Source organism: Molothrus aeneus, chromosome 9 (assembly GCF_037042795.1).
Source record: "Molothrus aeneus isolate 106 chromosome 9, BPBGC_Maene_1.0, whole genome shotgun sequence".
Taxonomy (NCBI): Eukaryota; Metazoa; Chordata; class Aves; order Passeriformes; family Icteridae; genus Molothrus; species Molothrus aeneus.
Window position 1 is genome coordinate 14,744,579 of NC_089654.1, and position 251,269 is coordinate 14,995,847.

Here is a 251,269-nt window from a genome sequence, read left to right on the forward strand (position 1 = left end):
CCCCTGCGGCCGCGCTCTGTGTGAGGGGAGCGGGGCGCAGACCCCGCGTAAGGCGGAGAGGCCTCCGCGCCCCCCGCGCGGCCCGGCCGGGCCGGGACCCCCCGCGGCTGCGCCGGCGGCCGCGAGCGGGAGACGGGGCGGGGCGGGGCGGCCGCGGCGCGCGCCAGCCGCATTCCTGGGATGCCGCGAGCGCTGGACGCGGCCGCGGCCCGGAACGCGCGACGTCAGCGCCGCGGCGCACGCGGCGGCCCCGCGCCCTATATAAGGCGGTGGCGCCCGCCGCCGCCTCAGACCGCGCCGGCCGCGCTCCCGCTCTCACTCGCACGGGCTCCCGCTGCACCGGCGCTGGACATGGGCTCCGCGGGCACCCGGCCCGCTCTGGCGGCCGCTCTCCTCTGCCTGGCCCGCCTGGTAAGTGCCGCGGTTCTTCCCGCGGTCCGGGAGAAGAGAGAGGGAGGGAGAGGAGGCGGGTCGGGTGGCTCCGCTCGGCTCCCAGCGCTCACCGGACGCTCCGCTCCGCAGGCTCTGGGCTCGCCTTGCCCCGCCGTGTGCCAGTGCCCGGCGGCCGCGCCGCAGTGCGCCCCGGGCGTGGGGCTGGTGCCGGACGGCTGCGGCTGCTGCAAGGTCTGCGCCAAGCAACTGAACGAGGACTGCAGCCGATCGCAGCCCTGCGACCACACCAAGGGGCTAGAGTGCAACTTCGGGGCCAGCCCCGCCGCCCTGAAGGGCATCTGCAGAGGTAAGCGGTGACCCCGCTCCCCCGGGACGGACCCCGCGCCCCGCGGTGCCGGGGTTCGGTAATTTCGAGCCCATGTATGGTTATGCTTTGTTGTCGGTAGCTTGGCAGAAAGGCACATGACTTCAGCAGTCTGGAATGCGATTCAGTATGTCTGGGCTCCGCTAAACGCACATAAGGAAAAGTGATTCCTGACTAAGTTATTGTTCTGGCCCCGCGTCCCCGGGGGGTTGTAGGGAGCTCCGCCGTACATTGAGTTTAACAGACCAGCAAATACCTGTGCTTAAACCAGCGATTCCCGCTGCTCACCCCCTTCTTTCCCTTCCTGTTGATCTCTGCAGCACAGTCCGAGGGAAGACCGTGTGAATATAACTCCAAAATCTACCAGAACGGCGAGAGCTTCCAGCCGAACTGTAAACACCAGTGTACGTGCATAGATGGAGCTGTGGGCTGCATCCCGCTCTGCCCGCAGGAGCTCTCTCTTCCCAACCTGGGCTGCTCCAGCCCCAGGCTGGTCAAAGTCCCCGGGCAGTGCTGCGAGGAGTGGGTCTGTGACGAAAGCAAGGATGCACTGGAGGAGCTGGAAGGCTTTTTCAGCGAAGAGTTTGGTCCGGATGATTCCGAAGGCGAATTAACCAGGAACAATGAGCTAATTGCCATTGTGAAGGGAGGCCTGAAAATGCTACCCGGTGAGTGTAGGTTTATCTGCGTGACAGTTAAGGGGAGGAGACTAGAGGGTGGCTAAAACTTAGACCCCTTAGACCCCAAGGGAAAGAAAAAAACCTAGTGAGAGAATATATTTAGACTAATCCCTCCTTTTCTTTGCCAGTTTTTGGATCCGAGCCACAAAGCCGAACTTTTGAGAATCCCAAATGCATCGTGCAAACAACCTCTTGGTCCCAGTGCTCAAAGACGTGTGGAACTGGCATCTCCACCAGGGTGACAAATGACAATCCTGACTGCAAACTCATCAAAGAGACCAGGATATGTGAAGTGAGGCCATGTGGCCAGCCCAGCTATGCCTCCCTAAAGGTAAATACACTCTTCTGGTGTTCCTCTTCTCTCTAAGTTGCTTCAGGTAGGGGGTAAAGGCTGGAAAAGAATCTCCTGCTAATAATGTGATTGCCTTTCCTTTGCAGAAGGGAAAGAAATGTACCAAGACAAGGAAGTCCCCCTCCCTGGTGAAGTTTACTTACGCTGGCTGTTCCAGTGTGAAGAAGTACCGGCCCAAGTACTGCGGCTCCTGCGTGGATGGCAGGTGCTGCACACCCCAGCAGACCAGGACTGTCAAGGTCAGGTTCCGCTGTGATGATGGGGAAACCTTCACCAAGAGTGTCATGATGATCCAGTCCTGCCGCTGCAGCTACAACTGCCCACATGCCAGTGAAGCCTATCCCTACTACAGACTAGTCAACGACATTCATAAATTTAGGGACTAACTTGTGGTGGGGGTGGGATGCAAAACACAATTTTGAAGCACCCAGCCATGGAGAAAGGACTTTTGATGGAAGTGGTGCCTTGCCCATTTGAGGGCAACATTGAGATGTTACAGGAGTGCACTGTGCAACTGGACACTAATGCAACAGAGATTTAAGCATACTTAAAGCTTCATAGTACTGGAGCAACTCTACTGCTTCTTTTTGGAGCACCTTATCTAATTATATACTGTTTTCTGTTTGTAAGTGATCAGATTAATGTTTTGTTCCGGTTATGAAAACTTTTCTGTCCTGTTCAATTTAACACAATGCTTCTTCCCCTTCCTTCAATCTTCTCCCACCCTTTCTCAACTAAGTTGGAAGTTACATTCCTTCCTGAGGTGGGCACCTGTGGGGTGTTCACAGTGGCAGCTATTATGTACCAACTGTAGTTTAATGGCAAACAGAAATCAGTTGTTTTAAAGCTGAGTATTTTATTTATCAAACTGTAGCTTTTTGTTTGTTTGTTTGTTTCCTCTGAGGTTTTTTTTACCCCTTCCAGCCCCTGTAATACTGGAATAAGTTGTAAATGATTTTAATTTTATATTCAATGAATTAAAAGAATTTATTTATGGAATTAATCATTTAATAAAGAAATATTTACCTAACTACTCTTAGTAGAGTATTCTGATAGGCAACAGGCTTAAATACAGCATATGCAAGAGGTTTCTGTAAAAACTTGGAATTCTGAAAAGTTTGGATTCTCTGAAAGCAAGGTCTGCTGCAGATGCAGAAATGGACTAAAGAGCCAAGTTTAATTCTTTGGATAAATGATGTTTTGAAGGAGTGTCTGCAGTCTGCAACCCCATGCTTTAGAAAGTATAGAAACATAGAAAGAGCTTCTTGGCACTGAATGCAAATCTTTGATAGACTGTCAGATTATTCAAGCTGTCCTGGAATTTCCAACATAAGGTACTTCATTAGAATGCAGTGCATGCACGGTGATGTTGAACATTGGGGTGAAAACGGTCATCAGGTCTCACGTTTTTGGTGGCTGGTTTTTGCAAATTAATACATTTCTATGGCAGAGGAATGCTTCCTACAGGCTGCAGGAGGTAGTTTGCTTTCACTAAATTCAAATTAAATGAGCTTGAAGCAATGACTTTTGTTAATCCTAATAACACAGTGATGAAAAGTAAACATACTGTTAACAAGAGAAGAATGTGAGGAATTTCAAGTACTAGTCCCAGAGTAGAAACTAGTAGTACTAGAGTAGAAAGCAAGGGAGCTACTCTTTTCCTCACTTCCCCTTCCCAATTTTAAATATGCAATTACACTTTACGTTGTGGGACACAGATGACATTTGGCTAAGCAAGGGAGCTTACTGGCATGCAGTAAAAAATGACATTTAAAGAAATGAACTAGAGCAGGATCTGAGAATGCATCCAACGCTGTACACTTCTGGTTAGCCTAAAGCTGTGCTACAGATAAGACTGACAGGAAACCTGCAACAGGGTATTACTTTCTTCTTGTGTGGGTATTTCTCTGTCAAAAGATTCTCCCACACTCTTCAGCAAGAAAGACACTGCACATAAAAAACAGACTGATTTTGAGGTTTTAGAATTGTGAAGGGGTGTCATCCAGTGTCATTAGTTACAAGTAGAATTGGTTAAGGGTCAATTTTTTATTAATTAGATATAAGTATCTCAATAAAATAAATAGCCAAATATCTCAGAAGCTTATCTGGCAGCTAATGCTTTGTCTGAGAAAATACAGCCTTCCCTCTTTTCTGCTCAGTCAAGTTTTCTCCCTGAAGGCGTTCAAAAGTAGAACTGTTTTGGAATTCACCACCTGGCCACCAGTCTCAACTGTACCTAAACTTGTCTGTACAGTATTTGTTGACAGCAGAAGGGTAAAACTCAAGGAAGCACTTTTGTTTGGCTTCTCGGTAGATCTAGCAGTGAACACTTCACTACATCAGCTGCTGGCTGGGAAACCATCAGGTTTACTGTTGGGTTACTGTCGGGCAGGGAAGAGGATACACTGCTCCCAGACAGCCAGCAGCTGCAGGGCATTCCTGCCACAGCCACTGTCACCCACACTTGAATGACATCCATCTTCACAGCAGCGCAGGTCACAGCTCCCCAGAAATCACAGGTACGTGTGACTGTACACAGAGACTGCAGCTGTGACACACGTCATGGACAAACAGCAGCCCTACCGACTCCTGCTGCAGCTCTAGCACAACCTGCCCTTGGGCTCTTCCATGGTAAGGGGTGCCTCTGTACCCTGCCACTGGAAACATGTGCTGTTGGGAGAATAAGGGCTGTAGAGGTAGGTCAGATAAATACTAAGTGAAGTTATCCTGTATAAAAAGAGTAAAATGAAACCCACTAAAAAAACCTGCAAGTCTTTCAAAGTGGGGCTGTCACTCCAACTGGTCATCACTCATATAGTCCTCTCTTCTAGTTTGCATTTCACAATTACATGGCAAAACTACTTTTACAACACTGTGAAGGGAATCACTGTCATTTTTTGTGTGTCATCTTTGTACTTGCTTTGAAATCTTTACATCCTCTGTTGTTCTGGCAGAATTAAAAAAAACTTTAAGTAGTGGGTGTGTATATATAAAGGATTATAAACTCAGGTTTCATGAAGTGAAGCAGCAGAGCTTACAGGTAAAGTAATGAGCACAACTATAATTGTATTTATTGTCAAAAACTAAAATATCAATATTTTAGTTTAGAGGAATATTTAGTTTAGAGGAATATTAGATGAGGAGTTAGGAACACAATAAATAATGTACATAACAAAAAGCTGTGCATTTGGAGCGAATTCAAACCCTGAAAGTCAAGCCACCAGCACCGTGTGGAGCTCCCTGGAGCTGGGCAGAGCCGGGGGAGTCTCGACACGCCAGGAAGGAGAGCGGCACCGCCTCAGCCTTCAGCGCAGGTTGCAGCACTGTGCCCTGCACAGAGCCCTGCTGCAGCCGCCCTGCCTGTGCCCTGCACAGAGCCCCGCTGCAGCCGCCCTGCCTGTGCCCTGCACAGAGCCCCGCTGCAGCCGCCCTGCCTGTGCCCTGCACAGAGCCCCGCTGCAGCCGCCCTGCCTGTGCCCTGCACAGAGCCCCGCTGCAGCCGCCCTGCCTGTGCCCTGCACAGAGCCCCGCTGCAGCCGCCCTGCCTGTGCCCTGCACAGAGCCCCGCTGCAGCCGCCCTGCCTGTGCCTGTCCTGTGCGCCCCGGTCCTTCGGCTGCTCCCTGCCCAGCCCCTGCTGGCACTGTCCCGCCGCACCGGCACGGGGCACTCGGCCGAATGCGGTGCTGCCGCCACAAGGAGCGTTTCTCACACTACAGGTTTAGGATCGAAGGAACGCGCAGCCTTGTGTTCCCCACGCTTATTTCCTTGATGGTGGTAAGCGCTGTAATATCGAGGGTACGCATAAAATCTTCCCGACTATTAGTGGAGACAAAGTTTCAGCTTCCCTAAGTGCTCCATGACAGGAAACATAACAAAAGCAGGAACACACAGACAGACTTCCATGACTACACAAAGTCCTTGTGGGATGCTGCCAGCTCACTCCTCTGCAGCAGCAGCAGCAGGTGGAGGAAAAGCAGATACCGTACTGACAGTGGCAGTGGTACTACTGAACCCTCGTGGGGCTGTGAGAATCTCTTTATCCACACAGCAATTCCTGCAGAGCCCATGGCAGATGAGTCCCCTGGGCTGCCTGACCCAGCTGACACTGTCTGGGAGCAGGCCCATCTCCCTGCTACTCGTGGGCAGCCGCTGGGCTATGCAGGAACAGGCAGTGACCCTGTGATCACTGGCATTGCTGCAGGAGGATTTCCAGTCCACTGAACCTGCATGAATCCCTCACATGTAATGAGGACTGAAACAGAAAAGTTTGCAGTGGGAAGTCATTCCTGGTTGGAAATCAAACCTACCTACACAGAAGCAGTTAAATGTGTCACACCAGAGACTTGCTCTTGCCAGATGCTTGCCCTTCTGAGCTGATCCTGCAGAAATGCATGTGCACAATTTAGCTCACTTGTTTAATCAGTGAAACTATTTCGGTGCAGGGCTCCAAGTGCTCAGCACACAGCAAGAGAAAGCTGTATAATTTCCCAGCTGCTCTGCCTCAAGCCAGTTCCTTTCATGTAGACATGTTCCCATTTTCACCTTCACAGTTTCTTCCTGCATATTACATAGCCACAATTAAAACAGCACACAGAAACAGGGAGGTATCACAGAGAAAGCAGTAACATAAAACTAGCTTTGGAGGTACTTAGAAATGCACTCCAATGCACAGACAACTAAACTGCATTAAGTGCAGTGAGTGGTGTCTAGAAAATATAAATCCTGCAAAAAAACCCCTCCAACCAACAGAATGATATAATAAGCATCTCTCTATCATGCTGTAAAGACCAAACAAGAAACTGAAGAGATGGCATCCACTACACTATGGTTCCCCCCATAAAACTACATAGCTATGACTTCTATGTACACAATTTATATTGGAGAAGATCCTGAAAGACCCCAAGGCACCATTCACATAAGCAACTTCATCTGTCTTGAAGTACAACCACTTATGGGATGGAATGTAACAACCATCCAGGAGGAAAACATTAAACAATTTTTTTAAGTTTTCTTCTTCATGTCAGAAGAAATTCAAAGGTGGGGTGAACACATTTGCCCAGATGGGAATCCAGCTGGGACATACACATTAACTATTTCACCTCCTGACAAGTGTCAGTTTCAATGAGGATGAAAGGACTCAATTTAAGTGAGAGAAACAATCAGCAGTAGCCCAGCAGTGTTTTGAGACCACTGAATGTCAGATTAAAAGAAGCCCAGTACACCAGCCAAGTCAAAGACACCGGTTTCTCTGAAACTACTAATTTCCTTCAGCATCTCAAACCAACCAGGTTTGAGAACAACTCCTACTTAGTCTACTTGTCAAAATCAGACAACGAGATGCCATGGCTGTAAAACCAGCAGTCTGTTAGAAACTTGAAACAAGAAATGCATTTTTCTCTAGAGGCAGGTATTTGTGCTGTTGTGGAACAATGCTGCTAAAATCAATATGGATGCCCAAGCACAGCTGAAAGTAGAAGCTGGGAAAAAAGGTCAACAAAGAGATACCACTGAGAATTTAGATCACAGAATCACAGAAATGCTAAGCTGGAAGAGACACAACAGGATCATCAAGTCCAACTCTGGGCCCTGTGCAGGAAACCCCAGGAGTCACACCATGTGCTCAAGAGCACTGTCCAAACACATCTTGAACTCTGGCAGACTGGTGTGGTCACAGTTCCCTGGGGAACTGTTCCAGTGCCCAAACACCCTCTGGGTGGAGAAACTTCTCCTGACATCCAACCTAAACCTGCCCTGACTCAGCTTCAGGCCGTTCCCTCGGGTCCTGTCACTGTCACTGAGCAGAGATCAGTGCCTGCTGCTCCTCTTCCCCTCCCGAGGAAGCTGTGACTGCAGTGAGGTCTGCCCTCAGTCTCCTCCAGGCTGAACAGACCCAGTGCCCTCAGCTGCTCCTCACAGCTTCCCCTCGAGGCCCTTCACCATCTTTGTTGCCCTCCTCTGGACACTCTCTAATAGTTCAGTGTCTTCCTTACATTGTGGCACCCAAAACTGTACACAATACTCGAGGTGAGGCCGCCCCAGTGCAGGGCAGAGAGGGACAATCCCCTCCCTTGCCCAGCTGGTGATGCTGTGCCTGATGTCCCCAGGACATGGTTGCCCCTGTTGGCTGTGTAAAAGTGATGGGGACTTCTTGCCAAGCTTCTAATGCCACCCATCCATTCTTTTTTACTATCTACACCTCATCCACTGACTTAATGCTTACCTCATTTTAGCACAGCTCTACTTCCTATTGGCACTCTTGGCAAAACAGACAAGTTCTGGAGCTGCAATACAGACCCAGTAGAGAACCTGGAAGCAAGGAATGGAAAGGCAAAAGCAGCTTTCACAGTTGTTTCTTCCTTCTCCTTGAAGCAGAATAGGGATGATGGGAAGAAAGTGGCAAAACAATTTTTAAAACAGTTTTGATTTTCCACCATCTGAAATGATGCAGGAACCAGCCAGCTCCCAGTGTAGTCATTTATTCTCTAAAAAAAGACTCCCTCTCCCTTCTCATTTCTATTCTTCCTTCTCTGGCATATTGTTTTGACCTCATTCTGATTTGCCATGCAACCACATGAACAGCTGTACTCATGCAGCTGATACAAAAAGAAGTCTCATGTAAATGGATTAGATAAATACAAGGACTACTGTGACAGTAAATTAAAAAGGAATTAATTTCACCATTTCTATCATGAGTGCACAAAGACTTTCCCTTACTCCAAAGGTAGGCAAAACTCTTAAATATGGGAAGTGGCTTTCCATATTTTATCACTCTATTGATTTTTCCTGCCAAAAAACTCTACTATAGTAAAATATCCTGAAAATGCTTTTCTGCAGGAAAAGCTAGCAGCAGTGAAATCAGGCCAGGCTAGGGGAACTTTGCTTCCAAAGCAACAACAAAAAAGCTACAGTGCACAGGACCATTGAGGGGAAGAAGCTCTTGCTACAAAAGCATCACTAGAGCAAAGTCACTGTACTATGGGTCTGTGAGACCTGCTGGGGCATAATGAGAACGCACTTCTGCTAACAAATCACAGACAGCAGAACAACTACCCCTTTTTTACCTCATTTTACATGGCATCTATAACTTCCCTTTCAGTTTCAGTATTTCTATTGAGTTATTTTTGCTACCATTTCTTGTCTTGCATACATGTGATTTTTTTCCATTTCACCACAGATCTCCAGCAAATAAGACCATATGCACTACCATAGCAACATTTTAATACAAACACAGTGTAATCTTTGTTCACTGAAGTACACAGTTCATTACTTTTTCTCTTATTAACAGAACCTGCATCTGCATACAGTTTAACTGAATGTCATAGCAACAACATAAACATCAATTCAAGATATTTTTTCCTTTGGAGGGCAGAAGAATAAATGTTTTCAGGAAAAGAGTGTGGGACTTCAAGCAGAATGAAATGTTTGTGACTAAACAGGGCCTGAAGTTACATCATCAGGGCTGTGTATTTACACTTGGAAAGCCTGCTCTTGCACGGTGTTATACATTCTCAGCTCCTACAGATGTCAACAGAGAACAGCCCTATCTGGCAGGGCAAGGACTGAATCCCAGCCATGCTGATACACAACACATAGCTGGGACTTGCTATCAGCACTCCCATGAACGCAGAAATCCAGGTCCTGCTTCAGACTGGAGTTCACGTTCTGCACTGAGTTTTCCTCTAAAGCAGAGTAAAACTGCACTGTTGACTGGAGTAACACAAACTAGTCCAGTTTTTGTCTCCAAGGACCAGTGCCAGCCACACATTCTGTGGCATGACCCTCTTTTCCTCTACGGATCAACAATTCCTAATGCCAGGATAAAGGTAGCAAAACTCAGAATTCCAATGTGTTCATTCAAAACGGAGCTGCTCCACTGACAGGGGGTACAACTGTTTACCCATGACAACTCAATTATGCCTCATCTCCCCAGGAAGTTCTACAAAAAAGGAAAAGAACCAAGTTCTCTCCCATGGCTGAATCAGTCCTACTTCCCAGCTATTGCTGTGTGCTTAGCTATGCTCTATTTTTGTCCTTTAAGGTTTGTGAAAGGGATGACATCATTAAGCTTTTAATTTTTTTAAGTAGTGTTTTCATTCAAGACAAGAGCCTTTACTCTTTGTAAGCTGATAGTCCTTCAGCTCAAGCATGTTGAAAAGTCTAAACATTAAAAGAAATGCTGTAACAACACTACACAGAAATAGCTTGTTCCCTCTGTGACAAATAGTTTATAGAGGAAAATAAATGAGTAAGCATAGTAGGCATAAAATCAAGCACTCAATGCAAGCTGGTGTTGAATGACGAAGATTAAAACAACATCACACAGTTCTCATTCACAGACATGATCTGTTCTGAATCAAGGCAGAGTCCTGTAGGGATCTGTGTGTAATGGGACTACAATAGTATGTTTTCAAAATGGACAGAATGGAAGCCCTCTAGGAAGCCTCAGCTCTGTGTCTTAAATTTCTAGCTCTTGACCAGAAATTTAAAAAATACAGAAGATACTTTTTCTCTCTTCTGTTTATTACAAGATGCCTGTTCCAGGTTAGGTCACTAAAAAAAAAGAAAAAAGAAAAAAAAAAAAGAACTTTCCTTCACTGCCTATGAAAGTGTTAAAAACATCTGCCTCCTAGAACAACAGTACATAAACTGATTAAATCAAGAACATCATTATTATGAGGAATTATGACTAATATGAAGAATTTTGATTTCTTACTATAAAGAAAAATTGAAAAAGCTTAGGAAAACTGAATAAAATATTTGAATTGCATTTTGATTTGTATTTGATCAATCACTTCTGTTCAAACTAGTGTAATTGTAAAAATAGGTAAGCAGTAACCTAGTTGGAAAGAATGACAAATGCTACCTTCAGTCTGACTGAACTCTGGGAGATTATTCCCAGCTTTGTCTAGGAAATTTCAGTTCTAGTAACCACCACAGGAATAATGTTTTAAAGCCTTCTTTAAGGTGTAAATCTGAAGGACAGATTCAACAGCATCTTCATTTAGAAATAAATTATGTTGTGTTTTGACTCACAAGGAAGCTTAATGTAGATTTATATAAGAAAAAAAACCCCACAGGCAAACCCTTTGGTACAATTAATGAAAACCCCCAAGAGCACAGGAAAGTAATGCAAATCACAAATCTGTGCTCCTCAGCCAAAGACTAATCACACACACATGCATATCAACACTACTACTTGCAGCACTCCCATTTTCACTGTGCTCTGAACCCAACAGAAGTGCCATGCTTTTCCTGCAAATGAAACATTTTCTGGCAAATGAACTGTGGCAGTTTTGCTATTTGGCTCTTTTACTGGTATTACTATGAATGAGTTCAAGACTGGTCTAAAGTAATTTGTGGCTACCAAGTCAGTGTGCAGCAATCACTGATTAGGAAAAGCTTATTCACTTTCACTGAACTGAAAAAATACGAAAGCAGCACCTATAGCTAGGAATCCTGGTCCTTTAAAAAGGGTTAAAAAAACAAATGTTGAAACAAGAGGTGGGCAGAGGACCAACAATGACTAAGAAAGAAAACAGAGCACAGGTGGCTACTGCCAGGCGAGAAGAAAAACTTTCCTGTTTCACCAGAGGTTGCAAAACACATAAGAGAAAGGACACATGATACCACTGGGAGAAAAAGTAGTATGTGACTACAAAGGTCTGATGCTCTGGCCAAACTTCAGTAGTGAGCTGTCATGGTAAACAATTTATTAACTCCAATTTCTTTACAAGGGAAAAAAACCCCAAACCTTCTAAAACTTTGAACATCTCAGAAATCCTGTCCACGCAGCATGGCTGGTGAGGGCCCAGCAGCCTGGAGCCCTGAATCCCAGACTGAGGGTCCAGAAGCCTAAACCCTCTCCTGTACTGCTCCCCCAGCTTCCTGCTACCTCCAGAAGCTCCTTCACTGCTTTCTGTTGTGTTTCCACCCACAACATCAGCACTGGCAGAAGGAGACATGACTGAAATACCACCTTCATGGCAATTCAGCACACACCCCAGGCCACCAACACACCAAGGTGCTTGTCTCCAGCAGGAGACAGAGTCTGGGAACTAAGGCAGCAGCAGCTTCAGAGAGCTGTTTAGAGTGAACATGAACTGAAGACAAATGCTGGCTTGGCCAGACCCCTACAAAACCAAGGCAAAGGCTGGTGCTGATTCCTGAGAATGCCCTGGTCAGTGGGGAGAGGGGCTCACCTGGCTTGCACTACTTGGGGCATTGCTGTTCTCATCCTCCACAGACCCCACAGCACAGGGGACTTGGATACAGGACAGCTGGTCTCTGATCTAAGAATCTTTGCAGAAGTTAACAACTGTCAGCAGACAATACAGTACAGGAATTTGTTTCCTTTACGATTTGTTTTTAAGTAGGTAAATTTAGCTGATATGGCAGTAAGTATTTACAATAACCAACTGCAGCAGGTACTAGGAATATGAGATGCATAACACAAGCATTCTTTAGAGGTCCAGTGTTATTTGCATTAGTGCCACTCTCTATGCATCCATTTCTAGGGATATAAAAACACATGCTAATTTAGAAGACCTGGAGAGAAGACCAAACACATTTGCAACATGCCACCCTGAAAACACAGTCTGACCTCTCCATTAACATATGGAACAAGATGCAACCAAGTAAGGAACAAAAAAAAAAAGTATTGCATCAAGCACCCAAAATGTCACCAGACAAGATCAAAATTAACATAAGACCATTTTCAGTAGCTCAGTGTTACACAGAAACACTGTAGAAGGAAACTGATCTAATGAAATAACTGTACTTTTTTTCTCAGTAAATTTAAGCATTAACACTCAAATCAACATATAAATACAAATATGTGATCAGATATTTAAACTCAAACATTTGGCACTGAACCGGTTAGGGAAAAAGTAAAAACAATGGTGCAATTAAAGACTGCAATTCAGTTAGAATATTATTTTCTTTTGGAACCACAATTCCCCATCTTTTGATTTACATCCCTAAATATGCATTATTAAACCCAAAAATAGTCAAGCACTTTGATAGTGCTAGCTTTAGTAAAGGAAGTTAAGCCAAACCTCTAGGAACTTAGTTGTATCAAAAGAATTTAATTAAATAATTAAAAAAATAAAAGCTCATTCCATCCTGTTCTCTCAAAGAACTGTCATGAACTGTCCTGAATCTCCCCTTCTTCCACAGATGAAAGGGATGAGCTTTCATTGTCTGAGTTCTCTGCAGGCTCACTGCCATCTGAGGATACAGAACACAAAAAACAAACAAGCAATTAGTTTCAGCAATGTTGTTTGCTCATCATACAGAAGCAGTTTCGTATCTTCTTCTCCTTTTAATCACTCTTTTCTTTAGGACAGCTATTTCATAAGACATAAAAAGTTTCATGACATAGGACAAAGCCCTGGATAGCACCTCATTGTTGAAGGAGAAAGAAAGACAATGCTGAGAATCCTTTTATCTTTTAAATCTTGGTCTTTCAGTCAACCAGCAAGCAGAATATTTATCCCCCACAAAATTCTAGATCTACTGAGAATTTTAAATTATTCTTTTGGCTTGTTTTAAATGTTGTTTTCTGGGATGTCACAGACATATATCACAACTGTAATGAATTATAAATAATTTACACTTTTCCTAGCATTTCAGTTAAGATGAGGAACTACAGAGAAACTGGAAAGGGAAAAATTAAATTCCACTTGTTTTAGCAACCCAAAGATAGTGATAAGCTATGTACATCCATAAGCTAAGGCTGGTGAAGTTGAAGGTACACAATAACTTGTGCTTTAGGGCACAGCTGTTGTGCCCAGCTGAGATCATAAAGTGAAATTCTCATCTCCAAAACTGGTCTTCAGCCTCACACCCCACAGATCCTTCTTAAACGAGCCCTGACCCTGGTCACCTTGTGCTGATGTCATCAAATGCCACTTGGTTGGTGACACTCAGGCAGCACAAAAATAAACTACAGCAAAGTAGGCCCATGAATCACACTCTGCTCTCATTGTTATTTTCAGTATTTGATCTATGAATTCAAAGATGCATTTGAGCATTTAGTATCAGAGGTTTCATTAAGAGAATGTTACCAAAAGGAAGCTGATGAAGTATAGCTACTGTCTGGTGAAGATAAGTTCTACAGCTGGCAAACATGAATAATACACAGGACACAGTGTGCACCTGTACAGTTTCCAAGGAATTTGTTCAAGAAAATAGAAGCATTTCACCCAGCAACATCAGAGGTCACATTTTGTCTATATTAAATCTAGTGTATAATCAATTAACAGTTATATGCCAGATATGTACTGAGTAATGCACAAAGTAAGGCCTGTGAAAGCTTCCATAATCCCCTGCTATCTTCAGCCATGACTGACCCTGTATGCTGAAATCAGAGCACCTGTAGGTTTTGCTGTTAATCAAGTCAAGCAGCAAAACATCACATAAAAGAATGTGGCAATCTTCTGACTCACAGCAACGCTCCACAGATAGATTTTACTCCTGTTACAGTAATATTTAACAAGAATTATAGATTGTCTTCACTAAAAAAGAGCATACTTGTATGGTGCTGATAGCATTGCCTATAAATTAGGATTGCCCAACCATGTCACCATAAAACTGTCTGCAGTTTACTTATAATGTAAAATTTAAACTCTGAGTTTAAGTTTTTCAGTGGCAGTTTCCTTTCTCAATCTTTATTTTCCTTATGTAGTTGAAAGTTTCAGCCAAAATACTTCAGCCATTTCTGAAAAGAATAATAGGAGGAATAGGTTTTATACTCATTAAATCCTAGCAGTTTCTCTTTGAAGGTGTCCAGCTCTTGCTATCCTCCACCTATTCCCCACCAGTCCTTGGGGGTTACTACTTGAATCTCAGGGAGAATGGTGATGTTTCCCCAGCATGTGCCTGTTGCTGTGGCGATGAAAACTTGATTCTGTTGTTTCCTGGGGAAGGAGGTAGATCTGAGATTGCTCAGGAAGGAAGCAGATTTTAGCAACTAAATTCCCCCAAGACTTTGCTTCTTGTTCTAGCCTGAGTTCCTTGCAAAGAGGGTCAGCAGGGTTATGGCTGCCTGAGCCCCACGCTCAGCAGACACCCTGCCACATGTCCACCCCTGGCAGCTGTTTGCCTGGAATGCAAAGGGAGGTCAGCACCAGGCTCCCAGCAGGACAAGTGTCACAAGTGTCCCTCTGGGCATGCCAGCAGGCAGAGAGGAAAGGCAGCACTGGGGGCAGTAGGATCAGCAGGGTGGATGGCTTGGGAGGAGAGGGCCACTGATACAGAGAGCCATACATGGCAAGGAAACTGGACTGCAACAAACTCTGAAGATACTGTAGCAGAAAGGTCACTTCTTGGGAGATGGGAAGGGGCTAAAATACTTCTCTGATTACAACAGAGAATTCTCCCTGGACAGCCTGGAGGTTAACGTAAGGTTTGCACTTTTAGCAATTATCTGTAAAGCAAACTGAAAACTGTTTTGCTCCTCCTATGTTCTTTAAAGATCACATGCAATAGAAAAGCACAATGATTTTGACACACTAACTAAACCAGTACTTTGTCTTCAGGCAGAGTAACAGCAACAAAAAGTCCTCCAGCTTTTATATTCATGTTGTGAACATGCTTTTCCTCAATGAATCTGAAATCACTATCACATGTTTCTACTCTGAACAGAAAAAATACCAAGAACACAGGTTCCTAACCTAACTCAAGGCCAAAGTTGATTATTAATATCTTAACTAAGAAGATGACAGTAAGTTATGACAAAAGTTGTGAAAATCATAGTATTTTTGCCATTAGCTGTAATTTTTGCTATGTCACACCCAAGACAACTTAACAGGGAGCTAATTAATTCATTTTTATGGAATCTCTATAGAAACAATTAAAACAACAACAACAAAAATCAATGGTTCTCAAAACCTGAAATGGCTGTTAGTGTTCTCAGAACCCCTGCAGGGATGACCACACACCAAATGATTCCTGCAGCAGAGGAAGGTTACTGTCCCCAAGACACACACTTGCACTGCCCTGTGGCAGAGCTGTTGGCACTTCCCAGCTATTACTGGCTCTCTCTTCCCCTGCTCTGCCTTTTACAGAGGAAGTAGGTGCTGCAGCAGCATGGCCTCAAAATACCGTTGTTCAATCAACACTTCCTTGAATCTGCACCCTTAAAAGGACAATCTCCCGATTAGCTCAGGAGACAATGACAACCCCATACAGATTAAGTACATGAGTCAATCAATTGTAATTCCCTCCTGAACTCTAAGTCATAGAGGTACAGCTGAGTACTGAAAAGCAAGGCTCCTAGAAAAAGAAATAATGGATGAACTCAAAAGCTGCCAGCTTCATGTACTGCAGTGTCTGTATGTGCACTGCCAGGGTGTGCACCCCAGTTACCAGACCCGACCCCCACCTCATCCCCTGGACTGCTCTCTCAGCAGTGCATAACTCAAGGAATTGTTGCATGCCACATACTTGGGCCCAGATTGCTCTCACTTAGGGGATCACTCAGTGTAATCTAGCCAGAACAGCCAAGCTCCATGGAGGTCCACATCACTGGTACAATATTCTCAGTCTCATATTTTATCAGTCACATTATATACATATAGAGCCATGGTTGAGCTGCTGCAGGGAAACAGTAACTGCAAATATATATCAGAGCTTTTTTGCAAAAATCTGTAAGAATTAGAGACTGGCCCATCACAGAAAGTTATGAGATATGATAATTAAGGTGACTAGGTGGGGGACTAGAAGATGAGAACTGATTCCCTCTTTTAACAGCTGAAATATCTTTGAGCAATCTTTTAGCTTTAGAAACAGATGCTGGAACAGGAAGCCTTTATACTGGGGAGAAAAATTGAAATTAACTTAGAAACTAAAAGCAAATTCCTGCTAGATCTGGATTCTCTTCTAAATTAACTCCAAGATCAAAGTTCTCCCTCAACAAAGTAATGTTTAAAAGATAACACTGTGCATTTAACTCACCCAAAAAGCAACTTTGCCATTACGATTTCTAATAACTATCTCACAACTCAGAATTATTTGTCCAATGTTAGAAGCTATGCTAGAAAATAATGGAGAATGATTCTTTGCATGATTATCAGGTTTATTTAAAATTCATCTTCCCCAGACAGCCTGACTCTTCAGGAATAATCAACTCTGTCAAACTTTGCTACATAAAAAGAAGTTAGCACAAGTCTCAATAATTGTTTCACCTTAGTGGCTAAAAATATATAAAAAAACAGTAAAGCACCAGTAAACAAAGTTAATAAAAACACATCCAATACAGCTCATGGATGGATGCCACCAGCCAGCAATTTTAAGACAAGAGCATTCATAACAGATTCTTCTATAGCCTTCTTTAAGCTTCAGAAGGAAATATAAGACATATTGCTCATTCCTGGCAGTATCCTTAACTACTGTTTATATAACTAAAATATCCAAGTATAACATAACAGGAAATAAATATGTACTCACCTTGGCCAAGGACCACCATGTCATTCTTCAGTGTTTTCAAGACCACAAATAATGTTGGATACTCAATTATTACTTTGCCTTTCAGATTATCTAGAAGGCTTCTGCTGGCATCCAGTTCATTGTACCTTAAAAATAACAGGAAGTTTACTTTGGATTTTAATACTAGCAAGGACATAATGTACATTTGCTGTGGGGGGGAAAAAAAAGAGTAAAAGGCTTTCTGGCATTTCACACAATTTTCAGGTGATACCATGTCCAGAAGAACTACCTTATAATTCAAATTACATATCCAGTCTTATACTCCAACTACATATTTTTTTAAAACCTTCCTTATATCTAAGCATAAAGAAAAAAAGGAGAATGAAAGTCAAATTTCTCCAAGGGTTGAAATGTTTTATTATGCCTTAATGAATATCTTTAGCATGATAAAAGAAATCTGATAAGGACATAGGGCTATCAAAATTGATACATTTACCAAAACCTGATTCTAAATAAAAAATAACATTTAATATTTTACTTACAGGTTTAATTTACTTGATTAGTAGTGTACCTTATTTTTCACGTTTGCTTATAAATTACCAGTGAAGCCCTAGGAAGATGAAACAAAACTACAAAATCACAACGTACACTGGAGCTCTTAGAGCTCTGTTTTTGTAGGAGAGATATCCTTGTTCTGATACAGGAGCATTACAGCAATAATTTCTAAAAGATGGTACAACAGCTGCTATGCCAGAGCAAACCTCTGCTCACAGCAGCATCAGTGAGAAGCTCCCTGCAGAAATCCCCACGTGTGTGTGCTCCAGAGGCACAGGACTGGATGTGCAGTCCCTTCCCAGGAAAGGGCTCCTCTTCAGCCCAGGCAGTGAGAGCAGGTGCATAACAAATGATACCACAGTAATGGAAAGCAAACTGAGCATCCTCTCCACAATTATTCTCTCAAACTACAATGCTCTCCCCCAGCTCTTGAGCTACAAACCTGGATGTGTGATTTTGTGGAAAGGAAGGGAAGTATTTCAAAGGCTTCTACAAGACGGACTTTGTTGCCTTCACTTACCAAAATGAGGCATCCAAAGGATGCTCTGATATTATTATGCTGCAATCTGAGTTATGCAACTTTCTGTATGCAGCATTATTAAATTATCAGTAAGCCAATCTAAGGGTAGATGAAGTTCAAAACCAAAATATACTGTAGGCAGTACATGTGGTATTTCCCATAGCTGCTCTACCTCCTCTGATCATTAACATATTATACAGTTGTGTTTTCTTTTGCCAAAACCAAAGGGATGGGTGAAGAAAATTATATACTTCATGATTTACAATAGTGTGTGATTAAAAGCAGTACACTGGGAGTCAGCACACAAGAATACTGGAGGTAAACCAGGAATTGAGTTCCTGGGATTTAAGGGAAACTTAGTTTGAGCAAAAACTCTCTCATTTTCAACTTCATATCATCATGAAAATATTTGGTTTCATGTTTCTCTCAAGCCAAAGTAATTATGACCTCTTCTTATTGAAACCCTTGAAAAGGGATAACAGTACATTACATGTCTTATTGAATGAATGCATTCATAAGTTGTGGATTAACACACATGAACAGAAACATATTTACTGCTTTATTTACAGTACTCTAAATGCAAAGTATGGCAATACCTTTCCTTTGGCAAGGACCTCAACACATTCCTTTCTAGTTAAGCAAACATTTACCACCAAGAGGCTAAAGTAATTCACATGCCACAATACACTTTCCATTATCTCATATTTTAGACAAAACATCTTTAGCGTCCAGCTTGGCATAAGATAAAACATTTGTACTTAAAACTATTTTATGATAGTAAATTACTGAAGTGTTAGATCACTGAGTCAGAGCTTTATCTTTTTTTGTTAAAAGTAAATTTTATTGGTTGACAGTGACAGGAAAGACATGTAAATTTTTAGTCAATAATCTGAGCCATAAATTTCAGGAAGAATGTAACAAAGGAGCTTAATGCTTCTCTTATTTAAACTTGCCTGTTACTGTATATATTATCCAAAAGACCTAACTCTACCATATTTTCTACTTCATACACAAGTGCAAGTTGAGGTTTTCTGCTAATCCACCTGTCAGGCTCTTCCTTGACTGTGCATGCTTAAAAGATCTCAAAATAAAACTATTATTCGTCACATGAATTCCAAAGTCTACTAAAGAACAGCTCTTGAGCAAGACTGATTTTTCAGGTTATCTCAGAAAGACCAGGTCGTGATAAAAACCTTCCCAATTTCATCCCAGAGCTAGAACAAAGTCATGCACAGAGTGTCAGAGGGTGAACAATAGAAATCTATGGGCAAAAGAAGACTGCCCTGTAGGGTTTAACCAGAAGCCTACACACACACACACACTCTTCTAATTTTTACTTATGAAAAGGCTAGACCTGTTTAGAGAAAAATGAAATGAAATTGCCTTTTTTACAAGTCTTGTAATTTCCTGTAGTGACTATTCACCAGGATGAGCTGAGGATGTAGAGCAACACTGGCATAGTAGGCCCTTCCATGTATGTGCAGCAAATTGGTCTCACCAAAAGCAGGAGATAGAAGAAGGAGAACATCACAATCCGATATTACCAGATAACCTTTTATCACCACTTTTACCCACTAGTTTTGTTTCATTGGGATTGCATAGCCTGTGTGAGAAGAACCCATCAGGAGCTGTGGCCTTTTTCAAACCCATCCTTCACTGTGCACCTCAACTGACAACCCAGTGAAATGAAGAACAACCAGTGTCAGTCTATCCTTTCATTTGGACTCTTCCTTACTCCAGGACCACCTGCATGAACCAACTTAATTGAGGCTGTCATCCTAAATGAACTCCTTCACCCCCTCATCCGGGATGGATTTGAGATAAGCCTGGCTCCAAACTTACTGACCACACCAACAACACCATTGCCTTAACACCCATCTTCACCTCTTTCTTTTAAACCTCCCCTCTGCTTTCTCCTTATTCCCACTGCCCCATTAATGCAAGTTGTCTGCACTATGGCTTCCTAATCCCCGTATTCAGCAGGACTTCTCTTTGCATGTTCCCTTTCCATCTTCTTTCCTTCCTGGTATTTACTTTCCACATATTTTCTTTTTCCCTTCCTTATGTTCCCTCAGCCTCCCAGAACAACACCCACTATCTAATAATACACTTTGCTTATTATTTTCTTGCCCCAAGCAAGGCTTTATGCCCATGCTGCAAAGCAATAATTAGGCCTGGATTTTTTCTTTATAAGAAATGACTCCATTTATAAGGACCACAAAGAGATGATCTTAGACAACCGTTTTTGATTTTAGCTGGAATGAAATAACAATAACTGCTTTTTGAAGAACCGAAATTAAGTAGAATTTGCCTGCTAGCAGGGAGTTTAAAAGCCTACAAAAATTGTGACAACTGAGAAAATTTAGCAAGATTCAGCAATCCCACATCAGTTCCCATACAAACTGTTATATCTGCTCTATGAACAGTTGTTACCTTTCACAAAATACTGAAATTATTATGTCCCTGCACTTCTGATAGCATCTGTGAGTTTCTCCAAAGGCATGCTTCACTATAGTTATTCCACCACCTTCCAGGAATTCAACAATTCAGTCTCCTAATCTGTCTCCCACAGGCAGGAATGCCACATTAGGTCACTGCATCACAACAAGTTCCCCTCAAATGGAGCCTGTGGCTATAATCGCAGTGGCGTAACTTGTCTCCATGAATTCAGACAGCAGGAAATTCCCTGCTGATCAGGTTTTCCTGAATGTCATCTACAGGAATTTTTTATTCTTTAATAATAATAAAAAAAAATCTGCAATCTGGAATTAAAGATAAATTGTAGCCATGTTATTTCTTTAGTTTGCTCTTCTATACACTGAAAAGAGAACAAACAAGTTTTAGTGATCTAAATAATTATAAATATTACCAAAATGTGTATTTGTGTAACGACAGTTATGATTTCCCTGTGAGAGTGATCAACTAAACTGCTTGCACATATTTTACACAAAGATGACTTTTCTTCCTAGAACTGAGTGGAAACATCGAGGTATTTACTTGGCATAACTCAGATACAATAAATCACACTATCTATTTTGGGCCTAGTCCTAAAAATCCACAACCAAGCTTACACTAATGTATGGGAAGAAAAAAGGATTTTTTTTCACCAGACCAAAGAGAGTAGCATTTCCTACGTATTTGCATATGCCTAGAAGGGGGCAAAGACTGGGTACAGCATTTAAAGTCTCTCCCAAGCACTCATTCTGAAGTGCTGCAGTATTGCAAAGATAATAACTAACAGATGGACTTTCATTCCTAAGTGGTGAATAACCTCTTCGTGTGGTTATGATTTGGTGAACATTGAAGTAGGGAAATGCTCTCTTGAATTAGGTATGAAAGGAAAACTATGGCAGAAAGTAAACACAATGTATTGAAATAATGCACAGTATTTATATTTAACTTTGTCACTAGAATTCTGACATTCTAAAAAACCTAAACCAGTGAATTTGATTAGTCCAAATACATGACAAAATTAGAAAACTCAATGTGCAAAACAGCAGATATCTTAGAAACAAACAAACACAAAAAATCCCTCAAGACTTGCCATAATACTTCCTTTATAACTAACTCTTACCAACAGCAAAACAATATGAAGGAATACTCTCCCGGAACACTCTTTTAAGGAAAGAGAATGGGAACCTAGCCCAAGTTGATATTTTAATATGAAAAAAAATACACTACAGTTTACAGAAGTATTTAAAACCTGCCAGCTTCTCCTTTCACTCTTGGTTACATTTCTTTTCCTGGTCTAGGACCTCCATAATTTGCCTCAACAGAGATTCATGAACCTCTCCTCCATACTACTGATACCTGCATAACTTAGTCAATACCAGTACAGACCAGATGCCTGGCCAAACCCTTTTCAAGTCAAATCCCTATCCCAAGCAACACTTTCATCAAAAACATACTTTTTCTGGGGAGAAAAAAAAGAAAATTAGGACAAGAAATGTTCTCTTATCAACCATTTGGACTACGACCCCTGCTAGAAACCAACTAAAAAATACAGGAAGAAAAGTTGCCAGCATAACAGGAAAGCATCTTGGACATCATCACCACTTCCCAACTACACCTATGTTCACAGAGCAAATAAAGGCACAGCTAATTATTGAGACAACTATGGAGCTGTTCCTTTTCCTTGTCATATTTCACCCATAGGTCATCCTCAAACAATGACTATACTAAGACAAGCTGTAACAATCCAAGGTCTCCTCTCTTTCATGGGCTAAGAAAGCTAAGAACTGTTGAAAAGTCAAGTGTAAAATGGGGAAAAGAAAAACTGAACTCACAACCCCCCTCTTAGGACAAACGTATTTCAGGCCGTTTAAACATCCTGCAAGGAAAAAAAGTAATATCCAGGTGAAGATAGCAGGAACAACTGTCACCTAAATTATATGACACAATAGTAGATGTCCAGAAAAACTCATTGGTGTTTTTCTAGAAAATATACAAAACAGTTAATGGAGAGAGGAGTAAAGTAAGAGTACAAGTATGTCACCATAGATGCACAAAGGCTGTCCTTGTTTAAGCCTCTTGAGAATGAGGCAATTGCACAAAGGAAGAAAAGCACTTTAAAAGTTGATTAATGGCAGTAATGGAAAAATATATCAATTGAAGGCAAAACCCATTAAGCAGAAAGGCAAGTGCTTCAGCAATTTAGTGGACTGAGCTTTAAGAGTGATGTGGTAAAAGGATTCAGGATCACAATAATGATCTAAAGATTAACTGAAGTACAGAACATTCTGCATCTTTTAGTTATAAAACAAAGTACAATAAAACAAAGGGAAAATGTGAAACTAGCAAACGTCAGTTTCTTGCATTTGGCAGAATTTGGTGCAAAGACTACAGAAATAGAGTGATACTGAATTTCAAGAATGCAAATTCTTTCCCCATCTCATAAGACATAATGAAAAAAAAGAACAAAAATCCAGCAGCAAGTAAAGATGCTATAATTCAAGTGCATCACAGCAATAGCTCTTTACACACATGGGAATTTACCTACTTTGTGAAGCCAGGCAGCTTCACAAACTGCTCAAAAGCTCAAGGTTCACAACTCTTTAAATACTATAGAGCTGACATATGAAAAAAACGCAAACCACAATCATGTAAGGCCACTATGTGACTTAGATAAAGAAACAAAAGAGCCTGAGTTAACACTAGCCAGAAGACTTATTGTGAATATGAAATTTCACAAGGGAGAAGTTCTGATTAGTAAGACAGTGAGCTGGCTACTGCAGATGAATGCAAAAATGGCAAAGGCATCAGTGGCATATTTAGTATAAGTAAAAGCTATGCATGGTTCCCCAAAATGCAGAGAAGTCAAAATAGGAATCTTCCATCACTAATACATTATTGGCACAGTCACAGGGAAAAAGCCAATGTGGTAAATCTACTTTACTGACAGCATACTGATACACAGCCCCATGAAACCTAACCATAAATAATTTTACAGGTGCATGGGTTATCAAGGAGTATCAAGAGGTGAAATGATAAACACTTAATACATCAAGTTCAGAAAACGAATACATCAAATCTCATTTGACAAATTAGCGCAAGCAGGCAGTACACTGCTAAAATAAACAAATACAAAACTGATGAGAAATCCGTCACTGTAATTGGAAATACTTTTCTTATTATGCTTGAGTTAATCTCATGAACCTCCACTTCAGGAAGAATTGACCCTTCTCTAATTTTGAATCCCCGAAGAGCAAGTATTAACTTCCAAATTTACCTCATATGGAGAGAGTCTAAATACCTTTAACACTCTGTATTGAATGGTGGAAATATATTCAAAAATTTTATACTTATTTTCATGGGAATCACAGTATCACAAACATTCCATTAAGGTAACAGGTTACCAATGCTTTACAATAAAAAGGAAAAGCTATGAAGTAAAAAAAACAAATTACTCTCTTGGGAAACAAGCAGGAAGGTCAATTCCTGCTTGGCAATGTTGAAACAATCAGCCCTAGCTCACTTCCGTCAAAAGAGAGTTAAAAAAAAGCGGGATTCCCCTTTGGCAGGATCAGGAGGAAAGAACAGGTTTTCTCCTTCCTGACAAGAACGTGAAGAAGTTGTCCTCTCCTCTTTTTCTTTAAAAAAAACTGATGGCTATGCTGTCATGTTTTCACAGTGCTGCAGATTCCAAGCTCAGCCTATCACTTCAACTGTCCAGCACAGAGTTTGTATCTTTGCTTCTAGAAGCCTCTTCAGCCTTTCCATGCTCCTGGTCCCTGAAATTTAGGGACTGTGCTAACTCTAAGTCAGCATCTCATTGGTTTTTTCTGCCAAGAAACAGGAGCAAATCTGCTTGTTCCTTCAGAAGAATATTTAAATAGTAACCCACAGAGTTGAATTAAGCCCCTCAATAGATCTCACAGCTCTTATTCTATACTGGAATGGGACAAGGTTTCAAGATCACTTTGGTTCTACAGCTCATTTTCACCAGCTCCTTTCCTCAGCCAAGGGGCTACTGATTATCCAGCAGGGTTTTTCCAACTATAGCAATTTCTTGAATTTCATAGCCTGTTTTCCTGCCTTCTAGCCTGCCTTATATGTGCATGCTACACAGCAGATGAACTCGCATGAGGACTCTTTCCATACTATACATGTTACATAGGTACATACATATAGGGGAGTTCCCCTCTGTTCTCCAGTAGAAATGGCAGGCTGGAGCAAACTGCAAGATTTGTTCTTGAAACAGCTGCACATTCTAAGAGAGGACAGAAAATTTGCTTGTGCCTGTGCTGAGTAGGCTGCTCCTATGCTTTAAACCCAGACACAATGAGAAGAAGAGAATACTGTGTACAGTTTTTCTGGTTTAGAATTTGGGGTCTGCCAACCTGCTTTGCAAGCATGAAGTGTCTGGGGTATTCAGATCTGCCTGTGGTGCTTACAGAACACCACTACATGGCTGGACAGGTCAAACAACAGCTGAAGCCAACCTTAATGCCCTTACTGTTCTCTCATCTCCACCTCTTTACTTACACATTCCTCCTCTGCAAGTTGTCTGGATTTAACTTGCTGTACTATAGACAGCAGAATTTTGGAGTGGAGGTTATGATCTCAAAAAAATCTCTGTGCAATAAATGTCTCAGTCAGCAACTCTCTAGCTGGGACACTCTAGAAACCCTAATGCAATACCATTAATTATAAAACCGTTCATCCAAAAGAATTCAGCATGGATTACAAAACATTGGATTGTTACTTTAAAAAAACCAGGCGTCTACTGGTTCATAAAGGAATCCCTTTCAAGAAAAAATGATTGCACAAGATAGTAAGATGGACAAACTCTGGGTGTTTTTGAAATCATCCCAAAAATCTTTTGAAAGGTCAAGTAATTGTAGTCAGACATCATTAACATTTAACTATGCTTGCTATGAATTCTGACCATACATACTTACTATACTCAGCAATGAGTAGTTTTTTGCTTTCCATCTCTGTTGTGTAACAGGATTTTACTGAAAAATGTAAGTAGCTAGGAAGGAAAGTGACTGTTTTTTTACAGTAAAAGCTGTGTAACCTGGCATCTGCTGCTCTGCATTGCTTTTGTCAGCAGAAAGACTGATGTTCAGATAAAGAAGGAGCATGTGAAAAATGACACTGAAATGGCTGCAGTAACAAACTAGGAAGTCTGAAATGACCTGCAGGAAAACGTAAGGAAGTATTCAGTAAGAAAAGCAAGAAGTTTTAATTCAAAAAACCCCACAAACCAAAATCCAACACTCTGGGAGAAAAACAGCAGCAAATTTAAATACACAGGAGTGCTGTGTTTAAGAAACAGACTACAGGCCAAATTCTATTTCCCCTTGAACGGCACAAAGTCACCGGTGCCTGACTACAGTTGTGCAGAATGTGAAGAATGACTATTGTAAGCTGGCTCCCTGCTTTTGTAAAGCTGGCAGAGCTGCTTTTGTGCCAGCTACTGCAAGCTACAGAGAAGTAATGAATTCTACTGTCAATCTTCTGGCATAGGTTAAAGCCAGCTTGGGGTCTGTTCCAACTCATGCCAAGGCCAGCAGTTCAGCCAAGGATTTGTATCCTTAATTCCTGTCTCATGTATATTGTCTACTACACAAATGTGAAAAGAAATTGCTTCCTAAGTAAGACTAGAGAATAATAAATAAAGCACACCACTTTTCAACATTTGCAGAAAATGCAAAGAAGAAATAATGCCTGAAATGTACTAATTCTAGCACACTTGCTCTGCAAGATGAAGTTTCTTTTTAAAAGAAACTGAGTTATGTGTGAGAAGCAGAAAGCAAAGACTCTAAGTTCTCTTGGTTTTACATGAAGTTATTCACAAATGATAATGCAGAAGGAAGTGTCTAAGGAAAACATAAACAGCTCAACACTTAAAGCTACTGTCAACATATTTCAATAACAGGGTTTTTAAAACAATCCTAAAGTAACTGACACAAGTATCTAATAGACATTTTTAAAGATAAGGAAATGAATAATCTAAATGCTACATTAAAAAATGTGGTTCCATTACATTTCTACTGCTTTTTGAATTCCAGGATAATTTTCCAAAAGTATGTTGGCTTTATTTGCCCATACTAAGACAAAAAGCTTCACCTTCCTGAATCTATTACTGCGACTACTGCAACCTACTGATGAGATCTAACCCATAGTTATTTAAAAACAATAGACTACAAAAGAAAATTCTCTTTGAGCACAGAGCTAAGTCATCCAAGGAAATAACTTTCATTTCTGCCAGCTGATCTTGAGACAGGGAAGTGATCCAAAATTACTAACATCATCCAGCCTTCTGGAAAGCAACTGAATTAAATCAGTTAAAGCAAAAGAAGTGTTCACCACCATAAAACAATGGCATTTATTAGAGGAGAACCTCTGATACTTGTTTAGCAGATTTTCTTCCCTGTGGTCCACAAGAATTAAGTGCCAAACATGCCATTATTCTCATGTGCCCCAGCCAGTGCCACCACAGACAGTTAAGAAGCTCCTTGATGTTGGAATTGGCACAAAAATCCTTTTGGTATTTTTGCTTTCTGAGTAATTGAAGCATGAGCTACACCAGTATTTCTGATACAGAAAACAATTCTACAACTGATTCTGTATCCATTCCTGTATGATGTGGCAGTTTTACAACAGGAAAGTGACAGGATATAGTCCGGCACAGTTCTGTACTCCAGCTCCTTCATGTATTTGCTCTACTGAAAGCAGTGGGCTTTGCAAAGTTCTTAAAGCCAACCAGACCATATTTTCCAGGCACCTAACTATTCTGCTAGTGCATACTCTGACCTTCCAATCACCAAAAAGTTTTCTGCAACAACTTATTCTGAAACAATGCTTACATGCTACTCTGAATAGGCCAAAAAAGAATATTACTATATATAAGACCTAACACTGATGTTTAAGAAAGCATTATTTTTCAATTCTATTAAATCCTATATATGTGATTAAAGTGTCAACTTTCTAAACAAGATTCATGCAAGATGTTACTGAACCCAATAAAAGATATTAAATTTTTGTGGTTTAACCTCATTTAGATTTATTTAATTGTCTCTGAAAGTATCTACTTCAAATTAAGTTTAAGTTGCAGTTATTTTTCTTATACAAATAGGATCATCTTACATGATAAGACTGAGTAAATAATTTCTCATTAAGTATCTGCAGCTACAAAACAATCTAACTTACTAATGAAAAAGACCAATAATCTTTTTGATTTTGGAAGGGCTGCTGGCTGTTTTTGTTTAGGTTTTTTTTGCTACACAAAACCTGATAAGGATATTCTCAGGAAAATGAGAAGGGGTATTTCCCAAACCACACTGTGTAATTTGGCTGTTGCACCTTTCCTTTCCTTACTGGAAAAAGCAATACTCTTACCATATGAAGTCACTTTGAAGGCATCCAAATAAAGGTCTGAAGACAGTCAGGACACTAATTTATCCAGAAGAAAGAAAATACTACTTTATGAAAGAATGTAGACTATAAAAATCATCCAAGAGGCAGAAGTTAAACCTTCCTTGGAATAGTTACAGCCAAGGAGAGAATTGACACCAACACTAACTAAATATTGCATAACAGGTGATGGAAGCAAGCAGTACCCAAATGGAAAAGTATTCTGACCCATTCAAAGGCAGATTTTTTCCAAACTTCATTTAAAAACAAAAGGTTTTAAACGAAGACGAGAGTTATGTAATGCTTGTTTTTTGAAACTCTCCTTTGCAAGATTCTTCATGAACTAAGTGTAGCAAATGAGAAGATAAACCAAGTGAAACTAAGAGTTACAGAGCATGAAATGACAGTTAAAGCTGAGAAGACAGGAGGAGAAATTATGCTTTAGGTTACCCCAATTAACTGTGGAGTGTTACCAATTCATACTGACAGCAATTCTTACAAGCTGGTTTTCGAGAAGACAGAAAAAAGAACTTATCATAAAGTTCTCTACGAACTGTCACCACTGATGATTTAAGACACATAGCAAGAAGAAAGCAAGGACCGTGTTTGGCAGCTATCCATGATATCAGCACACCAGTGTGCAGAAGTTCCACAGAACTCCTGTGAGAAAGCAGAAATCAGTACTTCATGGCTAATTTATATTTCTGGAGAAAGAAAAAAATAAAACCTCAAAAATTTAAAGCATTCTACAGAGGACCTTCAAACTAAAAGGATGATTTGCTGTGAAACACAGAAAACAGCCAAAGCTAAACCACTAACTCCTGTTTCATAAACAAGTGCAGGAAATACTAAAATCCTTCTGTAACATACTTATCTTAGAACTAGAAGACTAACATTTTATAATCCTGTTTAGATACTCTGTGAAACACCACTGTACTGCCTCAATAATACAAAATTGTAACTATGAAAAGGATTTTTTTCCAGAAGGTTCTAAGGTGCTAAGCCTAAAACCAACATTCGATGTAAAAACATATGTTATATGTTTTCAACTTTTCTATCTTTTATCAGCTTGTGGAGAAGAAATTTTTCTGGTGGGCACAGGAGTTGTAGATAACAAACATTCATGACTTATGTGTATCAGTAGCCTACATCAATCCTACTCCTTCAGTCTGCCCTCAAAGTGCATTGGCAGAGCATTTTGCCATACAGGAATATACAGCCTAAAACCACGCAGAATGAGGAGGCACAGGGTGAGAAATTACACTGAGCTGACAGTGGTGCTCAAGACTACACAAACCAGCAGTTAACACTTCCCACTGTTAAAGAAACATAGATAAAGAAAGGTGAGGGAGCTCTGTTTCCACTCCATTTTTGATCCATAGGGAAGATCACTAAGCAGCAAGCTGGTCATGTTTCAATCACAATTACTTCCACTGCAATTCCAGCTATTGATTCATAGAGTACAAGCCAATACTCTCCAATTAACTTAGGGACGAGGAACCAAAAGGATAAAAAATCAAAACAAATTCTCTCTTACTTATCTGTAATGATTTTTACAGTAAAAATCTGCATTCCCTCCCAGAGCCGTTGTCACAACAAGCGCTCTGAGCGCCTGCTGCCACAGACACAGCTTATGTTGACAGAAGTGACTTTATGCTGACATAGCAGTCCCACCATTTCAAACAAACTTTGTTCCTTCCTTCCACAGGAGGAATTTTTTTTCAGTATGCTGTTTTCTTGACCTGTCTGCACTGCCCCAGCTGGGCCTGCACCACAAACTTATATGAAGAGATTCACAAAATTTCCAAGTGAGGAACTGCAGTTCTCAAGTCAAGATACACATCTATTTTAACCTTCTACTTGTTTTCCTGTACATTAAACTTTACATTCACTAAGTGGGATAAATACCAATTACTCCAACCTCATTATCAACCTCATATAAGAATCAGGGCTCTGTATCTTCAAATTCACTTAAAAACAACAGGTTTCTAGCTGGTGATTCTGATGGCAAACATTACAACCATATATCAAATAATGATTGCAAAGAGAAAAAAATCAATCAAAATCATTAAGAGTTTGCATTTGAATTTGAATTGAAAAGTACATTGCACATTTTTTAATATTACTGGGAAAAATCCCCAGTATAAACTGGAAGCTAAGTTACAGCTAAAATTCTTACAATATATCCTTATTTCCCCCTTAGAAATAATGTATTATATTTTAGGGAAGCATATTATTTACATTTGTTACATTTGAAGACAAAAATGTAATTTCAGATGCCTAACTAGGAATCACCAGTGAACCACAGTAAATTATGCTACTAAGCTGCTACATATCCTTTTCAGCAACAATGACAACAGGGTGGAGTGTTCAGAATAAAATATTTCAGCAAAAAATATTTCTTTGAAGCTTAATTTTGAAGTTCAAGATTATTGTCTGTTCTGAAAAAAAAAAAAAACAATTCTGCACAAGTCTGAATTCTGAAGACATAAAAGCCCACACCCAGAAATATGGTAACATGAAGAGTGATGAGCAAGTAACTTTGAGAAAAATGTGTAATTTCAAATGCAGTGACTGGATTGTGATAAACACATAATTTTTGCTGCACTAATTTAAAAAGATAAGTCTCCTTGATGATCACTTCAACTCCCTCTCTCCCTCTGGGAGGTTAACATATCCACAGCAGAACTTCCAGAAAGAAATTGATGTATGCATTTCTCTGGGTCAATACAATTATTTAGCATTTTAACACAGACCTGTGCTCTGTTACATGGACATGGACTGCTCCTGAAGCAGTTTAGGTACAGGCACACTCACTCAATAATTGCACTGAAATGTCAATGCTGACATTATAAAAGACAAAGAATTAGCATTTTTGCCAAATCATTTTTATAACTCACTGAAGTTTAATCCATGAGATTATGTAATCTCCAATTGTAATACTGGAGATTATTACACACTAAGAAATGTGTTAAATCTTCTTGTTATTTTTAATTAGTAAGCACATAAACTGAAGAACCACCTTACCTGACAGAGTTTCGGCTCCTGTTTTCTATTTTCATTAAAATTCGTACATCTGATTGAGGAGATGCTGTATAGATTTTTAATCTGAAAAAAAAAGCAGCAAAGATGCAGAAATTATGTACAATGACTTTTCTTCCTGTCATCCATAAGAGATGGATCTCTTATGCATAATCAACAGCCAAAATGATGTAATTTTCATTAAAACAATAATCTGTCAAATACCAGGTGTTTTCTATAAATGAGGGTTATAATTATTAGCATGTTTTTCTAATTATTTTGAAGGTTTACTGTCACCTCTACTGAAGTTAATTATGGTTACATTTTTCAGAATTACAGTTGCTTTATTTGGTCTTTATGCCATGAGTCAATTTCTTAATTTTTTGTTGGTTTAAATTTGGTGGCTGGACCCCAGGGTTAGTTGGTTGGTGAATGTAAGGATGTCACAGGAATTAAAGATGTACTGCTGACTGGGAACTCAGCACTGCAAGCTGATAGTGCAGCTAATTTAAGCCATGTATTCAGAACCATTCCCTTTTATTAGTGCATTAGATCAACGAGGCAGGAAAGTTATTCAATACCCACCTTTGACACACTACAGGATCTGACTCCACTGGATCAATGTATGGCTTGAGGATATCAGCAAGTGTTTTATCGTCAGGCACCCTTTCAGCAAAGATAGAAATCAAGCATGTGAGACATCCCTCATCATGTACACAAATATCTATTGTGAGTCACCTGTATATTAGCATGCTACAGTGGCACAGCTGAGTAGCTCATGGGAGGATCATAAGTGTGCATCAATACTGCACAGATATGGCAGCTTTATCTCAGTTTCAGCACTGGGATTTCACAGGCACGTATGAGGAGTAAACAGATGCATATCTCCAGTTTCTAACTCTGCAAAGAAACATGCTGTTCCAATAGCCCTAGGAGCAGACAACACATAATTCTCATCTCCCTTAAGGCTAGGAAAAAAGGAGAAACATTTGTCAATAAAAGCTTATTTATTTTTTGCCTTTTCAAAATGTGTTTGTGGACTTTCCTACAAAGCAAACAATGCAACCATTTCACCCTGTATGAAGGTCAGTTCCAGAGTGCAGGTGAGGAGGGGTGACAAATTGTGCTGAACATCTGCTCCATGAGAAGAGAGTATGTCAGGTGCAGGGGCACTACTATTATGAATATACAAACTCTCTATTTACACAGAGAAAAGGACTAACAAACATTATGCCTGATTTAGAAAGTCTGCTAGCTTTCAGAGAGAAAAGGACTACACAACTTTCAATATTTTTTAGATTGAAATGCTCTTTTATTTAAGACTAAAATCAATACCTGAGTTTACCCTGTATAACAGAACTCAGTAAGAACTGATTAAAATATTTTGCAGTTCAACTTCAGCAGATTAATTGAAACTTTATAAAATATTTTTTAAAGCTCTGTACCCTTTTAAAGTGTATTCAGCATGACAGTGAGGAAATATGAGCTTCAAATGCCAGTAGAACTTGTTCTCCCTGAAAACAAAAAGAAATGCATATTCTTAGCCTTAGTTGGTAACAACAATTTTTTTTCTGTGATAAAGCTTGGTAACCTACAGCATAGGTGCAGAAGAAAATACACAGTTAAGATTTTGAATGGCTTCAAAGAGTAAAAGGGGCATGCAGAGAAGCTGAGATGTCCTTTGAAAGATGTAATGCTCCCACATCCTGTTAAATTTCAAATCCTCATGGAATGAAAATCTGTTCCTTACAAATATATTAAGATATCACCAATTAACTGATCAACAGTATTTCACATTTTAAAAGCGAGTCCAGCTGCCCTTTAATTTCAGAAAAGGAAACTGCTTTTTGGCATATCACCCAGGACATATTACCAAACCTGTGTAACAATAATAGCCAGAGTCCCAGGTGAGGCTGGGTCCTACAGAACACAGGGGACTCAACTTCTTCCAGCAATTACGGCCTCAATAGAAAATGTGTCATGGCCAGGGAAGGAAGCTGCCTTCTGGCATAACATGGATAAGAGAAGTTAGAAAGAACAAACATTTTACAGAAAGATTGTAAAACTTCTGGTAGAGACAAAGTGATGTCACATTCCTTTCTTCTGTATGTCAGTTGCTATTTTTAGGATCATCTTCCCTCTCCAGCTAGCATAAGTAATACCTGAGAACAGAAGCTACTGAAGCACAGCTCAAGAGCAGTATCAATCTAGGCAGTATTTCTAGAGAATTTTGCTACATCAGGCAGTCTCTATTTGCCTTTTTGCTCACTTGCAGAAAGTCTGCAGAAACTTTTCTGAAAGAATTCCATGGGAGAAAGCTTAGGGAAAAAGATTCCCTAATCTAAAAGGTAGGTTCCTGGCCTTTTGCTCTGGTTCAGAAATTCACACTCATGACAAACAGCAAAGATTTAGAAATTGGAGCACAAACACCTGTGAGGCACAGGGATATCTAATGGTGTCTTTTTTTAACTGCTTTTTAGAACATTATGATGATGAATCATTGCATCCAGGATAATCACCTTCAGTTATGCAAAGATTCTGGTCTACAATAAAAAGTAAACACAGTGTTGTTCCAACATGTTGATTAATTTGTTTATCAGGCCAATGAAACATTATCCAGCAGGTTCTAGCTGGCTGCAGAGAGAAGCGTATGTGCATCCACTAGCAAAACAGTAAACTTAGCTGCTAAAATCAATTAACTCTGATAATTCTCTTACCTAGTTGTTCCTAGGAGAAGTGAGTTTTACAACTGAACTACACTTTCTGGAGTATAAGTAAAATCACATGTATTAATATTTAGCAAAAAAAGAGCAAGCAGGAACCCCCAGCTCCAAGAAAGTAATAATTAGAATAAAATAAATTGATGAAGTCCAGGGTCCCCAAAACAATATGTGCCTCAGCAGAGTTGTGCAGCACGCCTTGTGATTCCTCCCTTCTTTCTGCTCATGTTTGTTAAGATAGAGAATGAGAATGTGGAATCAGAGAACATCAGGTCTGGAAGAGGTAAGAAGACTGTACAGCCAGAGCTGGAGGGTAACACAGAAAACATTATTAATCATATAGCATATATATAACCAGAAGTTGACATAGTATTTGGGCCCATGAATTTTATGCTCTTTTGTATATTGGTATGACAGTCCTAAATTACCAAACTGCAAAATGTTTTGAAATAACTCAAAACCACTGAGTGGAATTTTGGGAGTTTTCTACAAGGTAGGTAAAACAAGGTTTTGCAATTCTTATCTTGACAGCTGAGAGAAGCACCAACGTTACCATACACACAGAGCAAACTGGAATATCCCTAAGGTTATGTAACCAGTTCAGTTCCCTTGTGATTAACAAGCTTGTGATTCCTCTCAAACATGTTAATATCTGCCATTTAACACAGAATGGTGTTATTTCAAAGCACTTTCCCAAGGAGACTAGTAAAAGTTAGTAAGCTTTAGACACAGAAATAGGGTCACCAACATTAGCTGAAGGAAACACTTATGTGATGGGCACATTTATTAAAAAGTTTATAAGGACTGTTCAGATGAAGGTTTTGTTCTATGTTATTAACTAACTTGAGGCTTGGTGCCATGTTTTCATTTAACTCACCATCTTCCACAATTTTTTCAAACAGACCATGTTCATCTATTCTAAGTGACCCTTTCTGTGACACTTTGATCTTTATATCAAGACAGCCAAAGCATGAGAGAGACAAAGCATGACACAGCTCACAGAAATATGTACATGGCCCAAGGACTGTCTCTAACACAGGCACCTGAAAAAGAAACACTCCAAAAAGAACTTCTAGCTATCTGCTACCTGTTGCTAGGAACCTCTACATGTGTCTGTAAATGGCAGTCACACAGCACATCCTCATTTCACATGCAAGGCTGATTCCCTGTGGGCTCACCGAGGCAGACTCAGCTCATCACTGCAGCTGTAAAATCAGCTTAGAGGATTCTTCTCTCACTTCCGCCCTCCCTTCCCCTTCCAGGCACAATCTTGTCTATGGAATAGGGCACAGAAAGTGCTGTGAATCAGGGAAGCTGAAGTTAAAAAGCTCATTTCTCATCAAAAAATTCCACTTTGATAAAACAAATGTTGATTTTTTTCTCAGCAAACTAATACCATAACTGGCAATTAATGTCTTAGTCTCTCTTCAAAGTACTCTTTGGAAGAGTCTGGAAGTAAGTGGCAAGCAGAAAGAGGTAAGACAGTTTAAGAACAGGATAGAAGTAGGCAAGAAAAAAAGAAGCTTGGAACAGGAATAGCCTCATTCTCTTCACTATATAATGAAGTCTTGAAAAACAACCTGCTGGGTGCCAGTTATTGAAGTGAAGCCTCCCTCACCATCACTGATGTGTGCCCAGAGGACTTGATGTCAGCTGTAGATGCTATCAAGACTGCTTCACAACAAGTTCTGATCAAAGTTAGATATCCTGGCTCCAGATCTCACTGACTTCATTTTCCCTTATGGCTCACTGGGGCAGTATTTTCTTCAAATACAATGGACATGTAGTATGTTCATTTTCTAAATGAAAATGCCTAATTGTATAAGTTATCTGCATTTGAGTAACAGCTCACTCCATGAAGCATTCCATGCCACTCTGCTGCCATGGAATGCCCCTCCAACAGTGCCCTGGTTTTTTGGATATCAAGGCACTGACTTTAAAACTACAAAAGAGCAGAGATCTGGGTGAAGCACTAGCACATCAGTGATGTCAGTAAAAGCAGCATCATAGCCCATCCCTGCCCTGCTTGGTTTCATCTCATTTTCTGGCTACTTCAGAAGCATGGAAATGGATCAGAGGGAAAAGGGGAGCCAAGCACCTCTCTCCCTACACGAGATGTAGATAAAAAATACTTTCAGAACTGCACAGGCTGTTTCACAACTACAGTTTTACAAAAAGTGACTATCTACCTTTAATCTCTCCTAAAACTTCCAAAAACTTGCTTTGTCATCAACTGTAGTTCCCCCAGAATTACATATAGATGATTTAAAAATTTTTCACAGCAACAATGGAAACATTTTTACTTCTGATGTTACAAAGACAGCAGCAGTATATACAAAGTGGCTGTCTCCTCCAGCAGGCTCTCAGAACAACTGCAAAAATTTGCACCACCTTTACAGTTACAGCAGTACCTAAGAAGATGCTCAAAAAATTGTGATTGCAGACAGTACAGCTGCTGGGAATTAAAGGACTGATCTAAAAAGGATTCTGGACTTGGACATACCTGTTAAGTGCCTTGGTAGATTTATGGAAGTGTCTAATATTTATGCATTTCTTTAAAAATATATTAAATATCTCATAAAGCTTGATTTTCTTATTTAGGCTTCCTCTGAGCATTTCCTCTCAGTTTTGTCTAGGATGCAGTAGAACTGTTTTAAACATGTTTAGAAGATGTTTTGAAATATATGTTTATATATATGCAAACTAAAATATTGACAAAAATTCCAAATTCATCACATCTTAAGATATCAACAGCATTTCTGGCTCTACAGAAGTATTTCACTGGCAGCCTGTCAAAGATAGTGATTCAGTGATGATTCTGTTTCAATTTAGCAATTAGTATTCTTAAAATATTAGTATACAGGATATCTTACGTCAATGTGCAAATACTGTAGTATTTCCTGTCTCTTTCATTTTGAATTCATAAGTGATTAAAAGGACATGAAGTTTAATGACAGACCAGTTATCCTTTCATCTGACAATACCCAGTACTCTGTCAGAATGCAATGATGTTTAACTGAAGTACTGGGCATTCAGCTCATATAGGTTTGGATAATACTGACTTCCTTTAGCAACTTAACTTTCTTCTTCATGGGTCCAAGAAGGCAAGCAAACCTATGTACTAAGTAACAACTAAACTCAAGTTTAACAGCTCTAGCAGTGTTATATTAAGTCAAAACCCAGCTCAGAAAACTCCTTGCTACATTCTCATAATCAACACTTCAAACAATAACTGTAATTATCTCTACCTAGCTAAGGATTAGAGCTGACATTTTAGAGCTTCCAGGTGTACCTCAAAGTGTAACAATAATGATCTCTTAAATTTTGCTAGTCCCCAAATCTCCACACTGTATTTTTTTCTCACAATTACATTGAAGAGGTGAGTTAATGTAAGAACTTCCTCCTCCTCCTACATATACCCCTCTGATCAAATGCTCCCAGGCTGCAAGCATGCCTGCTGCAAGAGAGGTTTGTAGACCTCTGACCCCTCTTGGTGGGGAGGAGAGGTAAAAAGGATTTGGTCTGGGAGATATATGCTGTGGAGTGTGGAGGAAGCTGGCTGGAGATGTCTGTGACAGCGCAAGCAGCAGGGAGGCCTGGAGTAGGGCAGCACAAGCTGCAGAGCTCGGGGAACTGCACTGCCCCATTTCAGTGTCTCACGACATCGCCGCCTGCCAGGAAACAGGAGCCATGGACTTGCAAGCTCATTCCCCTCTTCCTGTTTGACCTGCTGCCTGGAGCTTCCCAGTTGGTGCTCCTGCCCTTGGTTTCAGCCTGGCCTCACCCTTCACCCTTTTCCCTGAGGTCCCCTATCCCAGCAATTCACCCCATCAGCTCCATGGAAGGATGTATCCAGTGGGCAACTCTCAGCTGTACTGAAAAGAGAGGCACCACAGGAAATGTAGGGTGAAGCAGCACTTCAAAAATAATTTATGAATAAGAAGTCAGATGCACCATGAGTTCACACTCTGGACTCAGACACTACTTTCTAATGACCCTCCATTACCTAGATATTCAATTTTACACATCAGTCTAACCCATGTGCTGCCCAGCATTGGCACGTATACTTCCACAACATGGGATTTAGCAAACAAACTCATGGAATCCAGGAAGTGAAGAGTCTGGCTAACACTTCAAAACAACACTGATGTGTCCTCCAGTGCTGGCACAGGCAGGAGATGACACAAGAATACATCTTGTACTTCCTAGTTCTGGACTGCTCTCGTTCCTGCCTTGTACTGCCCAAGAGCTTGGCTTGCAGGGAGAGTGTCAGGAGGACACAGGAGAAGCTGTTCTCAGTTTTCCACGCACACATGTTGAGCAGCTTCCAGCCTCCACCCTCTGGAGCAATCTGTCTACAAATCTTGGCTGACAAACAGCATGAGAAGGGGCTCACATCTACAGGAGAGGGACACACCAGACCCTGAGCACTGTCAGGTCCTAAGCTCATATAATGGATATATGACTATTTGCACAGCTTTACCTCGTTTCAATGTGATATTCAACAAAATGTTATGGGTGTCATGAACTCCTGTGACATCCACAGTCTGGATTTTCTCTAACAGAACTGGTAAAATATGTCACTTTAAAAGGTTACACTTCTACATCTATTTGATGTCTAACGTTCTGCTAAAATCTACAAAACCAAACCTGCCTGTGTTTTTCCCTAGAGCAGCCGCAACGACCCAGGTGGGTGTGTTGAGCAGTTTCCAGGTGGGTTATTACTCTTTCAGAGACAGACCTCTGGTGGCCACCCAGAGACCAGCACCGTGGAGCGCACAGCTCCCAGAACAGACGGCAAACACATTCTGAAAACATAAATGGCCACCAAAACTGAGACCATGAACAAAACAAGTAAAGGAGCCATCATGGGCATATGAGCCATCAGGGATGTCACTGCTGTGAGATGCTGAGAAGGCATTTTTATTTGACCCCAGGATACCACTGAGCTGAACTGCAGACCTGATTCCTGTCACAATGAAATACTTCTTCATTTCTTTCACTTTCACTGTGAAAATACTTTAAAATACAATCTCTGTACATTAGAGAAAAACCTCAGCGTGGATAAAGGATGAAATAGTTGGATTTTCTTTAGCTTTCTTCCTGAATTTGTATTTGTCTGCACTTGTCTCTCTAAACTGTGCTGTATCAAACATTCCCTTCCCCAGCACAGCAGCTCCCATCACAGAATCCAACTCGGGTACTGAAGCACCTCTTCAGATTTAAGTCAGCCTTTTCAGAGACAGGGATTTGTGCAAGCTTTCTACATCAATCAATCCTCTATCATAAAACCTCCAAAGAAGCATTTTCTTTTTCCAGAAAAAAAACTCAAGTGTTAATTAAAAGATCACAACAGCACTGATTCTTTGTTCCGTTATCCAGTGTTAGCATTCAAAATAAAGCATGAATTATGTAAGCCTAAAGAAAATGAAAACGTAAAGCATGAAATATTAAACAGCAAAACAAGGTGCATCTAACAGATTTCAAAGCAAGCATATTGGTATGAAGTCAAATTCTCATCACTATATGCTCCACATATTGCTGACTGTAACCAGCTGAAGACTCACATGGAATTGAAGGTGGTAGAATTTTCTCTTCTTTTTGTGAATCCAACAGGCAGTGTTTTTAGCTCAATATTGCACCCTCGAGCTTTGTTCCTCAAGCAGTATAACTGGAAAAAAATAAAAAACATTAAAAAAAATAATTGAATATATAAACCCCCTGAAAATTAAACAATAAAAAGCTGACAGGAATTATGAGAATATTATAGAAAAGGCCATATTTAATGAAATACTTCTAATTTTTAAAAAACCATCCCGAATGAAAAAAATTAACTACACCTAGAAAACTCTCTGAAACTTTTCTGTAAGTTTTTTTACTATTAAAAAAGAACATGCCAATGACCTTTTCATAGCAGAAGTTCTTCAACATACCATGAAAGTCGCAGTGTGACCACTGTGGGTGTAATACCACCACAGGGATGCTTTCTGGGTTACAAACCTGCTGGCAGAATGGACACACAAGCCACTGCCAAATTCTGATTTGAAGGTACCACTAATGGCAGCATCCCATTAACATGCCCAGTACCACACCCCTAAAACTGGCACCCATGCAGCATCTCACCCTCTTCAGCACACATTTCCAGGACATCACAGTGCTCAATACACACACACACAGAATATTACTCCAGCCAGAGAGGAAGCTGGAATCTTCTGAATTTATTCTGTCATCAACGTGAGCCCTGAGTGTAGGGCTATATTTCAAGGTATCTTCACAAGACTAGAAAACAAAATGGCCTTGATACCTTTTTGTGATTTATCAATGAGTCAAAATATTTTGGAGTAGAGTTGGTTGGGCTTTTTTGGGTTTTGTTTGTTTGTTCATTGGTTCTAGTTTGGGGAGTGTGCTTGGCTGCTGAAAGAGCTTAAGCAAAAACCCATTCTCCCTTAGAAGGCTATCTTTTATGTCACTCTTGCTTAGACTTAGTCTTTGAAGAGCTCTAGTTATCTTCATTTGGTATATAGGGAACCACATAACAATTTCTAGGCTATTATTAAATCCATTGTTTACCTGGGAAGCATGTACTTAAAAATTCAAAAGTTGTGGCGGTGTAAGGAAACAGACTTTCCTAACACACATCTATCATCCAACAGCAACAGTGGTCATACATAAATTTTAAGAAATGTTAGTGATCTTTCCTCCCAAGCAACTGGATGTAGGCATCAATACTATTGCTGCATAACCTAGAGATTTCTTTTGATTTCTGGCTCTAAAATTCGGGGTCATTCATACCTTCATAAGAGAGGTACCAGCTCTGGAATCTGGACTAGGACTACCTCAGTGGGAATTCAAAGGTAGCCAACCCTAATTCCAACAGAGCAAAAGGAGAATCTAAAACTTACAAGTCTTTTTGTTGCTGGACTATGCACAATACAATGTCGAGCAGCAGCATCAGCTGTCCTTCCCACATCTTCCAGGAAACGATAATCTGAAGGTTAAATGGAACAAAGAAAAATGTAGTGCCAGCCTAGTAAAACCAGTGAGTTTTAGAACACACACAGTATGTTCTTACCACTCAGAAGGTTCAAGTCAGTAAATTCATTTACAGACACAAACGCTGTTTTATCCCTGACTCCATTACAGCTCAGTGCAAGCTTATGTTTCTTTACACACAACAGGCTGAAATGACAAAAAAAAAAGGAATTAACTTGTTCAGCACATGAATGGGGAAATAATCAAAACTATTTAGTTCAGATAACAGATACCTGCACGAATATTTCATGCATCGTGGACATCTGTACTTGGCTGCTTCTTTGCTACAGGTTTCACACCTGAAAGAAGTAAAAAATACTTCTCAATAAGGGCGCATTTTTGCACCTCACTGGCCTATAGAATTGCCTGCTCAAAAACCAGGCACTAGGCCATCCATCAGCATTTTCAGGAAAAGCTATTTTAGTGCACCTTGAAAAGAGAGAGAGAAAATACAAATATGCTGGATTAGGAAAGGTGGCAGACAAAACAACACAAGCCATGGAGAGTATCTCCAAACACACACACATTACAACACTGTAGATGCATGAAAGAAAAAAATCCCACATGCTAACTGAAGAGCTGGAAACAGAGCAAGCCTTTATCAGCCTTTATGCTTTGTGACCTGTGCTTTTCTCCTCCTGCATCACCTGTACTGTGCACTATACCAGGCTGGCTTATAATACTCCCAGCTTTAGGCACACGGAAAGTAAGTCTCATGGATTCACACTAAACCCTGAAAAATGCATCCCATTTTTTCACTGGAACAAAAAGAGCATGACAACATGGTCAGCCAAACAACTTCTGGCTATCAGCAGGGCAAACTCCAAAGTCAGGGAACCTTTCAGGCACAATATGTAAGACTTATCAATTTAACTAATAAATACCAGTGAAAAATTATATTCCTCTACAAATATGACCACACGTTTTTAACTAGGCTATCAAAACAGCTGTTTCTCCCACTCTTAAGAAAAAGGTCTCTATATCATCACTCTTATTTTAAATCTAACAAACAGAAAAGAGAAATAACAGTTCCCCCACTTCAGAAAAGTTTGTGCGAATATACAAACGCACCATTTTCAACTCCTAGGCGATAAATGCCAGCCCTAACCCAGTTGTCTTCCTCTCCCCACCACGTGCTCGCTGTTTGCTGCTAGCGAGGGCCTGAAGGACAAGCCCAGCAATACCATCGCCTGACGAGAGCTGTGAATTAGCAGTACAAAGCCATTCTAAGAACCGGGGAAAAGGGTTTCAAACATTGCAAACCAGCAACGGGGAGTTACTCTGAACAGGGATTCCCCTTCCCCTCTCTGCAGGATCTCAGCGGTGCCCGCTGCCCACACCGCTCCAGCGAGGCTCTGCCCCGGGCGGCGGCAGCGCGCAGCCCCTCGCTCGCTCGGGCCTCACCCGCGCGGGGCTGCAGGGCACAGAGCCACCCGCCGAGACCCGCGGAAGGCGCTCCCGAAGCCCGTGCGGCCGCTGCCGCCGCCATGCCGTACCTGTGCAGGGACATCTTCCCGCCGCCCGCCGCCCGCCCGGGCCCGTCCCAGTCCTGGTCCCGCTCCGCCATGACCGCGCCGCGGGGCCTCACGGGCCTGCGCGGCCTCTGCTGCGCCGCCTGGCGGCCGCGAGCCCCAGCGCAGCCGCACGGGGCGGGCCCGGAGCCGCCGCGCCGGGGCCTGCGGGGCTCGGGGGCCAATGTTCCAGCCAGGAAGGCGTTCCAGAGCCCAGAGGAGGCTTCCCGAGCCGCGCACTGCGCCGCACAGCAGCACGGTGCCCCGCCAGGTGACACCGGGCGTCGCTCCTTACCTGTCCGTGTCCCGCCGCACCGGCCGCCGTCCCGCTGTCTGCGTGGGGCGTGCATTTCTGCCTCAGCTGTGGAAATGCACATCCGAGCAGCCTTATAAGACTTTAAACTCCTTGCTTTTAAAATAGAGATTTCCTGAAATTAAAAACTCCCAAAAATAGGGCAGTGAGACGAATAAAAATATACATGAAGCAGACATTTTCTTTAAAATTATAATCTTAGAAAACACCCCCAACATTTGCCAAAATATCACCTCCAAAGCCAAACTCAGAGCAAATGTAAAATCATGATGTCAGTGTATTGATCTTGAAAATACAAAAAGTGAGACATTTTCTCATCCTTCTGTAATCTTGCTTTGTTTTTTGTTTTATCAGATTTTTGTCAAAGTGGTCAAAAATGATGCTTTGCTACAAAATGTAAGATGGGATGTGGACATACATTACTTTGTAAAAGCAAACATTGTCCCTCTGTCAGTATTCTCTTGCACAGAGCATGTGCATTTCCCCTTGGGAAGGGAAACACTGCCACCTAAGGAAAGTGCTCTTCTAGAGGATTTTCATCATTTCTAAGAATGACCTATACAATATGAAACAGAATAGTAAAAGACAAAGAGATAGCTTGGAAGCTTATTTTATTATACTTTGGTGGTGTGGTTCACTGCAGATGAAGACAGACAGGTTGTTTGAACACTCCCAGGCTCCTCAAATACAGTCTGGTATCACCTTGCTGTGTACTGCTGAGCACACTTTGAATTGATAATAGATAGAGGCATATCAATATAAAGAGTGCTTTTCCTAATGGTAAAACTGTTCTTTAAAAAAAAAAAACAACAAAAAAACAAGCCAAAACAAAAACTTCACTGAACATTTTAAGCTTAATTTTAAAAACCCAAAATGATCTAATAAATTTTGCAAAAAAAAAATGGAATTTCTAAGAGGATGAAATGCTGATTATAATTTAACAGTAGCCATTCAGAAGACACACTATAGTAGATCTTTTCAGAAGTTACAAAATATATACAGAATATATCATCTTAAGATGGCTTTGGCATTAGCAATGTTAACTGAAATGCAAAATTTAAGTCAAAACTACTTTAGGTAGTTCTTCTTACAACGATTTTCACAATGGCTGTAACAGAAACTGTTCTGACTATATGCATCATATACAATATGCTGTCTTATACACCATTTCCAAAATAGTACACAAAAATATTTTAAACAAGAAATCCACATAAATAATGTTTTCAGTTATGTGAAGTATGTGACTAACGGTTTAAAATAAGTACCTTCACAACAGAAACATATCCTGATGTAACCAGCACATACAGTCTGAAAGATAAAAAGGGACTCAAATAATCTCTGCTAAGGCCACAAGCGCCCTGTCTTATGAAGAGCACCAAGGCAACACGGACAGGAAACACAAAGAGGTAGTGTGCCATCTGTTCAGATGTGTGTCCACCAAGGACTGGAATAAAGCAATGGTTAAGAAAAGAAGACTTATTGTACTGTGGCATGATTCACTTTTCATACAAAAGCTATTGCACATTTAGGAGCATTAGCAGGTATTGCTCCTCAGTATCACACGTCTCCAGCCTTCCTCAGGATGGTTTTTGTGCAGTGCTGTTAAAAAGCTTGCTAGGAATGCTTGATGTCCTGAAAAACTCCATGTTCAGATACTCCATTCCAGAAAATTATACAAGAAAGCACCAAGAAATTTATTTTTAAATACTTTAAGAAAATCGCTTTAGTATTTTCTTTCTTTCTTTTATTTTTCCAATGTCATTTCTCCTTAGGAGGAAGTCTTTTTCTTCCTGAGGTTATTTAACCAACAACACTTGAAATGATTCTTCAGTTTCCTAGTAATTTTGCCTGCAATGGATCATTACTTTTGATTCAATCTGTGCAGCACTCCATATGGATGCAACAAGAAACCTAGGACAGAAATCTTACAGGAAGCATACGGAGCCACTTTCTATGAAGTGCTGCTGGCCTGGTTTGAGGTGAGGAAGTGCATTAACTTGAACAACTGGAAGCTGATTCGTGTCCTGAGTGTGGAAAAAGAACTGGGTCTTATGCCAGCTGCCATCTTCAATCTGAAACACACAGGAGAAACATATCAGAGTCATATAAATGGTGAGCTTCAAAACACAAATGAAAATTGTGCTTACAGAGTGAAAGAGAAGTAGTGCACAGAAACATTTATTCTCTCAGCAGTTCCTAAAGAAACTGTGTAATTTAACAAATGCCATTTCTGAAGCCTGAAGTTTCATTTTGAGGGTAACTGTTTCTAAATTTTCCTGGAGGACCTCCCTGTTTCTGTGCTGATGTCTCTGCAGTGTCTTTGTACACTCTCAAAATACACGAGACACAATGCAAGTATAGATACCCTGTATCATTGCAATTGCTTGTACCCTTGAAGAGATGATGAATTCAGTATCTAAAGGCTGGCATAGGCAGAGCTATGTAAAGAAGCAAGCTTTAAGGAATGTGAATCTAAATGATTGTTATTTATTTGCAGGAGGTTAGTAATGTCTAAACAGTACCTCTGTCCTCCCTTTGATAATATGATGCTAAAAGGCATTTACCATGCATTCATCCAGAAGCACTTTAGGTTCCAGGAGAGTATTTGCTTTAAATATTTGACCATTCCATCCTTTAAAGGTAACTGATGTCTTCCGGCTCCCTGCTGCAGTCAGTCCCCACATGGGTGTGTTCAGACAATGGACTGTGATGCTGTGGGTTGCTTCTGAGCTCAGTAAATGAAGGAAGTTCATCTGCACTTTTCCAACACCAAACTCCAGCTGAATTCCGAGAGAAAAGCATTGTTAGGCTTACAGCTGGACTGAGCTGAATGGCTCAGCAGCACAAAGTGCCATGGACATGGCAGGATGGTGTTCAGGCACAGGAGCATGTATACATGTTTAAATACATCGGGGCCAATGCCAAAACAGCACCATCTGCATTCCTCAGGGTAATGTTAGGTCCTATTACAGGCATTACTATAAACAGAAGCTTCCATAGGACATGTTCAAAGCTTAAATAGAAACATTTGCTGATGCTTACAACACTGCTGAAACACAGCTGGTCACAAAACAGTATTTTTAAATAAGGAAACTGAAACAAATGCTTTTGTGATTCAGACAAAGATATCAGCAGCAGTGTTTTAACTGAAGCCACATCAGTCTGCTGTTTAGTCTTCTTAGACCACAGGTTCTGGCAATACTGATAGTCCATTAAAATGCAAAAGTTCATAAGTATACTTTGATTTTAGACAGAAAATATAGTAACTCATTATACAAGAAGAATTTCTCCAAGACTATTCCATAGTCAGGGATCTTTCAAATGTAGGAACGTATATGTGAACTTCACAGTATTTCTGAAGCTCTTCAAAGACTACAGTGTATATACAGAACTTCACAAACATAAAATTTCTATTCCCGAGATTCAAGAACTACATGTAAAGAGGAGCATGAACTATTGATGGACAGAAAACTGGTCCCTCCCTAATGGCATTAAAAAGTCCCTAAGTGTTGGAAAGCAGTAATAATTTTCATTCTTTCTAATGATCTCAGCATCTCAACACTTAAATGTCTTGAGTGATGAGATACTAATGTAGCTTAGAAGTATTTCAGGCTTATGTTTATTCCTTGTAAAAGAAAGTATAAAGCAAAACAAAATAATTCTATCAGCATGGATAGATTCTCACACAGTGAGAATTACTAACATATATAGTGTCCAGAAAATCTGTAACTTCTGTACCAGAATATATAAAGTCCTTCCACAAAGATGCACAATAATGCCCCCCCTGAAATCTAACTCCTTTTAATGAATTAAGTAAATAAGCATGCACTTGTTTAGAGTTCAAGCACAGACACAGTGTCTCTAGGAGCAATGCATACCTTTGTCACAGACAGTGGTGTTAAACATGTCTGACCACCTGCAGTGAAGTTGCAGAAAACTTCAATGGCATCAGAAGGACATCCAATATTTGGGTCAATCCAGTATTTTCCTATTAGTATATAATTCCAGACAGAAAATAAAACCAAAATATAATTACTACTAATTTGCTAAAATATTAACACTTCTTGGCAAATATTACATATGTTATCACTATATCTTCACAAGGAAATGAAAGGAACATGAGAGTGTTCTCACTATTAAAACTATGCTAATAACAGATACTGAGAAAAATTACCATAATAAACCACTTTTGACTACAATTACACTGACAGCTTTAAATAGGAGGGCTTTTTAATTTGAAATATTGATTCAGGAACTTGTGAGATACAATGACTGTCAGTGTACCTGACAGTGGTAATGTATGGTATGCAATTTTTTCATTAGGAATCTAGAATCTTGCAAGATTAGCTATAAATATTTGGAAAACTTCAAATCACAAAATTGCACTCAGTTTCAAATTTTCTGGATACATCTGTTTGCTAATAGATATTATCTGTCTCATATTTATATATTAGATAGCTACATACTTCTACCTTTAAAATTCAGAAATTTTATCATAAAAGCTGAAATAAATCTATTTGTGACAGGCACACCGCAAGAGAATACAATAAAAAAGAATAAAAACATTAAATCTATCAGATCAGAATTTGCATGCAGAAAGCCACACTTGGAAGCAGCACCTTTCAAAGGTGCTTGAGTGAAAGTGGCACTCACCATCTGCCACTTTATGATCACAGTGGAGCAGATCCCTGCAGATGCGTGCTGGGTTATCCCGTGTGCCAAGAGGGTTCTTGATGCTGTGCAGTAAATTGCTAAGGTAGTGGAGCGTTTTGAATATCTCTGTACTCTGATCTAGCAAAGTTACTTCAGTATTCTGGTATTTCTGCCAAGGGCCATTAGCAAATGTGTTACCACAAGGAAGTGTCACAACAACAGTATATGCAGTAAGAGTCAAGTGTCAAATGGCCATTGAATAGCCAGCCAGAATCCAAGTGTTTATATGAATGCAGTCAGCCATGTAAAACCACCTAAGGGTAACATATCCCAATAGACAGATCAGGACATTTTATTAAAACTGACAGAATAGTGACATTAAGGCAGGTTTAGGTCATGCAAATTTGTCATTATGATCTATTGACATAAAAATATGGATACGAGGAAAAAAGGAAAAATTTGGTGCATTTTTAAAGTAAACTTAGAGATTTCAGATTTGAAATAGCGAAATTTACTCTTGGACTTAACCTAAAAAATATATGCACATTTATTTGACTTCACCCATATAAGGGATTTTCATGCAACCAATGCAGCCAGATACCTATATGTTGATTTTTCTTTATCAAACCCTAAATGCTACTATTGTTATCTATGTCTGAACAGATGCAGTCCACTATGTGTGATAGTAAATTTTCACTACTACCAATTATCACAAAAGGTAGAAATCTTGCTGCTTCTCTTAATTTCATTTCAACTCTATCCTGTAAATCCTAGCATGTTTCATTACATTCTATAACTTGCTATCAGTTATTAATTTAAACTAAGTCTTTGAAAAGAAACTCTGTTATGTCCTCAAAAAATAAAATTATAATTGCATTCCCTGTATGATAATGTAAATACATTTAAATATATACCTCCATCTGCAAGGCAGCATTTGACTCAAACAAAGCTTGAACAGCAGCATTGAGATCCACTTGTTTCTAAAAAACAGGTATTTCAGAATATAAAATGATGAAAAAGAATATACAAAAGTGCAGGTGGTAAATTCTTTGAACACTGGAACAAGGAGTACATTTGAAGAGGATCCTGTTATTTTCCCTTTCAATAAAGCACTGGTTAGGGTAGGTTAGGCTTGTTATAGAATTTACCCTTGGTCCTGGTGGTCCAGGTGGTCCCTGGAAAATGGGAAAAAACATATATTAGGTGCTTCACATCTTTATATAGTATAATCAAAATGGAAAAATACAGGCAGAGTTTTTTATGCACTTACAGGTGGCCCAGGCTGGCCCTGCCGTCCCTGAGGCCCCTAGAAGAAATGGATATAGAATGCAATAGTTATACATTAAAGTCTCTGGTTTTATATTTATGTATTTATTAAATCACAAACATGTCCCAGTGTGTATAAGGAAGAAGGTGTGATATCAGCTGTGATAAAGTTGTGGATTATTAGTTACTATTGTTAAAGTACCTTGCACCATTTACCATATGAATATTCATGTTGGAATTCCTGTGTTGTCTGGTTCCTTGTTTCTCCAATTACTTCTGATATGAAGGGAACATTAAAGGTCATAGAAAGTATCAATATATAATGTGCTATACATTGTGCCAGTGTTATATGTGTGCTGAGAAGATAAGTACTAGAAGGGGTAAATAATCACAAGAACATTGTAAATAATGTTATCAGTAACTGCAAAAAACTAACTGATCCATTTTAATCCATGAGTATGTGCCAGGCTTTTATCAGTTTAATTTATCAGCAGTGTCAATTTTCAGCCAGAACATGTTATGTTCATTGTTTTACAGTGATATGGCAAACTTCCTCTTTATTCAAGAAGTTATGCCCTTATTTTGGTGTGTAGGATGATTGCAGAGGAGAGGAGGAGAAGGAACTGCTTTTCCCTAGCTTACAGTGCCTACAATGCACGTAAATCTGTGTTTTAGGCTGCCTTAGGATTGAACATGGACCTTTCCAATACAATAAATCCATCTGAATAATTCTTTCAAATATTTATTCAACTATTCACATTGAGCTAGAATTGGTTCTGGACATTTATTAATATGCAGTTACAATCGTGTCTCTGTTAGGTTCTTCAAGCTCTACATACTCAAAGCTTCTTGGAGCTATTGTAACAAACAATGGCACAAATGATCACAAGGAAAAGAATAGGTGGCATTGCCTTAAGAAGAGAAAAAGAGAAGGAATGAAAAGCATGGGCTAGATCTGCACCTTAAATTACTAAAACTCTTTCAACACAGCTAAGTCAATTTAAGCAGAACATTCTTTTGTCAGCGCTGCTTGTACCAATTACTTGAGCACAATAAGCTGTTCCAACAAAGCCCTCATACGTCAGGACAGTCATGCTAGAACAAAATCTCTGCCAAAAGTAAAATAATCTGATGTGACGTGGTCACGCTGACAAACGTTGTGAAACTGATCTAGTCAAATAGGAATTAAGCTGTAAATCACTTGATAAAGTAATAACAAGTGTTTCTGGTGTGAGATTTCACAGCAAGCAAGGTCTGTGTGAGTGTCACTTCATGCTACAACTGCTGAACTCGGGTTGTGCTCAAGTTGCCAAAAGCAAGGGAAGCTGGAAATGGTTAAAGAAACACCAGATGAAATCTAATATTAATTCATGCATATTTTAAAATAGGATCTCAAACCAGATAGGAGCAATGTACCTAAGTCACTGAGGCTGCAAATTTATCAGTACTTAGGTCCTGAGGCAGAGCATGTGGTGGTGCCAGGGAATGCATCTGCTGGGGGCTACAGTGGCAGCTGCACAAGTGAAGCGTGTCTGCACATCACCTGCCCTGGCCGTGCTGAGGGCTCAGCTGCTGCATCATGAAGGATGCAAAAACTGGGGCCATCCTGTAATTTCAAGCACCAGCTCTATGCAAGGCTATGTTGATGGCTATGTTGCCTCAAATGGCTTTGAGGGAAGATCCATGTCTTGTATGTGTTCCTTGGAGAATAGAGGAAATTCAAAACTGAAGAAATTTCTGGATGTTTAGGTAGATGATTTTCTGATACTTAACCCAGAAGACCTTAATCAGATAAGGTCTATGGATTGTGAGCTTTTTTATTCATTTGTTTATTTATTGTGAGCTTTTCAGCTGATAGATCCTGACCCTATTTATTTATGTGTCATCCCCTTACACCTATAGAAGGAACTGGAAGCCATCTTTTAAGTAGATATTTAATGATTAACTTCTTTATAAAAATGGTAACCATTAATGTTGGCAAAAGAAAATAGAAGAACAATTTTAGCATATGTAGTACTAATAGTATGGATATCCCTGTGGGTTCTGTGTGAAGTAACTAGCTGTCATTACTTTTCTGAGTTTGCTTATTGCCCAGCTTGAAATTTCTTTGAGATCCTATTATTATTAAATATGCATAAAATATTGTTGTTATTCATTATTAGAAAACTGTTCTGAGTTTACATAGATTACATTCATTATTCTGGCATAGTTCCTCAGCTATTGCAAATCAATTGAGTTTCAGAGCTATACTGTTGTATGCCAGCTGGGAAGGCTGACTCCACATTTAATTAATCAGGTCAGGTGCTGTTAGACTGCTCCAGGATACCTTCAGTCTCATGTGAATATATTACTGGCCTGTCTGATCATGCTTGGCCAAGTATGTTTAGAATAAAATGAAAGAGAAAGTGTGAAAAAGAATCTTGAGAAACAAATTTGACATTGTAAGGATATATTTGTTTATCTTGGTTCAGGACTTGATTATTCAAATACCAAATCAAGGAAAGGTAAAAAGTCTTCAACAGTTTGTCCCTAAGTAACCACTGCTCTTGGATGAATAGATGTCCTTGTTCTGAATGCTGAGATTTAGACATTCCAGTATATTTTTCAGATGACTGAATGCTTCAGTTAATGTTCTGTGTTCTTGGCATATGTCACCTTTAAAAGACTCAAGAAGTCTTGGGACAAGAGTGGTTCAATTTTATAGTGGTTTCTGAGATAGAACTGAATGTTTTAAAAATAAAAACCCGCACTGTTCCAATGAGTTGAAGGTATTTCGCAAAAGAGGAATGTCATTTGTCTTGATCCACTGTCTCCTTGCCAGTAAAACCCATGGGAAAAAAAAGGAGGTAAATAGTGAATGCTATTTGTGAACTACTTTGTGGAATATCACATTTCTTAAATGCATTAAACTTCAGAGAGCTATAGCAATTATCTTTACAAATCTTTAAAATATAATGATACTGCACAGAGTAGGGATTTTACCAATGTTCTTTCTTTCTGCTGCAGAGTGGAAAAATGAGGCTAAATTACACTTTTCATGAACTAAGTTAATTGCTAAATGTTTTTCTGGAATGTACCGGATTACTTTTACAAATCTACTTAACTTAACCTTTGGTCGCATTAGCATTTAAGTGAGAAAAGTGTAATTCCAGTCCATGAAAACAAAAGCAGAGACTAAACCAGTTAGTTTCAGTGTGTTCTTAATTCTTTAATCACTCCATTTGATTGAACAGAAGTTCAAAGGCCAAAATCCCAATCTTTTACTAATGCTGAGAGGCCCTGACTTTACATACACTTAACTATGAAAGCATGAGCAATCCCAAGGACATTCATATTTTCTAAGAATTTTTAAATTCTTGAGGAGTGTATTTTTAACAAAGAATGTGTGCTTTACCACTGGCCTCAATAAGAAGACATGATTTTGCATTCCATGTCTTTCTGGGGATAAAAGGACATTTCTTGCTAGTACTGAACTCTGTAACCCTGACAGACTGAAAAATCTAACTAAATATACTACAAAGAGGTTAAAATCTATGTGATTCTAGGAAGAATGCCAATATAAATTTTAAAGGTATAAATTAAAGCTCAGAATACACAGTTGGATGAAAAAAAATTTGGTCTCCTTTGAGACCAAATAGTAGTTGGAAATAAATCCCTTTTTTGGGGGAAAGTAATGTCACTGTATATGACTTAAAATTAAACATTCTTCTTCTGAAGACAGCCTTACTAGATTAACTCATCATGAGGAATTCAAGAACTTATTTAGGAAATAACTTCTTAAACACCAGCACCAATAATGGAAACAGATGTTTCTTGTTCACCATTCTGGATGTTTTTTTTAAGGATTATTCTTGGATCTTTTTTTTAAGTGTCAGCATTTTTAGCTTTATGCTGTCATAACAATTCTTATGAACAAACAGTAGAAAAAGACAGCTAAGATGTGTAACAGCAAATTGAGAAAACAGCTTTCCTCTTATTCTGAGATAGCAACTGCCTCAAGAGCATTAGAATTAAAGAGGGGAGTTCTCCAAGACGCAGAAAAGAAGCTTCTTTCCAAGCTTTAGCTCTTTAAAATGTTATGAATATTTCAGATTCATTTTTCAAAATTTTATAAGGCAGTTTGATTGAATTTTTGGAGGTGGCTGCTAAAAGCAAAATACAATAAGTGAAACGAAATAATTTTAAGTGAGATGGGGTGAAAGGCAGGGTAAGAGAAACAGGAACAGGATCACATCTGCTAGTTACTGGAAAATGAACTAATTATACATCTGTCATAGAAGGTAATATAGTTATCAACTTTGTGTTCATAAATTTGTTGTAAATATGATAACTTAATGACTTTTCACATAGCCATAATTAATTGGAGACTTTATTGGCTCTAACAAAATTTAATATTAAATCAAACATTCACAAACGTAGAACAACCCTTGCTGAAAAATGAAACAGCAAATTCATAACCCATCAGTGCTGCCCACAATTCCTACAGCTGGAATGTATTGCATGGACACCCACCTGCAGGTCTGGGCTTCTCCTGAGCTTCTCCCTTTCTAGACAAGAAGATCCAGATCTAGGACCATGTGCATGCTGTGAGCCACTAGATCTTTGACAGCAAATATGACTCAAGATTTTCCTTTTAGATCTGAACATAGAGAGATTTGGAGTATGCTCCAAACTGCAGCTCACACCCACTGGGCATATCTGCTTAAGTCAACTTGAACAAGAGGGTCACACTTCTAACCCAGGCTACCAGCTTTCCTGGGCAGTGCTCTCCAGGAGCACAACATGACTGCCTGGCATGCAGAGCATATTCAACCTAACACAGAAATAGATTTTACACAGCCAAAAGAATGAAAGCACAAAAGTCGTTTCATCTTACCATTTCACCCCTCATGCCCTTTTCACCTCTTGGTCCCTGTAAAAGAGAGCAGATGTTAATCTGATATGCTTTCTAGCTGCCTAGGACTGAAATAAGCAGATTAATATCCATGAGAATTATACTGCTCACATGAAAAGTCCAGTCTCATCTGTGGAAGTATTTACAGCTCTGGGGGTTTAATTTTCCAGTACCACTAGAAATTGAAATTAGTTGAAAACATCTTGTGATTCCTATATGTGGAAAGCTGTGTTCTTCAGCTTGTATGTTTACTCTCAGTAATTTTATCTGTTGTCTGTCAATCAGCTGTGTTCTCCACAATTTCATCCACATTCAACATCTTTAGAGAACAAAACTCAATACTCTCCATCACTGAAGAAATCCATTCATCACATATATGTTTTTACTATGTTATTAGTTCTACTCTCATAATCAGATTAGATGCTATTTTTCTGTCCCTGTTTGTGGCTGGTTTTGCACTTATGTTCCCAAGGATGGCAACAATCTAAAAGTTCTTCACTGGAAAAATTTTGCATCTTAATGGCTGCATTTCATAACATGTAGAAGCAAACTTCAACTAAAATGCTTTCTTGATGATAATGGCAAACTTTTACATTCAATATGAAGTCTGTTAAAAGCCTTCATACAAGTGCACACAGCTGTAAAGTTTTTCTCCTCAGTGCAATTGAAAAGAATGGAGCAAGACAAAGTATTGATTTTTCCAACAAGTAGAAAGAATTATATAAGGGACATTCCCCTTCTTTCTATTTCCCTTGTAAATATTTGCATTTATTACTTTTATTGCATATTTACTATTTTTATGATTATTTTGAATTTTAGACATTCTCATTTACTCCAAGTTTACTTGATCAGGCAGAGGAACGTTCATGATACAAAGAGTTTCTAAAACTGCCTTACATGGTTGGTGGTCTGGAGACATGAGCCAAGGGGTTCTCTTGCAAAACAAATCTGGCTCTGGTACCATGAGTGTGACAAGAGATGGAAACAGGAATGAGGGCAGAGGTCCCCCAGTGCAGGGAGCCTGGGGTGCACTGGAAGCTGTCAGAGAGGCCACAACGATGTTTGAAGTGTAACAGGGACCTCATCAGCACCTGGAACAGCATTACAAGGGCTCACAGGCACTCCCAGAGTGTCTAGAGGGGCACTCCAGACAGTTCAGCCCACAAGAAATGAAAAACAAACTATATTGAAACTGAGTGTGGATATTTTGTAGATATATCTCAGACCAAAGGCTGAAAAAGAATATCCAGGTGGTAATTCCCGTGCGCTGTTTTACACCTTGGCTTGCCACTGCCCCAGTACACGTGCTGTCTGCATACTGTACTTTGGCAGAAGGCCACTGCAATTACTTTTTTGTTACTGGTTTTGGTCATTTTTTTCTTGTTTGTACTACAAATGCCAGAGTCACATACATTAACTTACCAGCATGGTATAACATGTTGCTATTGACAAACAGAAAAATAAGAAGGTTGCTAGTTGAAAAACAAGATGATTAAACCAAAGGGTAATGAAATAAACAAATTATGCAAAAGTGGAGGGAAACTTACAGGTCTGCCAGTTGGGCCTGCTATGCCTTCTTGACCAACAGGGCCAATATATCCCTGTAAACAAGCAAAGAATTTATTAGTTCACCATGTTTCCAAAATGAAGAAAATCCTCATGACATGTCCTGATTTAAAGTTGCTCAGCACACAGACTTGTCAAATATCCAAAAGATCACGGTGGTATTCTCTAAATACTGAGTGCACATTACAACAAAATCAGTAAGGTAAATACTTTGGTAATTTTTAATACTTATGCTTGGAAAGCCCCCACACATTCTTTAATGTGAAAAGTGATGCACTAAAAACAGTGGAAACTTAAGCACTCTGATTACAAAAGACCACATATTTATTGAGCTACAACCAACTCTATCTTGAGCTATATTACTGCCCACAAGGACTCTTGTATGGCTGCCAGTAAGTGCTGCTAAAATGCCACTTTTCAGTTCCATTTCACTTAGAGCAAACTGCTCGTGTCCAGTGTTTATCTCATATAGGAATGTTTAGAAAAATAAAGTAGCTATTAGAAAAGTCCCCTAAAGCTGCTGCTCTGCACCTGGTTAACTGAAAAATTCAGTTCTGTGATGGCCAAGTGGCAGTGAGAGAACTTGTTGTAGTAAGGCCTCCCATGGTTCAGCCTTTCACACTTGATCCCACACTGGATGGAAAAAATGCTCATGATGTTTCCACGGTTTTGGGTGAGTAGCAAAGCAGAATATCATGAAGAATGAGCTAGTGGAGGTTAGGAACATTTTAGATAAAATGAAAATCTTCATTAAAAAAAGACTACCTACTATTAATCAATAATGCCTGAGCACCACTGTGTCTTACTACAGGCAAAGTTTGATCTCTATTTTCTTTTGCTGTAGAACACAGTTACACAATGAGCAGTTTTACCAGTAAGAAAAATGTTCAACAGATAAAGAAATACAAGGTCATAAAGATTACACTAAGAGAGCCACACTTAGTCAGCACAGCCTGCTTTTTTCTTTCAAGATTAAGGGCCCAGCTCTGTTTGTGTGTCTGTGTGCACAATGTAACCAGAGCAGTGTTGCTTCTAGACTCAGACAGAAAGGTTTGGGTAGAGACTTCTGGCCTTGTTAATAAGAAAAAGGATTATTTTCTATGTTAAAAGCATGTGCCACTTTCAAACCATCCAAACAATCTCTTTCATGTAGTGAAACACTTACAACTTGGCCTGTTGGACCTTTCGGGCCCAGAATTCCAACTAAGCCAATGTCCCCTGCAGGGCCCTGAAAATGCAAAGGAACAGTTTAATCCAACATGGACATTAGCTACCCACTTGTTTCAAACTCTTGCAATCAGTGAAACGAAGATAAGTTCTAAGAGCAGTAAGAGTGAAAATATCAAGTGCACTGACCCAGAATGTCTGTCCTGAGACAGGGAGTACACAGTTCTGCCTACCATGTTCCAACAATCCAGAGATATTTTGAACAAATTAGTGTTAAAGCTGATTAATTCTATGCTTTCATAATGTTCTCACTCTGTAAATAGCTTACAGTCTAAGACAAAAGAACGAGCACATACTTTTGGACCTGGGAATCCTTGAAACCCCATTAAACCTTGATCTCCATCTTCTCCCTGCAATAGGAGCAGGCATCCTTAGCATTAGTTCACCTTGCTAGCTCTTGAACTGCTTGTTTTGCATCAACCACTGTGATTACATACAATCTGTCCTTTCAGCCCAGGCTCTCCTGCTGGTCCTTGGTCACCTGCTGATCCTGGAAGGCCTCTTGTGCCTCGCTTTCCTGGATGACCTAGAAGCCCTTTCTCACCCTGCCAATAAGAAGAAAATATATATTTTAATAGAATTATGGAAGTTGCAGATGCAAATACAAGTTTCCTGTCAGAAGCATGGAACTTGCTTTCTCCTTAAGAAATACTCTTACTGCATTTATTTTATTTCCCGCAGGAAAATAATTAAGCATACACTAAAATGCAAAAGCAGTGACTTGACTGCTCCTTGACTTGGAATATAAAAACCATACATGTTGGATCAATTCTAGTATGGTATCTCTCAGTGTAATCAGTAAAATTCACAAAATTAAATACAGAACAGACAGGTTAAAAGTGAATTTTAAAAATAATCCTCTGAGCAAGACACAGTGTGCTTGTTGAGGTCCCTGCTGTTAGACTAAAAATTCGCATTGATTCAAATGGGAACTAGACAAGTTCCTGCAAGAGAAATCCTCTGAGGACTATCAAATACACTGAAGACATGTCTAGCTCAGGAGGTTTTTGAGGTGCAATAAAAGCTGTGAATATACAGGTTTCATGCTTTGTGCTTATGCTCTTTCCCAAGTTTTACCTTTGTGTTACTTGCCTTGAGTCAGTATGTGCATTATTAATGCTTATTCTGTAGTATATGTGGCAACAGTTTGCCCTCAACTCATCTATTCCTTGCCTTTCTCATATTGCAGGCATTTCTGAGCAGGAATTACCTCCTACAGCTCATTGCCTAGGCAAAGAAGTAAAATTCAGAGTGGAGGCACTGGCAATAAACACTGCAAATAATGAATACAGTTTATACTAAAGAAAATGATAACAAAGACATTATTGCCAGTTTCCAAGTAACTTAAGGTTTTAAAGAACAACTTATCAATAAAATCTCACAAAGAAAATGAGCTAAGATAAAAAAAATGATTTTAGATAAAAAATTCTGTTGTAAATAAAGAAAATTCTATTCAAAATTAAGAAAATTATCTGTAATTGTTACTTGTTTTCTTGTTTTAAAATTGAAATGAGTCTAATTTATATGAGGATATGCTGATATCAGGTACCTGGAACTGCCTGGAAAATGGAGCACACTCAGATTTCTTTCTTTCTGAAAGGCCTAAAAAAAACCCAATTTAAGTCCTGTGATAAATGATATATTTATTAGCCCCCAAACCTGAAACTTAGGCTTGAAGTTATGGTAATTCTCTGCTATTAGATTGCTGAAATGTTTGAATCATCCTGACTCTTCTAGTAGCTACCAAAGTTTAGAAATAAGTCAGGAAACATCTGACCCTAAAGCTGGAGTGAACAAATACTAAGTGTTTTGATGGCTTCTGGAGTTGGGAATAGCATTCAGATGGATGAGACCTCTATTTTCAAGTTACAGTTTATAGAAATGTTGTAAACACAACTTGTAATCTTACCCTTCGAATAAGGCTTGATGTCTTTTACTCACATGATTAACAGCAGTGTGGTGGCTCCACAGCCACCAAATGCAGCATGAAGAATAAGCAGTATCAGCAAAACTGTAATTAAACAACCAGATCCCATGTATGTACCTACCTTTAGTCCAGGTGCTCCCATGGGCCCTGGCATGCCTGGCAACCCCTTGGGACCTCGAGCTCCAGGATAACCTGCTAGACCTGGTAAGCCTGAGTTTCCTGTATTGCCCTTAACAAATTGAAAATAATGGTTTACAAGTAAAACAGTCAAGCATGCTTTTTCATTGTATGCTGAAACAGGCAAATTACATAAAATCAGCCAAAACCACTTAATGCTGTCTGTATATATGGACAGAAAATGGTAGTACATCAAAATATATAGAAAGACAATGATCAGCAGTACCATTTGGATTTCTGCAAATATTCCAAAACTAAAAGGCTGAAAATTGTTTGAACTTCTCAGTATTCATCTTTCAAGAAGAAATAACTCCACATGAAACAGAATGAGACTACCTTCCCAAAGAAATATTCAAAATTCAACATGTTTATTTCTAAGGAACAGGCATGCTGGTAATACTAGTATGGTTGTGTGGACTCTGTAAAGATTCACACACAATAACATTACTAGATGAAGAAAGACCAGAACATTTGTTATGAAATTGTATGAGAACATCAACCTATCAACAAAAGCAACTATTTTAAATGAAAAAACCTGTTAGTGAGTAGGTGGAGTTTAGCCACTTTTGACATGCCACAAAATGGAAATTTGCTACCATACAAATGAATATTTCTGTGGTGTAATTTAATAGAAATATAAGCATATATAAATCTTCCTTATTTCCTATGACATTCAGTTAAGCGCTCATAGAAATAAAAAGGTTGTATAAAACATGATTTTTGTATTAAATGTCATTTTTTTTTGATTTTGAATATGGTGATGTGGCTTATAGATTGATGGACTGATAAACTTACATAGCAAAAGTTCTGCTCTTTTTATTCATTGCGGCAAAAATCAGTTATAAACCTCTCTTTGTACAAACTGTAATGGGGTAATGAGTTGTCTTTACCATGATTGTATGACATTTTCTGTGGAAAGGCAAAAATGTAAAAATCCTTTGGGGTGATTCTCCTAAATCCAGCTCCAAAGAATTTTAAGAACTTGGAAGAGGTTCATGACCTGAGAGTGGAGAAGCTTGAGTAGGGTGCACCTGCCCCCTACGGGTAACTTGTTTAATTTTCTCTTTGCTCAACCAGATTGGAAATTCATACCTGAAACAACAGTGCCTCATCCATCACCTTGGCCTATTCCTAACTCCAAATCTAACTCAGTAATCTTTTATAACAATTACTGATCCATCTGGGTAGAACTACTGAGAAATTCATACCGGAAATCAAAATGGTCAGACTTTCAATGATGAGAACTACTCAAGGAATCTTGTCCCCCTCCCTGGAGGGACTAGTTGAAGATCTGTGTCACTGCTCCCAGTGGCAGCAAGTCACCACCTTTGGCCCACAGCAAAGAACAGTCAGACAAAAAACCCATTTCCAAGAATGCTTTTAGATACCTCACATACCTAATACTCTATTTCACTGACTTTGGACATAGCTTCATAATTATTTAGGTGGAGAGACATAGGTTACAAATGCAGAGTCAATAAGGAAATGTGGGATTATCTCAGACCCTAAGAGGAAATAGTCTCAGTTAAGCTAATTTTCAGGACCAGAATTGTGCAGCCTCTCTAAGAAATGACTTTGACTTAGCTGTAGTTACTACTGTCATATTCCAATGAAACTGTTCTCACAGCACACTTCCCTTACACTAACTTTATATCTTGGCTGGAATATTAGGAGCAAAAGAGAAGGAAAATAAAAAATTGGTCTAATTTCCAAGATACTCCGGGAACAGAGAGTGGTCTCTTCCTTTTAAATACCTTAACCCTGGAAAATTCTGTAAAATGCAAAATGACATTGAGGAAATGTGGAAAGCAACTTACCTTAGGGCCAGGCTTCCCTGACAGCCCCGTCTTTCCAGGGTTCCCAGGAATGCCCTCTGGTCCAGGGTACCCAACTACTCCTTTCTGCCCTGGTGGCCCTGGTTTTCCCTTGAAAAAAATTCAAATCCAATATAGCACTGTTTGCTCTTTTCATCTTCACCCTCCCACAACTGGATTTCAGTCACAGTAGTTCCTAAATCCTACATAACAACAGACCCAGTGATATGAATGGGTAGTTGCTGAGGGAGCTCTGAGTTAGGATGTTTGCTTTAGAATTCTACTGGTTTAACCTTAGACTTGCCCTGCCATGGGATCTGAGCAACTTCAGCTGAAAACATGGGACTGATTCGTGTGCCAGCCTGGAAGATGCCTGAGAGCGTCAATTCTTAAAATGAAGTGAGGAATCCTGATAAAGTCATCTATTTATCCCTGGAAAAAACCCAACCATACACCTTTCTACCTTTTATTTTACTAAATGCTCAGTACTGGACTTTCACAAATTTATGCTGTTCAAATTTGAACATATCAAAAATACAAATTTGTAATATGGCAAGTTTGTGGTAACTGTTGCTATACTTGCACAAAAAAGGCCTCATTTGGGATGTGCTTTGAAACTTCCTCAAGTTCTAGTTTTACTGTCTCCTCATTTCTCTGTATGTCCCACTTTCCTATTTTCTCCTTTGCCTGCTGAATGATCCCTGCAGCCCTCCAAAAGAAAATGCTGAATATTTCCAAAGGACACACAGTTCCTTGTCTTCAAAAGGCTCCTCTTGCACTCTGCCCAGCAGGTACAAGCTCTGTGCAACAGCTGCTTTTCTCCAGTTACTGACAATGTTTTGATGTGAGGTTGTAAAAGTTATTTACAATATGTGCTTGTGTGGCATTATTTATTAGGGGACCAAAATAACCTTGATGCATTTTGTTCTTGGTTATGTTTACAGGACACCTACTGCTTCCTGCTCTGGTTTCTCCCTCAGGGAGAAGGGCATGCAAGTCAGCTCCTCTGCAGTTACTCAAGAAAAAAGATTAAAATTTCAGCTCAGGGCAAGCAAGAGAAATAAATAAACCTCAAGGCATCTACCACATGTATCCATCATGGATATAAGGATCTAAACTTCTGTAGGCTGCAGTGGATCAAAGAACTGATGGGGTCAGAAGTGAACACAAGTACAGTTCTGTGCAATATAATGTGGTAACTTCCAAATAGACTCCACAAATGAGCCAATTAAATAACTTCACAAGTGGTAAGAACCTTGTTGTTAGTTGCACATCACTTCCATATGCTGAGTAACTGAATATAATTCAGTATAATTTAACAAAATTTCAAAAATCATTCATATTCAAAAATGAATATGGAAAATAAAAAGGTTCTTCAGAATGAACACAAGACCTTCTGGTAACCCTGACATGATTCAATTCTGGTTTTATTAGTTAGTATTTTCTTTGTTTTATAATTTGAAAATAGGCTGTAGAATTTTGTTACTTACAGGAATCCCAGCTTTGCCTGCTTGGCCTGTTGCTCCTTTCTTCCCTGTATGTCCCTAGAAGTCACAAATAGTTGTGAACTGACAAATGTCTAAAATTCAATCCCCTAAGAGGAGCTGAGGATTGTTCCCCTCTAGTATTCATGTTCACATTGCCTGGCTTTGGACCAGATTATTCTCATTTCAGGAGACAGCAGAAAGTTTTTCAAGTAAAAGCAAATACATTTTTGGCAGAATTGTGTATGTTTTTTCCCTGCTGTGAACCAGTTTTTAGAACTTTTCCAACAATAAACATAAAATGTTTTTCATCACGAATCTGGTAATTTCCCCTGAATCAGCCCCCCCTCTGTGAGGAAGGGCACTTTTATTGCATTTCCTGTACTCTTCAAAAGGGAAGTCATGAAAAGTAGGCAATGTAAATGCACTGAATGTCTGTGGAAGAGAATACTAGAAAACTATAATGTCACATATCACAGATGTGAACATTTGTTTGTATCTAAGACCTACAAAAAAGATAAAATTTGCTTAAAACTAGAATTATTTTCATCTTGACTGATCTAGAAATTGGTAGTCTTAGAAAACTGAGAGATACTGAGCAGATAACATTCTTGTAAGTGGTTTAGTGGCACAGGAGGTCATGCACCAAGGAAGAAAAGCTCAGAATGGTCAAAAGCTTCTCAGAGAACTTTGTTATAGGATAGTCTGCACAGAATATAAAGATTTATAGCATCAATTTTATCCTACCTCTAAAAGATGCAACCACTGAAGAACAGGAACAAGTATAACACTTTTTAGCATAGAACAAGTAGAAAAAGTTTTCCAAGATTTTCTAGACTAACTATTTCAAAAACACTTCTTAAAAGTTATGCTATCACTACCATGCTGCAATGACACAACATGCAATAAAGTGAAAAAGCCTAGGTTATTTTAAGTGTAAATGTTTTATAATTATGCAAATATGAAAACCAGCAAAATGTTGTTCTATTGTCAATTTAACACCTTTTTTGTTAAGAATGGTAGAAAGAAGTCCACAAGTCAGAACTGGAATGTGCATATTCAAATTACTTAAGATTGTTTTCCTTAAGATTTCTGGATGCATGTGAAGAAAACCCAGCTGATTCAGTGTTGCAGTTGGTGGGGTTAGCTTTGCAAGGCTTGCTATAGCAGCACCAGCAGTGGCACTGCAGGTAAGGCTGTCACTGTTCTCACTACTAACACTTCTGTGGAAATCTTTAAGCTCTCATGGGCAGCCCCATGCTGGGTATTGGTTCTACATTAGTAAATTGCAGTATTGATCTGAGGGGCATTTGCAAGACAAAGAAAACATTTCTTCAAGAGGAACTGCTGATTTTGTCCTGGGATGTGAGTAGTTTGTAAGAGCAATATATCCAAGTTCACAGCTGAAGTACATGTTCACGTCTCCACACCAGGCTTCCTTCCTGTTGTTCCCCAGTTCCAGTCCACTACAGATACTTGTAGATACCTACAAAATGTTGAAACTCTAACAGAGTTGCTTCGTGGAACTTTTCAGACAAACTATGTCATTTAAATTGCAATGGTAATTGGTATTTTAAGAAATCTTATAGCCAAAAGCTTTTGAAATCTCAAAAGCCAATGACATTCAGTCCGTGGAAGAACATAAACACTTTTGGCAATTTTCAACACACCACCAAGATGAGCTAATATTTCTAAAGAAAAAGATTTGGTCTTTGATCTTTGTCATGACTTGCTCTGTCATTATTTCTCTATATTCTGTAGCAAATTCCTTATTCCCAGGTCTCTGAGAATTCAGTGCAGTGCAGTACCAGGAGGCTTCATTTACAGATCAGAGAAGCAAAATCCCAGTTGGCCTCCAGAGCTACTTAAACACAAGAAACTCCACTTTAGGGGATAATTAAATATCACTAAAACGTTTCCAAAAGAGCTTCTCATAATGCTTGATATCACTCCAAAGTAAAACTACTTACCTATCAAATAACACCTATTTACTAACCAAGATCATTATGCAATTTTCCACTTTATATTTCATTTTGTCCCTGCAGATATGAAAAGGAAACCCAAACACTCAGTTTTAGCCTTATGGAACAGTTTTCCAAAGATAGCCAGTGAACAACAAAAACCCTACAAATTCCAGGTAAGTACAGTTTTGGTTTACTATTTTCTACTTACTTCTGAACCTCTTTCTCCTTTTAGTCCTTGCTCTCCCAATTCACCTGGCTCTCCCTTTGAAAAGAACATACATGAAATAAATTCCAGGAATCATTTGAATGCAAATGAAAACATATTTTCAACAGTCAATAGAGAAATCTCCCTTGTTTGAAATACTTACTGGAGGTCCTTGTTGTCCAATAGGTCCTCTAAGCCCTGGAAGACCTGTATGACCCTGGGAAAGAGAAAATATAACATATTGCAGCAGAGTAACTCAGACTGCCATGCTTAGGGAGCTGCAGGCTTCCTTGTAAAGCCCATCCTGGGAGGAGTCAGGTGGACCCAGATTCATTGACACAACCTACATAAAGTATGGTCAGATCTCCAAGATCAAACTCTACAGAGTTTTTATTCTTTACATTTTCTACTCCAAGCTGCAAGTGGGAATTACATATTGTTTAAACATGTCTGCACTTCTGTAAACATAGATTTGGTTCATTCATTAATTACTATGTCTGTCTGTACTACTGTGTAACTTGGATATTCCCTGTCAAGGACTGTCTCGTATTTCAGTGAACTGCATCAGTTTTAAGCATGAGTTACCATCCAATTTTTATTGCTGAAAGACTGAATATAATTCATGAATAATTTTTAGGGTTAGATTTTAAATAAGTAGTGCTTAAATTTCAGAGAAAAATGTTAACTAATACAGTATTACAGAAACACAGAACTGTTTAAGTTAAAAGTGACATTTTGAGATAATTTATGGCCTCTTTCTCAAGCAAGGCCAGCTAGAAATGATTGTCCAGGACCATGTCTAGTCAAGTTTGCAGTATTTCCACAGATAGAGACCCCACAACCTCTCTGGGCAGCCTGTTCTGGTGCTCAGTCATCTTCACAGTAAAAAAAAATCCAAACCCCCCCCCCCCCCCAAAAAAACAACATTTCAAAAGGAATTTCATGTGTTTCAGTTTTTGCCCTTTGCCTCCTGTCCTGTCACTGGACACTATAGAGACAAGTCTGTCTACCTCATCTTCATTTCCTCCCATCAGGTACTTGCACACACTACGGTCACTGGAGTCTCCTCCAGCTGAGGAGCTGAAGCTCCCATGTCCCCCCAGGAAAGATGCTCAGGGTGTTCAGGAGTGCAGCAGTGCAGTGAGGGACCAGCACAGGCATCCCTGCACAGTTGTGAGGGAAGGTGACACTGCTGCTGCATTACTCCACACGTCTGCAGAGCATGCCAAGCTCAAATCAAAAGATAAAACCCAAGAGGTATTACCTTGTAGCCCTCATCACCAGGCTCTCCTCTATCTCCACGTTCACCACTTCGACCCTAGAGAGCAAACCAGGGAGCAAACTGTAACAGCTGAACTGAATATAATGCTGCAGTGAAATATGAACAGAAAGCTGGGATTTCTCTTAAACTATCCACTGAGAGGGAACTGAGGAATACAAACATAAAGGGTAGCTTGGATAAAGGAATAAACATGATATTTTTCTAAACAGAATGCATTGCAGTCATACAGTAGCCACAGTCTAAAATTTTTTGTAACTGAAGACTAGAAGCTAAAAGATAAATATTAGATGGTGCTTAATGAAACAGGAGGGAGAACTGACCTCAGTGGAACTTCCCCAGATTTATACTTATATATAAAACATACATATATATGTATATATATGTATATATATATATATATGTGTGTATGTGTGTGTGTATGTATAAACTTAGAAGCTTAAACTTAGAATGGATAAATGAAGTGACTCTGGTCTCAAGAAAGACATGCAAGGAAAACTCTCTTATGGCTTCTGTAAGACATATCCATTAAAAATTGGATCCTTTTCCGAAATGACTTGCTGCACTCAAAATCTGCTTTAATTTTGAAGTTTGTACTAATAATTTTGAAGTTTGTACTAATAATTTTGACAGACTCATAAATGCTGCAGAGATACACTCCACATATGAATTCAGTACAAAAATGGTTACAAAATGCTGTTCTCTGAATTAGTTTGCAGTGATAATGAAATAAGTCAAAACATATTTTTGATTAGTAAAGCAATCAAGTGTAACTGGTTAAACAGGGTAAAATTCTTTTTAAAAATATGCTGATCTAAACACAGACTAATGGCATTAATGTAATTAAATAGAGGGCACAGATGTTTAAGCAGGAAAGAGCACACAACAGCATTTTCAGACTGAGACTACTCATTAAAGGACCATCATTCTATATTTTTGTACTGATTCCTGAGACAATGATATAAAGCTTCAGAAATAAATGCATTTGCTCTTGTCTTGAGATGCACTAGTATAATTTTTTTGAGAAAGAAAGACCTACTGGTTCACCTATGGGCCCAGGTAGTCCAGGGACTGTATTGTCTTCACCTGGGTAACCCTAAAGTAAAGAAAAGTATTAAAAAATGTTAACTTGGAAGTTCAACTTCATCTACCATGCACATAAGTTCAAATGCTAATAAAAAGCAGAGAAGATGTTGTATAGATGCTAAAAGTGAATATGATCCTTATGGTTTAATATAGTAGATATGGTAACTCCATTTTAATATTCACCTACATGTCCCAAAGACATTAAGGACTAAAAAAAACTAATATCTGCTTTATTCTCAAAGGCAGCTATAAGAAAAAAAAACCTAACTGAACAATATCCATGCAATCATGTCTCTGTTTAATGAAAAAAGGATAAACAGGATATTTGACAAGGGGGAAAAAGAAAATTTCTTCCACTGTTTTGAGAAATACATGTAATAGAAAGAAAAACAAGAGTACAGAAGACTCCAACATTAAGTCTGAAGTGGATTAAAATTCAAATATGAAATAACTGCCATCCAAGTTAATAAACAAAAGATTATCTATTCCAGATGATACCTAGCAATAATAATGCAAAGAGACTCACAATTTAAATGTGATTAAGGACTTCTACAGTGCATCAAAGTAGTTTTTCAGAAATGACCCAGCAATCTAAACACTTAGCTGTGAATGAATCAGTTTTCAGTTTTTGTTTCTTAAATCATATCCAAACCTATTTACAACATCAGCCACTAAATGCCTATTCAGAGTATTTATTGCAAAACTCGCTCCAGGCTGTAGCTCTGTGTCAAGGGCAGCTCCAATCCAATCTTCATGAAGTGAATCCATGTACCTGCCCTCTTGAGATCACAAGGGTTTCAGTGAGCATACAAATCTGTTTTCAGGATTTGAGACTTGAGAGAAAAACAATAAATTTGACACTAAAATAGCAGTACTGAAGCCACATCCTGTCCCTAACATTTTATATTAACCACAGACATTTGTCCATCCTAGCTGGACTTTCAGGCAAATCTGTGGGTGTACTCACAGGCTCAGAGTTAAGTAAATATTTAGCTGGTTCTGCACTGATTATTTTTGTCAGCAGTGCTCGCTGAGGGCAGTGGTGCTGTCTGATACAATAGACTGTATTCTGTACAATGGGTACCTTGTGCTTTAAAACCTCAAACATTTTAACAGTACAATTTTGGACTCCAGCTCTGAATGACCCATTTCCTCACTTTGCATTTCTTTTCCTAGTCTTTGACAACACTAACAAATACTGCAAATGGTGGCTTTTGCTGCTTGCTGTGGAAAACAGTGGGTGTGCAGTAACATTTCCTCCCTTTATAACTTCACAAAACAGATCAGTGAAACCCATGTTCATACCTTTTCTCCTTTGGGGCCTGGGGGCCCTGAGGGCCCTGGAGGACCCTGGTGACCCTAAAGAAACAAACCAAACACAAATTATTAAAAAAAAAAAATTAAAAAAGTAATTAATTCCAAAATTTCTTTTAGCTACTTGCCACATTTCTTTTTCTGCTTGAAAATTATTCTAAATCATGTTATGACAACAAAACCAATGGCAGAAAATGGACTGTGTGCAGGAAAAGCTCTGTGCATTTTGGGAAACTACATGTTCTGATAGGGCTTAATGCAGCTGATGGGAGCTGGGCTGGTTCTTGCTTCAAAGTTGGGGTCAGTGATGGGTGTTTTTGTTTGGAAAAGAGACTGGACAGTCTGCTCTGTAAGAGGATGACTCAATCTATGATGATTTTCACAGCCATTTTTCAGTGAAAGCCACTATATCTTTATGTCCTTCAACTAACATCATTCAATCAGTTTCTGTTACTTAAATGGAAACTACATGGCCAGACAGTAAGCAGAGGTGGTGGTGTTTGCTGAGCTCTCTTTATAATGAATAGCTGTAGTAGCTTTAGAGGAACTTTATTCAGAAGAGATGAGATACTTTGGATAAACAACAGTTTAAAGTTTATGGTAAAACCCCCCTGCGAGCAAACTAACAAAAGCCAGGCATCCTTGCTTAAGGCTAACAGTTCTGAGTAGGCAAACACACCACATAAACATACGTGAGTCCTGAAAATATTTGTGTAGTCTAGATACAGATTCCTAGGATATTTGAAATTAGCGTGCCACAGAGCTACTTTGGGATGTATGTGTATATGAATTCAGTAAAAAACATACCCCATAACCTGGAATTCCTGGCTCTCCTTCAGGTCCCATTCCTCCTAGGTGTCCCTGTTAAATGCAGTAATTAGAGAGAGAAATGAGCTCCTTTGTAGAGTACTACAACAATGCCTACTATATAAAGTAAGCACTTGGAAAAATCTTGAAATATTGACATTTGACACCACGGACAACTTTCTTGTAGGTCCTACTTCATTTATTAAAGAATACTGGGCTTTTCATTCTTCTGGGGAAAAACTGGTCAATGTTTTGAGTCCTAACCTTATAGTCTTTGTGCATAATTAAATCAAATAGATCTGAGCTTTGAGAGGTGAGGAAGAACTCTCTTTATAAGTACTAGCATGCTAAGGGAAGAATAGGGTGGTCATCACCTCAGAAAGTTGACTCCTACTCTTGAAAATATTGGCCATTGGACATCAAACTTTGCTTCTGTACTTCATGAGCTCAAGAGAGCACACTGCTGCATTCAGTGGCCACAGGACCAGACTGAGACAGGCACTTTGCCTCTCTAGTGGGGAGCCTGGATGCTTCTGTGCATCTGCCACACAGTATGGAGCAAGCCTGGGGAGCTTACTATGAAAGAAGCTAAAAGTTAATGGAATATAGACTTAATTCAGTTGACTTTGGACCAGATTCCTATTTGATAGGAGTAGTAGCCTTCATCTGAAGTGCTTTGTTTCAGCCATGGCTAAGGTATGTGATAGCAAACCCCTTGATTTTTGTTCCTGGAACTGGAAAGGTTTATAAACACCCACAGCAGTGAGGTGGTATGTGGAGTGTGAGACATGAATGTTCCATGGTAGGCTCTGCCATCCCACTCCCATAACTGCCAGATGACCAAAAGCTTGAGGTGGCTCCTTCCAGGTCCATGCCCCAGGTTTCTGTCTGGAAAGGTGAACAGGTGTCATTCTGATGCTGAAAGACCTCTGCAAATAAGAATGTTTTGTACTAACCATGGGACCTCGAGTTCCTCTTGCACCTTTAGGACCAGTTTTTCCAGGTTGGCCAGAATCACCAGCAGGTCCAGCTTCTCCTGGAGGGCCAAGCTGCCCCTTTTCCCCCTGTTGGTATTATTGTATTAAAAATACTAAGAGATTGACACTAAGTTTCAAAATGCAGTTGATGCTTAATCAAAATGTGTAACAGCATTATTTAACAGGTATGACATTTACTGTATGTTATTTACTGTAGTTATTAGAATGTCTGAGCTCAGAACTCTGCAATATAAAAGAGTCTCTGCTAAAGCCTTCTCATTAAGTCTTTGTTTTTCTTTTAGTCAAAGCTTGAAGCAGAAACTGCTCTGAGTTGCAAAACCACATCTTGATACAAATTTAAATTTCCTAAGACCTTGAATGTTATTGATTGCAGAATGATGACAATTCTAATTGCTATGGCTAACAAGTAAAAAAATTGGCTTGAAGCATGACACAAAACAGGGATAGTTTTGGTTCAATGGAATTCTGTAATGTAAATCTGAGTTTCAGATAAAAGGAAGGGAGCTGGGGAAGATGAAAAATACTACCTTCTTTCCTAAACGGCCCCTCTGACCTGGATTTCCTGGTGTTCCTTCATGGCCCTATAGATTTTATTAGGGAGAGAAAAAGAAACGTTTGAGAAGGGCCTAGAAACATGTTTAACCTCTGCTCCAAAATGCATTAACTAAGTAGTCTTTGGTAAAGCAGAGAGGTGGGAGGAAAAATGTCATTAACTTTGTCTTCAAGCAAGTTATTAGGGCTGTCTCAATTTATAGCATAAACAAGTGGGCAAGTTTCAGGGATCATTTATAAAAGTAATGGAAATGCACTGCAAATAAGGGTGAAAAAAACCATTAAATCTTGTCCACACAGAAAATGTTACTTTACAGATTTGTGAAGCTTATTTGTTGCTTTGTAAGCTACTGTTTAAGGAAAATGTAGTATTACTCTCACCTCCAATGAAACACTTAGACAATGGGCTATAGGAAAATGATTTCCATGTTTAGACTAGGATATTATGATCTGTCTGCATCCCTAGAATGAGGTCAAACCAGAACTGTGATGTGTACACTCCCAGATGCCAGGGAGGACAAGTGGAGAAGGCGGCAGCTCTACAGCTGCCTTTGGAACATGTAGAACAAAAACATGAAAAATCCCTCCCTACCCACATCCTCCCAAAAATCGAATTGCCAGACCTGCCTGTCTCACTGAGGCACAGAAACACTGCTGATGTTGATTATTGTACACAAGTATAACTACATAAAGCTTAGATATGCCAGAGTTGAGCTGTTTTACAATAATTTCAACATATGAAACTTCCAATGTTCCCCAAAACTACCAATTCAAAATAGAGTCAAAGAAACAAAACTTGTTCTGCAGCGCACTAAGAGTGCCAACAACCAAAAGAACACTTTTTTCATTTCCTAGAAAAAGTAATTCACAGTGAAGAACCCAGGACAAAAGACAGCAGAACATAGCACTGATGCTTAGAGGACAGAGTGGACAGTGCTACCAGCCATGAACAGCTGGAGCTCCAACCAATGTTTTGTCAGACCCCACCATCACACAAGAGCTGCACAGAAGGCAGCCAGAGGACTGCAGGTGAGAACATGATGGTTTTTGGTAAGGGAAGCTGGTCTGATTTAAAGCTACAATAGTTGCTTTGGAAGCTGTGCTCCAAAATTGTTCTCATGAAGGAGTTGTATGTAGTTTCATGGATGGATTTTAGTTGCTAGGAGTGATGCCAGAACAAATAGGCAAACTGATCTAACAATGTTGTCTGTGAATTCTAATGCTTGTCTACTATTTGATCTGTGTATGTTTGATGCCACATTGTTTGGAGAGGAGAGAGCTGAAGTGAGAGGCTCCAGGTTGTGTGGTACATGTGTCTGGATGACAGATGGTGAGGAATCACTATTTGCCAAGAGGTCCCATATTTAAGATAGAAAAAGCATTTGTCTCCTCTCTCTACCAATCCTGAACGACATTGGAAGCTTATTTAAATACAGTCATCTCCAATTACATAGAAAACCAGAAAAAATCAAAAATAAAGGAAGAATGAAAAATTAACTTTGTTTACTAAAAGCAAACAAGCAAGAAGTCAATTTCAACCAGAAAACACTTACAGGAATTCCCATTAGGCCGGGTTCACCAGGGGGCCCAGCAATTCCTGGTAATCCCATCTCTCCTTTTTCACCACCTTCTCCAACAAGTCCCTGGTCTCCAGGGTCTCCCTAAAACACAGTAAAAAACCCCCAAAAATCCCTTAGTCAGCCTGCTTCTACAGAATTACTTGTTCATAAGGAAAGGGAATTCTGGATCTCTGAGTTTGAAAAAAAAGCCCTGATGTAAACCTTACTAGTCAAATTCAGATCAGGCTCTAAGTTAGGGTAAAGCCCTTTCTATCCCATTCCTACACTCCTACAGCCACATTTTGCCTCATCCATCACCAAGTATCTGAGATTGTTCTCTATGACATCCCCTGTGCTGGCACCTGTCACAGTCCCTGGCACAGAACTGATCTAATTTGGGGAGCAGAGCAGCCTTGGGCTTGCTTCCTCCAGCACTTTAGTCACCAGAGACAAAAGCTGTACTCAGGCAAAACTTGCTTTTCTTTGTCAAACCATTCAGCTGTGCAGCCTTTTCAAGCTATGTATGTACCCAAAAGATACAGAAAAGTCTGTACTTTACAGGACCTCCTGTGTTAAAACTAAGTGCACTCAATGGGTTTAGTTGATCTGGTGCTGACCTAGGATAAAAAAGGAGATTTGGGTCCTTAGGCTAATAAGAGTACTTTAAATCTGCTGCAAAAATTTAATGTACCTTTGGGCCATCTTTTCCTTGAACACCATCTTCTCCTGGAGGCCCTGGTTCACCCTTATAGAAAGAAGCAGTTGAAAACAAAGTTATTGCCTATATTTCTTGACTAGTTTTATATATGTTTATTATCTTTTAGACAACTTTTAGTTGCTGTTACAGTTTATTTATCTTCAGTGTCACAGTCCATGAATATTCAATGCAAGAAAACATACAAGATGATCAGCATTAGAAAAATGAGGCAATACTATGCCCATATAACCCTGGAGATTTAGTCAGTGGCACTGAGATTTTGTTTGGATTCAGAGTATATAACATGTAATTACAGTAACCTCAAAAATATACCAGTTCTGTCCTGAAACTTCCATGTTTATGTGGATAACTACTGTATTGGTATGTTTACTGTAGGGCCATTTACCATTAGAAATATTTCAACATTATAATCACAGAATCACACAGAATCATCAAGGTTGAAAGAAAGCTTCAGGACCATCGAGTCCAACCATCAGCCCAGCACCACCATAATCACATTCCCAAGTGCCACACCCAGATGCCACTCAAACACTTCAAGAGACTGTGACTCCACCACCTCCCATGGCAACTTATTCCAATGCCTAACCATTCTTTCAGTGAAAATCTTCCTTCTAATCTGAAGGTTCCAATCTGAACATCTCCTGGTAAAACTTAAGGCCATCCATTCTGTCCTTTGTTAGCTGGCAGAAGAGACTGACCCCCACCTCACTACAGCCTCCTTTCAGGTAGCTGTAGAGAGATAGGAGCCTCCTTTTCCTCAGGTTAAACAACCCGTGCTCTCCCAACTGCAAAATCTGTGCTTCAGCAGCTCCATTGTCCTTCTCTGGACATGCTCCACACCTCAATGTCCTCTTTTGAACTGAGACCCAGAACTGGACACAAAGTTCAAGGTGCACCTTCACCAGTGCCAAGTGCAGGGAAAAATTCACTGCCCTGCCCTGCTGGCCACACCATTGCTGACACAGGCCAGGGGGCCATTGGCCTTCTTTTCATTGGCCACTTGGGCACTGCTGATTCATGTTCAGATGGGCTGTTGACCAGCATCTCCAAGTCGCTCTCAAGCCACCCTTCCCCAGTCAATACTCTTTTTACCTTGCTACAATATTACACTGGTTTTTTGTTTGGTTTTTTTTTTTTCTTTTAAAAAAAGAGGCTGAAGAAAATAGGTTCTTATTGAATTCTTCTGTTAAATCAAGATTTCTCAACCTTCACTTTGTTCATAACTTCTCTGTTGTGGAAGATTTGCATCCAGAGCTTACCCTCAAACCTTGGTCACCTGGTTCTCCAGCCTTCCCAGCAGGTCCAACGTCTCCCTGGATATCACAAGGAAAATCACTCATTTTTAAAGGACAATATTTGTAACAATGAGAGGGTTTACAGCTGATGGAGTCATCATGACAATAACAGTATCTCTTAATGGTCCGTTACTGTCTACTTGGCTAATGAATCAGATGTCTCTGATTTGCTTTTATGAGAATTTGAAAATATAAATATCTTAAGAGAGAATTATTTCAACATTTACCTTTGTGCCTGGTTCCCCCTGCAGACCAGGTTCTCCTTCAGGGCCAGGAGGTCCCTGCATGGTACAAGAGCTACTGTTACATGATCACCAATAATAATTTTGCAACAACTAAATAATACACCCAAAACTGAAGCAGAAGAATGGCCTGAGACACTGGGAAAGATGAATGTCTGAAAAATCAAATCAAGACAACATAGTTCTTTGTTTTTTCTAGAGACAAACAGAAAAGAAAGAATAGAGGAAATATAGGGTGGGTCAGGAATATATTGAAGACTCAGCAGTACCCCTAAGCCTGTACCTTTCACCATAAATTACTGCTGAGCAAGCATCTATCTTCTGCAAATCTGACTGACAACTTCAGCTCTGTTTAGGCTTGGAGCCAAGTAGACACAGCCTTTGGAGAACTAGACCCTTCTTGAAGGCCTCAGCCCCTAATGAGTTGATGATATCAGACTGCTTTTTGTAAAGTTTACACATAAACCTTGGTAGTTAAATCAGAAGTCTGGATTTTGGGTGACTGAGGAAGAACTTTGAATAAGCCAAATCCCTACTGCTCTAAGTGAGCTCATCCCTCAGGTACTTGATTACAAATGCTGCTAATACATTCTGTCACATTTCTCTCAATGAAATATTAAAAATAAAGCAAAAAACAGTAGCAGAAGTGAGCAAGAAGGCTTTCTACAGCTGCTTTCCTTTATCTACAAATTGAAATAACATATGATTAATGGTGTTTTACTGCTAATTGCAGGGAGAACAGTGCTTTCAAAAAAAAATGTTTGCTCAATTAAGCATTCACCTTCTATGACAAATGTTGTAACTATATGCTCAAAGACAGTGCTTACAACAGAACAAGCTACTTATTTTAGACATTCTTTGGTAACAGCTTTAAGTAAGAGTCTCTGATAAGCTCATGATATTTAAGTCAGCTGCAGGTTTATATAAATTTTTTATAAACATATTGTCCAGGATTAGTTAGTTGTTTGAGTATTTGTAATTGCTATATTAGTGATTAAAATCTCACCTCAAAACCCATTTCTCCAATAGGGCCAGCATCCCCTGGTTGTCCTCTTGGACCCTGGCATGAAACAAAATTTTGGATGCATTATTCAATTAACATTAAATTACATTGTAGTGTGTTCAATTTGTCTCTTCACAACTCTTCCAACTGGAATAAAGAAATGTATTTCATTGTCCTTCCTCCTGAATCCAACAGTGTATCCAAGTCCCATGATGGCATACAGTACCAACCTTGATGCACTGAAATAACATCTCAAATAATAGCACAGATGTCTTTTCTTTTAGATCAAAAATAAATTATTATCTGAACTAAGCTCTTCTCTTGACTAGCTGAGACTTTGTTTAATTAAGGTTTGTTAGACTGTCTGGTTTGCTTTGTGGAAAAGCCTACAGTCTGGTTTGGAATTAACTGAAAACAACTACCTCACCATGGACAGGACAGTCACTGAGGCATAACAGACTAAAGGCTGGAGCCTTCTTAGTAATATTGATAACTACAGCATAAGCATTTTATGATAAGCCTTACATGTAAGGAGTAAATGTACTGCAGTAAAGCCAGGGATCATTTCCCAAAGGGGCATGTTCAAATTCTCTGCACATGTAAGATCTGAGCTCAGAGGGCAGGATTTGTGTGCTGGGAGCAGAAGCTGCCTGTAACAGCTTACTGCTGATTCCACAGCCACTGGGAATGTAGGTCCAGACAAATCAGCTCTCTGCATGTAACCAGTATTTGAACTTCCCTGAAGTTCATATCTATTTATCCCTTTGGGATTCATCTGTGTCTAAACACATTCTAAATTCAAAACATTTTCTTGATCTACAATTCTCATGCAAAAGAAAGATGCTGCTTCTATTTATGACAGAAGCCATTTAAACAAATATTTACTCTTATTTTGTCTCACTTCCTCTTACAGACTCTGCATATGGTTTTGCTCCTCCTGATGACCTGTGAATCTTCTCTTCCCTTGTAAAAACAATGTAAATTGCATCTTATCATCAGAATTCCAGCAGATGCATCTATTTTACCTTTTATCTTCATTTAAATATGAACAACTAAAACTGCAGTTACTTGATAATTGACTTTGTCCTAAACTAAGTTAATTGATTTTCATCTGCAGAAACTCCATGAAATTCCACTAGGCAAGTGTCACAAAGCTTCAGTTTGCTTCACAAATCAAGTATTTCTTCATATTACCATGGAGATAAGGCTGCTGGATCAGAAATGTATCTTTCTCCTGAGACTTTCAGAAGCCAAAATTTTATAGCAATATAGGAACTCCTTTTAACCATTATTATCAGGTAATTTGCAAAGGATTTTACTGAAATGTCTGACAAGTAGATAAAGTTTGAGTGCAGTTTAGATCAATCCCGTTAATACAAATAGTTCTAATTGCTCACATTTCTCGGCTCCTCCACCAAAAATTAGGGCTTTTCTGCTCTTTGTAGAACTGGTGACAGGGCCAGAAAAGCTCAGCAGCTGGCTTTCACACAGTGACCAGCTGACAGAGGATGAAATCAAGCTGCTTGGACAGGCAGCTAAAAAAGAGCCATGCATTTTATTGTGCAATATCTTCTGTCATTTTATCACTTTCTAGCTCCACAGACCTTCTTCTGAAGACATTTTACTCTTTCAGCACTTGATAGAAAAAGATACCTTGTTCACAGGATAAGTTTTTCTTCTGACAGTGAACATGTAGTTTCTATGATGGTGAGCACAGAGAAATGTAGACCACTTAGATTAGGTAAGGCAGACAGGCATGCTATTGGATTTGAAAATTCGGACTTGGCCAGAAAATGGCAGGAATTTGACATATAAACCTTTCATTGTAAGGCTCTTAGATGCTGCAACATGAAGATAAGCTATAATAAATGAAAGAGACGAAGTAACAAGAATCCAATGATAACTATTGGCAAAAACACATATTCTGTGAAATATTTTGCCATTCCCATTTTGAGCTCAAGTTAAATATGCAATCCTATCCTAAAGAAAATTTTTTGGGGTTTTTCTACCCCTCAAAATGTGTAATTACTTTCTGTAAGCATGGATTAGTAGAAATAATATTATAAAAATACTAAATACTAATAATACTAAAATTAGTACAATTTTTATCAACATTTCACTTTCGAGATTTAAATTACCTATGTGCAATTTACTGTGCAAAATGACTCTCCAGAAGCAATGTAAACACACAGTTTTTAACAACTCTATTAGATTTCTGCACCAGAAAATGGGAGCCTTCTCCCAAATTCTTCTTAGGCAGCATATATTCTTTTACTGTATTTACATAATCTGATTTACCCCCAGAGATGGTGCTGCAATACTATTCCTGTCACAGCTATATCTTGCAGTTCAGTGCATTTATTTGCTTCAGGTTCTTCCTGATCTTCTGTAACAATATCAGCCACACTAAAGTGAGTGTGGCTTTGACACAGTAACAAGAATCCATCCAGCAGAGGAATGTCTGAGGTTTATTGCAGCAGGCTCTTCTTGAAAATTTAACCTGCCAAATAGATGTGGTCCCTGTGTTCCTGAACAACAATCCTAAGGTTTGCCTAAGAAAACACCACTAAAGTATTGCCACATACATTTACCCAATTCATAACACAGATTTCTACCTCAATGTGGGGTAAAGCCACATTATATCGTGGTCTATGCTCTGTTATGCTCTCTTGTGTTGTGCCCCCCTTACTACAGAGCTTCCCAACAAGATTAACAGGTCTCTATGAACAAGTTACACTAAGCAAGGGAGGCAGACTCCAGGTCTGCAGTTTTGGAGCAATCACTCCACAATTCCTACCTAACCACAGCTGGAAATACTGGATCTCAGTAAAATGGAGCTTGAGTTGTCAGGGAGCTTGTATAATAAATACATGGAAAAACTTTGAACAGGCATAAGGATCAACTTACTGGCTCTCCCACTGGTCCTCTGTCTCCTGTGGCTCCTGGAGGCCCAAGCAAACCCTGAAGATTAAAATAAAATAAAAAATCACTGGAAAGAAGCTCCTTCATATTCTGAGCACGGCCACTTCCTCTCTTGTTTTTGCTCACACAGTAACTAACACAGAAACACCCATGAAGTATGTGTGGCCTTTTTTTCTGGTTGGCATGCACTGACATATCACTGGCTTCTGTAGCAGGTGAGGGAGTCCTGAGTAAGTCCTTCCTCAGTTTCTTTTACATACAAATGAATCTTAGCTGAGCCACCATTTACCAGTTCATTGTAATTCTCCCTAGATCCATGTGCTGCTTGTGTGTCCAAACTGCCCTAGGGGCTGTATTTTAGATAATCAGGAAGGTTCAGAGCACACTTTTCTCTCTGCTCAACCTTTCTCATAGCATTTCTTTCTCACACTGTCTTCTAGAAACTGTAGCTGTAGGAGTAATAGATCTCTATCCTGTACTTTGCAATAAATGTGCTATTAGACATCATTTCAGCCTAATGAGGTTTTGCTTCATTTATTTCTGTGTATATAAATACATCTAAAAGTTCTAGTGAATGAAGAGGAAATGAAAACCCCTTGTGTCAAATGTGAGAGGCAACAAGCTCCTAAATCTGAGCAGAAGAGGCAAGAGAAGTATGATGACAATCAACATTTTGAGTTTCAACTGCAGAACAAAATCACCATCATTCCTGCTTTATTTTTGGTTTTTTGCTTCCCTCTTTGTTGAAAATCCAGTACAATTTGGACTGACTGATAACCTGCTTTGTAAAAAAAGCCTCAAATAGAACACATTAGATTTCCATCCAAAAAAGCACTAAAAGAAGGAATTTTCTTCTATACATGATATTCATTTAACACATTTCTACATTTATCCCTACATTGATAACACACACCTACCCCAAATTCTATCAAAGACTTATTGTTCTATGTTACAAAGACTTTTATCCTTAAAACTGCACTTCTGTCCCTGGTTCTTTGTATGAATAAATGCAAACTGTCAAAGTTTTCCAGCTGCTCTGAAATAGATAAACTTCCTCATACCCAAGTGTCAAACAAAGTATGAGATTTTCTGGATTTCTTTTTGGTAGAAGTACTAGTGAATTTCATACTCACAAGTGCACCCTGATCTCCTCTCTCTCCTGGATTTCCAGCTTTACCCTGGTTAAAGAGAAAAATCAAAGGACAATGCTGGCTTCAAGTAATTTCCAAACGCAGCTCAGAAATCAGTTACTGTGTTAAAGCTTACTGCAAGCACTGGCTCCAATACTTACAATGAGCCCAGGCACTCCTTTCTTTCCTGGATCACCTCTTTCTCCCTGATAAATAACAAACAATGTTATTTATTGTTATTAACAATGTGTAAGTTCTACATACATTTTCCTGATAAGCTGCATGCAGTTACTGTGAGTTAAAATGCTGGGTAACTACAGAAAATACCTCAATGTACCTGGAAAAGCCAGAAATTTGCAAATATCTTAGATTAAATGGAACTCTCTGGCTTCTGCCATGATGGGCTGGAGGGTTATTTGGTTGTTTATTTTCATCTGTTATGGTCTGCTTCAGTGTTTTATATAGTACTGAGCAATGCAAACACTCACCTTAACACCTTCTGTTCCCAGCTCTCCTGGAGGACCATCGAGACCTCTTGGCCCCTGAATATTGAACAAGTGATTTGGAATACTAATTATGCATTATTTTTGCTTGTCATTAAGGAGATGTTACATAAGCTTTAGGAGAGTGGAAACATTTTGTTGGCAGGAAAACCAATTCTCATTATGTGTCAAGTGTGAAATAAAGCTTCAAAGAATAAAATAAGTTTCTGGTTTGTTGAATTATGAACTTAAGAAGAAAGGTTTTTTTAAAAAGTATGTAAACAAAACATTCAGTGTCCCTGCTGGAGCCAGATGGCAGGCTGATATTTTCTGCTCTTTTTTTCATCCACCTTGTACTCAAGCAACAGACATGGTCTTAGAGGGATTTAGATGATCACTGCATATATAGAGCAGTTGCTTTTGAGCACATTATAAGATGTATATCCAAAAATTAATCTTGCTAGTAAGACTAAAAAAAGCAGATAAAATTCTTCCACTAGTAAACCAGTTTGAGGCAAGATTAGAAGAAATTTATAATTGTGAACTATTGTGGTCTATTGTTAGACTAAAATGTTTTTTTTTATAAGCAATAGATGAACAAAGATAACCTGTTATATTATTGTAGCATAATATAGCAAATACCTATTGCCAAAACATTCAGAGTTTTATTATTTAGATTGGGAATCCAAATTCAAAAGCTTACAAGCAAATGAAAAATCCTTATATATATCATGAGCAAAATAGAAAATAATATTTTATCCATGCTGACTTAGGAAGTTATTTCCATAATTCTAAAAACCATGACTGTTTAGGTATGGAACATTAATTTAAAATCAGTTAATAACAACTTACAACTAATGACCACTTCCTAGGAAGAGCTAGATAAGTATCAAGACAGGCTCTTTACAGCAGTGTGCATTGGGAGGATAAGACACAACAACTTTCCTGGTGGCATTTGGGCTGGGCTGGCATCAGAAGGAGTTAGTACACTACTATGGCAGTGCCTGGAGGAAAACAGTCTCCATTTCTATGGTGAATTTCTGAATTGAAGAGAACCTGACATCTTGGGTCATGTTTTACAGTGAAGGGCATCCAATCATGACTGATTTTCAATCACATAACTGTTCTAAATGATAATAATAGGGGCTTGTAAAATGACTTTGTTGGAAGCACATCTGAGTTAATTTAGTTTACTTTCCCTCCAAAAAATATCTGTGACTTCCATATCTCTCTTGAATATTTTGAGAAAAAACATACCAGAATTTGTTGTCTTTGACTCGGGCTGACTGATCAATATCAAAACCTCTCTTGGAACACTTTTCTCTGGAGCAAAAGGGAAAATGGCTGACTGGTAACTCAGGACCAGAGTGTATCCAGAATCATTTAGGCTTTTCTCCTGAAATGAAAACCTCTCAGGAACAGGCCTTTCCTGTGAGCTGATAGATAACCACAACCCCTGGCAAAGCCAGAAATATCCCATGAGAATTCATCTGTCATCATTTCAGCACTGCTACTTCTGGCCAGCACAGAGGAACACAGAAAGCATAGGAAAAGGAAAGAGGGCAGGCAGGGAGAGCTGTACAGAGACTCTGTAGTTTGGGACACAGCTTTTGTGAGGCAATCCTTGGCCCAGTCTGGCCACCTTTTTTGTTCTGGTATAAACCAGGACTGAGCAGTTACAGGCATTTCTTTGGGCTAGAGAGGAAAAGAGGCTACAGAAGAAAACACTGAGCTGCCACATGGCACTCAATGTGAAAGGTCCCAAATCAAACAATACTGAAGTCTATGGAAAAAAATCTGTGACTTCAGTGCCCTCAGAAATTAGAAATGAAACACTAGTGGTGTTTTCAAAGGGGGCTTTTATAAAAACATTTATATTGGGACTCATGTTGAGATTATGCAATTGGGTAACTCAGTTGTTGAATTACTCTATAGCATAATTCAAAAGAAAGCTAAATGTCTCAATCAAATTAATTTCAACTTACTGCTCTTCACTTTTTTCTGTCACTGCTATCTGTAACACAGATATCAGTTGTGATGAAAATTCAAGGCAGATTTGGCAGGTTTATTGTTCCCTGATCTGAAATGTCTCAAAGAACAGGAGGAGAAGGGACAAGAAGAAACTGAGATGGAGTGAGGACAGGTCATTGAGCTGGGGGGGTGGAAGGGACAGAAGCTCAAGGAAGACCCATGGAGGAACCACCTATGGCAACACAAGGAAAGGGGAAATTGACAGCATAAAGTTAAGCAATTGCGGGATAGTTTTAGATTTTCTCAGACTTTTTAGATATGTGACCTGTCATTTCTCCTTGTTGTTCTCCACAGGGCTAACCAGAGGATAGAATCCCAAGAATAGATACTCAAGAAAGAAAAAGGACAGGTTTCCATTTTACAGATTTGTGTAATAAGGAATTGCCTTTCTAGGTTTTATCTTCTATCATTCAGAATTACCAGATAAAGTCTTTCAACACTTCTGACATAATTTTAATCATGAAGAGGATGATAGCTTGCAGTTTGAGAAACAGGCCTGTCAGAAGACTGCACAAGATTCTTAGTCTGTGCTATGCACATAACACACCAAAACCTTTCTGGCACTCACACAGATCTCCATTTCAGTGGAGTTCACCTTGAGTTCACCTTGGAGTTCATGGCAGCCCATGACAACCGATCTGATCACTAACAGTTAAGCAAAAAGGTCTACCATTTAAAACACCAACCTTCTACTATATAACTCTGAATTAAAAGCAAAGTAAGAGAAAGCAACATGATCCTCTGGGCCATGTCTTCCTTTAGCCAGCCACAGAACAAAGGGCAGGAATCCAAGGGAAAGGCAATTTAATATCCTGACAAAAGCACACAATAACATTCCTATAAATAGTATGGTGTGACTCCTTATTGGCAGAGATGAATTGGATTGCACAATTTCTTACTATAGCTAGTACAGAATGAGAGACATACTTGATTTGCCTGCTGTTATTTAAATTAGGTTCCAAAAGAGCTGGGGAGTGAGGCTGCCAAATGAGTGCTACTGCTTTTTTCTTTGGCAAGGGTTCTGCTCTGTTTCTAAAATGGAACATTTTACAATGAAAACTCTAGGATTATAATCTGAGAAAAAGTTCATCTAAGAAGGTGAAAAAGCACAATTTAACTATTTTTATTCTTTCTCGTCCTGTCTCCAAAATACCAGAAAGCAGAAATAACACAAACACAATGTATAGCTACTTCTCTTTTTGGGGCTGATATGGAAGAATATTAGAAAACTACATCAATTTACTCTCACTTCCTTCAAACAATTAAGACACAAACATTCAGCTATCAATGAACCACCCTGGATACTGGACACTTGTTTCACAACTGCACACAATTTGCTAAGTTCCATATTCCCTGTGAGAAATATGAAAGATATCACTCATTAAAACAAAGCACAGATGTCCTCAGGCAGCTGAGGTTCTTCATGCCAGTACAGACACCACTAAGCCAGGGACAACCCTACTGGCTGCTAGAGACATGAGTTGCTGCTGCCTGACCCTAAATTTACAACAGTTCACTGTGTCATTTATCTGCATTTTCAAGTCCAAATTTCATGATCTGCATTCCAGGAAAGTTAAGAGCAGAAAAATTACTTCTTTTGAGCCTTAAAATACCAAATGCCAATCTGAAGAATACTAAATGTCAAGAATTTTAGCACCTGTTGGGAATTTTGCCCAGGTCTCACTTATGAAATGAATCTAATGATACAGAATCTCTTCCTTTCAAACTAGGAACTACAGTTGAGTTAGTCCAAGATTATGGCATGAAGTGAAAGCAGTCTCTGATGTTGTAGTTTATGTCACACATTAGCAAAGACAACAGAAGATCATGCAACAATGACTTCATGGCTGCTTACACTGCCAGGCTTCCAGACTAATGCATTTCTTCCCTCTGGTCATGGAAAGAAATTCTTTCTCCTACATATTGATACATTCACCCTCAGTGGCATTCTGCCATTGAAGTATCTACAAAATGGTGCTCTCCCTCTGTGTTTTCATAAGATTAACAGTAAAAAATAAAGTGTAATAAACCTTCCACATGATTCTAGCCAAGTGCATCAAGTCCCAGGCATGAGCTGAGGAGGCTCTGAGTTAGTGCTGTGCTCAGTGGCATATTCCCTGAAATCCCCAGGGGGAGAGAGTCCATAGGCTCCTAGACAGGCTGCCTTCAGCTGGCCAGAGCTCCTGGGGTACTGCAGAGTGAACAGCTGGACACTCTCACACAGGAGTAACTGCTGGGTAAGCTTGGATGCAAAACCATTGCTGAAAGGTCCAGAATTTATGAAGTGAATGAATTCCATTCTGTGACAGTGCACAAGTAGAGGGTCAGTGTTTCTAAGACTTCTCACAGATTCCAGCTGTGAAGACAGGATACATTGTTGTTTCCACACACAATGAAGGGAAATTTCCATATGCTTCCATTTAACTGCTGTATCTGACTGTGCTATGCATTTTCTGAGGCCTTCCACACAGAGCTCTGGCTTCTGACACTTCTCCTTCTGAATCCAGAGATGACAAACCCCAGGTTTCAGGGCACCTCAGATATTTTCCTTATGTGAGATTCCACTTCTGATCCGATATTTTGATCTTGAGAGCAGATAAAATTCTCAGTGGCCTCAGTGGGAGTTTGTTCTCAGAGCCTGAGGACCTGGGTCTGTTCTGAGAGCCTCCTTCATGAGACATTCCCAGTCATGCTGGGCAGAGGCAAAGGCCTAAATCACAATTCCAAAACTGGGCTTTCACACAGCTTGGGATATTTGGGATTTATTTTGAGTGATCTTTAATTATAAGCACTGTACTCCATGATGTGCTGCCAAAATCACAGACACATATTTATCAGGAATAAATGGAGCTGTGAAGAGACTCTGATCCAGCCCCTGGTATGAGCTGTACAAGTCTCTTAGGAATCATGGATATGCTGTCAAGCTGGTAGGTGAGGTGAGAGACACTTCACTAATGTGGGCTTTGGATCAGGGTTTTGTATACAGTGAAAAAAGGGTTTCCATTTCCCTGATAAAAGTGAAATGGCAATGACAATCTAACAAGTGCAGGTTCCAAGTTTAGCACACAGTAACTTCTGATTACACTTCTGTCTCCTTCAAAACTGTCTTTGAGAGACTTTGATTGTATTTCCAAAGAACTAAATGCAGGTAAAGAAAATTGACCTTAAAACATTGAAATAGTCCAGTGGTAGTTATAAATGACAACTTTTGCATGTTTATGTGTACAGAAAAGAGTCAAGTGGCCATCTTGGTTCTAGTTTTGCTCTCAGCTGACACCAATGGCAAAGCCCATTTCACTGTGAGGAGAAATGAAGATTCATATTGTTTCCTCCAGGGAAATAGAAGTATAATCTATCTGATTTCAGCACAAAGGAGTTCAGTCCAGAGGACAAAGGGAGCAGCTGTAAATGGGTTATATTCCAGATTCATCTTTGCAACACACCACTCTCTGCTCTAAGGAACAAAAGGAGCATTGGTACTTACTCTTCTTCCCTTAGGTCCCTGTGGCCCTGAAGGTCCTCGTGCCCCTGAAGGTCCCTACATGTCAAACAAACTTATTATTCATTGGCTTCTAAACACAGGTTCCTCAAAATTACAAGGCTTATGCACCTTGAGCAACAACCAGTGCAAGAAAAACAAACCAATCACTTTCACTCATAGTTCAAATTCAATTAATCATGTTTGTAGAATTTATGTAGAAAAATATAATTAACAGACTCTATGTAACATTATTTTTACAAAACACTGATGTGACTGTTGGATAGATTACTTCTAATATCCCCAAATTTTCAGAAGATACTTGTATTTCAGCAATATTATGTTAAAAAGCAAGAATATATTCTGAAAAAAGGTTAATTTATTTATCTGTATTGAGGACCCATGGTAGATAAATCGTATCAATTATACACAGCAGATTAGAATATAATTTATTTTTTATTAACAATGAAACTAAACACATAATGAATCTATTCATACTGTATTAGGCACCAATGAATTTAAAAAATGTTATGCAATTATTAACCATCCTTGCAAAATTCCATTTCCCTACTCGTCTCAATGGAGTGATTTTTGAATGGATGAGTAAATCATATAATTATTTTTCCCCTCTCTCATAGATCATCCTGGCAAAGTGAACAGATTCTGTCTGGATGGGTGCATTTTCATGACAGTTTGATAGATTGCAATACAAACTAGAAACCATTCTTAGTTTCACCAAAGCAAGAAGACAATTTGAAAATAGTTCATTTTATGTCAAACCAAAGCACCACCCTATACCTACAGGTAATCCTTCTGGCCCCACAGGTCCAGGGCCTCCTGGAGGTCCTGGATAGCCCTAGAATTAAAATAAACATAGAAAAGACAGAAAAGTTTTATCTACATTGCTATTATAGCAAAAGCCAAGCCTGCAGCACATTTTCTAGAGAACCTCAACAAGAGCAAGGCCATGGGCACATGTGTGGGCTGTCACTTCTGCAGCCCAACAGCCTTCCATGGAGGGAGTGACCTCTGGGCTGCATGGAGTGCTGTGTCCTGCCTTAGGACGAGGGGGATTGGCAGGAACCCACAGGAGTGGCAGCCAGGAGCTGTTTGGGAAGTGCTGGGCAGTGGAACCAGAGGTGATGATATTTACTAGTCTATCTACTAGAATAACCTGAGTTACCCTGGTTTACACAGGAAATGGTTATTTTACTTTCCCTCCGTTTAATTTTCCCTGCTTAGAGCCATATTCCAAAAATGCAGTTGCTCTGCTATTTCATTCAGCAGATCACTTTGCAATCACTGCTGCAGAGGGGATAAAGCCATAAAATGAAACTTTGTAGGGACTATGCATCATAAATACTGCTCTCCCATAAGGTCTGCAAAGCTAGAAGGGTGAGAATTTATTCTTGTTTTGGAGACTAAAGTGCCTTTCTAAGTAACATAACTGTAGATTTTACATTACTTGTAACTTACCATGACACCTTTGTCTCCAGGAGGACCTACAGGTCCTGGACTGCCTCGCTCTCCCTTTAACAACAAAGAAAGAGAAGAAAAAGAAAAGAACATTGAATATCCTTCCCCTTTTTCCAATGTCCACTGAGTACACCTGTCAGTGCATGACACTATTGGTTGAGGAACTGCCCTTCAGAAACAGTGCAGAGACCTTTTCTAATTTTTCTTTTTTTAAATTTCTGAATTCTTTCCTCCTACAAGCCTATCCATCTTTTGAAAAAAATGATAAAACTGAATTTCTCTGTCTTCTCTTTTCCTAGAAGACTGAAGAAGAGGTTTGGCTACATCAGTCTCTGAGAACTGCTAGAAGATGTTTCCTCTCTGTTGCATGCATCATATTTATAGTATGTTCCTTAATCCATAAAATTCAGGACAGTAAACAAAGAAAAAAGACAATTTTTTCCTCTCTTCCTCTTTTCTTCAGTACGTGTTAGGAAAGCAGAGCTTGTAAAGGAAGGCCAGCCCTTCAAGAGATGCTGAAGCAACTTCAGTAGGGGAAGCAGGAAGGGTGTTTTCTGGTACTCCATACCTTTCACTTTTCATTCATGTCACATCCAGCCCAAATATCAGACTTAGCTGTAGATTATCCTCAGAAGATTACACTTTTATTACAAATAGTGCACATGACATAGTAATAACACTATAATTTATATTGCATACTGTAATTATGCTGGAAATGCATTTGTCATTTAAATCCACATAGCATGTGTTACCCTTGCACTACTTAATCCATAAGAGAGGAAGAATAAATTCTATAGAAACAGCATAGCAGTGCCAGTTATTGCACCATGAAGAAGCTTCCTTCCATTTGCTGATGATAAATTAATTAGTCTTTTACTGCCTTTCCCCTCCTAGCTAAACTAGCAGCAGTATCACAAGGTAATCTTTTTGGGCCAAGTGTAATTATGAAAAACAAGAATCCTTCGACATGAAATTCTAAGATGATATTATCACTAAAACCATAAGAGATTTGTCTAAATCAAAAGCAGGGCTTTCCACTGATGTATTTCCTTTCACAGATTATTTAAATTATAATCGGCTTTTAATGGAATTTCTAGTAGTAGATTAAGACTTCCTCAATAAAATATCTAAATAGCAGACACCAGTCTAGGTGAAATAATTCAGCCCTGCAGGAAAGAAATACAAATGGTGCTGCATCATTCTGACAAACAATTATGTTTTTATCATAATTGAAGCTGACATGCAGTCCAGTAATAACTTCCTGGTTTTCAGTTTTAAAATACTTCACCTAAATAAAACCATGTCAAATACACTTAAGCTGTTTATACTGTTCTAGTCACGTTGAGTTTGCTTTCACAAACACAACTGTTACTGCACAGCAGACAAAACTCAGGCTTGTCTTTTTTATTCAGTTCATGTATACAGCCAAGTTTTAGCTTTCTACTTCTGTCTTCATTATGTAGTAGTGCAAAACCAGTGAGTACTGTATAAAACAAGTTTCATGCCAGTTTCTCTGAAACAATAGCAGTATAATAAAGTGATATAAGAAAGGTATCAAATCTGTCAACTCCAAATTAACTGTGAAGTAAAATCAAGCATATCACATATATACCTCATATAGGAACATTTGGATTACAAGTATTTAAATCCCCATGCTCTGAAATAGCTACAGGAATATTAACTCTGACAGCGGTCAGTAAATGATCTCTCACCAGTACTTTATCACCCCAATGGTTTTCAAAGCTGCTGAGCGGTCAGATCCATTATTATACCTTTTCACCAAGGTTTCCAGATGGCCCAGCTTCTCCAGGTAAGCCAGCTGATCCCTGTATACAAAGAAAGGAGACTTTTGCTTGCATGATGTCTCTACTAGTTCATGGCCAGCAGCTCTCCAGCAACAGGGCAGGGCCCATTTCTCCCTCACAGAGAGTCCTGTGAGACAGAGCAGGGCCCATTTCTCCCTCACAGAGAGCCCATGTCAGCCTAAGGGCACCTTGGGACAGTGGGGGCTGCAGGGGGTACCTGGCTCGCAGGGACCCTGCATCTCAGCACAACTGCAAACAGCTACTGCCAGGAGGGAAACTGCATCCACTTCATCACAATAGCAGCCTGCCAACTCAGATCTGCCACTCAGCTCTACCTTGCACTGCTAAAAGCTTTACAAACATACAAATAAATAATGATATTTATTTGTGATAATTGCTCTGCTAGTGCTTCAGTCTGACCACAAATTTCAAAGGGAATAAATTCAGTGGAACAAAGTAAAATGCAGTCAAAACAAACGTATATTGGATCAGGTGTTTTCAGAATTTTCCCTTCAAGAGCAGTAGCCCCAAATGCCTTTGAAGTCAGAGGATCAGAGCCTTTCAGCCATTCAAAAATGAATTCTCTCCTGAGGCTTTCTCACAAATTTCCACTGGATAGAACAAGTACGATCATATGGGATGGGAAACAGGAGAGGAAATACTTTTCAAACCTTATTCCCAGTGCTTACAATACCTACTTTATTATGAAAGCTAAAAGAAAAAGAAATTATAGCACAAGGTTCTAATTGTGAAAAATATGACACAATGAGCCTGAAGAAAAAGGACTGAGTGCCCAGAGTACACTGCAAGACTGCTCTTGGAACATGGCAGAAATGTGGAAGCTCCAGCAGTGATATAACACACAACTGTATGATGCCTGTATCACTTTAAAAAGGAAAAAAAAGAGAAAGTGATGTCAATTCACACATTGGCATTGCCATCTTTTTGTGTGCAAGAAGGAACTAGCATTAGTAGCACTACACTGGCACTGAAGTACAATTTGAAAATAAAAAGGCATTACTTAAAAAAATTAAAAATGCAGTCTTTATCTGTAGAATCTGGATACAGTTCAGCCTCAAGTCCTTTAACAAAACAGGTGCAAAGTAAGTGGAGATTTTATGATTACTTGTTCTCTTGGACTGCTAGCTATGCTGGAAATCCCACAGTTTGAACATATGGCAAAGAGCCAGTGATACAGCTACTTTTGAGGCTGACAGTACTGCACAAATCACTTTATGTAAGGAACTAAAGAGATAAGCAGGCACCTCTATGGCCACTGGACTGATATATGATGTGTGGGAACTTGTGTATTATATGTCAGAACTGAGATGTCTCTTGCCTTGGCAGCAGCCAAAGATGGGTCCTGGTGATACGGGCGCTGAGGCAATGGCCCCGACGTCACTGGCAGCAACGAGGGACTTTTGTGATGGATTCTGAGAGTGAGAGCTCCCAGTCAGAGCCAACAGTAGGCCTCAGTAGCAGGCAGAAAGCTTTGAGACAAAGAATTACCCTGTACTCCTGCTTATCAAGGTAAGAGGTGTGGAGGTACAGTTTCAAAACGCTAAAGATTAATCACTTTGATTCCCCTGTTCCAGAAAGAACAGGAGACATAATGAGAGCCAAGGTGAAACTCAGACTGTTCTCTCCCCACAGAGACATTTCTCATCTCCCACCCAATGCCATGCTGTTTGCAGAACTGAAGATGCTGATCAGAAAGATGGAGAGCTGTGCCTTGCCCCAGCAGTGAATCATTTAATATACAGCTCTGCTCAAGTTCTCTTCTCAATTCAGAAGTACTGTCTTCCCAATTTGGTTGCTCTGGGCTGCAAGAGCAGCAATGACTAGGAAGCAGTGACTGTGAATGTGTTCTTGTAGTCCCTAGCACATTAGGGCAAGGGACTCCTCCAGAGAAAGGACAGAAACTGGCTATTAAACAGAACATTTCTTATACATTGGCTATTTCTCAAAAGTAGTTAAGAAAATTTATGGTAAAAACACTAAGAAGGCTGATAAAAAGATGCAAAAGAAACTTGGCATACCTGGAATTGGATATCTATGGAAAGCAAAACAATAGTCAAGATGACTAGAAGTGAAGCCAGTGAAATGCTAAAAGCAACAGGGACTTCAGAGGGTATGAAGGGGAAAGAAATTCATGACAGGTTAACTAAATGCTCTTCCATCCCTCTATTCAAAACAGAGGTCAAGTGTCTGAGACTGAGAAAATGCTAGGGCTGGTATGCACACAGGCAAGGGAGCCAAAATACTTCAGAATAGAATCTTGAATTTCAAACAATTAGTAGTATTCAGTGAAAAGAAAGTACAGAGAGCAAAACATCTTGTTCTGTCAGCATATTAACCATAAAGTGAATTTTTCCCTACATCATTCCTGACAGACTTTCTGTAAGATCATGTGTCTCTTAAAATCCCAGATTTGGACTGGCTTGCTATAAAGACCAGCTACTAGGACTGGATTGAGGTTTCAACTCTCTCTCCATCTTATGTAAGAAAATGAATACAGTCCAGAGCAGATCTGTTGAATCAATGTCTTCCAGTATCCCTTCAATCCTCTGGGGAGCACTGATGGATTCCAAATATAAAACTGAATATATTAGAAAACAAAAAAGTGAAACAAAATCCTGAAGTGATTAAAAAAAGAAATCAGCAACTTATTAAAAAAATAGTCATCAACCTTCATTTACAAGGACTTGTGTAAAAGTCTCCAGTGACAATAACAGCATAATAACAGTATTTTAGAAACCTTCTTGACAGGAGCATTTTTTACAAAATGAATCAAAGACCAGATCTCACAACTAACACATGCCTGAGAAAGACAAAAACATCTTGCCAGGACATATGCTCTGTATTAGAAACTGGACTGCAGCTGAATAATTGAAAACACATTGTACACTTAATGCAAACTCAAGTATGAAGTAATCCATTGAAAAACCTGGTAGTGAGAAATGAATATACAGCTAGTTCCAAACATTCCCATGGCAGCAGTTACCTGCCAGGTTGTACTTTAATATGCTCGTCTGTGATAATTGAAAATTTTCCAATCCAGTGCTATTTCATTTACAGTTCAGCATTCTCAAATGTTTTTATTCAACATTCATTTAATACGATGACATAATACATTTAAAATACTATCTTGTCACAATGACATTTTTCTATTAATTTCCTGTCTGTTGAGAAAGTTGGTTTGTAATCAACCAGAGGTGATAATCTGAGTGAAAATCTCTGATTTGCTATGGTCAATGGAGGAAGTGAATAAGAGCAGAGATGCACCATATTTGTACCTTGCAGCTGATATTTCACTCCATTCTTTAGAGGACTCCAAAATTCAACTACCTGAATATTTGAAAGGCAAAATGTACTGGATATCCATGGAAAGCAAAACAATAGTCAAGATGACTAGAAGTGAAGCCAGTGAATTGCTAAAAGCAACAGGGACTTCAGAAGGTCTGAAGGGGAAAGAAATTGATGACAGGTTAACTAAATGCTCTTCCACCTCTCTATTCAAAACAGAGGTCAGAAGTATCTGAATACTTGAAAGGCAAAATGTACTGGCACCAATGACCTGCTCAACAGCAGTTTTAATAAATAAATAAATAGATTAAATTTTGCTTCCAGTGTCAAGCAGGGTAATTCTGTTTGATGGCACCTGTAGAGGAATGCTTGCATTTAAGGGAAGCTGCCTGACCGAGTGGGGGTAGGATGTGCTCACTGACAAAACCTTGGAGGCTGAACTGCAGATACCATGTGCAGGCACTATTATGAACCCTAAAAAACAGCTGAAACCAAAGGATAAAAAGAACCACTAGCAAAAAATCCTTCAAAAAATGAGCAACAGCTTGATAAATCTAATCTCTAGATACTGTAACCACTTTCTGCACTCCTCTCAGCAGGAGCTATAGCATATCAGTTCACCTGGGGTATAAACAAGAAGCACAAGGTAAAACACAGAAGTACCTTTATTGCCATTCACTGTTAAGTCCTTCATAGAACCCACAATAATCTCTATCCAACTGCTTTCTGAAAGCAGCTGGAGCAGTTCCTTCTTTGGCAATGTCCCATGCATTCACCAGACTTTGAAAAAAAAGGCTTTCCTCAATTGACTTATCTTTTAGCCTATGGTTTAAAATTCTCTTTTGTATATCCCTAAAGCCCAGACTTTTCAGGATAATTCAAACAACTCCTTCTGTTGAGCATCCTGAACACATCAGTTAAAGTTCACTTAATCTTTTCTTCAAGCAAAAGGAATTGCAGTTTCCATTCTCCCTGAATTATGCATCCCTGGTGCCTAATTCAGCTAATTTTTACTCCTCTGAAAGATGTGGTAATTGCTTTATGGTAATTCTTCCCAAAAGCAGCTCAGCTACAAGGCACATGGCCTGTCTGCAGTATTTTATTGTCCTTCACAGACTCCTGCAGACTGACCATTTGCAGCCTGCTCTGGAGCTGCCATCCACAGCCCAAACATCACTGCTTCTCCTTTGCTGCATTGTAAGGGTTTTTTCATGGCAAAGCACTTTTTATTTCAGCTTGGTTTCCTTCTGTTGTTTCAAAAACTATGTGCAACCAGGGAAATTTGCTGACATGTAATTTCTGAAGATTATTTTTCCAGGATTTGTGTTCATGAACTCTGCCTTTTGACACCAGTTGCACATACTACAGCTGACAGTTCTACCCCTTCTACTCTGTCTCAATGTGTGTATAAACATCAAGGATTTCTAATTCAGAAGTGTACAGGCTGAATTTCTTTAACAAATTTTAGCAAATAGATCATTTGTATGAGATGCTTGAAATCAGTTTCAAATATTTACTCTCCATCACTGAACTACATTTATCTAAGCATAAAAAAATCCAGTTGCAAATGTCAGCAAGGAAAAAAAATTTTCCTCCCCCAAAATATAAGGGGAATTTTCTCAATAGCTGAAGGGGTTGTTTCTTTTGGCATGGCTTCCAAAAGATTTTGTCTCATCAGCAGTGTACATTTGCTCTGTCTGCTGTTCCCTTGCTTCTCACTATCTTACCCAATCCCTCTTCAATTGGACCTGTTGGTCCTGCAGTTAACCAAATATCCTGCAGCAAGGAACAGCTGCTGGATTCTACCTCAGCTCAGGGCTCTGCTGAACCAAGCAGCCCCACCTCAATCTGCCTCCCTTCCCCTTTAGACAAACACAACATATGCTGTAGCCAGAAAAACAGTTTTCGTTGTAGGACTTGGTTAAAGAATAGTGTCTGAAGTCTGACTTTAAGCACATTCCTGGTCTACTCCTAAATGTGTGTCATTTATGCCTACGAGCACAGCAAACATTTTATAAATTTAGTCTACTCTGTTTCCACAGTGGACAAGCATCCAGAAATATTTTGGCAGAAATGTGCTCTGAAGAATAAGCAGCTTCATGTGACCTAAGAAATGTTGGATGCTGTGGCTTCTATCCTATTGACAGAGCTGAATTTCAGCACATATTCCACCTTACTAGGATGAAAAGCCAAGTGTTACAGTCCAATCTCCTGCTGTTGAAGTTTCCCTGCTTGTGCAGAGTTGCCATCTGTGCTCTTCAAAGCAGGTATTAAGCAGGACCTGGGAAAGCTGCTACAGAAAAGGAATAACTATTTTGGCACCTCAAACAGCAGTTACAGACATTCTAGTCAATGACAGGAGATGGATGACATTTTAGTCAATGACAGGGGAAGCAAGGAAATTGAAAGAAACAGAAGAAAAATATTGGTATCAATAGCAGACAGGCACATGTGGTCATGGCATAATTTTCAATGAATTCACCATTTACAGGATTTATGATTGCAAAATTGCCTCTTTGGACAGCTTATTCAGGAAATGCACTAGTTGTCATTTGGAAAACTGGAATGCTATGATGGATTCCCCACTGCTAAGAACCAGTATAATATATTTTAACCATGGACTTGAAAACATGTGTTACATCTTGTAATTTGAAGAAGTGTGTCCATAGATGTAATGAATAAACAGAAAACCATAGGCAAGCCAAAAAGGGAAGCTGGTGAGGTTGTGGTGCAGAAGGGAAAAATCCAAATACACAACATTCTTTAGACATTGGGCTTATCAATATTTTAGCAATTTCTTTTTCCCTTTGCCTTTAATATTAAATAAACTTTACAGTAGTTGTACATTTTCTACTGCTATTTGTACAGTTCCTTTCTATATTTAGTGTCACCAAGCACCAGGTAGCACACAAACTGCACAAGGCATCACTAAGGACAGATATGCCCCTTTTTTTGACTCCATCTCAAAATCTGTCCCCGTGGTTGGTAGCACTTGTACTTTGCTCTTGCACTTTGTTTTTCAAACTTTCTTCTGTTTTTCAAATTTTTTGTTTGTTTGTTTTGTGTGTGGCATGTTTTAGTCCAGAGATGTCCTCATGCCACCAGAGCCAATACTGAATAGCAGGGAGTGGATTTATCTGTGAATTAAGAAGACCAAACTCCATGTGCACACCAAGGGAAAGAGAAATTACTTGTTACAAACAGAAGCTGTTGAGAAGCTGGAAGCAAAGTCTGTGTCCAAAGCACACAGAAGTGAATATTTCGCACCAGGGCTCACGTCTGGAAAAGAATTTTATGCATATGAGAAAAACCATCTTCCTGTTAGCACTTTTCAATTCTCTTTGGAAAAGCTTAACTGTTACAGATTGCAGTGGTGAATAAGGTGAAGGAAAGGAGTTTTGAAAGGTCTAAGAGTTCAGTGTGCTTGTGCCTCCTCTTGGTGTTTCACCACTGGCCTCAATGACAACAAAATATATCTTCTCCCCCTAAAAATCATGTAGTGGACACAGGTCCTCTGCTGCCAGATAATGCAAAGGTAACAACAGATCAAGGGCCTATGAAGCTCATTTGATTAGATAAACGTACATAAAGCAGAAGATATTCTACAATCGACAGGTAAAAATAAGAAATATTTATCAATAACTTAGAAACTAGTTTGGTTTTCAGGTATCGTGTGCCATTCTGTATCACATAAGTTCTCCAAATAACACATGCAGGAAATGGCAATTAACGATTGGCCATAATTATCTTTCTTCACAAGACTGTAACAGGGCTTGTTTGGCATAGAAAATATTATTTAATTCTTGCAGCTTGACCCTGACTATAGTCAGGTAGCTGGTATGAGGATTTTATTTAACATCACTGCAATGTTTCATCATTGATTATGTGTTTGAGCTAGTAATTGCTACATAGAATGGAGCTCTTTTAGTGGTATATATTATACAAAATATCTGAGTTGTGCAAAATTTGTCCACTGAATTCAAGCTCATTGTGAAGCAAAAAAAAAAAAAAAAAATTCTATGTCAAATCCAGAAAGTTAAGTAACTAGGTTCTGTGACTATTTCATGTACTAGTATTGATGTAATGATTCAAGATTGAGCCCAGCTTTGTCTTTTGTTGGGGGTTTTGGTGCATGTGGCACTGTAAAACACAGTAAATGCTATCAGTTTTCCCTAGCATGTCACAGGCTGAAAAACAGAATTCACACGTAACAAAAGCCACACTTCGAGATACACTGGATGACTTCCAAGGGGACATTGTGGCATGTCATGGCACTGCTCCTTCCTGTGTCAGCAGATACTTTTAACAGACTGCGAGTCCAGCCCCTCAGTGCCCTTCCCCAGAGCACAACCTCCAGAGTGCCCAGTGGAGCTGAGCTGACCAAGCAGCAGTTTGTACCATTTCTGCAGGCACCAAGCAGTAGATGAGGTGCCTCAGGTACATCTGCTCTGTGCTTTGCAGACCATGGGGAGCAAACTCTGACTACCCACTTAGCTGGACAGAGTGTGTGTGAGTAGTACAGCACTAAGCCCAAACCAGAGTGTGGTATCTCTCCTCAGCATAGGTTAATTCCAGAAATAAAATCGATTTAATCATGTTCTACACAATATTTGGGTAACTCAAGCATAGGCCAACAAGCTCACATCTGCTCATAAATCCCAGATGAAAGTTAAAATACAGAAGGGCAGGGGATGAAGTTAAGTAGAGAGAATTCCAAAGTGGTATGTTTCAGTGACAACTATCAACTAAAAAAGCACCTGCAGTGGAAGAACTGAGAGAGATCAGGCCTTGAAAAAAAGCAGGATAGGAGGTTGTGGATCTCAAACTGAATAACAACACACTAATGTAAAAGGGAGCATGTCTATGCAAGAAATAGGCTTGTAGGAAGCAATGTTTCCTTTCTCAGCATTCTTAGCAGCTTGGGCAGTAAGCTGGAGTCATAGATGCTTGGATGAATTGGAAACAGACTGCAGGGGAGTTAGAATGTGACTTAAATTATCTCAAAAACATAACAGGCTAATTGAATTGGGACTGTTAAGCCTGAAAAGAAAGAATGAAAGAGGCACAGAATAACAACCACCATATGTAAAATGCTGTTTCCAGCAGAAAGGAATCAGGTTACACAAGTGAAAGAACTTTTTAAAAAATAGAGAAGCCCTGGTCTTGGAACTTTTTAATAACTGGCTAGACAAATATTTGTCAGAAATTATGCAAAGATAACAGGTCCTGCCTAGGCAGAAGAGAATGGACTACATGTCACCACAAGGTCACCTTGAGATCTGTGATTTTATGGAGCACAGGCAGAACAAGCCTGCAAAATACATCTCAGGCTAAATGCAGCCTCTCAAATGATGTAGTGGAAAAGGATCACTTGCTCACTTACATGAACATGCCTTGGAAAATCCCTACAGCCACCTGCAATATTCACACAACATGCTGGGAGAAAAGCAGAATTACATTCGGAAATTGCTTAAAATGGGAAATTTCTTTAGATAGTATGAATCTTAAAGATTACAAAAGTATAACTGACATACTACAGCTTCGAATAGAGGCAAACTTCATCAGAAATGTCTACAACCAATTATTCATTCACTTACAAATAAAACAGAATTAAAAAATGAACCAGAAAGAGAATTCAAGCTTACTGCTTCACCAGTTTTTCCAAGGTTTCCTTGGTCTCCTTTTTCTCCCTGTTAAATGTAGAAAACAGATGACTGAGTTCACTAGAAAAGTAATTTCTTTCATATGTGTATATTAAAGTCCTCTGTTTTCCTAGGAGCCTCTTTATTTTCTAAACTACATCTGCCAATTAAAACTTTAAAAGCTAAAATTAAGTAACCAAAACCAATTTTGTCAGTGGCTAATTTTGATCTGGTAAAATGATGTCCTAATGTATTCAGGATTTGCCTGCACAAATAAAAACTATCAATTAAGTGCTCACAAAACACATTAGGTCAGCAAACACTATATATTAATTATTCTATTTTTATTTAAATCTTTCAGCAAATTACCTTCACTATTTCACTACTGCTTTAAAGGTAGATATTGCCTGTGCAGTTTATTGATTACTGTAATTTTGTTATGAAATATTAGGAAAATTGACATTTGAATGACATTTTAACAAACTTCTCCCCCTTCCCCCAAACTTTTGAAACTGTCATTAGGTATAAATTAATTCTGTTCTCCAAAATAACACTGTTACATAACTGGAACATTCTGCTGTGTGTTTCACAGGTGGAAGCTGGGTGTATAAGCACTATTGATTATCTGGCTGGGACTATAATCCAGTTATCTAATAACTGATGAACAGTTATTTGCACACTGTTTACACAGATTGTAGATCAGCACTGGGAAATTCTGCTGCCAGGAGCTCCTCTTTTGAGCTGCAGCACTTCATCTCATCCCCATTCACACTTCCAAAATCCTGCCAGTGTAGGAACTGCCCCGAGTCCCTCGCTGCCCCCAGGCCCAGGCACCCTCACATTCCCAGGCTGTTCAATTTCATTTTAGCAGGTGCAGTCTTTGCTCACACACATCCCTGTCTCCTAGAAATCCTGTCTCCTGCACAATTTTCTCCTTTTTCAAAATGAGATCTTGCAAGAAACAGAATCATCAGTACGATACACATTTATATTCTTTGGAAGCATGTGTGCTTTCACTGGTATGTCACAGTAAATAGCTGTGTAAAATTCTATTCCAAATACATTCTATTTATTTCATAATAAAACCATCACTTACCTTCAAACCTTCTGGTCCAGGATCACCTACATAACCGTTCTGTCCTGGCTTTCCCTAAAGTAAAGATTAGAATAAAATATTGTAAATATTTTATTTCAAAAAGATAATTTCATCCCAGTTTATCCATTTATCAAAATACATGCACTAAAAATGTACCATTTAGTAATAATTAATATAAAAATTTTAAGCAAGTGTATTTAGAAATCTGTATCTGAAAATACACAGTTGAATATTTCATCAAATACAGGAACAGTAAGCAAAATTTGTATTAAGTCTTACAGCAGTTAACACTGAGAAAAAACTGTCACAATCCAAGATTGAAACACATTTCAATTTCACGTTGAAAAAACATATTAGGGAGACAAAAAAAAGGCAAGGCAATGTTCTCTCCTGGTTAATTCCAGCAGAACAGGGACTCAACACTAATAAAATTTGATGCTTAGACTTGAGGGACTGCTGTGATAGCTGTCCTTCCTCAACCAGACAAAATCAGCTCAAACACCCTCTCCTTATTCAGCAAATCGATGATTTTGAGCCTCATTTCTGTCCACTAGCATTTTGCTGCTGACAGATCTGGTTGCTATGATACTGTGGTAACAGCACTGCTAGCCAGAAAATATAGCAACATCAATCAGAGCAGGATCACCAAGGGACAGGATCTTTGAAGCACTTGACAACATGCATCCCTCCCTCTGTCATCACTCACACAGACTCACAAAGGCACACAAACCAGAAAGCTTTCCCCCTTAATTTTCAATTAGATGTTTATAATGTAATTATGTCTCCCTTTTAAGAAATTGTTTTCCCTCCTGGTACACTTTACTTCCTCAACCACATAAAACATGGCCTAACCATTTGTCTATCTGGAGAGCACAGCCCTGCCTACACAAACTTTCCCCTTCTGCTCTGAGGAAAAGGCCCTGGGCCAGCAAACAAAGGTCCAGGGGACTGGACCTGGCTCTTGAGCAAGTTGCTGATGAGATTGCTGAAGGCTGACAACTGGAGAAAGAAAATTAATTCAATATTTTAATGATTCAGTATCAAAATCATGCTGATGGGTCCTAAAAAGAAATGACCAGTGGCTGTTCCAGCAAACTGAATAATTGGGATCACTAGAGTCTGTAATAAGAGTTTTCCATTCCACATAAGCTGAGAAAAGAGCAAGTAAAGCAACAGATAATAAAACTTTTCTTAAAAAGAGATGGCATTTTTTCATTTGGCTCTTTTGCTTCAGCTGCTCTGTTCCTGTCTTTCAGAGTATGTGTGTGTTAGTTTCTGAGCATCTGAGAAATTCTCTATATGGCTTAAAATTGTATTAAACTGTTTCAGCAGGTTCCATGACTACTTGTATTAATCCCTTTCTATAACTCTCATTCTCTTTGCCCACCTGAGTGATTTCATTCTGCCCAACAAGTTCCAACAAATTAAATCACTTTAGGAACATATTTTTGGTTTTGCCAATGGACTAATATATGGAAAAGCCAAGAATGCAGGGAGAAAAGACCACGAAGAGAAATTCTGAGAGAACCAGATAAAGTAAGTCATGTCTTTCCACAAGGCTTAACAACAAATAAGTGATAGGCTTCTGCAGGTCACTACATACTGTTGGACTACTTTGTTGTAAAGAAACTTAAGATCTTTCTGTGCAGCAAGACTGTAACATAAAAATGTTTTAAGTGAAATTCATCAAAAGAATAGTAGTGGCCCCTATAAACTGCCTTGATAATTTTAAGCCTTATGAGAGCTGAACTGGAGTTACAGCTTGTAAAGGTTTCTTGGCTGTCACTCCTCAGCTATATAATATCTGCAAAGGACATAGAACAGATGGAAGTTGATCAGAAAATGGAACAAGTGGATTTAACTGGTAAAGCAATCTGAAACACATGGATTTGGCTTTAAACAGAAATACAATACATTTACACATGGAGGAAAAGCCACTGACAGAAGGTTAAAGTAGGGATGGCTGCTTTTCTACTTGCAAACCCCTGAGAAAATTACTCTTCCAGGGCAGGGTAATCCCAAAGGAAATGTCTGTTTCCTAAAATATTAACTGCAAGTTCTACCCTTCTCTTTCAGGAAACAGCAACCAAGTGTGCTTCCTTTCACCTCACAACTGGTATGTACAGGTGTGGATATAAATATCTCTCACTATCACTCTATTTCAATCCTTCCATAGGCTTCCCACATGCCCTCAGCCCACAGGCAGGCACTTCCAAAAAAATACTGCACTGGGGGTGTGGGGCAGATTTGAGAACATTTTCCACTATCAACAGGAGAAACTGCTCATCTTGTGACTACATAAATTCCAGCTTCTGTTTAACATATATAGCTCAGAAAGGAATCAGCTTGCAACAGTTCCTTTTTATTTTCTGGTTTAAACAATCTCCACTCTTTTAAAGGCATTTTCTTCTCCAGCAATGAAGAAATTAAAAAAAAAAAAAAAAAAACCAAACACCAATGCTTGCATTGAGTGAGCTGAGCTGCACTGACAGTTACAGTGTTAATATTTGGATAGCCTTTGAGAGAGAGGGTTAAGTGAGTGGACACTGAATAAACACTCACATCTTTAGTATGGCAACTCCTGTAGTTTCATGGGACAAATAAGCAAACACCAAAAAAATCAGGTAGTTTTTTTTAAATGTAGAAGGATTAATTTAAGAGAATATAAGTATTTGACTTTGGAATAGAATGGGTGGGAAGGTTTGGAAAGGAACAAATGAAACATCAAATGATGTGATCACATTCAGTTCAAACACTTCTTCCAAAGTTGAGACAGACTGAGGTCTTTGGAACTGAGATATATCCTGAGTAAGCAGGGGAACATCCTCAGTTTTGTCTCTAGTTGCTTTAGACATCTGGAGATTCTTTTGTGAGTGGCGACTGAGAACCCCTGTGCAGGTTCAAATTCACTTGTGTTCCAGCAGAAGATGATCTGTTTTGATGGCAGCACTGCTCAGGTGAGTCTCAGGGGTCTTTGGTCTCTTTCATGTTTTTAAAAGCAAATGGTAGAAACAAGGGCAGGGAAGGGAGGAGGGAGAAAAACAAGGTGAAATTTTATGGCTGCCAGCTTGCCACAAGCCCAAACCTGAACTAGGGATTGGATATTTTGACCAGAAATTGTAAAAGAGATGAGGATGCCAGAAGCACTAGAAACCTGCTCTGTTATTGTTTCATAAGAATAATGAAAGGTTTACAGTACATCACCTACAAGGGTACTTTACCTACCTCAGACAAGCCCCAGCAAATTAAGGTAACAGTGGCTGAGAAGAGGAGGAACTTATTTAACCTTGCCCACAAATAAAGGCTGTGGGGCAGGAAGCAAGGCTGTACTGAGAAAAACACAGGCAAGGCTTCCAGATAGAACAGCTAGACATTAGAAGAAAGGACTGAAACCAGGCAAACAACTGAAGCAGATTGATGAGGAAAATGAAGAATTCCCACTCCTGGAGGCTGCAAAACACAAGTTAAACACATCTGTCAGCTAAAGACAGAGCTGACAGCTGATGGTGCCTTGGGGCCATGCATGGCCAGACCCCTTCTTCAGGTCCCTCCTCTGCCCCCATGGCTATTTAATGAGTGCAGTGACAACACAGTAGGGACAGTGTTTACTTTCAGGTGTAACATCCACTTCCTAAATCTCCTTTCATGGAAGATGGAAGTAAAAGCTATGTAAATCAAATGAACATCAAACTGCAGTCAAGGAAGCATAATTTAAAAAGACAGATGTGTTCAGCAGCTTATCGAGTTAGTCCTGCTACACTGTGTGAGATCTCAGCCCTGGTTGTGACTCTCACCCACTCAGTGTGTGTCACATGTGGGAGGGCAGCACCAAGGACAAGCAGAGGTGGGAGCAGAGTGCAGAGCAGCAGCACAAACAAGCTGGCCTGGAGCTGTGAAACAGCTGGAGTCCAGAGAAGCCAGAGAATCCAGGCAAGAGCCTCTGGGCCCCTGGACAAGGAGGAAAACCAGGCAGAGCTGCCCATCAAGCAAAATCCCCTTTTGCCCTATCTCTCATTTCAGGAGGTATGTTAGCCAGCAAGCTACTAAAAAATGTCTAGAGCCAGCAACCCTGGGGCTCCCTTCAGAGGCACATACTCTGCTCCCAGCTGCTTGCTGTGAGAGAGAAACCAGAGAGCCATAAGACATGCCAATGGTGTGCACATTTCCCACTGAGAGAAATAAAATCCTAAATAATTTAGGTCAAATTGACACAAAATAGATAAAAAATATTTCAGTTTGCTAGGTTACACAAAAATGTTTCCTCCTGGGTCACTCTGACAGCAGCTGATGGTGGCCTGTGCGTGCCCGGTGACGTGGGGATGGAAGGTGGTGTCTCACTGCCCATGAATCACCTACTGCAGCATCTTCTTTTCCAATTGCCACAGTACAACATGGGAGTTACTGTCCAGCCATGAAGCCCTGCCCAAGGAGGAGACTCAAAGGATGATGCAGCCAAAATAAAAATTTCCATGAGGTTCTCGGCAGAAGCTCAGAGAGATTAAACTCAATATTGAACTAAGTTACAGAATGTTTTGAAATTCTGTTTAATTTTTTGCATGTTTTCCTCAGCTGAAAAACAAAGAGACTTTTGTGGGAGGGTTTTGTGTTTGGTCTTTTGCCTTTTTTTGTTTTGGTATGGGTTTGTTTGTCTTAACACCTAATCTATGTGGCAAATAAATATTTTAATATAATTTTTAACAGAAAGCAAATTCCCAGCTTTGACTAGCTACTGAACAGGAAAAATGACATATGCATATATCCATTCCAAAAGCAGAAAACAGTGGAAAAGACTCTCAAACTCATGCAAGAAATGGGAAGTCAGCCAGAATGAAAGCCAAGTCAGTGATTACCACACATAATCAAATCACGTAAAGGCAGAAGATCAAATTGCACTCAATAAACTTAGAGACACTCCTGTAATCCCTAGAGCAGGTTAGTATCCATTTTAGCCCAGAAATTTTCTAAAAATAAGCTTCAAGTTCAGTGAAATACTCTTAGACAACAGTATATTTTTATAACTAACAAAAAAATTGGATGATAGTTTTAAACTGCTACTTTTAAAAGATGTCAGCATAAACAGCATTGTGACCTTCCAGCTTTATTGTTTTCAGTAACTATCTGCCAGGTTTCTGGTAGATTTCTTAAAGTATACATCCTTTACATCGCTCCCTGTGAGCTGAGTAGGCTCTTTCCCAGTAGAAATATTTTGATATATCAGCTGGTTCATCCCTAGGAGGTGCATGGCAGTTTCGTCTGTCTCAGAGGAGCACTATATTTTGTGCACTATAGCAGTGATTTCCTTTCAAACCCTTTATATGGAAAATAATTTCCCCTCCCAGCTCTGCTTTGAGCATGTTCTGAGGAAAAACACACATTTATTCAGGAGATGCCATTTTATCACAGTCACTTCTCACAGAAAACTTACATTTCAAAGCAGTATTCCTACTGAAAAACAGCCTGCCCTACCAAAATTCCTCATACTTACTCTTGGGCCGACTCCTCCAATAGGTCCAGCTGGTCCTACTTCTCCCTAAAAGAAATCAGGGCTTCAATGATCTTGATGACAAGTCCAGTTTTAAAAAAGAAAGTCTGCAGCTAACTGTTTGTATTTATTACATCATCCTAAGCTTCATGTGTGTTTGCCTGAGTCCAAGTCTGAGAGAAGCACCTGGAAACAGACCATTGTGCCACTGTTAGCTTTCACTCACTCAGTATCTGGTACAGAAGCCCATCATTTAGCCCCTGAGAAGTCTAGAGATCTATCTTCAGAATCACCAACTAAATTATTTTTGATGTTAATTATTTTTAGCATTCAAGATATAAGCTTTTGTTTTTATGATGATGAATTAAGAATACTTGATGACTCTAAGATGAGGAACTGCCTTTCTCCCCTTTCAGTTAATAGGGGTCTAAGTGTTTACTTAAGAGTATCTAGGACACTGTAATTAAATTGGTATATGCTTTCTATTTCCATACAGCTCCCATTCCCTTCCCTCCCATCTCCCCAGTTTAACTAAAACAACCACATACAGCTCTGGACATACATTATATGAGATTCCACTGAAATTAAAATAAACCACATAATGGATGCACATCGCCATAAGGCTGCTAAAAAAATTTTAAAACGCTTGCCAAAATGCAAAAGAAAACTTCAAATTTTGCTTGACAACACCATGCACATCTAACCATTGTTGTCTAACCCTCTTAACCCCTCACAACTTTGAAACATAATCTCTTAATTGGATAATTTTTTCACCTTACCTCAACTCCTTTGGGGCCTTGTGGCCCTGGAGGCCCTCGGTCACCCAGAGCTCCCTAAACATCCAAACAAACACGGTGAGAACTTTCATCATGTTGGTCTAGTTTCTCTCCTCCAACAAAACCAAAACTGAGGTAGCACACCTAATGTTTTACCACTGTTCATAGTGTTTCCCATAGAAAGCCAGGCAAATATGCAGAAAACCAAGCATCATAAAAACTTCTACACAGATTTTGCTGAAGCATTATTCTTTTTGTGTTGTGAGAAGGAAATAAGAAAATATTTGAACACGATAGAACAACTTCTCTCTTTTGGAAGAGGTAAAGCACACTACCATAGTAAGATTAAAGCATTATCAACGTGCAGACCTTGTACTAGGGAAGTCTTCAGAATAACACATGTTGACAACATTGCAATGGGAAGGAACTACAAAGTGAATTTAAACCACTAGCTTGTCCAAAACTACTTGTGATATTCAGCCCCTACTTTTCTATTAGGATTATAATCAGCTACCCAGAGATAAAGCACCTTAACCTCTGCCAGCTCAGAGTTTTCATGACTGCTCACACCAACATTTTCAAAACTTTGTTAAAAAGACTTTGCAGCTAGCAGTGTATCAAAAACATTGGGCACTCCAATTACAATGGGATAATTGGGAAAAGCACTTGACCTGGCATAGTACAACCAAAAAAAGTGTAAACATATTAATGATCTGGGAAACCTAAGCTTAACAATATCAGATAAAGCAACAAGAACAAAGAAACTGCCCTTTAGGAGAGATATGATTATCCTCTGAGGAAAGCCATGGTGGAAAGTGTAAACCTTATTAACTGTGTACTAATGAATCTGATGTCTAGACTTTGGTCCAGGCATTGGTCCAGTAACAATTTACTCAGCAGGCAAAAATGGACCAGGCCATCTCAAGGTAGTGAGTGTCATGGAAGAGCCCATCAATGTGGAAAGGGCTGGGGCGGAGTGCTGCTGGACACCACCACAGAAGTGACAGAAGGCCTTTCAGCAGTAATTAAAATATTACTAGACAAGTAATATTCTCCTATGGTTAGTAATGACATTTTCTCATGGGCACAGCTGTTTTATTCTAACAGCAAAGCTCATTAGGAGATAAGGATTTCAGTGCAGTGTAACTGCACAGTGCAAATGGCAGCAGCACTGCTACTGTACACACCCTTCCACTGCACTGAACTGAATACAGAGAAAAAATTCCAGGCTGTAAACTGAAGATTAATACTAAATGACATTTCCATCTCCTCCTTGGGGTTTCAGGCAAAAACAGAAAATGAAGGGAGTCAATACACATGTGCCAAAGTGTCTGGAAAAAAACAGGAGTCAGCAAATGGGGTATCCTGTATTTCCCATATATAACTTCCCAGTTGATCATTCCTTCCAGAAGAGGTGAAACTCCTAATAATCACTTTATCAAAATGTGTTATACAAACAAACTTAAGTTAAAACGAGAAGGAAGCTCTTAGCTTCTTCCATGGTACAACACACTCTGCTGGAAAAACTACAGTAGAAGTCAGCATATTCTGACCATCTTTTCCTCTCACTTTTCTTGGTTAGAGAGCATAAACACTTGCAAAGAATAACATAGGGAACAAACAAAGTTATTTCAGAACTTCTTAAAAACATTCTTGTTCCCTTTTTTTTAAAAAAAAGTGTGTTTTGCTATTTGTTTAATAAGTGGTGGACCCAGATCAAGCACCTTCTAAAATATTGTTTCCAAGCTGAGTAATGTTCTGTAGACCAAATTGCATAATAAATCCTTTGAACATTGATTTAGAAAGATCAGATTTGCTGATTATTTCAGTAATTTGGGGAACATTTACAATCCAGAACTTCTACTGGCATTTAGAGACAGCTGATCACACTCAATAGAGCTTAAACGTCCAAGAAGTTGAATTTATCCCACACCAACTCCTAAAAAATAAAGCTTATCCTGCTTTTTTTGGCTTTTAAAATGGGGTTTGCTTCTGAGGAAGCATAAACAAAAACATGAGGAAAATAGCAGCATAATGAGAACAGTTTTCTAAAAATAAAAGCTGGAGGAAAATTTTAGAACTGCAGTCAACTCCAGGCAGCTGGGAATCCCAAAAGCCAAACATTTCCAAAGTCATGCAGAGCTTCTCCCTCAGTACTGGGAGCAGTATAAGAGTTTTTCCAGTTTGGTAATCCTTCTTTTCAAATGTAAGCCATCAGTTCTCCCTGACTAGGGCAGGCTGTCTAAGCTTTTTGTCTCTAATACCAAATGTGCTGGAGAGCGCCAAATCTGGTTCAGCTGCGTAATTTCTGTATCAAAGGAACACGGAGTCTCAAACTTTATAGTCCACCTCTTAGTAACTTTTTTTCTCTGGAATCTGTGAAAATGCAACAAATCTGTAACATATGTATTAAACAGAAACAGGATTGTAACAAATTCCTCAGATATTATGTGCAACAATTGAATCTCACTGAAGAAACTGGGCAGCAGGGATTAGATCTGTTACATCGTTCACGTATAGTCTTGGGCAATTAAATCTGACCTGCAGCATGAGAATTGTTGTATTTCTCTTCTACTATTTTCCCTAGGCCCCAGACAGAGTCTTTCACCACCACAGGGTTTTTTGGGAAAACACTCTGGTAACTCAGAAACAAAAAAGCAACTGCCACTGCAATGGTGGGACAAACTCATTCACATAAGGCTGCTAACATTATGCATACATGCATATAAACAAGTTAGCAAAGCAATAAATCAGAATTGAAGCTGGACACCCTCTAGAAACATTTTAACTTCTCCTCAATTTGCCCCATCAGATAACCAGCTCTCAGCCCTCCTAGTCAATTAAGGTCTATTTTGGTAAAAGGCTCTTGCCCTGGTTGAAAGAGAAGAGATACAGAAAACATTGGCTATGGCTTCAGCAACTGGATTATTTGAAAATGTCTGTTCATTCAAAGACAACCTGTATGATTTGTTCTTGGACAAATGATATTGTTGGTCTTGCACAGTTCTTTTGCCTCACCAGTTTCTGCCCTCTGGTTTACCTGAAGGTCAAAAAAGGCCTTCATTTTAGTCTAATAAACAAACTCTCTCTCAGAATAAAGCCATTCAAGTATTATTTCTGCATCTAGTCTCACTTGACCGAATCCTTCTGGAATAAAAATGCCCAGTTATGCACTAAAGAGATAAAGCCTTCTCATGCTTGAGCAGTGGCATTAATGACACATCTTGACTCATATGTTCTACAATTTCACTTAATTTCTAACTGCATTATTGTGCTTTCATTTCAAAGAGATCTGGCAATGTCCTTGGTCTAAGTTTATAATGAGATTTATTGTTTTGGTCCTTGCCTTAATCAATCTGAAATAACTGAAGTGGAATGAATTAGCAAAAAATGCATTTTTTTAGATAATCTAAAGATGCTCAATTTGGTTTCATATACAGTTTTCATACTGCCATACTTGTGCCTATTCACCACAGAAAATACAATGTAAGATACATTGTACTTTATCTCTACATAATACAATAGTCCCAAGGCTGATGAGTGAGGAACTTCATTGGTATTTGCCTTTCAACAAGCAGTTAATATTTAGATATCATCCAATCATTTTCCTCTGGGTTAATTTCTGAGCTACCTGCACTTTTTCTATTGGTCTCTACCATTTCCAATTCAACAGAAGTTTCCTATATCTGCTTTTATTCCAAGCTTCATTGAAAACTCTACCCATGTGAATTATTGCCTAAGTTGGGTCTAAAATCTTAGTATACTAAAGAGCAGAAGCTAAATTATTCTGGCACAGTTTTGTAGATAAATTTTATCCTTAATTGTTATATCTATTATTTTGTCTATAATTTAATCTGGTGCATAAATTTTACACATTTTCCACACCTTCAAATATGATTTCTTTTAAAAATTGTTAAAAACAATTCTTAGGGCAGGTGGAACCTGAGTAATACAAAGATCTGCATACATTTGGCATGTATTCTATTTAAATACAGGTGAAACATATGCTATTTTCTAGCTACATAGCATTTTCTCAAGCTTATTTTGCTATTACATGCTTCCACCTAACACTGTAATTACTCTCAGAACTGTGTGGATAGCATTAAACATTCAAATAACTTCCTCATATAAATACCTGAGGCAAAGTACCTGCATTCTGACAGTAGGATTATCTTCTCATAATGCCAGTGTCCAGCTCTCAGAGCCTTTTCCTCAGAGATTAACACTATTTACTGTTATTTTTAAGAGGTTTTCATATAAACTTACCTTAGGACCTTCAGGGCCATTTAATCCAGGTACACCAATATCTCCTGGAAAACCCTAAAGAAATCATACAGACAAGTGATTTGCAGAGTAGGAATGTTTTCAATGTACTTGTTTTGATTCTGTTCATTCATTTAATAAACCTGAGTCACAGAAACAAGAAATAAATTTCTTCTACCATCCCAAAAAATGTCTAAATCCATTATGTTTCCTTGAAAGGACTTGGATAAGTGACAGATTTTAGGCAGCTTTTGTTAAACTCAATTTAGCAGATGTCAGCATGGATTCAATTTCTCACACGATAAGACTTTTTATCCGCTAAGCAATGTTTGAAATTAAACCATTGGACTGGTTTGGAGGCACAAAAAAAATCACCAGAGAACAGCCTGCACCAAGTCCTGCACTTATGAATTCAACTACTCTTTTCATAAAGTTGAGAGAGCAGCTGAAGCCCTTGAATCCACATTAAGGACAAGATCACTGCAAGATAAAGAAAAAGGGAAGAGGCTTTTGCCTCCAGACCAGCAGGTGATAATCGAGGTCTGGCTGGCACTAGCTCAAGGTCATCATCATGGAGCATTATTCAGAACTGGCCTTTGTGAAATACACTCTAGTGTAGGTCAAGCTGTTAGTAAAGAAAAAGTAATTATGCACAGGAAAGGAATAAACTAAAATTATCACTGTGAACCTCCTGGCCAGTAGGCATTAGCTTGGGACACCATGAGGAGGCCTCTGTGTCAGAGGAATTCAGCTCCAGCTAGATTGCTTTGAAGAAATGAGTGTATTTTAAGGAAAAAAATGGTGCTACTAACCTTTATGCAATACAGTAGTAGTTAAGTAGTAGTGAGTTAAATTTCATAAACATCCAGAGTGAATACATGATCTTACATTTGTAGGATAAAACAAAGCATTGGTAATTGACCCTGTAGTTAGCACACTGTTCATTCAGTCCCCTGACAAGATTTTGCTTTTTTAATAAACTTCACATTTCATTAAATTTTGACCATCTGAAAAGAGCAAGATTGCCACTTCCTCTGAGCAAAATATTTATTACTACATCTAACCAAACCCATGGTCTAACACTAGGAAGAACAAGTTTCCTTCTTCATTAAGAGAAAATCATCCCAGATTAAAATATATGCATATTTTTCCAATAATGGAAACAAAAAGCACATGCACAGAACAATTTTTTAAAAGCAGGTTTAACACTTGGATGCTAATGAGTCGGAAAGAAAACCACTGAAGAGTAAAAATGGTCTGAGTTTTCAGAAGATGGGCAACAGCTCTAACACTCAATATTTCACAATACATCAGTATTGTGAAAATATTGTGAAATACAGTGGTTTCCCTTTCTTTTGCCATAAATAAGCAATTACAAGCAGAGCTGTGCAACAATTCCAACATGCCTCTAGGTGGCACAGAGCATATTATTTACATGTGACCAAGGCCCTGAGACACACATCTAGAACACTCACTTGCATCACCCTTGATTTCTAGACAGTTCAAAAGAGGATGTGTTGTTTTTAAAATCCTGGCCACTGCTGTCTGCTGAAATACATTGAAGAGTTAAGTCTATTTCTTAGAATTTTTTTTGCTTGTCCTTTCTTAATTTTAAATTTACTTATTTATAGACCTTAAATAGTTACTAAGGGGTGAGTTGTTTCACATATCTGTAAATCTGCTTGTTTCTAATGTGTGAACAAATGCTAAATGCTGACACAGACAACTTCCTCTTGGCAATAAACATTCCAGAAAACAATCTGCCCACAAAAATAGTAATTAAGAAAGATCATAATGCTTTTATGAATGAATAGATCTACTTTATTTATTTATTTGTTTAAATTTTTCTAGAGGGAATTCAGTAAGGACCATGAGATGTAGGTATGGACAGGTAGAGATGCAGTTTCTATTGCAGGTAGAACAAACATGGTATTTTGAAATCTTTTCATGTCAGCAAAGTGTTAGGATACAAAAGGGTTACTGGCCTGAGAACATCAACACTAAACAATGCATTGAAAAATTTAAAATCCTCGTAATTTTTATCTTTTCTGTGAAGATGGATTAAGATTTTTCTTCTTGAGCACAGCCATGAAGAAAAGGCAGATGCTATAGCAGTATTAGAACACCATTTCTAAGATGTTCTCACATTAATAATCCATGAATAAGTGTAATAATCCACAACACAAACAGCCACTTTAGACAATTTCAGAAAAAGAATGAACCAGGAAGGAGCTCTTGAAATACCTCAGCAATGGCACCTGCCAATCAGATTCCTCATAGTGAAGTGGGATGAATCTCTGGCAAAGCCTAAATTTGAAATGAGTTATTCAGCAGCCAGCTCCATGGGAAGTTATTCCAGATTAAAAATTCATTATTCTTCCATAAGTGAAAGGCCAGGAGATTAGTGTATACTTTCCAGCTGCAATGTAGTTTTCAGCACAGACTATTCAGAACCAACCAGCCCTTGGTATTATGACTTCTAAGGAAATGCAGATTCTTCATTTCCATCAGCCAGAAGCCCAGCAGCCGGTAGGATACAAATTATTTTCAAAATCTTGCTACAGATGTGGTCTTTTGCCAGCAAAGCACTTTAGAATCCACTTCATTTAATCAAAAGAAATGTGGCATCAAAGAAATCTGAAGTTCCAACTATCTTAACAAAAACGTGCTTTAACCTTGCTGTGGGAGTTCTGCTTTTTGTACTGAACACTTAACATAAAATTAACGTATTTATTGCTCTCATTTATCAATATAATGTTTAATTTAAAAAAATGCAGAAATCACCAAGTTGTTACTATGTTGGGCCATATCTCAGTGTCCCAGAGAGAAGCACTCTGCCAAAACTTTTGCTTTTCTTTTGTTTTTCCTGTGTGGCTGCAAATATGGAAGCAGAATATCAGAAATACTGAAACATTACACTCCATTTCCATGGGGAATTCTCTCTCATTTGCAGAATGCCACCTCAAACCATTTTCACGTGACATTTGCCAGCATCACTGGCCACCCATCTTCATGCCCTTGGTTGCCCTGAAGGGGATCAGGACAAGCACAGGTCCACAGGAGAGGCACCATGGAGGGAAAATGTCTCCAGGGAGTACAATAGCCACTTCAGTCACCAGGTTTCCCTGCTCCAATAAGAGTTCATTCAATAACAGATTGCAATTAATTTCAATGAGAATTTAGAATAAATTTTCAGAAGCAAGACTGACTGGATGCAGCTACTGAACTTCAACAAGATATTAGAGATTCCTTACTATTACATTATTATAAGCAGGTCACCAAAAGAAGGTTTCTGCAAAAATCTACAATTCTCCAATAAGTGTTTATGATTCTTCTAAAAGCATGTGTTATGCAGACATAGAACTTTGGGAAAGGACCAGATGAAGATTCTATGCAAAGGCAAGTAGAGAGTATGAGTAATTTCACAACAAGAGCATTTCCTCAGATATGTGCCAGAACATGAAATTAGTTCAGCCTTTAAATTGTCTTTATTTCTATATTTCCTACAAATCATTTGATGCAATATTGAAACAGAAGGCTGTGTTATCACTGCACACCTGGCATTGTTTGCAAAAACTCAAATCATGTGATAATGCACGTGAAACTTGCACTAAAAATAAAGGTTTTTTTTAAATGAAGATCTCAATGCAGCCACTGATTCACTTACAAAATGTTTGCCTTTTTGACTCTTTACTGTTTTTTGAATGTATCCTTTCCTTTTGTAAGGCTGCTGCCTTGAGCATGGAACACTTCAGCTGAGTCCCATACAAGTACCTTCCTGAAGGAGTAAGCTCATGACTTCAGATCAAAATACAATACTGCACAGATGAAAAAAGTTCTATTGAAGACAATGAAAAATTCTCCCTGCTTCAGATGAAACCTATTTATAACACTCTGAAGGCACATCTGAAGGGAACTATCACTCACTCTCATTTTGGGGGATAATTAAATGCAATTCCTAGAGCAAAATTTAACTATAAAATATTCTGAATACATGTGGAAGCCTGTCAAAGGCTTGTCTAATTTCATTCACATGAACAATAAGCACTGCATACTTCACTGCACACAGTAAACTGAGACATTGTGGGTTAGAACACTCAGATCTGCACTTTCCAGTCATCATGCCAATAAAACAAAGCTCTACCGAAATTTTATATTTCAGTGGTTCATTTTCAGATGCATGACAAAGCAGCCCAATGATGAAGAATCCACTCCATGAAGTGTTCACTGAGTATATCCAGTGGTTGGTGAGCAGCAGGCACTCAGGCACACGTCAGACCCTGGCTCTGCAGAAGCACACCCAGATGAGAATTTGGCCTGACACTGCAGGACTCCTGCCCTGAAAGAGTCACTTGGCAGCCAAAACTTGTCTGGCCACCCAGAGAGCAAGAGCCAGACCTCTGTCCCTCCCTCTGCCCCCCGCCAGCAGCACTGCAGGTCCCAAATGGACCCTGGCTAGAGGTGGGTGGCTTATTTCAACTCTGACCTGGTGTACCTTGGCTGCACAGCTGCAGAGGAAAGATTTAGGAAGCAATTCACTGGTGATCTGCATTTCAACCCACAAAACCCCGTGAGGATGATCAGAGTCTGCCCGCCCTGCTCCCACGGCTGTGTGCAGAGATAGTTACAGAGCTCAGCTGCTGGAGTGCCAGAGTTACTGCTGTTTCCATGGGAAGAAAATCAGGGACAGGACTACTTATGCTTTGCACTGGGAATGAAACACTCAAATGTGTCACTGCAAAGATCAAAGGATCCCCAGGTTCTTATTACACATGTACCCAAAACAAATGGGTATAGAGCACATTTAGAAATCCCACTGTCTTAATGCTGGACAAAAGGAGACAGGAATAGCTGGAAGCAGAGTTTGAGAGGTTCTGCCACTGGGCAGACACAGCCTTGCTCCTCCTGCTCACAGCAAAGTCCAACAAATCCCAATATAAGTTTTGGGGGATTTAAAAATGAAATCTTTCACAGAAGGCATATGGTATGTATTGTCACATCTATACTAAATCCAAAGAACTCTCCTTGAAAGACACTAATTCATCACATTCTTCTATTTTCAGAAACATCAAGGGAACATTGAGTATACTATGTAATGCATGTTTTCTGCATGGGGTCACAGGAAGTCTGACCATTCAGATAATGAAACAGGAACAAGGAAAGCAGCTCTGTCTGACCTGCTAGCTGTCTGGGTTTGGAAGAAGAGACCTGATCAGACATATGACAGTAGGCTTTTCTTGGGGAAAAATCGACATTATTTGCTCATACTTCATATATTTGGTTGTGTCTAAATAACTTCTGGCAACAACAACTAGTTTATTTTTATAAGACAATGTAACATGAGGGACACATACACTCTTCAGTTTTAAGTTGCTTATTTTAAATTCCTTTCATTACAGAACTTCTGATATCTTCAATTTGTCCAAAATCCCAGTATGCTGTTATTCCACATCCCTTCTGTTTCTATTTTGCCATATGGTGACCATATTTTTATGAAATAAAAGGTGGAAAAACCTCTTACTTTATTTGGAACTGTCTTGCATGACTGAAGTTAAGAGAAACATTGCTTTGCAGTTTTAAACTGACCATTTTGCAGACAATTACTAAAAAAAAAGTGCCTGGACACCCTAGTTTTAATTATCTAGCATCATGCACCTTATTTGCCTTCTAATGATGGCAAATAAGGTGCATGATGGTAGATAATTAAAACAGAAGTAATTCTGCACTCCTGAGCAAGGGGAAATGCTGAGCTTTTCAGACAGAAAGATTCCCATCCCTATCTGCCCTGAGGGTAACCAGCCCAGGATGAGCTTTTCCCCAGACACAAAGGAGCAGCATGTCTGTGTTGGAATAAGGAACTATGAAGGACTACCAGCAGAGACAGCAGGGCCAGCAGGACACAGGCTTCAAGAGCAACAATTTGGGATTAACCTGCCTCAAGTCTCCCTTGCTGGAAGCTGTGCAAGGAAATCACGCAATGAAGAGTCTTGAAAAATCTAAAACCCTGAGCCACAGAGGGTGGCAGCTGTGGACAACATGCACAGGCTTTGTGTCTTCTGCACACCCATTGGCCAAATGAGAGGGATTTATTCTCACAAGACCACCTTGTGTTGCTACAATGCACTTTCCAGTCAGTTTTCTCTCAGTGAGGGCTTCTGCCTAATAAGAAAGGTAGGAACACAGAGCCTTGGTTTGAGGAGATGTGCTCATGTAGAGGCAGAAAAAGGATCATTCCTAGTATGTGCCTTCCATTCATATTTTTTTTAAAAAGGAAAACCCACAAACAAACAAAGAAACCCCACCACAAACCAAACAAAACCCAAAATACATTCATTGCAGGAGGCTGATTAGAAAGAACAATCTACAATTTCTGCTTTCATCTCTCCAGCAAATACATGTGTCTGTGTAGAAACATGTCTTTTTGGTACAGACCACAGCATTTTTCCTTAAAGCCTGTGGTATAAATGCTAAAAAGCACCAAAATGGGACAATTTGGAGACTGAGTTTCTGCACAGACTTCCATAGCACTCAGGACTTCTTAGGAAACTTCACTTCCAGATTCAATATGTGGCAACCCTTCCCAGGTGAGTGGGGTTTATCCTCTGTGTGTCTTGTAAGTGATAAATATGCAACCAGGCCTGGGAAATGGAAAATCCCATTTGTAAGCATGTTTTAGTATTTACAAATGGAAGTATGCCTGAGAAATCACATGGGTCTCATTCCAGGTGTACCCCATAACAACAGGATTCAGGAGACAAATCCTAATCACATAAGCAAATGAAGAACTACTTTGTATTCAAAGATCCTGTACACGAATATTTTGCAGAAAAAAATATCAGCTGGAATCTTTTGTACTTTATGGAGGAGAATTAATTCATAAAATATGTCTGAATAAAAAGATTTCCCTAATTCAGCTAAGAAAACAGTATTTTATGAAGCAAACCCATTTACCTTTTATTTTCATAGTTTAGAACCAACATTCAATTTACCACTACAAGCAATTTCTTACCTCAGGTCCCTGAGGACCCAATGGTCCACGGGGTCCAGGTTCTCCAATTTTCCCCTTGAAAAGAATCCAAACAGTTAAGATTTCTGATGATAATATATTTTTAACAGCAGTTGGTTGTGAAGATTTTAAAAATATTTATTAACAGAAAGGCCAACAGAAAAGTTGAGATGACTTTTTCACTAAATAGGAAATTTTATATCTGCCTCTCTTTGGATACTATTAAAACTAGGTCTTCATACCTCTTTGAAGTCACAAGAAACAAAAAATTGAAATTAGTTTAGGACAGAGAAAATTGGGATGAACCACATAAAAATCCCATTAAATATATAGCAGTTTTCACAATAAAAACTACATATTATTTAAACATCCAGAAAGTAACTGTAACAGATATTGGTTTACACACTTATATATTTTAAGTATCTAATCATAGCCAAAGAAATGGCAGTTTTGTGATTAATAACAGCAAAATTAGGTCCTATCCACATGTAATGGTAGCTTCATTATATACAAATTTCAACCCATCTAAAAATGGGCCAAATTTCTCTAAGTTATATCTGTTCTTCCACATTTTCACAATCTTTCTGCCACCATAAGTAGATGTCACTTGAGCAAAATTAGGGTCTGACCTGGGAAACATTTCTCTAATTTTTAACACGAATGACTTGATTGTAAATTAATTCTACAAAGGTAAATTTCTATTACCTGCAGGACTGAGATCTCATAGATTAACTTAACATAAGTCATAAGGTTGGTCACATTCAGCTTGTGCTTAAAATCCACAGCTCTTTCAGGAACAGGCTGATTCACATGCTTATCTTAAAAGATAAGCGTATGAATCAGCCTATTCCTGAAAGAGGAAATTCTTGCATCTTTAAAAAAAAATTTGATTTTTCCCATCTAAGCTCAAGCAAATATGCATAATTTTATTGCAGGATTTGTGTTTATACTGTAAATTCTATAGGACAAAGAAAGTGTTATTGAATTTAAGGGCCCATGACATTCATGAAGTCTAAGTAGGTTTACCAGTTATTGGCTTGATTGTACATAAGAAAATTAGACAGTAGAGTGAGCGTTAGCAGCTTTTAATTTTATATTGAAAAGAGACAGATATTAGCTAAAACTAAAATAGGTGAGGGAGAGCCAGGTAACCCTGTGCAGTATGCCTTTTCTGCCTCAACATCTAAAAACCCAGCAAAAGTGGCAGCAGTGCACAGAAGCCTTTAAAGCTGCTAAAAATCAGTAAATACAGCAATCAGTAAATACAGGAATTTGTGACTACTCCCATCCCTGAGAAATGACTGGCTGTTATTAATGAGATCTCACACATTTTCTGCAAATCCAGCTAGTCCAAAAGGTCATCTGCAAGTTCCCAAAGCTCTCAGTGGATTTGCTTCAAATATTATCCACATGTCCATTCCCCCCAACAGTGATTGTCCCAGAATATCTAATATCCTAAGCACTCTATTAAAATTTGACACATATACTAATCTTGGTAATAAAGCTTCACATTTTAGGATCTGACTTGCTCATTAACACCAGTCACTAGAAATAAAAGCAGCTTAGACCTTATCCTTTGTGCATTTTGAATTAGGTCACTTCTAGGGGATTACATGCACTGTGAACGTAACAATCACACAAAAGTGTCAAATATCAACAGTAGTAAAAAATATCAACAACACACAGTGATATACTGAGAACAAAATTTGATGTGTAAACTTACTGGAGGTCCTGGTTTTCCTCTGATCCCTGGAGGTCCTGGTAAACCAAGAGCACCCTGAAAAAAGAAAGCTATTAAATGCACACGAAAATTGTGGTGTTATGTTGGAAGCAATAAATTGCTATACTTTGACACCTGAAACAGGCTTCAAAAGAATTCTTCAGGTTGAAAACTATCTTCTAACATTCAACTTTCATCAAAAGAGTTCTCACAGGATGTGCTATTTCAGTGACTTCTGATGTACTAGCCAAACAGGAAAGAAGATCCTTATTTATCTCAGTCTGATGATGTGAAGGAGCATGCCAGACTGTGTGCTGCTGCTAACCACAGTAGGTCCAGGTGAGCTGCAGATGAACCTCAAGGGTCAAGGGAAAAATACCTTTTACAACAGCTCCTTAGACAGACTGAGACCACACCAGAATCCTTGTTTGATGCATCTCTAGACACACAGCTGCCAGAGTTCTGCTTGTGTCCTTTACTTGGCTTTGTGCACACTTCCCATAACTGACTTTTAATTAGCACAGAATTTCTTAAAAATATGTTAATACAGTGATAGCAGTATTACTACTGCATTCTACTTTTATGCAACCAACCTGCTGCATTTTAAGAGACTCATAAGCCTGATGAAATTGTTGAAATGGGGTAATTTTGTAAAGCAATGCAGTTATAACTTACCTTGTCTCCTGGGTACCCCTGATCTCCTGGCTCTCCTGCAAGGCCATGTTCACCCTAAACAAGATATAATTTTATACAGACATATGTAAACGGCTTAAAATGGGGTAGTTTTCAGAAACAGAGAAAGATTAATTCAATATTCACTATTTAAAATGAACACAGATCTTTGACAAGATGCAAGGTGCTGCACTGAAATATCTTTTCCAGGAAAGTCTAAAGACACAGACCTGGATATTATTATGTTCAGTAGTTAGTGTTCTGTTCTGAAAAAACCTTGTCTAAACTACCAAATCATGAGTCTGACACAAATTCAAAAAATAAAAGTCAGAAGACCAAAGAAATCAAAAGGAAAAAGGGAAAGCTTTACCAAGCATGTTATGGTCAAGTTTTAATGAAGAGAGCCTGAAAGAACTATGTATCTCCAAGATAATGAAAATATTTAAATCACCTTATCACCTTTCATTCCAGGCTGTCCCACACTCCCTGGGAAACCCTGTTAAAGTAAAGAAAACATAAATCCAATGCTTGACTATAATTTGGAAAGCAGCATGAGCAGCTGGCTGTGGGATGATTGAATACCATACCATGGGCCCTGGAATTCCTGATGGTCCACTTGGTCCTGCTGGCCCAATGTCTCCCTGCCAAACAGCAAGAAAGGTGACTGCATTTGGTGAAATGGAGTAACCTAAAGACTCTTAACAGAATGTGGCATTTTTCTGCACCACAGAGAGAAACCAAAATATTTTCAGGCTAATTTCTTAGGGAAAAAGAAAGGTATTGGTATCATAAGCCCTCCATGTTTACAGTTCCCAACATCCTCAGTAGAAACACGAGAAACAAAACTTGCCTCTTCTCCTGTAGATTATAAACTCAAGAGAAGATCTCAGTGTATTAGGCAATGCCAATTAAGGAAGCTTTCTTTTGTACTGCAGCTGCAAATTCAGTGGCCATCACTGCTGTCCTTAGGGTTACATAACAGCACTTCTCTGCAGGCATCAAATTTGGCTTAAAGACATTATTCTATTATGAGTAGGGCCACAAAAAGAAGCCTTTTTAATGGTCCTATAACTCAATTTCTCATCTATCAGTGACTTCTATGAGTTAAAAGAAAAAAAAGAGATGTGACTCTAAATACCACATGTGCAGAATCAAATCTATGTTCCAATGGGCATGATAACCTTTTCTGTTTTAATGTACCTTTAAAGTCCTTACTGCAACTCTTCTTTCTGGGATTTACTTAGGCAGTTTTATGACAGGAAAAAAAAAGTGAGTCACAAAAATTAAGAATCTTTAAAGATCAGCACAGCAATAATATTAATGAAAAAGCATGAGCTAAATATAAGACCTGACTCAGAATACTTAAGACTATATTACAAAGGGAGAAGTTAATCTACTTTCTGCCAATTCAAGCTCGGGGGAAAAAATCCCCCCCAAAAAATCCCCAAAATGTAATATCTCTATGGCTATGCAGAAATTTAACAACACATATGAATAAAGAAATCTTTTGCCACTTGCTGAGAATGATATGGAAAAGATGAGATGGACATCTGTGCACTTCCAGTTGAGCACACATTCATTATTCTCTGGAGACTCTTTAGCAATGTCAGCAACCACATTCTCTGCAGCCACCATCAGACTTATGGCTCAGTGAAGAAAAAGCAAGGCCACTCACTTAGTGTCTTAATGGTGCTTGGTAGAGCTCCCAAGAGCATTGCCACTCTACATTGCTTTAGCTTTCCATGACTGCTTAAATGATATATTCTGCCATGCTAGCTGATCAAGGAAATTGTTTACATTGCTGTCTCTGAGCTGTGCTCCACATTCTAGTTCAGCAAGGCATTTATGCATTCATGATACTGAATGTTGAAATGCACACTTATGGTAACAACAGCATTGATTGTAAAATCACAGAGGGATGCTGAGGTGGGAAATTTAGCTTACAACAGCAACAGGAAGGAATTCCAAAACAGCTTTGCAACATTCAGGTTCATTAAACACCTGTCACAGTCTCCAGATACACTGAGTGACTTAATTACCAGCAAAGAACAGGAACTGCACAAAAATAAAACTGAATAAGTGTTGAATTAGTAAGTCTGTCAGGTTTTTTTAATAATTCTCCACCTGAGACAGGCTTATCACTTTGGACAAAACTTGCTGATCAATAAAACCTGCAGCTACATAAATTGTACCTTTTCCAACATTTCTAGGTGACAAGTGAAACTAAAACCAACTTGCTTTTTCCAGGCAAAAAGATAAAATACCAGAAAAGGAAGACTAATGTTTTCCTAGCATTAAGTGGGTTTTTTAAAAGGGAAGAAAAAATTAAAATTAAAAACTAATTTGGGTATCTAGCAGTAAATTTTCTACAACTCTTCATCTTATTAAAACTTATGGCCTTGCTAAGTCTTGAAAGACTGACTATTCAGTCAGCCAAAACTCTGAACTTGGCAACAGCTTTGTATATTGAAAATAATCATGGATGGAAGGAATTACTGGACTCAGCTTGCTGATGCTGCTCATTTTGCCATTGTTCTCATGAACAAAGACAAAAATACAACTAACTCTTGACATTGACCAGCTGGGCTGGACAAGCTACTTGAATTAATGCTCTTGGTTTCTGCCCGAAAAATATATTTAATCCCATGTACAATACTGCATCTTGTAGTAGTATAGCATGTTATTACTAACTAAGTATTCCAAAGCAAACATTGAGGGCTGTAGCTCTTTGCTCATTTTTGGTTGACCATTAGCATCTGCCTGGACAAGAGAAAGCTGAGGCCAGGCAGCACAGACCCATTTGGAGAGCAGGGGTGGCTGAGGAGCAGGGCTGCTGGGGTCACCTGCAACTGCCCCAGGGTCTTGGTGAAATTCTGCTGCAGAATAAGAGTGCAATGGTCCCTTGTAAAGAAACTCTGGAACAGAGCACAGCTCTTCCAATTATCTGACTGGGAAAGAGGAAACCAGACTAACTCATAAACTGGAACCATGAGGAAGAGTCCCACACATAAACACGAGAAGGGCACTCAAATGCAGCTCACACTCTAAACAATTGTTAATTTTGTGCTGTTCAAAATCTAAACATGCCAAATCTAAACATTTTTTCCCCCAAGAAATAGCTCTCATTATGGTTATATTCCATCTATGTACAAGTGGCAAAAGCTTTGGACTAGTTACAGATAATTATTTTTCTATTTCACAAAAAATTATTGACACTCAATCTCTCTGGAAGTGACTGCAACTCAGCAAGAAGGCATTTGCAGCTTCGATCCTGCAAATATTTATGCTCACGAACTCTAGGCGGGGATAAACTGCTAAATTTTAGTCAAAATACTCAGTAACAATCTTTTTGGAAGTGACATTTTTTAAAAACTTCAGGTACATTTGTACAATTACTGAAGTCTTTGAGATTAAATTCCAAAGACAGTCATTTAAGAGAGAAAAGCAAACCACGATTCTAAGCAAATTCTCAAGAGTGCAAGCTCCAGTCTCATGAGTGTGTCAATTGGCCTGAAGGACACAGAAAGTCATGTCTGCATGATGAAGGCTGGAAGCGACAGAGGTTTCTTGACCAAGCTTTTGTTTTCACTATAGCAATGCCATAACAATCCTAATCAGACAGCAAGGGATGACTTACAGGATTTTTTTTTTGTTATGAACATATAATTAGGAAGGGTAACGATTGAACTCAACTGTCGTGCTTCAAAGGAAAAGTAAGATGATCATCAGTGTAAAATATAAACTTATCAAGAATGTTTCAGATCTGCAGATAGCAAAAAACCCACAAAGCAAACACTGGAGACAATCATGGCTTTCTTAACTCAAGTGTAAACACTTGCTATTTCTCCCTTGTTAAGAATGTGGCCCTGTAGCCAGACATGACTGAGACAACATCAAGAATCAGAGGTCCTCTACGAGCAAATACATGAATTAAAAAACATAAGGGAGTGAGACTACTCAGAAGGAAAGTCTTCCCCACCTTCTGTGGGACTCAGAGCTTCTCTGGCACAATTGATAGATACAACTACTGTGTGCAGCTCCACAGTGAGCATAACAGCCTTATTATACATATATTTTTTAAAAATTAATATGATATTGCAAACATGATAAAGTAATTTTTCATAGAAATTAATTCTGCTTTGAATTTGGTAGCCATATTCAGGAACCAATGAGGACTGCTGTCGTTAAAATATTTGAGATTATTACACCCTTCACACTGGCTTTAGTAAAATAAATTATAAACTAGCAAACTTGGTTTCAAATAAATTTCAAATAAAAGACCTGAACATACTGGCTCAGAAACAAGCATACAAATCCACACCAAGTATAGAAGTGCTCCATGCTGCCAACATGATAGCAGTTTTGTAGAGTGATACTATTTAAAATCACGGCTATCTAAAACAAAAGCTGTTTAAATACTTGAATTTTCATAATTGTTTTTATTATTTCACAAACACACAAGACAAATGCTGTAATGTAGCCATCTCAAAGTAAATAATAAAAGTATACTCACTCTTAGTCCTGGAAATCCAGGAGGACCAACACCACCAACAATTCCCTTTAAAGAAAGTTAATCTTAGATTATCTGAATTTTACCATTTAAAAAGAAATCCTAGAATTAAGATAAAAGTGACCTACAAAGCAAATCAGTTTTGATTTTTACAGTTTCCAAAGAGTGACAGCTTATCACTGTATAGAGAAATATGCTTAGTAAAATCCCTGAATTGTAGAATTAGATCACCAGATATTTGCATCATGGGAACATTTCTGCTGTTAATATAGGAATATGAGATTTTTTTACCATGATAGTTAAAGTTGAAGGAAGAAAAATCAATTTTTTAAGGGTGAAAAACAAATTTATTAAGATTTCCTAGAAAAATAAATAAGAACACCATCTCAGTTAAACTGAGAAGAGGCTAAAACACTGCTGAAAAGAGTTGCTAAGTCTCTTTGCCCTATGTGAAACAGGTATTGCAGTCCTCCAGGTCTCCACGTCTCATGCAAGCTGTGCCAGCACCTGGACCTGCTCCTCAGTGGGTAACACTCACAGGGCCCATTGCAGCGTGCTGGCACCCACGGGGAAGGGGAAGTTTTACGCAAGCAAAGCTAAGCCCTTTCTGTATGTGTCCAAACCGGGCACGGCTGCTGGACACGGCCCAGAGGACACCTTGGTGCTCCCCTCCCTCCTCAGGTGCCTTCACACTTTCCCCAACCTGCTCTAAACTATCCCCAGGGGAAGCTGAATGCTCCAGCAACATCCTCCAAGGCAGACTGACATCCTCAGAGAATGGAGAGGGCGTTGTGGAAATGAAGGATGGCATTAACCAGTTAAGCAGAAGAAATTAGGCATGGAGACAAATGCCATTAGTGTTAAGTCAGCACATGGGAAGAAATGTCTTCCCTTCAAGTTCCTGCTGCCACAGGCCTCCCAGGCAGCCCCTGGTCTCCAGTGCCAGCTCCCAGAGAGGCTCTGTAAATATGCCATTAGCATTGCAGACCCTGCAGCTGCAGCACTGGCCCCTTGCCTGAACAAGCCCTGCAGGGTGAGCCCGGGGGAGGAGGGGAGAGGGGCTGCTGCCTGTCAAAGAAGGCAGAAAGATCAGCAGCTGTCTTGGCAGATTAGATGGAACTTGTTTGCAAATGCTTGCAGTGAAATGGGCTGCTTTGTAACGGGCAAGTTTGTAATTTCAGATCTGGTGGAAGGACAATATCTGCTTTATCAGGAATGGAGGGAGACTTGGGAGTACGAGGAGGGGAAGGAAGAACTCACCTTTTAATATCATTTACAAAGTAGTTGGTGACACTCAAGCCCTCAGTGGGTTTTCAAGATGAAAACCATACTGATATCACCTGACATTCCAACAAGGGAAGCTTTGCCTTAGGGACCGCAAATGCATAAGAAATTTTTTCCTGTGTTCCAAAATGTTGACACCAAACACTGATAATCCACCAGCAAAATTCATGTAAGCTTTCTAAAATAAGTTTCTAAGATGGGTGTTAAGGCAGATCTTCAAAAAATAGAGAAACTCTGCCTGGCTGATGACTCTGTTCCACATCAGAAATATCTTTAGAAGCAAACTGATAGCAGTTGGCAAAGGAGCACCCAACAATACCAGATGATTTAAATCAGCTGCTCTTTTACCCAGCACTTATTGCTGTTCTCTTCTCTTGCCCAAAACCTTTCACTGGTTTCTGACACCGAAGGAAACCTGAGTTTGGAGTCTGCAGCCAGAGTTTCCCTACAAATAGAGCAAGAGAGCAAAGCTCCTTTGAGGGCAGCCTGTGAAGTGACGTGAGCGTGGCACAGGCTGGACAGCACACTGCAAGGGCACACCCTGCCAAGGACAAAGCTGCTATCACACTGATTACAATGCACTAAATGACAGGCTAGCGTAACTGTGTTCAGTACCAGCTCAAAGGATGAAATCAACTATCAAATGCACAAGCACACAAAAGCTGGGGTTTTACATGCAGGCCAAATTTTGTTAAGGTGATCCTATTTTGTTAAGGTGATCTTAGAATAATGGTTTAAAAAAACAACACTAAGTCATCTAATGCAAGAACTTTGGAAGACAGAACATTCATCACTCAATGCAATGAGGACAGCAAGAGATCTGATTCTCAAGGTAGTCAGCACATGCTGCAGTGGAAAATGTGTTCTCTCTGCAGCTTTCTGAATATTTTCTTCCTCTCTTTTATACTTATTATAGTCGTTTCCTAGTAATTTCCATGGGAAAGTTAATAGTTCAAAATTTTCCTGTTTTCCTGGCTTTCAAGACATTTCTTTTGAAGCAAAAGTCTCCTTTAATTTTGGAGGGGAGTTAACATCGAGTTTTACAAATTTTATCATGTTAATCAACACACAATTCAATACTTACAGGACTTCCATCTGGACCAGGGGGGCCTCTATTTCCAAAGTCACCTGGAAAACCCTAAAGCAGAATAGAAAATACCTGTTCTTCATTATTCAGGACATGAAAGGTGGTCTGGACACTGAATCCCTATAGATTTGGAGAATTAAGACATCATAAATAGATTGAGGGCATGTGATGAAGGAATGGAAAAAGCAGGAAGTTTCAGCTACACAGTTCAAATGAACAGAACAGTGATATTTGTTTGCCTCCTAAAGTCACAAAGCCAAAATGATAAGATTATACACAATGCAAACACATGGAAAAAGCAAACAATTGAATTACTTTCAGAGCAATATTAAACAAGTATTACTTGAACTGTTTTTTTGGAGTCTGTTTTCCTATTTCTTAACTCTTTTTTCCTGTTAGCTTCAACATTCACTAAAACATTTGTCCTTTCCTCAACTCATCCCCAAATATTAATGGTTAGCATCTCAGTATGAGATCTCCTATTCATTAGAAATCAGAATTCTCATCTAACTGATGTGAACACTTCCCTGAGTCTGCATCTAGACACAAACAATAACTCAAGACACAGTAAAGCCTCATTTATTTTATGAGAGTTTTAACTTCAGAGGCTAGATTATCAGAACAGGAAAGAAATCTGATTTGCCAATTCAAGCATTGAGGCTTAAAACAGAATTTCCATTTCTTGCTTCAAAAAGAAAATGGAATGGAATTCCACCACTTTGCTGGCTCTAATCTTCCGTCCTTCCTGCTAAGGTTTTGAAAATTGCTTTACTTCTTTCAGATGTTGCCCACTGCAGAAGCATATAAGTTGCTGGGGGAAAAGTTATTTGATTTTTTGTTTGGGTTTTTAGGAGGAGTAGGGATAGAATCCCATCCTTAACAATAAAATAAAATAACAAAAATATGTGAAATGCTCTTTGTGCTCTCAGTGTTTCAGTATCTTTTTACCTCTCCGTGTGTAGCAGGAACAGCACTTGGAGGCATTAACCTTTCCCCTAGGTGAGACCATGTTCAAACCTGTTGCAGCTCCAAGCTACAGCTCATTTGGCCTTTTAAAGCTGCTTTGTTCAGAGGGCATCCACACAGCTGCCCAGCCCAGCACTTGCTGCAGCAGTGTCTTTCCTCAATGAATTGGGGAATATACATCACCATAAAACAGTATTCCAACAGTAGTCAGGAAGACAATATGAAAACTGTGCCAAGGAGATGGAAAAATCATATAATAAATCAAAGTAGTTGATAGTAGTTAAGCCATATTTGGCTTTAGTAACAAGCCAAACTTTTATAAAACTGAAGGCAACATTTTATGCATATATATATATGCATGTACACTGCCAAAATATGCTGAAACAACTGAATAGCTATTAATTCTCATCATCGTGCACAATATATGAAGTAATCTGAGACAGCCTTCTGTAGCATCTTTTGGGCTGATTTTTAGGTGGAGATTTTTTTCTGCTTTCTCACGTTAATTCAGAAAAGCTAAACACAGGAATTCCTCTCACTACAATGAATTTTTTGTTCAGCATCTGATCACAGAACTCACAAATAAGAATCTACAGCTGTAAGATCTGACCATACAGGTCTTCATATTTTTGCCACCTTATAATTTAAGAAGTAGAGGTTCTTAGGTAATGGTCAATAAAGCAGATTTAATTGATTCTGAAGGTTGTACACCATTAGTCTGTTCTTTTTTCCCAGCTGTCAAAATGTGTGTACAATTTTACATATACAAAATGGATATTTGAGAGTGACTATGTTGTTAAAAGCTATCAACTAAGAGGATGAAGCCAAAGATTAATTTATGACCTTTTCCCAAACAGCATATTTGGGTTGTACTGCCTACTATTGGTAGGTGTTGGAAGAGGCAGAGTTGTCATAACAGGTCTATTTTTGAAACTACAAATGAGGCCTCAAAGGGGAAATGAAAGATGCTGTGGGACAGTTTTACCAACCACACTGAATCACAAATGATACAGCACAATCCCAGCATAGCAAGGGTTACAGAAGTGACAGATCACCCACAGTCATTATTATCACATTCTCAACAGCATGCATTTTTGAACTGATACTGAAAAATCTATCTTAGTAAGTAGAAAAATGAAAGCAAAGGCAACAGTCACAAAAGTATAAAACTAGAAGCAATATAATAAAACTACTGTGCAACAACTGTTTTATTAAATCAATATTATCATTTAACATTATTATTAAGCATACAAAGGACGATTATTCATAACTTTAATATAAAACAGAACCTGAACTGGTTTTACAGTTACAGTGGATTTGATTAATGAACTCGTGTCAGAACAGACCTTGTAAATTTTACCAAATTGACAACTGGTTTTAACTAATCAGAGAGAAGAAAACTATGTAAAAATCTTCCCCCAAATAAAAGCAAAATGCATCATGCTAACAGGACGGAAAATACATTAGAAATACTGCAGAGCTAGCCAACAGAAAGAAATTGAACACATATACTTCTACCATGAAATATTTTCTTTAAATGATATTGTATGCAAAACAAATAAAATTAAAACAAATCCTCACTCTATAGATTCAGGCAATTGAATATTTTGTTCCATTTCAAATATGCCAGAAATATTACAAATATGAACAACTGTTCAATAAACCTACTAAGTAGCAGCATTTTGTCAATGAAAAGTGTTTACAATCCCTTGTATGATCCACTTCTATACTTTAAAACTGCTTTCCAAAAATGAGATGATACTTCAGATCTCATGTCTTTCAAAAGGACCTCTGCCAGCCAGACAGGGCTTTTATTTTCTCAAGTATTATTAGGGACAGTTTTGTCCAAAAAAATAAGTTATACCCTAGAACAAAAGGTGAGGATCCTGGCTTCAGGCACTGTAGAATTCCCATGCCAAATTTCTTTTAGTGACAGTGCCCTACCCCAAAGCTTTGTTAACTCTAGGGCACTGTGCCAAAAAACTTTGTCATTACAGCTATCTTTGTTTTGGGTTAAAATAACATGTCTTCTCTAGGCTTGTGATCCAGCAAAGTACTTCAAGCCAGGTTCCCATGTGATTTCTCTCCTAGCTGGTCTCACATTAGTAGCCTTTAGTCAAATAAGTACTTTATAGATCATAGAAAGGAATTGGAATGAACCTTGGGATTGAGGAAATTAATGACATTACAAAGAAATCAGTACTAAATGAAAGTAATCACAGACATCCTGCAGAGGTGCTTTTGGTGCTCTGCACCTATGTGAATCCTCTCTGAGCAGATTTATGCAAACAGAAGTCCTTACAGAACATAGCCTGGCACTGACAGAAGCCCTGCTCTTACTGTAAATGGAAAATAACTGCTGACCACAGCACCAACAGACTGCTATGGACTGGGACAAATCCTACAAGAACCACTGCATTGGCAGGCAGAAGCCTCACTGAAACCTGCCACAGAGACTGATGGCAGAAGGCAAAACGTGCTCCAGTGTACACTACTGTCACCTCAACATCCTATTTCATACTAAACACCAGCCTTTGATTCCCATCCAGGCTCTTGGCCCCTTTAAACACTGCCCATACCTCAGGGGCACAAGACACTGCCAACTTCTGCAAGGACTGATGGCACAGGGCCCTTCTCACCCAACACTCAGATGCAGAGAGCAGCATTTCACCCAGATTCTATGCAAACTGCAATATGGTCTCATGGCAGCTCCAGAAAGAGCAGTCTACAGACTTAATGTAATTTTGCTTGCTTTTCTTTATATCAAAGCAATTTTTGTAGCCTAGTGACTTTTTTGGCTGATCACACAGAAAACAAAACACAATTAAACAGAATCCTCTACGACTTCCATAGCATAGATCAAGGGCCAAATGATGATCATCATACTACTGCTGGACAAATTTGTTCAACATGGTAGATGAAAATCATCTGAACTGCTGAACACAACTGACTGCACAGCTGGAGAGCCCTATGGTGTTTTCCAATCTCAAACCACAAGAAAGTTAAAACTGGAAACTCCTGGATAGCTTCAAAGACCTAAAATAATGTGGTTGCAACAGAAAACAAAACATTTGACATTGAAGACACCACAGGAAATATGTAAACCTGATAATGTGTACTTGGCAGATTTGTGTTTATTCTCAGCTGTAGAAATACATGTTAAGAAGAGGACAGCTTTAATTTACTACAGTCCAGAAATATCAGACATTAGAAGAACCTGATTTTCACCCAAGCCAACATCAGACTTACGAAGCTTGCATCATAGCTGCACCTCATGCTAACACCAATTCTACACAATATATTTGTGTGTTTCTGTCACCTTCTAACCCTCCTCCTAGCTGATATCAGTAACCTGCCACAAAGCTCACAGTGCTGAGTCTTCCATACTTTAGTGCTTATAACCTGCACAGAATCTGCAGTTCTGAAAAGTACTAATTGAAAGTGATAGAAAGTCATTGATGGACAAAAATAAAACTAACATTTTTCAGCTGATTAAAGCTACAGAGTTAATTCCGGGTGGATTTACAGTGGCAGCAGGAATTGTAACAAGTATTAGAATCTTTACCTGTCTCCCTTTAGGACCTCTTTTTCCACGGAGGCCTGGGATACCCTAAGAAGGAAATAACCCACCATAAATAGATTTTCTTTTCTTCAATACTTAAATTCAAGTAATTAAACCTGCATTTGATTGGAAACAACAGAGTATGAGGAGCACCATTAAAAACAAAAGTATTTGAGCAAAGTATCATAGAGGAAATGTCCTGGAGCAGAAAGACAAACTTCATCTTTCCTGTGGCAATACCAGAACAATTGTGAAAAAGGGCCTTGTCCTGCTTCCATCACACTACATGTCCGGACAGCCTTTTGGCTCAAGTGCAATAAGAAAAGGCTCAAGCACAGTGATAGAGATTAACTATTCCATGGCTGGTTCTACTGCAAAGATCATCCAACAAGAGACAAATATTAGTTATTGTAAAAAAGAAATTGCTTAAATGAAAAATATCCATTCACACTTTGCTGAAGAAAAAAAATAACCCTAATCCTTGCAGCTGTAGATGAAAGTAAAATAATACCTTAGAGTTGCTCTCCATTTTACTTCAGCACCAAGGCATTTCATTGATTAGACTAATTGGGTATGTCCTATTCATCTTATTTTCTTCAAATCAGTTTTGCTTTTAACCATCCCCCCCCAAAAAAAAACCAACCAACCAAACAAAAAAACAACCCAAACAAATGAATGGTTAAACCTTGTACATTTCCCCGCATTCTAACATATTGCATTACCACACAAACATCAACATTTCATTAATGTTCCATTAGGCCTACCCTTTCTCCTTCAGGTCCTGGTTGTCCTGCCACACCTGGAGGTCCAATAAAACCCTAAAATGTAAGAAAAGTGCTTGATTTCAAGGCTGGTTGTCCCTCAGTACTGGCCAGCTAAGGCTCATGACATAGGGATTAAATTCAGGCTCATTTGAAACTACCAGTGAAGCTCTAGAAATTTAAATGTGAGTAGGATTTAATTTCTTGGAGGTTGATTTTTTTTTTTTAATTATGGAAGATGGTACCTACCTTGTTATCCAGACCTAAGGGAGTAAGGAAAACAAAGGCACCTCTACTTTCTACAGTTACTTAAAACAGCTGAGAAGCAGAGCACAGTTTGATTACAGGAATATTTTAAACCTAAAGCTCTAAAGATACTTCACATCCTGTTGTTGTACACCTCGATGGCACAGCAGTATGTGTCGGGAGGGCTGTGTCATCATTTTTACTGGAAGTTACTTTTAGAATTCATACACAAGATTTAGCCTTAAGGTGTTTTCCCCTAAATTACTCATGCATTGGCCATTTTTAGCTTTGTGTAAACAGAGAAGCAGGAACTTTTAGGCAAGTGACTGGAATCACTTATGTCTTGTTCATTGAAGGGAGAACAAGTCAAAATACAGATGAGAATCTGAACAAAAATAAACTGAAGAAACATAAAAGAAGCAATCCCTGAGGGTGCAATATCTGTTGCGTGTGTTTGAGAAGCTGCTGCAGGTAAAGGCTTCTAGTAACTACACTAAAAAAAACAAAACAACAGCAACTCTTGCAACATAGTAAGATTATATTAATTGATACTTGAGAACACAATACACTGCTGAGCAACCTGTATATGAGCTGAAGGCCTGAAAACACCCACCAAATCCACCAAAACATCCTTCCAATCCCAGATGCAACCAGCAACATAAAGGTTTCTGGAAACCTGTGCCTTCTGCTTGATGGTGAGAGTCAGTCTGAAGAAATACTTATCCATGCACAAGCATGTGTAGGCATGCTCATGTCTCTATTCAAAGAAAACTAAATTACACAGCACCCACCCAAAAAAACCAAACCAAAACAAAAACCAACAAACCCACAACCCTCAAAAAAACCCAAACCACTGAGAAAGAGCATGATAAAAGGCACAGAGAGAAAACCCCAACCCAGCCAGGAATAAAAACCAATCTATTTTACTTCCAAGAGTAACCAAAACCAAACCTTGAATGCATGGAACATTAAGAACTTTCAGGGCCTGGGATACATATAACTATGACTGAATCAGTCTAAAATTTAAAGATCCCTTTCATGGTTTTTATGTGACAAGACTGTTGCCCTTTATCTACTTCTGTAGCTGTTACAGATTGCAAATGTCAGATCTGTCTCCCTTCTTGAAAGCCTCCATTATGGAAATAATGTTTCAGGCCTGAAACATCCACTCAGCCCTCACACCCAGCATGGCTTTCTTTTCTCTCCTGCATGCAAGTGAGAGGAAGGGCAACAATGGAAAACTGCTCTGTGCTGCTCATGGAAAAAAACAAACTCTGAGTTTTCCCATTTGTAGGGTCTATAAAAGCAGTGTGGTTCTGCAGGCATACCCTGGCACAGCTGGATTAAATACCTCACCCCCTTTCTTACCTACTGTATGGGTAAAACTAGACATGGATATCAAAATGCTTATGATGCTTACTTACTCTTACTCCTTTAGGACCTGGGTTACCTTCTGGTCCAGCTAGGCCCTGTTACAAAAAGAGAGAGTTGTAATTAATTTTAAACAACCAGATATGCTCTATGTAAAAGAACTGCAACAACACTTGTTAACTGTAAACTGGCAACACATTCTTGAAATTTTTAAGATTGAAGAAGGTGTCATCAAGTAGTCCCCTGGGACCATGTTCAGAAAGGTCTCCCATTAGTGCATGGCTGAAACACAGATCATGACTGAAACTTCCATTACATTAAATTATTTCTTCTGGGAGAAATTTTTTTTCCAGACACAGTGATGAGGCATTACAGTGACATAATTTCACAGGATTTTTTACGAGCTTTTGTATTTGGACACATTTCAGTTACGTTCAAGCTAGTGTCAGAATTGCATATGTGGTCCAAATGCTCTGAACACTTTATGTGATTTAACACAAAAAATGTTATCATCCATTACTGTATAAAATATTGTAATGGAACTTTGAAGTATATAGCCACCACAAACTTAATCCAACAAACACTGAAGCATTGGTGAAATTCACCCTTTAAGCAGATACAAAACCAAAGTCAGTTGTTGTCAACTGGCTCACATACCTTTACACAAGGAAGATGCTGAGCATTTCTACTTTTTATCTTATTTGTATTACTGCACTGAGGTATCTGTTACTTTATACATAAATCAATATTTATACAAGTACTTCTGTTTAAAGAAAGCTGCTTTCTGGCTTTATTGGTTGTCCTAAAATATCCCAGTGGGAATAAAACACCAAACTTTTAACGTTCCCCTTCCCTAATGGACTGAAGAAATAGTTTCAGCAGTGAAATACACACATTGGTGAAAAATGAGGAGGAACAGGTTGTCTCCTACTGCCTCTAGACTTGAAATACAAAGAAGATAAACCACACAGAACAACATGAGTTTTATGAAGGAAGTGTAAAGTATTCACATCCATGTTTTAAAGTCATGAGACTCAACATTCCCTCCAAGCCACTACCAGAGAATGAGGTTTGTTTCAAAGAAAAAAGACAGGATGTAAACAAATACATTTTTACAATTAGTAGTTTCAAAAGAGTTATATATGGTACTTTTGAAAAGAATAAATGAGAAAAACAAAAAATAAAATGCAAAGGCATTTGTATAGTTACTGCACCTGCCTGCCAGGGTAACCAACTGCCCCAATACTGCCAGCCATTCCTGGAATTCCCTAAGTGGAAAAGGAAGAAAGGAAAGGAAAATAAACAACAAACATGTTTCATGTCATGGTTTGGAGTCTGTTCTATCATTTCTCTTTTAACATCTACTCATATGACACAGCTTAAGCACATGGAAAAATTACTCTTTAAGCAAGCTACACAGAACACCCAAAAATTGACTCATCATACATAAGTAACTCTGCCAATTACAGTCATATATCCTTTAAAAGTGTGTAAGATTTTGTGAAATACAACAGTGGATGCCTTATTTCCATAACTCAAAAATAATTCAAGAGGGCTATCGGAGGCAATGAGGTAATTGCAGTGGTCCTAGATGTATTTGAAACAAATACATTAAACTTTCCATTAAAGAATCCTTGTGTCCTTACAAAGCCAATTTTTGTTTTGTTTCTTTCAGAATCAGGTCAATGTAGCACTGGATAAATCATGAATGCATACAATTGTCTCCACCTTCTTCTGATGGTAAGAATCAACTTTGTTTTTTCCTCACTAGTTATCTCTATCTCACTGATAGATTACAGTCATCACAGAAAACATACTGTGAGACTGTAATAAAAAATCACCCCTCATTCAGCGAAGGCTTGGGCATAAAACCCAGGAAAGTTATAAATTATGTCCTTGAGTTTTCGTCTCCTTTCAGGGGTTTACCATCAGTTATCATCACCATTTCCTTTTCAGTGTCATTCAAAAGGAGATTCCATCCATCTACTCTGCCTTTAGGGGCATCATAAATACTAACAAGAGACATTAGCAATTGGATGTCTTTGAAATCATGTTCAGATTTCTTCCTGGACAGACATAGCAGTTTAAAAAAGTGCTGAACAACTACTTCATTTCCTACATGCTAGGAGATGTAAAATGCATCAGTAGAGGTTTGAAATGTACCTCTTATAAGAATTTTACATCAACATCCTCCCAGTTGGTGTGGTAGTTAAAAAATGAGCTGGATAAGCTTTTCCATTTCATTTAGACTAATTCTTTACCACACTGATATCAACACAATCTGAATTCTTGCTCAAAACTTGTCCAATACTTCCTTAAGCAGTTTACACAGCTTGCTTATATTGAACACTTTTAATGGATTATACATTCTCCTATCCTAAAGGTTCATCTGCAGAGCACAGAGCTCTGTGCTTGCATCCCTTACCTGCTCACCCCGTGGCCCTTGCAGTCCTGGGTAACCCTTAAGACCCTGCAGGGAGAGAAAGAAATCTGTGACAAACACAATTAAACAAACAAAATAGACCTTTTTCTACTCTATTCTCTTTTCATCAAAGAAAAAAATCCAGATTTTTCTGCCTGCAGAGTTAGTATGGTTTATATTTAGCTGCTCATGAAAACTGAGCTAGAGAAAAGAAGTAAGAAAACTTGGCAGTTTAGACAATGTCAAGACATCAGTATGCTTAAAGTTTCAGACTTGTGCTCTTTTAAACAAACGACTTTCCATTTTACTGCTGCCCTTTGTGCTTTACCAGAATTTCTAGGTATTTGTAATTAAAACCTAGCACATCATTGGCAACTACAGAAGAGTGCCAGGAAGTTCCTGTAACCTGTAAAAATCAGTAGGTAAAGTGTTATGACTAATGCTACAACCATCACCTACAGAGAAAAAGCAAGTGCAGCAAATAAAAGGACTCCCATGTGCTGTCAGGAGCTCTCACAATGCTGACTTTTTTTCAAAAGTTTCATCAGAAAACAGCTTTGTTTTATTTTTCCTTAGTGGTTCCATTCTATCTTGTCTATCTTGTTTGCTGATCTTTATTCCACAACTAAGACTTCACCTAGCAACTCAGCCCAAATATCCCAAGGAATGGAAATTCTACTTTTCTCTTACAGGACTGGAGTTTCCTTCTGCTCAAGGAAAATAGGATTCTGTAGAAGAAGCACTGGGAGACACTCAGTAGCATAAAGCTGACACTTAATAGAATAATGCTGATCTTACCATAAATATACTGCTTTTGAAATTTGCTGATCAGCCTTACCCTTACATGATGCCGGCGTAAAGAAAAAATGAAATATGGAGCCCTTCTCAGGTTGAAACCAAGCTTTTTCCTTCCACATTTCTTACCGTGCTCTACTTCAGTATGCAAATTTTATCAGGATTTTATAGACCCAGATTCTCATGATTTACTGTCACACACAGATAGGGAATAAACTAGAGCAAAAATTGTAGCCAATCTTGGTACAGCTCTTTCCCAGAGCCATTGCAAAGCACCTGTACCCCCAGAGCACTGCAGAGGTTCTCAGGTGCTGCCATGGACTCAGGCTCCCCTGCCCAGGAGTGCTGTCCTTTGGTGCCAACCCACCCCAAGGGCCCTGGCTGCAGGGGCAGGTACGGCCACTCAGGGGAAGGGGAAAGGGGAGCCTTCTGCCCTATGAGATCTCCAGACTGATATAAGGAAAGTTTTGAGTGCTGATTTAAAAATGAAAAAAAAAAAAAAAAAAAAAAAAAGGGACACCATTAACTCATATGTAAGACTTTTAAAATCTTTTTTCTTGCCTGGATGAGAAGAAATGTCGAAAATATGCTATTTATTCAATATATATTTTGTATATCAAAATATAATAGTATCATTATATTAAATACAATAATTATATATGAGAATTTTATAGTAACTAATTATATATTATTATTTTATGTAATTACATAGTTTTATGATAATTTAATCTATATTAATATAAAATAGTTTCTCAGCAGTGCTGGAGTACAAAGCAAAAAGGATATATTTGATTCTTCTGCAGTTTCTTTCATGTGGCTGTGATTTACATCCTGCTATGATGATCCCACTGAATTGTTGTAAGGGGAGGTTTTGCACAGTAGACACAGTGCCAAGAGCAAGCCTAAAGTTCTTCTACCACCTCTGGACCATCAGACACCCACCTGGGGGGCACTGATTTGAGCCAGGATGAGTCACATGGGAATGGAAACAGCACCTTACCTTCTGGCCTTTGATTCCAGGTGGGCCTGGAAAGCCCATGGGGCCTGGATCACCCTACACAACAAAACATCCAGAATTAATGTTTCACTGGAACATGACCCAGGGTTATAAACATGCAGCACTTAATATCTTGTCTGCACTCTTGGACATTTGGTATGGAGAACTAGCTGATGTTGTTTGATTTTTATTACTTTTTTAGAGGAAGAAAATGGAAAAAGCAACAGTACCTCAATTGCAACCACTGAGTGCAACATGTCTGTTCCTGCAACATGGCCAAATCATGGCTGGAACAGACCTGGTTCACAACCTCACAACGTTTACTTTTAGCCAACATAAACAGGAGTGAAGAAGCCATACAGCTCTTGAGGCAACACTTTCCTCAGAAACAAGTGGTTTCACCTCAAATTAATACATATGTATCACCACTAGTGTGTATTGTTTGTTTTAATGTTATGTCAACAATCTGCAGCCAAGAACCAGGACACCATTATGGGGTGTGCTGTGCAAAATCTGCATAAATCTGATCTCTGTGAAAGACAACTTGAGAGGTGCATATGGACAGAGAGGCTCTGGGGGAACACTGCTGCTCTCTTCAGGTTCTTTAAACTTCACAACCACATAATGGTATATGGCAATAAGAATCAGAAATCTCAAATGCTGGGGAGATGGAAAGAAGACAAATTTTCATGGTTGTTGCAGATGGGGAAGGAGAGTCTTCTTGCTCAGGACTGACAGTGAAGAGATTCACTCTTTCATTATTAGTGCCTGAATTCAAACCCAGTAAGTCAAGGATTGCATCCTGGAAGTGAATTACTGTCAAAGTAAATGTAAGTCTCTTAATTAGAACGAGCAAATTAAGAACACAAAATAACGAGAACTATAAAATGCATATCGATCCCACAATTTTGGATTATAGATGTACTCTACATGTATTTAGTCATACAAATGTGGGCTTTAGACTGTTCTGTGGCTGCTTGGGCTCATGCCAAAGAACATAGCTTGAGTGTCAGGCAGCCATGTACAGCTCACCACACTATGATCTGATTGCCAAAACCTGGCTAGATTAAAATATTTCTGTAGGAGCTGCACTTCAATTTCGCATCGGTGCATCAACGTTGACAACATATATTTGTGAATTTTAGGGTTTGACAGCATGGACGCACTAAAAAATAAGTTATGTACACATCAGTAGGGAGTAAACCATAGTTATTTCCTAAAGCTTTTTCATAACAGAGAGTAGTCCTCAAATCTTACAGTGCTTCCTACCTGGAACAAATATTCCAAAACAGATCTACTAGTAAATGCTCATAAAAGAACTTAGCATAAATGCAAGATATTCTTAAACATACAGCACAGGCTAGCATATTAGAATGCAAACATTCAATTACACTTTAAGTGTTATCACGTTACTGTGTACGAAACTTGTGTTAATCTGAAAATGAAACAATCACAAGTTTTCACACTGAAAATTTCCATGAAGAATGGAATATTTGAATATTTATACTCAAATATTTGGGCAGAGAAGGCAACAACTAATTTGACTAAAGTTGCTTAGGAGGCAGTAGCAGGAATGTGTGCGCTTGTCATCACCAAATTCTGTTTTACACAACTTTCTGGAATAATGCAAGGTACTAAGGGAAACTGGAATCTGTACTTCCTTATATCAGTGTGAATCTAATCCAATTGCATTGTCCTAAAAGTCCTTAGATTTTATTTTTATAAGTTAAATCAAATATATAATTTAATTTTCAACTTTTAATATATTTTTAAATTTGCCTTGGATTCATTATGTCATCTGTGTCTACAGTAGTCAGTCTAACATAATTAACTGCTAAAATACACCAGTGTTAAAGTAAATACAAAACATTTTGCTGTTATAATTTATTTGAATATTAAACCAGACTTCACAAAAGAATAGGACAGACAAAACATTTTTCTATAATTAAGAAAATAATACCTTTTCTCCACATTTTGCCCGTCCTGGAGAGAATCCTGGGTCTCCTTTAGGGCCCTGTCACAGAGAAATTAAGCTCAATAATACCATCAGGAGAGGATTTCTAATAATATATGCTAAAACAAGTATTCTCAACTGTTACAGCAAGAGCAGAAAAAAATATAAATGTGCTTCCTATTATAGATACTTTTCTCATAAATTTTTCACTAAAGAACTAGGAAAAAAATAAAATAGTGTAGGTTCATACTGAAATGAGATTTACATTTTCCAAGTTTTGTAAAGTCACAAAACTTTGAAAAGCAGATTTTTTGGTAAATCCAAGCAGGATTAGAGCAGATGCTCCAGCCAAATTGCTCTGCCCCTGTGTCCATCACTTCAGGGCAATGTACAGGATTATCAGGCTGTATTACTGCATGAACCATTACCTTGTACAGGTTTCCTCAGGCTCAGCCTTCCCACAGTGCCAGAATCCACAAAATTAAATTTTCTTAACTAATCTATTTTCCAAAGAGCCAAGAATAAAGCCAAACCTCATGGATACCTTTACATAACTTTAAAAACACCCCCAAGTTGTTTCTCAGGAATTGAATGCTGAGGGATTGGCCATTGCTTGGAACTGCTGACCCTCTCTCAGGGCTGGACACTTTGGATATTCATGTTGTGCCTGCTTCAGAAGCAAATGCACAAAGGATCCTTCAGCACAGGAGGGAAACATTCATGCATCTTAAAGATAGAATAAAATTCTGCGTTCATTTACTGCTAGAAAATTCTTGCAGCTCATCTGCCATGTTTTAGTATCAAACAAGAGTGTTTGTTTCAGTGTGGTCAGCTGGATCTTCACAGACAAAACTTCAAGAGCACCCAGTTAATTTTTATTTAGAGAAAACCACTTCAGAATATGCTTGTATCAAAAAGATAACTTATAATTTAACAGAAATTAAAGAGATCACTAAGCACCTAGTAATATGTATATTTGATATTTAAATAAAATATATATAGGTACATTTACATATGTACAATTCCTTCTATTCTTAAACTAATGGACAGAGCTACAGAACTGATCAAAATTATCATCCAGTCAAGGGAGAAAATAAATTATAAAACAAAGCCTAGGAGTAATTGGTTACAATTAATTATTTTCCTAGAAATGTATTCTATTACATAGCCAGCATAAATAGAGTAAAAATTAATTCTGAATCTTTAACTGTCCTTATAGAGCTAGATAAAAACAAAAACACACAAAAACCAGAATCACTTGGTTTTACAGCACTTGGCACTGAAAGCTTTATTAAATTTCTTTTTATGTCCTCAAGCAGATTTTAGCACCTGTCATGACATGTCAGATTCCTGCAATTAGGAATCATGCTAAACAAATCATGGTGCTGCCTTTTTCCTAACAGATCTATCAAATTGTTCAAACTAAATATGAGTTGAAGGCATTCTGCAACTGCACAAATCTGTCAAATCTATTTAAAGGCCCTATGTTACACAAGATTGAAAATGTTATTTGAGCTTTAAGTCCAGTATTTTGTCTTTGACTTTAAATATCACTTCCATAAATCTACAGAAAATTATTCTAGCATATTAATAAATAATAATGTCCAAGATATTAGAATATTTAAATGGCAAATCTTGGGCATGGACAATAAAATAGCAATTTATAGGGACTGACAGTCTATATTTTTCTTTTTTTTTTTTTAAGCAAAGCAAAAGTTAACAGCAATTAAACATTTAAACCTCAGTTTATCAGAGGCTGAGCTGATTTACAGGAACTCTCTTGGGAAATACAGATTACATGCAAAGATAACCATTCTCAAGCCATCATTCTGCACACATAGGTGATTTTCTTTCCACTGAATAATCTGCTATTTTGTTTTGATCTGAAGTTCAATTTGATCGATTACATTTAATTAAAATATATTTATAGTAGCAGTCTCCACCTGTAAACAAAAGAAGGTCAATTATTTCTATTATAGGAAACAGTTCTGAGGCTTCCAAAAAATATTAAAAATTTCATGTGCTTACATGTCAGCATGGATAAATAAACTCACCTTGGGACCTGGCAATCCTGGCAAACCTGGGTTCCCATGTGGTCCTGGAATACCCTATTAAAAAACCCCAAACAAATGAGGAGAACAACAACTGGGATTACTCTGTACACCACTGAATAAATGTGAATGGATTGCAGAGAATAATTTTACTGCATCTTTCCTGCTTTTAGAATCACTAGTTAGGATTTTCAAAGGATTCACAAGAAATAAAACATACACATCTTCCAAAAATTAAAAGTGAAGGTAAGTATCCCCTTTTTCATTACAAATCTCAGTTTCTATTGTCTTCCCAGGTAATTCTTAACAGGTTTGGCATAGTCACTGCAATGTTGCTCTCCAGCTACAACACTTGAAGGCATGGAGTAAAATCAGTAAAATCACATTCTGAGGTACCCAGCTACACACTGAAAAGTGAGTGGATGAGTTCCTGGTGAGTTAAAAGATGTCTCAAAGCAATGTATCCCACATTCTTAAAAAAAATAAATCACAGATTCTCCAGTGTAGAAAATGGACTTTTTACTAAAATAATTCAACTTCAGTGTTCCAGGAACAGAATAAGCTATCAAGACTGTCTAGGCCTTCCAGTATAAATGTCCATTCCTGCAACACATTCAGCAATCTTCACTGCTTGAAAAATTGCACATTAGGGAAAATATTTGTTGCAATGGTTGTCAGCAGCTATTCATCTTCCAAGTGCTGAAGGACCAAACTGGTGAAAATCTGTCCCTGATAAACTGGCAACAAAGCTTCTGTTGAATTCACTAAAGCAAAAATTCTTCCAAAATCCAAATACCAAATATAGTAAGAATACTTTTGAACTTTCTTGTATATTCAGTGGTGTAACAACAGATAAACTCAGTGTTTGTCTTTGCACCACACGAGGCCTCATTCACCAATGACACCTTGCAGTAACACTGAGAGCTGCATCTCTTAAGTGCTCCCTCTCTCATTAATGACCATGTTGACATAACCCCACAGAAATGCTAACCCCACGTGTGCTGTTTGAGAGATTAATTTGCACACTGGCAACTCTGGAGGCACTCTTAGGGATTTAGGAGAAAGGAAACAAATAGAAAGTGCCAGCAGTGCTGCAGTGGCTCCTGCTTTCACTGCCTGCAGTGTTACTGTCTTGGGGCACAGTGCTGGAACACAGAAGTGCAAAAGGATTCTCATGGAATGAGGCATCAGAGGAGTTTCATGTCATCACTAATTCTGAAACCACTGAGATTTCATTATCAAGAAACTTGGAACAAGCCAAGACACTTAGAAAACATAGTCACATGTGAACTTCTTTACCATACAATTGCAGGGATCAAAATCAGTTTCCAGTGGAAGTCTCTAACCATGAACCATACATGCTCCAAGTGTCCCAACCATGTGGATCTCTGTCAGGATCAGCTTTGGACACACACTCTGATGAAGGCCCAGGCAATGCAGCTCTGCACTCTGCTGTTTCCCTTTGACAACTCAAGTCACATTTCAGGATCACAAATAGCAACTCATGTGAAGGAAAACAGAAGTCACAGGGCAGGCTGCTGGATGAGGAACTGAATTTTGAGTCAAAGTTTTCACAGGCATTTTGGCTCACAAAATTCCTGTCATAACATACATCATCACTAGCTGCACCTGCCTGAATTTATGAGTATTGTACAAAGTAAAGAACACTGATATTTCAAAACCATTTCTTTTTTATCAAATAGTTTTATGGACTTGCTTGGCCTGTATAAATATATTTTAAACTCAGAACAACTGGTAAATATTCATCTCAGCCATTTTCATATTTTTCCACACCCCTTAGAGTAAGCAGTCCCTTCACATTGGAAAGCGTATCCTACACAATAATTTATCCACATTACTGCTCACCCAAGAGAGCACTGAGCTTTTAAGTTCTCTATGCCTCTAAAAAGACCTTGAAGCCCAAACAAATTGCAGCTGGGCAAGAGCAATCTCAGCAACAGGCATGGCTTTAAACATATGAACAGCCTCCTCTGAAATAAAGAAAACTTCCCAGTTGTGAGGATCTACTTGGATATGTGAGATCCTGCCTCTGATGCCAGACATATCCTTGCCACAGGCAGCGTGCAACATAAAAAAGCTGAGTTGTAAGAATTGTCAGCTCCTACACAGAAGGATCCAAAAAGTCATGAAGAGATGAATTTGAAGGAATGTTTTTCATTTTATACTTTTAAATGTGTCTCTTCTCTTCCCTTACCTCCAAACTGCTCTGAAACATGAGTTTGGTTTTTGGTTTCTTTGACCAGTGCCAGTGCTGTGAGTTCCCACCCATCAGGCCAAGTTTAGAACGTCCTGTGCTGTGCTGGCTTTCAACAGGCTATTGAGCAGCATCTCATTTAAACCTTCCTCAAAGGCTGAACCAAATCTCCTCCCACACATCTGCTGAGCCCACAGATGTGAGCCCTTTTCTCCCACTTTCCATCTGCCTTGCTGACTGCAGCCACAACCATTCACATCCCCAGCTACCATGGCCTGAAATCATCCCCACACCAAACCTTCACCTGCTCCCTCCAGCTGCCCTTCCCCTAAACCCCTCTGATCAGCCATGACCTCAGGGACTGCTCAGCACATGGTTTTAGTACACATTGCACAAACAGAGATTCAGCCTCTTTTGCCCCATTAATTAATCAGTACAGCAGCACAGCACAGGCCTCTCCCCCGTGCATGGCAGAGGGACACAGGGCACTGGGGCAAAGCCCCTGCTCTGTCCCCAGGGTCACTGGGGCAAAGCCCCTGCTCTGTCCCCAGGGTCACTGGGGCAAAGCCCCTGCTCTGTCCCCAGGGTCACTGGGGCAAAGCCCCTGCTCGGCTGCACCCACTCACACAAAACAAACCATTGCCTACTGTAGCTCATTTCTTTAGCAAAGCACCCTGATAGCAAGCTAGGATCAAGCTGCTGAAGCTCAAGAGACTAAAAGAGATTTTTGGGATTACTTTTTACCCCCACTCTGTCTTGCAGTGGTTAATTTTGTATCTGTGCCTGCTCCTCTGAGGCTGCATTGCTCACTCCCCCTCACTCCAAAACAAATGCATGTGGTTTTAGATTGCAGCAGATGGGAGCAGCATGGAAAAACCAGAAGTTAATATTGGGAGCAGCAAAAGCCAGGTACAAATATAACAACGCCCAGTGTATGCACCCCTACATGGAATTAATTATGCTGGAAGCTCATAGCAGGAGAAACAGTTTGTTTGTCTTGCTTTAACCAATCTGCCAAATGTTCAGAATCATAACACTTTCATCACAAGCATACCTCACACAATCACTAAGCATATGAATGAAGTTGAGAAAACCAAAATTATGCAAACTCCAGTGTGATTATTGGTGACCTGCCTAGAGGTGCAGAAGTACACAGTTGTTTTACTCACCCGAGGACCTCTCTTCCCTGAAGGACCAGGTAAACCTGGAGGACCTGGAGGACCCTGGTGATAGAAAATCAAAGAAGTTGAGGCTAAAACCTGACACAAGGGCAGTATCACAACTCTAGATGAGACCAGTTTTGCTAACTGACAACTCTGTGCTCGTGCTGACCTCCTCAATTTGAAAACCAATTCCAAACAACAAGAAAGTGGTTTTAATCTGACTGCAAATCAGATTTCTGTTTAGAAAGTATCTTGTGTCAGAGAAATTGGAACTAACAACCTGGATAGTAACTTCTACTCAGGTGTATTTGTACTGAAGGAAGAAAGTTTAGATGAAGAAAGCAAGTGCAATTGTATTTCCAAGGAAAGGATAGAGAATAATTATTAAGCCTTTCCAATAAGCTTGCTGGCATGCCAGACATTTCAGAAAGGTTAGGGTAACTGTGAAAAAATAAGATATCACCTCACAGAAATTACAAATATCAAATAAAGAAAATAAATGTGGACCAATTACTGTTCAGTTTCCTATTAAAAGCTGCTACTAGTGATAACTGCTAGCCCATTTCCCCTTCTATATAATGAATATAATTCTCTTTAAAGATAATGCAGACTTTTTAGGATGCTAGTATATGATCAAATGTATCTTTTGCAAATGAATTAGATTATTAGTCACCATATTAGACAGTGTAACAGCCCCTGCATATCTGGTTGTTTTCAACATAGAAACCTTTCCTTTTCTATATAATGACTGCTGTCAGATTGAAAACTCCAGGATCAACTTCACTGTACTCAAATACAAATGAGTGCTCTAAACTAAAATCTGCACTACCTTCTATTATACTTCCCCTATCAAATTAGGAGAAATACATCAAATTCCTACAGAGGAATGGGCTGTTCTTAAGGGTGAATTCACCCCCATCCACATGCCTGCACAGCAAGCCCCAGCTGTAGCAGTAACCATGTACTTTCTGCAAGGGCATTTGGGCATCAGGAGAGTCAGAGCTCTTGAGGGAGGTCAGTGGATGACAGCATTAGGGGTTCAGCCTGCTTTGTCACACAGGCTCCCTCACACTGTTCTGGGTGCATGACATCCTCTCAGCTGAGACACCAGGCAAAACACTGAGTGCCACACTGCCCACCACCCAACAACAGAGCTGAAAACTGGCTGAAAGGAATACCAGCAGAAAAAGCAGAAGGGCCATTATGGTGGCCAAAATGATCAACAGGAAGATTTTGCTAAACAGGGAAGAGATAAAAAAGGTAAGTGAGGAAGGAAAAACAGCCTTGAGGGTTTTATTAGCAAGCAACATTTCATTAAGACAAAGGCTGGATTTTTGAAAACCTCCTGTTCTGTGTAATACTTTTTTTTTTCTTAGAAAGGTAATGTCACTGCAGAGAAGACAGTGCTGATTATGGAATTTAGGCATCATCAAGCTAAATTACATTAATTTGGCCAGAATACAGATCACTTATGCACAGTTCTGGGAAAACCACCATTGTTCTAAGGAACTAAAAGTATCAATTATTTCCTCTCCAATTAATCATAATAAATGTAGGAGTTTAAATGTAATTGGGAATATCTGCATGTCCCTACATGCTACATTAAGTCATGCTGAAACCCATACCTGCACTTCCCCTGATCTTTAGATCAAACCATAACATCTCATGCTTTTAGCATAGGACATTCTCTATTCATTAGGACTGCACAAATGCTCACTAACATCCTCATTTTTCTGAGGTAGAAAGACCTCATGCTTAATAGCACAAAAAATGTAACAGGGAGATACATGGAAAAGTCTCGACCTGGCTTTCTTGTCCAGGTTCAAAAATCCACTTTAAAGGTCACAGAGCTCCCACCCTGCCCTGCTGAAGCAGTATGTTTTAATATCTCCTCTCAAAATGTAAGTTAAGAGATGCCTTTTGATTAAATAATTATCCTGGGACTACAAAAGAAAACATATTTTTTGTTAAGTGAAATGGTTGCAACCCATATGCATTCTTTTGTGATTTATGTTCTTCTCTATCCCTGTTTCAGACATTTCCTTAAAAATACATGAATAGGTAAACCCCACCATTTTTCTAATAGGAACTGAGTATTAAGATCCCTGATGTTTCTTGCTGCTTTATTGCATGAGGGCAGTGAGAACATTTTTCCCTATGTGGCTTCTAAATTTTTTTAAACACTATCTGCTTCCTTTGCAACAGAAAACAAATAAACACCCAAATCCATCCCACCCTTACTGTGATTACTCTAATTCAAACATAACTATCTCTTTTCATACAACAAAAAAGAGAAAATCTAATCACAACTAAGCCCGCAGAAACCCCTAAAAGAAGCAGCAAAATTTTGACCTGGGCAGACAGAGCATTTTAAAACAAAGTCAACTGTGGTAGATGAAGTCTCTGGTTCACAATAATAGGCAGCCCCAGCCATCCAGGTGTTTGATTAAAATATTAAAGGACTCTCCTTAACCAGAGGATGTTACTCTTTAGCCTCCAGCACAGACTCCTCCCTACAACTCAGGCAACAGCTCTGCTGGGAGCAGACTTCAGCAGAGCACACCTAAGGCTTCCTGAACATGCTTTCCCAGCCAGCAGTTCCACATTATTCTGTCCTATGTATTTCTACAATCTGGGAAAGCAACTACAAAATCAGTATTGACTATTTTTATACTTGCTAGGAAGCTACTTAAGCCTCTCAGGCATCCATGTAAACCACAGCAATCAACATCTGAGAGTGAGTCAATCTCTCTTAAACCAAGGAATAAGTCACTTGTTTGAATAGCTTTTCTTCCAACTACTGGAAACAGTAATTAAACAAATCTGAAGCAATTAGAAATGTCAATCTGATTTTTAGCATTTGACACTTTGACCACCACTATCAAACAAAACAAAAGGAAGTTACTTTGTATAAATATTACAGATGCTAACTTAAAATTGTTTAACAAAATCAGTTTGTTCAAAACAGATAATTTGTAACTTAAAAAGATACTACAACTTACTGTCTTTAGGAATTGTAAAAACTTCATTTAGCTATTGAGCAAAAAAGGTCAAGTTCCAAATAATCATTGCTTAATCCTGAAATAAAAGTAGATGCTATTCTTCCAGAAATTTTCACAGCCTTTCCAATGGTCACTGGAATAAACATAAGGAACTTTCCTAAACATGAAATAACTTACATTATTTTCCTAGGTACTGAACCCTGTGTTACTTGGGTTACATGTGTTTTAAATTTGACCTATTATCCAGAGGTAATAGGAAACATTTCATTTACACATAGCAAATCTTTATCTGAATCATTAGGTACTGAGATTTCTCAGCCTGGGTAGGGAAATGCAAGAAAGGGATTAGGTGACCAATATATCCCCTGTGGTCAGGGGAGCCTCAACAGGCAATTCTGCTCAACTGAGAAATAAGCAAAGAGTGCAATCAGCAGAAGTATGAAAGGTTAGCTGAGAGTAAAATAAATGAAATAAGCTAAGTGTGAAAGAGAAGCTACTACATTTGGGATCTCTGAACTGCTCTCTCAGTGTTCTTACTCTCACACCTCTGGATTGCAATAGGACAGCTTCTCCAGGACTCAATTCTGCTCATTGCAGGACTTGCCATTTCCCCTTCCTCCTGGCAACAATTCCAGACTGCTTCTCTTTACCAACTAGAAAGAACACCACCATTTGGTCTTCTACCATTCCTCCTTCTGGCAGAGTATCTTGAAAATCTAGAAAAACTTTTCCAATAGAGGAAATTTATTCCTAGTTCATTTCTCTTACTCTTAGAAGGCCACATCCTGTGCAGATAGCCTGAAGATGCAATTACCTACCAGCAAGTAACATAAATCAGCACTTCAGCTCACACCAGTTTCTCCTTCTTCCTGTGTGGGACTATGCCCCATGTTATTCCAAACTACTTTAGATTGTGCAATGAAAAATATCAGCTTGAAAGTTAAACAGTTAAAAATGCACACCACATTTATTTTTGTAATCTTTACAGATTGCCAGCACCCTCTGCGTCCCAAAAAGGAGTGGTTCATCAGATGGACAGAGCAGCATTGCCTTGAAAGAAGTGTTTCAGGAAATCTTACTATTCCAGTTTAAACTCACTTTATATTTTTCTAGGGGGGGGTTGGTCATTACAGCTGCTAGAATTTTAATCAGGGTTTTAATAGTTTTGAAAAAATAGCTGTTCCCTTTTTATACCCTATCCATAAATGAAAGCCTGAATTCTGGAGTCCTGCTTTGCAGCGGGAGGGGAATTCCACAGCTGTGGGATCATGGAATATAAGAGGCCTAATTATACAAGGCAAGAATCAGTTCTGGTAGATGATTAAAAGCTAAAAGAAGCTGAGTAGTTTAAGAACCACAAAAGCTAGTTCTTGCCTGTCAATTCCAATAGAACGAACATTAACTTCTGTGTTCAAATCTTGAAAGAAGATTCAAACCAACCACAACATAGTAAAAGAAGTAAAAAGAGGGGGTTTCATGCCTCATCAGGACATTTTGCTGCAAGGGAAGTTTTCAAGTTCTTCAGTGTTGCTTTTTAGGCTCCACATTGCAGACTCCTTCAGTACTTATATACTAAAGTGTTAGAGCCACACATATAGAATTAATTCTGCATTAATTCTCGTCATCTCTGCATGGGAGGACTAGACTGAAAAAGCAAACCAAGATCATCTCTTCAAGTCTGAGACCAACAGCAGTATCAGATACAGAGCCACACAATATCCAGAGAGCACAATTCTTAGTTTCATGCAGAGATCTCCTCTCCCTTTGGTGTCAGCCTCTCTGGGAGAGTGGTGTTTTAGCTTTGCCTCTGTTCCAGCAGGTGCTGCTGGTCCCTTCTGCCAGCCTGGGGCCCACAAAGGTCTAGATTAACTTCCTAGCTCTACCACAGATCTTTAAGACCCTGGGCACGTTATCTAAATCCTAACCCAGCAAAACACCTCAGTAGAAATGCACCATATTCCCTACAGACTACAGTGTGCAAGCAAGACAATCTTCTCTATCCCCAGTCCATAAGACAGCATTGAACATGGTAACAGACACCTCTGAACGTTCAAGTCAGCTGTCACTTTGCCACTGTATGTGTAGTGTCTGTGTGTACTGTCTAGAAAAACAACCCAGAGCATTTGCTTGGAGTTTCTTAGTAATGCAAACAACCAACACTATCAGTAGCCATTTCTGACACGTGAAAAAGAGCAGATTTAACTTTCTTGGCTGTGGCTGACTGAAATCACAACAAACAAGCTACAGGCTAAAATTAAAACCTTCCATTAGTAGTTACTAAACATCCTAAGGTCCAAAAATGGAAATTAACCTCATGCTGATGACAGCAACATGCTTAGTGACATGTCACCATGAATGCTATCATAAGAGACAAAGAGAGAAAAAAAGACTGACTTCACAATTGAAAAAGATTAAGCAAGAGCACTTCTGGAGTAGTGTGAATTACTTGTTAACACATTTTTCAATTGTGTAACAATTACTTTGTTCCTGGATCCTGTTTAGAGTAAAAAGTGAACTTTTGAATAGGTTCTTAGTTGTTAACTAGTTCAAGAAAAAAATATTTCAGTGCTGAAAGAATAGATACAATAAATTTATAGCCATATTTAAATATATATTAGGAGCTGCTTAACACATATCAAATTGCTTTCCGGTAATAACCAAACAGATGAACACTTACAAAACCAAAACCAATCAAACAAAAAAAGCAAGTGGTTTATAAACTACGGTTTAAAATTTTAACCAAAATCTCACACAAGCACGAAGCATGATCTATCATATTTCCCAGGCTAAGCAGGAACTGATGTTCTTTCTGATCTGTAGCTTCATATATATGGGCACATTTCTATGTATTAAAAAGCTTATGAGACTTCTGCACACAATAAGAAAGGATAAATGAGTTTCTGTTAAAACCACTACTGTGCATTTGCAATTTTATCAAAAATCACTTACCCTGTGAACTGAAAAAATACCTCAAAACCTTGTAAAACTGTTCTAAAAACTGTTTTCCATGCAGGTTTGCTTAACCCCATAACCTTGGATTATGAATGCCTGCAGACTGGATTCTGCAGCTGATCTATTTCTACAACTATAAATTTTGACAGCATTGCTCAACCAAGACAACTGTGTCAGTCTTCCAAGCAGCCTTGGTTGTTCTTTTCATAGACCAGCATCCATACTTGTGAACTGCATTAAATTAGCCTGCAATTTTATTATGTGATCAGTCTGTAATTAGTAGTTACAAACATCCAGCTGCATTCCAAATTTTAAAGAAGCCTGGGTTGCCTACCACTTCACCAGAATGTGAATATTGTGGATGTCTTTATATTCTTCCAGTAAATAAAAGTATATTACACTTACATTAAAATTACATGTGAGAAAAAGACACATTTAAGGCAGACAAACATTTGTACAATACAGCTGGGAGAAACTGCAGTCACAGCTTTGGCATGCTTGGAGAGGTTTCTTTCAAAGCCTCTGTTAAATGTATGCTGCTGCAATATAGTAAAAAAAGTAATAAAGATAACTTACAGGAGGTCCAGTTTCCCCCTTTGGACCTCTGACACTTCCCCTTTCAAACATTTTGCCAAGATCTTCATAGTCATAAGCATAATTATCAATACCATTTTCATAAGTGCTTTCTGTATGATAAGTCTCATCAGCATCAAATGCACCTTCCTGCCCCGGATGGAGTTGATTATCCAGAGGGAGTTCAGCAGGCAAACTGTAGAGAGTTGTGTTGAAGATTTGCTGCTTTTTGTTTGGTTCATCTAAATGCTGTTTTGCTTTTTCCATTCCCTTGCTTTTAGTTTTACTCTGTTTTACAGGGGAGATCAGAGAAGGCTCGTTATGTCTGTCTGCATCTTCTGTGGTATTAGCTGAACTATTTGGATACGATCCTGCAGGGGTTTTAGTGATGTTTCTTTTTCTGCTCATCTCCTGCTGCTGAAGAGCCAGATCAATGTTCTGCTGGAGTTCTGTTTGAGGCCAAGCTTCCAGCAACAGAGGTTTGGTCTCTGCAAACTCCCATACAGAGGCATTTCTTAACTCAAAGCGGTCTGGTAAAAAGTGAATCTGAGCAACGTTGGTAACAGGCATGTTTGATACTTCTTTCCATCTATAAGCTGATATATCTTCCTGGTTTTCCTCATCAGTGATCATCTTTGAAAAAGCATCCAGCCCGTGTGGCAGAAGTGGAGCCCCACGCAGAGATTGATAGGTTTCAGCCTGGCGACACTGCTGTTTCACATATTTACAGTAGTTTGCAGAGGCTTCTGCAGAGGGAATAATATCCAGCTGACATATAACTCCTTCAAAGCTGACAGAGTGAGAGCTCTTCCTTCCCAGGGTAAATACACCCTCTGAATCAAATGTCTCCACTTCAGAAAGTACTTCACTGCTGTAGTACTTGTTTCCACACTCAGCAAATAGTGAGACAGTCTTGTCCCCAATGCCAATGGCAAACAAATGCCATTGTTCATTATGAACACAATAATCAAAGTACACAGGCTGCTTCCCTCCGGTGTACACTGCTACCTTTCTTGGTAGCAGCTGGACACCAAACTGCAGCCTGCTTTTGTTTCTAACACTGAAAAGAAAAGCATTACTGGCTCTATAAGAGTACAGCCCAACCAATAAGATGAACTGATGCCCTAGATTTGATGGTATGACTTGAAGGACACGGGACTCAATATGTGCATCATCGCTTAGCACCACTCCTGATGCAGTTAGACGAACACCCTGAGGTAACAGAGAGGATGGTGAGGGCACTGCTGTCTCTGAAGGCTCTTGGACATCTTTCACAAGGCCTAGTTGATGAAGAACATCTATTGCTGTAAAAAGAAATAAAGGCACACTGTTGATTTAATTTACAAGCTCATACATTCAGATCCATATAAAAAAATGTACACACAACATTTTCACAAATCTCTACCTCTCAGAGCATATACACTTCACACAGTAAGGCCACCAAATCCCCCTTGGAAGGCACTGATCTTTCACATGAATCAAACAAGTAATTAAACCCAGAGCAAAATTTCCATCTTAAAAAAACCCAACCAAGCTAAACAAACACACACACAGAAAGGTCCACAAAATGCCCATTGCAGGTTAATTCACTTATAAAAGTGAAAAATCCTCATTTGCTCTCTTCAAACCTTCCAGTGATCAGTGAGTACACTTTCATTAGTTCCTTATTTATTAAGCTAATCCTGTCCACTCTTTGAGCAGAGAATTAGTCTTTTTTTCAAAAACTTTTTCTTCTGCAAAAAATCTTCTGCAATAAATCCATGCTGTTGCTCTTTATCTAAAACGTTCAAGTCAAAGCATTTGAGGGAAGGGTTGCTTAGTTTATAAGAAAGGAAAGCTATTTATAGCACAGTTAGCACAGTACCGCCTTCTTCCCCTCCACACAGTTTACTTGTTAGAGCCATGGATAAGGTGAACTCTGGAGCAGTGGAAGTGGTGAAAAGCAAGGAAAGAGAAGAACTGCCAGGACCCAAGGGGTACTGCTCCTGTCTTCTGGCTCATCTCTCCCCCTAAAGTGCACAAGGCTGCAGCCACCACGACAAGACATTGAACTAAGAATGCACTCCACAGCAGAAGACAATAAGGAGACAGAGCAGCCAGCTGTCCTACTGATTGATGTTCTATAGATGTGGCTTTGACATACAGAAATCTGGATAGATCTTCCTATAGAAGTATGGGCAGTGGTTTATTCAGTGTTGGATTCTCTAGTTTCTCATTCAATGTGAGCTATGTCCTTTAAGCCTTCCCTTAGTCTGGATCACAGAGTGTCTCCATCTTTTACCTGGCTAAATATCCTCACTTAATGGGTAGAAACACAATTATCTATCATCCTGATAAACTGAAATCTTGTCTATTCTGGGATAAAAAATCAATGCCGCCTTTGGGTAAATCAACAGTTGAAGGTGACCCAATTAATTTCTTATTGCCTAAATCACATTTGGGCAAGTTGAGTTGGTGGGCATAGACAACTTCCTTCAGGATGAATAGAAAGATACATCCCTTATGATGCAGCTGAAACACTACAAAGGCTCCTTAGGAGCTAAACCACAGATCCTCAAGAGCCTTTCTGTAGGATCTCAAAATAGGATAGCATTTATGGCATTGATAGACTCATTGGTAAAACTGCCTGCCTGAGTGTTTGTGAAAGGTGCAGAAATATTGCAGATCTTGAATCAAAATGCAGTCACAGAAATATGGAACAAGAAGATTGGGAGCTAAAACATACTGAGAAGGCTGAAGAAACATTAGCTTGGTCTAGAGACAGGAAGGTTTGGGGAATCTAAATAAAATTGTCCATTATCTGAATTGAGGCCATAAGGAAAACAGAGAAAAGCTGAGGAGTAAGACACAAGCTGCAGGACAAGAAATTTCAGCTCCATACAAAGAAGAAGCAGTCTCACCACAAAAGTGGTCAAGTGCTGGACCAGGGGAGGCAGAGACATGAGATAATCTCAATTCTTGGAGATTTTCAAAGACCAATTGGACAGAACCCAACAACCTGAAGTGACTCCACCCTCATTGACACTGACCTCAGCAGGAGTTAGGACCAGATGAGTTCAAGGTCCCCTTAACCCATATTTTAGGATGTTTTTTCACAAGGGGAACCTGAAGACTAGTTTTCATAAACAGCATTACACAGCAGCATAGGATATCATCTGTTTCCACCTCTCATGGGAACAACTTCACAGAAACACCTACATTAAAAATTACTTGTAGTATCTAATAGTTGCACTGATCAAATAAGGCTGGCTGGGCAGACACAGGCACTTTCTATAGCATTTTGCTGAGGCTACTTTTGCTATGGGCATGCTTATACTAAGTATATAAAACTATTATAAAACACAACAAAAATTTAGCTTAAAGAAGAAAAGTTAAGGATTTGCTACAATATTGAAAGAAAAGAGCCACTGAAACAAATGGATATTTACGCTTTAAGTGGAAAAAAGGTCTCCTTTCCCAGTTTCCCTTTCTCTGTTTACTGAATGTATTCATAGCAAACTTTAAGAATAGACAGATGTTGGCTTAGTTTCAGTGCTAAATTATGAGAAGTGCCTGAGATTTCCTTGAGAGTGATTTATAAGTTGGAACCAAAAGCATCAACCTGAACACACTGTACATCTTGAAAATTAATTACACACCTTGTAGAGTTTCTAGTCATGTTTGAGATTCACAGACGGGCCAAGACTCTCCTGGCAAGCAGCCAGTGCAGACGGAGGTATGGAGAAAGAGTATTTCTGCAGAAAGTCCTGTGTATGCCAAGTTCTCAAGATGTTTTGCCTCAGAGCAATTAATTCACCATGGCTGTATTTTTATCTGTCAGGCTGATAACAGAGGTCAGGTTCTAGTAGAGCTCCAAAGCACAGTGCCTCTGCTAATGAACCACTGCTCTTTGCCAGGACCCCATCCTGCCTGGTCTGCCTGTAGCTCTGCAGGAGAAAGCTGTGCTTGCACTGCCCTTGAGGAGGGAAGCTGGGAAGAAACACAGGTCCTGAACTCTGGGCAACACAGTCTTACACATGGAAATAGTCCCCAAGGCATAATGCACTGCTCCACTACCTCTTTGCACTGGGAGGGCCAGCTGACTGCACAAAGAGAACAGCTGCTAGCCTAACCTAAGGTTGTGCCTAAGTATCACATCCTAACCTGAAATACTGGGCAAGTGGTTGCTTTTTTACTTACAAAAATTTTAATTACATATTTTTATTTTAAATAGTAATGCATGTGATCCATCCAAAGTATTATAAATTCAAGTGTAAAATAAAAAGCTTAAACTGGTTTAAAATAGTCAGCTTAAAAATTACATTCAAGTCTATCACTAATAAAAGACAAACTGCAAGCAAAATGGTCAATTTTTTGGCAGTTCTGATTTGAAAAGAGCACATAGTTTAAAAGTTATTAAAGAAAATAACCAGCATGAAGAGGAATACGATTTTTTTTCTATCCTGCAAATAGATTTCTGCAAACAATGGCAGGTCTTGAGAGAGCTAAACGCAAATAAATATTGTGTGAAAAATGACATCAAAAAAGTAAGTATAAAGGAATTACTCCTTGCTGACTTGCTGTGTGTTAACCCACTGTCAAGCCAAAAGGTTGTTCCAAACTTTTTTGGCCAGTCATTTCACTTCTGGTCCAACATGCATATTTATTTTATTTTAAGGCTTTCAGAAGCTCTTGGCAGCACACTGGATTTTGGGAGCAGGCAACCCTCTCATTCTTCCTTCCAGCATGACAACCACTATTTGCTTTACCTATCAGTTGTCAGTTTTCTTTGTTTACTCATGTCTACAAAACATCTGTCTTCACTTACTGCTTATTCAACCCATTAGTCCCCCAAATTGTAAGAGCTCAACTTCTTGAAGGAAAGGTTGTTTTGAGGTTTTGGTGTCAAGTGCTTTCCTTCCACCTTCTAGGAGATCTTTAAAAATTCACAGCCTTACTGCATCATGAGGTAAGGCAAAACCTTACACCAGCTTTGGCAAAAAGCCTTCTGACCCTTGTGTGGCACAAAAATAACCCCACAAAGGAACTGGGGAGGGATGAAGGGATTTGACTACAGGATTGTTTCACATGCATATTCCCTTCAGTCCCTCTTGCTCATTTCCACATTGCTCCATACTCACAGCTACTCTGAAGGCAGGATCTCGGAGATGCTCTCCCTGTTTCAGCAATCTTAGTACACACATTTCTCCCTTTCCCTTTTCCAGTGTGGGTAAGGGAAAAGAAAAGGGCCATTCATCAATCAGCTCCACCAGAACCAAGAGCAATTTGTCATCAGATTGCCAATTTTCTAGGTGATGCATCTGCAACTGGGTACATTAAGATACCTGGCTGCAACAAATGCTCTCCTGGATGCCAGATCAGATGACTGGCATAGGAAAGCCAGCAAGACACATTAATTCTGCATGTCCTTGAGCCCCACTCAAAGTATTATTTCTAAAGTCTGAGACTGTATCTTTACAAGTACTTCCCTGAACATGGTTTATAGCAGCATACCAAACTGAACAACGTGTATCCTCTCAGATAAAGCATGCAGAGGCTGTCTCCTCAGCTCAGGAGAGAAGGCATGTTAATCAGCTAACATCTGCATGTTTGGCAGAATATTCTTTTTTCAAAATACCACTGCCAAGGAAGTTTAAAAACCAAGGTGTTAACATGTTCCTAATGGGCATGCAATCCTGTTCCTGGACTAAGCACCGCAAATGTAATAAGGTAACACTGTAGCTTATATACTGAAACTGAAGGATATACTTGAAATGCTCTATGTTTTTTCTGAGGAGGTTTCCTTCTCTGAACTGCTTTTTCCAACTTTGTTTACACACTGTGCAAATAAAGTGCAAGAGGAACCTAATCCACTCATGGGAAGAAAGTTTCATCAAGATTCAATGTATCATTTTGATCCCAAGCAAGCATTTAAAGAAAATAAAGTCATGTATGGCACTTGCGCATCAAGGATGAAGAGGAGTTTCCATTCAATAAGGCTTCTCATATGGCTGTCTAGAAATGCTGTTGAATAACAGTAATAACAATAACAACAAAATAATAATAGAAAAGAAAAGGAAACTCCTTCATCTGCTGGTAACAAAAAAAATAATTCAATATAAGCATGTTGAGACCAGAGGCTTTACTCCATTTCTGCAAAGCTCTGTGCACGGAGGCATTCTCAGCCAAGAGGCAGGTAGAACAGTCTCCACTCCCCTGTGTTACTGCACCCCCCGCCCTGCAGCTTTCACTGTCCTCACCTGAAGGGTCAGGGAAAGGCAATTCTCAGGCTGAGGGGCATGAGAGTGAGGAAAAAAGGTTTATTTCTTTGCAGAGGAGGAGGGTGGGCTGGAGGGATGAAGACACAAACTGTCATCACACATCTGTCTCTGGCATCTGTCACCTGCTCCCACCACACCAGGAAACTGTAAACTGCCTTCCTAAAACTGCCTCTTCCCTTCCCATCCCTGCAGGCCTGGAGCAGGGCAGGCCACACACATCTAACAGTGCTGCCCCTCCTCCAGTGAGAACTTGGCTCAGCTATTATAAAAATCCGGGAAAATCCCATCATCACAAAAGCATATGGCCCCCATTGAGCAGGATGTGAAAAATCAACAACCAATCTTACCAGGCAAGAAATGGGCAACACTGGAGGGCAAAACTACAAAGGCAACGGGGGGGGGAGGCAAAACAAGAACTTCACAACTGAAGGAAAAATCAAACTTTGCCAATCTCTGGGAATGACAAGCAGGAAAAACGCATTGGTGAGAATAATGGTGGGAGGCTGCTGAGATATCCCAAAGGGCTCTAGTAAAACATTATCAGGAATGAGTCTTGCCTTAACCACGCAACCCATCTGTTTGCATTCAGATGAGTATTTGCATTACACATTCACCAGCCAAGGATGATCTACTTCATGCTTCACCTGTACTGCAGAGGATGATGGTGGAGAACTGATGCTGCCACTCTCATGGCAAATAAGAAGTGGCTAAATGGCACATTGACCACCTCTACTTTTGGACCTATCATTCCCACAGCAGTCTCCGGAGCAAGTTGCACATCTGGTGCTGTTATAACAGCTGGCAGATTAAAAAAGAAACTAAAAACAAGACAACCCTATTTCCTCACAACATCTGCATCTGAATGCAAAGCCAAATGAATACCAAATTTTACATTTTGCTTTAGCAATGCCAGCCTGTATTATATGCCATAGTTTGCCTGCCTTAAGTGCAAAGGTAACTCAGTCATAGCTCGCCACCCCCAAGGACACCCACTGCAGTGAAGATACAATCAAAGCCTTTTCACTGTACAAGGCTTCTTTTTTATGAAGAGTTTGCTTAAATATGTAAGCAATTTCATAGACAGAAAATCTGAATAATTTTCAAAAGGTCATCTTTTCCAAACTGGTGCTTTAAACTTTTGCTCTCATTATGCTGTAATTGGTATTTTCTTTAAGTCACATGAATTAATGAACTGAACCTAAGGTCACAAGTAACAACAGCCATTTACTCTTTTCATCTACTAACATATTACACAAATGTCCTATTATAAACAAAGCATTCTCACCTTGTTTGGGTACTTGTGCAACACCCACAGATATACATGTTGCAATGAAAAGGAGAGCTTTCCTAAAAGGGAAAGAAAGGGAAAAAACATGTGAGAAAACAGCTACAGTTTCAGAACACCAAGGAATTAGAAACCTGGTTCAAGATCCAAATGGCAGAGTACCATTGACTTCAGCAAGTCCTGAATCAAAGCCATCACACTGTACAACTTTACTGATACTGAGAAGGAGTTTCACACAAAGATCCAGGTTGTGTATGCCCTCATGCATAGCACATATATTTTACACTGGTTTTTATTAATAAAATGACTGCATCTGCTTTATATTTTTTTGCAGCAGCTTTCAAATATGGATGCTGCTACATAGTACATTTCTTCCTGGAAAGAAAAAAACATGGCCATAAAAAACCCATAAAATAAATGACAAGCTAATTCCTGTAGAGATCATTAGATACTTTAGATACTTTTGATGTCCTATCAGTCTTCTCACTAGATCACATCATCTTCCCATAAGTGAAAATGTTGTGTCAAACTTTTGTTCTTGTATCATAAAATTTTATCATGCTATAAGTCATGCTCTTCACAAAGTAATAAAAGAATCCCATCACACTTCAACTTACAAGTCCATGCTCAGGTAGAAGAGTGTCATATTGATAGCTATCACAGGCTCACTGCCCTGGTATCAGCCAGGGAGACAATTTTCTTCTTAGTAGCTGGTTGAGTGTTGTGTTTTCGATTTAGTACAAAAATAATGTTGATAGCACACTGGTGTTTCAGTTTTTCCAACAAACATACATAAGATTGGTCTAGATTATGTGCTCAAAATTCACTTTAGAAGTGTTGAATGTTGTACAGACTACATTTTTGCTGTGATTAAGAACAGATTGTCTGCTGTTTCTTAATTATCATTTTAGCCAGATTAACATCTAACCACTCTCTTATCAGTGACTGAATCTTTTAATAAATGAGAAATCTGTTTTCTGTTACTGTTGGACAACCAGGCAGAGATGCATGTAACAATTACAGTAACCTCTATCTACTCAGTTCTAAGAAGAAATATTTCAAAAATATCAGAAATATAGTTCTGACACTAACTAATCAAGTCACACTCAAGCCTCTTGCTCGTTAATGTTTGCAATCTCAGCATTTTTTCATAATATGGAATGCTAGAGTGACTAAAAAAGTTTCCTGGACCAGGTCAAAGAGCACTTGAGTATCTGGATTCAAGTGTACTTGAAAGTGACATAGCTGCAACTAAACATATATAACTTCATGTCACCTAATTTTGCCAGCTAATTAGCCAGATTTTCACATGGGGGAAAAAAAAGGTAGGAAGAAAACACTACCACTCTTTATACAGGAACATATGGTTTAAACAGAAAGAAAATATATGTAAGTACATGTGCATACACACAGAGCAGTATTTAGTGATTATTAGTCTTACTAATTCTTCAAAGGGTTTGGAATTCAAATATTTCAGAAACATCCAAGTACACGAAAACCACAGAGCAATAGCCTGATTTCGTCGAGTGGATTTGTATATTGTGAGAGCTTAAATTTTGGCAAACAGAACAAATTAATAATTTAAGCACAATAAGGCATAATAGTTGTCATTGCCACTGTAAAATGGTAGATACAGCATACCTTTCAGAAGAAAATGCATAGAACATATAGGACATTCAAAAATATGCATCAATGCTTTAGCTCTGATCACAGAGGGAGGGGAAAGGTGGAAACTATGCCTTACACATCCCAACATGCTTGTAGGGGCATGTTCTCTAATTAACCACCACTGCAATCCCTAGCTATTCCTCCCTTCAAGCTTTCTCCTGCTACAGCCATGAAATGTCTACTGGAGCAGTTCTGTCACTCCTAAAAAGGACTTAACACCGACTGTCGTCCAAACAGCTCGTCCACTACAGGACACTCTGTTCATTTTTTCAGAGTTCTAAAGCTCAGAATTCAAGTTCAAAGTTTCTGCATCACACAATGCATCATCTTTTGATCAAATGAGAAACTCAGTGACAGGAGACAGCTGTGCCAGACACAAAGTCCATGCATTGCACTGTATCAGCTAAAACTCAGGACAACCCTTTATTTGACCCTTATTATTTTCAAAGGTGCAAAATGGATTTGCCATTAAAAAAAAAATCACATAAAACATTTTAGCTAGCTACAAAATAAGGATGATCAAAGAACCCCAGAGCCCAAAATTCAAAGATGACTCCTCTAATAATTACAACAGCCTCTTCTACTACACCAGACAGGTATAAAGCTGTGTCTGTCAGGTACCTGCCTCTGTCACTTCCAGCAAACATTTTAGGAAAGCAAGAAATTACAACATGTTCCCAGGGCTGTAAATTACACAGATGTAACTGAATATAAGAAACATTTAGTGAAAAGTAAAGACAAATGTCTGGCTTACACAGTGCTCTCCAGCTAATGTCAAGAACAGATGAGTTATCAACTAAGAGAAAAAACAGGGACCAGAGACAACCATAGTGCTGGGGGTCCTCTAATGCGTGAGAAAAATGAGACTTCCTTCTATCTTTTTTCACAGGAAAATTGTTTGTAAATGAAACCATGTGCAACCTAATCCATGCAAACCCTCCCTCTTGGTTGAGATCACCACTCTGTACATTTGCAGAGCAGTCAGTTCTCAGTCTTCACTCTCACACAGCACAGCCACTACGACACCAGGCTCCAGGCATACACAATGTGTACGTGGCTTGACCTATCATCTGCCATAGCTGCATGGAGCTTGGCTCCTTTCTCAGCTGAGTCCACAGCTCTTGGAGATGTTGGGACACACCAATAGAAAAATGTAGAATCATGCAGCATGGAAGACTTCAGCTGACCCAAAAGCTGGCTATTTTTCCCCATTTAACATATCACCTGAAGCTGTTCCAATACCTTGGTTTTAGGGCAGAGCCAAGGGGTCTCTCTTAAACTTCCTCCCCTTCTTCTACCTTTTCATCTGCTCTATTGTACATGCAAGCATATGCTGAGGACCACTATTGAATAATTTTGGAGGAAGGCACTACCAAATGTGACTGAGCTATTGTACCACTAAAAAAACTGAGTTTATCTTTCTGATAATCTTTGTGGCCATTTGCCTCTTCCTACAGAGTGAACATCAACTATCCATGGTGGTTTTTTGCGTTAGGGGTGATGGAGGGATGAGAAAATTGATAAGCTTCAAACCAAGTTGTGGCAAGCTACAATGAAAAATTCCACCCTCTGAAGACTACTCAGCAGCATACAGAACTCAGGTTTGGTCAGTGCACAGTAGTATCCTCTTCATTCCAGCCTAGTTTCCTAGATCTCAAGTTCAAAGGAAGGAATACCACCAGCTGGCTGCTAGGGAGGACAAGTAAACCTGTCTGCAGTGTGACTGCCACAGGTGCATTCAGTCCTGCACGCCTCAGGGACGATGGTTTAAACATCAGCACCTGCCCCACACTTGTTCCTTCATTGGATCTGCCTGGGGAGAATGGCACAGCTTGGGTCCATCAAGCTTGAGAAGGGCTTTGGAAAGGTCACAGCACCTTGTGGACAGAGATGCCCTGCAACTCTCAAGCTTACCTTTCAAGATATAAAAAGAAATATAACTTTCTTTGCTGCTATAATTAAATTAGCCAGCAGGTCCAGTGCTGCTTCCCAAATTTTAAAAGACCTACTAGCAACACAGCTTGAGGGGACACAACAGCCTGCAAAACCTCTCTGGTGTGACACTCACCGGCCCTTTGGTCACAGACGGCACCAATTAGCCATCAAGGAATTCTTTGCCAAATTTCACAACTTGAATGAATGGAAAATGGGAGGAATACAAGATGACGAGAGAGGTAGAGGAGCATTGCCCTGAGAGGAGTTCTACAAAAGGACTGGGGTTCAGAGAGAGGAAACTCCCTGCCTGGTGGCCCATTCATTGGACAGCATCTGGCTTAAAATGAGAAACTACTAAATCCAGAAGAGCAGTCAACTCTGTTAGTATTTCTAAAAGAAAAAAAATATAATTAAAAAGACATGATTTTAGAACAGTTTTATGAGTAAATCTCTGATTGCTTACACTAGTTCTCCAGAGAGCACACACCTTTTTTTTTTTCTGTATGAAGTGTATAACTTGTATTCTTACTTACGTGAAATATTCTTCTTTCACAGGGTTTGTCTCTGTATCTTTTGTAGATCATTCTTCAAATGTACTACAACTTGGTGCTTGCAAGAAACAAGGGTGACACAAGGCTGCTCATACTTTAAATATTCTGTCAATAAGTGGGGTGAGAGACTGAGAAGTCATGCAGCTGTTTTACTTATTTAACCTGCAGAGACATCCCTACACAGGCCTGACCTAATGGTATTTCAAGGAAAAGGTGGCTGAAGTTGCAAGGGATTTACTGGTTTGACATATGCTAAGGAAACCTGATCCTTTTGTGGGGAATTCTGATTTCTTAATACAGGCAAGTGACCAGGTTGCTTGCTCTCTATAGAAGTAAATGAGGTAAATATTATAGAAGCATATAGACACATTCTGAAGCTATGTCATATTTTGAACTTGAGTAAACTGTATCTCTGCTACTGTGCCTCTTTCCTATAATGCAGTTTATGTTTCTCCATCAGCAATACCCCTTTATAGATTTAAAATAAAACCATTCTTTGAAATTGCACTCAGACAATTCCTGAAGAAGTCCCAAAGACACAGCCATTAAAAACAGATTTCCTAGGAAGGCGACCTTCAGGGAACCCCTTACCTGCTCACAAGTACACCCGGATTATACATCAGGCACACTTTAGCAGCATAATCCTCACTACAATACTAAACAAATTCTTCTGTCCTGCTCGAACACTCAGTAAACTTAAGACACAGCCAGAACAAAATCAGCCCTTTACAGAGACACATGCAAGTAACCTCTCTAATACCGTTACAACTATAAATTCAGTCATTTCACCGAGGCTGCTTTTAGGTAAAGGGCAGGGAACAGAGCTCTGCCTTTGCAGCACAGGTGAGAATGCATCAGAAATACCTCCACCAATTGCAAAAACACGTGAATACAGAGCAGCTCATCTGGCAATCTCTGGTATTAAGAGAGTACCCTTAGCTCTTTAGCGTAAATTCTAAACGCTCTTGCGTTTGCTTGTGTGCCGCGTTTTACTAGCCAGGCACCAAAGGGGTGCAGGAGCTGCCAGGTTACTGCGGAACGCTGGGTCCCGGGATCCTCGCTCCCCCTCGGGGACCACCGGCTCTCGGGTCACGCTGTCCCCGCTCCCCGGGGCACCAGAGCCAGGCTGCCCGGTGTGGGCTGGGGAAGGACCACACGAGGGTGCCGGACGGGATAGAGCACATCCACAAACGACACCGGGGGTGCGGAGGAGAGGGACAGGGACAGCCAGCGATACGGGCGGTCTCTGTCCGAGCAGCCAGCACCCCGCCGGTCCGTCGGGGACCCCGCGGGGTTAGGGCTGGCGCTCGGAAGGTAGAGCTGGGGACGCTGCCCGCCGGGGTGGTCGTGCCCTGCCCGCGGTGGGAGCCGAGGCGCAGCCCCATCCCCTGCCCGGCCCCGCGGCGGGGTGGCGGTGCGGTGCGCCCCGTCTCGCCGGCTCCCGCTTACGTTTGCGCCGCGGGAGAGATGCGTCCTCGCCTTGTCCTCTCGGCTCTCAAATGCATTTGTATGCATTTGCCCGGGCAGCGGAGATCCGAGGGAAAGCCGAGCGCCGCGCCGCCGCAGGGTCAGCTCCTGTCCATGAAAGCCCGCCGGCCCCGAGGTCTCCGCCGAGCTCCGCGCAAGCCCGAGGGCGGCCCGGCCCGCGTACGGCCCGCGGGGGCGGGCGCGGCGGGTGGGGGGGGCGCCGGGGGCCGGGCGGCGGGGGCGCCCCGCGGCTGCCCGCGGAGTCCGGCGGCGGAGCGGCGCTGCACCGCCTGCCCCGGCACCGGCGGAGCTCCCGCCCGCCGCGGTGTTGAATTTCAGCGCTGCTGCCTGGCGATTACATCAGCACACGCGGCCCCCGGGGCGGGCCGGGCCGCGGCCCCGCATGGTGCGCGCTGCCCCGTGCCGCTCCCCGAGAGCCGGCCCGCAGCCGGGGCAGCCGGCCCGAGCCTGGAGCCGCCGGCGCGCAGCGCCGAGCCCGGCCCCGCCCGGCCCAGGTGCGGCCGCAGCGCCGGGACAGGTGATGATGCCCTCAGCGCAGCCGGAGGGCGAGAGGAGCCTTCGGCTGCCGCTGGGCTCCAGCTGGGGAGACTCGGCAGGAATCTGCAAGTTAAATTAAAATTTGGGACGGGCGGGGAGAGCTGATGAAATGATCTAAACACAAAAAGCTGAGTGCGCCGGACGTTTTCTATCTCCAGGATAATTGGAGTTGGGTCTAGAAATCCTCCCTCTGAAAAATGTTTGAGGAGCAGATGTAATTTAGTAGCATTACAGTGCCAAAGAAATATGACACCCTTCACTGTCTTCCTCGAGAGACAAAGGTCTTTTTAATTTTAATTTCCAGTTTTCTTACCTTGTCCCCACAACAAAGCCTATTTGTAACTTTTTCCCATAAGACGTCTTTATGCAAACTGTCGCTAAAAACAAACATGGTAGAGTTAAACAATACCAGACGTTGCAGTACACGCTCTACACCGAACACGTGGTCGAGTCCCGCAGCCTTACTTAAGCAAAACTTCCATGGACTTCAGAAGAAATTTTATGTGAGTTAGGGTTATGGTGCTTATCTCTTTCTGGGTGCTACAAGAATGAAGATTTCACATCATGCAAATACCTTCATGACATACAGCAAATACCTTCAAGTTGCAGATAAGTTGAAGAAAGATGTCATGAAATAAAACCAAAGATATTCCCAAACAGCAGAAAATAATGGAAGTGCTAAAACAAAAAGAAAGGCTGTAAAAGATAAAAATTGGATATTGTTGTCACTGAGGGTGCCCCCCTTTGCTGAAAAGGACTTCTCTGGGTGATCCAGGTAGCTGGGAACTGGCAAAAAGATGGGGGGGGGGGAATTTTGAGGGAACCAACAGCAAACTTAAGGTGCTGAATTTTACTGGGGATAGGAACCCGAAGTTAGAGGGGGGGAAAGTTATTTTCAGGCAATACAGCGGAGTGTTTGATTTCAAATTCAAATTAATTTTCAATATCTTAAATAATTCAAAACTTGTATACTCTCACAGACTACAATGGGATTTCCTGTTTACTTCACTTTTTGAAAGCCAAAGATAGAACGGACAGCATTTTACTTTATCTTTGTACCTTACATTGGCCATACTGACAGCTAAATATGAAAATGTATATTTCCACTGAAGAGAACATGGTGCCTGCCCAGGCAGATATTGGACACTTCAGCAATAAAGTATTTGTCAGCTTTTCTGTTTTAAATCATGCTTTAATGGCTTCCAACAAGAGAAGTATTGTATTTTATTAGGTTTTGTTTATCAGCATTACAATGAACTACCACAGAACGTTACTGATTGGGTTTGGTGCCCTTCCCTGAAATCTATCCATCTCTTACATGACATGGCTTGTATGAAGTAGACAAATAGTTGTTTTCTTAACTTTCTAGCACCAGCATTAGGGATATTATGGAGAGAATGCTTCCCTGAGAATGACCCTGGATAAATCCTGCCCTTGCAATGCACATCTACAAGAGCCATCCTGCAAGACGTGGTGAGATGGGCTGGGGACATTTTGTGCAGAGATCTCCCTGTCTAGCAGCACTTGCACTGAAAAAGGCACAATTTGAGATTCTTGCCAGCTGCACACACAGGGTGTAAATGAAGCTTGCTGGCCCTGATTATGCTGTTCCATAAGACAGCATAAAGTTTAAAAACTAGCATTGGTTGTTCAGTTTTCTATATTCAAAACTACCCAACTAATTTCACAACGTAGGACTCTTGTTGGCCCTTTGCTCTTCATGTCCCTGTTACAGCCCCTGCTGGGGTTGAACACAGCCTTTAGGCTGTTTGGACAGGTTCTTTGGCCATGGGGAGGCACATGCCAGGAGAAGGGCTACCTGTGCCCTACCATTGCCTCACTGCACACAGCTCACACATCTCTGAGTCATGTATCCACAGATGGGTCAGGAATGTGCCAGGCATGTTCCTTCTCCCCTTCCCTGTGTCCTTCTGCCTGGAAGCTCTTGCACTCCTGCTTTTTGAGAAGTGGCTGATGCTGTTCTGCACCTCAGTTGCTTTCCTTCCATAATAGGACCCTGCAGAGCTGCTTCTCTTCTAAACTTCAGGGCAAAACCCAGTATTAGTTCTATTATTATACTTGCTTCTTCCAAGTGTTCTTAGAGTCTAATAAGAAAACCAACTATGTTTAAAGCTATCAGATTACATGTGTTTATTTCCAGAGCTATATTTAGCAGTCTGTGTACTTACACACACCTAAGACATGCTCAAGCTCCAAACCTATTAGCACTTATTGCAACACAGTGATGCTGGAAGTTTCATTTCCTATGGCAAATGTCCCAAGATCCCATCTTTCCACATCTGCTATCTCCTGCTTGTTCACAGCCTATCCCCAGTTATCATCTTTCCAAGTAAACTCAGGGATTACTGAAATACAAAATTAATTTTTCTGAGATATTACTCCTTGCCTTTCTAATACGATTACAAGATTTCCTTCTGGTTTTTTGCTCCTTTTCCAGCAGCTTTTTCCTCCTTTCATGATCTGACTTGCTCATCTGTCACTCCAGATTACAGCTGTTGAGTTCCAGCCGTGCTTTGGGGCACAAAACAGGAGCTACTCTTAAACAGCGTGAGAGATGAGGGAAAGGGTTTCTATCTGTGATTCGCCTTCCAGAAAATATACCGGAGAGTGCAAGGGTTTTACCAGAGCCTAAAAATAAAGGAAAAAAAGAATTTGAAGGAAAATGTGTGAAATGGGAATGTGAAGGCTGAGTGCTGGAGCCTGAGCTTTATCCCTCTGCAACTGGGGGAAGCTTTGCCTTTGAATTGAGTAGGAGCAAAATGGGACCCACACAAGTTTCCTGGTACTGTCCCAAAATTAGGAATTTTTGGCAAAAGGTCCATACTGCTATTGAGTTCTTTTTGGAGAACTGTTTTTCTCTGCACACCACAATATATGGTGTTAGGCTACATACCAAAACTGCTGGAACCTAGTTCAGCAAAATTGTTTAGAATACTCTGCAGCAGCCAAAAAAAAGTTTAACACATTGCTCTGGTTAACGAAAGTTACTAAGTTATCAAATGTGATTAAGAAATAAAAGAAACGGAAAGGATTACAGCATGTCTTTGACAACAATTGGCTAAAGTTGAAGAAAGGGGGACTCCAGGTCTGAAACCATTAGACTTGCCTATTCTTTGTAGAAAATGAAAGAAATTGTTATGATGAGCATTTGAGAGTTTTGAATATGCCAAAAATCTGGAAATGCCTTTAAAGAGCACAGTTGATTACTATTTGGATTAATCCTATCCCTTCTAATTTCCTACCAAGAAACTAAAGAGAAAATTACCATCAATTTAATTCTGAAGCATTTGGAGTGGAGAGGATTTTCCTGTCTTACAAGACCAACACACAAAAACCTGTGACAGGAAGGAGCTGAGAGAGGAAAGGAGAGATGCTGTGGATACAGGGGACCAGAGGTCCTTGCTCACAGAGCAAGAAAAATGGCATGGTAGGGTCAGGACTCACAGAAGTGCCAAGCCACAAATATCTATATAGACTAGTGAGATTCCTTAAGATACTTAGTTAAAGCAAGCAAGGGAATATATTCAGCCAGGAGCAAGAAACAGAAGAGAGTCTTAGCAAACCACAAGACAGGGTAGAGACTCCAGACCACAAGACTCCAGCAGCTCCAACTGAAAGATGTCTCACTGAAGGCAAGATACTTGCAATTGTTTACAAGTTCAGGTATTATCCATTTTGGAAAGTCACTGCTACAGCAGAAACCCACCATGAAGCAGAATAAAAACTCACGCAGAGAGAGCTCAAACGGGGAACTGAAGTCAAGCTTGCTAGAGGAATAACCACACACACAGCCCCTGAAAAGCTGTGACGTCTTGCTCCAGTGATGGCACATAGTATGCCATATAAGAATGCAGAGAAGCCTAGCCAAACACACAAGAAACAGTAAAGGAAGAGAGGAGCCTCAGAAGCAGTTATTAGGAAAGTAATAAGGGAACACTTAGTACAAGAGTGAGTGTAACTAGGGGGCCATGGGAACAGCTCACCAAATGAGAAGACTCTAATTACCAAATAGGCCAAACTGCCAAGAGAGAAGCAAGGAAATTTCCATGTTAAAGAGGGTCTCTGGAGCCTAAGAACAACCAGTGAGACTAAAACCAGGAGGAGTTAGAGAAAACCCAGTGACTGTCATTTTTGGTTAATCTTTATCCCTTCGTCGATGGAGTGTTTTGCCATCCAGGCAGGAAGTGGAGACACCCACTCCTACAGGCACTAAGATGTATGAGACATGAGGTATTTTCTGGGATACTCATTGAACTGAAAAACTCCTTCTAAGCAAAGTCCATAAACGCAACGTAAGAGTCTGATTCCTGCCATCACTGCTGGGTTGTGCTGAGAGACACACAGAGCAAGATGGACTTCAGTGGGTGTGTTAAAGGAGCATTCTCCCACCAGTTTGGGGGCTGTAACCTCCTGCCATGGACATTCAGAAACCTTGGCGGGGGCCCCTGCATCAGGCTTCCTCAGCATGTCTCCCCAAAGCCTCCTATCCACAGCAGAAGCTTTCCCCAAAGGGTCCTGGTTTTCTTGGTCATGGTATAAATCTTGCTGTATCCATCCCTAAAAGGAAGTAAAAGATTACATCTGCAAAAGAATAAAATCTGTAGTTGGCCAAGGTAAAAGACCCACAAGCTTATAGCACCCAAGGATCTTACTTAAGCTCCTTGGTAGTGCTTTGTAGCATCTTTTCACACTGGAAGGATGGGGCAAAAAACCCTTTGAGACATCATATAGGACATCTTTCTGCATGCTAAGATCTACAGGTATTTCCTGAAAACCATTCTCTGCAATATAAAAACAGAGCCTATTTGAAGTGAAACCAGCCAGACTCATGCTCTTAGCTGGCTAGCAAAATCTCATCAGCACTAAAAATTGCTCACACATCTGGAAGAAGCAGCACAGTCATCTGAGAATTATTTCATTCCCAAGCCACAGAGAGCCCTGCATTAGGCCAGTGCTTTTTGAAGACATTCCTTTCCGTCTGTCAGCAACTGTGAGAAGTGCCTCATTCTGCAGTTCATCAGTCCTAGAAAAGTCTTTCCTGATCATCTCTGCTTCCAGACCTCTGGCTGCATGGGTTCTCACACTGCTGCCCTGCAGCCAACAATATGTGTTCCTTCTGCAATAATTGAAAGTATAGTGTTAGCTTGCTTCTGCAAAATTACCTTCTGGCAACTGCAAGGGGTCTTTGCAGAAGCCTTCTCACCTGATTAGAGATGAGATACTGATGCTTGGTGGCCAACACCATGTAAAATTTCTGCCTTGGAATAGGAAGGCTTGTTCCCACATTAGAAATCTTATCAGAATTTTCTCACCATTTATAAAAGCAGAAAATTCCATGAGATTTGTGTTTATGACATTCAAAATTATACAAAATATAATTGTTCAAGACAGCTACAAGTCCATTTCCTGTACTCAAACTTTGAAACTGAGGAATATCATCATACCATGAACAGTTTGAACTCCATCTTCTAGAAGTAAGAAATTTAATTGCAAGACATAAATAATTTGACCAATTTTCCCTACATGGCTCAACCATTAACAATAAATGATTGCACTGATGTGTCCGAAAGCTTCCTCCAGCTTCCCACCAATTCTCACTAGTGGTTTTTAAATATCCTGAGTCTTTTAACACACAGCCTACATAAATCATGTGGAACAATGGAGTAAGTTAAGGCTGACAACATTTGTTGATTACATTCAACAAAACAGGAGTTCCCAGGCTATTTCCAGGCAGGTATTAACATTATCAATGAAAACAGAAACTGTAGTACTTCCCACTTCTATTGTCTCTCACATAAGTAAGTCATCATTGGACATCTTCAGTACTCTTAACTCCCAATAATGGAAAAAAATGTGACTTATTGTTGTCTGATTTCTTGGAATCTCTGGATTTAAGAAAGCCAAAAATACAAAATGTCAATAACAACATGGTATTTTTGTATGAGGAATATTTAACTTTCAAATCAAGAATTTTAGATCAGGCATGTATCTAAAATTCATGCCTGAATGAATTTTAGAATTCTTTTTCCTGCATGTATAATGGCAGGAAAAAAAATTCTATAGAGAAATATTTTAGATTGATTGCTTTTTTTGAAAATACCAGACAGATAAAAATGGAGTCCAAGACCAAAATACATTGGCACTAACTTCAATGCTGATATTTTTACAATAGTTATATAATTAATTTTCATAAATCCCTTACAGCTGTACCACCAATATAGCATAGTATTTTTAATAGGCTGTTTCATCCCTTTATTTTTAGAGATGAAGTTTTGATTGTGTTCCTCAGTCTTTTAAAATTGATATGTGAGAAAGAACTACTGTTGCAGGAAAGTAAAGGATTAAGTCTTTCACCAAGCCCAGAATTATTTCAGATAAATCTTCCCCCTGCTCCTCCCCACTCATGTCATGTAAGAAACTGAATAAAATCCTCCTATAAACACTCATTTTAAAATGAAAAATTAGAAAAAAATATTAATACATCTGAGCGATGAGACATTTTTTTTCTGGGATCAAAGAAGTTCATTAAGCCAGATGTGCCTGGATTATTCTTATTACAGAGAGCCATAAAAACCTCATGGTTGCTTAGTTATCCAGTGTTGGCTTAGATATAGTCAAAAGTTGAACAACAGATGAGTAACTGCACCATGTTGACCCAAACACACATGCAACAGTTTAATGAATTAACTTCTTCAAAGCTGAGAAGTTCAGAGCTTGTCAAAGAACCAGCATTAATTTTTGTCTGCTACTTCACCTTGCACACTGGAGTCCTTACAGGGTCCTGGATTACTTTTCACTGGCCACCAACCTGCTTCTGGCACTCCAGGTCCTCCAGATGGGTGTTGCACCTTTGGACCTCCAGGAAGTGTAGGGGGGACACCTGCAGCATCTCTCCTGGATGCAGCTGAGCTGCTGCTCTTTGAACAGCTCCCAACCTGTGTGGGTTGTAATGGCAAGGCAAGAGACGTGGGGCTGGCACAACCATCTGCTGCACCACCAGGCTTCAGCTGTTTTCAGCAAAGCAGGAGATGCCAAAGCTTACCTCAGCCTCCATTTTCAACCACAGGCACAGTATAGTCTTTACATCTCCTCAGAAACTACTGAGGCTGCTTGAAGTTTTCTGAACTATCCAGCCTAGACAGCCATTCATGCATGTCAAAATGTAGACATCTCTAAAACCAAAAAAAGGGAAAAAAAATTCTATAGTTTATTATTTTTCTATTTATTGTTTGAGGATTGTCTTTTTATCTTGAGTACTTATGGCAATAGAATGTGCCTATGAAAAGGAGCATTTATGGTTATCAGATGTTCAGCTTTAAAGTGGTCAGCCAACACATGGAAGCTGACTGCACTTTTCCAAAGATAAATATTCTCTATAATAGCAAACTTGCAGCGATTGAATTTTATGTATGCAAATGTTACAGCAGTCTTATTTACCTGTTGGAAAAAAAGGATTTAATAAAAATTCTCAACAAAATTAGTATTTTTGCATCTCAGAAATTATTAATATAGTTTAAAGACACATTAGATTGGGCAAATATCACTAAATGTTTTTACAATATTTACACCATTCTTGTAGTGACCCTAGGCTTAAGAAAATAATTTTGTAATCAATAATATTTTTACAAGTGTTTTTGCTTTTTGTTTTTATTTGGGGTTTTGGGGATTTTGTAATTTACTGTTAAATTTGGGTCATTTCATTTGGAGTATTCATAGAGCCTAAACAACCACGTTTGTTAAAGCAGACTCCTGAACAAAGAATGACAATCAAAAGGTGTTAAATTTTTTAACAAAAATAGCAATAAATAAATAAAAGCCTCTCTTAAATCCATCTGGATATTTCAGCGAGACTTCTTCATATGAACATAACTTTAATTTTCAGAAATATCATCTATACCAGGTCCAGTTTACTTTAGCAAAATGCCAGTAACTGTCAAATGCACCCAGGGGTTTTACGTTGTGACATGGAAGGAGGGCATTTCACAAGTGCCTCTGACAGCCAGCACCAGCTCTTTGTCTCATCTCAAAGACATCTTCTCTTTGGAGGATGGAAAAGATTTTGAATACCTTTGGTTTAACAAGTTCAGGAGTAGGACTTACTTTTGGGCTTCATGTGGATTGCTGGAAGAAATGACATGTACTAGTTACAGCCAGGCAAACACGCTCTTGTCCTACACATGGAACCAGAGATGATGTGTTAATCCAAAGAAATGAAAACATGCATTAAGAAGAACATTTTATTATCCTTATAATACTTTTGAGGAAATGCTGGTGCCAGCAGGAGCACTGGAAGTCTGATCCCTGCTGTCAGACCATCATCAAGAGGAATCCAAGTGGCACCAAAGTGTCCAATTTTGGGCCCCTCACTTCAAGACAGACATTGAGGGGCTGGAGTCTTTCAGAGAAGAGCAGTGGAGCTGGGGAAGGGCCTGAAGCACAGGTATCATGAGAGGCAGCTGAGGAAGCTGGGGGTGTTTAAGCTGGAGAAAAGGAGGCTCAGGGGGAACCTCATTGCTCTCTACAACTGCCTGGAAGGAAAATGTCATTAGGTGGTCATGGTCTTCTACCATGTCCCAAGTGAAAGGATAAGGGGAAATGGCCTTAAGTTGCACTGGGAGAAGTTCAAATTGGATATTAGAATGAAGTTTTTCACTGAGAGTTGTTAGGCACTGGAATAAATTGCCCAAGGAGGTGGTGGGGGTCACCATCTCTAGAAGCATTATTTCACTTAGAAGTCTGATAGGAAAAAAAAAAACTAGTCATCAATTTGCATAGCAGCAGGTAACATATTACTCCAAGTCTGTAAATAAATTTAACGGAATAGTTATCAGGGAAATAATTGCTAGGACTGACTTCCTTGTCGCTTCCTTGTTGATGTTAGGGGATTTATTTTCCATTCTTTTCCTATGCCTCTCCAGTTCAACTGCTTCCCTCATTTGTCTTCCATAAAGACACTGAAGAAAATGATACCACAAGGCATTTGGAAGAGAGAGTGTTTACAAAGCATATAAATAGACTGTGCTGTATCCAGAATAATTAGCTGTAAGCTTAGTAATAAAAAATGTGGAGAATTGACAAGTATGCCAGATAATTGAAAATCCAACATTTACTCAGATGTTAGGGATAGGTTGCATGCTATAAGCACATAGGATAAGTGCCACTGCATAATCTGAGGGGAAAAAATAAGCAATGAGCTACATTCAGACCAAATGCATGTAATACATCTGAAATATCCATCGAGCCAGATGTTAATTTAGCTCATGACCCTAAAAATACATTTCTGCAATCTTATGCACAATGTGCAATGCAGGATGCATTTTCCAGACTATCTACTGAAAACTGAATTATTCTGAAATAAGAGCTTTAAAAGCCTTAGAATTCTTCAGAACTTTGCCATTGCAAACACAGCTTCTGGGGAGAATTATTTAGAAAAAAAGAACAGTAAGCACTGAAAGTATACCTCACTTCAATTGTGTAAGCAGCTAGGTCTCAGTGAAAAACCCTGTCCCTCCTTGCCCCCTGCTGTTATGTTTTAAAAATTAATGCAGGACTCCATCAGATCAATGTTTATTTCAGACAGGGAGCTTTTGGCTGAGCTGTAGCTGATGTCCTTGGCACGTTTTTAGCAGCTATCAGAATGAATCATCTGCTTTGGTAATACCACATTACATTTCTGTAGCTTGTTTGAAGAAGTAATGTGTAACAAGGGAACCTTTAAGGATTCAGTCTCCAGTTTGGGAGACAATTACATGTACTCATGGTGTGATATGTGACTGCAGTCCATTAAACAGCAGCAACCCTGGACTTACACATTCCATACACACATATCTCCTTGATTTACCTTCTATAGCCTAAAATAGTAACTAATCCTCTCACCTCACATCTCCCAGAATAACATAATAAACAAACCCTCAATGCAATAATTTAAATAATTTTGTTTTACTAAGGGTCTCAATGTATGATACTAGGAGGAGCCTGCAGCACTTTCTAACCACAGCCTGAGGAGCTGGATGAAGAAGGAAGCAAACCCAGGTTAGGGGAGTACATCATCCTGTTATTCTCTAGCACCACTTGGTAATTCCTAAATAGAGTATTAAATGCATGCAAAATATAACAGGTGCTGTTGATTGCCATAATGCATGGTGATCACCTCAAACTGAATGGCTTCTTGGGCCATTGAGATCCCTTATTACTCTCAGAAATGCCCCTTTTGCAGAGGCACACTCAGCACTTGAAGCAGCTCTGGCAGCTGGAGGTAGCTGCTAGCTGTGCTGCCAGTCTCTGCCCTGAACTGCTCACTTCAGCCAGGCACTGTCAGTAACAGCGTTTCTCAGTGGGATGCAAGATTGGTTCCTGCAAGAGAGGAAGCCACTGAATGAGATAAAACCATTCTCCCTAGAAAAAATATCAGATAAATGTATCATAGCAGCCTGGCCCTTGGCAGCGTTTACAATCTCTAGTGTGGTAGCATGAAGTTTCTTAACACGAGACTGCTTCCTTTCCAGTCTGTTGTATAATTCCAAGTACTGTAAATTCAAGAAGCTCAATGCATGATGGCACTTCAAATAGCATTGGACAGCTTTTTGTCCTGTAATTATGTAAAATCTGAAGATATTATCCTCCCAAACAATACCAGCCATGTTAGTGACTTTTTTTAGTTGTCATTTATTTGGATTGACATTTCTAACACCACACTAGAGTCCACAGCACAGGCTTGCTATCGTCCGTCTGAGCTCACACACCCAAAAGTTTAGCAAACAGGAGCTTACTACGCTCTGTTGATATTCCTGCCCAATTTCAAAACAAAACCAGGAACAGTCCACTAATGGAAGGTATTTCGTTTTCCCATTTAACGCACTGCACCTCCTGACCATGTCCCAAGATCCCCAGGAAAACCCATTCCTCTGTATTTCACTTCTGCATGTGCCTTATCCCTTTTCATGCTCTTTTCTCTCCATTTGTGCCCTGTGAATCTGTAGTCAGAGTGTTTGGTACCCTGTTTGGTGTTCTGCTTTCACTGACAGCTGAGCTTCCCTGTGTGGGGAAGAACACACACAGAGGTAATTAGGGAACCAAACAATGCTGCACTCCCAACAGTGGGCCATAGAGCTGTGTCTTGCATGTGGCTTTGTTTGTAACTTTTGTGGTCCTCAGGCAGTAGCCTTATTGAAGCATTTTGATAACCTCTCACAGAACATTTCAGCATAATCAGCAAAGGTTTCCTTGGCAAATCAAATCAGTATTTTATCTCTTGGCTGTATATAAACGTGGACTTATTTTCCATGCTGATTTTTCCCCCTCTCCCTCTGTTGCATACCCATCTGTCATAAGGTTTCATCAATAAATACTAGGCTACATAACCTAGTATTATAGCACTACATGCAGGGATTTAAAATAGAAGGTAAAAAGAATTTTTGGTAATATAATTTCATTAAAATTTATTGAACAGACATGCAACCCAACAATGTCATTCAGAGGTCAAAGCATGCCACAGCTAACTCTAAGGGAACTATGACATAATTTTTAAAACTTTTTCTTCACCCATCATATTGGGGGAAAAAAATCTTGCCCTTCCCCCACCAAGCATATTTAGAGCAGTCCAGCCAGCTGGATTATAGAGGCACAAAATGCTTTCAAAGTGTTAGAAACAGCTCTCTCCATTTGCTGATTCACATGACAGATGATAAAATATCCTGCCCTTGTGTGTTTTGGTTTTTATCTTTTTTCCAAGATGTTCTGACATTTGTTAAATTACTTCTATATTGTTTGCTGACAGCATAATTGACCTCAGAAAATGTTATCTCCAATTGTATGGAAGTCTTGAATTGCTTTCCCAGCAGCAGGTAATGACATCTCACACCAGGGCTTTGTTTTGGTCTGCTACTCTTTGTCAAATTTTCAGTCTTAATTTACCTTGCAATTGTGGATTCCTAAATGTACTACAGTAGAAATTCACAGTGAGAGGAATACCAAATAATTCAGAAATTTTCCACCAGACATGTTGGGTACTGGTTCATATGTAAAGGAATAAAAGAAGTACTTAAAATAAGTACATTGCAGGGGATTAGTTTTAGTGTCTCAGTAGAGCAAGTGAAGCCATGCTCTGGAATGTTATTCAGAAGTATAGCTCATACTTTGCATGTCTTATTTTCAAGAAGATTGGTTAAGAAACCTTCATTTTTGCCTAAAAATGATATATTCATGAGTCCTTGTTTCATACTGCATACAGTATTTCAGCATCCTTAACTGACAGTAAAATGCTGCAAGCTGTTGCTCCAGTTCCTTGTAAACGCCAAGCCTGAAATTCTTTATTCTGCTTTACTTGAAGTTTAACCAAGCTGAACAAGTACATCCTCTTTTCTATAGAATTGCTACTTGCAAAAAGCAACATTTTTTAAAATATACAAATATATAAGGAAGATGTTGCAGTCTATGATATTCTTCTCAAAGAGACAGATTTTAACTTGTTTTCCGCAGATGCATCTCACAGGGACACATCTCAACCCTACCAGTTTCAAGTGAAATATTTACAATAAGCAACAAAGGCCCATGAGGAGAGTGAAGGTTCCCTGTTTTCCACTTGTGTTTTGGATTCAGCCTCCAATAAAACCAAGCAGGCAACTGCTTTCCTTTGAGCCATCATGTCTGAAGCCATAGATGCCGATATGTTATCGACATCCACACCACCACACAACACCATCTAAAGTAGAACACATTTCAGGGCAAGAAGAGTCACAGATTATTTTAGTGAGATATTTGTGTGCCTGTGACAGGAATAGGAAAAAAACCAACTAAGAAACCATGGGGGGAAAATAGCAAGAAGATGCTGCTTAAAAATCTTATTTGGGAACATCTCACAGAACCAGGACCTACCCTGAACATTAAAGTTGCTAATGGAAAAAAGCATAAAGAAAACTCCACTAAACCCAAAATAACTGAGTCTTTTAGGATCTAGATGTGTTTCAGGCTAAAATAATAGTGGAAATGAGAAAAACTTCAGGTGTCAAGATGGCATACCTTTCTGTGTCATGGGCTAATGGGCGTGATAAAGATTTGATGGGGCATTTCCAATGCCAATCTCAGTTGAATCCTGTCATGCCATCCTCAGGGTAACAGGTCAGCACTGTCAGGGTGTCTAACACCACCACCAGGACTGCAGTTCTTTAAATTCAGCAGCACAAGTCCCACCTGAAGGGCCACTTTATCTTCCCCAACACAACCACCAAGAAACTGTGCTGAAGCCTATTTTTACTGCTGGTTTCAAAACTCACTCCAATGGAGTTGGCACACAGGCTCTACAGCAGCATCAGTCCTGGTGGCAGAGGCACTTCAGACACTGCAGACAGGTGTGCAGGGCTGGTTCAGTGGACAATGTTCCCTTTGGACAGCAGAGTCCAAGGCAAATGTAATTAAAAATGCAGTCATTGCTCAGGTCAGCTGCTTGTATTTCTCATGTACAATCAATCAATTCTGTCCTCACTTAAATTTGTTTTCCACTAACTGTGCCAATTTTCATGATGTTATCCTAGACTTACACTAATGAAAAGAATAGAACCAGACCTGCTAAATTCCCTGAAAATTGTCTTCATTTTCGTTTTGGCTTTTCTTAGCTAATCTAATAACAAGACATGTGACAGACTTACTCAGTAACACTTCTTCAGCCAACAACTGATGGTAACAAGAATAATTGAAGGAAACATTGCTGCTCTTCACAAAACATTTTTAAAGGAAGAAAAATTCTTTACATCTGGCATTTTCATTTAACAGCAGGTACTTTTCATAATTTTCTAGGATATTATGTCCATAAGAGAAGGGTATTAAATGATCCAACAAAAATAGTTGATAACTACAAAGCATATTAAATACTGATGTCTGGTTTGGGATTGGGACAGAACTGAACTGGTGACAAAGCAAAGGAGCCATCTCCCAAGATGCTGCAAAGTAAAAACCAGCATTAATTCATTTTTCATCTCATTTTCCATCCTGATTCAACAACCTTTTTGAAATGAATGAATGCATCTCCTTGATGACTTTCCCAGCCTTGTTTTACAAGAGGAAATGGAAGAGACTGTGGTTGATGCATTAAAAACAAGGGGAAAGTGGTGTAAGCTTTGTCATGTTTCCTCTTAACTCTGGACAGGGTTGAATTCATTTTGGTAGGAAGCTTATCAAAATGAGCAAGTATTACAAATATTCTGGAAATTAGCAGGTTTTGGCTGGTGACCTTTGATGGTGAAAGACTGCTCAAAGGGCCAGATACAATAGGAAGTTTGTAATAGCAAACATTGTAATTGAAAATGGATAAACCCTTTAAAGTAATTAATTTCTGCTGGTTTGTGCTTTTGAGGAGGCTCTCCCTTTTTATCCCTCTCAAAACGAGGATAATCTATATGTGTCCTTCACTGTTATAAACATGACTTCCATGAGAAGCATCCCAGATGGGGACTATGGAGATGGCTCCAGTGACCATACCTCAGAACAGGGCCATTACACTCAGACACTGGCACTCTGAAGGGTTTCCATTTCTGCCAGTCCCCCAACATTGCTTTAGTAGAAAGCACCATCACGCAAGCTTCAATTCCCTTTTGCATTCATGTACAGCAGCTTTACCATAAACAAAAATCAGTCCCAGATGTCTTTACAGGAAATAGTACATGGGAAAGAATGCATAGTGTTACAAAGATAGAAACCTTTTCTCTCTCCATCCATTTCCAAACCTGAAATTTTCCTTAGACATAAAAAGACACATATAATTAAGGACAATGAGCTGGCTGTAGGGATGCAAATTTGTAGCCCTGCTCTAAATTAGTCCATCGAAGCAGAAGCAGTAAGATAGACCACTAATCAAGGAGGAAACCATTTATAGAAGGAAGGAGGGAACATGTGTACCCATAGACCATGAAGCAGCCTTGCACCTGCAATGTCCCCATTACACAAGTGACACATTCTCTCCCTCCAAGCATCACCATATTTTTTGCCTGGAGCATGTCTTCACCCAAATGCCCTTGGCAAGGGTTGAGGGACAGGAAGAAACACCTTCTGAATTTAGATAGTGTGATCAGGGGCTTCTGAATGGTTGAAATATCATACTCACAGCTCCCCAGCAGCTTACAGTGAGAACATCCCAAATGGCTTCTAGATTTAAGTGTACAAGGCTTCCCTGAGTTCATTCCAGAGTTTGAGTGGGAAAAGAGAGATCATTGGCCTAAAAACTTTCACTGCAATAAAAATTATTATCAAATTACCTGGTGTTTCACAGCAGAACAGGAACTTCTGTGAAGTAGCAGTTCCCCCAGGGTTGCTACTGAGCAGTGTCCAGCCCCTCAGTGTGCAGTTGTGGGGGCAGCAGTGGGGCAGTGACCCACAGCATAGTCCTGTCAGCACCCACACATCTGTCAGACTCCCTCCCTACATCACCACTCTTGAGTGAAACTCCATTGCAGAGCAGTCGCTATACGAAGCTACAAAGAAACCATGTGTGCAGCCCTTCTGATACTGACAGACCAGGCAAGGCTGTCTCATTGAGAGAGTAGATATTGTGGATATTTAAAATTTTCCTCCTTTATCAGGTGTAGGCTGACAAGGCCAGTGAGAGCATCAGAGTTGAGAAAGCTTTCTTCTTTTACATGAAAGCCTGTACTATGCAGCTCTCAAACATGTAGTTTGCCATGTTTGACAGAAATAGTGTGGATGAAAGAGGAACTCTGTGCAGTTTACCCATTTGTTGCAAAACCTGTGTTTGCCCCTGTTCCAGGAGTGAATCTAAAACCAGCAGTGACCAATAAGTGACACAACAGGCAGCTCCAGATAACCACCGTTTCAGTATTACCAAAACTTTTGGAAGAGCCCACCCACAGCCACCAACAGCACCAGGAACATGGGGATATTTGTTTTCCAAAGCATTTCTAAACTGGTTAGATGTGAAAAAGCAGGCTAGAGAAACAGATGGAAGCACACAGCTGAATTGCACTTCAGATCTTCTGTATTCTTCTATGGTGCTTCACCTCTTCGTGAAAGATTCACTCTCCTTCCCTCAGAGTTCTTTTTCCTCCAAAGACCACAGTCCTCCTTTCTTATGTCCCCAAAATTATATTCAAACAAGTAATAAATAAACAAGTAATTGTATAAACAAGTAATCTAGCAGCCATGCCAAAACAGTGGAAATACGTTCCTAGAAAGGGTTGCTTGCTGAGCAATGAATTTAAAGGTGAGTGAGCCCTGTTTTGCTCCCCGCAGCAGCAAGCGGTGGAAATAACAATGGTGCCACTGCAGAGTTAGTAGATTGCCATTTGGCAGTTCTTAATTGACTGTTTCCCCTGCCCTTTCAAGACCACAGATACATTTTTATTACCAGCTCAGTGAATGCAAATACTGCCAGAGGTGAGCATAATTACCTAAAATGCACCTCCATCCCAGTGTTTCCTCTCATCTCCTGCAGATTTTGTAGGGCAAGTCTCATGACCCACCACTGAAGGCTTCCTATTCTTCCTGTTCTTCTTGCTTCCTGCAAGAGCATGAAAGAAAGTAAAGATGTGCCTCAGGAGGCCATGGTGAGACTGTTCTGTCTGCCCCTCTGCAGTGGGCATGGCATGAGACAAGGTGAGAATATTGTGCAACATACCTTACCCTCACCAGCTGTTCTTGGAAAAGTTTCTGCCCTAAAACTAGACGTGACCCTTACTTTTCTGTCAAAAGCTGTAAAAGAACATTAATAGGTTTTATCAATTTGTAATATAGAGTTTGTGATTTTAATAGTGAATAAAATTTCATTAATAAAATAAAATTATTATAAAATTAAAATATAATTATTATAAAACTTCACCAGACATGTTGTGAAACATAACTGTGCAAACCCTCCTGCCTGTGCCGCCCACCACCCAGTGTCTGCTGGCTGCCCTCGGGGGATGCCTTTCCAGCCAGATGCCTCTGAGCTTTACACAGCGTGTGTGTGGCTTCCAGCTACAGACTTGATAATATCTAAACACCCACTTTTCACCTCTTTAGGTGAAATGGGTTGAGTCCTGTATGTTCAGCTTTTATTTCTCCACATCCTAGAGCACATAAATCCACACCAGATGTGCGTGAGAAGGGATGAACTCCTGTCAGACAGCAAAAAGCTGCATCAGAGCTTGTCTTTACATCTGCACCTGCTTCTGAGGATGCTTTTGCACGGGCTGGTACCAGCTGGTGGTTCCACTCACAGGGCCCTGGGGAAACAGCTCGATGTCGTGACATGGTCAAGGGCTGACCACCATTTTCACATTTCATCACCGAGGACTAGAGAGCATCCTTCCTAAATATGATACCCCAAAGGTGTATTTCACTGCAGACTGTGCCCTTTGGGATTCAGCCTACTAGAATTAACGTTCCAGTAAATTTAAAAAGTCAGATACAGAAGATGGAAGTAATATGAATCTTTTAACCTAAGTGAAGAAGACATCACAGTCTTGCCTTGACAAAACTCACATGGCAATTTCATACATCATTCTGCCCCCAGTAACTACCAATGAATGGTATGATTAGATTTTGATCATGTTTAAAAAACTCCTCTTTTTCTCTACTTCGTAGATTTTTCTCTCTCTTTACAGGGTACAAAATTCTTAAGGAATTCTTTCTGCTGTAAAGATTTTTTTTGTTAAGGGAACATGTGTCTTTTATTTCCAGAACATTATATACAGATATATTGCCAAGCACTAGATTTTTTTCACAATAGATAATAGCTAAAAAAAGAAAAAAGTGCTACAGACCTAAAATTAAATCTTTCAAACCAGTAAAAGCATCAACAGGAGCTCAATTATGTTGTTTATTAGAGAGATGTTACTAATACCAAATGGTCGGGACAGATTCCACAGAAAAATGTTCCCTAAACATAGTAAATTTTAATGATAATTTTGCTGAAAATTGAATATATTTATATATAATGCCCGGTAATATATAAACCAGATAATGGTTCTGCTTACCATAGGATACACTTAATCAAACAGAAGCACTCCAGAAACACTCTTGGAGTGCCTTTATTTGACTGAGTCCAGCTGAGAGCTCCACATATGTTAGAAATAAGATTTACAGTTAATTGGCAAAAGCTTAAAAGATTTGAGAAAGGTTCTTCTGCACAGGAAGACATAATCCACATCCACAGAAAGTCATATTTGACTCACAGATGCAGCTCCATCTTGAACATGACTATTTCCAGCAGAGCTGGAGCTGAGGTATCTTCAGCTGTCACACAATCACCCATTGGCTTGAAGCCTTTCAGGACTGAGGCTGCTCCTCCTGCACGTGAGGACATGCAAGAAGTGCCACTACCAAGGAGCCCCTCACAGCAGCCGAGTCACTTCTCTTACATAAAACTTCTAAACAAAACAAACTCTTAGTAAAATAATATATACTGGAGCCATTGGCTTATCCTAGAGACAGCAGAAATTTGCTAAATAGCTCTAAGGCAAGGGGATGTTTACAGTTTAAGATTTGTTTATCACTTATGGTACGATTTGTGCCATGTGTTCTTTTCCTTAGAGTTTTCTCTGCAAGACATTTTTATTAGATGTGCAGTACAAAGAACTTACGCATCTTCCCACTTCATTACAGCAGCATCATCCTCCCAGGGCAATCTGTACCCAAGTAATACGTACCTTGAATTTTTATCAGGTCTCTGGCAGTAAAGTTTCAACTGTTGAGCCTGAACTACTGAAACCTGATCTGAGAGAATGGAGCATGCATGGAATATGGAACGTAATTGTTTTTTTCATGACAGTCTGTATTCATCCTGGTAAAAAACCTCCTTTGGAGACTGTTTTCAGCAGATAGCCTGGGACACTGGAGTGAGCCTTTCAGTAAAAAGCAGCATGCCTTATGTTATTAATCCTACTGAAATTGCAGCAGCAGTAGTGCATGAGTGAGCATAACCTGTCATGATCACACTGAAGTGAAAGGCAGAAACTGTCAGTCACCATAGAAGGGCTTTTACATTCTTCTGAGCCTTCTTGAAGGGACTGGGTATTGATACTTGGGCATACAGTGGAAAATCAGGGAGTAAGCCACAAAGGCACAGGGAAAAAAAGATGTGAAATGAAATAATGTCAGATTGACCAAGGAACTGCTTTTCTTCCATTTCTGAGTGAGATTTTACTCCCACAACACAGCAAATACTTAAAAATCCTTATTGTGTCTGAAGAAAGGCTTTTCCTTTACTTACAGAAGTATATTTCTGCTGGTCCTTTCTATTAGTTAATGCATTATCAAGAGATATTCATGCAGGAAAAATAATGGGAAACTGAGGGTTTTTTACACCGGCAGAATTTTTAATAATAAACCTGTAGGATATTTTCAAAATCATATGTGAATACAGAAGCTGAGCTTTTGGTTCACTAGGGGGAATAACAGGGCAGCAATTAGACTTGAAAAGTCAGAGTGAATAAATTAGGCATACAATTCAGAACAAATAACCATGGAAATATTTTGCTATTTTTCTAAAGTGGTTTTCAGAATACCTCCATGGGGAGTGTTGATCGTTGGATTGATGTTACTTAGTGGCAACAGTTTCTACACACCTTCTATTGGCTTGCTATTGTCCTTGATGATTCTTTGTCATCCAGTGAGTAAAGAAGTGGTCCTTGCAGTAGTTAGACTTACAATGTTCCACTTGATATTTCTTACACTTTTGCTGAACCTGCCATTGCTGTTTATGCATCATGTCTTTGGGCAGAACCTGCTTCATCCACACCCTTCTCCACCAGAAAGAAATGGGAGACTGTTTGGAATGGCTTTGCTTTATCTCAGATATCACTGACCACAATCAGTAGGCAAGAAATAGCACCTTTATTCTCTGGTAAAATGGAGTCAGCAGTGCTTGGCTCAAAGCACAGTTCAGCAACAAACTTGATGACTGTTGTTCATTTTAATTTTAGCCTATTCTTAACACCCTCTTGAAAGTGTACATATATTTTTTGAGGAACTTCACTAAAAATAGATCAAGGGTGTTAATTTGACTGTAAGCATAATGCATCTAGCATCTTTGAAGTAAATTGTTTAATGATTTCACTGAAATCAAAGCAGCTTACTAACTGTTAATTAAGCATCTTCATCTGTTGGGTCACAGCCTATAGAATTAAAACTGTGAATAGTAAAATGAAAGAAACACGAGAGAGTTCCTTTGATCTGGAGATTTCCCCACCAGAATGAGATCACAAATGCTTCATTATGTTTCATAAACTGATGGAAGTTCAATGCTAGCATGACACAGAAATTGGTTGTCCTTATTGGATTAAATATCAACTATTCAATCAGACATAGTTAGTACTTATGGTAATTCCATAAGCGTGTAAGAGTGAATAAAAACAGCAAGTATGGTAATCATACACAGTCACAAAAATGTTTAGCTTTCCTTGGAGCACCTTTACTACTAGTGGAAATAAAATTCAGCATTTTACTATGCAATGCCAGAAACAAAATAAACAAGATATCAGGAACATTTGAAAAGATGCAAGTTTCATTTAATACGCAGCTGTGTCCAGCTGATTGCCAAAAGGCCAAGGATGTGCCTCTACTTACCAGGGGGTAGCAACAAAAGCCCATTATTGACTGTGTTTCCAGTCAAACAGATGGCAAAAGCTGCCTGCAGAGAGGAGCTGGGGACTCAGGAGCAAAGCAGAGCACCTGCACAGAACCTGATGGGATGGGGTCCCTTGTCTGGAGAGCAGAAACTGTCCATGGCCTAGGTCCTGCTGCCACACTGCTTAAACCCTGAGACCTGAGAGAAATGAGTAAATTACAAGGAATTAGTCAGGACCATATTTCATTTGGTGTAAAAATATATTCTTCATTGCTCATATACATCTTTAAAAACTGGGTGCTGCTGAAAATGCCTGACAGTTTTGTAGCAGGAAATTTGCAAAAGCTCTTAAAAACATAACACATATGTGAGTGCTGCTTTGCATACTAATCTTAAATGGACACCCTACTTCTTCAGCAATTCTTTGATATAGTTTTATTCTCTGGACTTTTTGAGAGGACTTTTTTTCACATCAATACCTTCTTTGTTTTATGTAGGGAAAAATGTGAATGAGCTCTGAAAAAAAAAATATATACACACACACACATATATATATATATATATATATATATATATATATATATAAAATAAGTATAACTCCATATGATGGTTAAAGGAAATCTGTAGGAAGCACTCATTGATATTAAGCATACCATTTTCTAAAATTAATGTCTGGTATAAATGAATGTGACACAAATCACAGGCTATAGCCTGAATGAGCTTTTACTTACTGTAGGAAAGGTATTGATATATAGTGTAATGCAAAATGGAGAATAACCAGGGTTTTTCCATTGATCTTGAGACTTTTCCATGGATATTACAGCTTCCGAACTTTTCACAGTCAAGACTTGTCATGGCCATTTTTGAAATCACTATTATCACAAGTTATTAATAATATGGAACAATAATGAATTTGATTGGATGCTGTGATACAGCAGCCTGGAGAGTTAAATTGTGATACTCATAGGAGAGCAATGGTTGTTTAGAAATTTGAATAGAAACAATCCTCTTTGAGAGTTAAATCAGATAAAAGACAGAAATAATAGTGTGTTTTTTCATTCCTCCCCTATTTCCAGTGCTAGTACTAAAACAAAACATCCAAGAATATTCCTGCCTAAGCCACCATATCATCATGATGTAAAACCTTATTGTGCAGAAAAATGAGAAGTATGCAAGTCAAAGACACAATAAATGCTTTCCTGAAACTGAATTAAACAAGCTCCCCTTGAAGGTATTTTGCTGTTGTACTTCTATGGTAAAGTTGGTTGCTTTCATTATCCCTGCTGAGAATACAGGCTATCAACACTCTTAAAATAATTCAGCTTGTGCAAGTATTTCTGTAAGAGAAACGACTGTGGACAAAGCAGACTGTAGGACTGTCTAGAATGGATAGTAGTTCTAGCGAGCAAATCATGACTAACAAGACATTTAGGCATGATACTCACAAACAAGCAGCTATAGGCACTTAGTTTCATTCGTAGTCTGTTGTATTTCTGCTTTTGGATGACTAGAGGTGCATTTTGAAGAGAACTACTGATACAAGCACACAGCTGAAGAGAGCAGAGGAATTTTTCCTAAGCTTGTATTAAATGACAATTTCTTTTTTTAAGAAAAGTGATACCAACATTTTCCAAGGTATAAACCGAATCTTGTGTACCTGCATTGCACGTCCACTGAACACCTAACTCATGCCTATGATTGGAAAAGGAAAAATTCCTCCAAATTTGGGTTTGCTTGGGAATGGGAAGGAAGAAACCAAGGTTCTAATTTTTGCCAGGTGCTGAGTATTTATTTTTGAGGGCTGATTCTTGGCCTTACTGACTGCAATGAACTCTTTGTGACAACTCTGTCTGGTTTTCTCTGGTTCACAACTCTGTCTGACAACTCTGTCTGGTTTTCTCTGGTTCACAAGCCCTCCAACCCTGAAAGTCTATTTGAAATTGTGAGGGTGGCAAAGAAGCTTTTCAGATTCAAGCAAACTGCATTTCCTTGAGAAAAACTTCCCAACCACCACTGATGATGCAAGGGACAGAATATCCTGTGCCAAGGAAGAGCTGCTCAAATGCTTCCAGCTTTCTTTGATCCTCAAGGCAGGAAGAAAGGCTTGGGTGTTTTGCTTACCATGGCTGGCTGTGCCTGGGGCACAGAGCCTGTCTTTGGTGGGGCAGGAGAGTCTCTCAAGGGTGAAACAGTGTTCACCAGGGAAACAAGTGTTCCTGTCTCTCCAGCACTTTTCCTGGACGCAATTTTATGGTCTTTTTGCAACACTGTCATCCCTTTTGTTCAATTTGGTGCCCTGGTAGGAAAGACACAGGAGATGGATGTGCTTGTGCTGCTAACACTAAAAGCTGCATTAGATGCAATTTTACTAAAATTAGGGTCTGTTCAGTGCAAGCACAGCTTTACAAGAATTTTTTGTCTGATGAATGAAACATAGATACTCTCGAAGCAAATAGGGGCAAATGAGCAAAATCTGATGTACAGGAAGTATTTAAGAACAATAAAGGGGAATATTAAGGAAGTAATTTCTCCCAGGGTGTTGGCTGTGGATCTGGGATTTTCCGTGTGCCTTATATAAAATTTTACTATTCAACGTGAGTAAAATTGTCATTTACTTTTACCAGCTCCAATCATTACCTCCTCTCCTTTATAAGATCAATATACTCAATAAGGGTTTCAGCTAATGAGTTCAACATAACTGAAAGACTATTCAACATTCTTTTCCTTGAGCAGATGCTCCAATGAGTCAATTCCAACTCATCATTTGATTTCACAGGTTTCAAGATTATGTTAAGAGCTACAACCTCCCTGATTATTTGTTTAAAGGAATCCAAATATAGCCTCTTTTATTGTTTTAGTACCTAGAGAATAAAACAGCTGTCAGCAATATGTTCTCCTGAGTGGCTTTCAAATGAACACACAGTCTCTTGTTTGTAATTTTAAAAATACAGCCACAGTCAATTGTCACCCACAGACAGGTGTGCGGTCCAAATATAGATTTTATATTTGCCAGCACATATGCAAATTAAGTATGAAGATTCCACTAAATTTTACACAGTGGAACAGTAAGAGCTCTAAAATTAATATCAAATTCCTTGACACTGTCAGATGGTTACCAGGTGCCTTACCCTATGAATTTCCCATTATTAAGGACATATTTAAGAAATAAGAGTTGTGGTGCAATATGTCACCGAAATTGCCAAATTCTGACGCTGAATTATGCAGGGTAAAATTTCTCATGCTGGACAGACTTAAGTGGCTTAATGGATATTTTTGTCCCATGGGCTCTGTGAGCGCTTAACACAAACATTTAGAAGTGGGCAAGCTGAGGATCCCTCAACAGCATCACTGAGTAAAAAGGTGTGACACCCTGTGTATGTTTGGGTTGAAGAAATCTACAATTGTCTACAGTTCTGAATAAAACAGAGTCTCAGCTTCAGAAAAGAGTTTTTTTAATTTGCATACAGTGGGTAGAAAAGTATCTGATACATGCCTGGTCATGTTGATGTCACTGGCAAAACCCCTATAGAGTTTTAATAAACCCCTGTCCACTGACTCTAAAAGTAACTATTTTAATATCAAAAAATGTTTTGGATAGCGCCTGAACACAGGACTAGGAGTTGTCTCATTTAATATAACACACTGTGTGAATTAAAATTTACTTTTGCCTTTATTTCTGCTTAACTAACAATAATGTCTGAGGATGTGTGGCACAAATTGCATAGAACTTCCAAGATACTGAAGTTACCATTGAGTTTCTTTTCTCATGAAATAGTACAAAACCATTATTTTTAAAGAAGAAAGAGAGGGTAAGTTGAGGAATGAAACCAAATGTTCTAAGATATTTCTGTATGAGAGTATTATTTCATTTAGCCAGGAATAGTGGGCATGCCAGACAAAAGGACATGAGGGCACAATAGCTGCAACCACAAACATCCACACTCTCACTTTGCTCACATCCCCCTTTTTTTTAAAGTTTCTGTCCATGCCTGGAATTCATTACATGTCTGCACATTTCTGATGCAGCACACTTCTTATACAAGTGTGGGGCTGGGAATCACCACCATGTGTGCTTCCATCTCTAAGCACAGGAACCAGTCTCCAGTCCCAGTGGCTGGGAGCACCTTCAATAACAACACCATGAAAAGCCATTGCAGATTCAGAACAAACACAGCAGTTTACTGATAGCAGTTGATTGCTTTGAAGAAAATGCCTGAGACGGGTAGTGACCCAGAAACCTCTATTATTGGCCTATGATTTTTAATTTAATAAAATTTTGATAAGGCCAAGTTAATCTTGAGTAATGTACTGGTATGGAAACAATCTAGTTCAAAGGATGAATAATCTGTTGCAGTGTGATAAATGTTAAGCAAGGATAATTAATTCCAGATTTTTAGATTCAAGAACTTAAGCTTCTGCATGGCTAATCAAATACATAAAATGGTAAGATAATGCAGGAAGTCTGATCACATCTCATATGCACCGCCAGAAGCCTCATCTATCATAAAAGAAATAAAAGAAATAATCTTATTCTTGAAGCAACTTGACAGCACAGTCAGACATTGCACCTAAAGCTATCCACATCTAGCCATCCATTCAAAGCATACTGTTTGGACATTCACCTCAGAAGGACTTCTGTAATCCACATGTTCTTTCACACGACTTTGCAAGTGTATGTGAGTCTTCATTTTGATCTCTGTTTGGAAGTACTCAATTTATATCATTCTAGATCAAAGTAGATGTCAAATCATTAAAATCTGGAATCAAACCTGGCAACCTTGGACATAACTCTAAATAATTTACCCATGTTTAGTGTACAGTTCTTAGATGCATCTTTTCATACTTTGTGGAAGTCTGACATGCACAATAAAGTATGAGGTTCACTACTATAAACAAATATTTTTCCAGGAGGTAATAGTTACACTAAAGTACACTTCTCCCTTATTTAAGTAAATGATACTATGAGACTAATAAGATTTTAAACCATAAGGTCTTGAAAAAACCCCAGGAAAACCCTGAAAGTTTAGGATGATCCTGAATGAGTAAGGAGATTGGTATAGAATACATTGTGCAGGGGCAGTTGCTGTTGTAGTCTACATGTAAGATCTGGGCTACTTGTGTTGAGGCAAAGAGGAAAATTATCACCAGAGAATAATGAATGAGTTCACCCTGAGGAATTTTTGGCATGATTGCCTTGTTTCTGATACTTGATTCGCCAAATTACAGCTGTCACTGAAATATGCCATTTTTGAGAAAAATGAAATGGTTGTTTGACATAAACTCTTCACTGTAGAGTCATACATGCCTGTGAAGTACATCATCCAGAGTTTCTGAAACTTCCACAGTTGATGGAAATAGCAAGATGTAAAGCAAAGACAAAATGGAATTGAGCAACAAGTCTTGGGGCTACATTACATCTTCACATGGACTAGAATATTCAGGCATTAGATCTAATGTGTGCAAAGCTGACTCCAGTGTAATTCTGATCTGGCTTCCAAAATAGGTTTTAGAAAATGATTTAAAACTGTCTTTTTTCTGCCTGGAAAAATTTAAAAGGAAGGAAGCCACTTCAAGAATTTCCACATTGCTCAAAGAAAGCAAAACCACATCACCAACATGTCCTTTAGAAGCTGTGGAGAGTAATTAGATCAAGTAATGTGAGTTTGCCAAAAGGTTCCTATTTTAACACAAAATTGTAGCTCATTAAATACAGTGACAAGACAAAGAGAAATTAAAGATTTTATATTTACCATTTAAAGCCAGATATAACGCTAAGAACTGAGAATTTTTTAGGCTGCTAGAAAGAAAGGAGGTTTATTTTATAAAATTTGCCCTTTTTCCAGACATTAACTTGGGTTAACTGAAGCCAGAAGAGCTAAAACCTAGCAAGCAGTATTTTATGAAAATTAGGAACTGCAGTATCAGTGTCCCCAGTATCCCTAGCAGATGGGAGTAGTGCTTAAACACATTAAGTTCATGAGTGGAACCCTGCCAAGAATGCTATCCACAAACAGTACCTAGGAGGATTCAAAGATTATCTTGTGCTACACAGCAGCATGGAATTTTTGTTTCTGCTGCTGGGATTTATTTCATTCTGTTGGGCTTCTTTTTGGTTTAGATCTTGGAATGATGGGTCTATTAGAAACATGTCACTAGAAGACAAGATTTCCCCTTCATTATTACATGTGCACACTGAAAGAGAAATCCACAGGGCTACCACCTCTGAATGCTCCTGTCTGGGGAAATCTCCCATGAAATACAAGTATGCAAAGAAATATATAAATGTCTATTCCTGTATCACACATGCTTTACAATATGTTGGTGCTTGGCTGTAACTGCATTGAGTTACAAAGGATTGGAACGGCAACAGTAAACGTCATTAGATATTTGAACACTGTCCTGGTTTAGAGCAAATTTGGTAGAGAATTTCCAAAGGGGGCCCCTCCAGAAAGCAAACCCACATGGCCCCTCCCCCCAGCCAGTCCGGGAAGAATTCCTCAGGGAGAAGTGGAAAGAACCTGTTTATTTAACAGGCACAGCACCCCCCAGCACACAGAATGAACAATACCAGATGACACCACTCTGAAAAAGATGACAAATTCAGAAAGTCTCTCTTGGGGGTGGTCGCTCTGTTATCGGTCCCTCTGGCGCTGGGGCAACTGCTGCAGCCACAAGGTGCAAACTCTCGGTGTTCCCAGGTCCCAGTCCAGAGCAGGTTCAAGATGGTCGAAAAAAAGGAAAGGAGAAACAGTCCAGGAAGAAATTTGAACTGTTTAGCTAAACTAGTTAACAAGCAGAAGCAAAAGCAAGCAGAAGCAAGAGTGACAGATGGAGCAAAGCAAAAAGCAAAAGCAAGAAAGCAAAAGAGCACTAAGTACTGCCTGTCTGTGTCCTGCCAGGCTGATAAGAAAACCCAAACAAAACTTTCATTCTTCAGAGCCAGTCTTAAAGGCACAGAACATAATATCCAGCATAAACAGAAGACATGAATGGGGATACAAGCATCATAACGTCACCCTAGGACAAACACTCACAGAACTTGAACTCCATTTTTGTCTATTCATAAATATCCATGAGAAATTTCTTCTGAACCATAATATTAATAATACAAGACTTAATAAAAGAAGGAAATTTATTTGAAATGGAAAGAAACTGGATATTTTTTCCACTCTTGCAAAGGATTTGCAGAAATAATTAAAAGATCCTAAGTTTGGCTCTTTCTTCAGATTTCTCCAGATTTTTTCCTCTAGAAAGAGAGTGAAATGTTAATATAAACCAGTTTGTGTTTTGCAGCATATTAATATACTGATTTTCTCAAGGAGAGGGAAGAAGGGAAAACCTTACTGTGAAGGAACAGTGAATGTCCTGAGAACAACCTGAAATGCCAACTTAGCATTTTTGCGCTTCAAAAAAGTCTTTGACTTTTATAAACAGCCATGATGGTAAAATTGAGGCTGTTAAAAATACATGGTTTACTTCAGTAGTTTATAATTCACAGTGGCATTTAGTGGGTGGAGTTGTAAATTAGTAAGTGGACTGTTGCCACAGCAGAGTAGGCTGCTGCTCTGCAAAGGAGAAGCTTTGCTAAGAATAGGAATGCGGTCACAATGATAATGAACAAGGGCTCCACATGCCTGAAACGTTGATGGGAGATTGGGAAATGGTTGTTGGATCTTTAACAGCTGCTCTAGAAATTAGACGTTATCAAAGATCTGTTTGAAAGATTGAACTGGATGAAAAGCATGTAAAACCTAACCAGTAAGACCTGGTTTCAATTTTTAGTAGCACTACCGAAAGTCAGAGTGGCACATGAAATATTTATGTTGTCAATAAATTGGAAGGTACGGTTTTACAGCCAACAAAATGCTATGTTTATCCTGGTGCAAGAGGGAGGCAGGATTGCAGCAGTCTCCACACATAAAAGTATCTACTTTTTCCCTATTGCTTTCAAATTAAATAGATTAATGTGCCAAGAAAGCATTACAATATGTTAATCAGGTATTTGATCTGGTCTGTCAAACACTCAAAGAAAAAAAGTCAGTTACTTTCTGGAAACATATAATGTTCCACATAAACCCAGCTTTTTAAAAGCACTAGATTTCTCTGAGGGGGGATTATTTACTTATCACTAGGATGATTTGCCTTTGGACTCTTAGTAGCTGTAACAGCCTTATTTAAAGGTTGAAAGCCAACAGCATTATATCAGAAATCCTGAGTGAAGGGTGCAGATAGATATGGATGGCAATATAAAATAGGCCACCTTCAACTTTTGGAAGCTTTACTACTGAGTGACAGCTGCTGTGTGATTGCTGTTCAGCCGGAAGTAGACAGGAAAATATTCTGAATTCAAATGCACGACCTGCATGACTGCAATAATTTCATGTTTTTTACTGCTTAAATTCCCATTTAGTGGACATCAACACAGTGCTCCCAATTTTCTGGCCTTAAGATACAAGTTTGAGCTATGTTAACCTAAAGTGATCAACAGGAAACTGAAGAGAAAAAAAAATCTATATGAAATCATTGTGTCTACTTCACATGCTGCACAACCCTTTCCAATGGGGCCCTGCTTTGATCCCTGTTTGTGCTGGCCAGCTCTAGGCCCCCCAGAGCAGAAAGAGCTGCATACAGATGTTGCACTGCTAAACAGCTCATCAGTAGAGGAAACCAGGTCACTTCTCCTGAAGGAAGATCATCAACAAAGTGATTTTGTCACAAAAAGTCTAATCTGGCTGTTTTCTGAGTCAGAATACAGGACATGTTTGTAACAGAAGACACTTTGAGCTGCAGTCCCTCCCCAAACTTTCCCAGATACCCAAATGCTGATTTCATTCACTATTAAATAGGCAAAAGAACTTCTCAAAAGGATTGCTGGGCTAGTAACCCATCACATTCCACTGAGGACTCATCCATACGGAGCTCAGTGATCACTGTGTACCTTCTATAAAGATATCCCCCAGGGAGTCATGTGTCTGGTACAAAATTGAGTATCTCTGCTCTTACTGGAAAGACTTCAACCTACAGGAGAATTTATAGCAGCTTTTGGGACATAGACAGGAAACAAAAAATATCTTTTGTCAAACTGAAGCCACAAATAAACTACTTGGCAGACAGGATTAAAGGTGTAGGGTCCCAAGAAGCCCTAGACTTATGCTCTTTGGTTTAAATTGTGTGTTCCCAGACACTTTCAAATCTAAAGCATATCAGATTGCAGTAGGGAGTAGGGAATCCTGGTCAGCTTTTTAAGATCTGCCAGTTTCAGGACTCTACATGCTTACAATTTTAACTAATTAAAGCAAAAAAATTATAATAGAATATGGAAATGTACTAGCTAAAGTGAATCTGTCACAACCTCAAATCACTTCACTTATTGTAACTCTGAAATCCTGTCCCATTATGAAATGTGTGCAGCAGTGTATCCCACGCTGACAAAAGGGCACCCTACAGGTTCAAATGTGGTGTCATCTCTGAATCACATTTTAAAATGTGGTTTTGAAAGCTACTAGCAACAGTCAGATGTGCTTCCCAGAGCCAGTGTATTCCTGCCCAGCTGATGCCTGCCTGGCCAGCAGGAGCACACTGCTCATGAGGGGTTTGAGCACACTCATCCTCACCCTAACAGCTCCTTAACTCCTAGCTACCTTCTGTGTGTGCAGACCAGTCAAGAACTGAAGTATCCTTTTAAACTGTGCATATTCTGCTGCCATAGTCTCAATAAACTGATTTCAAAGCAGATCCATAGCAATCAGACTGAAGTCGTTCCTGGAAAACTCCACAGCAAAAAAAAAAAAAAAAAAAAGAACAAATTAATTAACATGGGTAGCAAATAAAGCAATAAAGCAAGATATAGGATAGGGGGGGATATTGTAACACTGCAGGTGGCTTTGATTTGGTTTACAAGAACACTTGGCATCAGTTCAGCCATGGGCTCTCTTACATACCTTGGATCATACTGAGCCAGCTTCTGCAAAAAATTACTACAAAATCCTTTCAAAATCAAAAAAATTCTACAACACACATAGTGTACATTTGACTGTGTACCTTAGTAAGCCTACAGTAAAAATGGCTTCCTACTAGGAAGTCTGAATAAACTGGGGTATAGAATGTAGTGTTTGAATCTTTTTTCTTTCTCTGCTCTGTTGTTAACCAGCTAAAATCTCTTTCTGTTGGAAGAGCTCATCACTGAAAGCATGGTCAAACTTTTATACAGAATCTCTGGGTTTTACTGCTTTTCTGGCCAAGGACTTTCTGCACAGCAGAAGAGAAACATTCCTGCTTGCTAAGGGGCCTGTGACAGAACAGTATCTTATCAAAAATATAATAAAAGCAAGTACAGCATGGACCAGGAACTTTGGGTTTTGTACTTTTTCTGTCCATACTTACAGCTATAAGAGGTTTAATCTGACTGTATTTGAAAACTGCAACAGCATGTTCACCTTTTTTTTTTTTGGGAAATGACAAATTAAAATCACATTGGAAAAAAGGCTGAGATGTGAGATGGTGGCAAAACCATCCTTACCAAAGGCTTCTAAAATTGTTAGAGATGACAACATCCCCAAAAGCAAGCATAATTAGTCTATTTCTTACTGTAAAACTGTGTCACTTTGCGACGTGATGCAGATGGTATAAATTGCTTTGAAGAAAAATAGTAGAATCCCAAAATGCAGTCAAATCAGTAGAGCTATATCCAAGAATTTTGTGGCAGAGCATACAGAATTCTATACTACAAAATGAACAAGGCAAGAACTAATTTAGCTGTATATTACACAGTTACTAAAAATACAAGCAGCAATCTCAAGTAAACGCTAGATCCCTCAGTAGTTAGACAAAATTTTATTATTTCATTTATTAGAAAGAAACAATCCACAATAACTTGTCCTAAATTAAGTTTTTAAATGCATAAGACATGATAAGCTAACACCAGTTCAAAACGGAGCTGAGAAAAACTAAATTATCCTTGTGACTATCAGCCCTATTTCTACCATGAAAAAAAAACCCACACAAACAAAAAGGTAATGGAGAACCACAAAAAGAAACAAAATAAACTAAAAAGGAAAAAACCAAAATCTAATGAAAGGTGTACAGTTTTTCAGTATGAGCTCTGGAAACCACTCATGCACTGGATTGAACAATTTATTTCTGAACTCTTTCCATCATACATGTTGACTTTCAAAAAGGTTTTTTGATAGAAGTAGCACAATCAGAACTAAATGAATCCAAATGTTTGTGTGTGTAATGCAAACCCCCAAATTTAAAATAAATATTTGCTACTAACATGTCATATAGAATAAATAACAATTTTATTTTTAAAAAGTGCACAGAAATAGATCATTAGCACACATCAGTATTTGTTAAGATGGATAAGCATTTGCAAATAAAAGGTCCGTATTCAACACATTACTAACAACTAATAATGAAATAGAATGGGTATTGCCTATGCATAAACAAACTTAAAGTTTTGGTCAAAAAATACATATTATTTAAGTAACAATTGTAAATCACATATTTAACTGAATGTACTATTTTAAAAAAACATAGCATATATCTACAAAACTTACTAGAATTTAGAACTGAAATTAAACCAGGAATTTTTTCTTGTATAATCCTGTATCAGCTGAATATTTACATGTGTTTTACTTGAGGCACAAGCCATCTTATTGAACAGCAGCTCTGGAACTCAGACAAATACTTAAATATCTCACTGGAGCTGTGTCACCAGGGTATATCAGCACATTCAGAGCTTAAACTATACCTCTATCTAAAAATTTTTTCTACTCATATTTTTAAAATACTACTATAGTGTATTCCTGAGCATAATGATGAGATGTAGAGAAAAGTGGCTGGATGGGACAGCCTTGTGGTGGCAACTCTCCCATGTAGTGTAGGGCTATACTGGGGCTAAACTGCAGGGGAAGAAAGAGAATGAATCTAATGATCTCAATTTTTGCCTGTTTTAATAGGTTAGATATCATTGAATTGAAAGATAATCTGTGATCACCTGCATTTACCATGGACTAAAAGGACTCAGGTAAGATTTTACAGGCCAGGACATTCACAGACCCATTGTGTGCATACCCCACACATACACACCTGCTGCTGCTGCCATGCACTTGGCTTTGCCCTGCTGTGCCATGGAGAACACAAAGGTTTCTGTCAGCAACACCAGCTCCATTCCCCACGTGTGCCCAGCCACTGGGAAACAGCAGTGGCTCTCCTGTTTCTCCTGCCCACAACAGATGTCTTCCTAGGGAAGAATTAACATCAAAAAATTTAATCTGTTAAAATAGTGTAAGGCCTCAATGGCTTTGCCTCCAACAAGACTGGGAGCTCAATCCTGACAAGTTTCTCTACTATAAAATAGATTAAAGAATTCAGCCAAACATTGTTACATATGCATCTTTCAAAAACTGCAAATAATTCCGGATGCTCTGGTTCTTGATCACTGACTTCTGTAGGCTGGTCTCCAGCTCTTTCAAATGTACTTCATGGTGCTTTTCATTCTAATGAAAAAAGAAAAATGCACAGAAACTTAGAAACAAAATATAAATCAATCAAGACACAAAGAACCTAATTTTTATAGCTTTGTTTACCTGTAAATGTTTTCAGAGGTTCCACAAAAGCAAAGGTGTTAAAGCTTCAAAGGATTGAAGCTTTTATTTATGTTCAGTCAGGACCAAACTGAACATGTTTGGATAGACTTAAATCAAAAAAAGCCCTACAATAATTTATAAAAATTATAAATTCAGATTACTGGCATTAACTCAGGAAAGAAAAACAAGCTATCACTACATCATTATAGTATTGTTATGCACCTAATCAAATGTAGATATGCTTACTGAACACAATTGATCTGAGGGAAATTACAACTTCATACTTTATTTTTGTCTTGCAGGGAAAACTCAACTGAGTAAGAGTTGTAAATTCAATATTATTCAAGTGATTTAGTTAGACTGGACTTCTGTGAGGTTGGTGGGAAATGTCAATGTACAAAGTATATTGTCAAGTTGAACTCATTTACTGCTCTGAAAAGTGTGTCTCAACTGTATTAGTAGTGTGTTTTCAGTAAAAGGAACTTGTTTTTGTAAATGGCAAGTGATTTCTTGAATCACAAACAGCATTATTTACTCACATGGTGAAATAAGAAGAGGAGTTGTTTTTTTTCTTCTTGCTTCTTTCTCACTTCAGCTTCAAGAAGTAGCAGTTTTGTCTGAAAGGCTTGTTCTTTGTATGATATTTTTTCCCATTCTTCAGCTACCTATAAAAGTAATGAGAAAGAAAGGATATATATATATATATACACACAATGTATTTATAAATTATATATGTATTACATATATATTTACTCTTAAAACCCAAATAAAATTATTTTCTTATCTCTTAACATTAATAGCTCTATTTCCTAATCTTTAATTGAATACTTAACTTATTTCACATGCACAGGTATTTAACAAACCTGAGAAATATTCTGGCTAAATTTGAAAGCTGTTTCAATTTGGGAAAAAAAAAAAGTAATACAGTGGGAGTGGAAGAATTTTTAGCTTATTTTCAAGTTAAGCCAAAATTTTAGTTTTCTGAAAACCAAAGAAATATCTTCAGTAGTGAAAAAAATCAGATGGTTATTTCTACATTTTCAATCTGAAATTACATTTTTTCTGATTAAACTAATATAATTCACTACAATGTAAATTCCTACATTTCCTCTTGAATTTTTTGATAGATTGTTTGCATAATTTCTATAAATTATAATATTCTGCTTAATATAGAAAGAATGCAAAATCTTCCTCTAAAAGGAGAAGGATTTCAACACCAACATTCTTGTGGGCATTTAATACAAAGAAAAAGTAAGATTAAGCTTTTGTACAGAAACTTTTTGCCATATGTGTGGGATTTAATATAAGGTGGTTAAAGAATTTTGATTTGTCAATTAAAAAAAAGATCATAAAACATTGGCAAATTGAAACTTGGTATTTACTTCCATAGTATCCAAACTTGATAAAGAAATTGAATTGTTCCATCCTTACTTAAACATGCAGAAATTCACAGTAATTTTTAGTAGTTCTCCCTACATGCAAAATAGTCTTGTCCCATAACTTTTCTCAAGCTCATTTTTAATGTCATTTTTAAATAGAAAGTAGAAAACAAGATTGAGAGATGTATTAAATCACCAATACCATTTTTCTCCCTTCTTCCAAAGCAGATTCAAGTTGTCTGGTCAATGCATTATATTCTGCAATTTTCTCTTCAAGCTGCAATTTACTGCTCTGAAGACTCTCATCTTCTTTCCTGAGCTGGTGAGCAAGTTCTTCATTCTGATATTCCATCTGTCCTAAGTGTCTTTACACAAAACAGATAAGTGCATTAAAATTCACTACAGCAGAAAAGTGTAGTAATGAATTTTGATCAGATTCTTCAAATTACCTTTGAAGATCTCCATATTTCTTCTGAATGTTACAGATCTCTTCTTCTAAGTAAAGATTGCCCATAGAAGTTACACTATGGTTATCCTGTGAAAATGATAATTTGTTTCTAGTTGAAGAGACCTGTATACAGGATCTTAATGGAGTCAAGTAAGTCTGTCTATTAAAATCCATCAAAAAATTTAACTGTAATTTCAGATAAATGCTATATTTATTCAGACAAATGCTATACTATAATCAAGTAAATATTATCTTGCATTATTGTACCTTGTAAAATTATCTTAAATTAGTAAAATACAGCTAAAGTTGGAGACTAAAATTTTGTATGAACACTTTAAGGCTGAAAACCCCCTATGTAACAAAGTCCTAAAAAACTCCATGTGCTGCCCATGCAGCCTTGTGTATCAGGGCCAGCTAAAAAGGCTCCCTCACACTACAGTCACAGGAAGCATACAAATAACACTTCATACACATATGGTTATCACAGGAGAACAGTGCAGCACAGCCGAAGAATTTCGGAATGCATAGAATGTGAAAAAAGACAAGTTCGTGAAAAAAGATACATCAGCAGCAGAAGCTGATGAAGAAGAAGACAGTCTTCTCCAGCCCAGAATCCAGAGTGCTAAACTTTTACACATTTTCCTTCAAATCTCAGTAGCAATAAGATTATTGCTCCTTGTTGCACCCATCAGCAGCATGTTAGCAATAAACAGGCACATCAACAGCCTGTGGGTGCCATCATTTACAGGGGTGAGCAGCACCATTCTTTGGACTACCTCAGGCAGTCCCATCCAGCAATTTGAGCTCATCTGCCTGATTGTGTTTATCAGAATTGCAGGCTGTTCAGGTAGCAGCACACTGGTAGTAGCAGAAATTAGTCCAGATGAACCCAGGAGAGGTTTTCTGCAGAAGGAGCAATTGCTCCAAAATGAATTTTCCTAAATTCTGGTCATAGAGTCAAGGGTAAAGTACATCAATCACCAAGACTTAATGCTGAAATTTAACTACTGTTCCACCAGACTAGTGATTATATTCCCAATTATTTTGCTATACTTAAGAGGTTCTTCTCCACTTTTTCAAGTAAACATGTAGTTAATTAAAATGACATTCATCATTTTATATGATGTATAAATTTTGCACCTCAAAATTAATTATTGTTTAAGTACTTGATTTAAGAGTTTATGAACATTCCTGGAAGAATCAAAAATCAAGAGCAATGTTTTATATAAAGTCTGTAGGACCACAGAGACTCACATTACTTCAGCTGTAGTTTTCCTACTGACATAGCAGGATAGGCCCCTTTCCCACCCTACTAACTTAAAAATCTTTGTCATTTATGCTCTTCTAACTTAAAAGCACATTAAAATAAAGACAAAAAACAATAACAAAAAAACCCCAAACCTACCCTGCCATAGAAATTGATGTCAGAGAAAAAAAAAGTCCAGGAAAATTCATTTTCAGGCTTTAGAGAAAATACAAGCATTAGTGTTAAATACAGCTAAAAATTGCAATTATCCTATTAAAGCATATTTTAAAAGTACTTACTCAACTAAAAAATTTTAAAATGTTATACATCATGAAGAATATAATTTATCTAATTAAATATTGTATGGTTTATAAATTTGCCATTAAAAACAAAACTAATGTAGAATTAAATTGTTCTACTAAATACAAAAATTATCTAGACTTGCATTCATTTCCAGGGAAGAATTCTGCAACACATCTCAGGACATAAGAATTCAAAAAGATCAAAAATATATTCATTATAAAAGTTACAAGCCTTATCACATAATGAATTCACATAAATACAGTTGGCAATAGTTTTATTTGCATTATCTGATTTCCACAGAAATTGATTTATGATGATTTCCACAGAAATTTTGATTTATGAAGAAAATAACAAAGGAAACCTCACCACTGTCACACACACCAATAGGAAAATGCCCCAGTGACATTTTACCACGTAATTTTCTCATTTATCTTTAGAAATTAGCATGTTCTAACCACCTGAAGCTCCAGCTCCCTGAGGGTTTTGCATTTCTGTGCACAGATCCTTTCCCAGGCCAGAAGTTTTTGCTGATTTTCCTCAGCTGCTTTCAGCAAGTCACAAACATGTTCTAACTCCTTTAACTCAGCCTCCATTTTGTGCCTCACCTGCATAGTAGCATCACAGGAGAAAAATGTAAATGTAAAACCATAAATTAATTGTAATACGTAATGGATTTTCATGTAGGTAATAAAGCTAAAATTCTATACAATATGTCACCTATTTTATAAAATACTGAAAAAGATACAAGTTCTTTTCTGATACTTAAGAATGTGCTGTCTTCCAGTGTTCAGCTCCATCTGCTGAAAAATTTATAACTCATCTTTGTATGGAGTCAATCTTAACTGTTAGTTAAAAAGAAAAGAACTTATAATACGTTTGCTTCCATGTGCAACTTTCACAACTGTTCTGTCAAAAAGATAGTTTCAAAATCATCAATGATAAAATCATACTTTTGAAAGTGATAAAGGAATTCTGCAATTCTAAAATAGTAGCCAAAATACTTAGTAATTGCACTAGAAATCATTGCTCCATTGTTTGCAATTGTGTAGTATCCAAAAAGCACCAGCTTTAGATAGCAGTCAGTAAAACTCAGAAATTTAAAACCAAGAGACAGTACCTTGTGACTTCTAACAAGATCACAAAAATGTAGAAAAGATCTGTGTTCTACAGAATTATTTGGAAACATTCTTTACTACTGAAAAACTTACCTTATCTGCTTCTAAGCATTTGTTTTCTGTTATTTTTTTGTTTTCATTTAAGACTGTTTCATATCTGGATTTCAATTCTTCCACAGCAATTTGTCTTTTTTGTACCTAGGACAACATACATTATTCACATACATTTGCAAGGTCCTTCATTTAAATATAGAAAAGGTAGAATCATTAGTATGAAGCATAAAGGAAAACCTCTGACTTCTAAGCAGTATCTCAAAATTTATTATTTGAAGTTATTTATTTTCATTACCCTACTTGTCACAGGAAGTACAAATTGGTTACCAGGTAAAGAGCACTGTCATATCAGCAGTGTGTTATGAGCAATGCAGAATGAGCTACAGCTGTGCTGTAGAAACAGCCAGTGTAACTCACACCTCTGTCCCCAAATAACAGCTGTCACTGACACTTCCCATCTGGAGTCACTACAGCCCTGACCTAGAGAATTCACTCCACTCACTGCTTAAGACTGGCTGTTACTTGGAACTACATCTACCATCTTGAAGCTGGCAGCAACTTTAATTATGATGAGGCATTCCAAAGACAAGGCTCTCTGGCTCTACTCTAGATTTTGTATTATGTCTTTCTTTTCTCTTGTCAGTGATTAAAAAAAAAATCAGTAAGTGAAGAATGTCAATGAAATTGTGTCTATACTATAGCATAAATAGACACATATTTGAATCAATGTTCTAAAACTTCTGTGTGAATGAAGTCAAATACAAAAAATGAATTGATAAAAAGCCCATTATAAGTTTGATTTATTTGTTTCGCTGGTATTTCTTTGTGGATTTCCCCACTGAAATAAAACAACTCATATAACCCTATACTCATAACCTTAATATATATTTCTTGAATGAACTTGGATTTCTTGAGCTTACTTGAATACTGATATGCTCTTAGGAACATGAAGATAAAACATGGCCAAGTAGAGGTAAAATATCATCAGTATATCCACTGAAGACATCAGAGTCAAACTTTTTAAACATCTGGTTTACTGGGTCACTAACCCGCTTTTTAGCAAGCAAATCTTGTCAAAGCAATCTTGTCTTGTTGGCTTCAATGAGCTTCAAGTGGGCTTCACACAATTCAGTACAGACAATGTGTACCTGTAACTGTGTGGAGACTATTCTTCCATATGGTCTGTAATAGCAATTTCTTCTTTCATACTCAATATTACAAAAATACTACAATCCCCATGACAACAAAATGGATTTATTACAAACAAAACCTTTATCATTTCCTCAAAATGGCTTACAAATTAAAAAAAAAACACTTGAAGATTTCAAACATGGTAAGTCACCTCATTTTTACTGTGTTCTACAAGGTTTTCCTGTAGCTTTGCTTTTTCTTGAAGATGAAGCAACTCATATTCAACAGATGCTGTACTTTTCTCCAATGTAGCAAGGGAAGCCTTGATCAAAAATAGAAAATATAAAAATGTTAAGAGTGTTACATTCTACAATATATTACCAGCAAGTGACTGGCACTAGGAAGAGTGATGTAAGTATTTTTCCTGTCAAACAAAAATGATAGTCTATAGTTCATTTGTCAGCTCATCAGAACACTTATATCAGATGATAAAACCTGCAAACTCTTTCAAAATTGAAATTAAACTCAGTTCTTTCATTTGAAAGTTTAACAAACATAAAAGAACAATTTCTACTTAAGAAATTGTGCAGTTATTGACAGTAAAATAAACAGCATTCGGATTAAGCAGATATATCATCAGACAACTCTGTTCCTAGATTTGCCACAAATTTCCACTGGAGAATTTTCAGTATCTCATTTGTCCTTACTATTATAAACGGATGGCAAACTTATTCTGCAGGTCTGGGGTCTCTAGACAAAAGGTCAAAAGAGAATTAATATAGTTGCTTCATTAATGTGTGAGAAATGTATAGCCATTCAACAATGATTTATAATCTCACCTTTAATTTTTTGTTTTCAAGGTAAATATTTTCATTTTCAGAGTTAACAGAATTTAGCTTTCCAAGAATTTCCTTTTCTGAGTTTCTTCTCCATTTCTCCCTTCTTTCCATGTCTTCCATCAGGCCTCGGATCTGACTTGTAAGACAGGCAAGTTCTCTATATTACACAATGCTTCCAAAACTCTCACTATGAAAATTAAACTGAACCTTAACACATTCCCCTTCATAATATATATATATATATAAAAGGGAGAATGCATTTATGCATCCAAAGAAAGGATTATCTGCTTATATTCTGAAATAAACTCTCTGCAAGAGGAGAGTTTCTACTCCAAGGAAGGTGTCTTAGCTCAGTTATAGAACACCAAATGATACTTCCAAGAGAACTATGCATATGCACACTGTACAAAATATAATTATACTGAATTTATAGGGCATATCACATAATGTCCTACTAAGAACACTCATTAGCTACTTTAGGAATGTTACTTTCTATTATTAAAAGCAGCAAACTGTGCTAGGCCTCATTTTTTGCTTTTTTTTGGTTAATAAAGTTCACAAAATTTGCTTTGCTGTTTAGTCAGCCACACACTGCGTAGTAGAACAAGTCTTGTTAGAATGGCACATTTCAAGTAAAGACTTGTATTTTCAGCTGAAACGAAAACAGCAAAAACCAGCTGGAAGCAGAATGAGTATTTGTTCTTTCTTAGATGCCTTCCTATATACACTGGACCAACAATGGGCTAGACAGATTTCTGGACTGATGTCATCTACCTGCCCTGTGGTTAAATTTTAAAATCTGCTGCAAATATTTTCAGAAAAGCCAGATTTTCTGGTACAAAAGCAAAATACTTAAGCCATTTTAATGTGAGCTGTTAAATACTTGAGCATGAATCAAGATCTCTGTGAAATAAACATTATCTTGGACCTAGAATAAAGGCATCTAACAGTTTCTTTTGCTGGTTTAAATTATAGTCTATATTTCTAACAACAGAAATGGTAAAAGGACATTTGTCATTGTCTGCTCAAAAAATAACATATCCTTCACGTACATTAAGATTTGACTGTGTAATTTAAATAAGGTTGGATAATTTTGTTCTGCTTTTCCTTACATGAGTGAACTGTTCGAATGGCATCTGAGAGGAACCCTTCTCTATCCTCTACTGAGGTCAGACATTAGTGGAACTGAAATAATTTGGCCATCACTAGTCTGAAGTAGGACTTACAAGACAAAGAACCTTTTTCTATTCTGTAAACAAAAGGGTTAACACTCAAGCTTTTGAATCAGTTATTAGATAAGTGGTTATGTGGAGGCCTCATAGGAGCTGCCAGCAAGTTCAGGCTGATCAGAAGAATGCAGGAAAAGGAATATGTTTCTTACTGGTAAAGGGGAATAAACTTTCAAAAGAAGTGAAATGCAACAGAGAGGAGGCTAAAAATCTTAAATTTGTTCTTATTTCCAACTTCCAAATTCTGCTCAGAATTTTAAAATATTAATAAACTCATTTACATTGTCAACAATGAGTATTGCACTACTAAATATCAACACCCTGTGACCACAGAATTAAATAAACAAAAAAGACCAACAGTCTATGGTGGTTTGACAGGAAATGTTTTTGGAAGGTGCTGTGGTCAGCAACTTACTTCTCATGATCTTCTATTTGAACTTCTAACATTGCCTTTTCTTCAACTATTCTATCATGCTGGTTTTTCCAGACATCAGAAGCTGACAGTATCTCACCCAGTTTGACTTCCTAGAGAATGCAGAAATTATAAATTATGTAACAAAAGAATGCCACTGAAGAATGCCATTTAATTCTACAAATTTTAGATAATAGAGGTATTTAATATAAGATGGTTTTATTGGATCTCCCTTGTACAAATCAACACAAATTTTCTCTCATCTCAAAAGAAAACCAACAAAATTACCCACATTTAAAAAAATCAAAACCTAACTACAGACTTACTTTCAAGGCAGAGACATAGTTAAACACTGGTACTGTATATCAACTGTAGAATACAATATCTCAAAATTTAAGATGACAATCTTTTCTTACCAAAAAAAAATTCTCTTTAATATATCTCTATTACATATAAATTATATCAATTAATAAATGAATAAAATGTTGCCAAAATATTATAAGAATGAAAAATGCTAGCTGGGTAAGGAATGAAGCATTAGGTAAAATCCCTTAAATGAATATAGATAAAACTATTGATAGGCAAAGCAAGATTCCAAGGAACATCTTGGATTAAGGAAGTTTTATGTTTGGATTTTGAAAAGGTTCAGAGCAAGCAGCTTTGAAACTAAAAGCTAAGTAACCACATGAGACATCACATATTAATAAATAAAGAAAACTAACACTTCAAACCTCAGTCATGGATTCTCAGTTAGTACACTGTATTCCTGAGGTAGTCAGTGCTTATCCACAGAGGACTAACAGGAAGACCAGGAGAGGTTTAACCAAAAGCTGATGACACTCCTCTTGCTTCCTACAGCTTAAAATGTTCAAGCTCTTAAGACAATCACTAAATTTTAACAAAACAAAAGCAGTTAAAAGTAATAGCTTGCAGGACACCTATAGCAACCTTTTCCTTAAGAAATGAGCAGCAAAACAAAAGACATACAAGCACAGCATAATGAAACAAATTTTTCTATTTTCCACAGGTGAAAGTCTTTCATTTGTTTAATTTCAAGCAATACATTATAACATTGCTCATAGCATAGTCACTCACATGTTCTTTTATTTTTGAGGTTACATCTTTCACAGCTTCTTCTAAGCATTGAGCTCTTTGTTTCTGGGACCTTATTGCTTTTTCCAGAGCTATCTTCTTTTGCTCGTTTGTTTCCTTTAAGGCTAACTTCTGGCACTTGTATTCACCAATTTGATGTTTCCACTCTGCTATTTTATTTTTTAGAGTCTGCAGCATAATTAAAATCAACTCTTCAGATTCCAAGCCTTACAGATAATTTTGCGCTATAAAATAATTAGGAAGAGCTGTTACATTTATAACATCTGTTTCCATATAATCTTGGTATCTCAAATCTTGTGGTTGATATAAGGAGCTAGCTAAGTACAACAGTTGGCAAGAAAAACACAGAGAGAAAGTCATTACAAAGATGAAAAGAAGAGGCTGAGAAGGTGCAGGAGCAGGCAGGAGCAGAGGGAAAGACAGCAATCTAACCATGTCTGTGTGCTCTTGCAAACGGACGCAGAATTTCCACGGGCAAGGCATGGTATCAACACTACATGATGATATTCATTAAGAGCAATACCAGACTGTTTCAAGGAGAATCTCAGATCCACTTATCAAAAATGACCAAGCTACCAATAGACAATTAGTTTCATAAAGACAAGTGTAAGTCCTGTTCATATCTCTTACTATTCTTCCACCAAACTCCAGCAATTTATGTAAGCCAGCAGTGTTAACTTTCTTAGTTCAGTGATAAATATCTGAATTGTAGGAATGATTAATGCATTTGTTTCCTTCCTTTTAGCCTAGGTCTGACACTACATTATGTACTACTAGTTAACTACTGAATCTGTGAATGCGCTAGCCTTATTCAAGATACTCATTGACAGTTGCTATAAAATATGCATATTATGGGTAGCTCTCAGTAAAGTTCCTGCTAATGGCCTAAAACTTTTACAGAATCAAAGCAAAATGTATGTGGTTTTCCAAGTAAAAGATGGTCTCAGGTACTCGGATTCACTGAAAAGCTGAAGTACTACTTCAAAAAAAAGGAAATTACAAAAAAGACCCAAATATATAAAAAGTGTTTTTCCTATATAAATGCTTACAGGGCACCTAATAAACAAAGATGTGGCTTGAGGTGGTGGATAAACATAGCAAACAAAATTTCAGTCTATGTATGGATTTCAGCTGTCAGTGTAAGTAAACAGCTGCTATCCCCCATTATAACCACAGGAGGTCAGAATCACGCTAAGAATAAGTGCTTTGGGCATTAGCCAGTGGCTGAGGTAAATTCGAATTGAGAACTGATTTCATAGGGGCAATGCCTAAGCTTTTGCAAGCTTTTGTCTAGTTATTAACAAAATCAACTCCAGGATTTAAGCTAGCAAACGACTTCAGCAATTTCTGAAAGTGATCAAAACTTTTAAATAGAGATTGAATGGCAATACAGCTGCATATCAAGTTATTTTATCTAATGAAAATGTTGTTGGAATTCTATAATTGTACTAGGTAGAACAAGAAAACAATTTTTATTTAGAAAGAAACATGAGACATTTATGCAGACGTAGACATGTGATTTGAAATTGCCTTGCTACATGTTGGGTAACAATCTCAAATGATTCAATTAGCAGGGGATGCATGCTAGTAAAAGAGTTTGGAAATTAGAAATACATTGTTTTTAGCCAATATTTTCTCACTCATGCCTATGTTCTTGACAAGTTTCATATACTGTATTCTGAGGCCACATACAGCTGCAGCCTTTCACACATGACCTCCTCCTTGCCTTCTTCTAAAGCCAGTAACTGATTCAAACGCTCAAATTTAACTTGTGCTTTTTAGAACAGAAAATGGAAATAATTTAACCTACTTTAAACAAAATGAGATTAGGCATTAGTCATCAGTGTTTTACTTTCAGTCAGTATTAAGAGACTTATTGATTCTTCACAGACAATAAGAAAAAACAGGGTGTGGCTGTCACTGTTCTCTCAGAACAGGAAGTCACCATAGGGACTTGCTTATCTCTTGACCATATGGAAACTTCTAGACAGTGCAGTTAAGTGAGTGCAAACACATTTATGCACGTTTCACTTTGCTCCACCAGAACTGTACAAGTGTGCATAAGTTGAGAAAAGAAAAAACACCAACAAACAACATTGCAATTCAAATAATGTGGCCAGGCAGATCTTGCAAAACATAAATGGTTATGATTTTAACTGTTTTGGATTTTTCTTCTATCAATAATTTGATTTCAAAACAGGTTTGTTTGTTTTTGGGGTTTTTTTCCCAATTAACTGAAACACAAGTAAAAATATTTTGACCTGCATTTTCACTTTTAATTCATAATTTTCTGCTTCTTTTCTTTCAATCTGATGCTGCAGGTGAGCTTGTACTTCCTTTACTGATTTTGACAGGTGGTCCCGTCTCTGTATCTTGATCTAGGAAAGATAAACACAAATTTATTGTACAATGCTGTATGATGCTCTCTGTATTTTTTCTACTATGCTGTAGTTTCTAACTGACATTTGAATGTCCTCAAAACCTGGAAAAGAAAAAACATGCTCTACCAGTATATTCACAATTAGTAATTTGCTACTAACTGTATTAATGTTAAACAGAAATCACCAACTTGAAACAATTTATGTATAATTTTACGTATAATATTTAATCTGAGTTTAAGTAGCAGGAATAAGGCCTGGAAGCATGAACTCAGACATCCAGGCTAAGGAAAGGCATCCAGCTAGCAGGATAACTAACACTGAACCACACTGATCAGCTGTGCTCTGACTAACTAGACCTGAACTGACCTTCATTAAATTCCAAAGACCTTCATCTCCTATTAGAACTATTGATACATTTAATTCAAACTCCAATTTTGGGGCATATGTAAATCACAAGGGAAGAGGAAACTTATGTCATCAGCACTCAGGTCAGATGATTCTATGAAATTTCTTTCAACTTAATTCCTTTGGCTCATTCTAAGTAAGAGGTAATAAGGTAGATAAGTATCGTGTAATCAGTATAGACTGCAAGAGACCAAAAGAATGTACCAGATGAAGTGTTCAATATAGACACCAGTAAGAAAGGCAAATTCAGTCAAGTGTTGATCAAAGTGCCATTTATTGAAATTAATGTAAGAAGAAACAAGGGGACAGCATAGAAAATTATTTATCCTTTCAGATGGTAGGCACCTTAAATTGTCCAACATTAGGTAGTCTCCAGTCAGGGCATGGTATGCCACATAGATCCCACCAACACTGAAGTCTGATGGCATTGGGGTCTCCAGAATTTTTATCGTCTTTTCTGTTCAGCATTTCTATTCTCAAGCAAAAAGATGTTTCCATGAAAATGTGCTCCTTCACTTCAAGATAAAGGCAAAGACATGACAAGAGCCCCCAAAGGCTCCTCTATTATGACCAGCTGGTCAATAGAGGTTAATATCCAGCAGTCAAGTGATATGTTCATAGTACACTGCTGCTCCCTGAAAGGTTTAACTGAGCCTATGCTGTCCCTCACTAACACCGAACCACGCTGCATGGCATGCACACAAAGTGCCCTGGAGGTATTCAATCTGTAAGAGGGATTGCCAAACTGCCTGTAAAATAACTTTCAAACTTTTACAGTGCCCTCTTATACAGGAAAGTTCTCCCCTTTCAGTGCTGGTTTTTGCACTGAGCCCCTTCTTTTTGGTGCAAAGAATGAATGAGCTCTCACCAGACCTGCCAGCCTTTGATGATATTAGCTCTGCTGTCTGTACTACCTGTCCTAAGAGAGCCATGGAAACCAGCTGTGATCAGTATCTGTTTAGCTTACTCCATATTATTCCTTATAAATACTTTTCCTCCAGAATATTCCAAATCAGTAAATGAAAAGTCAAAAGCCACCTTAGTTGGTTTGAATATAGTTTTGATGGTTTGAAGATAATTCTGTAGGAAACACCTTTCAGGATTTTACTTTTTTCATAGGTCTTTGAAATAATTGTTTTACTCAAAATTTTTATTTTTTTTAATTGGGAATCTAGTATGTTGGAAGAAAATATTCATTCTAATGGAACTGATCACTCACTTTTTCACACTGGAGCATGGATGAAAGTTCTTTAATCTGTTTCTCCCTTTCAAGTATTTTTTTCCTGAGATTCTTCATGCGAAAAAAACCAACAAAGAAATTATTTTAATGTCTGTATACAACAAAGCATCAGAAATGCACAGTGATGAACATTTCAGATGTAAAACTAAGATTCCATTTTGTGATGCTAAATCACAAATGCTCCCACTTTGCCACTCTTACTGGAAATTGTATGACTCTATAAGGTCATACGAGCCAATTTCAGATATTCAGCACAGAACAGAGAGAATCAAATTTTAATTTACTTACAGTATTCTGAATTTCACTTTCACTTAGCTCCTGCATCCAAGTATCAATGGTTTTACTGTCTAACTGCAACACAGAAAACATTAAAAATTTATTCTGATTATAACTGATTTTTTTTTTCAATAATTTTAAATTGGTTACATATAATTTGCTACATTTCTAAACCTGGTACATATGACTAGAAAAGCTCACATACTCACAAGCTACTTGGTGATTAAAACCTAAAGATTCAATTTATTTTGTGCATGGAACTTTGTAGCTGAAGAAACAAACCAGGGTCATTCCATACATCTATTTATTTCTTTATTTTATCTAGAAGGGCTCTAAATACCATTGGTAAGTATTATTTAAGCATGTGGTTAAAGGGTAAAAGCATTTGTAGAATTCACAATATTTCAAAGACTAATATTAAGTGCTAAAGCCTTTCAGGAGCCTCAGTTAGGAGAATTTGAAGACTGAGCTAGAAAGCATAAGGTGGAAGATCACAAAAATCAATTTGAGTTAACTCTTTGTAGAATTTATGTGCCCATGATATTGTCAACTAAACATTTATTTTAAAATATCCTACTGTGTGTGTGCGTGCACAACTTCCTATTTTAAAAAAAGCAGGCTTGTGTGGCTTTCAGACTGTAAATCCAAGACATTTTAGTTTCACTAATGAGAAGATGAACCCACGAACTCAAGTTGGAAACTTTGGTATCAAAATTTGACTAGAACTCCTTCATCTTATCCTGGCCTGCATCTATGAACATTCCTTATAATGTTCTGTAATCTTGATGCCATGCCTATCTGTAAAGTCAATCCATGGACCTCAATTCTGCATCCAGGTTTCCACATTTGCATGCACAGCAAACTTATAAATATTGTATTCAGTACAAGTCCTAATCTTTCCTGACTATACTGAATCAGATTTGTTGTCATCAAAAAATAATATATAAACAGGAATGGTGTTTTGTGGCCTGACACTGATTTATCAGCAAAAATACTTAGAAGGCTTCCCAGAACTGAGAAGTGACTGGAAATCTAAATTTATCACACTATCTTTCCATTCTCAGGAAACAGTCTTCCCCACAGTTTGCTCTTTTTGAACTTTCTTTTTATTTAATGACCAACAGAAAGCCTCATGCTTGTAAGACAACTAGCAATGTCTATGAAAACCTGAAAATTAAGATTAAAATTAAAAAATAGACTTCAGAATAAACACCCATTTTGTTAGCTTCTGAAAGAGAGTTAAGAAAGTCAGTAATGACAAATTACATTTAATTTTAAAAGCAATCTACAATCTTCACTCTATCAGGTTTCTGTGTTAGTTCCACATGTGAGTTCTACATGTCTTCTTATACAGGAACTCATTCAGGTTCACCTCCTGTTTTAACAGACATAGTTCAACAAACTCCTTTCAAATTTTTAGTAACTTTCTTAGTGCACGGGACATAACAAAAAAAATCTTCCCACAATGTGTCTTATAAAGAAGATTATATGGATTATATAACAACGTGTTTCTTTCAGACTAGTGTAAGAAACATACATTTCCATTAATTCTGTGTTTATGCCCTACATGTTTTCTTACTTGGTGTTCTAGACTGTCAGATTCTTTGCTCAAATCAGTAAAACACTTCCCATCTTGGATGGCTTTTGTAGTTCTGTGACAATCCTTTTTATCTGGCTGAATCAGTGAACACAGTTTTCCTGTTTCTCCAGGTAGCACACGTGTTTTTCCCTGAAATAGGATTCATAATTATGTAACATTTAGTTTCACTCACAGTTAGGTCACTGATATTGCTGATTCAAGGATATCAACATAAAACAAGTCAGCTCCTCCAGAGAATCTTTTAAGAGCAAGTTTAAAGATCAAAGAATCATTTAGGACTTTCAACAAGGATAAAAGCCTGCCATATCACAGGATGTACCCTCAAACAGTTTGCTCACAGAACACAGCTAATTCACAAGGCAAAGGCAGATATTACCTCCAGTAAAGGTGAAGGCCACGAGCTGCTCAGATTCCAATGTTGCTGTTTTTCACAGCAGACTTCTTCCAATTTGGAGGCAGCAATGGCTTTCCTCTTTTCCCAAACTGGAAAAGCTTCTCACCAAGCCCAGCTGCTCAAGAAAATGATGCTGCCCATGCCATGGCAAGTCCAGAGCCATATCAGACCTAAAACCTAAATGAATCCCATTCCCCCCACTTCCTTATCGGGTACCAGCAACCTGTCATCACCCCTTCTACAACCACCTCTGTCCTGCCTCCACCCTAGCACTCCAGAATGATTGATGCCTTCACCAAGCAGAAAATGAGTAAGAAATTCAGGAAGTTCCCATCTTAAACAATCACTTCCTCGCAGAATCAGAATACAGACTGCTCTCTTTCCAATTGTGTCTGACAGCAAATAAGTACAATCAAACATCTGAGGGTTTTTTTTTTTATTTTATATATGTGTATGAGTGTGTCTTGTTTTATTACAGGTTTAGATTTCCTGGCAGACCTCAGTTTGTGTAACACAGTGCAACTCTCTGTAGCTTTTTCCTGGATATACAACCAAAACCAAGTCCTTGAATTTAATTACTTCCAGTGAAAACAGCACATTGGAAGATTAAACATTTATCATAGCCAATTGATATAAGCAGAAAAGCAGAAAAGAACATGCATTTTGCCACAGTTTCAGTATACTGTTGCATGTCCAGCACTGTCACTTAGCCAGTTTTTGAAATATCACCTACTTCACATCTATAACTAGGAAGTATATTTTAACCTTGTTAACAAAACTAATGCAGTTTAAAAAATCAAGCCTAACAGGAACAGAATGAACTTGCCTCAACAGTGTGAAGAATAAACTTTTCCTGAAGATCAAAGTCCAAGGAAGGAGCAGAACAGTCATGTACAGGTAAAGACAAGGATGCTCTTGATGATGATGACATTTTGATTTAATGCTGTATAACAAGACAATGTATGCCAACATATATTGGAGTTCCACGAATCAGTAACTGAAACATGCCAGGGTGTTCCCACTACCGTGGGACTGCTGGACTGGACCAAGCAGATCCCAGTCACAGCAGAGATGTAACACAGCTAATGCACCTGAAATCTTCCACAAGAATTCACAATTTGCAATTGCTCAGCACTGAATTCACAAACAAGGTGTGCAGAAAGCAAATCTTTCCACAGCAGAAAACTGAATACCCTCGAAGGACAAAGTAAAGCTTGCAACTGCAATTTCCCACTTCCACGCTCCCCAGCACAGAGGGGAGGCTCAGGGGCACAGGTCACTCAATGCCAGCCCTCGCCCCGGGCCCACTCGGGCTCCGACCTTACCAAAGGCCCCCGCGCCCGCTGCCTGGGTGTCCCGCGAGCCGCTCCCCCAGCGGTCCTACGGGGCAGTGTCCCCTCAGCACCGCTCCTGCGAGACACTGTCCCCTCAGCGCCTGTCCTGTGCAGCACTGTCCCCTCAGCACCGCTCCTGCGAGACACTGTCCCCTCAGCGCCTGTCCTGTGCAGCACTGTCCCCTCAGCACCGCTCCTGCGAGACACTGTCCCCTCAGCGCCTGTCCTGTGCAGCACTGTCCCCTCAGCGCCGATCCAGGGGGGCACTGTCCCCTCAGCACCGCTCCTGTGCAGCACTGTCCCCTCAGCACCGCTCCAGTGGGGCACTGTCCCCTCAGCACCTGTCCTGTGCAGCACTGTCCCCTCAGCACCGCTCCTGCGAGACACTGTCCCCTCAGCACCTGTCCTGTGCAGCACTGTCCCCTCAGCACCGCTCCTGCGAGACACTGTCCCCTCAGCACCTGTCCTGTGCAGCACTGTCCCCTCAGCGCCGGTCCAGGGGGGCACTGTCCCCTCAGCACCTGTCCTGTGAAGCACTGTCCCCTCAGCGCCGGTCCAGGGGGGCACTGTCCCCTCAGCACCTGTCCTGTGCAGCACTGTCCCCTCAGCACCGCTCCAGTGGGGCAGTGCCGCTCAGCACTCCTCCCGCGGGTCCCCACCGGCGCCCGCCGCTCCTCGCCGCCGGGAGCCGTTGCCGGAGCAACGCGCCGCTGCCATTGCCGCTGCCATTGCGGTTGCCATTGCGGTTGCCATTGCCATTGCCGGTGCCGGCCCCTCTCGCGGCAGGGGGAGGCTGCGATGCCCTTCCCGGGCTGGCCCTGCCCGGCGCTCCCCGCTAGCGCCCAGTGCCCCCGGCGGGGGCCGGTGAGGGCCGTAGCCCCCGCGGGCCCGGGGAGGCGGCATGGCCCCTTCCCCGGGAGCACGAGGGGCGCGCGGGTGGGAAGCGGCTGTGCCCCCTACTCGGCCGGGGCGTGCCCGGCGCACCCAGGAGGCTACTGTCCAGAAACCTGGAGACTTATGAGGAGCTTTAGGTCCTCCAGAAGATTGCTTCCTGGGTGTTTCCATTAATTTTTAAACTTTTTTTTGAGGTTAACAGTAAGTATTCATATAACCTGACTGTATGTGCAACAGATGTGTGGAAAGATCATTTGCAAATCATAAATTTTGCAAAATTGAGTGATCATGTGATACAAACATGATCACTTGTACAGGTGCAAAGGTAGATATGTACATAGACACCTATACTCATACATAATTATAATTTGTACATTTTGTTTAAAAAATTGTACTGATAGAAATGTTACTTTTTAAGATTCTAGGTAATAGCAGCATCAGCAACTTACATTAAAAAATAAGCTTGAAAGAAATAATCAAAATAAAAATCAAACATATGCTTTGTCATCTTTTGTAAACATGCCAGAGTGTTTTTTCTTCTATTGCTGGTAATGGACTTTCAGAGAGCAGCTACTCACTTCGTATACTCTTTGGAGAATATTACCTAGCCATGTGTGCCTGGTAATAAAAATTAAATGCTAAAGTTCAACCTTTTAAATTCAAGTAGACATGAAATCACTTCATTATCCATTCTGGAATGAGTACCCGATTGTACCTGAATTCCAAAGACAAAATCTTCCAAAGGTGATTTTGTCTTTGCTTGTGCATAAGGCCTAAATCTTTGTTCTATATAGGACCCACAGCCTGGTATTGAGAATTCACCATCTCTGACAGACCTTTGCTTCAGAACCACTGTTATGAGCTGTGGCTTTGGGACCCCATAGTCACCTCAGACAAAATTCTTAATTTTAGCTGCCCAGAACTTGCTATAAGATTGGCTTATTTTAAAAAGAAAGCAATAAGTTTTTGGAATTTTCTAAAAATCTGGTCAGTTTATAAAATACCGCAAGCACTATCCAGCAGTGAGGGCTAATTAGCATGATAATTAGCATTGCACTCTGTACCTCCTAAACAAGAATGAATTACAAGTTTCAGTCCTCAAAACCACATTTTAATGAGTGGCACAATCCACAGAGTGGAAAATAATTGAAGGAAATAGGACACACAGCTCCACAATGACGTAATTACAGGCTTTATTAAAAGAGATGTGCTTGAGAAAAGCTTCTTTAGATACCACAGGAACACTGCTGAGTGTTTGTCACAGCTCATGACTTCATCTGCTCTAAAGGTATAATTGAACCTTTCATTTCCATGTCAGAAATTCATTACTCCAGTGTGTTTGTTCATTGGTTAATTTTGGCAATAGTCTGCAATTGCAAAAGCTGCAGATTTACTGTGACCCTGTAAATACACTGTTCCTTCCCCACCCTTGTATGCACTGCTTGGTGCAGTACTGACCAGATTTGATTTCTCCAGCAACCCTTAGACACTCGCTGCCTCACAGAGAAGTGGACATCAGGCAGAGACAGAGTACTGTGTGTTCAGATCTAAAACTTCACTTTCCCAAGCAATAATCAATGTTGTAACTTCATATCAAAGCCAGAATAGCTGTTGCTTACGGTAGAAAGACTCCTTTGGAGAAAAAAGTCAGAGATGAAGCATTATTTGCTAGTACTAGTTCCCTCAAATTGCTTTTAGGTTAGTGAATGCCCTTTCAGTCAGAAATATCTCCTTTTGTTTGCTTCTGATAAATATTCTTATTCCATAAAGGAGTTCTGCTGCATACAAATTCTTTAATAGGAACTACATCACACAATCGGAATAAATAGGTTGCAGCATTGTTCCTCTAACTATTTCCCGGAGTTATGTAAAAATATGACATTACACAGACAATCCCTGTGATCCAGGACAACTCACTTGCTATCTGGGAGACCCAGTCCTATCTGCCTAGCAAGCAGAGCTGCAGTAGTCGGTTGTATGGAGGCACTGACATCTAGTGGGCTCCAGCTACGTTTCCAGTAAAAGCAGCCTAGGGCTGAGGCTGGTCCCGAGGCAAAAGCCGCGGAGGCAGCCATGTTCTGGCAGTTTTGCACTCCCCTTGGGATGCCTTTGGCAGCTGCGATGTGCCTTGAGCTCTGGGCTCTGTGGTTTTTGGACGCTAACCCTAGGCGTAAGCCTAGGCAATAAAAGAAACCTAGAGCTAAGGCTGGTCCCGAGGCAAAAGCCGGGCCGCGTTCCCTGCGAGCGGCAGGATTTCCACGCTAGCGGCGCGGACAGACGTGCCCAGGGGGTCACCCCCGCCCGCCTGCCCGCCTGAGGGGACTCTGCCCGTGCTGCCCGCCCTGCTAGCGACTCTTCATGGCAAGGGCCGCGCCCGGCTCTCAGTCTCCTTTGCCCAGGGCTGGCGCGCAGGCTGACCCGGGCCCAAAGCAGCATGCCCGCTAACCCCGAAGGCCGCCGAGAACGCTCGGGGTTAGCCGGCATGAAAACTGTGCCCTGACAACAGTACCAGCCCTGCCATCCCATCGCACCCCACCCCACCCCGCCCGCCGTCACCTCACGCCAGCGTGGGGCGGGCCGGAGCTGGAGCGGGGCGGGGCTGGGGAGGGAGGGGGCCGGGGCGGAGTGGGGCCGGGGCGGAGCTATGGAGGAAGGCGGCCGAGGCGGAACGGGGCCAGGGCAGTCTGGGGCCGGGGCGGGGCCGCCGCCGCTCCCCCGGCCGATCCGGGCCCTGGGCTGACGCCGCGGCTCCGCCAATCGGCTGCGGCCGGGCCGGGCCTGGCCCCGCCCCCGGCGGCTCCCACAGGGACGGGCCGGAGCGGCCGCCGCCGCCGCCGCGGGTGCCCGGGCTGAGTCAGCGCCCCCGCCCAAGATGAACATCATGGATTTCAATGTGAAGAAGCTGGCGGCTGACGCGGGCACCTTCCTGAGCCGCGCCGTGCAGGTACGAACCGCCCTCCCCTGCCGGGGACCCGCCGGGACGGGGTTCTGTCGGGGCGGCCCCACGCGAGGACGCCCCAGCCGGGTCGAGGCCGCGGGCGGCTCTGCTGCGCCGCCGCCGGGCCTGGCGCGGGGCGCTGGCCGGGGCGCTGGGCTCCGCCCCGGGGGCCGGCAGGGGCCGGGCCCACCGCGGGCCCCCAGCTCGGAGGGAGCGCCCGGCGCGGCTGTGCTGGCGGGGGCGAGGCCGAGCATTGGCCGGGCCGGGCGGCGAGGGCTGCTGCGAGAAGTCTCCTCCAGCCGGCCCCTCCGGCCGTGGGCTGGGCGGGCCCGGCGGTTCGGCAGGCAGGCTGCCATACAGCAGTTTCGGGGGGCTGCGGGGGTGACACAGCCCAAGGTCAGGCAGGCAGAGAGGGGAGAAGGCGCCAGCACTGGGGGCACGAGATGCGCAGGCATCAACTGCCGGGAGATACGGCCGGACTTTGTGCATGCAAAGGACAAAGGTGTGTCTCGCCTGAAATAAGCACCTGGGGTTTATTAGCTGCTAGAAACGTGTTCATATCGCTACTTGAGCGGTAAAAATCGAGTTCTCATGCGACACATGAAAGCCCGGTATGTGTCTGCTTAGGCTGTTTGGTTTGTTTTACCTTTAGTATCGTTTTTAAGCTAGTTTGATAGCCCATTGTTTCAGATTTGGTCTTCCTCTTTCTTCGCAGTAAGGGCATTGTAACTGTCTTTTGTTCCTTAGCGCTTGTCTTGAGCCGTAATCCCCTTTCCTTATATAATCAAACTTGAACAGATTTGCTGTATGGAGATGGGCATCCAAGCAGTATATAGTAATCCGTTTTGGTTTCTCATGAGTTCTCACTGGGTCACAGTCAGGTTTGGAATGAGGTGAGCGTTGTTATCTAGTCTCCTCAGTCTGATGTATTGCCCTAAATCTCAATATTCAAGCAGAACCAATGATCAGCAGCACAGCAGAGCTCTGAAAATGCAAACTCGTCAAAAAATATTGTTCAAATTCAAATGAAGTTAAAGCAGTCATTATAGCTTCTCTTTGTAGTGGAGGTATTTCCATGCTTCCCCCACTGCTCCTGTCTTCTTCCACACCTACCTGCTACCGAGACCGACTCTTCCTTTCCTGCCTCCTCTTTGTCTTTTCTTGTAGGACAAGGGAAAAAAAGGAGATGCAATTTCACCCTTCATTGTAAGATCTTGTGATGGGGCCTTGTGATTTCATTTAAGTGTATGTGTGAAATCTAACATTGTGATCTTCACAATCTGCACACTGCTGAGAGGATTTATGGAAATATTAATAAGAAATATTAATAATTTTATATACAAATACTCTTATCTGTAATTAATTATAAAAAATAATTCCACACCTATTTTTACTGTCTGGTAAAGAATTTGTACAAAGTTTTTGAGAACACCTGGCATAGTTTAAAAAGCCTTTTAAACAGCAGCAGTAGTAGTAGTAGTATGTTTATGAATAAATTCCCTTCTTCCCTATACAGCAGCTGAACTTTCTCATGCCTGCAGTTTGCTTTTATGTAGAGCTGCAAATGCCAGAAGCATTTATCAAGATCAGAAGCATTTATCAAGATGTGCATGCTATCAAAGTTGGTTAATGTACATGTGGCAGAAATGAAAACAAACTTGGACAATGCAATTTACTTCTATTGTATTCTATTTCTTACTGGCCACCAGAGAACTTGTTAAGAATGTAACTGGACAGTCAGAATGCTTCCAGTCCTGTTAAGTTCCTAATTGGTAAATTTGTTAGTGACTTAATCATGAGCCAGGTTCTCCTGAGAATGCCTGACTTGGAGCAGGGGGCTGTCAAGGATGGGATCTTTGCTGGGAGGAACTGCTGCTCTGAGGGGGGAGGGAGAGCCCTCACTTCCGCCTTCCCTTGCTTCCCTGATGTGAAATGTGGAGCTTCTCCCTGTCTGGGGTTGAAAAACAAACTGCTCGTGGATTAGTAAGACTTGGCATGAATTTTGTATCAAGTGAAATGAATTGTCTGATGGATTTATTTAGCTAAATGATGTTATATTGTACTTCATGGTCACTAAAATCACAGCTTGGATGAGAACAGCAGAGGTGGTCTTACTGTTTCTGTAAGGAATAACAGGACATCTAAAGAGTTTATCAAACACTGGTTTGTCCTATTCTAAAAAGCAGCTCCCTGTCTCCAAAGAGATAGATTTCACAACTTCCCAAGAAAGTTTGTTTTAGCTTTTAATCCTTGTCTTTAGAAGCTTTCCTTAATGTCTAATTATAATTTAAATCTTCTTACTGTAGTTTAAACTCCCTATTTTTGTCCTGTTTCCTCTGGACAGGACTTTTTTTCAATATATTCAAGGTAGCTGCAATCAGAATCTGTTTTATCTTCAGGTTTTACATGAGGATAATTGACAAACAATTACAAAACATACAAGATTGAAGTAATCTTTTAATTTTCTGTATTACCTCTGGACTTCCATTATGGTTAATGTTTTAAAGAACACTGCAAAATTGGACAAATCGCTTCACATGAGAATTCTCAGTACCAAGTTTAGCAGAGGATTTCTTCATAATGTTACAAATTACCTTTCACATATTTTTCTGCCCTTTTTTTAATCTGATAATATGGATGTGTTGGTAAACTTAACAACTTTCAAATTTGTCCTTAGATTTTTACTGGTGACTGGGGGAATGGTTATATCTTTTAAAACATCATCTTCAAACTAATATAAGTGACTGTTTTAAATTTGTTCTGGAAAATTATTTCTATGAACTGAATATTTTTTACTTGACTAACTTGCAGTTCACAGAAGAAAAGCTTGGTCAGGCAGAGAAGACCGAACTGGATGCTCATCTGGAGAACCTTCTCAGCAAAGCAGAATGCACTAAATTATGGACAGAAAAAATAATGAAGCAAACAGAAGTATTATTGCAGCCAAATCCAAGTAAGGAGCCCTTCAGGTTTTTGTGTTCAACTTTTGAATTAATAGATATGCCACTGTAAATATTTACTTCAATAGCTATTGCATAAATAATGACTAAATACAGCAGTTTTAAAATTTGAAGGCTGCAGTTATAGAAGGCACATTTTGAAGAGCTGGTAAGAATTGGAGTCACTGCCAATTGCTGATACTTCCTGAACCTTTCAAATGGGGAAAACTTTGTACTGAGCTTTTTAAACTGTTGTATTGGTTCCATACTCTACTCAGTCTCAGGTTGATTGGATTTTTGAATTGTTTAGTGTTTAATTGAATTTCCCATTCTAATTCCAGATATCTTGGATAGCTGTAAAAACTCTGAAGTTCTTTATGGAGTAGATAGTGGCTTAAGAAACTTCATTACTATGTAATTATTTAAACTCTCTGCACAATAGTAATGTGCTTGAAGCAGACAAGATGGACTAAAATACCTGTTTTTAACAATTCCATTACTGAAGAATTTGCGCCCTACTTGAGCAATACAAAAAGTGTTAAATATGATTTAATCACTGTTGAGTCTCTTACTGTAACAGCAACAGAAAAAAACCATGGTCAGAAGTAATGAAGTTTTATGGTGTGTTAATTTTATTTGTTTCTGAAATTGCTGCTATGACTAGTAATGTTGAGGACATCAGTTTCAGACTCATCCTACAGTTGTACTAGAGTTTAGAGCTATAGGAGTTTGCTTAGTGTATAGATCTAGATTTTAAGTCAAGACCTGGTGTCCAGTCAGTGGGTGAACTACTTCACTGAAAAAATCTAAACCTCCTTTGGGTTTGCTCAAATGATAATTTTATAAAAATGCTGTTACTTCTGCACTGAAAACAAATGTTCTCCTTGTAATGACATACTGAGCTAGGAATTATTAGTAAAAGTAAATCATACACTGCTAACACTTCTCTAATGCCCAATGGATAAATTCTTTATTACAGAGATGTTTGAAGTATTACTTTGGAAGTGTGTTGCATCTTTTAGTTCCTAAGAACAGTATTTTAAAAATAAACCAACTAATCTTGTGGGAAGGATGCAGCAGAACTTGCAGAAAATTCTAGCTCAAGTTTCTACTTTTGTCTAGGCCAGAGGAAATAGTTGTCTGTTTCATTCAATTCTGTATTTTAGTATCTCTTGAACTTCTACAGCAACTTGTCAACTTTGAATATTGAAGCAGTGACTGGAGCTAGTGGAAGTGTATACAGAAGTTTCAGTGGAAGGATGATATATAGTAGTGTCTCAGTTCTGCTCTCCAGTCCATTTTCTTATGGCTAAAAATACTCACCATTGAGAGCAGTGATCTTTGTGAATGTAACTTCAGCTGTTTGCTGGCCTACTTGGGAGAAGGATCACATGCTGCAGAGAGCTGCTTTTGGTGCTTGTTAATGGAGTGACCCTGTCTGGGGGAGGAAAAATCACTTTAAGTCCCATTTATAATTGTACCTATAGAACAGATCCATGTAATAGTCCAATAATTTTAGATTACTTTGCAGTTCTTTTGTGATTTAGTAAAAAATAAATACTATGGCTTGAGTAAAGAAAACAAATAACTTTTGATAATTTCTGGTTCACTCTTGCTGCCAGGGAATTTGCTGATACCCATAATTGTCTGTCTTAGATTAATTTTTGTGACCTCCATGAGAGAGTAGTTATTTAATCCACTGCTATTGAAAGTTGTCTAATTAACAAGTAGTATTAAAGTGGCAGGTTTGTTCACTGGAAAGCTTCTTTGTGGTTGTCTGTACTATTGTAGGCTGAAATTAGTTCTTACTGACTGTATAAATAAAGCCAGCTAGGTGAGAAATGAAAGCACTTGGTCAGAAAAATTGGGTATTGTGTCTGAGGAGTTTGCTTTTTCAATTACAGAGTCCCTGTTTAGGTGTGTGAGGCCTTTCCACCTAAGAAGCTCCCTGTGGCTTAGTATTGTGATAGATGGGTAGTAATACTCAAATAGTCTCAACAAGTTTTTCTGATAATTTTATTGCTCAGACTAAGAAAATATGAGAAAATGAAATGAAACATTTTCTAATAACATTTAATGTTTTCTTTCAGAATGTTTCAAGGGAGCATGGGAAAGAGGATATAATTTCTGGGGCTATTGAACTTTGAGAATATCTTAATAGGGAACTTAGAGTAGTTGTTGAACTTAATTCCTACTGCAAATTGTAGTGAACAATTTTTTTTTTCTGGAGGGGGAACAAAAGACTGGTTTTTAAGGAGAAGTGTTCTGTTATTGCTCTTACTGTGGAGACTTCTGATCAAAACTCTGAAAAGCTGTATAACTATGCTGATGGAGAAGAAAAGTATACATTTTCACTTTCCCAGATGGCTCTAGGAAATACTTGAACGTGGCATGGCAAACATGGAACATGGTCAGTTTTCAGGAGCAGGATCTCCGGCCTAACATTGTTCACTTAATATTGAGTTTAATGGCTGGATTTTGGAATTCTTTTTTTGTGTTCCTTTTTCTTGTTTGCTTGTTTCTCTTTCTAACTTATGCTTTAAATAACAGTAATTATTTCAAATAAATGTTTTTAGATGCCAGAATAGAAGAATTTGTCTATGAGAAGCTGGACCGCAAAGCACCAAGTCGCATGAATAATCCAGAGTTACTAGGCCAGTATATGATTGATGCTGGGAATGAATTTGGCCCAGGAACAGCCTATGGTAAGAAGTAAAAATCACACAGATACAAGCTTTTTTAACAATATAAAAATGTATTTCTTGTCTTCCTCTAGATAAAACTGTTGAATGACATTTGTATCAGTTTGAGTTGACTTGCTGTATTACTGAGCAGTAGGAGATCAAAACCAAAATTTAAAGTATTGCTCGGTTAATGTGCAAATGCATATTTAGAAGTTTGAGTAGATGGGGGTGAGGAAAAGCACATGACTTTCCAGTATCTCAAGCTTTTTCCTTGCTATCGACTATTCCTGTTTTAAGAATGTTGTGTAGGAGAGGAAGGTGATGGATTAAAATAAGTAGGTATGATGTCCAGTTCTGAAATAGGTGTTCACTATGGAGTTGCCATAATATCTTGCCTTGACCTGTGATTGATTATAATAAAAATGGTTTGGCTTGTTGTTTTTGTGGATGTTTATTTTGGTGTGGGATTTTTGTTTGTTTTTATGTTGGGTTTTTTGGTGTTTAGTTTTGGGGGGGTTGGAGTGGTTTTTCTGGGGGCGTTGAGTTTTTTGCACATTATTTTCTTTCTTTTCAAGGCCCTTTTCATGGCATTGGGTTGTTTTTCAAACTGCTAGCCTAAACTTTCCTGACTGTGGCAACCTGTTTTGTTAACCTCCTGCCTGAACAATATGATTAACATCTTTTTTCCTTTGCAGGAAATGCACTCATTAAATGTGGAGAAACACAAAAGCGAATTGGGGCAGCAGACAGAGAACTCATTCAAACTTCTGCTATAAACTTTCTCACTCCCCTAAGAAACTTTATTGAAGGAGACTACAAAACTATTACTGTAAGTTGAATTGTACGTTTTTCAGAATTTCACACCAATTGTAACTGTCAGTCTTCAAAATGTAGTAGTAGATAATGGTGCATTATTACTTTCCTCCAGGTAATAGAGAAAAAATCAAGTGAAATTTGTGCCTTTGGAGTATTTTCTGGTTTTTGCCGAGGTAAAAACAAGATAATGATGAAAATGTTAGTTTGGTAACTATTGTTCTGTAAGAAGTATGCATATTGAGCATAAACTGTATGAGAATAATTAGGATCTAATTCTGCCTCTCCAACTGAAGAACTTTTATTTACATGATTCTTCATTAAAAACATTTCCAAGTAGACAGTCTTTTGCTTGTAGGTGTACTCATTCTCACAAACTAACCTAACTCACTTTCAGAAAGAACGTAAACTGTTACAAAATAAAAGACTGGATTTGGATGCTGCAAAAACCAGACTGAAGAAGGCAAAAGTTGCAGAAGCTCGAGCTGCAGTAAGTAGAGGGTTTTTTTCCAGTTGGTCCATAACTTTCAGATGGATTGATACATATTTATCAACTTGACTGCTTGGTTATGTTTCCAGTTCTAGCTTCTTACCCTGGTTATTCTTCTAGGTACTTTTGTAACAAATGCCTTAGTGGAACACAAGGAAACAGAAGTGAGTTACTGATCAAGGTGTTAGTCTTCTACTTTTAAATATTACCTCAAGTTAGACTTACTTACTCTCTTCTTGTTTTATAGTAGATGAACCTATATTGTCAAAAATTAATTGATACAACCTGCCAATATGGGTGTAAATACAAATACTTGAATTTCTGCAGATGTTGAAGTGTGGGTATGAAGTGTGTGCTTTCAACTGATGAACCTATCTATACTTAACTTCTCTCTGTCAAAAATATTTGTGGTTTCTCTTTATGCATTGCTTACTATTTTACACCACCAAACAGAGGTGAGATGCTTCAACTTTTATGACTTGAACCATTCTGATTCCCTCAAAAATGCTTATTCAAGGAGATTAAATTGAAAAAGAAGGTTACTGCTTTTTAAACTCTTAAAATGCTCTAAGGGAAGGAATGGATTGTTGACTGTATGTAGTTTCATCAGGATATATTTACAGTATTTTCATAGCTATCTTTTGACTTCTTTCCTAAAGGTTCTGCAGTTAATGATGGATAGTGATTTCTCCTGTAAGGGTTAATACAGTAAGGGTCATGCAAATAAAGAAATCGAGTTTATTTAAATACACAGGGACAGTGTACATGACGGAGAGGCAGAACTGACAGATTTTGCTGGCTTTTCAAAATGGGTGTTTGTCCTGAAGGATCTCAGAGACATCGTCTTGAGCTTTGAAGTGCATCTTTGCGATGACAATCCATCTAAAAAACCAACATGATCTCTACCTGACAGTTCTGCCCTTGTGTGTCAGTCCATGTCATGCACACTGTCCCTCTGTATTTAAACTGACTGTATTTTTAAATCTATGCATGCATTTTCCCTTGTCTAAATTCTCTGCCAAAAGAGTCACTTCTCTGTTTGTCAAGCTTTCTTAATTTGTAAGACTAACTATGGAGAACAGGGAAAGTTTTGATCAGCAAGCAGTGCAATTTTGAAGCAATGGATAGAGGAGCATTGGATAGTAAACTATTCCTTTGCTTGACTTTGTTCAGAGTTAAGTTAATAAAAAAAGTGGTTTTATTATTAGCTTCCTTTGTGGTATGGTAGCAAGTATGGACTTTTCTTTCTAAAGCAATGAGAATTGTTCCCCTTGAACTTGGTATTAAAATTATATATATAAATATATATATATATAATACTGAAGCTTTAAATCCATCACCAGTGCAGTCATCCAGAGCTTGGTGCCAATTGCTGCTGCTCCTATTTGATCCTAAGTATTCATACAGCAAGTATGCAGTTTTATGCCCGTAATTTAGTGCTGGAAGAGCATGAAACCCTAAACCTCTTCTCTATTTTGCTTATACTTAGCTGTCAAAATGTAATTAAAATTAATGTGCATGTGTAAGAAGGATCAGATTGTAGAATGCCAGCAGAAATAACAAAATTGCATCTCTTCTTTATCCTCTGCAGTGTATAAGTGAGAACTAACCTGGATGTAGGTGTGATGCAAATGGGTTAGATTCTGCTGGCTCCCTTATTTATAAAGGAAGAAGCCTAACAAACAGGGCTGGACTGATAGGTTAGTGTAGTGTATTGAGCTATGACACAAATTTTTATGCTTTACTATTTTCTGTGACAGGTTAAATTGCTAAATTTTATCTATATGTGATTACATATTTTTATAACTGGCAAAAATAATTAGAAATTGCTTGTCCCATGCTTACTGTACAACTGAAACAGCTTAGTTCAGTATTTAAAATAAGTATCTAAACTGTTTTATTTATCTATATTCACTTCACAATCTTGTTTCACTTAAACTTGCAGTGCTTTGTGCTGATAATCTATTTACCTGCTGTATTTGCAGTTTTTTAACTTGCCTTTGTTTTTTATCTATACACTTAAGCAACTAAACATCTCTCAGCCTGAAGAAAATAACATTATGGTAAATGTCTCTTACATGCTCAACTTGCTGCATGTAAAATGGCTAAAGGTTTGTTGGCCTCCTGTGTTCATTCATTTTCCTGTCAAATGTTTCCTCTTGCTATCCAGCTCATTTTGTTGTTTTCCATTTGAAAATGGATTGGTGAAATGCACTAAATACACTTATGTCAGTACAGCATTGCATCTTATTTTTATCAGGTTATTTCTGATAATTTGAAATATACAGTATTATATTCTAATTTCTGTGATTTTATGAATGTAAACTTATTATATAAAGGAGTTAATTTTTCACTTCTGAAATTATTTTCAGCTATTAGAGGAAAGAAATTATTGAGTTTTCCTATCTTTTTAATATAAGTAACAGTGAATTATGTGAAACAGACAGGAATATGTAGAAATTATTCCCTTCAAGCAATGTGTTACAAAGAACTGCAGCTGAATAATGTCACAGAAGTTAATGGCTTAACTTAAAGTACAATGTATCCTAAACTTGTTGCAAAGACTCCCTAGTGCAGCTTGTTTTAGCCCTATAGTTGTGACAGTGGAAGAGAAAGGGATTAATTAGTTCTGTGCAGCATAGACTGCACTGTCCAGCCTGTTCTGGTTGGGGTTTGGATCTGCACAGCCTATTGGGTCTCATCTCAATTTAGTGTTCCAGATTTCTCAGCTGTGATCAGATAAAAAAATGAGCAAATAAACTTGTTTGTTACAGTTTGCTCCTGCAACCTTTATACACATTTCTTCCCACTCCTAATTGTGTCATCATCTTACAATGGCAGAAGATGAAAATTAAAGAACCACATTGCAAGAGGGAATTGAAAGAGCAAGCTGAAATAATTAACTTTTAGACTAAATCCCTTGCAGTTCTATGATTTTGCTGTGCTGCTTGCTACTACTCTAATACTCAATATGAGATACCTCTGTAGCAGTTTCAATTAAATTTAGATTTCAGTCAAAGTGCTTGTGAAATAGAAAACTGGTAATGAAATTAGCAAGAGAAAGCATTCATCTGTTTCAGTGTTAAAATGAGAATAGCTTTCTATAGTTTTCCATTATTATAACACATTAAGGTAACTTAAATTCCTCCTAAGGTAATTTGGTTTGTCTGATTCACGTCATTTTTTAAAAGTAGTTATATCTTGTGTTGTAATAGCTTGTTTTAAGTAGATTCTTGTAATAAATGAGTTCTACAAGTCACACTCTCCTCAGTATCTAACTTGTTTCATAGAGGTAATGCTATCCATATTCATAGTAGATTCATTGTGTATGAGGGGCTTTGGGCAACTGACTTGTAGTGCTCCTCAAACCCTGTGAAGTTCTGAGGACAGGAAAGTACTTAAAAGCCAAAGTGTGATTATAAACTATAATAGAGTGCCATAAATGTCTAAGTTTGTATGTTTTTATTTTCTCCTCCCCCACTCTTAATGCTGACTAGATATGGGCTGAGGAAGTGACAAAAGTAAGTAAACAATTTTAAAATGCAGAATTCTGAAATCATGACTTGTGCTGGTCTGCTGTAAGAAGGGATATTACATGTTGTTGATTTCAGTCTGATGCTGGCAGCCTGATGCATTAGATCAGAGTACACTGGGCCCCTCCAGGGCCTTTCAGGTTTCGGTGGCAAAACAATGCCTGGGGCTTGTTTTGTAGTAAGCTGTTTCTGGCTACTCAGTACCAGTACCAAATGATTCTCATGGGACAAGATACAATAGACTACTACAGGACTTCTCTCAAAATTTACTGGTACGATATCCTCATCAGAACAAGCTTATTTGAAAATTTTCAGAAATATTTGGGTCTAGTAATCTAAACTCTCCTGAAAACACTGATCTTCAAGTTTTACCCACAACATGGAGCACCTCACCTTTCTCCCCAGTGTCACTAGATCTTAGCAGCCTGAGTTAGGGGGTAGGCACATCTAAAAACTGCACCTGCCCCGAAAGCTGGTTTGTAAGTTTAGCATTAGCCTTGGGATGGGCATTGCAGCCTGCTCTGTTGTGCCACCCCTTGGCCAGGGATAAACTCAGAGGAGCTAATGGGCTGTTGGGCAGTGGCTGCTGTGGTGCCTTGAGAAGGGCCATTCATTTTTCATAGGCTCATGGCTCTGACAAAGCAGCATTGGCAGCAGGCTGTGAGGGGGTGTGCTAGCAGGGAAGGAGGGCTTTCTTAGTGGATTTCTGTAGAGGAGGGGTAATTAAAATTATGTCAATAGAAGGAGAGCAGGGGCTTTGGAGTATGGATTTTAATGGGGAACTAGCTGGGCAGCTGTGGGAGGTGTAGGGAGAAGCTGGAATATTTCAGCTTCAAGTGAAATCTTGGGGGTTGTGGGAATTGCTCTTCCAGCTTTCTGTGAGTTATGGTGCACACGGGGTGAGGATGAGTGTGAGTTCAGAGGGAAGGAGGCATTTAAAGTAAAAGGAGGGTTAACTGTAAAAGGAGGGTGAGGTCAACTTTGATCCTAAAGTTTGAGAATTATTTAATGAATTAAGTAAAGTAATATTTGGAAGGAGGAAACCTCTCTGCTGGTCCTATATTGGGGAACAAATGGCAGGGAAAGAATACTGTTGTATTGAAAACTAATTTTGAAGCTCTTTGCTTTTCAGAGACAAGAACAAGCAATTTTAAGGGTAGCAAAATTTAACAGATTTGTCTTGGAAAGAAGAAATAATACAAAGTGCTTAACTATAGCATAAAGAAGACAAAAAACTTCAGCTTTTGTAATAAATTATGTAATTCAAGGTCCCTTTTTTATGTAGTATATAAATAGCAGACACTATTGAGAAGAAATGACAATATTATGTATTTTTGAGCTCTTCACTCTGTTCAGAAATAAAGGTGATCAGGCCATAAACTCCCCAGATTAAAAATCAGTTGGTTTTCACCCTTACCCCAAGGTGTAGAATAGATGTGCTGTCCTGCTACAGTTCACTTAGCAGTACTGAAAATAGGGATGGGCAAAACTCATTAAAGACATCATTGCATAATTCAGTTAATGTAAATCTCTATAAAACCAGTACATTGGGCTTTTGTAAATATATTTTAAGTCACTCTGTACTAAGTTAATATGTGTTAGCACATTACCTACTTTTCCTTTTATTTATAGAAAGTAGTTGATTTGCTGGAATGTTGTTGAAACAAATATAATTATTTTGATGGATATGTCCCCTTCTAAGTTCCTGTTCTCCTGTATTTACTTATCTGACAGGGAGACAGAAACACATTAGCAACTGCTGACTTCAGAGAAGCAAGAGACAAAGCTGTTTCTCTCCAGATAAATTATTTACTTATTGCTTTGATAAGTTTTTAAAAGAAAATTACGATGTTGCTTTTCTTCCCCTCTTGGCTATCAGATTAGCTTTTTTCATCTGTTTGTTCTTACATTTCTCTCAAAGACTGACAGATGGATTTTGCTGCTGCTAATTCAAATTTTATCAGAAAATTCCAAGCAAAGATTCTTTCCTCAACAAACTTTGAAGACCTAATTAATTTGGAACTTGATACAAACAGTGCTATCTCAGATTTGAGTAGGAGGCACACAGCTCTCTTTAGGTACTTCTTCAGTGTTTAATTACTGTGTAAGCTCTTCCAGTTGCCGTGACTTTTAGGTAATTGTGTCATTCTTCTGTGCTCTTTTCTGAGGTTCCATGTGACTTTTCATACTGATTAACATTAGCTGAGTGGAAGAGCAGGATGGTTGCAAACATATAAAATGCTTTTGAAACCGGTGTTTTACCTCGTATCACCTAATTTTTTTCACCTGGTATCACCTCAATTTTCCTGAAAATATATTTCTCCTTTCTTAGAATAATAATTGCTGCACCTTGGACCTAATGTAGGTTTTTGCCCTTGGGTTTGTTTTTAGAAACAAGGCACAATGCTAAATGAATATAAGCATTGAGGCAAGGTAATCCAGATTCCAGGCTGAGGACATTCTGTCTTGGAGCCATGAATCTTAGAGCACCATATTCTGTATATGTGTATTTAGTGTAATTTTTTTCTTCCCCCCCCCCCCCAGAAAAAAGTACTCTAAAGTAACTTTGGCTGTGCTAGATTGAAGTAATTTAAAACTTAAAAATAATTCAGAATTATATGTAACAGGGAATAAATTTGAATTATTGAAATATGAAACTTGTATTACATAATTTTTAATAGAGATTTTACTCTAATTGTAGCACCAAGCGTTAGAACATTTTGTATAGTTCAGGTTTATTTATTTCAAAGACTCCTTGATTACAAGCTCCAGAAATAATTGTAGTAGTTTGGTGGCCAGTATAAAGCATTAAATTATAAGACATTCTGGTAAAACTGCACATCAAAGATTTATGTACAGCTGATTGCTGTGCAGTTACATGGCAAAAATAATGTCAGATTTACCCTGAATTATTTCATCAAAGACCCGTTCAGTTGATCTATAGAAAAAAATTACATTATTCTTGGCTGCCATTGGTGTGCTGACAAAACCCCTGGTGCAGACGTGGTTGTGCCAGTGAACACTTGATTTGTTATTGTGAGAGGTGGGGTAATAAGGCTGGCAAAGAAATGCCTGTCTTTTGCATATTTAGTAGGTGTCTGATAATAAGCTGCTTGCTGTGTACACAGGGCCTCCACGTTTCTGAACCCAGAATGCAATTACTGGTTTTGCCTAATAAAGATCTGCAAAGAAAAGCCCATTTCAAACACCTATAATTCATGCATTTGTGTGAGCAGTTCTGCCTCAGGTGGGAGTGTTGCAGTGGGCAGTGTAGCACAGAGCACTGTACCAGTACCTGATGTGCATTCTTGCCTTTAGTCTGAACAGGAGGTGCGAATTACTCAGAGTGAATTTGACCGTCAAGCAGAGATTACCAGACTGCTGCTGGAAGGAATCAGCAGCACACATGTGAGTACCCAAAAGGTGTTGAGGAGGAAAAGCAATATCAGGTGCCTTCTAAAGAAAGCTGCTGTAAACTACTTGGGAACTCTGGTCTGTGAGTTTTCACTTCAGTGCATTAAAGCATCAAACCACAAGGGTTGGGGTTTTTTTTTAATTCTAATTTAATATTCACTGAATTTAACTTTACTTCCCCATTAACCTTCAGAATGCAAAAGTTTTCATTTTCATTCTCCATACCCAGCTTCCTATTCATCAGATCAATTGAGTGTTGAAACCATAAAAATGTTTACTCAAGTATGTTAATTTTTGTGACATTTTATTCTGTTTGCCTGGTAAATCCAGGCACTCTGCCTATCTGGTGTTTATCCCTAAGTGCCAGTATTGGCATTAGCACCTGACCAGGTGCCTACTCCTTCTAATGCACCTGAGTGCCCTTGTGGACTAAACTCTTGAATTCTTTGCTGTGTTACAGGCACATCATCTCCGCTGTCTGAATGACTTTGTGGAAGCTCAGATGACCTATTATGCACAATGTTACCAATACATGTTGGATCTCCAGAAACAACTTGGAAGGTAGTAATACTGTATAAACTTCAGAAAAAAGCTGTTTTTAATAAATGTTTATTAATAGTAGGAAAATGTACACTGATAGAACAGTGGTGGACACACAGGCATGCTGGACTGAAAGGAAGTGTATCTGTTCTCAGGTAATTGATATGTAATTACCCAGTGCAACTACTTCCCTAAGCCTACACACAGCACTAAGGCTTTTTGAGACTTGATCTATTGAGATTTTATATATTGTGTAATTGAGGAAGGTGAGCTCTTGGTAACCTCATTAAATGTGACAAAAAGAAATTTCTGGAGATCTTTTTGGAGTCTCAGTTGTAGTCTCAGTATTTCAGTTGTCTTATGCTTCACACTACTAAACCGCTGTGCAATGTGGGAAAAGTTTTTATACTTCCTATAAATTCCTGTTGCCTCTTAATTCACTACAGGTCATTATCTGATTTTCTGATGAAACCCTGTTCTCCACTCTTAAATGAGCTGCCAGCATTGATAGTGTATAGGGAGAAATCTACTTCATCCCATCAATTATCCAGAGCACATACAGTAGAATGAACAAGTTTGTCTTGTTTCCTGGGCTTAGCATTTTTAAAGTAAGAGAAGAAGCTGACATTAGTTTTTGCTCTTAATCCTTTTTCTGTGATGGGTGGGAATGTAGAGATCCACATACTTACATTTCATAAAGTTTCTCTATTCTAATTCTTCACAAATCACCCTTTCTTAGAGTTACACAGATGTTATTTATATGAATGTATGCATTGAAGAATTGTCTGTACTTAAAAGTTTACTCTAGTGTCTGTTCTAGGTAACTGTGTCTGAGGTATCTGTGTTTATGTTTTCCCTGACAAGGAAGTAAAAACAAAAGTGTTCTTGAGTCTTGCCCTTTTCCTGACTTGCAACTTCCTGTGGTATTTGATTTCCTCAGTTTGTTTAAATGTGTAGTTTAAAGATTTTTTTTAGTCTTCTAAAAGACTAAACTCCTGAATTGTAGTTTAAATTGTTTAAAATTTTGATCCAAAAAATGCTGCATCTTTAAAGTTACCTCGCAGTCTAATACATTCCAGATAGTCAGCTATAAAATGTGGTAACACAGACATACAAGTTATGGAATTGAATGCTTGAAAACAAACATTTACAGTATTAAGGAAAAGCAACTATTAAATTAGAAATAGAGTGAAATATATTACACAACTATTTTTAGAGGATATTTATAAAATGTGTACTTTTTTCCTAGTGTATTTATCAAACAGAAAGTCTTAAACATAATACTCTTATTCTTAGGAAGAACATGTTCCTCTTTAAATTCTGCTTTAGGATGTATAGCTTGTCCCAGAACTGCTGTTTTTGCTTAAAATTTGTGTAAGTTGCTACTAGGTATAAAAAAAAAGTGTATTTGAAGAAAATAGTGCCTTTAGGAAAACAGAAGGGTGCATCTTTATGTGGCTGTGATCTGATTAGTATTTTTAATAAAATTACTATGACTGGTAGAAAACCAAAAGCATGGAAGCTTTGCAAAATTCTAAATGCTTCTAACAGTGAAATGAAGTTTCCCTGCCTATGTGGATTAAAATAGTTATGGTATTAAATCTTGGGTGTGTCTTTCCTTCCTTGTGCAAGAAAAATCTCACTGAAGTATCACAGAGCACTGGGACAGGGTCTCAGGTTGTGCTCCTTGCTTCCATTTATAGGGATGTGGTGTGTAGCCCTTGCAGTAAATAAGCAGATGAGTAGGTTTGTGTTCTGTGCTCCTGAGGTTATGTGGGCACATACAGACCAAATAAACAACTTAGGCAACTCAGCTAGATGTGGTTGTGCTCTGTTGGTTAACACGTAGTGCTGAGTTACACAGCTTTTCACACATCTAAGAATGGTATTGTGCAATATTCTCACATAAAAGCCAAGAACTGTGAAGGATCTGAGTTTTGTTTTGAGGTTGTTGATGGACCAGAGGCATTCAGCCTCTAAGTGAGATCAGTTTGTTGCTTAAAACAGAAACCTGGTTCTCAGAGGAGATGCATGTGATATTTTACCTGGGTCAGAATCTAGGGCATGCACCCCTTCCTAGTTCCAAAGCTGAGCACTGATCTTCCTGATGTACTCTCCAGAGGCAACTGTAAGGAGGGTGGGGGGAAAACTTGTACTCAGTTCTCTTTATACAAATAGACATATTTTTATGGATGTTTCTCTTCAAGGCAGCACCAGCTGCTTATCTCTGTACTGCCTTCCCCTCCTGTGAGGCCGGATTGATCCTTTAAATCAAATCTCCCTTTTTCCTTACTTTCAGTTCCTCAGTATGAACTAAACAAATCTATTTCAAATATTCTGGTACTCTGGCTGCTTTTTTCCTTCCTGATAACTGCTTTTGCTCTGAAGTTTCTCAGCTTCCCTGACAGACAAATGTAAACTGTGGCATAATTTTTTCAGATTATCTATTACTAGTATCTTACTCTACAAGCTGTGAAACTCCTGTTACTCAAGCATTCAAAATAGAAAACCCTGAACCAGACAATCTCTGTGTAGCTGAAGCCTTCCAGTAAAATGCCTTACATACGGCTTTGCAAAAGGAGTGAGACTTAATGCTCCATTGAATGATAGACTGGTTATAAATTTTGGCTTTCTGTTCCACTGACTGTACAACCAGTGACCCTTTGAACTGAGCAGAATAACTTACAGTTAATTACTTTGTTAACTGAGAACAGGTTTAGCAGTATATTGAACAGTCATTTAGCAGTATTGAGAAACAGCTGATTGTCATTTAAAACTAAATCCCTCTGGTTGAATGCCAGCTAATCATGTAATAAATACATCATGAGGCACAGCTGAGTTATACCTACAGAAATGTGGGGTTTGGTTTTGACTCCCTTTATTTTGCTTGTTTGATTTGTTCAGGGAACATGATGAACTAGTTTGAAAAACTAATCTAGCAAATGAGAAAAAAAAAACCAAAAAAAAAACAACAAACATTTGGTGGAGTTGCCTTCTTGGTGAGTTGAATCAGCTCTTTATGATCAAGTGGGGTCAAGGTAACCCACAGGGGGGAAGTGGGACTTCCTCCTTTGCACAGTAGTAAGCTGCTGCCTAAATTCAGAACAGCTTCCTGAAAGTCTTCCCAATTTTTACATGCAATTTGGTCTGACTGTCAAGGGGCTAGTGCTGTCCTCCATACTACATCGCTGCTCTTTCCTTTCAGTCAGATACAATTGTGACTGCAAGGTAAACATGTTTAAAAAGCTATTCTCATGGAAAGTTGTCTTCCTGATTTTTGGTGAGTTCAAATTGTCGAATCAAAAGCAGCAGATTGCTAGATCTGACTCAAATGGTAGAGAATGAAGATCTCTGCTAAAAAGGGGTACAGGAGTGGGTCTACCCTGTTTGGTGGCACTGTGCATTTACCAGGTTAAGTGTAGTGTGAACCTGGAACCTTGTGTGCAGGACTGCTGCAGCTGTTACAGATATGAGCTGCATTAGTTCCACTATTTATTGTCACATGAACCAAAAATTAGTTGCTGCGTTGATGGGTTTAGTTTTCACCTGCATCATCTCCCTAAAGCAGCTCCGCTTATGATCATACGAGCACCAGTAATGCTGCAGACATGGTTAGGAATATACTGATCTGGATTTACATGGGTACAGTTGCCACTGAGCTGCACCTTCAGAAAGAATCTGACTGGGGTGCAAGAGGTGGAAAGGGATGAGGCTGTTTTCTGGTGGGGTTTATATGCATGGTATGGATAGATCCTCCTTATGTCAAAGAGCAGGCACACGAAAGGAGGGGGGAGGCAATATGCCCAAATCCTAGATGTTAATGAAGAGGCATCCATGTAGAAGGACTGATGAGGGAAGTTATGTGTGGGAATTCACTGGTCAAAAGAATGGAAGGAAATACAACTGTAGTTCCAGGTCATCATGACTCAGTCTAATTCCTAGTGCTGGCCCTTTTTTACTGCATCAGCTCTGTCACTTTTTAAAACCTCTATTGAACTACTCTTTAAGGTAGAATCCAGATGGGTGTTAGAACCAAGTAAGGCAGCAAAGGGACAAGAAATTGTTACATCAGCTGTTAAATAATTGAGTTTAGTCAGCCACAGGACTGCATCCCAGAATGTAGGGCAGAGTGACATGAAATGTTCTCAGAGCTCATCGTTGCTGGTCCATTCTTCCTACTCCACTGCCCCAAAATCTCTTGCTGCTTTGCTCTCCTTTTTGCTCCTTCCATTTTTCAGTCAGGTTATTCTGTGCTTTCCCTGTCACTCAGAACAGTTTATTGTGACTGAGGTCATTAACTAAGTAGGAGATTATACACTTTTTCCCCCTTGTTTTCAGTCAGGTTAATGAATTTAATTGACTTCATGGGAGGGTCTGGCAAGCACTATGGCTGGCACTGAGCAAGTAGCAGCCTGACCCAGAAATGAGCAGCTTAAGTTGATATAAGTTCATTTTTAGTGTAAAAAATATTTTTTGCTTTACAGCATGAAGTTAGCTGAATCAATGAACTGATTTAGATTACAAAAACAATTGTGTGTTTTTTCTTGCTCTCAGAGGGAGGCTGTGGTTTTAAGTTGTATTATATTTCCCTGATCTGGTTCGTCAGCACAATCTTTTGTGTAACCACATAATTGAGGAATGAGCAGGAGGAGGTGGAGGCTACTTTTCCTGGCAGAGCTGTCAAAAGAAATGTTTATCAAAGTACAGTCTGAATTAAGTTTGACCAACAGTGTTTTCTTGGTTTTGCCTTTTTTAAGAGACAAATATCCAGGGCTTTTTAAGGTGACAGTATTCCTTTAAATTTATATTGATTTGATTTATGCTACTTTTCAGGAACAAGTATCTTTATTTATGTTATAGAACCCTTAGTGCTGCTCTCTTACTTCTATCTACTGGTGTTTATTGCTGATAAAAATAAGAATGCTAATTTAGGCATGGGAGCATGTATAATGCCCTGTGTAAAACAGATTCATTCAGAAGTATTTTCTTTTTTTTTTTTGGTCCTCTTACAGCTTTCCATCTACTTTCCTCTCTAACAACAATCAGTCTTCCACAACTCCTGTGCAGAGTGTTTCCTCTCCCTCAGTCTTGGCCTCAGCCTCTGCTTCATTGCCTTCAGTAAGCAATTCAATGGTTACTTCAGGCCTCAGTGAACTGAAGTCATCAAGTGGCAGCAGAAAAGCAAGAGTTCTCTATGATTATGATGCTGCAAACAGCAGTGAATTATCTCTACTTGCAGATGAGGTAAGAGTTTTCTATGTACCTTAATTATTTGAAAGTAAAATGGGAATGTTTGTGAGTAGCCAGTTGAGATATGCTACATCAAAAAGTCTGTGTAGTTGATTTTTAAAAAACTAAATTTCATTAATACCCTTGGAGCATTGTCCTGTACATTATGTATCCTAATATTCTGTAGTGAGAGCCAACATCTGTGACACCGTCTTAGCTTGCAAGAACATTTGCTGGACAGTCAAGATGCAGTTCTGCTGTCTACTTTTCACCACACCTTTAGCACTATTTTCAATATGATTAGTCTTTCAGACATTGACTATTGCAATTTGGGAAGAATATGAAAATACAACTACTTCTTGCTTTGATGGTGAAGGTTGTGCTGTGTTTATTCCTGTTCTAGTTCAGTTGCAGTTGTAAGTCAGAGTCTATACAAAGAAGATGGAGGTAGATGGTGAAGCACAGTGTATTTACCTAGTAATGTGAATGTAGCTTAATGCTGAAGAAGAAATTGAAAAAAGAATATTCAGGATTTTTGGGTTTTTTAGTGTGCATTGCTTCAATATTTTTATTTGACTTTTTTCTTATCTAGAGAGTGACTTAGATAGAAGCCGTGGGCTTGGATTTTCTGTGAAGATGTAGCACATCAACACCATCTGTCTTTCTATCATGCACTCCACAGAAGTTTCTTTTAGGCTGCCTGTTAAGGCTCAGGGCGAATACACAAGTTAAAGCATAATAGAAAATAAACAGTAATGAATAGAATTTCAACAGAAAAAAGGTACTTTAAAATATGATACTGTGTCTACTCTTTTCCATGGACCAATGAAATAATTTTTATGAGCATTAGATTATGTTCCATGGATGCTCATATTAAATTCTCTGTTTAACCTGGGTAATCTCAATTCTAAGACACTGGGAATCACATGAAGATAGACTGTAACTCTCTTTCCTGCAAATGAAGTTTATAATAATGTCTTTCTCTTTTTGTAGGTGATAACAGTGTACAGTATCCCTGGCATGGATTCAGACTGGCTGATGGGTGAAAGGGGAAATCAGAAAGGCAAAGTGCCTATTACTTATTTAGAACTGCTAAACTAAATGGTTGGCCTGCATAGAGACTGTCGATTATGGCAACACCATATTTATATACAATTAACGTTATGTAAGCAGGTTTATGTGTCTTCCGTGTTACTGTCTTGAGGGACAAATACCAGCCATTAAAAACTGGCTTTTCTGCCAGCATGGTTGCACGGTCAATACTCTATTCAAACTTAATGTGTTTAAAGCTTTTACTTCATGTGCCAAGAACGTTTCCTACAGATTTGTTTCTACTGAAGTTTTCACTAATACAAGCTTCTACTTTTGAGTAATCTAGATTGAAAGCAGGAGGTACTGTTTTCTACTGAAATTTTTCATTAATGGCAAAGCTTTTCTTCACATAAAATAAACTTATTGTGAACTGATGCAGGTGTAATGCACATTATTTGAATAACCAAAACCAAATGTGACACATAAACCATGTGGTTCTGTTCCCAACATTGAGGAGCTTAGATGTGCTGAGGCACACATGGCTTCTGCTGAGTGTCTTGTGTGTTTAGTCACCTCTGAAAAGTTAAGGCAAGTTCCCAGTATGCTGAGATTTTAAATTGCACATAGGTGGATTGACACAAAGTAGGGACATAGAATTCTGACTGGTTTTTAACTTTGCCTTGTATTTTTTTTATTTGCTTTCCAGAAAAGAGACTAATTCAGTTTGATTAGTAATTATAAAAATTCTTTCAACTGCAAATCAGCCTTTATGTTAAATTAAGCACTGCATTTTGCTAAGCAAATATGCACTGTCTCCCTACATTTAAGTAGTTGTATAGATGAGCATACAATTGTTCAGATTATAGGTTGTAATGAAATTCTGCATCCCCAATTCTTATGCAGCAGTTTATTGTCATGTTCTAATTGGATTCAATTAGTGTTAGGCATTTTGCTTTGCAAGAGAATCTCCTTTCAATGCAGGAAGGAAATAATGTTTTGCATCTGAAAATGGTTTTATGAAAGGTAGTATTATTTGTAAATAAAATAACATTTTCCTGAAACGCTGCACCCTTTAGCATTTCATAAGTAGCAGATTTTTAAGGCTGTAAAATTATTTAAAAAGTGCAGTTAAAGGGAATCTTCCTTTCTTTCTTCTACCTTTAGTTTCAGTATAGTTAGTTTAGTGGGTTGGACTTGTAGAAGGAAACTCTGTCCATTGAGAAGGAAATTCTTCTCCTTGCAGATCATGCAACGTTACCAGGAGTCCACTTTAGCTCTCAGGGAACACTGGTACCAATGCTTAGCAAACTGCTTCTGATCAGCAATTTTGTTTGCAATGACATTTCCTTAACAAATTTTTAACATTGTCACTGCAAGCATGTAGTGATGAAACATTCAGCAATAGAAATTACTTCAGTGGGATGGATAAAATTATATTAATTTAGGTGTTATGGCTATTTAATTAAAAAGTGATGATTTTTATTTTGAGTTTCACTTCCAAAATTACTCTCTCTTTTTTAGAGTGCAGAAGTTACATTAGAACAAATATATCACATTGATTCATCTCTTGGGGTAACTGCCGAGAAAATCCTAAATTTTTTCTGTCTATTAGATGCAAATATAAGAGACAACAATAATAATAGTTAGTGATTAAGTAGAAATAACAATGAATCATTCATGATGCATTAAATAAAATTATTAGGAAGATAAAACCCTACAGTTAAGAAGTAAAAAGACTGAGCCATTTCACCATAATCATGATCTGCAGTCCTCTCTAATGTGAACTGCAATCAAATGTGTTTAAATTAAAATCAATACTGTTCATTTGACTTAATTTTTAGAATATTCAAGATAATTAAAAAAAAATTACTCTGCTCTACTGGGCTATTTACTTTGTATTTAAGTGAGTGCAAGAAAATGTTACAGAGCAGCATGTTAAATGACGATGGAGATTTAGTGAAATCTGAGTAGTATAGCTACGTGAAGGCAACATTTAGCAGCAGCCTAAACTTTCATTATGTGTCAACAGCTTAAGCAATGTGTGAGAGAAATTGAAGTTGACCCTCTGTCTTCCCTGTTTTTGTTTAATTTTAGCCCAAAAGTAATTTAAATAAAGAAACTTGTTAATGTTTTCTTAAATTCACCTATTGTGAGATTCCCTGTTGTACCCCTGAAAAGGGGAGCTGGTAGAACAGTGCTTGTTTGCACTTGTATTGTACTGAATATAACTTTACTGCAGGTAGTCCCAAAACTCCATCTTTGCATGTCACTTTGTTGGCAGCTTTCAGGCAGAAATTAACTGGAAGTTTTTGGTTTTGTTTGCTGACTCAATGATTTTTGTGACAAATACAAAAGTAACTGATTTTGGCTTTGGGTCTCTTATTTCTTTAGTTAATTCCCTGTTTTCTTAGAAAAAGATTTATTGGTTGAAAGAAAGGAGAAAAGGTAAACCAGGACAGAAAAATCCTATGTGGAAGTTGTAAATATTTATGAAATCAGACTTCAAACACAGAAAAATATATAGAATATGCATTACCTTATATTTAATAACTGGTTTGGCAAACTGAGTGCATTCAGAATTGATACCTAAGGATATGTGCAGGCAGGGGATGAGTAATTCCATGGCTGTTCAATATATGTATTTTTTTCCCCTGTATTCACTGGCATTTTACTTCATTCTAATTAATGCTAAGATTTTGAACAATTTCAAGTAGAATAGTCATCACATTTATATTCTGTAACAAACCTGAGTGAGTTTTCATCACAGCTTATCAGTTTTTATGGTAGATGGCATAATATACAACATCATTAGTGCCAGTAAATTAATACTTCTAGAAAACTATATGCTAGTTTTATATAGCTTCTGCCATAACTGCTGGTTTTGATGCTTTCTTAGCCAGAGCAAGCTTGAAAATTAACTCTTACTGAGTCTGAACAGAAATTCTGATTTAGACCTCTTGCAAACTGTGAGATTTTAATAATTTTTGTTACTTCTGTTTCTTTCTAGAGTTGTAGTGTATCTTGGAGCAAAATTCTCTGCCATGTGGAAATTTTGGCCACAGGTAAACCCATCAGTATGTAGTGTCTAATTGAGACAAATATGTGTGGGAAGGTGGAAAGAAATATCTATAGACTGTGTGACTGTGCAGAGATATTGAACTTAGCACAGAGCTCTGCCCAAACTAATTAGTCTTCTGAAATGGAAGCATGATTAGCCCACAAACAGCAGAGTGTCAGTACAGTTCTGGCATCCCTGGATCCCATACACAGTGCAGGAATTACTGTGCCCTCTTTAGTCATGCAGGTGACATCATAGCCAGGGATTTATACGTGATTAAAAAGCAAATTGGGCAAGATTGGCCTCGTGTTGTATTTTGTGGCATGCTTCACATTTTACAAGAAGCTGGCATGGGCTTTCTGATTGTTACAACATACCAAGAGTGTACTGCAACTCAGAAAACAGAAGAACAAATGTAAAACTTGTCAAGACTTGTACTGGCTGTGTCTGTGCTGTGTACACACCTTGTCTGGGTTTTCAGACTCAAAAGTATTATTCACTGTAAAAAAACTTAGTGTCCACATAATATCATCAGTATTGAATGGAATAGCTGAACTATGCTTCATCCTACCTTGAAAGCTGTTGGGGCTTAAAAACTGACATTGTGAAATGGATCTTTGGTCTGGACTTTAGCCAGGTGCTGCAGTCCTGTGAAGTTGTAGAGGAACATCAATAGGCTACTTCTTCCTGCCTGTATTTTAGAAGGCCCAAGAATTCACTATTTCAGTGTTGTAGACAGAAAGGCACTTGTGACAATCCACAAAACAGAAAGGCTTATGAAGCAAATGTTTTTTATTCAAAACCACTATATTACTTCTCTGACTTAAGTTTCTGGCAGGAGTCCCATAAGTAATCTTAATGTTTCCACCTAGAATGAGCAGGCATAAATATTCCCATATGTATTCAGTGTAAAATATTTGAGCATAGATTTTCAGTTCCCCAAAAATGTAGACTGAGATTGTCAATGGAAGGTGGTGAAGCTGTGTGAAATTCTGCAGTGCAACATGCTACCTTTTAATCCCTCTTTCAGAATTTGTGGAGTTTCTCTACCTTACCGTGCAGCTCCACATGAGACTTAGAGCAAAAGGATTTAGTGTTCAAATGCCTTATCAGTAGTTATGTTTGGGCTTTCCCTATCCCAGTTCAAAGCTGGTCTTTTAGAGGGTCAGGTAGAGATCTGGTCTGAAATAAATACTTCTGGGAAAGGGAATAGGGCTATGAAGCCCTATGAGCCATAAATAAAGTTCTGGAATCCTGTGTAACAAGAACTCCTGTGAGAGTTTGTACCCTATAAAAGGTGATGGGAAATTAGTCACTGCCTCTCTGGCACTATGGCTGCAAGTCCTGTCTAAACAAGGACTGCAGAATTAGGCTGCCTTGTTTTCCATGGACTGCCAAAGGTATGTATTTACTTAGCCTCATAGTACTGAGTCCTGTGAGGGTGGTGTTGAATCCCTCTATCTCAGACCTCCTTGAAACTGTTTTAGTTTTTTTCTTCCATTTCATTCACCTTAAGAATTTATGAACTGATGAAAATCCTTGCTAAACTTGGCCTGCAGCCCAATCCTGATTTATTTTTTTAAAGCAGAATTTCTGGCTGTGTTTGTTCTAATACAATGGGCTGTAACCAATTAATCACACAGCTATTAATGGAAGTACAAGGCAGTACACTGCAAGCTTGTTAGTTTGGCCATGCAAATTTTTGTTTGGTGAGGATGCAAAGAACATCAGTCAAGCTGACAGACAGCCTCAGTTGTCTTACATGCTGCTGCCCTTACCATTGAGCCGTGACATGGAGCATTCAGGGTGGCATCTGGGGGTGAGAAGCCCCTCCAAGCTGGGTAACTTGATGAATTCTGTACCTTAGCTGAGGGAATGGCAGGAAAATGTACCATGAAGGCAAACACTGAACTACTGTATGAATGTTATGCCTTTTTAAAATAGTTTCCTGCCAGAAGTGAATGACAGGAAATACATTAGCATGGGGAGCTTACATGCAATTAATAATCTAGAATTTGTCAGCACAGGATTGTTTTATAAATTTTTAAATACATGAAATAGATGTTTGACATGAGCAATTAAGGAAAGCTATTTGGAATTGCAAAATTAATTAAAGCTTTAAAATGTCTTTACACAGTTATAGACAGAAGCAAAAGTACTGGAAATGGAGTAATGAAGGAGGAAATTGTTCATACAGAGAAACTTTTGAAACAAGAAATCTTCCAGTTTTACTTCTGAATTAAATAGCTTTTAATTTTAGATGCTCAACAGTGATATTTGTGTGCATTGGGAGTCTCACAAAACCAGGGAGGTTTTGTGTGTTAGAAGTCTTGAAAATGTTCAAATCCCTTTTTGGAGATATTAGGGAGTTATGTTTTATCTATTTTTGGTAAAGGGAAGGGCACATGTCACTGAGGCTTAATTTCATATTTCCCCACCTCAACCTCTATACACCTTCCAATGGGAAAAGCGTTGGTTTTTCTCCATTGGGAGTATTGAGCTTCTAGGAGCATTTCTAGGTCTCTAATCCTGTTCCTTGTGCAGGGAAACTGTTCATCATTTTCAGTTTAATGCCTCCATATTACTGATCATAAACTTCCCTCACAAAGGTGAGTATCATTGTCTCTGTTTACCTGGGAGAATGTGCAGCACAGAAATGGGGGAGGATCCATCCACATCATCTTAGTGATCTGATGATTGAGGCTGCTGTTTTCCTGATGGCTTGTGCCTTAATCATATCCTCCTGTAAAGGCTGGCTCAGACATCACCTCTCAAGGGCTCTGCTTACATTTTATATTAATAGCAAGAAGAAAAAATTAGATAGAATTTTTTCTCACTTGTTGGAATGAAAAGAGACCCTAATATTACTTTATAATTTTCCCAAAGTTTCATTTTGCTCTGTTGTTTTGTTTAGCACCAGTTGTGAGAAGGTCTGGCAGCCACTCAAGGGAGTACAGAAACACACAGAGTCCAGCCTGGATCAGGTTAGACATATTTTTGCCCTGTGCTAATAGAATCACTGCTGGTGTCAACTTAATAAGGATTTTCTTTTCTTTGTCAATTCAAAGCTTTCAAGATCTTTAGATTTTAATATTAAGACTTTTTTAGATCTTTAGATTTTAATATTAAGATACTTAGGGAGGCAAGAGTATTTCACTCCAGAGCAGCATACAGTGACTGTAGTGCATCAGGTGAAGTTACCATGGCTACCCTAAGGCTTTTGCAAGTCACCCTTGGCTGACCTCAGGCCAGTCCTGCCTCCAGAGCTGCTGCACTGCTCACGGCCACAGGCTGAAGTTTCCCTGCCCCACGTGTGCCACAGGAGACTTTCTCTTAGAGGAGCAGATTCTTCTTTCGTCCAGTTTCCCAGGCAGGCTCAAACCCTGCCAATATTCATGAGCAAGAAGGTAAGAGGTTGTAGGGCTATGGGTGGTGGGAAATTACTGTTTAGAAAACCCAAATCCCCAGCTGTCAGGGTGCAGCACAAACCCTGTGGTTCCAGTTGCAATCCCAGCTGGGGCCATTAGGTAGCATGTGTTCACTAATATGCTGAGAGGTTTGGAGAAATCACTGGTAACAAGGGAAGGACCTAAAGCTTTTCAATGGTTATGTAAATCCTGTAAAAAAGTGTAGATCACACATTTTTTTCTCTCCTTTTCTTAATTATATATTTTAAAGACATGCCTAAGGATAAATAGCGTTCAGCTAAATTTGGCATAAATAAGGAGACTGTTTCGAGATGAGGGGAGTCTTTGTATGTGAGTTCTTAGATAACTGTGATAGGCTAAATTGGAAACTTACTGTCTTTAAGGCATTGTACAGTTGGCTGGAGAGCTATTTAAGATTTGGTACCAAATGACTTTTGAGCAGGTGTGCAGGAAGCTTCATTTAATTCTCGCAGCGACTTTGATTGCTGTGTATGAGACTTGCCTAGTGAGATGGCTGTCACGTCCCCCAGTTTATTTGACAGCAGCTCTCCCTAGACTGCACACTGTCAGACACTTTCTGGCCCAACAGCCCCTTTTCTAGCCCTATTGCTTCTCTGGCTGCAGAGAACTGGACCAGTGGCATTAATGTCTGTACTCCACTGAACTGCTCTCGGCTTATGTAAAATCCTGTACATTTTGAAGCTAACCTTTATTTGATCTAGTTTAAAAGAACACATATCTTTTCTTTGCACTTGCAGGGGACAGCATTACTGGTCTTGAGTCCAGCAGACCTTTTAAATGTGCCTTTGTGGGTGGGATAGTTGTACCTCCAGATTATGTGTATTTGTAAGGTGGAATTAAATGCTTGCTGCCTTGCAGCAGTAACCATCTGGAGAAAAAATATGTGGAGAACAGTGTTATTTTAGCCACTCTGGCCCTGCTGCCAAGTGCTGAGTCTGTCTCAATGGTGATTACTGTAGTTGTTTGTCATCCAATCAATCCTGTGGCAAATATCAGTAACAAATATGCTAATTATACTTTTAAATCCTCACAGTAGGGTCCTGAGCAATCATATCCTTCCTTAAATGTACAACTGAAGGGATCAGGCAAGATTCTTTGTCAAATGTCTGGGCTCAGGGAAGGGAGTCTTGGACTGTAGAGTTGGGAGTTTGATTGCCTGCATTAATGTTTTGCCTGCAAAAGTTGTGTGCTTTTGATGTGAACCTCGCTCTTGTCCTTGCTTAGTGTGCACTGGTTTGTGTCACTGTATTCTTGGTAGGCAGTCCAGATTCCTTTAGTGGGAGATGTTTCCTAGGAAAACACCTGGAATGTGCTATCCTGTAATGCTGGATTTTCAGCACCAGCTCTTTTACTCTGTGCACCTCTCCCTCTGTGCCACACTTGTGTAGACTGGAGATCAGAGATACCAAAGCAATGAAAACTCTTCAGAAAGTCTCACAGCATCCTGAGCTTAGCTGAAGGTTTTTACCTGAGTTTTTAAGGCATTCTTGTAATGATGCTGCTTTAAGAAAAATCACAACTTCTGCTTGTCTCACAAGCCTGGGCTTTCTTGCACATAGGGCAAGAGCCTCCCTTCTCCTCAAGGACTATTATCACAAGTAGTGCACTGGAAACTCACTTAAAATGCCAGCATCTTCCCACTGTGCTCCCATGCTACATGGAGCCTTGTCCATTGGCCTGGGACTTCTGGGTGTTGCTCAGTGCCTGAACAAGAGGAGGCTGGTAATAGGGAGCTTGTAATTCACTTGTCCTTCACTTGTCACTCAGACACTTCACTGCAGGGCCTTTCTACATGTAGAATCTATCTGCTAATGACAGCAATTCTTACCTGGGTGATGACATTTAGATCACATGAAAACTCTTTACTCTGCCACAGAAGTTCATCCCGAGTTTTTCAGGGTCTGTTTCAATGCAGTTTATACAGCAACGCTGCCATCACAGGTACCCATGGAAGATGTCTGTAATGGTGCTGCTGTGGGGCAGACATGGTATCTGTCACACATGTGTGATCTTCATCGTTCACATGACTCTTTTCTGTAGTCCAGGCTTCAACTTAGTGCTCAACATGGGGTGAATTGATGAAGTGATGCTGTCCCTCTGATTTTGTAACCAAAGATGCAGAATAAAACGGGTAAAATTTCTCACTGAATATAGATTTACAATTTATCAGTGGTAGTCCTTGTTGAATTTCTTACATTTTAAATTATTAATTATGTTAAAAAGGAAGGGAGATGTCACAGTTGAGACAGCCATGATTTACAGAGTAACACTGTACCACTTCAGAAGGCTGGAAGCATCTGTTCTTCTTGTTCTTTAGCCCAGCCTTTTTCCCCTCATGTTGATGCATTGCACCTTGTGTGCCCTCTGTTCCCTTTGGTGGTTGGTCAGTGCACCTGGACACTCCCTGGCTCATTGCTTTTAATGCTGTTCACCTGCTTGTCACAGCTGTAGCCCATTAGGGATGAGGCTTGGCCACAGCCCCACTCCCAATTATCACAAACTGTGCGCCTACAGGCAGATATGACTATGTGTATCTTAAAACCAAATACACTCAGGCTCAGAAAACCTGTGAGAGCAGAGCCCTGGCACTGCCTGTGTGAGACAAGCAGCAGCTGAGAGCAGAGTTGGTCCTTGTCACCACGTTCCCATCCTGAGCAGGACATGGCTGGGGCACAGGTCCAGAAAAAGTGAGTAATAGGGTAACAAATGCTCTTAGTATTACTAAATTCTGTGACCTTCCAGTGCTTGCACCTGCATGAATGGTGAACAGCAGCATTGCTTTGCTCATGCTAGGCCCAGGGACGTGTTCCACTTCCACAAAAATAATTTATGGAAATCCCTAGCTATTACAATGATAAATTGCAATCAAATAGTTTCATGGTGAAGAATGTGTCAGCAAACTAGGAAGAGGGTGAGCCACGGAAGCTACAGCTCGACAGAGCTGGACCTGTGCAGAAGTGTAGGACAAGGAAATTCACCTTATTTTATTAAAAAGACATAAAGTAAGAAAAGCCCACTCTTACACCCTTCCTGACATGATTGTGTCTCTCAGATCCCCTTAGGAAAACACCTCAGTGAAATCCTGACACTGGAGCCCACCCTGTGCTGCAGTGGAGATTGGTCTCTCTGCAGTGGTCAGTGCTGAGGCAGGAGCAGGGGCAGCCAGGAGGTCTCTGGGCATGGAGAAGAGCTGTGCTGTCCCTTCACACCTACACCCAGCTCCTTGGGTGGCTGTCACATGTCCCCCAGTTTGTTTGGCAGCAGTAAGTGCATTGCCTGATGGCAGGATCTGCCTTTGGTTCCAGTGATGCAGAAATGATCTGTAAGGCTTATTTCTTGGCCTGGCAGATCTGTTTTGAAGGCTGGTGACAGCTGCCATGCTTTTCTTCAGGAAACCTGAATCTTTGCCACCAGGATTAGGAGGTAAAAGCTCTGTTTTGGCTTAGTTTCTCTGCATTTGCTGTTCAGGTGGGCTGTCACCTCTGGTGTGACAGGATCAGGGAACCACTACCAGCTTTAGAGGGAGATGCTGCTCTGGGGTCAGAGGTCCAGGCTGAGCTGAGGGGTCATAGGGAGACTGTCCCATGGCCAGTGACACACCTCTGACTACTCCATGCTACCAGGAAAATTAGGATGTGGATCTTTTTTGTCACAGTCCCTTCAGCAAGCTTTTGGAAAGGTCGAAGGTGGCACTTGGCCAATACCCTTGGGCCTTGGTGTGTGTGGTGCCCCTTGACAGGGAGGCCAAGTGTCCTGTGTGAGGAGAGCCTGGCCAGGCTCCCAGGGAGGTGTGTGGCACAGGGGCCCTGGAGTTCAGAAATGACAGGTCATAAAACTTGATACAGTGTGACTGATCCAGATAATTGAATAAAGCATTAGCAGGACTCCACTCTGGAGACACAGCTGCTCCAGCTGGGGCATGCCTGGCTGAGAATGGTTGTTGCAGCATGGATGTGGGTGTTTCCTTACTGCTGAGAGTGGAGGGAAGCTGTGATTGTCATCTTATTACAGCTCTGCTGTCAGACCCGGGAGAGGAAAAAGCAACCCTGCATTATTAGAAATCACAATATGACTGGAAACTCTACAGGTTGGAGCCTACCTGTACTGAGAACAGAGGCTCTGAGGTGTTTCACCATGATCCAGCCTGTTGCTTGAAGACGTGTCTGTCATCAATACCTTTCCTTATCAAAGATCAGTGCTTTACCAAAAACTGGGTCAGGTGGCCTAAAATCTAGAGTAACACTGAGAAACCAGGTCATTGAATGCAGGGGGAAAAGGCAGAGCAAAAATACTATCTAATGATCCTGCTCTCTGCTTATCCTCCTGCACCAAACATCTGTGTTTGCCCATGGAATTTCCTAGTCAGGAATAGTAGCCAAGAGCTGGGTTTGACAGACATCCTGCCTTGAAATGACATACATTCTGCAGCAGAAAAAAGCGGAAATTTTACTGTGCTCATATTTAAGATGAAGAATGCTTTAGTCTGTCTTACAAGTCTCACTTCAATTTTTAAGGGAAGAGACAGGAAGGTGCCTAACTAACCTAGTTAAATTCAACCTCAGAAGATCATTGTCAAGAGAACGTCCCAGAGTATCTTTCCTGATTCTCCTCCCCATCCCACTGTGGAAAGGGAGCAGGAGGCCATGCGGCACTTCAGCTGCCAGCTGGGCTTAAACCATGACAGCTGGACAACACAGCCAGAGAGCAGGCAAAATGGACTATGACTCAAAAGCAGTGCTGGCTTGATGCAAGAGTAAATAATGGTCAACGCTTGATCACAGTTGCCTTAGTAGTGGGAAGTGCTGAGAGAATTCTTCCATGTCCCAGGGTTTAGACACTTGAATTTGCACACTGGTGGACACGTGCTGAAGGCAGGCTTTCACTCTATGAGGGGCAATGGAAACATGTTGTTAGATACCTTATTTCTTGGACAGCAATAAAGCTGATGGGCATTCTTGAAGATTTCAGAACAACAAATAATTGGGTACTCTTTGAGACAGTCTGTGTTCACTTGGTGCTATGGTTCCAGTTTCAATCAATAAATACTAGAATACTCTGATCACTTCTGTAGTCTGTCTCCTGTCTGAGCTCACTAGTGAGTAATTTAATGATGCACTGCCCTCTATCCATCCTTCATGACCAGTGATAGGAAAAAATTACTGGTGATATTCTCCACTACCTTCTGCTTAGACTTTTTATAACCGTGCATAGGAGTGAAGCTGGTGTTCTGAACCACAGTGTTCAGTAACATAGCAGCAGCTGGCTGTTCTGTCTCCTTGGCTATCTTCTCCCTTGGGTTCTTCCTCTTAAGACATCACAGCAAATTTGTTTCAAAGTAATTGTGCTGAGCATTAACAGTAAACAACTTAAGGAAAATCACACAAGTTCAGGAAGTTATCTTTAGCTGTTTTGTACAGAAATACTCTTGTGTTTTAGCATTTCATGGACTCTTCAGGCACAGTTGACAAATTTCCAAGTCCATTTACTTTAAGTGACCAAAGCATTCCTAGCAAAGAAAATTTAATGCTTTGCCTGACCTTCCTTACACAATCCAAGAACTGGCAAATGCCAGTGTTCCTTGCAAGGCACTCTTGAAAACCATCTTGTTAGATTTGAGCCTGCTTGCCTTTATGCACAGACTCTGGAAAAATTCTACTGCAGCTCTTACAATCCAGCATCCATGCTAATGAAGTAGAATGATGCCTAAAACATTTTTTTGTTTTTTCTTTCTTTTTTACATGAGGTGTGGTGTCTAATCTCCCTGGCTGAACACCAGAAGATATATTCTGCTTCTGAAAGCTCAAGTTCAAAACCAGAGACGTTCTCAATAGGGGCTCAGGTTTCTGAACAGATTTTTTGTGTGTGCGCTTTTCATTAAGTTGGTTATCTGTTCTTGTTCTATCTGTCTGCTGAAACAATAAAACAAGCACAGAGTGGAATACTTACTTTCTTCCCATGACTTTCATGTCTGCTGGAAGGTTTCCCTTAGCTCTGAAACAGATTTTTGCTTGCTACAATCACAATATCCAGGTTCACATTACACGACTCTATGACTAAGCAAGTACCCAGGAAACCCTTCCAAGTGGTTTGTACACTATGCTTCAAGTTCCTCTACATCTCATACATATATATGTGTAAGATGGACTGTACAACACACTTTTTTCTTAAAAGCACAGATATTCTCTCCTTCAAAAAGATTGCTTTTTTTTCCTTCTTAAAAGATAGGAGTAGTAGATGGACAGTTCATGTTCCAAATCAGTCATGCATGCTTGCTGCTTTTATTTGTCCTTTCATTAACTCTGAAGATTTGGCACAACAAGAGCATTATATAAGATTAAATAATTCTTACATAAGTCTGAGTGAATGCCTTTCATGAAGTACTGGGTACTTATCATGGCTATAAGTAAAAATGAATCACTTCCTTTTTAAACTGGAGCTTTCAACCTTGTATTCTGTGTGGTTAATTGCCACAAACCAAAATAACCTTTTGAGCT

At 39.1% G+C, this 251,269-nt stretch overlaps 5 protein-coding genes across 8 annotated transcripts; 2 read left to right on the forward strand and 3 right to left on the reverse strand.

Annotated features, from left to right (window-relative positions):
• The first annotated feature begins 307 nt into the window (after positions 1 to 307).
• CCN1 (cellular communication network factor 1) lies at positions 308 to 2,813 on the forward strand. Its single transcript, XM_066556062.1, has 5 exons — positions 308 to 411; positions 523 to 739; positions 1,078 to 1,425; positions 1,566 to 1,768; positions 1,876 to 2,813. Exons 1-5 carry the CDS (start codon positions 352 to 354, stop codon positions 2,173 to 2,175), a joined length of 1,128 nt encoding a protein of 375 aa, XP_066412159.1. The 5' UTR covers positions 308 to 351; the 3' UTR covers positions 2,176 to 2,813.
• A 10,041-nt stretch (positions 2,814 to 12,854) lies between these two features.
• Positions 12,855 to 42,786, reverse strand: ZNHIT6 (zinc finger HIT-type containing 6). The gene is made up of 10 exons (XM_066556037.1): positions 42,422 to 42,786; positions 41,159 to 41,224; positions 40,966 to 41,072; positions 40,796 to 40,881; positions 39,461 to 39,564; positions 32,619 to 32,687; positions 31,759 to 31,839; positions 31,180 to 31,260; positions 17,238 to 17,362; positions 12,855 to 13,016 (listed from the first exon to the last, which is right to left on the reverse strand). The coding sequence occupies exons 1-10, from the start codon at positions 42,784 to 42,786 to the stop codon at positions 12,931 to 12,933; spliced, it is 1,170 nt and encodes a 389-aa protein (XP_066412134.1). The 3' UTR covers positions 12,855 to 12,930.
• A 557-nt stretch (positions 42,787 to 43,343) lies between these two features.
• COL24A1 (collagen type XXIV alpha 1 chain) lies at positions 43,344 to 158,168 on the reverse strand. Its single transcript, XM_066556038.1, has 60 exons — positions 158,140 to 158,168; positions 157,523 to 157,584; positions 149,981 to 151,281; positions 143,457 to 143,510; positions 140,076 to 140,129; positions 138,028 to 138,081; positions 136,071 to 136,124; positions 134,279 to 134,323; positions 133,068 to 133,121; positions 131,907 to 131,951; positions 130,240 to 130,293; positions 129,479 to 129,523; positions 124,945 to 124,998; positions 122,580 to 122,624; positions 118,654 to 118,707; positions 118,518 to 118,562; positions 118,070 to 118,123; positions 117,398 to 117,451; positions 115,678 to 115,731; positions 108,672 to 108,725; positions 104,409 to 104,462; positions 103,633 to 103,677; positions 98,148 to 98,201; positions 97,055 to 97,099; positions 88,071 to 88,124; positions 86,299 to 86,352; positions 85,625 to 85,678; positions 84,829 to 84,882; positions 79,320 to 79,373; positions 78,993 to 79,037; positions 78,835 to 78,879; positions 77,687 to 77,740; positions 74,783 to 74,836; positions 73,762 to 73,815; positions 73,499 to 73,552; positions 72,213 to 72,266; positions 71,516 to 71,623; positions 69,938 to 69,991; positions 69,369 to 69,476; positions 68,413 to 68,466; positions 67,597 to 67,650; positions 66,245 to 66,301; positions 65,191 to 65,244; positions 64,090 to 64,143; positions 63,930 to 63,983; positions 61,764 to 61,817; positions 60,277 to 60,384; positions 58,404 to 58,511; positions 56,793 to 56,900; positions 56,652 to 56,705; positions 56,294 to 56,356; positions 55,110 to 55,163; positions 53,545 to 53,580; positions 48,673 to 48,708; positions 48,551 to 48,577; positions 48,317 to 48,382; positions 47,403 to 47,571; positions 46,628 to 46,737; positions 45,314 to 45,529; positions 43,344 to 44,821 (listed from the first exon to the last, which is right to left on the reverse strand). Exons 1-60 carry the CDS (start codon positions 158,166 to 158,168, stop codon positions 44,675 to 44,677), a joined length of 5,046 nt encoding a protein of 1,681 aa, XP_066412135.1. The 3' UTR covers positions 43,344 to 44,674.
• Positions 158,169 to 195,556: 37,388 nt separating this feature from the next.
• ODF2L (outer dense fiber of sperm tails 2 like) lies at positions 195,557 to 213,482 on the reverse strand. The gene is made up of 16 exons (XM_066555852.1): positions 213,255 to 213,482; positions 212,014 to 212,163; positions 210,447 to 210,509; positions 210,138 to 210,209; positions 208,394 to 208,510; positions 206,115 to 206,300; positions 205,023 to 205,132; positions 203,379 to 203,514; positions 202,751 to 202,861; positions 201,448 to 201,552; positions 200,698 to 200,844; positions 200,096 to 200,152; positions 198,692 to 198,777; positions 198,445 to 198,607; positions 197,403 to 197,528; positions 195,557 to 196,773 (listed from the first exon to the last, which is right to left on the reverse strand). The coding sequence occupies exons 1-16, from the start codon at positions 213,357 to 213,359 to the stop codon at positions 196,645 to 196,647; spliced, it is 1,863 nt and encodes a 620-aa protein (XP_066411949.1). The 5' UTR covers positions 213,360 to 213,482; the 3' UTR covers positions 195,557 to 196,644.
• A 3,956-nt stretch (positions 213,483 to 217,438) lies between these two features.
• SH3GLB1 (SH3 domain containing GRB2 like, endophilin B1) lies at positions 217,439 to 238,702 on the forward strand. Of its 4 annotated transcripts, none has more exons than XM_066555618.1 (11): positions 217,439 to 217,600; positions 220,406 to 220,547; positions 223,110 to 223,238; positions 223,913 to 224,046; positions 224,428 to 224,520; positions 226,545 to 226,631; positions 228,018 to 228,041; positions 231,372 to 231,461; positions 231,928 to 232,028; positions 237,020 to 237,251; positions 238,230 to 238,702. In XM_066555618.1, the coding sequence occupies exons 1-11, from the start codon at positions 217,529 to 217,531 to the stop codon at positions 238,335 to 238,337; spliced, it is 1,212 nt and encodes a 403-aa protein (XP_066411715.1). In that variant the 5' UTR covers positions 217,439 to 217,528; the 3' UTR covers positions 238,338 to 238,702. The 4 variants fall into 4 exon arrangements, with proteins under 4 accessions (XP_066411715.1, XP_066411716.1, XP_066411719.1 ...); XM_066555619.1 differs by having other exon boundaries at positions 226,545 to 226,583; XM_066555620.1 differs by lacking the exon at positions 217,439 to 217,600 and adding an exon at positions 217,923 to 218,096.
• Positions 238,703 to 251,269: the final 12,567 nt, after the last annotated feature.

Coding starts and splice junctions, on each gene's coding strand:
- CCN1 (XM_066556062.1), top strand. CDS start 352: ATGGGCTCCGCGGGCACCCGGCCCGCTCTGGCGGCCGCTCTCCTCTGC. Junction 412..522: donor TCCTCTGCCTGGCCCGCCTG/GTAAGTGCCGCG, acceptor TCCGCTCCGCAG/GCTCTGGGCTCGCCTTGCCC. Junction 740..1,077: donor CCTGAAGGGCATCTGCAGAG/GTAAGCGGTGAC, acceptor TGATCTCTGCAG/CACAGTCCGAGGGAAGACCG.
- ZNHIT6 (XM_066556037.1), bottom strand. CDS start 42,786: ATGCACGCCCCACGCAGACAGCGGGACGGCGGCCGGTGCGGCGGGACA. Junction 41,073..41,158: donor TGCATGAAATATTCGTGCAG/GTATCTGTTATC, acceptor TTGTCATTTCAG/CCTGTTGTGTGTAAAGAAAC. Junction 17,363..31,179: donor AGGAGCCGAAACTCTGTCAG/GTAAGGTGGTTC, acceptor GTTATTTTTAAG/GTACAATGAACTGGATGCCA.
- COL24A1 (XM_066556038.1), bottom strand. CDS start 158,168: ATGACACTCTTCTACCTGAGCATGGACTT. Junction 69,477..69,937: donor GGGGCCGTTTAGGAAAGAAG/GTAGTATTTTTC, acceptor TAATACCAACAG/GGGGAAAAGGGGCAGCTTGG. Junction 58,512..60,276: donor CAGGGAAGCCTGGCCCTAAG/GTAAGTTGCTTT, acceptor CAATTTGTTAAG/GGCAATACAGGAAACTCAGG.
- ODF2L (XM_066555852.1), bottom strand. CDS start 213,359: ATGTCATCATCATCAAGAGCATCCTTGTCTTTACCTGTACATGACTGT. Junction 206,301..208,393: donor AATTAAAAGTGAAAATGCAG/GTCAAAATATTT, acceptor ATTATGCTGCAG/ACTCTAAAAAATAAAATAGC. Junction 198,608..198,691: donor AAATATGGAGATCTTCAAAG/GTAATTTGAAGA, acceptor TTTTGTGTAAAG/ACACTTAGGACAGATGGAAT.
- SH3GLB1 (XM_066555618.1), top strand. CDS start 217,529: ATGAACATCATGGATTTCAATGTGAAGAAGCTGGCGGCTGACGCGGGC. Junction 220,548..223,109: donor ATTATTGCAGCCAAATCCAA/GTAAGGAGCCCT, acceptor AAATGTTTTTAG/ATGCCAGAATAGAAGAATTT. Junction 237,252..238,229: donor TATCTCTACTTGCAGATGAG/GTAAGAGTTTTC, acceptor CTCTTTTTGTAG/GTGATAACAGTGTACAGTAT.